Source organism: Phaseolus vulgaris, chromosome 6 (genome assembly GCF_000499845.2).
Source record: "Phaseolus vulgaris cultivar G19833 chromosome 6, P. vulgaris v2.0, whole genome shotgun sequence".
Lineage (NCBI taxonomy): Eukaryota > Viridiplantae > Streptophyta > Magnoliopsida > Fabales > Fabaceae > Phaseolus > Phaseolus vulgaris.
The window spans coordinates 24,844,215-25,128,436 of record NC_023754.2 but is presented as its reverse complement, the minus strand read 5'-3'; the positions used below and the strand labels follow the sequence as shown (position 1 = coordinate 25,128,436).

The 284,222-nt window shown below is 30.1% G+C and overlaps 30 protein-coding genes and 1 pseudogene across 34 annotated transcripts; 16 read left to right on the top strand and 15 right to left on the bottom strand.

Moving 5' to 3' along the window:
• Window positions 1-3,600: 3,600 nt before the first annotated feature.
• Window positions 3,601-12,236, bottom strand: LOC137832192 (pyrophosphate--fructose 6-phosphate 1-phosphotransferase subunit beta). Its single transcript, XM_068640226.1, has 16 exons — window positions 11,885-12,236; window positions 11,655-11,816; window positions 11,417-11,538; window positions 9,710-9,763; window positions 9,494-9,600; window positions 9,160-9,265; window positions 8,595-8,658; window positions 7,635-7,723; window positions 7,350-7,481; window positions 7,035-7,205; window positions 6,822-6,937; window positions 6,504-6,615; window positions 6,265-6,349; window positions 4,367-4,411; window positions 4,060-4,128; window positions 3,601-3,874 (listed from the first exon to the last, which is right to left on the bottom strand). The coding sequence occupies exons 1-16, from the start codon at window positions 12,057-12,059 to the stop codon at window positions 3,798-3,800; spliced, it is 1,686 nt and encodes a 561-aa protein (XP_068496327.1). The 5' UTR covers window positions 12,060-12,236; the 3' UTR covers window positions 3,601-3,797.
• Window positions 12,237-13,849: 1,613 nt separating this feature from the next.
• On the bottom strand, window positions 13,850-19,768 carry LOC137832191 (uncharacterized). The gene is made up of 3 exons (XM_068640225.1): window positions 19,349-19,768; window positions 17,569-17,694; window positions 13,850-15,515 (listed from the first exon to the last, which is right to left on the bottom strand). Exons 1-3 carry the CDS (start codon window positions 19,646-19,648, stop codon window positions 13,962-13,964), a joined length of 1,980 nt encoding a protein of 659 aa, XP_068496326.1. The 5' UTR covers window positions 19,649-19,768; the 3' UTR covers window positions 13,850-13,961.
• An 11,391-nt stretch (window positions 19,769-31,159) lies between these two features.
• On the bottom strand, window positions 31,160-33,272 carry LOC137832190 (plastid-lipid-associated protein, chloroplastic-like). The gene is made up of 3 exons (XM_068640224.1): window positions 32,686-33,272; window positions 31,789-31,984; window positions 31,160-31,648 (listed from the first exon to the last, which is right to left on the bottom strand). Exons 1-3 carry the CDS (start codon window positions 33,105-33,107, stop codon window positions 31,334-31,336), a joined length of 933 nt encoding a protein of 310 aa, XP_068496325.1. The 5' UTR covers window positions 33,108-33,272; the 3' UTR covers window positions 31,160-31,333.
• Window positions 33,273-39,782: 6,510 nt separating this feature from the next.
• LOC137832186 (uncharacterized) lies at window positions 39,783-41,056 on the top strand. 2 transcript variants are annotated; one of them, XM_068640219.1, is made up of 2 exons: window positions 39,968-40,173; window positions 40,257-41,056. In XM_068640219.1, exon 2 carries the CDS (start codon window positions 40,308-40,310, stop codon window positions 40,875-40,877), a length of 570 nt encoding a protein of 189 aa, XP_068496320.1. In that variant the 5' UTR covers window positions 39,968-40,173; window positions 40,257-40,307; the 3' UTR covers window positions 40,878-41,056. The 2 variants fall into 2 exon arrangements, with proteins under 2 accessions (XP_068496319.1, XP_068496320.1); XM_068640218.1 differs by having other exon boundaries at window positions 39,783-41,056.
• Window positions 41,057-65,516: 24,460 nt separating this feature from the next.
• LOC137832185 (1-aminocyclopropane-1-carboxylate oxidase-like) lies at window positions 65,517-68,016 on the top strand. The gene is made up of 4 exons (XM_068640217.1): window positions 65,517-65,986; window positions 66,094-66,320; window positions 66,814-67,147; window positions 67,370-68,016. Exons 1-4 carry the CDS (start codon window positions 65,882-65,884, stop codon window positions 67,655-67,657), a joined length of 954 nt encoding a protein of 317 aa, XP_068496318.1. The 5' UTR covers window positions 65,517-65,881; the 3' UTR covers window positions 67,658-68,016.
• A 7,990-nt stretch (window positions 68,017-76,006) lies between these two features.
• Window positions 76,007-80,226, bottom strand: LOC137832184 (ubiquinol oxidase 4, chloroplastic/chromoplastic). The gene is made up of 9 exons (XM_068640216.1): window positions 79,859-80,226; window positions 79,611-79,788; window positions 79,126-79,219; window positions 78,765-78,880; window positions 77,932-78,040; window positions 77,482-77,550; window positions 76,946-77,017; window positions 76,817-76,864; window positions 76,007-76,461 (listed from the first exon to the last, which is right to left on the bottom strand). Exons 1-9 carry the CDS (start codon window positions 79,951-79,953, stop codon window positions 76,250-76,252), a joined length of 993 nt encoding a protein of 330 aa, XP_068496317.1. The 5' UTR covers window positions 79,954-80,226; the 3' UTR covers window positions 76,007-76,249.
• A 4,427-nt stretch (window positions 80,227-84,653) lies between these two features.
• On the top strand, window positions 84,654-88,028 carry LOC137832183 (uncharacterized). Its single transcript, XM_068640214.1, has 4 exons — window positions 84,654-85,451; window positions 86,231-86,680; window positions 87,115-87,424; window positions 87,511-88,028. Exons 1-4 carry the CDS (start codon window positions 85,053-85,055, stop codon window positions 87,642-87,644), a joined length of 1,293 nt encoding a protein of 430 aa, XP_068496315.1. The 5' UTR covers window positions 84,654-85,052; the 3' UTR covers window positions 87,645-88,028.
• Window positions 88,029-89,464: 1,436 nt separating this feature from the next.
• LOC137833147 (RPM1-interacting protein 4-like) lies at window positions 89,465-91,423 on the top strand. The gene is made up of 4 exons (XM_068641511.1): window positions 89,465-89,604; window positions 89,747-90,226; window positions 90,350-90,547; window positions 91,161-91,423. Exons 1-4 carry the CDS (start codon window positions 89,599-89,601, stop codon window positions 91,206-91,208), a joined length of 732 nt encoding a protein of 243 aa, XP_068497612.1. The 5' UTR covers window positions 89,465-89,598; the 3' UTR covers window positions 91,209-91,423.
• Window positions 91,424-93,660: 2,237 nt separating this feature from the next.
• Window positions 93,661-98,255, top strand: LOC137832182 (EH domain-containing protein 2-like). The gene is made up of 16 exons (XM_068640213.1): window positions 93,661-93,843; window positions 93,927-94,075; window positions 94,169-94,226; window positions 94,338-94,393; window positions 94,488-94,527; window positions 94,618-94,679; window positions 95,085-95,198; window positions 95,365-95,467; window positions 95,555-95,604; window positions 95,780-95,908; window positions 95,987-96,238; window positions 96,328-96,407; window positions 96,696-96,822; window positions 96,950-97,093; window positions 97,174-97,513; window positions 98,189-98,255. The coding sequence occupies exons 1-15, from the start codon at window positions 93,786-93,788 to the stop codon at window positions 97,357-97,359; spliced, it is 1,608 nt and encodes a 535-aa protein (XP_068496314.1). The 5' UTR covers window positions 93,661-93,785; the 3' UTR covers window positions 97,360-97,513; window positions 98,189-98,255.
• Window positions 98,256-100,010: 1,755 nt separating this feature from the next.
• Window positions 100,011-102,696, top strand: LOC137832181 (tropinone reductase-like 3). The gene is made up of 6 exons (XM_068640212.1): window positions 100,011-100,404; window positions 100,773-100,889; window positions 101,683-101,817; window positions 101,976-102,101; window positions 102,187-102,288; window positions 102,373-102,696. Exons 1-6 carry the CDS (start codon window positions 100,267-100,269, stop codon window positions 102,520-102,522), a joined length of 768 nt encoding a protein of 255 aa, XP_068496313.1. The 5' UTR covers window positions 100,011-100,266; the 3' UTR covers window positions 102,523-102,696.
• A 315-nt stretch (window positions 102,697-103,011) lies between these two features.
• On the bottom strand, window positions 103,012-107,236 carry LOC137832180 (uncharacterized membrane protein At1g16860). The gene is made up of 4 exons (XM_068640211.1): window positions 106,250-107,236; window positions 105,124-105,279; window positions 103,842-104,053; window positions 103,012-103,718 (listed from the first exon to the last, which is right to left on the bottom strand). The coding sequence occupies exons 1-4, from the start codon at window positions 106,958-106,960 to the stop codon at window positions 103,526-103,528; spliced, it is 1,272 nt and encodes a 423-aa protein (XP_068496312.1). The 5' UTR covers window positions 106,961-107,236; the 3' UTR covers window positions 103,012-103,525.
• A 16,861-nt stretch (window positions 107,237-124,097) lies between these two features.
• Window positions 124,098-128,992, top strand: LOC137832179 (serine/threonine/tyrosine-protein kinase HT1-like). 3 transcript variants are annotated; one of them, XM_068640210.1, is made up of 4 exons: window positions 124,241-124,456; window positions 124,683-125,107; window positions 125,856-126,311; window positions 128,644-128,992. In XM_068640210.1, exons 2-4 carry the CDS (start codon window positions 124,688-124,690, stop codon window positions 128,893-128,895), a joined length of 1,128 nt encoding a protein of 375 aa, XP_068496311.1. In that variant the 5' UTR covers window positions 124,241-124,456; window positions 124,683-124,687; the 3' UTR covers window positions 128,896-128,992. The 3 variants fall into 3 exon arrangements, with proteins under 3 accessions (XP_068496309.1, XP_068496311.1, XP_068496310.1); XM_068640209.1 differs by having other exon boundaries at window positions 124,246-124,590; XM_068640208.1 differs by having other exon boundaries at window positions 124,098-125,107.
• A 9,488-nt stretch (window positions 128,993-138,480) lies between these two features.
• Window positions 138,481-139,917, bottom strand: LOC137832178 (uncharacterized). Its single transcript, XM_068640206.1, has one exon. The coding sequence runs from the start codon at window positions 139,387-139,389 to the stop codon at window positions 138,766-138,768; it is 624 nt and encodes a 207-aa protein (XP_068496307.1). The 5' UTR covers window positions 139,390-139,917; the 3' UTR covers window positions 138,481-138,765.
• A 6,058-nt stretch (window positions 139,918-145,975) lies between these two features.
• LOC137832177 (mitochondrial pyruvate carrier 4) lies at window positions 145,976-148,785 on the top strand. The gene is made up of 5 exons (XM_068640205.1): window positions 145,976-146,211; window positions 147,037-147,135; window positions 147,416-147,468; window positions 148,110-148,183; window positions 148,519-148,785. Exons 1-5 carry the CDS (start codon window positions 146,037-146,039, stop codon window positions 148,556-148,558), a joined length of 441 nt encoding a protein of 146 aa, XP_068496306.1. The 5' UTR covers window positions 145,976-146,036; the 3' UTR covers window positions 148,559-148,785.
• Window positions 148,786-152,390: 3,605 nt separating this feature from the next.
• LOC137832176 (uncharacterized) lies at window positions 152,391-156,219 on the bottom strand. Its single transcript, XM_068640204.1, has 3 exons — window positions 155,610-156,219; window positions 153,220-153,390; window positions 152,391-152,833 (listed from the first exon to the last, which is right to left on the bottom strand). Exons 1-3 carry the CDS (start codon window positions 155,937-155,939, stop codon window positions 152,705-152,707), a joined length of 630 nt encoding a protein of 209 aa, XP_068496305.1. The 5' UTR covers window positions 155,940-156,219; the 3' UTR covers window positions 152,391-152,704.
• Window positions 156,220-160,986: 4,767 nt separating this feature from the next.
• On the bottom strand, window positions 160,987-162,576 carry LOC137833146 (uncharacterized). Its single transcript, XM_068641510.1, has 2 exons — window positions 162,035-162,576; window positions 160,987-161,784 (listed from the first exon to the last, which is right to left on the bottom strand). Exons 1-2 carry the CDS (start codon window positions 162,504-162,506, stop codon window positions 161,267-161,269), a joined length of 990 nt encoding a protein of 329 aa, XP_068497611.1. The 5' UTR covers window positions 162,507-162,576; the 3' UTR covers window positions 160,987-161,266.
• An 11,460-nt stretch (window positions 162,577-174,036) lies between these two features.
• On the top strand, window positions 174,037-175,984 carry LOC137832174 (umecyanin-like). Its single transcript, XM_068640203.1, has 2 exons — window positions 174,037-174,464; window positions 175,439-175,984. The coding sequence occupies exons 1-2, from the start codon at window positions 174,296-174,298 to the stop codon at window positions 175,804-175,806; spliced, it is 537 nt and encodes a 178-aa protein (XP_068496304.1). The 5' UTR covers window positions 174,037-174,295; the 3' UTR covers window positions 175,807-175,984.
• Window positions 175,985-176,342: 358 nt separating this feature from the next.
• LOC137832173 (transcription initiation factor IIF subunit alpha-like) lies at window positions 176,343-182,564 on the bottom strand. Its single transcript, XM_068640202.1, has 9 exons — window positions 182,097-182,564; window positions 181,822-181,980; window positions 181,222-181,367; window positions 180,778-181,145; window positions 179,476-179,591; window positions 178,794-178,931; window positions 177,882-178,094; window positions 177,262-177,480; window positions 176,343-176,738 (listed from the first exon to the last, which is right to left on the bottom strand). Exons 1-9 carry the CDS (start codon window positions 182,265-182,267, stop codon window positions 176,646-176,648), a joined length of 1,623 nt encoding a protein of 540 aa, XP_068496303.1. The 5' UTR covers window positions 182,268-182,564; the 3' UTR covers window positions 176,343-176,645.
• Window positions 182,565-185,099: 2,535 nt separating this feature from the next.
• LOC137832171 (fumarylacetoacetase) lies at window positions 185,100-190,505 on the top strand. Its single transcript, XM_068640200.1, has 14 exons — window positions 185,100-185,442; window positions 186,050-186,128; window positions 186,586-186,644; window positions 186,733-186,857; window positions 186,937-187,011; window positions 187,367-187,442; window positions 187,641-187,740; window positions 187,821-187,880; window positions 188,072-188,142; window positions 188,248-188,310; window positions 188,674-188,738; window positions 188,817-188,913; window positions 189,036-189,161; window positions 190,297-190,505. The coding sequence occupies exons 1-14, from the start codon at window positions 185,236-185,238 to the stop codon at window positions 190,357-190,359; spliced, it is 1,266 nt and encodes a 421-aa protein (XP_068496301.1). The 5' UTR covers window positions 185,100-185,235; the 3' UTR covers window positions 190,360-190,505.
• A 1,503-nt stretch (window positions 190,506-192,008) lies between these two features.
• Window positions 192,009-192,814, top strand: LOC137832172 (BAG family molecular chaperone regulator 5, mitochondrial). The gene has a single exon (XM_068640201.1). It carries the CDS (start codon window positions 192,063-192,065, stop codon window positions 192,684-192,686), a length of 624 nt encoding a protein of 207 aa, XP_068496302.1. The 5' UTR covers window positions 192,009-192,062; the 3' UTR covers window positions 192,687-192,814.
• Window positions 192,815-199,719: 6,905 nt separating this feature from the next.
• On the bottom strand, window positions 199,720-201,004 carry LOC137832168 (acyl-CoA--sterol O-acyltransferase 1-like). The gene has a single exon (XM_068640197.1). It carries the CDS (start codon window positions 200,902-200,904, stop codon window positions 199,825-199,827), a length of 1,080 nt encoding a protein of 359 aa, XP_068496298.1. The 5' UTR covers window positions 200,905-201,004; the 3' UTR covers window positions 199,720-199,824.
• Window positions 201,005-205,463: 4,459 nt separating this feature from the next.
• Window positions 205,464-208,172, bottom strand: LOC137832170 (rho GDP-dissociation inhibitor 1-like). The gene is made up of 5 exons (XM_068640199.1): window positions 207,462-208,172; window positions 207,282-207,348; window positions 206,587-206,805; window positions 206,389-206,513; window positions 205,464-205,805 (listed from the first exon to the last, which is right to left on the bottom strand). The coding sequence occupies exons 1-5, from the start codon at window positions 208,026-208,028 to the stop codon at window positions 205,734-205,736; spliced, it is 1,050 nt and encodes a 349-aa protein (XP_068496300.1). The 5' UTR covers window positions 208,029-208,172; the 3' UTR covers window positions 205,464-205,733.
• A 767-nt stretch (window positions 208,173-208,939) lies between these two features.
• On the bottom strand, window positions 208,940-210,700 carry LOC137832169 (uncharacterized). Its single transcript, XM_068640198.1, has 5 exons — window positions 210,210-210,700; window positions 209,778-209,889; window positions 209,622-209,703; window positions 209,466-209,517; window positions 208,940-209,366 (listed from the first exon to the last, which is right to left on the bottom strand). The coding sequence occupies exons 1-5, from the start codon at window positions 210,597-210,599 to the stop codon at window positions 209,217-209,219; spliced, it is 786 nt and encodes a 261-aa protein (XP_068496299.1). The 5' UTR covers window positions 210,600-210,700; the 3' UTR covers window positions 208,940-209,216.
• Window positions 210,701-222,455: 11,755 nt separating this feature from the next.
• On the top strand, window positions 222,456-224,612 carry LOC137832167 (fruit protein pKIWI501-like). The gene is made up of 2 exons (XM_068640195.1): window positions 222,456-222,740; window positions 223,723-224,612. The coding sequence occupies exons 1-2, from the start codon at window positions 222,726-222,728 to the stop codon at window positions 224,191-224,193; spliced, it is 486 nt and encodes a 161-aa protein (XP_068496296.1). The 5' UTR covers window positions 222,456-222,725; the 3' UTR covers window positions 224,194-224,612.
• Window positions 224,613-225,290: 678 nt separating this feature from the next.
• LOC137832161 (E3 ubiquitin-protein ligase UPL5-like) lies at window positions 225,291-230,983 on the bottom strand. 2 transcript variants are annotated; one of them, XM_068640189.1, is made up of 4 exons: window positions 230,804-230,983; window positions 228,397-230,007; window positions 226,719-227,305; window positions 225,291-225,782 (listed from the first exon to the last, which is right to left on the bottom strand). In XM_068640189.1, the coding sequence occupies exons 2-4, from the start codon at window positions 229,961-229,963 to the stop codon at window positions 225,519-225,521; spliced, it is 2,418 nt and encodes an 805-aa protein (XP_068496290.1). In that variant the 5' UTR covers window positions 229,964-230,007; window positions 230,804-230,983; the 3' UTR covers window positions 225,291-225,518. The 2 variants fall into 2 exon arrangements, with proteins under 2 accessions (XP_068496290.1, XP_068496291.1); XM_068640190.1 differs by lacking the exon at window positions 230,804-230,983 and having other exon boundaries at window positions 226,719-227,161; window positions 228,397-230,121.
• A 6,804-nt stretch (window positions 230,984-237,787) lies between these two features.
• Window positions 237,788-242,167, top strand: LOC137832160 (tonoplast dicarboxylate transporter). Its single transcript, XM_068640188.1, has 6 exons — window positions 237,788-238,496; window positions 239,093-239,570; window positions 240,768-240,811; window positions 240,915-241,010; window positions 241,093-241,606; window positions 241,698-242,167. The coding sequence occupies exons 1-6, from the start codon at window positions 238,059-238,061 to the stop codon at window positions 241,733-241,735; spliced, it is 1,608 nt and encodes a 535-aa protein (XP_068496289.1). The 5' UTR covers window positions 237,788-238,058; the 3' UTR covers window positions 241,736-242,167.
• A 5,677-nt stretch (window positions 242,168-247,844) lies between these two features.
• LOC137833550 (cysteine proteinase inhibitor 1-like) lies at window positions 247,845-248,192 on the top strand. Its single transcript, XM_068641891.1, has one exon. The coding sequence runs from the start codon at window positions 247,845-247,847 to the stop codon at window positions 248,190-248,192; it is 348 nt and encodes a 115-aa protein (XP_068497992.1).
• Window positions 248,193-252,435: 4,243 nt separating this feature from the next.
• On the bottom strand, window positions 252,436-253,319 carry LOC137833549 (wall-associated receptor kinase-like 1; annotated as a pseudogene).
• Window positions 253,320-261,140: 7,821 nt separating this feature from the next.
• Window positions 261,141-265,752, top strand: LOC137832166 (putative MO25-like protein At5g47540). The gene is made up of 11 exons (XM_068640194.1): window positions 261,141-261,615; window positions 262,177-262,341; window positions 262,421-262,539; window positions 262,832-262,906; window positions 263,237-263,330; window positions 263,432-263,491; window positions 264,130-264,198; window positions 264,617-264,715; window positions 265,057-265,101; window positions 265,195-265,297; window positions 265,387-265,752. The coding sequence occupies exons 1-11, from the start codon at window positions 261,496-261,498 to the stop codon at window positions 265,443-265,445; spliced, it is 1,008 nt and encodes a 335-aa protein (XP_068496295.1). The 5' UTR covers window positions 261,141-261,495; the 3' UTR covers window positions 265,446-265,752.
• Window positions 265,753-266,733: 981 nt separating this feature from the next.
• Window positions 266,734-273,619, top strand: LOC137832165 (inositol-phosphate phosphatase-like). The gene is made up of 13 exons (XM_068640193.1): window positions 266,734-266,796; window positions 267,430-267,580; window positions 267,670-267,725; window positions 267,831-267,881; window positions 270,973-271,053; window positions 271,162-271,265; window positions 271,348-271,432; window positions 271,808-271,862; window positions 271,940-271,983; window positions 272,309-272,377; window positions 272,459-272,559; window positions 272,634-272,690; window positions 273,283-273,619. The coding sequence occupies exons 1-13, from the start codon at window positions 266,749-266,751 to the stop codon at window positions 273,377-273,379; spliced, it is 999 nt and encodes a 332-aa protein (XP_068496294.1). The 5' UTR covers window positions 266,734-266,748; the 3' UTR covers window positions 273,380-273,619.
• A 3,070-nt stretch (window positions 273,620-276,689) lies between these two features.
• On the bottom strand, window positions 276,690-278,713 carry LOC137832162 (cytochrome b561 and DOMON domain-containing protein At4g17280-like). The gene is made up of 3 exons (XM_068640191.1): window positions 277,763-278,713; window positions 277,379-277,633; window positions 276,690-277,281 (listed from the first exon to the last, which is right to left on the bottom strand). The coding sequence occupies exons 1-3, from the start codon at window positions 278,393-278,395 to the stop codon at window positions 276,946-276,948; spliced, it is 1,224 nt and encodes a 407-aa protein (XP_068496292.1). The 5' UTR covers window positions 278,396-278,713; the 3' UTR covers window positions 276,690-276,945.
• Between the last annotated feature and the right edge of the window lie 5,509 nt (window positions 278,714-284,222).

Genomic DNA, 284,222 nt, shown 5'->3' with positions numbered 1-284,222 from the left:
AAAAGTTCTCCAGAGGAGGAGGTAGAGATCGATTACACATCAAAGTTGTCAGGTGATGTTCCATAACATGGTAAGTGGAACAGTCCAAAAAGCACATATAAATAAGCATGGCATGTGAAAGAACAAGGTTTGCACACAGAGGCACCCATCAAGACCAAAAGATAAACCATGGCATGCTGTGTAATTTTCAGTTTCACACATTCAAACCAAGAGTAACTTACTCAGTCAATGGAGCAACACATCACTGATAAAGATACCAATTCAGTGCTAAAGATAACAAGTGAAGCAGAAAGCATCAAGAAGAATTGAATGCTTGTGCTTATCTTATTACCTTCCAAATCACCTCAATTAGTGATGACATAGGACATGCAGTCACACACCATACCCCCCCAGAAGCTTAGTGTCATGGACCCAACCCAACCCCATGTTGGTGAGACATAAAATAAGTCATGTGCTCGGTTCAACAAGTCCACTACACATTTATGAGTCAAAAAACTTTCAAGTTGTTTAACTTAATACATGCTTAACAATTAGTGGTGGTGCTGAATCAGCATTTTCTCTGGCTGTATCTGCATGGATGAATGTGTGTGATGAAGGGATAGCGAGAGATGGTTTTTTTATGTGCATTTAAATATTTGACTAGGAACCAAAATCATAAAGTGTCAATTGATTTGTCACAGACACAGCCAGCAACAAAAGAACCCTTCCCCTTGACCCAACTCCAAGCCCACCACGTTTGATCGTCAACGTCTTACTATCTCTGCTGGGTCTGTGTCTGTGTAGTCACCCCAAAAAGTAGAAACCAATCTTTCATAATCCCATCATAATTCGTTGAATCTTATGATTCCCATCTTCATATCTTTCATGTAACCTTCTATACCATGCCACTTGTTCTCATCTCCACTCATCAATGTAGAATATTTTAGTTCAGAATTTTATGGCAGACACAACTTCTGATGAACCCTGCATTATGAAAATCAGAAGACATGACTTTTATTTTATCAAGATTTTTTTGCGATTTTTCCCTGAGGTAACTATGTTTGCATGTAAAATGGTTAATTTTTACCTTAATTACTCTCAAATTCGAGTCTTACTTTAAACCCTACAAAATAATGATATCTAACTTGAACAAAATTAAGTAACCTAAAAATACTTTTTTTCATTTTATTTCAGAAACGGATTTTCTTCTACCCACCTTATTATACACTTAACATGAATATTGTTAATGACGTAGATCTCACATCGACTGTGATAAAAATATTTCATTGTATATAAGTGAGTGCAAACCTTATTCCATGAGTTGGTTTTATAAGATTGAGTTAAGTTTAAGGTTCATTTTTTAATATGGTATTAGAATCATTTAAAATCTATCATAACAAGTGTTTGTTACGCCTATGTCACCGACCCTTATCGAACATCGGAAAGGATGTTTTAAAAAATGCACTTACTTTTTTTTTTTTAAGATGACATTAAATTACAGTGTTTTGTTTTATACAGACAAAGAAAAGGTAGTAAATTGATGGAATGATATAACATTTTTGCAAAGTTAACCCTGTTATTAGTATTTTTTTCTGATAAAAATTAACGCGGTACAACAATATTCTAGAACATATTCTTGTGAATATAAATGAAAATAATAATAATAATAATAATAATAATAATAATAATAATAATAATAATAATAATATTACATTAAAAGACAAATATTATAAAAAACCTTATTATTTAGAAGTTCAGATTTCTTTTAACAATATACGTGTTATAGAACCAAGAAAGTATTATTAAATAACAAGTGTATGCATTGATAGTATATATTTGTTTACATTATGGTCTAATTACAAATCGAACTCAAACAAAAACAGTTTTGTAATTGACACTGTAAAATCTTTTAGATCCACCATACATATTCATTAAACTTGTCAATTTTATAATATTTATTAAAATATTATGCAGTTTCTTAATGTATCTCCGATCTTTCATATTAGTTATCTTTTCATAATTTATACTTCTCTTTTGTTGTTTTCACTTCCCTGTATATACTTAATAATATAATAGGAAAAAATATCCATGTTTATTGTTTTATCTGTAAGTGAAATATTTTTTTTATGATAAAAACTTATATGTAAAATTTCACAAGATAACTTACCTTAAATAATATATATATATTCAAACAATTGGATTTATAAAATTGTATAATAGAAGATAAAATTTGATATATCTATAATGTGTAGAATGCAACAATTAAGTTAATCACTGTAATTGTCTTGAACATATTACGTGCATCATCATCATCATCATCATCTGTTTGGGTGACGATCGTAACAGGAATAAAAACATATATAGCACACAGGATATATTAAGAAAAAATACCATAATATCAAAGCACATATATTCGAGTTTTTTTCTTAAATATTATATTTAAAAATTATCTAACTAAACCCAGGTTCACTTTATTTACCAAATTAAACTATTTTATTGTTAATGGTTAGAATTCGATAATAGGAGATTGATTTTTAATCAATATGAATAACAAGGAAGCTTAGGATTATTTTTTTTCCAACTAATGTGAATAAGGTTTTTTCGACTTATGATTGTTTTTGGTCCATACTAATCAGTTTTTTTTAATTGACGTTAATAAAACTATTTTACCATCCAAGGTAACTTTAATTTTTTTATTAAAGTTTATTTTTTTAGTTGATATTGTTAAGATTAATATTATTTCAGTTGAATATTGATGCCAAACATATTTAATTTTTTTTATATATACCTGTAGAGACAGTTTTTGAATTGATGGTTACTAATATTATTCAGTCATAATTTCTGTATTTAATAGAAATTGAAATATTCCTTTTAAACAAAAAATTTAAATTATTTTATCTAAACAATATATTTGTGAGATTCAATAATGAAAATGATTCCTTCTTGACTTTTCTAAAAAGTGGAAAGTTTAAGGTTAAACATAATATCATGTTACCACTCACTTAACTGAACCGACAATGGACTAGACAACCGAAGATATTTTCAAAGGTAGTTTCAGTAACAGTTTGGTTTATTTATTGAATGCTTCTTGCTCGTGTACTATTCTTGCAAAACACGTAGTTTTACTAAAGAGAAAAAAATAGTTCTAAACTTGAATTTTGGAAATAGACTTTGAAAAAAGAATTTCCCCTTTAATAGAAAATGTTACAAAATGTTAAAAAAATATACAATAAGGATGTAAAATAATATGCATGATGAACGATTAATTAAAATGCCAAAAATGTCAAATTATTTGCAATTGTCGGACTGAACTTGATTATACTGCTATAATCGAGAATATTAAAATTTTACAAAACAGTAAGAAAAAATGAGAATATTTAACTGAGGTATGGACACAATAAAAAAACAAAGTGAAATGACAAGGGATGTTGATGAACACATGCAAAGACTACTAAAAACACTAGAATAACAGATTAGGTAAAGAACATTTAAGATTTCATAATAAGTAGTATTTTTGAGAATTTAGTTTTACTAGAATAAGTGCATCCAATTAGATAAGATTTCTTTTGTTATTATTATTATTATTAACTCAATGACCAAAATCAGGCAAGGTCAGGATGGTTGTGAAAATAAATTGCCCATGTTGAAAGCAACTTGAGAGATGAACAATCAAAGCTCATCAACTAACACGAACCATTCATTAGGTGGTGAGTTTCAAAAGTAAACTCAAACCCTAGCTAGTCTCAAAATATTTTATTAAAAGAACCCAAAAAAACAATATAAATTGCCAACGTCAAAACAAGGACCTCATATTATGTCTAAGCTTGTGATTCAAGCTCCAAGAGTAGAGTGTGATTAGTTGCATCAGATCCTGGGCCAGAGAATTGAATTGGACCTACAAGGAAAATCATCATTATCATGAGCATTAAACTAATTATGTTGCAGAGAAGCAAAAAAAGTTGATTTAAACCGATAACATTTTTCTAGTCAACTTGAATACCAATATTCACAAAGCAAAAAAACAAGACTGGGTGAAGCTAGCAGAAACAATAGGCGAAACATTAGTCACATATAGCATACCTGGGCTGACGTAGCAATTCTTCAAGGCCCATTCATCCCGCAAGGAGGCAAACATTTTGAAGGGTGCTCCTGAGTGATCCAACAAGAAATATCAGAAGCTTAAAGCTGCAAGCGTTATAGTATTTAATATTCCATACTGTTTTTCATAATGTCTTTTGGACCACATTTGAACATATGAAATAAAATATTTCACCCTCCCTTCTTTCATTTAATTTTTCTGGCTCAACATGGGTAAAAATGTAGTTCGCATACCACGTTTGTGGACTATTGAGCCCAACAAAGAATGTTTTTATGAATATAAATATACCTTCAAGCTCCACCATTGCCTTCTTGATCACAGGCTTGAATTTACCTGCAAAGAAAATTACACATTCGTAAACAGTTGAACAAAGCAGTCACATAAATGCAGTGTATACAAACTTTTATGATTTATATAACCTTGGCAATATGAGTCAAAAATATGCAGGGGAAGAATACTTCGAACTAAAGCACACTTTGATTTAACTATTTTGAACTCAAGAAAAAATACACCGAATTATGAATAAATATAGAAATAATCTGATTTTTAGGCCACATTTGAGTAAAATCATAAGGTTTAACAAAAGTCCACTGCTTTCAAAACATGGGGAATAGCAACTGACAACGTAATTCCCTTTTACAAGTATATACTAGCCACCACTCATCATCAGCCCCGGGCCCAGACGACTCGATAATGGCCCGTGCTTGGATGATTCAACATCAGCCTGAGCTCGTTCGACTCGACATCGGTCCGGGTCCACTCAGCTTGACATCAGTCCGGGACCAATCGACTCGACATCGGTCCGGACCTGGACCATTTAACATGGGTCTGAGCCCAGACGACTCGACATCGGCCCGGGCCAGCTCGACTCAACATCGACCTGGGCCCGCTTCACTCGACATCGGCTCGAGCCCGAACGACTTGACATCGATTTGGGCCTGGACGTCTCGACATTGGGTTGGGCCTGCTCGACTTGACATCGGCACGGGCACGTTCGACTCGACATCAGCCCGTTCGGCTCGACATCGACCCGGGCTCGGGAGACTCAACATTGGATCGGGCCGGCTCGGCTCGGCTCGACATTGGGCCCGGGAGACTGGACATTGGCCTAGGCCAGGGAGACTTGACATCGACTCGCTACACACGTTATCGACTCGGGTCCGTTCGGCTTGACATCGACCCAAGCCCGGGAGACTGGACATTGGCCCAAGCCCAATCGACTGGACATTGACCCGGGCTCAGAAGACTCGACATTGGCTCGGGCTGGTTTGGCTCGACATTGGCCCAGACCCGGGAGACTCGACATCAGTTCGGGCCCAGCCAGAGCACAATCTACTTGACATCGACCTGGGCCCGTTCGACTTGACATCGGACCGAGCTCAAGAGACTCAACATTGGCTCAAGCCCAGTCGACTCGACATTGGCCCAAGTCCAATCGACTCAACATCGGCCCAGGCTCGGGAGACTCGACATTGACTCGGGTCTGTTCTTCTCGACATCAACCAGGGCTTGCTCAGGTCGACATTGGCCCGGGCCCAATTGACTTAACACCAGCCTGGGCCCGTTCGACTCGACATCGACCCGGGCCCAGTCGGCTTGACATCGACCCGGGCTTGCTCAGCTAGACATTGGCCTGACCCGTTCGAGTCGACATCAGCGGGGGGTCGGGGCTCGACATCAGCCCGGGCTTGCTCGGCTCGGGCCAGCTCGACTCGACATTGACTCGGAAATGCTCAGCTCGCCAACGGCCTGAGCCCGCTCGACTCGACATCGACTAGATCGTCTTGGCTTAACTTGGATCGGGCAATTTAAAATCCATCCCAAAATACAATTTGGATAATCTAAAAATGTATCCAATTTATATCTAATCCATATCCATTTAAATGGATTGGATTTAAAATCCAAAAATATGGATTTGGATTTGAAATGAATCCATTTAAATGGATTAAAACTAATATGAATATGGATAATTATGGATTGGATTTTGTAATTTGGATTTTTTGCCCAGCTCCTATATTTCTACAATCCTATATTAATATAAAAATAACTGTCTAATAACTTCTTAATAAAGAACTATAACTGCATTAGTCAGATTTTGGCCTATCAAATTACAGCAGCAGCACAACAGAATATTGCACGAAAACTAAATCAGGGTATAGCAAAAGGTCACAGATAAAAATGCAGACCATGTCTCCTCTCCACGTCCATCAGTAAGGTGAGTGCAGTTCCACCAACAGTCCATTCTTCTACTGGAGCACTTAAATTCCCAACCTGATCAAAATGTCGAAGCAAGTTAAAGAACTAAGTTGGTGACTTCAATATTACAAAACCAGCACAATTTCAAAGGACAATCAATTATCAACACCAATTAGTCTAAGATAGATAAGTAGGTATCAAAAGATAAGGCATGTAAAGAAGCACAAACTGATGATATAAGTCCAGTCTTCCCACTATGGAGGAGGGCTCCAGCGCCATAACCCAGAGCATAGCAATAAGTAGCGTCAAAATTAGTAGGCAAGCCACATCTCCCTTCGTAACTGCATATTTTAAATTTGAACCGGTAACCACAAACTCTTACATATAGTGTCATTGAAAAGATCACGCATAACATACATATGACCAAAATAAATTTTAATCCAAGTAAAGGGGAATAACAACACGTACCTGGAAACGTTTTTAGTTTACATCAATATATATTAAAGTTTACTACTTACAAGAATAATTCAAAAATTAGATAAAATACCCGAAAAAGTGGGATTGCCCTCTAAATTGGCCTTTGTATTTGCCTTCTTCTCTTCTCTTCTCCAACTCAGTCTCAACCATTTGAATAAGCATTTTCTCTGTTTCTATCTTGGCAACCTATATGGGAATATAAGAAAGATTAACATTGATGCTGATTCAAATTCCATAGAGGAGACAAACAAACACAGCAAGATTGCACCAGAACATTAGGCACCTGAACATTTCCATGTGGATCTCTTTCAAGCATCAATTGTTCTTGAATTGCTTGAGGTAAAAAATCAAAAAGCTTCAACGATTGATCACTGAGTTTCTTCTTCCATAATCCACCCTCATCCACAATATCATGGGCAAGAATTTCATTTAGTTCTCCAATAAGATGCTGGACCTGCCAACAGCAGAATATGAAGAACAAATAGGTATCATCAGAAGTGTGTTTCATACTGATTGTACATGATCAACACTGATACATAATCTCTAATACACAGAGAAACATAGGTATTTTTTCTCTTTTGTGAAAAGCAATAGATACCTCAGGTATGAAATCAATTAGACCTTCAGGGATAAGAATGACACCATAGTTGTAACTAATCTCAGCTCTTTTACAAACGACATCAACAATATAGTCTGTGACATTTTTCAACGTCAGCTTCTTTGCAGCAACCTGAAATGTGTACTTATGGGTTAACCAATAAAGGGCTGATTTCCCATTAGCAAACTCTAACCATAAGATTAACATGGAAGCCTTTTCTATATTGATTTCATCAACCCCTAGCATGTATGAACAATAGATAAAATGATCAAATATATGACGAACCTCTTCTCCAATAATTGTAATGTTTGGATGAGTTTGTAAAGCACATTCCAGCGTAATGTGTGAAGCCGCACGCCCCATAAGCCGCACAACTGCAGACAGATAATAGCATGTTTTATTGTATGAAATCTATTCAATAATGAAATCACACACATTTATGATCGATAGATATAAAGGGAGAGAGTTGTTGGCTGGTGAAAGTATGATGCCTGTTATATGCCATATAAATTGAAGCATCAACTTCTAAAGGAACATCACATTTTACTTAGGTATTAAACAAAGAATCTCAACAAAGTATAGAACTTTCTTTTTATCAAATCTGATTATGAAGGCTTTGATGATATTCCTGTAATTGTCAATGATTCAATAAAAATTTCACGAAATTATTTAAACCCTTCAACAGCACAAAAACGTTTTCATATAATTTAACCATTTAAGCGAATAACAAGTCAGAACCACAAAAATCAGCAATCGTTATATACAAGAATAATGAATGACTGAATGAACTAGACATTTCTCACTCGGGTAAAATGTGGGATACCATATAAACAAAGTGGTGGCAAAAAGAATAGATATAATCATCTTTCATGTCAATGTTTTGGCCTATGCTTAATAAAAGTGGTGAAGAGAATGACAAATGTTATGATTAATTTCTTATAAAAGGAGATAGCATGTGTTTCATTTAGATACATTTAGACATTGCGAAACGAGTTAGATATCTTTTTAGCCGTATCAATCTAAAACGAGAATTCAAATTATGAATTCAGGTCTTCACATGATACAATAAGAACAGATTATATAGCACAGTTTCAAAGTGCAAAATGTTTAAAAAGTGAAGCAGTCCATATATTTTGTAGGAAAAGAGAAGCGATCAAAACAGTAGAGAATAGTATCTACAACTTTCAAAGGCTTCAGTATTCAGTTGCTATATAGATCTAAAGAGTTTCTCAATTTTCTACTTACAATGGTAATATTTTCCAGTTGATCGGGCATCTATCATAACATTTCCAATCATTTCAGAATATATCTGCATTACATTAACATAAAAATAGGAAAATAGTCAGGTCATGTAATCATGTGCCATATACATAAAAGGATATCACTATATTATATAACACTCATCAATTAGGAAATTTGCATTACTAAATTAATATTTAAAAGTATTTCAAGTATAGAAATATTGAAGATTCCACGTTGACTAGATAGATAAGACTAGTTCATCAGAGTCATTTAGAAGTTTATCCTATCGAGAGTTCTTGGGCTCATTTACCGCTATCCGGCCGCTATTGGATACCCATAAATAAGGTACGTTAGAGAACACACAGATTAAAGATAATGTCAACCTCAAGAAGTTTGTAAATATCATAATACTGTCGGAAGTTGAAATCATAAAAAAAAATGGAAGTAGAAAATCCATCTCCAGAAGAAGGCCTAAGACAAATACACATTTGTAGTATTATTTAAATATGTAGAGTACAGACCAAAAACATATAAGATTATAAATTATAGAGTGCATATCATCATTCACCTTGCAAGCAGTGTCAAACCCAAAACTTGTGGGAACTTCTTTGCATTTCAAATCACCATCAATGGTTTTAGGGCATCCAATTACATGTGTTTTCAAATTTTTGCTCCTGCATGGATCCATGTTAAAGCATTGAACAATCGGAAACATTGTACACATTCATAATTTAAATGTCTTCTTCGAATGTATATACTATTATCATCAACTAAACTATGTAATAAAATATACTGATTAAAGGACAAGGACCTTGAAATGTAAATAAAAAACCAACGAGAAATCATTATTCTATATAAAAACATCCAAGGAAACATTATAATTTATACCAGCCAAGACATACCTGAAGTTCTCAGCAAGGAGGCATGCGTTGGTGTTTGAGTCATCACCACCAATAACAACGAGCCCATCCAAGTCTAGCTTCTTAGCTGTTTCTTCGGCTTGTTTAAACTGTATCATGTGATGTAAGTAAACTGAATTACTCTTTAGACTTAAAAGAAGATATGTAAGTACTGTGATGAATTGATTGAAAACTAAACATGTAGCAACATAAAACTACCTGCTCTGGAGTTTCAATCTTGTCCCTCCCACTGCAGATCATATCAAATCCACCCTGCCAACAGAAATTATATTTTTAGATGTCAAATTTCTCTGACAACTGATTATAAAAATCAATACTGGTACTCTTACAACACATTATGACGACAGTTTCTACACACTCATTTTCTTCTCTCTATCTCTAAAGCATGGAAGTCTCATCCCAAATGCTCAGATTTCAAATGTGTTATAACTTATAACGCTGATTTAATAATGTTCTATTCTAATATCTTGGGACTAAACTAAAAGCATTCGAGTGTATGTTGTTTTAATAATTCATAGCTTATTTATATAAAAAGCTCCTCCGCTAATCTTATAATTACATAATCAAGTTACCATTTTACTAGCTAGATATTTTTCCTAACTAACCGGGAACCAATATTTAAGGATTCCGATCAAATAGAGAGATGTCATAAATTTTGAAAACAATTGATCAGGTAATAATTGAATTTCTTAAGTATCCATTTCTGACCATCTACACTAAATAACAATACAAAACTGACTTTATTCGGAGCATTTTTCCATAATCCGATCATATATACCGGTGTATTATCGTAAGAAGTATACAGCTCCTCAGTCTCAAACCAGCTAGACGATAAAACTCAAGTTTTACATTCATATATATATATATATATATATATATATATATATATTACTATATCAGGATACGCAGCTCGTATGAGGATATACACAATTACTCAGTCTCGAACCGACTAGTTGACGCGACTCAAATTTTAAACACATAGATCTATTTATTATCGTATAAAGAGTACACACTAGACTAATGAGACTCAAATTTCAAACACACAAATCATTAACAGTCTCTCAATCTCAAAATGTACTCGAATTTTAAACGTGTAGATTGGTTTATTACTATATGAGGGTACAAACAAAGCCCCTCCCTCTCGACTAAGTATTAAACAGATAAATGGGTTTATTTGCGTACGAGTGTACAACAAACATTAAATATGAACCATTCTAACCAACAGTGTGAATGCATGAAAAATCAATTGCAGGAATCCAGATCACTATCACACCCCTCTTCCGGTCTTCTCCCTCCTTCGTGTATAAATTATTTTAACTTTCATAATACCATTATCCTTAAAAAATATTAATTCGGTTTATAATTACCTTTTATTTAGTTGAATTGAAAATTAAATATTTATATATGTTCTCGGTTATTGGATTAAAATTTATAATTTGTATTAATTTTAGTTTATATTTTAAATAGAAAATGATTTGTTTATAAGTAATAATGGTTGAAATAAGTATATATATATATATATATGAATAAATATATTAACAATATTTATAATTACCAGTGTAACAACATGTATTTTTATTAAGTTTTAAAGTTTATATACTTTTTAGTTTGAATTTAAGACATGAGTCATTTGTGTTGTCCAACAATTTATTAATAAAAAGCAATTACAATTTTGAAATTTTGTTTTTGAAAAAATAATTTAACAAACTCCATCGCAAACATAAAAAAATGATTAAAAGAATATTATAATAATAATAATCATAATTATTATTACTATTATAATTGTAGTAATAATTATAATTCTCCAAACAACCATAAAGCTAGCAACGATAAAATTTGCACATCTCTAAAATCCAGCAGAAGAAATAAAACAACATTCAAAAGATGTAACAGAGAAAAAAGGACCTGATTTCTATAAGGATAAATATATTCAGAGGTGAGTTCAACGTATTTGCACTTCATAATGCCAGCGGGACCACCTCTGAAACCATACAACGTGCTTCCTGGTGCACGCTCTTGAAGGTAATCTAAGACGCATAAAACAATAAGAGAAGTTAAATCTCAAAAGAGGAAGAAATGCACGTTTCACTGAAACAGAGTTGAAAGATTTGAAAGATTTAAAAGATTTGAAAATGAGCGTTACCGAAGATTCCGGAAATGACATTGTGGCCTCCAGGGGCCTGGCCTCCGGACAGAACAACCCCAATCTTTAACTTCTGGTGCGTCTGCGCCACACGCGGATCGCTAGGCACCAACGCCACGGAAGGTTGGCCGAATAAATGTGGAAAGAGCTTGGCGATCTCGTCTGCACGAGCGCATTCGCGATGAGAATGATGGAGAGTTAACGGATCGATATGAAGGAGGGAGACTGACCTGGATTTCCGGCGGCGGAGCTTGGAGGACCGTCGAGAAGGGTGAATGGATGTTTGAGGACGGAGGGGAGAGGGAGCGCGTGGTCCACGCGCTTCTTCTGCACCTCGCTGTAGACGGAGGAGAGGCGTCCGGTGACGGGAGCGGAGGGGACGGTACCGTTAGGTACGGGTGCCATTTGGTTTGGTTGCAGAGAGAGAGAGAGTGTGAAGTGGGAGCGTGAATCTAGAAATGAGAAATGTGTTTGGTATGTTTTAAAACAGCGGAGAAGTAGGTTTGAAAAGGGTCTTGAATATACCTATCCGCCGCTTTTAGTGAGTGAATGTAAACCACACTGTCCTTGTGCCACCTTGGCAAAATCCTCACTTAATTTCGGAGACACTATTTTAATTCTGTTTAATTATTTAAAATTACGTTTCCTTTTAACCAGAGAAGGAAAGAAATATAGAAAGTGAAAACCATACAAATACAATACTACTGTATTAAAGATGCTTTATGTAGAATTTTGCTTTTATATGAAACAAAGTTTTCGGACAATTGATGATTAAGGTTAGTTTTTACAGAACTTAAAATTGCGAAACATGGTCATCCGAAATGATCTTTCTTATTTTGAGTGAGCAACACCCATCCTTCACCAATTCAAGGAAAGAGCTCACTGCTCACCTAACTTTGAAGTGATTAAAAATTCACACCTAACTTTGGTGGATCTGCTTCGTGTGAATGGGTTGGTTGGACAAAAGGGTATATTCTTGTTTTTACCCTTTTTAATAACTAGGAGTGTTACAGCATGTTTGCTTTCACATTGCAACAAAAATAACCTTTGTTATGAGTGAAACTACAGTTGTCGATAACATGTTTTGGTAATACAATGTACACTTAATTTTCACATCTAAGTAAAAAGTTTATAGTTCTAACTTTTAAGTTCAAGACCAAGTTAGCGTCTTAGGCTTCTCTTTGTAAAATTGAATATACAATACCGTAATTTTATAAATATGTTTATGTACAAATATTAGCGTTTCTTTTATTTTTCATTCCTATTTGTTTGATGGTTTTTGTTCGTATATTTTTAAAAAAGATGGCTTAAGTTTCTTTTATTAGTATTTGATGTCATTAAAGACTTAAAAACAAAACTACATAAGGAATAAAAACAAAAATCATCTGATTAATAAAAGTCGGTCAGTCTTACAAAGTATTAATACAACTTTTATTAGAATAAACAATGTGAAAAAGTTGGATTGACCACAAAACGTTGAGAAGAAAAAATGTCCACTTTTAAGTGAAGTTGTATCGGATCCTCCTTAAGTTGAGTTGGACTTATTTAGGCTAAGTTGGGTTAGATTGAGTTGAGTCTATACCGGGTCAAATTGTGTTGAATTCATTTCAGATTGAGTCTAGTAACATTCATATCGAATCGAGTTAAGTCAAATTAATATTTATCCAAGTTAAGTTGGTTTCACATTGAGCCAAGTTAGATTCACATTGAATTGAGTAGAGTCTCAATCCTTGTCGGGCCTAATCAAGTCGGGTCACATCAAACCTGGTGAGTTGGGCATCGAATTGAGTGAAGACCTTTAAGATAACTCAAGTTCAGCTAACGTTAGATCAAGTTCATATCAGACTATAGACTATATGTTAATTTAAGTTGAAACAAAGTTAGTCAATGTTATATCCATATCAAACAATGTTGGGTCGAACTGAATTCAAGTTAAGTTTGAATGGTTCAATCTTACAAAGTTAGGTTGAGTCTTAAGTTTCCAATTAAGTTATTAAAAATAGTAAAAATTAATTAATGATCAATATATACTTAATGTAAAAATATCATAAAATCTAGTAAAATTTAAAATATATTCAAGAATTAATTAAACTATTTTAATTGGCCAAACTCACTTATTTGATAGATAAGTGGTTTGAGTTGATATATAGACAATGGTTAAATTGATAACTCGAGAAAAAATAAAAATGCTAATGCATTGTAAACGAAAGTATTATCATTCTTTGAAGAAAATATCAATTGAGATATCAAAGATGCACATAAATTAAAATGAGTAGAATATGTGTAGCAATCGAGATATTTGGGTTCTCAGTCCTTTCCAGAAGGGGTGACTTTGAAATTGGATTTCGGAATACCTCGCGGCCATTCTGTACTCCCTCTCATCCCACGGATTATGTGTGGGTTGCTGTTATTATTGTATGCAGAGTTTCCTTCTTCTAACAGTTCCGAGTGTTTCAAGCTAACTTCAACAGAATCTTGACACTGAGAAGTACTACTCCCTGCATTCTGAATAGGGCTTCTTGGAAATCTATGGTTGCACTCCTTTTGTTTGTGCCAACCACCACCTGGCCTTTTATATTGAGACGATTTTGATGAAGAAATCCTTTTTTCACCGTTGAGGCATGACCTTAGTTGTTTAGAGGTAAGAAAAGCTTTCCTCTTTAAGTTTCCCACTCCTGTCTTCAAAGATTCCAAACATGCCTTTTCACTACATTCTGCTTCATCACAACCAAATATGTCTTTGTCTTGGTAAATATGAACAGAATAGGTGTCTCCTCTTTGTGCCATAGGGCTACACTTCTGATCCTCACTATAGCCAATAGTTTCCAATGAATTAGTTTGTTCTAAACCAATATTATAATCACTGCAGGGACTTGTATGATGAATAGGACTTTTATTCAACACTTCATCAGGACTGTCAATGTGTACGTTGCACAAGGGACTAGTAAATGCGGTAGAGGAACCTGCTTTGATCATACCCTCTTCTGTGTTGTCTTTTCTAGTTATCTCCTCAAAAGCGGAAACTGTAACATCTGACTTTGAGAAATCATATGAAAGCTCCACGATGCGTTTGATACTTACTGATTCAACTGTCTGTTTTATCAACTCAGCGTCCTCTAGTTCAGTGATGTTTATTTCCGCACCCTTTGATCTCAAGAACAATTGGAGAAAAGCAATCAACTGGACCATCTGATTGTATTTATCTTCAAGTAAAAACTGCGCATCAGCTAGCTTCATTTGTGAACGTTCTTCACGCCATAGCTCAGTCATTTCCATCATCTCCCTCTCTTCTTCCACTTCCGTGCAAATCCTCACGGAATCGCTTAGCAGTCCCTCAAGCTTAGCCGTGTCTTCCCTCACTTGCATGGCTAATTCATTACACACTTCCTCTATCGTTTTTCTTTTTTTCTTTTCTTTCCTGTAGTTTGTCATGCACTGCTTGGAAGATATCTTGGTTTTAGCCAGTTCATGTACCAATTTAGCATTCAATAACTCCATGCTTTCTCTACTTCTTCTTTCCCTTGACAACTTGTCTTTTAAGTCATCTAACACTGTTTCAATCTTCTTGCATTCTCTACACTTCTGGAACACCTTTTCGTCTTCAAGATTCTGCAACATTTGTTTCACTATTTTCTTAGAGGACTTCTGTGTAGCTTTAAGTTCATTGATGGCCCTCTGAGCGCGTACGAATTCTAGCAAATTAGGGATGCCAAAGCAATGGTCACCAGCAACTTTTTTGTCTTCGACATGCTTCATGCCATTAATCATAGTAAACTTGTTGAATTTTTCATTTTTAAGGGCAGGGTTCCATTTTGTTGCCTCTTCTTTTGAACACTTGGGACATTGCATTGAAGATTCAAGCTGAGGAAAACAAATCACGTCAAGGATATATAGATTTGATTGTGTATCTAAATTTTGTTTTCAAGAGGCGAAACATATGATGATATATTTAAGTTCCAATTCGTCTTTTTGCTAATTGGTTCGTTTTTATTTTATTTTTAGTTTACAAAAATATTTGAAAGAGAAATTTTATATTGAGACATGTCTTTATCCAGTTCTGATGTTGGGATTGAGCTGGCTAAACTTTTTTATAATAATAAAAAAGAAATCTAACCATTTACTTATAATTATTTTTAAAAAAATATAATTTCACAGCTCACGGAGTTGTGCAAAAATTACGAGGATAATGATATATTGATAATCCTATCTTTTTATACAACTACATTACAACCCTCAATATTATTATTTTAATATTTTTCTATATCATTTAATTACAAATTTATCCTTTATTATATATATATATAAATCAATCACATCAAGAATTGTATACAACTCTCATGATTGTCAAAGTATCATTTCTCTTAAAATAATAATATTGGAAGTTGTAGGGTTGGTATAAAAAAAGGAAAATGATACTTTGACAATCCTTTTAAGTTGTATACACTACAAGAAAATCATGAAATAGAAACTAATTTCTAGAGACCAAAATAATTAGTTGCAATAATAACCGACCATTTTAGAAACTAAAAAAAAAATTGGTTTTTAAATAAGTTTATATTATTGTTAAATAGTTTCTAAATTGATATCTAATTAGCAATCAAGGGTTTTTGTTATCAAATTTAGAAACTAAATAATTGGTAGTTAAAACATGGGTTTCTAATTAGATACTAATTTAGAAACTATTTAACAATAATAGATACTAATTTAGAAACCAATTTTTTTTAGTTTCTAAAATGGTCGGTTATTATTGCAACTAATTATTTTGGTCTCTAAAAATTGGTTTCTATTTAATGATTTTCTTGTAGTGATACAACGCTTGATGTGATGAATTTAGAAATAAATATATATAATAAATGATAAATTTGAAATTAAATGATATGAAAATAATAGTATTAGGAGTTGTAATGTAGTTATATAAAAATTGTGGGTTGTCAATGTATCATTATCCTGGTTCAAAAAATCTACATTGACAACCAACACTAAAAATATTGGTATCTAAATTAGATTCTATTATTAATAAAAAATTATAAAGTAGTTTTTAAATTGATATTTAATCATTAGTTACCAAAATTTAACTACTAATATTGTAGATTCTAAATTAGTCTTTATAATATTATTAGTTAAAACCTTAGCTAGTTTAAATATCAATTTAGAAATCATTTTATAATTTTTTTTATTAAAAATAAAAATCACTTTAGATACTAATATTTTTTTAATCTTTAAAATAGTATATAATTTAGTCAATATAATGATTAGTTATTTGTTGTCTCTAAATTTGATTCTCATTTAGTAATTGTCTTGTAGACGAGCTAGTTGTAAAAAAGTTGTAAACAATATCTAATGTGATTGTTTTAACAAAAAATAATATATTAAAAAATAAATTTATAATTAAATAATATAAAAATTATTAAAATAATAATATTGAGAGTTGTTATGTGAGTGTAACAAATATAATATAAAAATTATAAATGTATCATAGTTATTATTTTAATCAATAATTAAATAAATTTATACACATAAAAAAGAGAGAAAATTGAATTAACTTCATTCGTAGAAAATATAAGAGAATCAATACTTTCAAATTTATATGGGTACAACATTATAAATATTATATATTTTTAAAATGTAAAGAAAATAAATTTTAGATTAGAAGGAATTTTTAAAAATATACCATAATACACTTATGGGTAAAAAAACAATTGTTATAACAGTCATGGTTCAATTGTTGAAATATTATTGTTTTTATTTCATAAGTTGATTGAAGAATAGTAATAGAACTTTTACCGGAGATCTCAAACCTTAGATACCATTTTTGTGAATAGATAATGGTGTGATGAACTTTATAATCTAAGTTGATTAAAACGGCCTTTTTAGATGCAAAAAAAAACAAGAAGCATGTAAATCATATATATACCTCTCGTCGAAGTCCATTTCTTGAACGCAAAATGGTTATTGACTTCATTTTCTGACTTTTTCTCTCTTTAAGTTTTTCTCCACAATTGTGACAATGACGAAACGTGGGCTTTATCCCGTTAGCGAGCTGAAGGAAACATGCGTTTGGAGAAGACATAAGAGACATTGAAAATAGGAAAAGAGAGAGAATGACAGTTATAACATAGCTAGAACATAACGAAAGTTTCTAAACCTATTCTTATCTCACTATAACTATTATAAAATTATTAAATAAAAATCACTTTTAAAAATAAAAATTAATTAATTATTTTATTAATTAAAGTAAATATTATTTTAAAATATAAAAAAAATATTATTATCTAATTAGTATTCTATCATATATGCTGTCTATTTTGGATAACAAGAAAAAAAAAATCTATACATGCCGAATGTAAAATATAAAAGAACCCTAGTTGATGGTATCTTTTGCTAATTTAAAATGCTAATAATGGTTCGCAACAATTCATTGCGTCTGCAGGAGTTATTTTTGTACTAGCGTTTTCAGTTTGGTTTGGCAGCAGCATACGTGCATGAACTCAGAAGAGTGCTACTTGCTACAATGAATGCCTTAACTGAGTCCAAACAGGTTATGTACGCATGTACGGACAACAGTTCGTTGACTTAGTTCCTGCTAAACAGTTTTTTATTATATATTTCCGAATCGGATGTTCTCGTTTTACTTTCCTGAAACTATTGTGCAAAGAAGGAGGATTAACATTTGTCTTCGCAGATTAAATCTTACTGATATTTCTGCTGCCTTTTATATCAGCGTTGTTGTTGGTTTAGCAAGTTGGAGTATGTTCTTTCTTACATATGTTGTTGATTTTTCTTATTTTATGTCAATGCTACTACTTGTTCATGTTGTTTGATGTATTTGGGTAGGTATTTATCGCACTCCGTATTCAAGACAGTAAGATTTATCCTCACAAAAATGAGTTGTAATTTGGAAATTAGCACTGCTGGATCAAGATAAATTATTCTTTAAAATTTGCCAAATGTTAAAAAATATCTTAAAGTCGGGGCAAGAAGATTACGCTAAAAAAAATACAAAAACAAAAATTTAAGCTAATATAATCGTGATCAATATTCCGTTATCAAAGTAGTTTAAACTTTTGTTTTGTGTTTTTTTAGGGCAGGCTTTGGTTTTATGATCATTTTGGCATTTTGTAATTTTTAAAGGATAATTTATCTTGACCCATCATGATATGATGTGTACTTTCTCCATATCCATCTCAATATATATTAAAGGATGTTTTTTTTTTAACATATAAATATATATCCAGATGCAATTGAAAATACTGATCAGAAAAACAAAAACAAAGCCTTTTATACTAAATTGAGAAATACTATATTATAACATCCTCTCTTTCAAAGTCTTCTAAAAAAGCACATCTTACCAACAAATTGCATTTCTTATTTAAATATACATTCATAATTTTATTATTTACGATAAACTGGCAATAATAATAATAATAATAATAAAATAACTAGTTAGAACGTGCATTAATCATTATAAATTGTCTGGCTAGAAAAACTGGCTAGTTTGATACGAAAAGCACAAAAAGTTGACTAAATGTGATATATCTTTTCTTGATTTTAGAGAAGTGTCATAAATACAATTTCTTTCCAAAATATAGCTGGGTTGGAGTTTTCCATTTCAGCCTTTTTACCAAACTAAACCAAAGAGAATACTCAAATCGAAACGAAGTCATGGAAATTGACACCGTACATATTATATATACCTGATACCTGGACGAAGGCAACGATGGTGCAGTTGGGAACACGTCACCGCTCATAAACTGCCACTGCCACCACTCTGCAGCGAGCTTCCTTGCTGAAATCTCGTTTTTCTGAAAACCTTCCCAATATTTGACAGGGGAGGTGCTGTTACCCGTAGAGTTTTTTTTACTGTGTGACCCTCTGAGGCGGAAAGCTATGGCAATGCCGGGATTTCGGTGTTTCCGGCGACGAGGAATTTGTGGTATGAGGTTGTGGACGGAGGAGATGATTGGGTCGGGTGGAGTATTGTTGTTGGAGGCCATGAAATAGTATGAGAGATATTGTTTATAGACATAAATGTTGGAGTTGAAAGCAGAAGCAGAAAGAAGAAAGCGAAAACATGGGAGAAGTTAGTTGGGAGTTTCGGTAATCATAATGTTCCTGCCTCCAAGTAGTCACCAGCACCCCTATTTATTTCCCTTCATTTGCATGGATTTCATACTTTTTACGATACATTTTTTTATGTTTTTCTAAGTTTATTAGATTTTAGTTTTGTTTTTATATTTAAATTTTTCGCTCTGATCTTTTTACTATTTTTGTCTGATCAAACGAGTCCTTTTTTCCTACTACTGTGTATTCCGTTTTAAGTGATGTGACTTCTGTTATATGCCACCATATTTATCGAATTAAGAGATCATACCTAAATATAACAATGTATTTAACAAACAAAAATTCTGGTTTCGCTTTTTTATGCATATTTTTTCCTTCTTCCATGCTAGAAGTTATGTTTTTATTTAGGAAAATTTGTAGAAAGTATTTATTTATTGGAAAATACTTATTATATTAAGGATTTTAAAAGTTAATATTTATTTTTAAATAATTGAAACATATATGCTCATTATTTTTTTATCTAATTTAAATTTAATTTATTTTTACAAAATCAACTTGTAAGGTAATAATTGTTTCTATTTTTTTTTTATAAAAAACTTTCATGTTAATTGTTTCTATTTATATATACTGCAAATTAGGAATCTTTTTATTACTAAAAAATATTTTAATATTTTAGTGAACGTGAATTTTTTTTAGGTGACAAAAGTTATCTCCTTGTGAAGCTTTGAAGTTTTAGTATATACATTAATTATTTTATACCACCATGAGGTATTGGATTATCTGATTAACTTTTTGCTTCCTTTTTAGGAAGGGAATTTGCCTCTAAATTAAGCTTAACTTAAGAAAGTGGGTTCACATTGAGCGATCATAGAACTACCTTGTGGAATCGCATTAACTGTGTATTTCATATAACAAATTTACTGTTTGATATCACAACTTAGGAAAGATTTAAGTTTGTTGATGAGAATTTTGGATATTTGTTGTAGGTGATTTTAGTGAATTAATAGAGTAAGTTTGGAGTGAGAAAATTGTGTAAAATGCAAAGAAAGTGAGATATTTTTTTGTACTCTAGGTAATTTATTACTTGGCCACCATTTATACATTTCGTTTTTCTTTATTTTTAAATTATTATAATCAATTAATAAATAATATTTATATATTAATAATTATTTTCTAATAAATAATTCATTTTCTTCTTTTAACTATTTTTTCTAGTAAAAAATATTTATATTTTAAAAGATATACCAAAAATAATTTTTAGTTTATACAAGAGAGAATTTTTAATATATATTTTTATTTAGATTAAATTTTTATTATTATTTTTTAAAATTCTAATTTTATATTTTAAAATTTTATTTTTTATTTTTTTATATTGACTTATTTTTTTTTAACTATTTTATTACCCTTATTAAATCCATTGCAAATTTTTCACTCATGTTTTACAACTTTGGATTTTCCATCCTACAATTCAAACTTTTGATTATTTTCAACAATGAAAATATAAGAAGTAAAGAAAGACATAAAAAGAAAATAAATCAAGAAAAAAAATAGAAAAATGTATACATATAAATTTTTGGGTTGATTTACGAAGTTACCCATAATCAATTATGTTAAAACAAACATAATTAAAATTTTATCCTATAGCATAAATAAAACGAAAAATGTAATTGAACAACGTCTAAATAAAATATAATAATTATTTATTTATATAATAAGTAATTAAAATAAAATTATTATAATAGTAAGTAAATTAATTAATTAATTTATAATATTTTATTTTTTTAAAATTGGTATGTAAAAAAAATATACACTATTTACAATAAATTACTTAAACTATTTTTTTTTAAATAAATTTTAGTATTTTTATTTTGTAAAAATAATTAATTATAATTAATCATCTTTCAATTTTTATTCATACTCATCTTTATTAAAGTTTAACTAAATATATTTTAATAGTTAAATTAATTAGATAATATAATTTTTTTCTCCCATGTGAATCTAAACAATCTCAATTTTTTTTTTCATTTTTACCCCAATTCAAAAAAAAAACAAATAAAAAAAAAATCTATTCAACTAAAGGTTACCCAAAGGATGTCCCAACCACTCTTCACCCTGCTACCATTCATTCTACTTAAATTTCTAATCTCGCAGTCATATTTAAATTCTACTTGGCTTTTTAATAATTTTTATAATATATTTTAGAGTTTAATAGTTGTAATTTGTTAAAGTAAAACATAATAATTATACAGTCAATCAATTTGAAATTGCTATTTATATCATTTTTAACATAACTATTATAAAAGCTAACACTTGCCATACATAGTAAATTATAATTAAATAATAATATATAATAGTTTTATATTGTCAGATTAATATATCTACTTCATATTTTACATGGGAAAGGAAACGTTTCTTCTCGCAAAATCATTAAATATAAATTAATTTTAGATATAATGAATAATTAATTAGTATTTATTAAATTAAATATTATTTTAAAAATTAAAAAATTTATTGATATTTAAATTAATTTTTATTATTGATAAATAGTTTTTAAATTTGTATCTAATTAGATTTGTCATGTGAATTAACTTTTTGAACCTCTCAATCTCTCAATCCGTTTGTTCGTCTTTTTATATATTTTTTTGTGCTTTTAAAAAGAATCACATACTTTTTAGAATAAAAATTGTGATGGTCAATGTTTTATATAAAATTGTATTTACATTAATTTTTTATACATCATTATGATTTATTGAAATATTGTTAATACTTACTTTATTTTGTTAAGTATTAAATATTATTTCATTATAATATTAAAATTTAATTTAATTTTATTATTCATTTTTGGATTCTTATTTTTCCAAAAAAAATATATAAGTCATTATAACTAAATAAATAAATCTAAAAAAATAAAACTGATGGTTAACTCCGCCAACCCGTGATCCGTCATATAAAATAGTTATTATTTTCAATCTACACAATCTGTTTTGACATCCCTAATCAAAAATTATTTAAAGTAACATATAAAGTTAATGTTTGTTTTTGTGTAAAAAAAAAAGTGAACTCAAGTAAATTTTAATTGATTTAATTTTTAAGACTTTGTAGTGTTAGAAGAAAATTTAAACCCACTATTTGTTCCATATTTCCTTCCATTCATTTCTTTCTTACTACCAAGCCAACTTTTTAAGATGTCATAAATGTAGTTATATATTTCTTCCTTCAAGTTCATTAATTATTTCATTCAGATTCATTTCCACACACCCTTGGATGGATAACAACTAACATAAGAAACTAATATGATATGCGACTTCTGCAAACCATGAATATATTTTCGTAAGTAATTTATCCATCCACACAAAGTTACTATCGGAACTATAGAGTTTTAGGTATTGAAGGAATAAAAAGATAAAAATGAATAAAACGTTAACTGACATGTGTTTTATATGTGTGTCTATATGGTAATAAAATACTATAATTCTTATTTATATTAACTGGAATTCTAGTTAAATTAGGAAACCAAAACAAGATAATGAAATTCTCTTTGCAATTCCAACCTTCCTTCTACATTTCTATACTTTTATTTAATTTCAACAAATCCTTCTAAATATGGTGCTAAAAAAAGTTATATTCGTATTGAGTAACATCCAATACAACTAATATGTTCACCAACTCTTTCAGACACATTCAAATTATGGAACTGGTTTCTCAATTATTGTGGTTGGAGAAACATGAACGTGTTGTGGCTAAAACGAAAATATAGAATGCGAGAGTGGGAACTCATATTATTTTTTTCAAAAAATTACTTTCATTTAAGATTATTTAAATTTTCTTAAAAAGTTTAAAATCGATTTTTCATAATTAACATGGATGGATAATTAATATGGATGGATGCATATAAGTTAAGAAAGAATTTTTCGTAACCATTCCTTAGAACCACTATAAGTTAAATAAGAGAAAAGAAATATGTTAATAAATCATACTTATGAGTAATCTTAATAAAAGGCAATTTTCTTACGTATTTTTTCTATTGAAAAAAATGTAATGCTTATAGTATTTGTTAGTATATACATAACATTTTAACAAATTATAGTTAGCTCAATATTATAAATTCCAACGCATAAGCTAAAAGAAAGAAAGAAAAATCAGAGAATAAAAATACTTTTAAATTCTTCAAACTAAAACTCAAACGTTCATTTAAGTCATCATCCTATGTACATTTTAAGTCTAAATTTCTTCCACCCAAAATCTGTAAGGACATGTTTGTATTCACATTCATCAAGCACATTGCGATAAAGCATATAGCGTGCGTTTATCAAGAAAATAAAACAATAAAATTAAGATTCCATATGTAAACAACGATTATCTAAACACTATACTATACTGACCTAATAGTTAAAATAGATAATATGAGAGAACATGATAGAGGATTTATATAATGTTGTTATATGTTAATATAGTTTCATGTCACTCAAGAGTGAGGTAGTTTATATATTCCCTCCTCACTCAACTCACCGAGACGTCTTTTAAGAATAAAACTGTGACGGAGTACCAATCTCTAAAGCAGACAACATCTCAAATGCAGTGATTGACCCTAGCGATACTGTCCTTAGACCTAAGAATCGAGGCCAATGACAATTAATATACTCTCTTCACTCTTTGAGGGACCTTTTCAAGAAATTATATACGAAGTAACTTCTATGAAATTATATAACATTATTTTTAACCTCATCTATTAGGTTAGATAAAACTGTCAGACACATTGTATTTCTCCAATTCGAGATGGTAGTTGTTTCGTTTTTTTAAAGAATGGTAATTTTTCACAAATACCAAATTAAAATTAATAAGACAGAATTGAAAATCAATAAAACAAACATTGAAAATTTCTTAAAATAACTCAACAAATAACAAAAAAAAATATATTAATTTGTCTATCTTTTTATTTTACACTATCAACTTATAGTTTTATTTTTCCACATTATTACACAAAATAATCAAACAAATATAAATATATAACTACGTAAAACTAATAACCTAATTTTTTAGTCATTCCTAATAACAATTTTTATAATAATTTATATATTTTTAAAATATATTATTTTTATTATAATTTTTATAAAATTATCTATTCATCTTATTTTTTTAATAATTATATACATAACAATTTTTAAATTTCAAAAATAATATTTTCATATAAAATCGTATGTATTGGTTTTAATATAAATAATAAAATAATACCTACAAATTTTGTATAAAAAGTTTACACTTCTATTTAATTTAAAAACAACTGAAGTAAAGTAGTGTTACATTTTGAAAGGATGTATAATAAGTATATATATATATATATATATATATATAATTCTAATTTGGGGATGATGTATAATAAATGAGCACCAACTAATTAGTTATGAACATAATATTGTTCCTTCGTTCCAAAGAATTATTGTTATTGTGTATTATCACAATACATATATCCTTCGTCAACAATTCTCAGCCTTCAACTTTTTAGTTTTGGTTGTGTGCCTAAAACGATTTCATCTTCGACACTTTTTTTTTATAAAACTAAAAGTGTCATACTAGAATCACTTTTTTATATAAGTATTTTTTTTTTAAATTCAACCCATTTCAATAATATTTATGAAAAATTAACCCTCTTTCGAAATAAAAAATCTGTAGTTTCTTTCTGTGATCTCTTAATCCAGGTTCCGAAATGTATCTTTATTATTTAGCTCTGCCTCTGCAACTGATGTGTACCAGATCCTTCAAAAGCAAATCTCAGTCAGTCTCATGTGTCCTTCTCTTCTACCACATTTACTTGAACCAAAATTATGAGTGTGAGTCTAACCTTACCCTTTCCGCCACTTTTATCAATTTTTTCTATTCATGAAATAACACTGTATTTACATGATAACAATGACGTTATACTAACATAGTTGATGAAAATACTGTGATTATACGGGTAATACCAATATTTAAATAAAAGGACTCATAATATATCATAGTTTATGGATGAAAATCGTCAAAATAATTATAAACTTATTAGTCTCATTGACTTATGTATGAGGTTGGAGGTTGTGAGGTCATATACTGAATACCATAATAGCTTATTTGATACCGATCTATGAATTTAATGGTTACGAACTTATTAGTCTCATTGACTTATGACGAGGCTAGGGAGTTATGAGACCATGGACCGAGCTCGATCATGTGGTGAAATGATCTTAATGTCGATATCTGAAGTTAATGAAAAATATCTCATTTATTTCTTATAAAGAGGGAAGACGTTAATTATGGAGATTGACATGTGTATGCAGGATTGTAATTAATTTGGGAATATAACTCAAAACAATACCAAATACAAGGAAAAGGGGGGAGAACACTATCCTATATAAGGAAAAGAATATGATCTGATAAAGAACGATTCATACAACAGATAGGATACAACAAGAGCTCAGACAGGGGGAATAACTCAGAACAACAATACACTGTGAGTACTTTCAACTAATATTTTACACTATATACACTAATTATGTTTTTACTGACTTGAGCGTGGAAGTATCATTTACCGGTAGAGTCCCTTCATTTCCTTGAAGTCAATTCACGAAGCTTACAAAGATATGATTCGATGACCATCTCAAAGCTTAACCGACCTCAACTAAATGTTTTAAGTTTAAGATTGTAAATACTCTTATCTAGAACAACATACATTTTAAAAAAGGAGAACTCATCCTCGATAAAAAAAAATACGGTGTAATAAAATATATATATAAATTAATTATCCATTGCTTGAAAGAATTAGTAAGTAAAATAATTAGAGAATAAATTAAAACCTATATTAAAAATTACTTGTCTAACTTTACAGACTGAATTAATAGTTAATTAAAAAACTTAGTCAATGACAGTAGAATATCATTTGAAGACGGGTAATTTTCACTTTATAAAACGGTTGGTAGATTAGTTTATAAATATTTGTCGTCTCAAAATAAATTACTTTCTTATAGTGATTATAATGTTTTAATTTCTAAATCTTTAAACCCAAAAATCTAAAACCAGGATTAAATACAGAACATTATCTCTTGATTATAGAAGCTACAGTTAATTGTCTAAGTGGTTACGGATGCGGCCATCCATGACCTTCTATCTCCACTAAATCACAGTTTTCCACCAATCCTTAATCGACACCAAGCATTAAAATAAATGAAAAAAAAATAGATTAATTTTGAAATTATATTATATCAACTAATGTGAAAGTAACATTTTACTAAATAAGAGAAGGCACAAAGAGGTTTTTCTGACTCCACCAACCAAATATGAAAGAAATTTAAAAATTGAACTAACTCATCCAGATATAACGACCCAGACCAAGTCATAGCCTTCACAACCCGACCAGGGTGCTGCCAGACCTGAAAACTGTCCGACACTCACCTCAGATGTACTGGACAATCAAAATTACATCTTGTATTAATGGGTTGTTCAATTAGATTTAACAAATATTATTAAGATAATATCTAATGTATACTAAAAAATAAATTTAAATCATATTTGTTTCTATAAAATCAATTTAAACCAACTTGTATTGTAAAGTGGAATTATCCTCACTTTCATTTTATAAATTAATTTTAATTGTAAAGTGGAGATGTTCATATTTCCACACACGTAACTTAGAATCATGGACTAAAAAAAGAGCAAAGGTACAGTCATAACAGAATAAACAACTGAAATAAATAGTTAATCTTGTTTGCAACCTCCTCCCTGTACTCAATTAATTTGATTTGATATTTCAATGTAGAAGTTTGAAGATGGGGTGCTGAAACTGACCAATAACTTCTACAGTAATAAGTGGAGTGTAGAACTGCTATTTGCTATAAATCTTTGGACCTACTTGTTCCTAATTTTGGTTACTTTCATCAATATTTATTCATAAACTTTGCGTAGCCGATAGTATAGTTGATAGAAATTAAATCCAAAAGATTATTTCTGATGCAGAGATAGATGCCAGATAGTCGTTACAATTAACTCTAAAAATCATTTCTGGTACACAAGCCAACATTATCATGAATGTGGCCATGACCTGAGTATATATATGCGTACAAATAACATACAACTGCTCTGCTGAAGTGACATATTTCCACCCCTTTTTCTTTTCCTTATAGATTACAATTTTCCAACTTCAATTACTAACCAATTTTCTGAGTTGTAATACTTATTCTTTCAAAGTTTGTTTCCTTCGTCCATTTTATTTTACTCCAAAACCTTCATTCTTGTAAATACTAATAGTAAGAGGAGTTTTACACAATTAAAAACCGAGCATTAACTTTTTAAATACTGGTGTCCTTTCACTCTTGGAAACTGAGTGAAAACTCTTGTATGCTCCTGGGTAAGGGTTTCATCGTTCTCAACAACTAAGGACTTTGAGAAAAACTCAAAGCAAAAGCAAGTTGTTTCTTTAATGAATTAGTGATAAAAACCTCATTTAATATCTATAAGAGTTTGTTTGATTGAGCAAACCACTATTATTAAACTACTTATAAATATTATATAAACTAAAACATTGAATTCAAAGTTTAAAGCATACACAATTTTTTTAAAAAAATTTATTCAAGTTATTTTTTTTACATATTGATATGTTACATATTTCACGCCAACTATTAATTATTAATTAAAGATAAAAAAATTTTATATTATATAAAAAATGTAAATCATATTTTATAAGTTAATTTTATAAGGTTGGATTAAACTTAAATTTCATTCTTAATATGATATTACAATAATTTAGAAGTCTATTGTATTATCTGGACTACCTATAAATTTGTAGTCTTAAAATCCACTTCTTAACATATTTAAAATATTTATTTTATTTAGTAACGTGACATATATTAATCTAAATATTATATTTTTTAAATAATTATTTAAATAATATAATTTATTATAACAGTTTTGAATTTAATTTTGATTTAATTTTTTTTTAAATAAAAAATATTATCTTAAAATACATTTTGAATAAAATTGTAGAAAAATATGTATTTAAAAAATATTTTTTTAAGAGGTAAATATATTGAAAAAAAAATTAAAAAAAATTAAAATCTAATTATATTCAGATAATTATTTAAAATCCAATATTGTTTAAAAATTAATTATTTAGAAAATAATAATTTAAAAACTAATTAATTAGAAAATAAAAAGTATAAAATTTAATTTATTATTTTGATACATTATAGAAATGTATTAATATATTCCGAAATACACATTATCGAATGCATTTTCAAATCTGAAAATACATTTCAGAATGGTGTATTCTCAAATATACACAACTTCAAAATAGGTTATAGATTATGATTCAAAACTTTTTCGGATACCCATTTCAAAATAGAATTGTTTTATAAATCTGAATTGGGAATTTTTTGACATTTCACCACCCTATGGCAGTGTAGTGTAGCTTCAAACCGCGGAGGTGCATAATGCAATAGTCTTCAAAAACAGGTTGGCCCAGAAAAGAATTTGAGTTGACATTTCAACAGAATGATAATTACGTTTTGCACCCTGTGTTTTCTTCTTGTACCTTCGTGAGATGTTGGAAAAGTTTAAAATGTCATGTTTTAGATTTTAAAATATATTATGAATTAAATAATATAAAATAGATTTTTGAATCCAAAATACATTCAAAATTTACCCATAGTGATTTTTGAATTATATTACTAGAAACATGTTTTAGATCTACAATCCGCATGTTCTCAAATTATATAATTTAGAACACACTGTTGAATCTCAAAATATAATTTAGATCTATAATATGTTTTTGGATTATGTATTCTTAATTGAATAATCTAGAATAAATTTTGAATTATATAATCTTAAATATTTTCAACTTATAAGTAATTTAAACTTTTTTCAATCTAAAAATAATTTAAACTTTTTCCATAACTATGGAAGTGCATAAAAAAATATAAATGTATTAAAAATAAACTAACCAATAACAAAATAACAAGATGCATACAACAATGCCTTCACATTCACATTTTAGTAAATGTGTTTTTCGTCAGAATATAAACCAATACATTTTAGCCAAAATAAAAAACAAATACGTTGTTTTATTTATATTAGAAATATTATATAGTTTTGAACTTATATAAAAACAAATTTGAGATTCAATCAGTTTAACCCAATTTTAATATTTAATCTATTATTATAAGAATTAAATTTTATATTTAGGAATAAAAGAATTTCGTTGTCATATTAAAAATATACAAATAAAATTTAACAATTTTATCTCTGTTTCCTTTACAAGAAATTTAAAATTAAGAAAAAGAATAGTATTAATTAGTAAATTTTTTTGAAGTATTTGTCTAAAGCTAAGGAAGGTTAAGCAAAATTACTTAATTTGAAAGATATTAATTACAAACAATGTATGTAAATTTTTAAAAAAATGTGATAAAACAAATTTAAGGAATTTATGAATGTAAAATTGTAAAAAATTAAGGTGTGGAATGATAAGTTTAAAAAATGTAACTTATCGAATTGTAAATAACATGAAATAAATTATGCAAAAATGATACCCTGAACCAATAAATGATAACACCTTCACCACTTTGTTAACATGCAAATAACCCAAGTCTCATCTCAAACTAAATTGTGGCTATTAATTTGAGAATTGTTCACAGTCGACAAACACATAGTCTTAAACCAAACCAAAAGAAATTGATAAACAAAAAATCTTCGATGAATTTCTAAGTTTAACAAAGTCATGATGGTGCTCCATGACTTTAAAATAATAATCAAAATGTCCGTCTCCATGACTTTAAAATAATAATCAAAATCGTCCATCGTCCGTCTCGAGACGAGTATGTCATAGATATGAATTCATGCTAGTTCGAAGTTCGAAACGATTTTTCTGAATAAAATCAGTCCCTACCACTAGGACTTATCTATATACATAATAAAAAGAAATTACTCACATCATAATAACAAAGCAAATTACACCATCAAAATTCCAGCAATAAGCACACAATTTAACTTTTAAAGTAAAAATTCCAGCAATAAGCACACAATTTAACTTTCAGCTTGCAAGTTCCATAGAAAAATTTCCTTTGTGTTAAAAAACTGGCCAGTCTTCAGTCTGATAGGCTTGATTTAATTTTTTTTTTCTGACACGACCTACAACTGTATTTGAAGTCTGAAGGACCATGTAGTTAATTTACTATTACTGTTTTTTATGATAATGGGAGGGTTGAGAAAGGTGAAGAACATGAATAGAGGGATGTAATGTAAGTAGATGGTAGCAAAAAGGAAGAATAAAGTTTCAATCACAAGCGCAAGGAAGAGGGAAGAGGGAAGAGGGAAGAGTACACGGTATTGAATAGCGGAGCTGTAAAAGAGGAGGTGAATGATGAAACCGCCGGAAAAGAGGGGATAGGAGGGTGATGGAACTAAAGAAGAGTCCGTAGCACAAGAAATGGGTTAAGCAGAAAGTTTATTACCATTAACAAACAATAGTTCACATCACGGCATTAACTCTGTTCTACACATGTATCTTCAGAATCATTGTATACATATATATAGTTCAGACCCTTTACTTATTTATAAACATAAACAGGATATTGACTCCGAAATAAAGTAGTTTGTTCTGTTTAAGTTGTTAGAAGAGAGCTTCCTTCTTTGATGAGAACAAACACACTGCCACCATCACCCCTTGAGATACGCAATTCTTGGTCAAGGTATGTAGTGAGTAACCAGGACTGAGCATTGCTGTTGGAAATTGGGATCTTCAAGGGAGGCCGGCTTGAGATTGTTTTCACGACCGATGAGGCTGTGTCTTGAATAGAGGTGAAGATGCCTTTGAAAGGTGTAAGATCAATCTTTTGACCCAGAAACTCCACATTTTCTGGTATCTCTAACGAGTCTGTAAGCTGAGGTGTGCCAATGATGCCTTCCTCAAACTTGATCTAAACAATATGCAACATGAGAAAAACGTCACTTGTGAAGCTAAATCAACATGTTAAACTAGTACAATGCAAGAAAAGATCATCAAAATCAAGATACTAAAGTAAACCATGAGTGTCAAGATTCAATTTACTACACAAACCTGAACACGTTTTGGACTTCGGACATCGAATTTGGCATTTGTAATGATTGAGGTGGAGGCCAGAGGACCAGCGAACTGAACAGAGTTTTGGACAGTGAAATTTTCCGAGTCAATAGTCTGGGATATTTCCTCTACCTTGACCAATGGAAGTGTTCCACTAGACAACAGCGGAAATAAACCTGCAAAGGATGTATACCTGCGAAAACACAAGTCCACCCATGAGTTGGTAAGTTCCAGTTCAGAGTTCACAATCACTACCTTCCATCTACACACATTCGGGAAAGAACACAACCCACAAAAGAAAACTAAAAAACTTCAAATATATTTTTCGTCCCTTACAATTATTTTTTATTCCTACAGTATTTTTCATCACTTGTTTTAGCACCCACCATGACAGCAAACACTAAAAACAACAAACCTCTCACTTAAAACATGGACTAAAAGGCAGAAATCATTAGAAAAACAGAGAATTACCATAATTTGCAGGGACATAGACATAAAAATTATTATATTATTAGGAACATAAAACATGTTGCTAGTGGAAGATTGATAGCAAGCGACACAACAGATATATTAACTTCGATTTGTAAGAGCATTCAATAAGATAAATGAAGGTGTTTTCAGCCATATAAAAGAATAAAAGCCTTAAAATATATTGTGACAACAAAATATCCAATTGAACAAAAGGCGGGACACACAGATTGGGAAGACAAAATTAGACTAAAAAACCGGAGTAGGTAACGAAAACCCAGTCCGTTGCATTCAATCCCAAGGTAATTATGAAATGAAAAAAATAAAAAGATGTATTAAGAAGGCTTAAGGCTTTTGCATGGGTCTATATATTATATATGAAGTTGGGTTAGGGTTTAGCGCAATTGGTTAAAGAAGATGGCTTACGCAAGAATCCATTTTCCGTTGAGGAGAGTCAAGGCGTCTGTTGGAGCAGGGGTAGGGTTCTTGGCCTCAAGCTGAGTGATCAGTTCCACGATCTCCGCTCTCGTTTCGCTCGTTGCCTTCAGTCCACGATTCGTGCCGTAGAAAGAACCCACCAAAGCCTTCTTCAGCCTCTCTGTCTCCGGCTCAGCCACTTTCTCCTCCACCGCCACGCCACCGCCATACACCTCCTCCTTCTCCGTGCCCCATTCGTCATCGCTCGTCACCGCTCGGACACGCCACGCTGAAGTCGCGAATTCGGCGGCCATCCTCGGCCTTCCGACGGGCTTGGTCCAAATCCCAAGCGAGCGTGGTGGCGAAACAGAAGCTGAAGAGTTGAGAAGGGGAACGCATAGGACTTTGTTGAGGTGCGATAGAGACGCCATTGTTGAGAAAAGAGAACACAATAGAGCAGAAAAGCCAAGCGGTGGGATTTATAAGGACAAGTGAGACTTCAGAATTGATTGTTCTAAGGTTGACAAAGCTGTAAAATGAAAAGATTTTCTTCTCCAGAAGACATTATTGTCCTTCAACTTATTATTATGTTACAAATTACTTTTTTATATTCAAATTAGTTTTTATTTTAGATAAATATTTCAAAATAATAAATATTTTTAAATTAAATTATAAAGATCACATTATTAAATAATGTCTTATAAAACTTTTATATTAAAGAAAAATAAATAAAATATTTTAATAAAATGCAGCATAATATTTTTCAAAATAATACGCAATCCAACAAATATAATATCGTGTCCCCATTTAAATACATTATAAATATTTTTAATACGAAGAACTTTAGTCATTCAATTTTATACTAAATGAATATTTTTAAATTTATAGATTATAGTTAGATTAATAACAGTAATTTATATTGTACATAAAATTCATTTAAAATGTTGCTATTTTATCAAAAATATTAAAGTTTAATTTAATCATAAAGGTCAAAATAATAAATTCAGAGGGATACATTGTTATGAAGATTAAGCATTTATAAATAAAGATATAAAATGAGAAAAACAAATTAACTATAAACAAATTAATTATGTAGGACCTAAAATTATACAGTTTTAATATATTTGTTACATAAGTTTTTTTTACAGCATCGTTACTCTTTACAATTTTTTTAAAAAATGCTTTTATAATTTTACAAAGTAAGATTTAATTTTTTTTTCGTCTTTAAAATATTAATATATAAAATACATATTTGTTTATCACTCTTACTTAAAAGTTAAAATAACCTGAAATAGTTGATAATAATAGTTGATAATAATAAAATCTCCTGAATATGTTAATTATATTAGACATGTTATATTCTCCCTAATTGGTACAAAAAGGAGTTAGCCTGTAGTTATTAATTGAAAAATATCTGTAGTAAAAAACAAATGAAATAAAACAGCTAAAGATGTGAACTCCTTCATTCCAAATAACTGAAATTATATTGAAATTACTATCCCTATAGATTTAATACAGCTTTAACATGCTTTTACGGATAAATTGCAAAAAATGAAAATACTGTATTAAATATTAAATTTGTTTATTTATAAAATTAAATTAAAGGGGATATGATCGAGTGAGTGAGAGAGAGTGAAACGATACTTGTATTATAAAAAAATTCTTCAAATACATTAATATTTTCATTAATTATCTTGTGCAGTATAGATGAAGTATATGATATAATTATTTAATTTTGTTGTAAGTTTAGAGAAGGACGATGAGATATAAGAGACGTGTGATACCGTAGCAGGTTTTAGCGGTCATGTCAAATGGGCCAGGGCCCATTTGGGTTAGGCACTTGCTTTGAGGCTTTGAATTTGCCAAGAGAAAATTGAAAGTGAGCCACTCGTTAAGCTATCGTTTTCTGATCATGTGTGAATATAAAAAATGATACTTAAATGGCATCGTCACGACTCTAGAATCTCCCTTTTTTTGTTGCTTCTCCAGCTTAAAGAGAGGTTTTTGTTTCTCTTCAGAGTTTCGACATTTTGTCACGTTCTCGTTTCTATTTTATTTTGCATTTATTTCCCCTTATTCACACACTATCTTATGCACGTCTTTCTGCTTTAGCATCCATACATTTATAATCAATAAAGAAGGCTAAGACCATTATTTTTAAGATTTTTTAACACTTTATGTTATATTTTTTAAAAAATATTATTAAAAAAGAAAAAAATATTTAAAACATTAAAAATATTTTCATTTTTATTTATAAGATTCTTCTAACTAATTCATTTGTTTCGGAAAAATAATTAACTTAATTAAAACAATAAATTCCTCGGTAATTTAATTGCGATTTTAAATTTATCCGTATCCAGACTACTTAAGTGAAGTTTTGATATAAATGGAATTTAATGTCATTCATTTAAAATCTTTATTAATTTTGTTTATTAAAAATATGCGCATTTTAGAAAAAAATTAATATACCATTCATATACAAAGGAGACTTATTAAAAATAAAAATATTCTTATAAATATAGACACATAATATAATTTTTCACAAATCCTATCTCTACCTTAGACGAAGTTATCAGATGAAAAATAAAACTCAGAGATACACAAATATATTTTGAATAATATATCTTTAAATTATAATAACATATAAAATAGCTTTAAAGTAAAAATAATATAATTAAAATAATATTTAATTATTTAATTATTTAATTATTTAATTATTAAAGTGAAATATGTATATAAATAAAAAATTAAGTTATTCAGGTTTTATTTTATTAAAAACATCATCTCTTTGGAAAAAAAAAATCTCTATTTTCTCTCTATATTTCTAATATCATCTTTCAAACTATTTTCAATCGCATGTTACCTTGAACTTATGATAGTGAGTAGAATAAAACTATTTCATCAAATTTTGATTATAGTAAGTTTACTTTTTTTTCTTTAAATTAGTTTTAAGTTTTCTTATTTATCTAAATATATTTTATTTGGATGTGATAGTAGGACTTTTGAGATTTAGTAAGTTAAATGTTAATTTGATGTAAATTTTTTTAATATGTTTTAACTCTAAAATGAATCATTAAAATATAAATATTAAAATATAAATATTGATGAACAATGATGGTTGGAATTTGAATGAGGAAGAAAAAAAATTATCATATTCTCAAATTTATTTTCGTTCAAACAATACCCAAACAAAAATAACTTAAAATTTGATGTGTTTGTGAATTTATTTTTGGTCAATCAAGAAAAATATTATAAATTATTATTATTATTATTATTATTATTATTATTATCACTTTTATATATATTGTCTTCAGCATAATGATTATATTACAACAACAATGATCACGTCAGTATATCAATTACTAACACTTTTCACAATGGTTATCAAAACTTTGTCACCCCTTTCATCAAAATTATCCTAATATAACATATACTGCTCTATAGCACCATAGCTATGAAAGTCACCACTTATGTGCTATTCAGAATTATTGATTAAATCTATAAAATTATAATTTAACTAGCAATTTTATTTTTACATTACCTTTTAAGTAGACGTCTTACTTTTTTTCGATAAAAGGTAAACATATATATAATCTCAATGGTATACTAATATTAAAATACTGAAAAACAATATTATTACTGTCCTTAGATGCTTGGAGGCAGAAGATTTGTTTCTGAAGAGTCAAAGGATGGCGTGATTGGTTGGACTCCATTTACTTACTGACCAACACCAATCATTGATTAAAATTGCATCAGGAATATACAATCTTATCATCATTCAAATTAACAATCATTCTATTATTTAAATCAATTTTCAAACACCTTAATCTTCTCCAATAGTTTTTATTCTAAATTTTAAGAAATTAAATATTGCTTTAATCACGGTGGATGATTATGATGATGATGACCACAACATGGCTACTTTAATTTTGGTCTCTGAATTCTGATCAGAATCTTCAGACAATAATTGCTCTGACCTGAAGGTACTAGTCCCACAATACCAAACCACACCTCTCTTTGTTAAATTTTCTTCTCTCTTCACTTGCATGTTTTCTTTTTCAAGTCACCTTATTCTGTTATTCATACTTCATCCTATCTTCAAAACTGCTGATGCATAAAGCTTTCTGTATGATTAGTTATTTTATGGTTAAGTGGCTCAACAGATTAAGTCTTCCACATCCAATTGCATCTTAATTTACTATTTTTTCCACAAACTTTTAAAATAAAAGGATACTTTTAATTAGAAAGAATACAGAGAAAATAAAAAATAGTGTTCAAGCTAAATCATCCCTAAACTTTTCATTCCTCCCCACCAAATTACAAATTTATCAACAAAACCCAGAATGGGAATAAATGAATTGAGAATTATCTAAGCTTTTAAATATTATTATCTTTGATGGGTTGATAGAATTATTTTTACATATATTTTTTCTAAAATCAAGTTAATGTTCTGATAATATTTTTGTTGAAGTTTTATGAAAGTAGTATGACGATATATGTAATATTTATTAAATATTTAGATGTCAGGAATAAAACTATAATTTTCTTTATATTATAAATTAGAATACATAATTTACAGAATGAGACTCTAACTTCTTTGACATTTTTTTTGTTAAACATTCTCAATATGTTATCTCTATCAGTCATCTCATACTACCATAATTCAACACTTTAAAATGAATTTAACTTACATTTTGAATTATTCATTATTATAAAGATCAAAATATAATTTACAAAATTCAGAAATATTTATTTACTATGTGTAACATCATGGGTTGAGCTCGATAATGTATATTAATAGGTCATAGGTAGATATTAATGTTGTATGAATGAAAATGAAAGGATCCTGAATAATCAGTCTTTATTACTTAATTAAGTCAATTATAAGACCAGATACAAGGAGAAAGAGGAGAGCACTATCCTGTATAAGGAAAAGTAAACAACTGACAAATAGACACACAAGAAGTACTTTTAATTCATATTTACACTATACTCATTATATTTTATACTCTTACTGACTTGAGCGTCAAAGGATTTTTTGCAGGTAGAGCCCCTCGAAATTTAACTGACATCAACTACACGTTTTAGGTTTGAGATCGTCAATACCCTTGTTTAGAACATTTGGCGCCCACTGTGGGGTTAGGTAAATTTTTTCCTACCTCCACAATAAATTGAAAATTTTCCTTTATTCCATAAGGATAATTGTCCCGCTTTCTAAATTTTATTTTATATTTTACTATCTTCATGATAACAGTTAAGGATGACCCTTTGGTTAAATTTTGTAAAAAAATAGTCATATTTGAAGCATTCATATCACTTTGGTCATTAATAAAATTTATTTTCATGGAGTCCCTTATGTTATTATAAGGATAGTCCGACTTACATTTGATATATAATTGTATCGAATGAATGTGTTTATATTTTAAAATATTAAGAATTATTTTAATTAAATGAAATATTATTTTGATAATAATTTATAAAGCATCTTATTTTACTTATTACTTTGATTAAAACAATTTAAGTACTAATTTAATAATTAAAAAAGAAAATTAATTTGATTCCATATTAATAAATTGGAAAAATATTAATTTAATTTAATATATAAATTTGTAAGATTCTGTTACCAATAATATAGTGATTAATCTACGTTTTTATTACAATTAATTAAATATTTATAAAAATTTTGTTGATTTGTGAAATATTATTACTCATTATATTTTATACGTTATAAATATTTTGTCATATCAACATCAACTACAGGTTATAGATTTGAGATTGTTATAGATTTGAGATTGTGAATATTATTGTACAAAACAGTATTCATAATAATTTATTGAATTATATTTGTTAAAGATTTATTTTTAGTTTTTAATTATATGAATTAAGCATTTATTGAATGCAATGCATAAACTAACATGTTAGTAACCTAATAAAATTTAATCACAAATTTTAAATTTGTATTTATGATCAAAATATTTATAAAATATAAACTTTATTTTGTTCATTTTAATAATAATTTACACAAGATATTTTATAAAAAAATTAAAATTTAATCTCAATTAAACACTTTTTTAACTATCTTATTTAATATTCTTTAAATAGTGTAAAGTAAAGTATGTAGTTTATTGGGATAAACTATACTTAATTGAGAGAGATGGATGGATTATTTTGATTTTTAAATGCATGTAGGGCATATTTTATAGCTTAAGTTGTAACATTGGTGCAACTAAATAATGAGGTTGAGCAGGCGTTACAGCATCTTCAAACCTAATGTTGGTTTAGGTGACATTTGGTGCAGTTAAGGATCCCCGATATTGGATAGGAATAAACAATTTCAGTTATATTTCGCTTCTCTAAACTATGTAGTAATCGTTAAGAACATTACAATGTTTTGATGAATCTAGCATTAAAAAAACTCTATACGTATATTAATTATAGGCCTAATTAAGTTGGGTTCATTAATTTGTATTGCGTGTGACGCTAGTTTAACAAAACTTTATCAAGCAATTAAAATATTTTTTTAATTAAGCAAACTTATTTCTTAGACTTTCTTGTTCTTTAAGTTATTATTTTCATCCAAATTTATCATGGGTTCATGATTAATTTAAGATACGGGTAATTAGCTTAAGACATTTAGAAATTATTTAACTTTAGTTGAAATTCAGGGTGTTCAGTTAGTAGGTTTCAAAAAGTAATTTACGGATAAATATTAATTAATTTTGAAAATTAAAAGACTAAAGTTCCGTAATAAACTTTATATTGTTTTTTTATATGTAGTATAATTTTTAATTGGAATTAAAGTTTTACTTCAACAATTAATAGTAGCTTTTTAATGTCCATTCTTGTCACATGATTTTTAGAGGAAACTTTAATCTTAGTTAAAGACTAGTATAAAAAAAGACGGGTAATATTCAATTATAGTGCCGGCTTCAATGGCTTTTGACTTTAAGAGCAAGTTCGGCCAACGGATCAGTGACGCGTGTTGAAATAAATTTAGAAGTAGTATACACACTATATTATAACTTGAAAAACAAACTAAAAAAATATAAAGGTAAATAAGATTATTGATATGATATGATACAAAATTGTAACGTGTTATATAAAAATAAGTAAAACAACTTTGTATTATATAGCATTAAAAAGAAATTGGTATGATAAGCATAGTCTAAGAAAGTGAAGTGTCTTGCGAAAAATTGAAAATAAAGAAAAAAAAAAAAAAGGAATTATTGCGTGACACGGTGACTGCGTTGGTGAAACTGGGAGAGTATAAAGGAGGGTCACACTCTGTAAAGGGAAGCACGTTCCTTCTCTTGCTGCTTCTATTTTGTCCTTGCTTACTTCATTTCATTTCAAACGACCAACACTATTAATTAAACCACGCATTGCATTTCGCAACTATTCCAATTCCCAATTCAACTCTTTCTCTCTGCTTCTTCCCTGTTTCTTTGGCTCTCTCCAATTCACGAGATATCTGCGCCCTAACCTCTCTTCTTCAATGTAATATTACTATTATTCCTCGTCTTTCTAACTCTTCTGTCCTCACTCTGCAAGCTATGAGTCAACTCAGTGTCGTCTTGCAGGAATCGCTACACAGGGAGCCCAGGACCATTCTGGGGTTGTTGAGGGATCAGATGGACGGTGTAGATGCTGGGGCTCCAAGGAGGAGGACTTTCAAGGAACGCTTCGGATTCATAGGCATTGGCTGTTGTGGGGCCACATGGGGCTTCCGTTCTGACGCGTTAACTTTCACCCACGGGGAACAGCAGCAGCAGCAGCAAGCGAACCAGCAGGAAACGGATCCGAGTCGAGGGTCGGGTCCGGAATGCGTGGATCCTGCTGCGACGGGGTCCGGTATGAACCTGGCGGCGGCGCTTGCGGCTGAGCGGCAAATCCGGGGGCCGCAGGAGGATGCGGCGGCAGCGAGGGCACCGGGGACGCCGTGGAGGGTGTCGCTGATGAGGCTGCTGGAGGAGAGCGAAGGAGGGGAGTCGGCGGCGGTGGAGAAGGAAAAAGAGGAGGAGAAGGGTGGTGTTGTGGGGAATGATTCAGTGTGCTGCGTGTGCATGGGGAGGAAGAAAGGCGCGGCGTTCATCCCATGTGGTCACACTTTTTGCAGGGTGTGTTCCAGGGAACTCTGGCTTAATCGAGGGTCTTGTCCCCTCTGCAATCGTTCCATCCTCGAGATTCTCGACATTTTCTAGTATCACTACTCATTCTTCAATACTTCACGCTTTTCTTTTTACTTTTTCTTTTACTCATCCTAAAACCACTTCATCCTTCGCCACGTGTAATACCATTCTATGAATTTCACTGTCTGTTCATGTAAATACTATCACAACATTGCTGTGCTATGCCTATTCACCACACAACCTTCACCAAACCCCGCTTCAGCTGTTTACCTTCTTTTTCTTTCATTTTGTTTTTATATACCACATTTGTCAAAACATAATTCTGTCTTCACTTTTGGTAATATCAATTTTTCAATCTAGTTTTTGAGAATGATGTATTTATAGATACTCTTACGAGATTGATTCCTCAAATATTATTGCCATGGCCTGACACTTTTGACTCGCCGCCAGTCTTTGATTTTTTCACATCTATAATAAATATTTTTAGCCTTTGTTTTTGTATACTTTTGGAAATTAAGGGTGCGTTTGTATTTTGAGATTTTAAATATTTTATAATTTTAAAATATTTATGAAAATATTTTGGAAGTACTTGTCCAACAATTTAGTGTTTCACATGCATGTAATTAAGAGTTTTTATGACCCTCACAACACACATGCGTATATAAATATAAATTAATTATTATGTACAACATTTTCATCTATAAACTTTACGTACAACATTTTTATTTATAAGGTAAAATAATATATATATATATATATATATATATATATATATATATATATATATATCAAAGTCCTATAACTGATTAGATTAGGTTTGGAGACATATTTAACTATAACCGATTAACCGATTAAAATGTGCCTCTACACTGGGGCTTTGGATACATACAAATTTTGATTTTTTTTATTTCTTAGAGATGTGATTAGTCCCAACCCATTCAACCATATGATATGATAGTAAAGTTTTCTCATCCCACAAATTCACACCAACAGGAAACACACGTATCCAAACAAAGGTTTAGAGTGAAAAATTTAACGTGGAAGCAGAAGAACATTCGCTTTAGAAAATTGAAGGTGGAAATTTAAAACAAGCAAAAGTTATTCCAAATTTTAGATTTTAAAAAATATTTTTATTTTGAGTAAACGTTGGTAGAAAAATCTTATTAACATTGAAAGTTTATTCATCAAAATAGGATAATAATAGCTGCCAATTACAAAAAACAAAAGTTGAAGAAATTGAGTACATAGATAGAATTAATTCCATGAAGTTGTAGAAATATGAGAAGTTATTGCTAAAAAGATTAAAGTAAAAGTTGTATTAGTGAAAGGGTCTCCAACAAAGTAAGTAAATAGATTTTAGCTATTAAAAGACATATTTTTGCATGGGATATTTTTTTTTTTCAAAATTACTAAAATGAAGACATTTTTAAAAATTATAGAAATAAGTACAAATAAGTTTTCTTACATCCTGAATCCAGCCCTTGCCAATTCCATTAGCAATGTCTCTGATAATGATGGTATGGTGGCACCAAAACCAACAAGGCATTTCTTCCTGGACCCTATAGTTCCACATATGGATACCATTCTTCTATTCTTCTGCTTCTTTTTCTTTCAATCATCCAAAGTGGTTAGGTGGTATTGGAAAAAAAGATTTAGCCTCAGATGCTGACAGTCACACTCATAGCAGCACACAGCCTGTAGTGCCCACAACCACACTCCTGCAATAAAAATAAAATCATGTCTTAGATGACATAAGCAGAGTATAATATTTTATCCTTAAAAAAATTTAAAACAACAAAAGTCATACGTTATGATCACTACTTAAAAATATAAAATAAAATAACTTAAAATTAAAAGAATTGCATGAAACATGTGATTTTATTAAAAACAAAAGTTGAGCAATCAAAAGATAATTATTATTTTAATTTAAGAATGGCGTTTTAAAATTACGACTTCTTATTTTAAAATTATGCTATTTTTTCAAATATGATTTATTTATTTTTTATAATTTTTAGAAATGTACTCATTTTAATATATTTTAAACAAAATATTTTATTTTCATACAAAAATCAAAAAATTATAATTATTAAATAATATTATAAACTACATATTTGTATAACATTTTTTGATTTTTTAAAATAATTTTTATTTATAATTTTTTTTTTTAAAATCTTAAAGAAAATTAAGAAAAGTCGTCCATATCATTGATAACATTTTGTTGGATTCACACCCAAATCGTCTTCTGCTTGGACGATTTGACTTGTAATTAAAACAACATTACAGATCTATGATTTTTGTGTAAAGAAATTTAATGTGAAAGTGGTATGTTTAATACATGACTTCTCCGTTAATCTTGTTCTGCTTCTTAATTGTAGTTCAACCCCAAGTTTTTGTTCTACCATCTGGTACACCTAGAGTACGATTTATCTATGGGAATAAAAATTTCTTTTCCTCACTTCAGGAATTACCATAACGAATTCCACCATTTATAGAAAAGGCCAGAATATCACCATACTTCAAACACCTACTTTACTTAATCAACGTTTTTCTTTGAAAGAAAACAGCGGACCTTAAGACAGCATTAAGTTTAATTAAGGAAACTTAATTTGATTATTGATCATTACATTTATTTTTTCTTCCTATTTTCATGCTGTAGATTGGCAACCCAAGCAACGTAGAACTTCATAGTTCCCACGATAAAAGATTTAATATACATGAGCTGCTCCAACTTGTTTGGTTCATGGCAATTTTTCCTTTCACCATATCAATTTCAACATCAACATGCACACAATTTATTATTAAAAATGACAAAAATGACGAAAATTACCTTACATAAAATAAAAATTACTTCCAAATGTATTTTTAAATTTGTGTTATGGATTTTTTTACCAGAATTTTTTTTTTAATTTTATTTACTATTCCAGATTTTCAAATCCAGAATAAAGTAATTTTGGAAATTTAAAAAAATCTTAGGGTGCAGATTAAAATTAATTGATATGGTGCAGGAAGAAGTTGCCTTGGTTCATTTGTTCAACCTTAAAATCAATTGGGTCAATCCAATTTACATTCATCAGTGACATATCAAATCTAATAACTGATCAAATGCTACTTTGTTTTACCAAATAAACTTTGACTAATAAAATAAATCCACAAATTTGCCTTATTTCTGAGCCTACTTAGATGCAGTGTAAATTAAATTGGACAGGGTTTGTTCAAATAGCTCCATTGGTTCGGGGCAATTGCTTCCTGCACCATATTATTGCACCCAATCACAGGGGAAATACCGAAAATACCCTTAAGAAAATGGGGTGTATATAAAATTACATTCTGGACCCCTTTTTCCAGAACACAATAATCTCTTTCGGATAACTTTTTCCGGATTTTTATATCCAAAACACAAAAACCTCTTCTGGATTTTTTTTTTCGGAAATGCATTATTTTCAATTCTGGATTTTTATTTCCGGAATAAAGGGTATTTTTGGAATTTTTGAAATTATGTTGGGTGCAGGTTCAAAAGTGTTGGGTGCAGGGAGCATTTGCCTAGGTTCGGCTCAATCGCTCAATTGGAGGGACACATGGATCACAAGAAGGCCCAATATTAACGGATTATAAAATGTTATGGTCCAACCTAATTTTCTTGGATGGGTTTGATATAGGGGAATTACTTCCTGCACCATATAACTGCACCCAATTTTAATATGAAAAGACGAAAATGCTCTTAAATGAATTATGGTATTCTGGAGTAATTTTTTAGAATATGTTTCTTGATTTTTTTTCTTTCAAAACGAATTTTTTGTATTGCGTTTTTTTTTTTTAATCTGGAGTGGGATTTTTATTTCTGAAAGACAATAATATCTTTCGAATCTATTTTTCCAAAATGTATTATTTTTAATTTTGGATTTTTATTTCTAGAACGAAAGGCATTTTCAGAAATTTAAAATTATGTATAGTGCAGATTCAAAAAGATTGGGTGTAGAAAGAATTTACCTTGATATACGCGGTCTGGACCATAACTTTGATCCAGATGCTACTGCTTCTCGAAATAACAAAGAAAAAGGCCAAGGCCCAAGGCGTAATAATTCCAAGAAACGATACCTGGATTTTGTAGCTACCCTAGTTTGTTGGTTAGTAAACCCTGTTTATCCTTTGAAGCTATAGGTGTTATTCAAATAGTGTTTTACAAAATTTGATAGTCTTGTAGGTCCTTTAAGAACTTAAAATATGGTCATGTTTTTCATTTAAATTTATTATCTCCTAATACGAGGAGCAAAACTGTGGCTAATTATATTTAAGTAATTTTTTAAGTTTAACGTATCATTACGCTATCCTCTAGTAATAAACAGAGGCATACAAAATACATATGCTTTCTGCGTATCTCTCTATGAATTATAATTAATATATCAATGAAAATACAGGAGTCATTATTCAATAAATATTTTTATTTATTTATTCATTAAATATTTTAGGTTTTTTAAAAATTCTCGTCTGTTAATATGATTTTTCCTATTTTTCTTAAATTTAATTGTTTTAAAAGAAAATATTAATGGTTGAAATATTTTTTATCAAAATATAATTTAGTTATCATAAAGTGAAAATAAAATTTGAAACTCTAAAGTATTTATTTATTAAGAATTTTAGTTATAACAATACAAATATAAAAATACTATTTTATTATATATATTAATGATATTAAATAAATATGTATCCTATTATTTTCTCATGCTAACGTACCTGTTTTAGTTTTTAAATCATACTAATATGAATTTTGACTATTTGATGTTAATCCAAAAAAAAATGTATTTTCTGTCTTGTTTCTATATATTCCCATTCAATATATAAATATAACATAGTTGGTATTAAATTAAAAGTTGGATGGAAACAAGTAACAACCTTTGGAATAGTGTAGTTACTTGTTTCATTTCCCTAATGCACCGTGCTGATGGAAGAATGTGTCATTAGAAAGGGACCTAACTAATATAAATACACGTAAAATTTGGTAAAAAAAAATTATTTATGATTTTAGTCCCTCAATTTTGAGATAGCTCTTTTTTGTTCTTTAAATTAAAAATAAAACAATTTTTTTCGTTTCTCAAAAGTGAAAAATATAATTTTAGTTCTTAAACACTATATTTTAAATGAGTTTTTGAAGGGTTTTGATTTTAAGTTTTGGGATTTAGAATATAAATTTTATATATATTTTAGTTCCTCAATTTTATTTTTTATTATGTAAATCTTTTTTTTCAACGATTAAAAACACTTTTTAAATTTGAAGACCTAAATTAAAATTATTCCAGATTTCAAAGATTGAAAACACTATCAAACAAAAGACACTCTTATAGTTTAAATGAGGTGAATGATAAAATCCAATCCCAACTTTATATCCACTGATATTTTTTTTCCCCATCAATCTTTAACTTTGAATGTGTTGTTACTATTGTTAATTTAAACTCAAAAGTGTCAAGTTTGTGATAAAAATATATTTGTCAAGTAAAATACACAAAAATAAATATTATTTTCAAATTGGAAAACTACAATCAGAAAATCAGAATGCAGATATTTTCACTTATAAACCATTGAGGATCAATGTTTTCATTAAATTAAGAGGTTGTTCCAAATCAGAATTAAGAAGGAATGTTGATTATTAATTTAGATTTTATTATTATTAATTCTGATTTTATTACCCTTAAACTATTTTATTATTGCATTAATTGTCAGTTTACAGAATTCTTATTCTATAGATAGCTTCCCGTAATTGTAATTTTATTATATATATTATTGAAGTAAATCAGACGAAATAAAATCAACTCAACAATTTTGCAATCTTGTACAACCTTTAATCAGTTTCTATAACATTTTTTCTTCTCTTACTTCTTTCCATTAGTTCCTACAAAAAATAAATAAAACAGTTAAAAATATTACAATAATTTGTCTGTCCATAGATATTTTTGTAATTTAATATTTAAGTGAATGTCTATAAATTTTAAGCCCTATTATATAATAAAAATATAAAACCTTATTCCTAATGTTCTTGCATAACAAAACTTATGTTGTTACTAAGTTTTAACAAAATGCCAAATTTTACAGACATCCCTTAACATAACTAATGTGTAAGTTTTATAAAAAGTAATTAGGTTGCAGGTATTTTTGGTTGGGAACATAGAACAGATAGATACATATGCAGCATATATAAGTGGAAAAGCATGATAAGGAGGAGAAATATATGATTCCTTGCTGAGTTTGAAGTAGATATTTTCCGTTTGGTGCAACGAATGCATATATCTGAATGTGAATGTCTTAAATGATTATTTTAAGAGTTAGTGGGGGGTGTCCTCAGAGTCTGGTATCCAACAACATGTCATAAGTTGAACTCAACTACTCAGAGAAAGTTCAAAAGCCCTTTTGGCTCTTTGTTCTAAGTATGTGGCTCAGAACTGTGAGGTCTCTTTCTCAACTCAACACTTGAGTATGTGTCTAATCTAATCGTAGAATCCCTATCTTCATATTTCTCACCAGACTTATAAATCCCTGTCTTATATATTAGTGTTATTAATTTCTTCGAATAAGAGCTCCAAAACTTAGGGTTATTATTAATTGGTGTGCAGAGTATTGGCGTAGACAGTGACTGGTGCATAGAACAGTCCCCATCAGCTTTCAATACATGGTGCATGCCACCACAAGCTTTTGCTAAAAATGAACATTCTTTGTATGGAACCCAGTTACTGAAATTAGCCCCGCAAGTCTCTACCTATTGGATGCAATGATTTCATGTTGATCTTAGTTAAAAACTATATCGTACTGCAAAATACACATGCATGCACGAGGACGACAAATTTCTTCAATGAAGCCAGACATTCAATTTAATATAATACTGCAGAAATGATGGCTACCCAAAACAGGTTCATGTTGAAGATATGCATGTACTTCAATCAGGTGTGTGTATGCTTTTTTGTTTTGCTCTTGAGAGATTTGTATCAGAGAATTGCACGCTTTAATTAATGGAAAAAAAAGTAACAGTTTTGATCGATGAACTACATCATCACAGTCACTTGCTTGTTACCATGTTGCATTATAAGCAAAACTGAGTGGTCATTGTTCATTTTCTTTGTGGTGTTAACCTCTTTGTTACTAAATTTATTTGTTTATAAAAAATCTTAGTATAATAGAGAATATATATATTATTCTTAAAGGTTTTAGACTTTTCTGTGCTTCTAGTTACATTGCCTGATTACCCCTTCATTTATTTTTCTGGACATGTGCTGTTCAAGGGAAACATAAGTGTATTTTTTAATAAAATTAAGAATACGGAAATATTTGAAAAAATATATAAAATCATCATGTAGTTGTCCCCAAATAATGACTTTATTTATTTTTTATTAAAAAGTTGTCACAAGAATATAACTGGTTAAAAATTATGTCTCTGTGAGTGATTTCAATTATTTTTTTCAAATGAAGTCTTCATATATGTGGAAAATTTAACTTTTTTTTAAAAAAAAAATCCTGTTGCCTTTCATATCAAACGAGGTTTTTTTTAATATATTTAATTATTTATGATTTTTAATTTAAATTTAAGAATTAAATTTTATAATTATAAAGTTATGTTATTTTATATGGAAAAAATATATATAGATGTTTATAATTTTTTAATGTTGCTGTGTTGATTTTAGATGATAAATTTTTAATATATTTTTTTAATTCGGGTTAAATTGAGTTTAATTTATTGAAAGACGAAATAAAAAATAAAACTAGTTATAATAAATATGTAAATTGAGATGAGAACTTTTATTCAAAATCAAATAAATTGAGATTTTAAATAAAATAGTACAGTGAAATTTAATTATTAAATTAAAATTAAAATACCTAATTTACTAAATATATAAAAAAGTATTCAATATAAAAAGTAAAAAATAAAGAAACTGAAGTGTCCAATTTAATAAAATGAAAACGGTACACGTATAAAAAACTCCAAATTGACGTGTTCTTCTAAATAATGACTTCTTATCTATTAATTTAAAAATTGTCATTCTTTATGACAAATTCTTAATAAAAAAATGAAATCGACTTATTAGTAATTGAGTGAGAGTAAATATTTCAGTTGAATTAACTCTTGCATGTTTAACACAACACAATTTCTTTATCTTTTAACTCTCCCATATTACCGTCACCTACATAAATTATCTTTTCTTCTGAAGTAATTTTGCTTATATTTTAAGGGATTAATGATATATGTTCTAACCAACAAGGTTGGTCGCAACAAGGTTGGTCGGAATTTGGATGAGTAAGGTCTTCTGGAAACGAGAGAGGTTGCGATGACACTCCTACGCTCAAGTCAGTAAGAGTATTAATATAATGAGTATAATATGAAATAGGAGTTGAGAGTACTCCCTCTGTGGTTTATTAGATGTTTAGATTATGTGTCTTTCTGTAGAGCATAATCAAGTATATATAAACTGAATTGTAACCTCTCCACCTTTAGTCATGATTCTGTCTTAATTGAGTCATTGAAGATGATTAAGTCTGATTGATTGAGACTCCTTAACTTATGCTCCCTCATAATATTAGATACATAAGTCGGAAACGACCCATAAATGACCAAACATCGGGTCAAGTTCATGACCCAACAGTATAAAATATCATATTATTGAATATTCTTTTTCTCTCTTAGTTTGTTAAATAAAATATGTGTGGACAATGATTTTCAAAATTGCCGTGTTGTTTTAGATAACGAAAACTCAAATTATAATTCATTGTTGGTAGGAAAGTATTTGTAAATCTTACTCCAAATGCATAATTTCCAACCTAAATGTTGATTTGCTATTATTATTCTTGTATTTATACTGTTCACATGTTGTAGTTGTTTTTACATTTTTTATATTAAAAATTTAAATATAAGCTGAAAATTCATATTTGGTAGGATAATAAAATTGAATAATATAAGGGGAAAAAAATCACAAATACTAAGTTTTAAATTCTTAAGAGATTAAGAGAATACTTTCCATCCAAACTCTTAAAATTAATGTTTGTGGTATTTCTTCGTCACAATTTTTTTTTATTTCTATTAAATGTGAGACTTTCAATTTATATTGGATAATTCTTAGGATTTTGATTAGCAAAACACTCTTTCAGAAATTTTCAATTTTTTTTTTTTAAATTTAATGATTAAGTGTAACTCCTATTTATTTTACTAGTTTTGGAAGAGATGATTTAAAAATAATAAATTTAAAAAATTTAAATTATATCTAAAAAATACAAATTAGAATTTTAATTATGTATATTTTCCTAGAATTTTCTTTTATTAATCAGTAGTTAGAAGGCAACTTAGTATAATGTCAAATCTATTTTTAATTATTTTCTATGATTTTTAATATTGTATATCAATGTTTGAATTATCCAATTATGAGATTGAATGTAATTTTAGAAAAATATATAAGAATGGTAAAATATGTTAAAATGGAAAATAATGATAGAATTTGAGTTGTAAATCCTTTTATGCATTATGTTATTTTTATTGGTTCTGTGTATACATTTGAATTGATAATTTTTTACAGTTGAACAACATTTGTGATCGATTGTGATGAGGTGAAAAAAAATAAAATTATAATGAAATGAATATATAAAAGGTGTGTGATCATAGAGTATATAGGTATAAGATTTTAGGATATCTCATTAATACAATATTTTAATAGAAAAAGTGGAGTTTAAGTAGCAATTTGAGAAAGTGAATTGTGATTTTGAAAATTTAATTCTTATTTAAGCTCGTGCTTTACCTGGACCACATACAGGGCTCTTGAGCATCCATTGCATGGTTGCATTCCAAACAAAACATGTATTCCAATCAACCATGCCATGTTATCCACCAACTCCACTTACGAGAGGATGTTTAAATTTCAGATGGCTCAAATCGCCAATTTCATACTCATTTATACGTACTGTTTCCTTTTATATAAATTTTCTATCCAACTCCCAAATAATAACATGTCATGTCTCATACGGATATTAGAGTTATAGTTATAGAATGATCTTAATATTAATTAGTTATCTTTTATAGTTATCAGTTATTTCTTTTTATAGAGATGAATAACCTTTATTTTGTCTTTGTGTGTTATGATTCTTCTATTTAATTATTAGTGGTTTTCCTCTTTAGTTAAATCTACTTATATATATTCAGACCATTTGTTTTGATTTCAACAAAAAGAAAAAAAGATATATTCATTCTTATATCATTTACCTTCATTTTACTCTTTTGTTTATTTGTTCTCTTTTATTCATCTTTCTATTTTGTTTCATAATATTACACTTTCTTTGAAGGAAGCTTATTTTCATTAGTGTAAAAGACTGATACAATAAAAAAACTAAAAAGTTGGATTGATTCAAATTGAAAAAAATAATTCCATAACCAAATAAACTATGACTGATGATTTAAGTCTAAAGCCAAAAAAAAAAACATAAATAAGCCAGAAGTAAATTAATGAATTTAAATTGTTGAGTTCGTGGATAAAATCGATTTAATAAATACTCTTTAAACGCAACATATAAGTTAAATCTTGCACCTAAAATATCTATTTTACGTTTCAAAATTTAAATTACTTAAAAATACTTAAATATTTTAAATTCATGCTTACTTTTTATGTTGCAAAATTTTCAATAATTCAGAATAAAATTATAATTTCCCTAACATATCGTGAAGCAATATTAGAAGGATTAATATACCTAAAAGCTAAATGTTTTATAAATTAAATTTTTATGTTGTAAAGTTTTCAAAAATCAATCATTTAAAGTAAACTTCTATTTGTTGTCTCTATAGTAGAGCATTGATATGGATATCTAGCTAACAATAATTTGGTTTCAATCACTTGATTAAAAAAAATTCACACGCTCTCTCTCAATCTCAACGTACAAACAATTAATTGAATTTCTTGTGATAATTTAGAATTAAAGAAGATAAATAATATATTTCCATAAACAAAATAATTAGTTTATCTATAATCTATAATAATCTACGTAGTAATTAATGATGGGGAATGGTTGTTGTAACTGTTTATTTCTTTAAATAAACTTTTGGTATAGTTATATCCTTAACTAACCTTTTAGTTTGAATAATCTATAATAAACTATCCACAAGAAGTTCTAATAAAAGATTGAAAATGATTTTATTGTATAATTATAACGTATGTAGCACAAATATGGATATCGACACTGGTACGATACGGATATGGATACGGAGATACGTATAATCTCTAAAATGTAGGATACGGTGACACAAATCTATATATTATATAATTTTGAATTATATAAATTGAAAATAAATATTTATGTGCAAAAGTATGTTTCAGATTCTTTTGGAAGCACGAAGATATTTTTCATGACTGGTTAAAAAATTTGTTCCTTATTTTTATAATCATAATAAAAATTTATACAATAAATTTGAGTTTTTAGAAAATTATTGTATTTATAACTTTTAAAATTGTGGTAAAACCATGCTAGAATTTTCAAAAATCTAACAAATATTTTTTGAATTGAACACTTCACTTCACTGATAAGTGTCCTACGAGTGTTGATACCGATACATGTGTCCGACATGAATACACCATTTAAGAGAAGTGTTCGAGCCTCATAAATTATAACTAATATTAGTTTATATATTTTATAATTATAGTTAGAAAATGATTTTATAGGGTAAATTGTTTTTACAACTTTTATATATTTTATTATAATTTTACTTTTCACGTTTGAATAATTATGTTATTTTAAAAATTTAATTAAAATTCATTATCTTCTTTATTATCATAAAAAAAATTAATATTACAAAAAAAATCATTGCTTCACCTATTTGAAAGTAATTGGTGAAAAATGATCGAACAAAGTGTTCTCTTAGTAGGTAGTATTGTTGAAATTTTGTTAAAATTATATGCGGTATATTTTACCATTTAAATAATTTTTGGTCGATGGTAATTGTCATTTACAAATACTTTTTTGTATAATATTAAATGTAATTACATAATTATATCAAATAGTTTTTTTTTTGTTTCTCTAATGATTAATGTACAAAATGAGTCGAATGTACCTTGTATACTGAAAAAGTATTATTAATTCCTTAATTAAGATATAAATATTAAACACTTATGCTACTCTGGGACATTATGTCATTAATCCTAAGATTTATCTGTTAATAGGATTATTATGCAAACCACATAGGTAAAAGAACATTAGCAGTAAAAAGGATCGAACATCATTAAAGTATTTTTTTACTCTCTTTGATTGGGATAATTTAAAGAATTAATAAAGAAATCAAGAAAAGTTAGATTCTTTTAATTATTCAAGGGATTAAAATTAGAATAATTTTATGGATTTATGACATATGAATATTTATTGGATAAGAAATAAAATTATTGCATCTTAAAATGTTTAACGAAGTTAAAATTCAGCCATCTCATTTATCCCAATACGAATTAAACTTGTCATAATGTGCTAGTGAACTACTCTCACAAATTTCAAAAATCTAAATCCATTAGTCTTCTCAATTATTTTTATTTGCAATGATCTTTTAACATTTGGTTCCTTATCTTTCAAATTCTCGCAGTCTAAAATTTTGTATTGAAATCACTCGCAAGATCTATGTACGTCGATAACTTTTGCTTATTATTTTGTTACTAGCATAATTCATTACCTAGTGAGAAATTATTCATTAGCCTTCACTTCTTAGAGACAGAATTTCCAGAGAGGAAGAAATTGACATTCTGAAATCATTCTGAAATTATTCTGAAATTAGGATTGTTGTTGGTTAGAAGTGTTTAGATTTTTTAGAAGTGTTGGGAATCACTTTTATGTTCTGTTTGAAGTGGTTTGGTTTGTAAGTGCAAGGGTCTGTGTCGATGCGTAAAAATATAAAACATCATGGTCCTCTATATATGCCAAAAGAATAACCTTATTGGGAATACGATTATATTCCCTGTAATGGCCACTGTTTGATGGCAGCAAATCAATTTGAGTATGTTATGCATGCCTAGTGGAGCTCTTCAAAACATTATAAATGCGTGATTCGATTCTCCCATGATATGGCAAACTATTTTCAGAATTTTAAGACTCCAGACATAATCGTGGTACGAATTTAAATGCCTATCACACTTTCAAAATGTGAATATATTCCTGTTAATGGGAAGAGCCATTTTTACTTATCAAATATAAACATAGATTCCAAAAGGGATGAATGTGACTAATGCATAAGCTTTCGTTTAGAATAACACAACAACACCCAAGTTTTGTAATTTATACAAGTGATGCATGTATCTTTCAACCAAAACCTTTAAATTAATTGACACATCTTTATCAAAATAATACAGATAGCGTCTACACCTCAACCCAGAAAACCGTAATTTACCCGTCCAAGAAATTCTTTAAAATGGAATTAATCAAACATGATATTATGCACTGCTGGTTCCCATCATGATTAATTAATGCAAGTCTTTAGTTTTCCTGAATCCTCTTCATTTTTAGAATCATAGCAGAAATCTCTTCCTTTTTTATATGATACATATAAACCTATTATAATCGATAAACAAGGAATAATGGGTGCTTTCGTTAACATGATAGACACGCAATGATATGATGTCTATCTATCAGGAAGTCTTTGTAATAAGGTTAAAGAAAAAGAAAGAATATGAAGCAGATATTTGAACCTGATTAAGGGTATCAAATTAGTTTTATACTTTTGGAAGGAAATTTTATTTTTTGCTGTCACTGAATATATTCACTGAATCCGCACAGGAGAGAACAATGTAGAAATGTACTTATTTTAAAAAAACAATATAGAAAATATTGGAGTTGAAGAAATTCTAGTTAAAGGCCCACATATAAGGAAATGAGAAAAGAAAAGAGGACATGAATATAAAAAAGGGTGAGAGGGCTCCACTGCTTGTCCCCTAGTGAGATGAACAGCATATCATGTGCACATTATTAATTGGAATTCACCAGAATGCTTCTCTGTTGGCTATTTTCTTGGTCACTTACCAATACTCATTGTGTACAATTTTTTTTTTTTATGTAGAAATAGAACAAAAAATAATAATGGCGGATGTGGAATTGTAATCTTAGACCTAACATTATTTAGAAGGAGAGGAGAAGATAAAATAATAGTGAATTTTGTTACAGTACTGGGAAGAGTCCAACACTGAAAATTGATTGCACGCCAGAGGATATTTGTTGATGCAGGATCTTTATTGTCTTGGGAGTCCATGATTACAGAGCATGGTTGTAGGTCTGAAATTGGTGTCTACAAATGAGATATGCAAGAACAAATTCATGGAATTTTGAATAAGAAACAGAGTACGACATAAACAATTGGATATATACGTGGCCATTTATTTTATATCCTATTTACTGCTTCACATGTGCTCTGTGTGCGTGTGCTCATCTCCTCAACAACTACATAAAAAAAATACCCAAACTAAAGCCCTTCAAATCTAGTATGCCAATCTATATTATTTGTAATTCAATATTAGATATGTGAAAATGCAACCATACATAATGGATATATGATTCAGTTCTCATTCAAATGATTTGGAAGTAGCCTTATAATCATTGCCTAAACCAAACTAGGTTTTAATTAGTATTATCATTATATAAAAATTTCAAGATAAACATAGTAAACAGTGTATTGAATAAGGACAAAAAGATATATGCAGTTGAGAAGGTTGTAACATTGCATGGTGATGGAAGAGTTGTCTGTGTTGAGGAGGAGTTAACATTAAGATTTGGAAAGAAGTTGAGGTGTCGAAGAAAGGATGGAAGAAAATAATGTTGAATCTTTAAATTTCTATAGTAGCATGATAGTCCATTCAACTCAAAGTGTTGGATGGAATTGAAGGTATAATCAGAATTGATGGCAATGCGCATGAATCAAATGACCCACCGATCTTTATAAATATATTATATTCTTCCAAAGTATACTCTGTCCAAGTTAATATAATTAATCAATTGTCCTTTCCAATTTCCACTTTCCACAAATGAAATAGCTTGGCTTTATTGAAGTGACATCAGAAAAGAAAGATCTGTGGGAATTCAGGCGTGCTTGGCTTAGCTCTTGGTGCCATTTTCCAACATTCCTTTTTAATCACCAAATTCTCTGCTCACTACTGTTCAACCTCTCTTTCTCATTATCCCTCCACACTGTTAGACACAATCTGCCACTGCCATTGCATGTCAATCAAAACCCAAATCCTCCTCATTCTCAGGCCCATCCCTTCTATTAACTGCTACATAATATAAAATTAAATCACAAACTTTATTTCTATTTCTTCACTATCAAGCTCTACACATTATCAGAGTTATTCAATTTCAGATATCATCCAAATTGATGTAAAAATTCTTCCAATCCAAATCTCAATCAGTGACTTATCACCAAGACACAGTATTATAACACTCATTTCTTTATTAATAATGTGTGTTTTTCCTTATGTAACAACTAAAATGTTATCTTCAACTATCCTTAATATATCACATAAGTTATTTTGATCTTTCATAACCTAAAGTATTATCTCTAGAGAATTTATCCATATCCAATTTAATAGTTATCTTCTTAACTTTCTTTTTCTTCTTTACATTCCCAACACTGAGGATAGAACATTAAAAAAAGTTAAAAAAAGAAATTATTGTTTTATTGAGAAGAAGACTGTACGTACAATGATAATATAAAATACATATATAGATATTTAAACAAAACCTCAACGGTAACATAGTAGAAAATTGATACTACCATCTATTTACTATAATATTAGTAAAGAGTTTAATGCATCATCAGTAGTCTAGTGTATTATCTACTGGATTGTATAGCAATAAAACAAACAATGCCTTCAACTTTTAAAAATGGTTTCACAATTTATTTTAATATTTAACAGTTTTATAATTTTTTTATTAAAAATCACTCTAAAAAATCATTAAATAAAAACTAATTTTAGATAAAAAAATAATTAATTGCTATATTGACTAAATTAAAAACTAAAAAAATTATTGATTTTTAAATTAGTTTCTATTATTAATAAAGTTTTTAAATTGATATTTAATTAGTTACTAAGTTTTTTTCTAAAAAAAACTTGATAGCTAATTAGATACCAATTTAAAAATTATTTATCAATAATATAAACTAATTTAAAAATCAATAATTGTTTTTCTCTAAAATAGTCTTTAACATAAATATAATCCTCTTCTATGAAACATTAAATTTATTTTCCTTATTTAATTTTATTAAATATTATAAATATGCTTCTTCTTATATTAATAAATGATGAGAAGATAATCTTAAAAGTCATTAATAATAAAGACTGGTAATATTATTTTATTTTATTTTAAATAATTTAAATTTTTTATTTTTGATTTTTGAGATATATTAGAAGTATATAAGGACTAGAAGGAAGACATATACTCTTTCCGTCACTATTTTTAACTAATTCACACCATTATTTTAATTAATTGAAAATAAAAAATTGTCAAAAAATAAATTGTTGCTAAAATATTACTTTTTTTTCGTAACATTTGAGTTGTAAACTATTATTTTTACACATTTAAAGTAAAAGTAGTTAAGAGACGTTAATATATGTGAATATTTATATTCTCTAAAGAGAACGTTTTATAATTTATTTTAAATATTTAATTAAAATACTTTTAAAAAATAATTCTTGTATCATTTAAGATATGTTTGAATTTGGGAGGAGATTTGACAGAGAGTTTAGAGTGATTTGAAAGGATAATGAAGTTGTTTGGATTATTGTAGGTTAGAATAAATTTGTGAAAAATATTTATTGAATTTTGTGATTAATGTAATTTTTATGTGAATTTTTTTTAATATTTTGTTTTGTTTTTTATTTTTGAATATTTTTTATTCATTAAATTATATTAAATTGTTCTTCGACATTCTTCACTTTAAAAATTTATCGTAAAAAACAAATAGAGCATTAGTTACCAACTATATTTTTATAAAAACATAAATAACTTTGTGAAAAAGGATGGTATAACTAGGGACTGAGTATTTTTATGTTTGTAAGGAAGGATATCACAATTTTAGTAATAAATGGAGAAAGTCAAATTAGTTATTTACATGCCATTATAGAGACTGTGAGTGACAATGGCAGTTAAATCAAGAGTTGTTTGTTTGGTTGTATATGATAAGGGATCGAGGACATGTCCACTCGCCCTAAAAATTCTTTCCGTCAAACATTCCCAATGTTTGGTTAAACGGATTATCTTTGTCCCCAAGAAAATAACATACACTATCTATTTCTTTTTATTTATATTAAGTGAAAAAGTTAAGATGAGGGAGGGGTTTATTTAACAAATTTTTAAAATATTTTTTTCTTACCATTAAAAAATACAGAAAAAATTATAAAATTATAAAAGAAAAAAAAATACTAAACAAATAGGCCAAGAGATATTTTGTTAGACTCTTTTAAACTAGTAAAATTTTGAAAAAAATAACAATTAATTTCAGAAGAACAAATTTATATATATTTATTTATACAAAGTGTCAAAATAAATCACAGGAACTCATATAAGTTAGTTCATCATTACTATTTGAGTTAAAAAAAAACATTTTAATCTGACTCTGAATGATGAATTAGAAAATTTTAGATCATCTTAATTCATTATTTATTAGTAGGTTAAACAAGTTATTCCACCAACTGAAAAAATTGATTAAATTTACACTAATTTATATAATATAAAATAACTTCTATTCGATATGAGTTCTATCATTTAGATGAAACACATAAAAATTTCTTCTTTTACATATTAGATTACTAACAGTAAATGAATATGTTTCCAACATTTTAAAAACAAAACAAAAACCTTAGTTATGGTATTAAAATTTAAAATGTATATATATATCAACATTGTCGACATCCATTTTTTTAATAATATCTTAAAAAACTTGCAAATTGAAAAAAAGTAAGATAATAACATTCCGGATTTTCATAAATTAAAAAAAACACTAATTAGTGAGTTGACAAAAAAAATCGATTTTTTTTCTTAATTTGAAGATGTAATTAGTTATCAACTTACACTATCAAAAAATATTTTAAAGTTACATAATTATTTGTCTAGTTTATGTAAAAAATAAATATTTTAATTTGTATAAATATTAAAAAATTATAATTATGAGTTTTCTAAAACTAATAGTATTTAAATTTTCGATTTAAATGAATTGAAGTACGTAATTTCATGAAAACAGTAAAATTTAACACTAATTAACTTTAGAGTAAAACATTTTTATGCTTTGTCTAACGAAATTTGATTTTCACAAACACACATATAAAGATAATTTTGAACACTTTTAGTAATTTTGAGCAAACTAATTAATAGCATAATGCAATTATATATATATATATATATATATATATATATATATATATATATATATATATATATATATATATAACAACTAATTGAAGATGTAATGTTCAAATTCAAAGAAAAAGTTTAAGCAGAGAAATAAAAAACTTAAATCCTTTAGATAAAACATTCAATAAGCGATTTACGTTCAATAAAACATTTTATCTATATTTACTCAAAATCCTTTGAAATCATTTACAGTTTTTTCGATTCTTAATTAATAAATCATCTATAGCAGCTGGGTAAAAAAAAAGGCAGAGTAGTAATTTAGATGAAATCACTAAGTTACATCATCATCATCATCATTTAATTTAAGTAAACATTAAATGTAAGTGGAAAACATTTTCCGAGATCTCTGAATGCATGTCTTGTACTTGAATCACGAGTTGAGACATGTTAATTGATCCCTTTATTAATTATACTGCCACTCATGCTCCGCTCACACTTTTTACTTCACACGTTTGCTGACCCTATTTAAATGCCTGCCTTTCGCTTTTTAATTTATTCACAAGGTATGATCATGCTATTGTCTACCATTAAGCTGAAAACTTACTCAGAATGTTAAAAAAGAGTTTAGGGTATTTATGATTTCTGAGTATATGGTAAAATTACGTGTGGAGTTATTTTTTAAAAGTTTCTTTTGGTGATTGATTATGTTAATATGGTGTTAAGAAGTGGACTTTAAGCCTAACTCAACTCCATAAAACCGGCTCATAGGGATGTCCTTATCTCTAGTCGATGTGGGATCTCCAACACACCCCCCTCACGCCGAGTGATAGATAGAAGCTCGTGCGTGGGACTATATATTATGGGTGGTCCGATAGTGGCCCGATAGCGGCCCGATAGCGGGTGGCCTGATAAGCCCAACAAATACTCGCTAGGATAGGCTCGAAATGGCTCTGATACCATGTTACGAAGTGGACTTTAAGCCTAACTCAACCCCATAAAACCGGCTCATAGGGTTGAGGTCTGCACCCAATTATATATTATAAAATGTCCTTATCTCTAGTCGACGTGGGATCTCCAACATATGGATATTTCTTTTGATTTCTCTCGTGTGTAAGTTTCATTGGATATCATGATTTTTGAAATTGAAACATATGTTTTTATTGGGTGTTTGGGTTAGAGGGGTGTAACTTTAACTCTTTTTGATGTTTTTGTTTTGTATAAGGGTTATTATTTATTTTTTTTATTTGTTTTTTTTAAGTGAATAGAAGTTATTAGTATTTGATTAGTTTATAAATTAATTTTATCAATTGTAATAAATATTTCAGAATAACTTTTTTATATCACTTTTGTAGGGTACATTAATAACCTTTAAATTTTTAGATTGTAAACATATAATTGACATCAACCAGAAAACGTGTAGATATTACATTTTTCAGGTGTATATAATACGTACGATAGATATCGTTAGAAGAATTGGGTAACATATCGTACAAAGATTCATGTTTCGTATAAGAAATGAGAGGAATAAAAAGAAAATAGTTAATGTGAGTAGTATTGACTTTATATTATTATTATTCAATTTTCCAAAATATAATTAAGGACAGCCAAATTCACGTACCCTTGAACGGTGGCTTATGTTGTGTCATATTTGGACCCTATTGATGGCTGCTGCCTAATATTTATATTAGGGTATTCATCACAATGAGGTCATAGGTAAACTTTTTCTTTGCATTTTAATTACTTATAATGTTTTGTTTTGGTTCTTGTTCTATAACCACTTTCAAATTCTATCTCTTTAAGTTTCCCCTTGTTACCACATTAACATTATAAAACGAAAAAAACAGTTTAAAATTTTCTCCTCTATACATGCATTGATCTCTGCGATAAAATTCAGGACGATGACATCTATTTTTTCTATTTCGTCTACAAACAAATTAGCAATTAAGATAATAAAAAGAAAAAGCCACCATCGTGCTCATATACATGCATCGATCTAGTGCAATGAACGATATTAAGGACCACGACATTTCATTTTTCTAGCTGCTTCTTCCCACGATTATCAAACCACTCTTACCAAATTCTTGTTTTTTTTATGCATTATCATCATATAAAACATAATATATAAACATCATTAAGTCTAACTTTTTTTAGGTATAGATAAATCCTTTAAGCATATATTTTTGTTTAATAAATTTAACTCCTAACTTTGCCTGCGTAATAAGCTTTGTTAAGAAAAACATAAAATATTCAAGTAATTTTTGTATTTAAAAGGAACTAGTTTCCGACTATATGCTACTTTTTTTTATTGCACAATGTTAGTTAATATAATCTATTTATAGAAGTTAATTAATATTTTGATTCGAGGTAGACAAATCAATAACTAACAAATATTTTTTTTTACATATAATTTGATTTTGATATCGGTTGAGTATGAAATCAAGATCAATTGAATTGGATTGACTAGACACCATGTTGAGTGAGTGAGCTTAATCATCGTGTTCTTTATATTTACTCTAATATTTTTTTTATTATCAAATAATAAATAAATAAAAATAAAGGATGGATGAAGTTGGTGAAATATAAAAAGAATTTAACCCTTAAACTACTAAACACAAAGATCTAGTGTTATTTTAATAAGGTAGATCGAGATTGATAGATACTAATGTCACCAATGCATGTAAAATCTATACTTGTTGGCAAAAAAAAAATATCAAAAGACTCCAACTAGGGGGAAGTTAAGTTATTTAATTAGTATATATATGCAATATGGATGAATTTGGGTAGCGTAGCTATATAATATATATGTGTGCGTGATTAGATTTGTTTAAATAGCATGATTATTAGGCGATTCTGGGTGATAATTTTGTCGAGTAAAAGAAGAATGGATCGAGACGAGAGGATGATTGATTTTGGCATGATGGTGTCGATCTAAAGCTTAGATCTATGTCTAATCTTTATAGCAAGATCTTTTCGTCGTAGTTTCCTTAACGTGTCCATGCTTGATGAAAGAAAAAAAGACAAGGAGAGAGTTACTTACAAATATTTTGTAGGAAGAGAATTGAAAAACCGAAATGAAAAAGAGGTTTGAATCGCGCGTGGTGGTAACTGGTGTAGCCACTTGAGGTTGTGGGGTTGGGTGAAATTGTGATGAAGAAACGAAGAGAGAGTGAAGACGCAGGAAGAGGGTCCCATTAATGACTCAAACTCTTAACGAAGAACATGGTCACATTAATTCTGAGTGAGAAAAGGTGGTAGGGGTCCATCAATATGTGCACACATACATTCTCCACGACTTTCTGCTCTGTCTTTTCATCATATTTTTCTACCTTTTTTTTTCTTCTCCCCATTTTTATGTTTCCCACCCAACTTGGTTCCCTTTATATTTAATAATTTCACTATTCTTCAAGTGCCACACACAAAATTAAACATTTTTCTCTCTTTACTTCTCAAGCCATCACCGGTTTCTTTCAAAACTCTCATGAAATATTTGTACCTATCACATTAAGTAAGCAAATATCTTATCTATGAAGCGATAGAAATGTAAACTTTTTGCACGACAAGTTACAAGGACGGTCAACATGAGAAGACCATATCCTATTATTAGTTCAACTCTTAATAGTCGATAAGATATGCTTTAAATGACTCTGATAACATATTACAAAGTGAACTTTAAATCTAATTCAATTTCATAAAACTGGTTTATGGAGTGAAGTTTGTACTCACTTATATACAATGAAATATTTTTATCTTTAGTTGATGTGAGATCTCCAACACACACTTTTCACGCCGAGAGTGACAACTCGTGTGTGAGACAACATATTATAGGCGGTCCGATAACGGCCCGATAGCGAGTGATACGATAGGCCCAACAAACACTCACTAGGATAGATTTTAAATTGCTCTTATACCATAATATAAAATAGAACAAAGACGAACAAAAAAGTAGAAAAAAAACAAATGATATGAGAATGAATATCTCTTATATTATTTTATTGAGATTAAAGCAAATAGTCTTATCGACATTACATTCTTTCTGGGTCTAACTAGAAAGAAATAATCAATCAAATAAATACTAGAATCATAATAGAGAAAACAAAATAAAAGTTATTCCTTTTTATAAAAATAAATAATTAATAATTATAAAAGTCTACCATTAATATTAATTAGGATATACATATCCTTTAATAAATACTTTATTCATTAAAAATAATTTATTTATTTATTTGGAAGCCAAAATGTTACATTCTACAAAGGTAACTCATTTTAACTCTATATTGGCGGCACATGGCATACCCATGTGTTGAATTGTTAAAAATGTGTTCACTTAATTATGAAAAAAGTCATTCTTGATGTGATGATTTTAATAAAAAATATAATATAATAAAAAATAAATTTATTGTATTTAAACTATATAAAAAAATTATTAAAATAATAATACTCTGAGTTATCAAGTGAATGTAAAAAGAAGTTGGGTCACAACGTGTCAAAGTCCCTTAATTATTATACATAAAAGTTAATGTCATTGTATGGAACTAATATCCGTGAACTACAACTTGTGAGACAGAGAAATATTAATTTAAAGAGATTTTTATTAATATTAAAATTAAATATAATTTGTATTATAGATATTATATAATATTATATATCTTTTTAATTTTTATTATCACTATTTATATATATATATATATAATACTTTTACATGTAAACATACATTATGATTTAATAAATTATGTAATTTTTTCCCTTTTCATATAGTAACAAAAGTCATTTTTTAATTTATTTCAATAATAATTTTATTAGTTTTTTTTGTAATATTTCATAATTGAGAATTTTTAGTGGTATTATTATGTTTACTTTATTTTTTTAATAATTTAATTTTTATTATTATTTTTATCACTCCTTTACTTAAGAGTAGATAAATAATTAATTCAGGGGTAAGGAATCATTTTACTCATTTTTTTTTGTCATTTTTTCAATCTTACATATGTGACTGGTATTATATTATCTAATCATTTTATTAGAATACTTTTTTTATGTACCTCAATTAATGTGTTGTTTGTCACTGGTTCCTTGATTCATAGTGATTTGTCTATCACTTTTCTAAAAAAAAATTTATTCTAGATATGCTTCACTTTATAAATTTGTCATTAATAATCTTATTATTGAAATATTTACTACAAGAAAATCATAAAATAAAAAGTAATTTTAAAAATTAAATATAATTAGTTGCTATATTGACTAAATTAGAGACCATTTTAGAAAAAATAATTTTTAAAAAAATAATTTCTATTATTGTTAAATAGTTTTTAAATTGATATCTAAATTGGTATCTAATTAACTATCACTTATTTAGATTCTAAATTTGGTAGCAAAAAACTTTGTTTACTAATTAGATACCAACTTAGAAACTATTTAACAATAATAAAAACTAATTTAGAAATCAATTTTTTTTTAGTCTCTAAAATGGTATCTAATTTAGTCACTATAACAACTAATTTTTTTTTCTCTAAAATTGATTTCTATTTCATAATTTTCTTGTAGTGATTATACATGTTGTTTCCTTCAATTTTTTTCATAAAATAATTATAATTTTGTTTTCTTTCATATCAATACAAATATTGATGTTTCTTATTAAAACACTCATTTTTGTAAGAATTTATTTGACATTCTAAATTTGGACTGATAAAATCCTTTGACTTTGGAGTTAATGAAATTTGTTTTGATTTCACACATAATCTTTCTACTTCGAGTTTTCAAATATTTTGTCTTTCTAAGTCTTAAAAACTATCATTTTACTTGGATAGTTTTTCTCACAAACAAGTTTGAAGCAGCTAATGTTGTAAAATAATTTTTTGAAATGGTCAAAACACAATTTGTGACAAACATTAATGTTTTTGGTCTAAATATACAAAAGTTTTTGCTATTAATGATTTTCTAACAACATAAGAAACTCTACATTATGGAGAGACCTGAAGAAATCTCAATAGATGAGAGAAGACATCAACATCTCTATTGAATTTGGTTCAAGTCTTATTTTTGTAATTAAAATTGTCAATCCATTGATTCTTTTAGGTAAGAGGATTCCTTCTTTGATATTACCATATAAATCACTTTACCAGGTTCTATATCGAAACATGATTCTCTCTATTTGAAATTTTTTTATGTTTAACTTGTGCAGCAATTATACCCTTCTCCATAAACACAAATTTACTCATTGTGTCTTTCTATTAATTTTTTGCAAGAGACTGGAAAAATACAAATTATAGTAGAGTAAACAATTTAATTTTTTCTTAAGAGAAAGTGACTTTTTCTGTAAATTCTTTTTTTAGTTTTTTTAATGTTTCATTCTTCCCATTTAAAAGGATGAAGTTGGCTGATGTTTGAACCGAAGATAACAAAAAAAAATACTGTTCAAGAGAGTTTGGTGCATATAACTTGTCTGTTGTTCAGCTATTAATTCTTAAACTTTTCGCAAAATAGTTAGAATTCCTTGTACACTTCCTTTAATTTGATTTACCTTATAATAAAAATGAAGAAAATTGGAAAAAGAATTGTAGATAATTAGGCAACATGCGTCCGCACACCACTTTCTCTTTTCTTAAACAATTAAATAAAATTTCTTCTTTTCTTAGCCTCTCTCCTTGAATTTGAGGCCTATAAATACAGTAGATTGCACCTCTGAAAGCATCACTACTCACAGCATATACTCACAATCACATAGTTGTTTAAAGCGATAGAAAAGAAAGAAGCAAATGGCAAACTTTCCAGTTGTTGACATGGAGAAACTTAACACAGAAGAGAGAGGAGCTGCCATGGAGACGATAAAAGATGCTTGTGAGAACTGGGGTTTCCTTGAGGTACTAATCACAACCACTTACCAATAAAATTTTCCCATGCATGAGTTTTCCCGAAAAGGCCTAATCAGTTAATTTTGTCGGTTTTTGCTTTGTGTTTGTTTTTCAAGTTGGTGAACCATGGTATATCCATTGAGTTGATGGACACCGTGGAGAGGTTCACAAAAGAGCACTACAAGAAGACTATGGAGCAAAGGTTCAAAGAAATGGTGGCCAACAAAGGACTTGAGTCTGTTGAGTCAGAAATCAATGACTTGGACTGGGAAAGCACCTTTTTTCTGCGCCATCTTCCAGTCTCCAATGTTTCAGAGAACGCAGATCTTGATGAAGACTACAGGTCACACTGAATTACATCTACTGCATATTTGGATCAAAATTTACCAACTTTAGTTTGAATCAACTTTTTGCTAACTCATTTGGCGAAATTGGCCACCCTTCTTTTATTTCAATCTGACTTTCAAGACAAAAGTAAGATAAAACCTCATTACAATCAGACTTATCTAAAAAGAAAATAATTAAAGTTATCTTTTTAGTTTTACATTTCGAAAGGATGTTGTGACTCTCCAAACTGTAAGGTTATATTTCACTTTCCCTCTCTTGACCTCCAATTTAGGTTTATCCAGTAAACTCAGTTTCATCATATATATTTATAAAGGTACTTCCACAGCTTATATACTTGATTTGAAACCAAAAAAACAATACGAAAGCAAAAGATGAAATCTATTTTCAAATTTGTGTTTGTAAGCTTCAATTCAATCCATGCACCCTTGTTCATTTAAGTTTAATTTTGGTATAAAAGCTGTGTCTCACTATATGTTTTGTTCTTTCAGAAAGATAATGAAGCAGTTTGCACTGGAGTTGGAAAAACTTGCAGAGCATCTTCTTGATTTGCTGTGTGAGAATCTTGGACTGGAGAAAGGGTACCTAAAGAAGGTGTTCTATGGATCCAAGGGCCCAAATTTTGGCACCAAAGTTAGCAACTACCCTCCTTGTCCAACCCCTGATCTCATCAAGGGCCTAAGAGCTCACACAGATGCCGGTGGCATTATCCTACTGTTCCAAGATGACAAGGTCAGTGGACTGCAGCTCCTCAAGGATGACCAGTGGATCGATGTCCCACCAATGCGTCACTCCATTGTCGTCAACCTTGGTGACCAACTTGAGGTACATACATACTACATACATCCACATGCCCCACTACCTTATAATGTTTCTCACTAGTCACTTTTCTTCACACAAGAAAATATATACCATATAACGTTTCAATCACAGATCACACCCAACAGCATAGTGATAGCTAGCTTTGGCTTTCAGTGCATTATTATTAGCTCTAATTCCTCTAAATAATTCATCTCCTTTGGTCTTTTGTGGGCGTGACATTAACAGGTCATAACCAATGGCAAGTACAAGAGTGTCATGCACCGTGTCATTGCTCAAACGGATGGCACCAGAATGTCCCTGGCTTCGTTCTATAATCCTGGTGATGATGCTGTGATTTCACCAGCAGCAGCCTTGGTGAAGGAATCGGATGAGACAAGCCAAGTGTACCCGAAATTTGTGTTTAATGAATACATGAAGCTCTATGCTGGTCTCAAGTTTCAGGCTAAAGAGCCAAGGTTTGAAGCTATGAAGGCCGTGTCAACCGCTGATGTGGGGGCCATAGCCACAGTTTGACTCTCAGCATAGAAATATATATAAGCATGGAAACGTATGTGTGTTTATGTTAATAATAAACAAAGGCTACTCAGCTCACCGAATAGTGTTTGATGCCCTTGATAATTTGGTATGTAAGCTTGTGCAGTATAATCAAACCTTATAATATATAGTTAAAAAATAAAGTCTTAGGTTGATCTTATAGTTCGTGTGTGTGTGATCAGCGATGTCGTCTGGGATATGATGATCAAGTTAATGCGATGTACTGATACACTGTTTTAGAAAGTAACTTCATCTTCCCCATTTTACAAGAATCTGTCTCTCATAATTCCTCTTTGGTTATGATAATATCATCAATATAGAGTCACACATTTTCTCTCTCCTCTTCCCTCTATCTCTCTTTCTTTACGAATTTACAACCTATTTTATTACTTTTATATTCAATAGTTTAATTTCTATTTTAATTAAATTATATGTGCGGTTCTCATAAGGATGTAGAAACAAAACAGTGGTGTCAAAAGACCTCTATATAGATAGATAGAAATTTTATGGCACCCTTTCTTATGATTGAGAAGAGAAGAAATAAACACAGTACATTTGAAGTTTTTCTTTCTTTTCATTATAACAACTGGAGAATAAGGAGTGCTATAAAGAAAGAGAATGTGAAAATAGATATTTTGTTTGTTATATATTATCCTGCCATGCATTGAAATAAAAAGAAATAGAGAGGGATTTCAACTAAAATGAACCCAAGATAAACACGAATTACCCACTGAAAAAAGTGAAGAGAGGAAATAGTTAAAGTTTGGAAGTGGCAAAAGGGAATTGACGACTCCTTAGCATTATTAATAACCTATTTTCCTTCTTTTCCTAGGAAGTGGGGACAGATATCCACAGAAGAAATTGAATAAATGGAAATACTAAAAGGTAAGATGATTTTCACTTGAATTTTGTTCTCATGAAAATGGAAAATCTTTACTTATTTAGAGAATTGTGTTAGTTTGATGACGCTACAAACAGTGGGAATTTGGATTTATTTTGGGCAGTTAAGTTGATTGAAGTTTGAATATGGACGTAAAATATTGACACATGTAGCAACAGTAATCCAACCCACTTGTCAGATGTTGTTCCAATATGGATTGAGTAGCATGTCCCGTGGTTTTGGTTTTTCATAGTTGATGATGTGATGTAAAGGCAAAAGTGCAAGCAAAACATTAATCTATGGTTATTTAGTAACCACTCCCTTGTTAACTTCAATTACTCCAAACCACCACTTATTCATCATATATGTCAAACATTTAACTCTTGTGTCTTATTTTTTTTCTTTCTTAAAAAATGGTTGAATTGCATGTTGGGCTATTAATTAATGTGGTTCCAACTTCTGATAGAGGTTACTTTTGACAGGGGAATACCAATCGTTGTGATTGGTAATTAATTAAGTTTCCATTTGAGGAACCGAAAGGTACAATAATGATATGTTAAAACTATTGGACAGCGACCAAACAAGAATTTTAATCATGTTAGCAATCTAAAGTTGGTAAGAAAGCAGCTTCCTTGGATTTGAAACCCAGCACTGAATGGCTGCCAGTAGCATCTGGAAAATTGATTAAAGAATTGGGGAAAGTAGGTCTGAACAATTGATAAGAGAACTAGATGATTCTTGTTAATTTTATATTCTTCAACCTTATTTATAAAACCTCTTGTGGGGAATTTCTACTACTCATAATGCTCTAGTGGGACCACAACCACCACTGCTCCAAATCTACCTTCTTCTTCCAGGTCAAAAATAATACTCCGAATCTAGTTTAATTTGTTCAATATAAAAAGAGAAAAATTATAATGCACTCTTTTAACACAATTTTTTTACAGTCTAAAGTGTCCAAACAATGTTTATATAATTTTAAATATGTTATATTGTTTTTCTTTCTGTGACTCAAACTCAAAATCTCTAATTAAACTAGAACCCTACCAATTACTCTATACACTCAACGAACTTTAATTTCTAAATGTGATATATAATAAAATATTATTAGTTTTTTTATAAATTAAAAATAATAAGACTGTTGTTGACTAGAGAAATTATCTACCTTATAGTTTGTTCTCTAATAACACTCTTTATTGGCTGAAATTTGTTTCAGAAATATAAAAGTGTGTAATCTGTCTCTTTGTCAAGTGAAACTACACTCATAATGTGTAAGAAAATGTTTGACTAGCATAAAAATAGCCTGCAAGGAAAAATATGAACTTAGGAAAAGGGGTGAACAAAGCGTGTGAATAGAATAGGATATATATGTGTTGCAGTGAATGGATGGCTTGGTATGCAGTGCTAATGAAAGTGTGGAGTTGCTGCAAAATTGCTGCATAAGTGCCAATCAACTTGGTTTTTCGCAGAATAGAAGTGTGCAATCTGTTCTTGGTGGTGATAAGCACGAAAGTGGTGATGGTTCTGGAAGCTTTGAAGCATAAGGAGGGAGCAAGAAGTTTATGCAGAACTTTTTTGCAGAGGGGAATGATCTTTGTGGACTATTAAATATCATAGGAGGTTGTTTCCTTGTGCAGTGAAGCTTTGTTTTTTTTTTCTTTATCTGTTTAAGCATCATTATTCTAGCACACTTCCTGATTTTGTGTATGTACAGTAAAATCCTTGGTTTCTTGTGAATAGAAGATTAGGAAGATTTTGTATAGGGGTGGAGTATCTCTTAAATATTCTTATTAATTTTATTCTTTCTTTTGCTCATAAAAAAAGTGAATGGAACGCTTAAGTAAAGTCTATCAACACCATAGATTTTCCCTCCTATTACTTTATTGCTGGTAATCTGAAATCATTTTTTTAAGACACTACTAGGTAAAAGTGTTTCGCATTACATGCATGGCAGAAAATTGCGGTTGCGCAGTTAATAAGATAATGCATTCCCATTGAGAGCAGCAACTTTTCCAGTCAAAAAGGTCACTCTACCATGTAACTGACAGTACACAAATCTTTGATGAAAATGACAAGGCAAGTTAAATAAAACACCAGTCATAGGTGACTGGTTAAGGTAATTATGCTCCTCTAACTTCACCTACCCTTTTTTAATATAAGGATAACGATTCTTTCCTCAGGCCTTCCACCATGCAAACATTGTCCAAAGAGGAAACATACCCTCAGCCACTCAAAATTAATTTGAAGCTTTACTTAGTTTTTTGGTGTAAGTACGAGGAAGAATGATAGTTGCTAACTTTTCATTGCTTACACTTCAGATTCAATCATTTGATTATGTTTAAAGAGTTAAATGGTTCGTTAATTCAACTGCTTCAACATATTAGTTCAATTTTGTTTTGATCGGTTTTGGTTTTTAGTTTTAAGATTAAACGTGTGTATGCGTCTGCTGAGAATGATGAAATTATTGTTTTCTCAGACTTTTATAAAGTGATTTATTTTATGCTTAAAGAAATCTTTTTAATTAGTTGTAATTATAAGAACACACACTTTTATTTAAAAGACGGATACAATTAGACTTTTGTAGTATACTTTTTAAAATAACAACAAATTTGATTTTTTAATATATAATAGAGACCACCAGGCCGACAAACAAATTAAATATCCGTTGAATTGTTTAATTTTATCTATTTTTGAATTTTTGATCTTAATGATACGATTTGATCTCTAAATTTTTATCTTAATACAATTTGATATTTAAATTTTAATCTTAATATAATACGATTGGTACGAAAGAAATAAAAGAAAGAACGAGGGATCTCTTTCTTCAATTTAAAATTGATAACGGAAAAAATAGTCTTATTTATGTTATATTTGATGACAGAAGACTTTACAATTAAAAAAATAGTCTTATTTATCTTATATTTAAGTTTTTATTAAATGTATTTGTATTATTTTATAGATACGTCACTTGCTTTCTTTCGTTCTTGAAACAATATAATCCATAGAAACTCACGTTTTGTCAAAGAAAGCCAATTGGGTATAATGTACTTAAACTCTCTACCCATAATATAAATAAAATATGTTTCCATTATCTTTAAACAATATTAAACTAGAGTGATGATGTATATTGTTATCATAAAATATTATTATAAATAATACATTTGATGACTTTAGATTATAAAAAAATAAATATTTACTTGCAAAATACACAAAAAAATAAAATAAACTATAATAGTTTAAAATATAAACAATCATAACTAATTTCACGTTATTTAATGAGGTCATTCTTAACTATTTTTTTTTTAATTGAGTTTTTATTTGCAATGACTTTGTCCATATTTAAATAGACCCAAAACCTAATAATTAAATGAACTTCCTCTTTTTCAATATTTTCGTCGCACCTGACCTAACTAATTAAAAGTATAAGAATTGATTTTTTTTTATAAACAGGTGAAGAATAAAAATTGAAAAGTTGGTATAAAAGATTGATATATATATATATATATATATATATATATATATATATATTAACAAAAAAAAAGTTTAAAAAGTGTTTGCATGAGTGAAACGTGAAATAAAGCAGAAGATATAGTGAATACCAACATGAAGGTTTTTGTTCTAATCTCTCATTCTAGGTTTAAGAAGCAAGAGGGAACTGCAGAAGAACCTTTATTATGATTCCTCCTCTTCAGGAAATACCCAGTAGACACGTAATGAAATAAAAATGTATAAGCTGAAACTTGAAGGTGTACATATATATATATATATGCTACATAACAATCATGAACCATGCACGGCAGCATAGCACTTTGGTTCAAGGAATCAGTTGATTACAGTATGGTTCTCCCTTTCCCTGATAGAAACGGACCATAGGCCTGCAGTGCAGAGGCATTCATGTATCTGCGTTTCCCTTTACCTATTTACTTTTCTACTTTTGCTTTTGCTTTTCGGAGCATCATCTCTTCCTCAGTTGGGAAACTGATTCATTCCACCACATCTTGCATTCTTGCCTTACTCCCAAAGCATTTTTCTCGTACACTACATTTCACACATCGAACCATGTCTCCAAAAGTAACAAGTTTAACGTATGCCGACACAAAATAAAACCTCATCGACCAAAATGGTCAACAAATTGACTGTTTCTTTGGTGTGCAAAATTGATCGTTAAAAACTGATGATTCTGAAAAAACAATTACCAAAAGTAATCTCTCAGTTGCCAAGAATTTGTGTGACCAAAATTTAAGAAAAACAACTGGAAAACTATCTACTCCAAGCATTCAAAAAATTTAGTTCGCTTTGAAAAAAGGTTTCAAGAATTTCCTTTTGAACTCAGATACTTTGTCCAGGGACTTCTTTTAGATGCCACTTAGCAAACATGGACAATATTCCAAAGCCACTCTTCATTCATCAGAAATTGGAATGTATTAATAACTGGAGATCAGAATAATCCAGAATATTGTAGTTTTACATTTAGACCTTCCGTAATGAAAGGAGATTTTGGATTGAGTTTTTGTGGGATGCAGGAAGAAATGTCATTTTGATCCCTTGCATGATCATATAAGTGTTTTGGAAGTGTGTTTAGACTCAAGCATATAAGTAGTATTCTGAGAAATGTATCAATATACACAGAAGGATCATGTAAGGGAATGGGGCTAACTAGCCTTAAACATTTTTTTTATAGTAACGTTCCCTAAATACTCCACTATATATTAATTTAATTGTTTGTTGATAAAAGAAAATTTTGAAGAATGATTATCTTTGTAGGTGAATCTGCCAGCTCCTGTCTCAATACAGGTTTTTCTTCCAATTCCCTAATGTTCATTGAACTTGGGATCGTAATGGTTCAGAAAAGGTATATCTATCATATTATAGCTGCTTTTCTTCATACATACGTCACCCTCACCCCAACCTGAAGGCTCTCCATCATCATTCATCATCAGTGCCACTTCCCTGATATTTAAATAGTTGTTCTTTCCTGCTTTGATTATTATCTCCTTTGTTATCTGTGTATTGCTGCCTTGATTTCTCCACTGTACTGTTAAAAGATTGTAGAATCAGTTAGAAACAGCGTTATCAAAACTGCATGGCGTGCTTGTATTAGATTCAATTTTTCTATTAATTGATTTCAATTTCACAACTACTAGTTGTTTCCACATTTTTCAACCTAGCGTTTAGTGAAATCTAACACTAACATTTTGCATGGATCTTCACTAATTAGTTACTTATTTTTCTTATTTTAACTCTTTAATGATTCTTTAAAATTCATAATATCTTTTATAATAATTTTTAGAAAATTAGTAACGAGATTTTTATTCATAAGTTTCTTGAATTTTTTTTTTTTATTTTCCTCATATGATTTAGTATGTTAGGTACATAAATTTTAATTTCTCATAAATTTGTGATTTCTGCATATGATTCTTATATTAGTGCTCAATACTTTTTTTTGTTTGATTGTTACAATTTACCAGTATTTCTTAAGTGATTAGTTGTTTGTTAAATAACACATTAGTAATTGAGTAATATATATATACACAATATTTTTACTTTCCATTCTAACTATTTTTTTCATTTTGTTTGGTCATTAAGATTATGTCAATTACAGATTATATGTTGGAGATCTCACATAAACTAGATATGAGGATAATACATTATACATCGACTAGAGATATGTTGGAGATCTCACATCGACTAGAGATTAGGATAATACATTAAACATCGACTAACAATAAGGATAATATATATAAGTGGGTGCAAACCTCATTTAGAAATAAATAAGTTAATCAGTATAATAGAAAAATGTTGTCTATTGTTATGGTTTCATCACCTCTTTCTTACTTACTATCTTCTTTATTTAATAGTGAAACTCAAAGATGATACGAAACAAATATAGTTAACATAATTTTTAAAAGTTATTTTGTTTGAAGGAGAACAAAATCAATGTGTTAAGAAAGAATTTAGATTTTTTTTTCTTTCAAGGAAACCAGAGAAAATGAAACATATTAAAGAAACTTAAAATTGTAAAGTTAGATCCTAAAAATAAAAAATTCTTACAAAAAAAAGATACGTGTTAATTTTACCTAATCTTTAACTTGATAATTTAATAAACAACTGAAAAATTTAGTAATATTATCTCTTACAATGTTATAACCAACTAATATGTTAGACATATAATAAGAAATAGTTTAGTACTTAAGTTTTATTTTTAAATGGTTGTTATTAAAAAAATGTTAATAATAATTAAATTCCAAAATATCAAGTTATACTTTAAATGTATTTTTCTATAAAAAAATTAGCTTCACATTATTGGAAATAACTTTATTTTCTTCTTCTAATAAGGGTCAGGATTAACTTCATTGATGAGTCTTAGCATCCTATTGGATCACCTTTGTTCGCTATATGTCCCCCTTAGCATAGCCATCTCACCCAGTCAATTAAGAAGGTTACAGACCCCAAATCATCGTCAATACAAGTTTGAACTGCAACCACAACTTCATGAAAGTGTTCCAATATTTTTCTGAATTAGGAGATTTAATGGGTGTGATGTGATTGATCTATCAGAAAGGTCTGATCACAAGGAATGTGAATGGGGCAAGCCTAGGATTGGATTGAACCTAGCTTATTCACAGGAAGAACAGTGCTGGCGGATTGCTTTTGAGCCGTTTGAGATATATACTAAGCTCAGGGAAAGTGACTGATATTTGTCAGCTAAAATAAGTTTTAGAGCATTTCTCTGAAATGAAATGCAGGAAGAACAATAGATGAAAGGGAATTATAACTTGTGTAATTATTGCGAATGTAGTGAAGAGAAATATCTAGAAAGAAAAGATGAAAATATCTTCAATCATCAGGAAAAGAATGCTACATATCTTAAGCTGTGATAGTATGGCATCCGTGGAATTGAGAGAAATATCTAAAAAAAGACATAATGTTGCATCCATTACACCTGAGGAAATCATACGAGGAAAATCCAGAAACTACCACAGCCAGATGTGAGGCTTCTCACACCCTCAGAAATCTGGCTATTATAATTGGCAATTGGCAAAGATGACCATGGCTAGCTGTAGCCATTATCCTGTGGAAAAGTTATCCTCTCCCCAGAAATTAAGAAAAAAAAATCATGAAAAAAATAGAAGCCTTTAGAGACATGGAATTTTGCATGCTCATGACGAAATAAAGGAAATGATTTTGGCATATATATCTTCACACCTCATCAATACTCCAATTCATGTGAACCTTCCAATCCCACCAACCAGTCGCGCAAGGCTGTCATTTTTTGTCGTCCTCTCTGGTATTTCTTTCTTTTCTTCTTTTATTTTTATTTTTCTCTCTAGTTGTTATAATCTGAATACATCAGTGATAGATATGGTTCTACAAGGCAACGCATGAAACCCTCTAGTTCTAATGGAAAAGCTCCAAATTCCAAAAATAAGGAAAAGACAAGAGCAAACTATAGACAATCTCCACAACATTATTTTCTTTGATAACTTCAATGAGTGAAGTATGAACATCTAACCTACAGAAGATTGTCAACATAAGATATTTCATTATGTTGATTTAACAAAATTTAAGGTTAAATATAAATAAATACACCTTTACTTGCTATAAGGACAATTACTTGCCACATCCAATATCAACTATTTACTGCCCTCCTATCTTATTAAATGAATACACTATGTATTGTGCCACATGTCTTACTTGACCTTGGCTGGATTAGGAGTAACCGATTTCTTTATACAGTCTACTATTCCTTCACAATCTGCTTCCAGAGCACAGACTGAAACATCATCATCCTCTGCATATGAATGAGGTGACCGGAGGTTCCCATGGGTTTGACAAGCCTTCATTGTCTTACAATGTTCAGCTTCGTCATCTCTGATATTTACAAATACGTCGTATAGATTCTCTAGATGACAAAAAATAAACTATTAATCATCTCTGTGAGAATTTTTTACAGCATATTGAAAATTCTACTGCAAAGAAGTATTTTACTTGTTCTAAAACAAATAATTACACAAAAAAGGGGTTGGGAAAACCTCAAGAATGAAGTTTACGTACAAATATTTTCACTTCAGGACAGGAGCAATTAACAGCACAAATAATATACAATGTTCAAAACGTTGATTAATGATTAGCCACTTAAAAACTTGAACCATTGATTATTCTGAAGGACTTGTGCTAGAAAAATCCCCTCCCCCAGACAACAATTCAGAATAGAAAATTAGTAATAAAGTAATGTTGGACCAGGTTTCAAGGCATACCTATCTTAGGTCTTCTAGAATTTGGAACTCTGGAAGTTTGAAATTCATCTGAGGAAAATTATATGTAAAGTGAGAATTCCAGGTTTTTCCTCCAGTAGATACCCTAGTTCATAAAAATGAAAAGCTTACCAAATAAATACAAGTCATCTCCTGTATAATAATTCACAGCAACCTCAGGAGGCGGCATTTTTTTTAATTCCTCTGCAAAAAATTATCAAACCATGTTAGAGTTATTTAAGCACCTGGTACAAATAGACACAATAAAATGAGCATGGGAAGGAAAGTGTAAGGAACTTTCATCAAATAAAATCATTCGTATATTATTATTGAATAAACAATGCAGTATCATTTATCTGTTTTCTCTTCTGTAGGCTTATACAGCAAATTAAGGTGATTTCAAACCCAAGTTAATGCAGGACAGAAGATGAAAAATATAAGAATCCACATAAAGCTAGAATAACCTGTCATTATTCAACTATGCTACGGGCTAACTGCTTTTATGATCTATCATTAATTATCGTATCAAATAATCATGAACAATGTGCAAGTATAACACCCAATGGTTTTCCAGACCTCAATTACAAAGCATAAACCAAGAGTGTAAACAAAGAATAAAACATAAATAACCAAAAAAAATAAAAAGAGGAAAGAAATATCCATAATACCTCCTTGGGCCTTGATAAATTTGTCATAAGTTTCAAATGCATGACTCTCTACACATTCAGAAAAGTGATCTGCGGTAAAATAAAGCATTCACAGAATCAGTTATGCAAGAGCCAAGCTTCCAAGTAATAGAATAATTCAAGAACCAAGCTTCCAAGTAACGAAGGCCATATAGGTATAGATGCTAGGGAAAAGAAGGCCATATAGGAGTCTAGGAAACTTTTGCAGTTACTCTTCCTTTACTACTGTCACTAATCCAACCAAGCAAATAACCAGTGAAAATATGTACATAAATGTGCAGGTAACTTCTATCTTTTCAATCAAACAAATGGGAATTTTTCCCTTGATGTCTTCAAATCTCCTCACATGATCACTTAAAGATGATACAAACAGAAAACTAAAAGATGTAGCAGGAATTGCAGTTAAACAAAATTCAAGTATTTAATACTTACATGCCATTCTTGGACTTACTGCATACATTAAAACTGTCATAATATAATAAAATATTGCAATATGCTGAGCAAGAAACCGATCAAACCACCAAGCATTCCCTCCTAGTTCCTGCAGTCAGAGGCCCAAGCTTATCATCTCATGCAATAAAGTATATGAAAAATAGAGTCACAACTAATGCATGTGAAACTACAAAACTTGCAAAGCTTTCTGATATTCATTTCTAATTTTTATTTGATTTTCTAGTATTTGGGTGGAAAATATATTCTGAGAACATGTTCTGTTATTGGTACCTCAAAACAACTTTCAGAAAGCAGTTTGCAATGTTTGATGTAGTGGTAAAAAAGAGCACAGCTTCCTGGCCAATTGTTACAATCCATTGAAGATGGACTTGAACAAAATGTAAATAGCTTTTATCTGAATATTTTCATCTGAATTTTTAACTATAGAGTTATTATCCATAAAAACAAATGAATAAAAAATGCAAACTTAAAACATTTCCCACTACCAAGTTATCATTGATAAAAATAAGCATGGGCTCGCATATAAGGAGTACATTTATGGGACCCAATCATTATCTTCAAAGTGACACATACCAATGTACTACTAAATTTCCCTTCCCTCAATATAAGTGATCGTCTCAATTTTCTCCTACTTTCAATAGGTCTTCTGCTTCGGCGGTTAAGTTTATTCATGATATATTCAACTACTGATCCTCTAAAAACAAAACAAGTGTTGGATGGACAACTAACAAGATTTGCAGGCTGGAATGAAATACTTTGAAAATTAACCAGTCAGACATCAGTTACATTAAAAAAATTGTCAGAGCTCTTACTTCCATGATGAGCAAATGATGCATTTCATTCCAGCTCTCAGCGAAATGTACTTTCAAATAATCTGCTCTTCTCCACCATCCAAAACTCTCATACATATGGAGAACTGACATAAAGGCTGCCATAGATAACAATACACAGAAATCAATACTGAAAAGTCACAATGAAAATGCCCAGGGACTACATAAATTAAGTACAAAATTGACTATGATGCTTGACGAGCATGGTAATTTTACTGCAGTACAGCTAAAATATTGCAAGTTCGCAACATTATCGTGAACTTAAGATTAAAACCACAACCTAACCTACAGGTTCATTTATAAAAAAAAGGTAGAGTGTAGCAGTAAGGATTCAAGTACGTACCAAAGTAAGGAACCCTGGCAATAGTCTCCAGCACATAAAACCTGGCGTAGTCTCTATCATGGTACAGAGTATCAAGTATCTTTATCACAGAATCCTGAAATTATCAGCGAAACTGAAAATGAGTAAATAACAACTAATACTCACATCCTTCTTCCTACTAATAACAATCCCCAAAAACAGAACCAACGAGTCAAGAAAAGTTTCGACTGTGTAAGGTTATCGTTTTCCACCGCAACATCGAGGTTGTGCAATTTGGACCACATCAATTGCATTTGTGTGCGATTTCCTTCAATATCAAGGAAAGCGACAAAACCGTTTTTAAAAAACATTGCGGAAATTGTTTGCTAAATACTCACACTCTTACGAACTCAAATAAAATGTTTTGGTAAAAAGTTGAACAACAAATAAGTACGCAACAATACAACAGTAACAGTGATTCTGACAGCGAATTTCAGTTGAGAGTTGAAAGAGGATAATTAAATTACCGTGAGAAAGATATTGACCGATTGTTCGACCTTGATAATCCGCTTCTCAAACGCAGAGGTGTTAATTGAGTCCGCAGCAGATTTTCCATTAGCGGTGTGAAGTGGAGATGATTTGGAGGGGAAGGAGTCTTGCACGATCACTTTTTCCTCGTTATCCTGAAGGAGAGAAGCGCGAGCCCTAGAGAAGATGGAATCAGATAATGAACTGAAAACAGAGGAAGGAAAGAAGGAAGGTTAGGGTTACGAACCTGAGAAATTGTGGAGCGGTATGAGTTCGGGAATAAGAAAATGGTTTGGGGAGAGAGGAGGTAGCAAAGAGTGAAGAAGAGAGAATAGCCGCCATGGTTGAGAGAGAGGGAAAGGGAGAGGGAGGTGTGTGTGAGAGTGAGATATTAATGGGATTGAAGAGAAAAAAAAGAGAACGACAAGGTGAGAGGTCCACGGAGGCATTAGATTTATCAAATGCCGCATTATTCCGGCGACTTCCCGTGCCCCCTGTATTGGGATATTCTTTCTGTTCGGTTTTCCTTATTTTGTTTTTTTCTTTCAACTACAAAATTCGGTATTTCGTTGTCCTTTCACGGAAAATTTTAGTATAATCGACCTTTGAGTTAATAGAATAATTGTTTTCACATTTTCTTATTTATTTAAAAATGTGTAGAGATAGAAAGAACCGAGGAACATAAAAATCTATTGAAAATCTTTTCTCCTCTAATACATTCAATAGTATATTAATTTCATAAAATTTTAAACTTAAAATTTATTTATAACCTATTTTAGGTTTATCAGGTCATCCATTATAGAGTGTTATAGAGTTTTTATGGAACCACTCATTATATAGTCTCACGTACAAGTTGGCAGGTCTCGGCGTGAGAGTATATTGTCCACATCGACTAAAGATAAAAATATTTCATAGTATATAAGTAGGTGCAAAACTCACCTTATAAGCCAATTTTATAAGGTTTTTAGTTAAGCTTGAAGTCGACTTCTTAATATAGTATTAGAGTTATTTTGAATTATCCTAGTGAAAGTTTGTTGGACTTATCATGTTAGTTGTTATCGGACCATCCATAAATATATAGTCTCATACACAAATTGACAACCTCGACATGATGAGATGTGTGATAAAGATCTCACGTTAACTAGAGATAGTATATAATGAATGCAAATCTTCTCGTTTAGCAAGTCAATTTCATAAAATTGAGTTAGACTTAAAATATACTTATAAATAAAATAAATAAAAAATATATAATAAATATGTCTCACAAATATTAAAAACTAAAGTTATATTTAAGGTAGTAATAACTCTTCTAGCATTTTCTTCTTTGTATGGTGGGACCTAGAACATTTGGTTGCACTTTATAAATTAAATATTTTAGATAGGGCAATATAATCCAATATTTTAGATATGGCATGGATAGGGGAAATAATTTTATTTGAGTTCGATAGGTGCATTATAAATGAAAAAAAATAATTTAATTTAATTTAATTTTTTTGGTTTTTTATATTAATCTAAAATATTTCACACCAGCATAAGTATATATTGCTTTATAAAATAATTTATCAATAGTTATTGCTTTATAGAAGAATTTATTAGATAATTTATTGGATTAAAACTACTAATTATATGAAATCAAACAATAAAGAATGTTTCTATATATGAAGACAATGCTTTATAAAAGAATTTATTAGATAATTTATTGGATTAAAACTATTAATTATGTGAAATCAGACAATTAAGAATATTTCTATATATCAAGACAATTCTAGCTAAGATTAAAGATTACATAATTTCTTCCCAAGACCAAAATTAAGAACTCACTAAAAAAAATATAAACATGTGACACTCTTTAATTTTTTTTAATATTATATTCTATCATTATCCATTTTTATTTTACTTTTATAAAAAATACAGAAATGTGAAAAAGTGTCTCTTATTTCCTACTTAATATAACAAAAACATTTTTCATAGTATACCCATCAACCCAAAGATTAATAAAATATGCAATTTAAATTTTGAAAGAAACTACTTAAAAATGTATTTTTTTCCCATTAACCAGTATAATTAGGACCTTTCCACTTTTTAATGTATGTTCACAAATTTCGATTTTTTAAGTTGTGAAACTACATATTCAAACTTAGTTACACTTAAAAATTGTTTTCCCAATAATTCATTATGGGAAAATCTATGAAAAAAATTATAATTTTAGTTAGTATATTTTACAAAATCCATAATTTTAATCTCTTAAAAATTATTTATAATTTGATTCAATTCAGTTTTAAAATATATTGAATAACTATCAAATTATATTTGCTAACAAGTCACACATTATCCTTCTCAATCTATCTATTATCCCCAGTCTCATTATCACATGTCCAAAGTAACAAATGATTAAACTTTAAAAAATAGAAAAGTTAAAAAGGTAATTAAAAATTAAGAGATCAAAATTGTGTAGAAATTCATAAGTTAGACAATAGATAATTAAAATTTTTAAAAAGATTGTAAAAAAGTAGAAACATAAATTACTGATTTTATAAAAGTAGGCTATGAAAATAAGCGAGAAACAAAAGGACAGAAATTGGCATTGGGTATTGAGAAAGGGTTTCGTAAGCAAATAAAAATGTTTGCAAATATGAGGTAGGTAATGGTGGGTGAAGGTGTGACATTAATATGTATAAACAAGTTGTGAAAATGATTTGTTATTTGCAAGTTTGTGTGTGGAGGTCCAATGTAGAACCGCCCAACAAACACTTGTGAGCTGTTAATTGCTTTCATTAAAGACCAATTGGGAACACACAAGTCTTTACGTGCCACTTTTCACGCGGTTGGCTCCTTCGTGTCTTCTAGCTAGGTTCCTTGCACAAAACAACTGCTTTCAATCAACCCAATAATTTTTTTGGAAGTCTCTTCATCTTTAAAATAAATCTAAACATAATTTCTCGGTGATAATTCTTGGTCACTTTTAACTCAAAATTGTATTACATTCCTAATAGATTTTGCTCCCACTTTTTAATTTTTTGCTTTTTATTGTTTAAGAGATAATTAACCCGAACAATTGATGGAGGTGTAAGCATCCTGTTATAGCTAGCCTAATAGAATGTTAACAAGATCAACCAAATTATAATTAAATATTAGGTAATACTTTCTTAATTATGAACAAGAACCTTAATCCGATCTAATAACAAAGGGTCTATGATAATTATATAAATATTCACACATTTTGAGAAAAAAAGTATGTAATCATCACGCATTAATTGCACCGAGTACCGAATACTAAGATCCCACTTGAGCGTCAGAGTGTCTTTTACAAACACCATCTGAGTTTGGAGTATGCAAGGACGAAGAGGAGATGAGCGAAAAAAAAGTCGTGAGGTTGTTCAAGGAGGAAAGGAGATAAAGGAAGACATATAGACCGAAAAGGAAGATAATCGTTCTCTTAGTCTCAATCCTATTTAAATATTTTTTATTAAAAAAATTCAAATTTATTGGATTTTTTATTTTTTAAATAAATTATTTAATTATCACTAAATGTAAAAAAAACATTAAAAATCAAATAATTATCAGTAATCATAAATACCAATATTGATGACTTTTTTAGTCAATCTTTATTGTTATTTTTTCAATCAAAGGTTTTCAAAAAAATTCAACTTATGACAAATTATTTTTCTTGATTAACGTCAATCGAGATGTTTTCTAGTTGATGTCAATTATAATTGTCTAGACTAATATTTTCAATGTCTTTGTTATTTATATTTTTTTTGACTATCTTATTGATGTTAGTTTTTAAAAAATTCAATAAATATTGATAAGAAAACATATTTAATGTTTGTTGAATTTTTTTTCGTTAAGTTTAAAAAAATCCTTAAAAATTATTAATAAAAAATAACATTGATGTGGATGATAAAAAATAAAATTATTAGAAATATAAAAAAAAGTAATTAAAACTCATGTGAATTAAAAAAAAAAATTCACATCCACTAATAAATAATATTTTCAAGAGGTGTAGAAAACCATAATTAATATTTAATGAGAAATAATAATGATTACAAAAGTATAAAAAAAATCATAATAATGTAATGACAAAATTAACCCAATTAATCAATAAAAAATATCATAGTTGACATAAAAATAGTTCTCCATATTTTGATGAGAATTTTTTAAACAAACATGAGAAATAATCTTTATCTATGTTGTCTATAATAGAAATTTAATTGATACTGGTTGGATTTTTTTTACCAACACCAATTAAAAATAACCTAAGTTAAAATAAACTAAAAATATATTTCACATTATTTGAACAAACCCAACATTGTTAATATTAATAAATAAAACACTGATTAATATCAACAATAAATCTAATGATAACTATAAAAAAAAATAAACTTAATTGGTTTTAGTCTGGAAGAAATTTTCGTTGACATTTATAAAAAAAAATATTAAAATTGTGATACTAAAACTTCGACCAAACCAACAATATCGTAGTGTTATTCAAAACGATGATACTCTACTAAAATCAATCTATGCAAAAAGAAAATACATAAATTTGAGAATAAACTAATTTTCAAATTCTTTAGTTAAAAGATTAAATTTTAAATAATTTAATTGTTCTTATAAAGTTATAGAATTTCAATTATTTTTAAATTTCTTATAAAAAATATATTTTGTGATAAAACATTTGAAATTCTTTCTGCAAAAGTTATTTACCTCTTAAAATTATTGATCAACCACATTATTAACTTATAATAAATTTTGATAAAACATTTCAGATTCTAGTTGTGGTTTGGTTTTGAGTTGGGTAAAATTGGTTTTGAAAGAAATATTGAGAATGTGTCTAAATTTTCCAGCTAAATTAAATATTTGCATTGAAAAGAAAGTTTTGTTTGATTGAAAAGCGCAATGAAAAAAATAAAAGTGTTGCTAATTGATTTTCTGAAAGAAACGCGCGGAAACGGTTGAGACATGTCCCACATTGCTTGCGAGTTCGCAAACCCACAGGGAGTCCATTTGAGTTGAATATAACATTTCTTAATCAGAATTCAAGAACGATGCCGAATTATGGTTTTTCTCTCTCTCGTAGATCTATTAAAACATGATGACAACTATAATGGTTAAACTAATGGGATTGGTAACACTGACATCATAATCATAGTGACCATACAGCTATAAAATTCTTCTGAAAGGGTCCATCGTAAACCCTTAACTAATATGAAATATTCAAAGGAGGGATATAAGGCATTGCATTATTGTGTTGTTGCAGCTTAAACATTCAAAGACAAGCAAAGAGTGCTGAGAAAGCGACACCATTCGCATCCAAATTAAGCTCCCTTTCAGTACTATAGATTCCAATTGTCAACAGAATCACATTCAGACCCTCTTGGATCTTCTAGTTCCATGTCCTTTTATCTGATTCTAGTGCATGCCTAGAATTCAATTCCAAGGCCATGGAAGATGAAAGAGGGATTTTCCTGGCAAACAACAAAGATGAGCATCTAGCACTTGATAGAACAGCAGAATTGAAGAACTTCAGATCATACATGAGATGGGTTTACGTGGATCACTCCAACGTGTGGAAAGCTGGTTTCTCTTGGTCCGTGTTCTTCACCTTGGCCTTTGTTGTTCCCATACTTTCACACTTTCTACTTGATTGCCCCACCTGCGACCAAGATCATAGTCGACCGTACCACATACCAGTGCAGATTTCTCTCTCCGTCTTTGCAGCCCTCTCTTTCATCAGTATTTCTTCGTGGGATCGTAAGTATGGCTTCAGCAAGTTTCTCTTCCTTGATAAATTAGGTGATGAAAGCCTCAAAATTCAACGAGGGTACTCTGAACAGATGCAGGTCTGTGTTCTCTTTCCTCTTTTTTCTTTTTCCCGTTTTATTTGGTATGCGTTCTATAAACAATTGTGAAGTATGTCTCGTTCAATTTTTTGTTTGACTCACCGAATTTCAACGCTTATGTCCAGAGTGCAAAAAAGAGAGTAAAGAAGATCACTACTATGAAACATGTTTTTTGTTAGCATTGACTACTATACATGATTCAGTGATATGAGTTTTTTAAGCTTAAACAATACTATCAAATTTCAACTTAAGGATATATGTATATAGGATTAAGTACTGAGAAAGAAAGAGCTTTGACAACATTTTAGTCATGTAAAATCTGAATTGAACAAAATTATTTCCATAAAAAATATAGTAGTTAGTGCAAAGAAAAACATGTTTCCAATTGCAAGTTGGATACCATCCAAAAAATTGAGCTTGATTCTAACTCAATTTTCTCTCTCTATTTTTATCATGTTTTCATTAATACTATACTTTTATTTTTAGTACAGTCCAACCCTCTTTTATTTGGAATAATTAATCAGCGTATCCTCTGAGAATTTGGCATGCAAATACCAGTTTCAGAATTGTACGATATGCAATCAAAGAAGGGAACACAATCATGTTGTTTTGGCAATTACATTATAAGTCTTATGTGATAAATATTTGGTCAGGCTTGAATAATCTGTGTGTTAAAGAACATTCACTCGTCAACGAACATCAGCTGAGAAGATGACTGTTGGAGGATAAATTTAACTCGCATTATTCAACATTCATGATAACTTGGTCTCATTATGCAGGGAACCATGAAGCTCATCTTTAGGTGGGGGCTTCCCTGTTTCATAGCAGAATGTGGCTACAAGATATGGTGGTACGTCTCAGGAGTATCACAAATACCACATTACGGTAATATGTACGTGAGCAGCATCATTCTGTGCACATTTGAGCTATGTTCCTGGATTTATAGAACCTCCCTTTTCTTCCTGGTGTGTGTTCTCTTTCGACTTATCTGCTACTTACAAATACTCAGACTAGATGAGTTTGCTAGAGTTTTTCATCGGGAAACTGAGGTGGGGTCAATCATGCTTGAGCACCTTAGAATGAGAAGGAATCTTAGGATCATAAGCCATCGTTTCCGAGGTTTCATTTTATCTTCTCTGCTTTTGGTGACAGCAAGCCAACTCATTTTTCTGCTTATGGCTACAAAACCCCATGCTGATGTTGATATCATGAAGGCTGGAGAGCTTGCGGTAAAGCTTCTTCACTCCATTTATGACTTCTTTGGTAAACAGATTAATCATGTACTTATTCAAACAACATTATATCATAACAAGCTTCCATGCAAAGCTGATTAAAATAAGGAAAAACGTGGGTTTATAAAGTTAGATCTTAATACTGATAATGTAAAGGTTTTTTATATTATTATCCAACTTCACACAGTAATAGTAATTTTGTTTGACTTTTATAAAATAAAAATTACCATACTAAGGATGATTTCTGTTTAGTTAATTGTGTAAAAATTTGTACTTATATAACAATTATACTCAAAGTTAATCAATGTCTTTAATTTTCTTCTTAAGGGTCCTTAATTGAGAATTCCACTATGCTTTTGTTCAAATGTTTGACATGTTTCAAGCACTAAATAGTGCAAATAGAATGTAATAGGTTGAGTTCAATGTTGCAGTTAGTGTCCATCACCCTGGTGAGTGGACTTTTCTTACTCTTGCGAGGTGCAACCAAGATCACACATAAAGCACACTCCGTTACGGGCCTTGCAGCTAAGTGGCATATATGTGCTACCATAAATTCATTTGACAACATTGAAGGAGAGACACCAACATCTGCGCATGCAATTTCAGCCCAAGCTATTGCTGCTAATATTAGTTGGGTATCATCGGATGATGAGGAAGGAGATGGGGAGGATGAGTTGGATAACGCCAAATTGATACCAATTTACACCCAAACAATCTCATTCCACAAGAGGCAGGCTCTAGGTAAATGGGGAATTTCTTAGTGGTACTTTTCTTGTCAAAAGTATTAGTTCTGTGTTTTGTCCTGAGTTATCTAGCTTTCGATGCAGTGACATACTTGGAGAACAATAGAGCAGGAATCACAGTCTTTGGATTCATGCTTGACAGAACCTGGCTCCATTCCATTTTTGGAATTCAATTGGCTCTTTGCCTTTGGCTACTTAACAAGACAATTGGTGTTTAGGGACAGATTGTAACTGATGTGATGTGATCCTCTTATCTTGCTTGTTGTATATTTTGGATTTTCCACCCGTTCATTTGGAACTTTATGATCTGTGAAATGTAAACGACACACGTTTACACCACATATTGCTGAGACTATTGTGAATGTGACTGTATGTTCTACTACAGTACAATGGGAGCAAATTCTTGTATCGGATGACACAGGTACAGCACTTCGAATTGCAGAGACAGAAACAAGCTTTTGGTGGTGATATATATATGGCTGAAACATATATGTAAGTGTTCATTCAGCATATAGATAAAAACAAAATAGTTATTAATAGTGTGATAAAACATATGTACACTTACAAAGTTTTTTTGTATAAATTTATTAAAGTTTAATCAATTATTTTTATTCATTAATAACTAAAATTTATTAAATGTATTAGCTCCTTTCCACTTGAGCAAAAGCCTATTAGCATAGTTACAATTTTTTTCAATCGCAAAGAGTGGACTGTGATACTACCTATGTGAATCTGGATCCTTACCCTTTTAAGCTTATTTTATCATTTTTCTTTAGCTGGCCATCTCATCAGAAACCGATACGCGCACCATCTGGAAAGGATCATTCTCAATTCATGATTATACGCGCACCATTTGTTCCGTTGGGGCTCTCATTGGCCACCATTGGACAAAACTGGTTTGACTCATACTTTCAGCGTCATGAACAAAACATCACATGTTCTCACCACTGTCAGCCTTAACCATTGTATCACGCATCTCTTTGGCAACAGTCAACAACATATGTTGTTGTATGCTAGCTTGTAATCGTGAAGTTCAATTATTATACTCAGTCTGGTATAAACATGTAATCCATGAATAGGTTATGTGAGAAAAAAAAAAGCAGAGAAATTGAATTAATTTCTCAATAACAACACCCCTTATCTTTTTTATTCTATTAATTTGCTATTAATTATTTAGACATAAGAGGAGAAGAGTAGGATTAATTATTCATAGATACGCGAGAAATTAAAACTTATTACGTGTTTTAAATTAAACTAATTTCTCCTTAACAGTATTAAATACTCCTTTTAACACACGTAAAACCTAAATCTAAACAATCTCTATAAATACAGGAAAGATGAAGTATAAACAAATCGGCTAAAAGCTAGATTAAAAGAAATAATCTAAAAGCTAGTTACAAAACTTGTTTTACTTTATAACAAATGAAGAAAGAAAGAACAAATCGAAGTTAAAGGTGGGAAATCAAATTATCCCTTTATCCATGCCATTGTTTTATTTTAGAACATATGTATGTGAATCCTTTATGTTTCTCTTCTGTTATAGAAAAAAGTTCTTATTCTCTCACATATGGTAACTTCTACACTTCATTTTCATTCTTTGTCCAATTGCTTTACTTTTCATCATTTTTATCATTAATATAGTTTAAAAAGATACGTAAGACTTGAGAGCAACTACCATTATAAAAAAACATGGGTTGGAATTTAATACATACATACTTTTAAAAAAATTATTTCTTCATGCCACTAGAAAGAATTTCTGATACGCGTAAATGAGATTATGACAAGGAGAACAATGCTATCGAGAGCAGAACAAAACCTAAGCCAAGCCAACTACGAGGTCATTTCCTGTCTTTTATAATGCTAAACTAGAAAGCGACTCATATATATATATAACATATTTAAAGAAGCTTTGTAACTACCGAATTATTTTCTGGGGCGTGGCCCCTGATTTTGGAGGTCAAACTTTTTCGTTCTGCATGTTGCTGCTAAGTTACTGATTTTAATAACCATTCCTCGGTGACTATAAAGGGTTTTAGTCCTTCCAGAAACTCTCAAACAATGTATCTAGTTCTATTGTTGAGCCAACATCCTATCTCAGAGCCACACACAGAGAGAGGTCAAAGATCTTTGGCCCTGGATTCTACACCATAAGATCACTCTTCTAATTAAATAATGCCTGTAAGTTTTCTCTTTTCTTAAACTTATGCTTTCTTGGCAAAATGAGCATGGTAAAATCTTTGATCCTGAGCTACTCATTTGTTTGGAAACCAAATTATATGTACATGTTTACGAATGTTTTGCCAATGGTTGATGATGGCAGCAACATTCTCATCACGTTCCCAAGTTTGGCAACTGGGACAGTGACAACGTTCCATACACTGCATACTTCGAGCATGCACGCGCACGCAGAGAAAAGGGTGGGAAGATGATGAATCCTAATGACCCAATGGAAAACCCTGAGGCCTTCAAGAACAAGTGCATGAGAGTTGGTGAAAATATGGTTGATGCTGATGAAGTGATGGGTTCTCATGGGTATTCCCACAACAGAAATTCATTGGAAAATGGAAGGTTTGGGAACAACACTCAACGGCACATGCGTGGCAGGAGCAGGGGAAGTGATGGTGGCTTCACAGCAGAGTTTGTGAGTGAACAGAGCCATGTTGATCACTCTGTGAACCACAGAAAACCCCAATCAGATCACAAGCGGAACATATCCAAAGGAGGAAGCAGCATTAAGAGCTTCTCTTCCTCGAGTCATAATACAAACAAGAGTAGAAACTCTTCCTTTAATGACCAACCGGTAATATCCTCAAATCATCTTCAAAATATAAAATGTTTTAGGTTTTTTAACTATTTGAAGATAAAAGAACCAAATATAAAGTTATTTTTTAACTTTTTAATTTATTGATTGAGATGGGGGCAGAACCATAGAGCACCTGCAATACCCAAATTTGGTACTTGGGATGTTACAAATCCCAATTCAGGAGAGGGTTATACTGCAATATTCACCAAAATAAAAGAAGAGAGGCAAATCAAGTCCACCAACATCACCAACACTCCACCACTTCACAAATCAAATATTGAGAATCAATATGCAGGATCTTTCTCCTGGTTGTCTAAGGTGATGCTATATAATATCACTTCATATATGTTGTATTCTCCTAACTTTTTTTCCTCATCATTTTTCTTCTACTCTCAAACTATACTGATTAAGAAACAAGATGTGGGAGCAGAGAACAAAATAAAGGAAATGAAAATCAGTTTAATACCTAGGATTATACAAAAATACATATACCATTCCCAGTCAAATTCTGAAAAGTAACAGTATAATTGTCAAATTAATCCTACCTTCTTAAAATATGAATTTAAGGTTTAACTTAATTTTACAATTGTCTCTTACTTTTATATTGTAAAATTTTGTACTGTTTTTAAGGCAAGTGGACTTAAGTTTTTTTTAGGTTCCATTGAATTTAATGTCATTTCTTTTCTTTTTTACAAATTTTTAGGTTCCATTACTTTATTTTATCAGCCGAGCTAACACTATATTTAATATATTTTTAACACACTTTTTAATTATTTAAAATTTATTAAAAACTACAAAGTTAGATGAGGAATTCATAAATTATATATAACATATAATTAGTAAAACAAAGTTTATTTAATGTAATTTTCTTGTTACTAATTTAATTTATCGGTAGTGCTAATGTCGTGAATATTTTCATAATTTGATGCAGTACTGTTGCTGTGGTTTGCAAGTCAAAACAAATGAAAGCAGAATCTAGTGTGAAATTGAAACTCAGAGTAGGTCTCACTTGTGTCATTTACTTTGTTTGCCCCCATTAAATTGTTCGATTTATTGGGGATTTTACCGTATACTCTTCAAATTGTTTCAGTTTGATTTATGCCAGCTTTTGGTCATTCTATTATAATGTATTAAGGCGCACATATTAATTAAGTGAAGGAAAAACAATTTGTGAGTGTGACATTTTAAGACAAATGGGGAATTTTCCATGAAATACTAATTATAATACTATTTAAATTTTTTAACTTTTTACATCAATTTTATTATAGTGATTTAATTCGCTCTTTCTTCTAATTGAGTAAAGACATTACTGCTTCAAAAATGTTTCACAATTTATCATGATTACTCTATTATTCCAAGTTATTGAATATTTTGTTTTATTCTCAATACATACAATCAATACACATATCATATACAATCAAGTGTATTATGTATTTATTATCAATAATTTAATGTTGTTGTTAGACTTTCTTAAATGTTTAATCTTAAACATTCCATTCACCTTTTGATAAGTTTGTTTAAATATTTCAGTGTAGTGTTATTTACCAATTCATGTACATTCCTTCGTCCACTTTATCAATTAGTGATTCAAAGTTAAAATATATTGTGACAATATATTTATTCAACGATGAAGCCTATTAAATTTTAAGTATATTTTACCCTTATTACAAAAATATAAGACGTGCTTTTAACAAAACTTTTAACAACACATTTTTAATCCACCTTATCAATTAGTGATTCACAAGTTAAGATATATTGTGATAATATATTTATATAACGGTGAAGCCTATTAAATTTTAAGATGTTCTACCCTTATTATAAAAATATAAAGGGTGGTATATACTTTTTTAAGAAAACTTTTAACAACACACTTCTAAAACTACGGATATTCTGATTTTTGAAATAATCTAGTTGACTTTCTCTGGATACATCACAAAACAAATATGAATATTGACAGATCTTTATATATATACGGTTAAGCATGTCCAAAATTTACTAAAAAATAAGATTATTTTTTTAATATATTCAAATAAAATTATTAAATAATGTATCTTATATATATAATATTATATTTATTTCAATTCTAAATATAAAATAAGATAAAGGGAATAGAACAATTTTTTTAATAAAAGTTTTCTTTGTTTTTTTTCTTAACTATTAAAATAGTATATATATATATATATATTTCTTTATTATTTGATTCCATCTAAATATATACTTAAAATAAATTATTTCCTATTATTTTTAAGGGTGTATTTAGATTGAGGGTGAAAGTGAAAATGAAAAGTAAAATTATTTGAATGGGAAGAAAGTGAAGTTATTTGAATTCACAATACAAATAGAAAGTGAGTAAAAAATAAATGAAATAACTTGGAGTAGATGTGATTGATCTGAAAAAAAAAATATAAAAAATAATTATGTTATATAATAAATTTTTAAATTATCCTTGATTATATTTTATGATGAATGTATATAAATTATATTTAAGAATGAAAATTTATGAAAGACTTTATTTTATTTTTGGGAAGAAATATTTATGAAATATAGGAGTTGATATTTTTCGCTATACAAATATAAGAAAATACTATTTTACATTTTGACTTATGTTAACAAATGTTGTTATTATTATTTTACATTTTAATTTATGTTAACAAATGTTGTTATTATTATTTTACATTTTAATCTATGTTAACAAATTTTGTTAACTTACACAATTTCATTTACACAAATATGTAAAATAAAAAAAACGTACAAAACAATAATGCACATTACTCATTATTCATGGAATAATGAAGTTCTAAAAATACTTTTCAATCAATTATGTCTTTAGTAAAAATTGTATTTTTAAACTAATTCAATATAAACTTGTGTTACATTTTTTATTTATAATGTCATTCATTCAGGGACAAAGTTAAAAAGCTAATCAAATTGTATATTTCAAGGATAAACCTTACACAAAATATAGATGGAATGAAAGTGGATATGGATGTTATACTTCTCCTTCTACTTATTCATAATACTACCAATAACTTATATCAAATCCAACACTTTATTAATTAAATTTTTTGCTAATAATACTTATCATTAATGAATATCATTAATGCATGATATCATTAATACAAAAGGTGAAAAGAAACGAATCATTTACCTGCGAGGGTGTTACATGTGGACCGAAACGGCCAGGTCAAAATAGCGCCCAAATTCAAAAGTTTGAAATTGCAAAGGTGTATCCACTGCATACCCGTCCACGCAGTTATCCTGTGGATAGACAATCACACCGTTTCACAAACAACAAAGGTGTATCCACTGCATACCTGTCCACGCAGTCGTCCTGTGGATAGACAATCACACGGTCTCACATTAAACTTCATCAATCTCGTGGGTCCCACCCCTAATCAAAATTAAATCACACCGAAAGTGATCACTGTATCAAAATCCATCGTCATTTTTAAAATCAGGCACGCGAGCCGATATTTGAAACTGATAAGAGCCCTCTCTGAAATTTGAATTCCTAAGCCGAAATCAATCGAGAGGTAGTTCCCATCGATTTCCGAAGATGAAGACCGGGTCGCGTTCCAAAGAGTATCAGGAATGGTTCAATTTGGCTGATTCAGGTTTGTTCAACACTTTTCCTCACTCCACAATTTCATATTGCAACCATTAGTTTGATTTGGTGTTCGGCCTTGGAATGTGGCAGACGGTGATGGACGAATCTCTGGGAACGAGGCTACTAAGTTCTTCGCTCTCTCCAACTTGTCGCGCTCGCAACTCAAACAGCTTTGGACTCTCGCCGACGTCAAACGACAGGGGTTTTTGGGTTTCCCGGAGTTCGTTACTGCAATGCAGGTAGGTAGTACTTTTAGCTATCGTTTCCTTTCATTTGTTGTCCGTTTTGGTTTCTGGCTTTTGAATTCAAATTTCTTCCTTGTAAGAAAACAGTTGGTTTCGCTGGCGCAAGCAGGGCAAGAACTTAACTCAGACATCCTCAAAACTCAAGGTAAGTGTGTACTTTCAAAATCTTCCTCCTCCATCACAAATTATGGTGGTTTAGAATATGATTATATATTTAAGTTCATCGCTCTAATTTTTCTATTTTTATTGGTTACAGTTGATAAGGAAAATATTAAACCTCCTGTACTAGAAGGACTCGATGCTTTATTAGCAGTAAGTTGATATTTTCATCTCATTTTATGTTTTATTTATGTGTAGATCTAGCTAATTTTTCAATTGATTTATTTTTTTATTGATTTTTTCCCAGCAAAAGAATTTAACAATTACTACCCTGTCCGATGTAAACGGTTAGATATATAACTCTTTTTTAGTTAGTTATATGGTTGTATTATTTCATTGATTTGATTGGATTGTTTTACCTGTATTGTATTGTGTAGGGATTGCTCAGCCTCAAGTGTTGCCAACTAATTGGTGGTTTGGTTCAAAATCTTCAAAGAAAGTGAGTTCTGTTGTTTATTTTCAGATCTAGAAGTTTGTCCTAGGTTTCAATGTTACAGGCTTCTTCCCAAAAAATTCCATTTTGTTCAATTAGTTGTTGGTGCTGGGTATTCATTATTTTAGAGATGAATTAACCATTTCCTTTTATCTATTCTTCTGTGATTGAGAGTCAGATATTCCCACTACTTAATAATACCTCTCACACCAACACCAACACCAACTATCAAACGACTAGGTTGCGAGTTATATAGTATAATCTTCACACAATTAGTTTTATGATGCAAGTAGATTTAGTTTTTGTGATTGTTTCTTCTCACGTTGCTGGTTGCTGCATGTACTCTATCTTTATGTTATTTGTTGCTAGATATTTTATAATTTTGTAATTTTAATAGTTTGTATTTTTTAGTTACCTCTCAATTCAGTTACATCAATCATTGATGGCTTGAAGAGATTATATATCGAGAGACTAAAGCCGTTGGAAGTTGCTTACCGATATAATGATTTTGTATCTCCATTGTTGGTAAGTAAGAACTACTCAGTAGTGTTTGCATCTAATGTATAAATAAAAGGCACAAATTTTTTGTCAACTGTGTTTGTGGACGCATGGTATTTTCTCCACTTTGATGTCTTATACCACATAAATATGGCGATATTAACTTCAGGAATATCTTGATTTTCCATTTCAGACCAACACTGATTTTGATGCCAAACCCATGGTTATGCTTCTCGGTCAATATTCCACAGGAAAAACTACATTTATAAAACATTTGTTAAGATGTGATTATCCGGGTAGGTTAAGTTCCGGTTCCAGACAATGTATTGGTTGATTTATAAAATTGATGATTTATTGATTCTCGATCCTAACTATTTGTACAGGAGCACATGTTGGACCAGAGCCTACCACTGATAGATTTGTTGTTGTAATGGTAAGAGAAGTTTCCTTTTATGTTCTTGTACTGTATTGCCTCTCGAAATCAATAAAGTCCAAACAGAAAAATATATGTGAAAAGAAATCGAAATCACTATGTTATTGTTGCCAAATTTTGTTTCCATAAATTCTCTCCTGATCGTGCTCATGGTGCTTGTTTCAAAACTTTATAGTCTGGATCTGATGAGAGGAGTATTCCTGGAAATACCATTGCTGTTGATGCTGACATGCCTTTCAGCGGCTTGACAACATTTGGAGGTTCTTTTTTATCAAAGTTCCAATGTTCTCAAATGCCACATCCTGTGAGTCTTATTAATATTTCCGAGTCCAATGACTTTGTCATTTTTTGTGCTTGAACATGAAGCAAATTTTTCTTTCAGCTGTTAGATGAAATAACACTTGTGGACACTCCTGGAGTCCTATCTGGAGAGAAACAGAGGACTCAACGAAGCTATGATTTCACTGGTGTTGTGTCTTGGTTTGCTGCAAAATGTGATCTCATTCTTCTCCTGTTTGATCCTCATAAACTAGACATCAGTGATGAGTTTAAACGCGTGATCACGTCTTTACGTGGTAATGATGACAAGATACGAGTGGTTTTGAATAAGGCAGATCAAGTTGACACTCAACAAGTAAGACAATAAATATCAGCAATGTTATCTGGTTTATTATATTTATTATCTTACTTAGTGTACTTACGTGAGTAATCGCAATATTGTAGCTTATGAGAGTTTATGGAGCATTGATGTGGTCACTGGGGAAAGTTCTAAATACTCCCGAAGTTTCACGTGTATACATTGGGTAGGTTTGTTATCTTTCAAAAATGTATAACATTTCACTGTCTTTCGTTTTCTAGTATTTAACAATTCTTTCAAATTTACTCTTTTGCAGTGGTTTTTAGAATTCAAAAAACAATGATGACATTGTGAATATTTCTAATTTTTTGTCTAAATAAGAATTGTAATGCATAGTATCTTTTTGGTGATATTCACATTTTATCACTTTATATTGGTCATCTATTAGTTAGCTTTTCCGTTTAATTCGATGTTCTTTAGTTGTAAATGTGGTACACCCTTCTTGTCTTCACAGCTCATTTAATGATAAGCCTATAGATGAAGGCTTCGTTAGTCCACTAGGACAGGATCTGTTTGAGAAGGAACAAAATAATCTGCTGGCAGATTTGATAGATATTCCAAAGAAGGCATGTGATCGCCGGGTATGTTCGTTAATTTCATATTATTTGTCTGACTAAGGGATGAAAATTTAGTTTAATTTTACGTCATGTCAATTCCAATATATATTGATTTCGTGTTTCAAAACTTGTTATGTTTAAAATGGTGCAGATCAATGAATTTGTGAAACGTGCTAGATCTGCTAAAATCCATGCGTATATAATTAGCCACCTTAAGAAGGAGATGCCTGCAATAATGGGCAAAGCCAAGGCTCAACAGAGACTTACTGACAATCTTGAGGAAGAATTTGCAAAGGTCTTTCATCCATCAATTCCTCTAACTTTGGTGGGTGTTTAATTTTCCGTACTTACAGTTCAATGTTTTTTGCAAAACAGGTTCAAAGAGAGTTTCATCTACCTGCTGGTGATTTTCCCAATGTTGAACACTTCAGAGAAGTATTGAATAGTTATAGCATCGACAAATTTGAAAAATTAAAGCCCAAAATGATTCAAGCCGTGGATGACATGCTTGGATATGAAATACCAGAGCTTTTAAAGAAATTCAGAAATCCTTATGATTAAAATAGTAAATGTTACTTTGTCATGTATGTTTGATGTTCACTATTAGTGGATAGTGGACGGTTCATTCACTTAGCAATTGGATGGTGCCCTGTATGAAGGGCAGCAATGTGTTTGTGATCAGTGGAAATCATTTTCTTTAAAATGTTACAAAAATGTATCAAAGGAATATATTACTAAAATGTTCAGTGTGGGATTAATAACTTTTTTTATTAGGTATGTTATTGAAACATTTCATCAATGAAATTATACTAAAAAAATGTTTAGTATGGATATTCCTACTATATTTTACTAATAGAAATACATAACTACATAACGTTCTTACATTTGTATTCTATTTATATATATATAGTTGTTTAATATTAAAATTCAAATAAATAATTAATACTTTATGTGAATTCATATTTTTTAAATATTAATTTGAATTGTTTTTTTTTTAATTTTATTATAAATTTATGTATTATATATATATGTATATATATATATTTATATTTTTATAAAATGTGGATACATGATCAATAAAAAATTAAAAAATACAGATGCATATATAAGATGTTGCACATTATATCAAAAAAATTAATATGTAATTAAACTTTTATTTGTTATGTTAATTAAATATTGATAGCTTTACCTATATTTGTTAATAAATATATAAGAAAATAGTTGTGTATACAGGTTTGTTAATAAATGTACATAGGTTAATATGTCTATTTGTTAATAAATATATAAGAAAATAGGTGTGTATACAAGTTTATTCATAAATGTACATAGCTTAATATATGCATTTGTTAATAAATATACAAGAAAATAGGTGTGCATACATGTTAAGAAGGAATTATTTTTAAACATCACCTGTGTATAATTGTTTTTTATAATGCGCAAAACAATATATTTATAAAGTTATGTGTATTGTAATTTATTATTTATAAACTAATATTTTTATATGGATACGGACACGAAGATACGTATAATATCTAAACTGTATGATATGAGAACACAAATCTATATATTATATAATTATGAATTATATAAATTGATAATAAAAATTTATGTGCACTATATTTCAGTTTTTTTTTAGTATACAAATGTTTTCATTATTGGTTCAAAAGGATTGTTCCTTATTTTTATATGTATAAATTTGAGTTTTTAAAAAATTAATGTATTTCTCATTTTTAAAATTGTGTTAGAATTGTGTTATAATTGTCAGAAATTAAACAAATATTTTTTGAATTAGACACTTCATCGATACATGTCCTACAAGTGTCGATGTCAAATACGTGTGTCCAACACGGACACGCCATTTAAGAAGAGTGTCTGAACCTCATAAGTAATTATTGTTTTGAAATGTACTGGTTGTGATAAAAAGAGTCTAATTAAGGGATCAATCGATATTTCTAAATAGATTACTAAAAGAATCGACACAATATGCCTAGTCGATTGGAATTAATAAAATTATGTCCTCGTCGTTATATAACAACATAAGCTAAAGAGGAAGAATAAAAAAAAATACAAATCCTTTGATTATATTTCTTGTAATAAATTTTATTTTGGAATAGGATAAAAATATTATGGAAAAATCTAAGCGAGTCTTTATTAGATTGAAGCGATATTTTTGAAGACGCAGACACTTAAACTAGGATAGACTCGAAATGACTCTGATACCATATTAAGAAGTCGGACTTTAAGCCTAACTCAACTCCATAAAACCAACTCATGAAATGCCCTAATCTCTAGTCGATGTGGGATCTCCAACAAATTTTAACATTAAATCACATATCTATAATTATTCACAAATCATCCACATATGAATTTTAGTAAATTCTCATCCTTAAGTCATAAACACCACATCTCATATCAAAGATGATAAGCATTACTATTAACATATACTTAAATTTTATAATTCAATATTTAACTTGTACAATATTTTTTCTCATCAAGAAATGAAATATTTAATAAATATGGGTGACCACTTGAACAATATGCTCTCATTTAGACATTATCACTTTAAAGAGATAATTGTTTAGATTTCCTTTTCACTAAAAACGTCCAAGTGTTAATTGAATGTCATTAGGACTAAACTCTCTAAGAAGAAAATATTATTATAACATCTCTTTCGATGTAACTTGACCAAAATACTAGAATAAAAAACATTAAAACAATCTCGTTCTTGTTTAAAATATCATCCATAACTTGAGAGACACGTATAATTGTCTACTTCAATCAAAACAAATATATTTCAATCTAAAATGAGTTCTCTTATATGTTTCAATCTAAAATAATTGTTCTATGATCTCTTCCATGCAACTACAAATACTCATCAATACATCCAACAAGAAAATAATAACCATAGATGAAAAAAAAGAAAAACTTACTCAAACAAATCGGGTCAACTTATTTAATAGTTGCATCTTTTTATCTTTATCTTTAGTATGTGATAGAAGAAAGGATGTGAAACGATCTTCAGAAATATTGAAAAAAAAAAACTTAGATATATTAAAAAGAATAAAATAATAAAGCTATAAAAAGTATTTTAGTGGAATAATAAGTGAAGATATATTTTTTAGGGGAAAAAAGTATATACGAGTATAATTTAATATATTTAAGCCAACATTTTATTAAAATTTTCAAACTTGAATGAAACACTTTGCTTTATTAGATGGAAATGCACCTTCTTGGTAGCAAATGGAACACTAATGGGTTACAGTACAATATGCCTGGTAATTGATGACTGATAAAGAACCAAAAATGGTGGAGGAACTGTGGATTGAATGGACATAACCCATTTGTCTGTGTCATACCACTGTAAAGGCAGGAACACAGTTCAATTTCCTTCTCACAATTCACCAAGAAAAATTATAGTTTGACATTCACAAACCAACCATTCTATCAGTTGTTTCTGTTTCTGTTTTAATGGAGAGGATCAAACTTGGCAAGAGATTTGAAGGTAAGGTGGCCATTGTGACGGCTTCCACCCTGGGAATCGGCTTTAGCATAGCCCAGAGGCTTGGTTTGGAGGGTGCATATGTTGTCATCTCTTCTCGGAAACAGGTTAATTAATTGGTGTTTTCAATTTCCCATTTTTCACTCTTTTCTTCCCTTTTTTGGTTTGTGACAGCACCTTTTCTTTCAATATTTAACTTTCTTATGTGTCCCATACCCGAATTCAAAATCATTGAATAAATCAAAGTGTTCGCGCCAGTTAATCTAACCTGTTCAAGGTAGTTTCTGTGCGGTAGTTATTCATGGCACCCATATGAAAGTCCTCTGTTTTAGTGGTTGGATATGAAGAGTTATTTTTTTCCTTTAACTGATTCACTTTGTCTTTGGAGAATGACAGGAAAACGGTGATGATAGGATTGGAAGAATTCTGTTTTTTAATGGACATTTGTTACTGTTTTATTTGTTCGTTATTGCAGCAAAATGTTGATGAGGCTGCTGCCAAACTGAGAGCTAAAGGAATCGAAGTATTGCCTGTTATTTGTCACGTTTCAAATGCCCAACACAGGAAGAATTTGATCGATAAAACTTTACAGGTGAGACTTTATACTTTCTTTAGATACACGATGAAATTTTTATTGGTTTAGAAAATATCCTGTCCAAGCTCAATTGAAGTCTCCTGTAGATTTCATCTCCTCCAATAGTAAGAAGTTCATTCCTTATTTTTGTTCATTTATCGAAATCGGCTAAGGAAATACTTTTGTTACTGTTATCTGACTGATGAATCATATTTTATTAGTAGTCTGAAGCATGCTTAGATAAACTTCTTGATAAACATGGAAGTGAAACAAATGAAGTGGCTTTTCTGAGTTAAAATTTATAGGTTAAAATTAGTAATATAGAAAAGTTACATGAAAGAATTTTTATAAAAGGTAAATGCAAAAATTGATTTTAACTTGAGAATTTTTTTTAATTACTATCTATGTATATGTGTGTGTATATATAATATCAGAAATTTATTCACTCATAACCTAAACCTAATTACGTCCTTGTCATCTTGATCTGGTGGCTAAATTGGGAATTGAACTGGGTTTTCTCTGGTCAAGAGCATCGGATTATTTGATCTCTTATTAAAGTCATTCTTGGCAAATTGTTTAATGCTGTTTGTAGTTTTCTAAAGAGATGTTAACATTCTGGTTTGCAGGTGTAGTGAGATTTTCACAGGGCCTTTGTAAATTTTTTTTGAATTTATCACTTTTTAATTAACATTGAAGAAGTGAGATCAATCAATATTTGTAAAATACTATCAAGAGAAACACAAATATTTCTCATGATTAGGTAATGCAAAAATCTAACATAAAATGACCAACTTCCCTGGTTTGGTAACAGAAGTATGGAAAGATAGATGTTGTTGTGTCGAATGCTGCCGTACATCCTTCTGTAGATCCCATTTTGCAAACACAAGAATCGATCCTTGACAAGCTGTGGGAGATAAATGTCAAATCCACTATACTTCTTCTCAAGGTAACTAACAATCTAACATAGTAACATGGCAAAGCCAAAAGACGATAAGAACAAATGCTAATATATTACGTGTATAAGTGTATTCTCTTAATGTAACTCCATGGAATATGATGAAATTGAAATTGTGTAGTGCGTTATCCATTTCATGGTTTATACAGGATGCATCTCCTCACTTGAAGAAGGGTTCTTCTGTTGTACTCATTTCCTCACTTGCTGCTTATAACCCACCACCTACTATGGCTATGTATGGAGTGACCAAAACAGCAGTTCTTGGACTTACCAAAGTAAGTACTTGGCTTGCATTTGTTCCCTTTCCTTCAAAACCTCAAAAAGTATTTTTAACTTTATTTAGCTCCTTGTGTTGCGTAGGCTCTGGCTAGTGAAATGGCACCCAACACTCGGGTGAATTGTGTTGTTCCTGGAATTGTGCCAACTCATTTTGTTGCACTTTATACCTCTAATGATGCTACAGTGAGTATCTATTCTCCCAAATAGAGTTTTAGTTTTAACTATCAATTAGCAATTTGAATGGATTTCCTTGGTGTTGTATTGTAGAGGGAGGAAATTGAAAGGACGACATTGATTGGAAGGCTTGGTACAGCTGAAGAAATGGCTGCTGCAACAGCGTTTTTGGCGTCTGATGATGCTTCTTACATAACAGGAGAAAACCTCGTGGTTTCTGGGGGAATGCCTTCCAGGTTGTAGTTCCACCTTATTGAAAATTGTTAAAAGTATCAATTATAAACTTCTGAACATTAATTTAAGTGAGTGATTTTGAAACCAAAAAAATATCAGAGTGGTGACTATTAGAATGCATGTAGTGACAATTCACAAAGGAGTTAGACTCTTGAAAATATACACAACTAATTACTTTCTTCAGGAGTCATTCTTCACTACTATAGATAAAAATCTTAAAGAGAAGTTCTACCTCAAATCAAATAGGAATCATTAAAACAAAACAAAAATCCCAAACAGAAATCCGATAATATCTCTTGTTAAATAGTGTGCATCACTCATAACTTTTAAATACGTATCAAGTTTGTAGGAAGAAGATTCATTGTAGTTTGAATGTGATGGTAGTGGATATTTGGTGAACTTAGGTAACATTAAATTTATAATTTCTATTGTTTTCTCTACTTCCATATAACTCGTTCAACCTGAACATTTTAACAAATGACAGCACACACAAAGAAATAGTAATGTAAAGCGCATTTTAACTGGATTTTAACCAACATTTATACAACAGTATTGTGGTAACGTGGACGGTTCTCGATTTTTACAACTACTAACATAGGCAGCGTACAACATATCGACTTAAGAATACAAGTTAACCAAACTTGACAAATAAAATTTAGCTATATTCCGGCTAGAATTAGCTCAAACACAACAACACAACTACTCTGAACCCCTTCGGGCACCTCTACCTATGTACATAAATAAGCAGAAAAAGTACAATGCAACTTCGTGGATATATCGATCGATGATTGACCTTCTCAAAGTGCTTGTAGTTGGACTTGTGAATCCTTGCGTCATATTAATCAAATCTTCTGATTATCATGACAATATTAGTAGTGCGCTTAGCATAATCATCCAAGCCATACACAAAAACCTGCAAGTGGAAAGTACTTTGATTCCTTAGTGTAGGATTCCCCCATCAGTTTCGTCATTTCAGAAGTGTGACACACTGATTTGCCAGCAAAAGAAAAAACTAAACAGGAATGACATCAGCATTTTGATTATCTTCGCATGTCATGATTAGCCCTTCAGCATAGGTTGGCAAAAGACAGCGGATCCACTGGCAGCCTGTTGAGACAGGCTCGGCCGAAGGCACAATCATGAGCACATTATCGTGTCGTTGAACAATTCCCATCACACTTACGGTGCTACCTTCTTTGATGTACCTATGCATTTCCAAATTCATTTTATAAGTACCAAGTTACAATTAGGAAGGAAACTGTTAAAAAAGAGAGAGAAAAAAGACACTTTCAAATGAATAGTAAACTGCAGAATAAAACAGTCCATACCCTTCCTTGAGGCGCATGATCCTGTCATCGCTAGAGAGTTTGCGGTCTGCAAGCCAGCCTAAGAAATTAGGGGACAACTCTTTGTTATCCTTTGTTACATCAACCACAGTATTTGGTTCCACAAAAGGGGCAACCTTGGCACCATAGCCTGCTTTCACCAATGCTCTTAATCCAGACTGAAAGTCTGATACATAGAAATCCGCCACATATTTCTGTTCATGGAAGATAATGAAAACTTTGGCATTATGTAGAGTAAGAGAGACATGAGTATTACAATATATGGTCATCAAGAAGCCTGACAAAACCAAACAAATAATCCACAATCTTTACACAGCAGTTTCTCACCTTAGAAAGGTTGCTGGTAAAGGACCAGACTACAACATTCAATAAATTTACAGATTTTGGTGATACGTAACACATGTAGAGCATGGTAACGTTATTGACTGTAAAACCTCCATTCCAATCAAAGTGGTGAAGTGGAAATAATAATTCAATTTATAGTGTGAACCAAACATGAAAATGTATATGCATTCATCAAAATGAAAAGGCTCTAAGATAATCGTGCAAGTAGTTTTCTTACGCAGACTAAAAACAATTGTGTTAGGGTTTTTGACATTTTGGTGGGTTTTACGCATTTCAATGACTGGTGTGGTTGGGCACCACAAGCATAGGAGTAAAACTGAATCCATCAAAAGCATGGATGGGAAGGCTCCTAAGGTTGTTTTCAAGTTTCAAGTGAGCATCCATTGCAGTGTTTTAGCCTATTTCAATGGAATCACAATTTCCATCTTCATTTTCTGTTTAAATCTCGACACATGCGAAGTATAGACATAAGTTAAATATACCAAGAAAGTGGAGACAGTTGAAGTGACAGAAAATATAGTAGTATTTCATTCTAATAATATCAAATTAACCCTCAAGCATATTTATTATTGGGCAAATTACATTGACATGCAGCTATATTGTTAAATCAACATATTATATATAACTGGGAACAGAGGCATAACCTAAAGAGTATAAAACAGTAACTCACACCCAAGTCCCAGATGGCATCAAACACGAATCCGAGCTCTAAGGTCTCCTTAATTTTAAGTTGCTTTAAAATTCCTTTCTTATCTACAAATCAACTTGTTACTCCTCAAGCATATATTCATTGTGTGTTTTAGGTATCAATGAAGTCAATGTAGATCTGTGTGCATAAATGGTTCTCTCTTTTATTAATTATGCTTGACCCTGAATCAATAGTATACACAAAGCATCAATAAGAATTAAACCAACTAACCTCAGAGTATCTAGAACCCCAAGTAAAGCAACCGTGTTTAGGATTTGCTGATTTTCCACCCAATCCTTTATATTCATATAATTCGGTGGAGACATATACACATCTCGGTACTCTTTGGTAGGATGACTCCAAAGGAATGCTGCCACAGGTTACAACCTACAGAAAGAGACATGATACATATAAAAAATACATTATAGAAGCGCAACAGGGATACAAGCATCAATGTCTCTAAAGGACATTATCATCCATCCATAGAACAATCCTATTTGAGTGCATTGTGATAGGAGCAAGTGTTGAAGCAGTTCAGGGATTACGATTAAAACCAGATATTATGCATAATATCTTGCAGAAGAATTTTTCACAGCAGACTAAGAGAGATAGCAAAAGTGAAGGTGAAGCAAAAAAATACTACTTAAATGCCACACAATTACACTGCAAGATAAACATCCCTAAATACCATCCACAACCAGAAGAATCCAAGAAATTAATATTAAGTTTACTTATGTCAAGAACTTTTGATTACATTTACATTCCAACCATTCTAGTAAAAAGCCAAATATGCGATCCTTCCTTATTACTCTACCACTAAAATGCACGCTAAACATCATCGTCCCTGACCACCATGTCTGCTGAATTCATGAAGAGACGTCTACTTTTATTCAAGTTTCTGAACTAAGTAAATAATTCTACAACATGCAAGTTAACTCTTCTCTTTTGAGCCACATTATAGACCTTCCAGTTTGTACCGCAAAATGAACAAAGCATATCCATACATCGATATCAGAACAAATCTACTAGCTTATAAATACTTGCACAGACTCTAACGCGAGAAAAAAAAACTTTCAACAAATAGGACAACTCCAAAAGAAGCAGTCGCAATCACCACGACCAAATTCACTTGTTGTGTAAGTATCAAAACCCCATACCAAACATCACATTATTAAAACAAAAAACAAAAAAAAATTAGGGGGAAGGATATATCATAAATAAATAATGTTAAATTAAATGTTAGCTGAACAAAACAAATAGCATGCCATCAAGAAGAATCGTCATTTTATGATATTGAGACATCACTAAAGATGATTATACCATTATCGTTATTAGCATAGGAAAGAAAGAAAATTACCCCCGTAACCTTAACGTACTGTCCATCAATGGCGCCTCTAAGCTCAGCATCAGGGTACCTTTTCACAAACCCTAAAAGCCCTCGTCTCCCCCAAACGCAATTCCAAGCGATCAAAACCACCACAGGCATAATAACCGCTGCAAGAGCCACCAAAATCACAGCTTTCTTCACTGCCACCATGAGAAACACCCCAACAAGCAAACTCATTGCCACCACCACCATGAACACCCACACCAACGCCCTTGACACCTTGAACCCCACCTTCACCTCCTCGTTCAGACTCGTCACCGCCGAGCCATACACTGTCTTCCCCGCCGACACCACCGCAGACGGTTGTTCCAGCTGCCCCGACCGACGACTCCCAACCGGGCCGGATCCCACTGGACCCGACGTTATCAGGCCCGTCGGCTGCAGCGCTATCGGGCCCGACCCAGACGACTTCCGCGACATGGGCCCCGACCCGCTAAGCCTCCCAACTGCGGGACCCGAATTTGGCCCGGATCTCACCGACCCGGATGACGGCCGCGACGTCTTCTGATCAACGCTGGGGATTTCTAACATTTTCCCCAGCTCGCCGGACTTTTTTGGGTCGCCGCCAGTGTACGGTACGGAGCGTGAGGTCATTGTCGGCGGGCGCTCTTTCACCTGTTCGGGTCGACCCGACACGTATAGGCCACTGCTGAGCTGGTGAGAAGGGATTCGCGTCCCCATTTGAGAAAAAAGAGCAACTTGGGCTTCACAGAGCAAAAGGGTATGTTTCTTCCTCCTGTTCCTGAGGGGGGTGATAGTGTTGGTGTGTGTTGGTGTTTGCTCCTGCACTTGGTGTGTGTAAGTGTTGGTGGTGGTGCAAGTGGAAGGAGAACTAAGTTAGAAGTGGGGGAGGTTGAATGGAATTGCAGAAATGGGGTTGAGGTTCTTGATAATGACACCTGTGTCCCTTGTCTGTCTCTTTGGCCAAATAGCTGTGCTAATAATGTTGGGGCTCTGGAGGGTATACCACATTGTTGCTGGTTTATTTGCAGTTTGGTGTTTCTTCTGTCCCCACGCTTCCTCCTCCTTTTACCTTATTACCCTTTTTCCCTTTTTTTCACCTTTTTCCTGTTTGTTTTACCCTTTTTACAACTTTCTTTGCTTTTTTTTTTCTTTTCTTTCCCCTTTTTGTGCTGATTCCAGAGTAAGCAACCGACGGAGACAAAACTACGGCAGCCCTCAAACATGGTAGTTTTGTACTGATAATGTGGTGATGATGTTCTCTTCTGTTCTTTCCTGCGTTTCATTCAACTCCTCCCTTCTTTTTATCTCTTCACACCACTCTATTCAATGCTTTACATCACACACGTAATAAATCAATTTTACATTAGATTATGTTAAGGCCTTTTTAATGTATGTCTTTTATTTTATGATTATTTATAAAATAATAACAAAGCAAATTAACTTACAACTAATCTTTTTATACACAATGTAAGTTAATTTATATAACATTGGGAGAGTAATTAATTATAACTAATTACATACCCGTTGCTAGCTAGTTATTCGACTTTTCCTTTATATCATCATCCGCTTAAAGTTTTAAAATTTTAACGATTAAAACTATTGTGTTTTAAATTTCCTTTGCTATAATCGTTCATTTCAAGTTAATGCATTTCGTTTTCAATTCTACTTTTGAAAAAAAAAAGTGAAAGTTCTAAATTTGTTAGTATCTATATCACTTTCCATATAAAAACAATCGAAATTTCCCATGACGTAAAATTTGAATTGATCTCTCAACTTATAAAAAAGTTATTTACATATTTTATTTATCGAAAAATTTATATATGTAATAATTATACAATACAACAAAGGTATATTTAAATTAACTCGAGACTTTATTATTTAACTATTGCCATATATAACAGAAATTAGTCTATTTTGATATCATAATATTTTTTCAAAATCAGTATACTTATTTCAACATCATAAAATAAATAGATAAGATAAAGTAAAATATTTTAAATAAATTACATTTTATAAATTTCTAATTATAATATTAAAAAGTATGAGCGTGCATCTCTCAGTAGTATTAATTAAATAGATTTATAAAAAAAAATCTTAGTTTTATTTTAGATGTACACTTGAAATCTCAATTGTCAACTTTGTTGACTAGCAAGAAGCACATCTCTCAGTCACTATACCTACCTATCCATTCACATTAGTATCCCACAAGTTGACTGTTTCGAAATTAGAATCCTCAAATTTTATTGGCTATGGCTCAACATGTTTTCTATTTTTACCCAATGACTTAGCTTTTTATTTTGGTTTTTCAGTTTTAAAAATCAGAAGTATTATTTTTGCTTTAAAAATCAACTTGAGATGATTAACTTGCTTTCTCATTAAACAATTAAATAATAACAATAATCATAAAATAATAGAAACTAATTAAAAAATCTTAAAGATGAAAATCAAACAGCATCTTTTATGAAAAACCAAAGTCAAAACTTGCTAACTTTGTGTGACTAAAAGCATATATTGTGGATACTACGATTAAGCAGAAATGAATTTGTTTAAAAGAGATTTTGGTGTCATTTTGTGTGACATAAAGAAGTAGGACATGAAAAAATGAGTAATGGTAGGTAGGGTCCTACTAGATGGATTCCCATGGGAGAAAATTTTGTGGCCTTATGTATATTATATGTAACTTCCTTTGGCCCATCACCGTCAAAAATAATGATGCTATTAATTTGAAGGTGTGGGACTAATCACACTTACTGAATGGCAATAGTAGTAGTAGATCTACCATCCTTATCATATGCCCACTACTGGAACCTCTCTTCTCCCTTCTTCCTTCTTCTCTTATCTGCACCAAAACAACCCTCCAATGGACCTTGCCCTAACTCCATTAATGGACCCTCTCCTCCCAAATTCAATGGTCCCCCACTCTTTTCTTCAAAAATCACATTCATTTTTCTTATCTAATCATAAATCTTTCGTGTAATTCTCAAGTAATCACTCTCCAAGATTTTGGGGAATATTTTCTGTTTCTTTTTTTAAGATTAAAGCTTCTCTTATATTAACAATCTTTCAAATTCTACTACTCAAAATTTATCACACTCATATTTTCTCTTTACGTACATTTTAAATGAAAACAAGACTCTCATAACAACAATTACTTAAATTTTTAGTAGAGATTCATTATTATTATTACAAATAATAACAATGAGCTCTATTTGTTTATTTTATTTTTTTAAGAACTAATTAAATTATTTTAACTTATTGATATCAAATTTGTGAGTAAAAGTTATGTTTTTATGTTAATTTTTTGAAAAATATCTGTTTGTAAGAATCACACAATTTTATGATAATTGTATTATAGCGCGAAAAGGGATTGGCGCAAAAATAAGAATGATTAGTAGTGACAGTTATTAGTTAGTGAGATTCCCGCTAAGCAAATGGGGCATGCGAAGGTTATTATAGTAAATTCGGATTCTCATTGTAGTCGGTGCAGGTATATATGCTGGTTCGAGGTTCTGAAAATACTAAAATACCCTTTTCCATTAAAGGATGTCCTGTCCTGTGTTTGCTATATTGCTTTTTTACTGTTTTTTCCAGTGTAATAAAAGATACGTCATAGTAAAATAAATTGATAATTATTGTTCGTATATTTTTCTTATAGTTAGATTGCTAAAAGTGAAGTTGAATAATACTTGATATACATTCCTTTCATAATATTTTCAAACTTTTTTTAAAAATAAAATTATGTAAAACTCTAAAAATAAATAATAATTCTGCAGTGATTAAATCTAATAATATTATTTTAACAGATTTGATATCAAAATATTTGTATCGTTTGTATAATAGAAAAGCGATTCGAAGAAAGAATATTATCCTTAATCATCGATTAAAAGAATACGTCTAATAGTCTCATATCGTTTAACCGTGAAAATCAATTGTATTTTAACTAAATACACATTCATCCTTAATCATTTGTGGTGATGACAAAATATGATAGTACGAACTCTAAAAGAGAAAATACATTAAATACAATAATAAATACGATATTGAAATATATATATATATATATATATAATTTAAATAAAAAAAATTGTCTTAGTTTATAATAATAAAAACAATTGTTTCATTTTTCAAAAAAAAAAGAAAAGTAATTATTGTTTTCATGATTTTAAGAAATTATTTATGTAAACAATAATGACTTGAGTACAATTTAATCTCCTACCTTATTTGATTTTATTTTTTTTGTCTTTTCTTTTAAAATAGAAACATTTAATCTAATACTTTAAAAAATCTATAATTTTCGTTTAATTACATGTTAATTTATTTTATTTGAATTTAATTAAACCCTAAATTTAAAATATTCATTTAAAGGTACTTAAGAATAAAATAATTAATTAAAATGTAAAAAATGTGGAAAAAAAAAACAAATATTTTTGTATTTGAAATAAAGTGACCAAGGTTATGTATTAAACAAAACAAAACATAAAATAAAGAATGCTAAAAAAAACTGCCTCAAGTTTAAAATAAAGTATGCGTATATTAATTAAACGTAAATAGGCCTTTTACATTATACTTTTATTTATATTTCATGTTTTTTATGTAATTAAAATAATTATTATAAAAAAATAAAAACAGTTAAAGAAAAAGTTTGCCATAGAATTGTAACAATAGGAGTAAAATTAGAAGAAAAATGTATTAGTAAAAACGGTCATAAAAAGATATCTTATGTAAATTTAATTTTACATTATTAGAATAGTAATTTCTGTAATAAAAAGTAAATAAATAAATTTAAGAAAAAAATTACTGGAAATAAAATTGTAAAAAATAACGTACATTAAAACTATTATGAAATGCAATATTATATTTATATGTTATTGTTAAAAGAGTTATAAAAATAACCATGTAAAAGGTTAAAAAAAACAATTACAATATAGTTAAAAAAATAAATAAAAACTGTAAGAAAAATATATATACTACAACAGTATCATATCATCTTTGTATTTTAGTATAATTTTGTTGTTACATAATTAAAATAAAAATTATTATAATAAAATGATAAAAATAGTTAAAATAAATAGTTACTATATAATTACAATAATATATATATATATATGAAATTGTAAGAAAATCATGTCTACTAATATAGCTATGAATAACAATATCTCTTATAGATTAGTATAGATAATCCTTTTAATAAGAGTTAAAATTTAAAGATGTGATGAAATTATCCAAAAACATGTTCGTCTAAAGTTAAACCCAACCCTAGTTGTCTACATAAAACTTTTGGTACTATTGCTTTTATGTAAGGTAAATAAGTGAAGCTCACAACCAACTAGAAAAAAACAAGGTTCCCAATTTAATTAAAATAAAAGATTAGGGTTGAATCGTGAATTAAGCATTTGCTTTTATTCATGATAGACACATAAATGGTTTTGACTCCAATTCCAATTAATGTATTAGGTTAGCTAACAAGTTAAAACATTTTAATGCATTAATGTATGTTTTTTTTGGTCCTCATGCATTAATATATGTTATTATTACATTTAATTAAATGTAGCACATGTCATGAAGAAAGATACCCACATACTTTTCTACGTCAAAAACATATATATTTTAATTGAAACAGACCGATAACATAATATTTATATGCTTCCAAAAAACCATGGATTATTTTATGATTAATACTTATTATTTTTGGTGATAAATGCTCTGAGCATATGAGATAATTCTGTATACTAATAATTTATCAAAATTAAATGAAAACATGAATATCACTATATATGAAAAAGTTGTACCATAATTATAAGCAAGTGTTTACTAATAAAAATATTTACAACAACCACAATAATAAATGATAATAATAGCAAGCAACGCATAAGTTTTTTTTACCTATACAGATATGGCTAAATTAATAAACCAACATTGTATTAAAAAAATTATTATGATTTTGAAAAATGAGTTTGAATCATAAATTAGGAGGTTGCTAAAAAAAACTAATTTTAATACACTAATAAGTATCCTACACATCACATGACTATGTTTGAGTAGATGTCAAGAGTATTGAAATAAAATATATTTAACATTATCGGATAAAAATAATTATTAATTTAAATTCATTACAAATATAAAACTTAACTTTAGTAAAAAATAATAACTTATTTAACTATACGGCTAACTGAAATTTCTAACAAAAAATAAATATACAGTAGGAAAATAAAAATAATTGAAATTAAAGTTTAAGAAATTAAGAATCTTAATAACAAGCATTATATATAATAATTTGTAATTGAATTACGGTATAAAAAATGTTTGTGATGGCCTTCTAACTAAACTACTGTTTTAATATGGTGTTAAAATCTACTTATTTTATTTATATATTATACTACTATATTCATTAGTTAACCATTATTACTCAAATGTTTAATTATATGGAGTAGAAAAAAAAAACTTGCAATTATCGTTTGGGTGCAGCGCATGTGTCAGTCGCAATACTTACCTACCCAAATTTATCATTGTATCGTTAAATGTTGACCACTCATTTTTTTTTCTTACAATTTATTTTTGTATGACTTGCACCTTCAACATATAAGATTGAGTGCTTTATTAAAACCAATTTTATCCAAAAATAAAAATGTTTAAAATAATTAATAAATAAAAACAAGTGTTACAGGTTGTTTTAGTTCGTTTATAACATAATAGCCTAAATCAGCGTTTTTGTTAGCGTACTTAAGTTTGTGGCTTTTTGTGTGTACGAGATGTTGGATTCAAATAAGGAAACAACCTCAGTTTAGTTTGTGTTGTGATGAGTGAGTTGACAGAAAAAGAGATGGGTAAAGTTGCCATTTCAAATAGTTTTCCAATATTTAAATGAAGAAGGAAGGTAGGTCATCTTTTGCTTTCTTAAGCTAATCACACGTACTCCCAATCTTTGCCATTACGTATCTCAATCCTTGTTAGGTTTTGTATAAACCATTCAAAAGGGTTTTTAGTATCATTATAAAATGTGCTTACATAATTTAGTCCTTATAGGTTCACACTTTTTTCTTGTATTTCTTTCATTTCAAGATATAGCATCATTAGGTATTCAAGGTATTGTTCTTTTTTGGTACTCGTGTTCCATCATAGTTTTATTTTAAAAAATATTTTAATGGATTGAAGGACAAAATAATATATATAAATTATCATTGATATCGACTCTTAAATGATGTGTGACTATATTAGTAGTATCAAAACAATATTCTATCGTCTATAATAATTGAGGATTAGCTTATATAGATGTACATCAAACAAATATTTTTTTTTTTACAAAAATAGGATAATTTTGTAAGTTAATTATTAAAAAAATATTAAAATATGTAAATTATAGTTTAATAATATTTTTTTTCATGTGATGACAGATGATTGTTGTTACTTGAGGTGTCAACCTTGCTGACATGTCAAGTTGCATAGTGATGTTTAACATAATTTTTTTTTATAAAAATAAATTATATTAAAAATCAAATTTCAAATAATATTAAACTCATATCCATATATAAAGTCGTGTCACTTTAATATAATTTGAAATTTAAAGATATTAAAGTCGTGTGAACTTTTTCGTAACAAAATCATATCAAATCACTTACTTATTTCAATAATTTTTTTAAATTTTAACAATTTCAATAATTAATTTACAAAATTACACTACTTTCTTAAAAAAAATCTCAAATAAATCATACCAACAAAATAAAAGAAGAAAGATCTATGTTCAATTTCATACATATTTTTTTGCCATACTTGGAGATTCAAACTTCTTTTCAAATCATTGAATTTGAATTTGAAGTCACTTTATGTGAAGATCAATAATGTATGAACTTAGTTGACCCTATATAGGTCCAGCCTCTGCGTGGCATTATCTTTAACTTGGTTTACTCTATGCCATCAAAACTTTTTATCAATGCCCAGCGGGGTCCTCACAATTTCCATTTTATAATTTCTCTTTAATGATAAAAGATCTTCTTGTTTCTCATCTGTCACTACTAATCTTCAGAAATTGACTCTTCCATTTTATGCCAAACTTACTCAAAACAATAACAATAATGCAGCCAACCAAAAATATTATTGTTTGTTAATGAGTTATTGGTAAAAAAAAACGTGACTATTTTAGTTATACTATCATTTACTTAAATTTATTAATTTTATATAATTATTTTAAATCTTATATTAATAATAATTTTTATTTAACTCACATTATAAAGATCTCTCCATTATCATTGTTGATTAAATGCTCAATTTTGGTTTTAGAAGCATTTGTTTACATAATTTTTTAGGAATATGAAAATAAGAATGTTTATTCATGTGTGTATTAGAAGGCAATAAAAAAAAATTATTTTCAGGAAAGCTACTGAATTATGCAAAATTTCTTCTCACGCTAAGGGATAGATTAATTAGATTCCTAAGGGGAAAAGGATAGTTTGTTTTTTATAAGTTGTATTATAACATCCATTATTTTAATTAATTTATAATTTAAAAAATATTCCCATGAATATGAAAAGTTAACCAAACATATATTTAAAATATGCTTACGAATAACTTTTGAATCGTAATATTCCCGTGGATTACATTCTTGGAATATAAAACCAGAACTTGAACTGGGCAAGTTATAAGTAAATAACTCATTGAAATGTCTCTACATATCGTTAGGGAACTATAAATTTTGTTATCCCATTAAATAACACTACGCATTCTAACTCTCACAAAATATACAGTTCCATGATAAATATACAGAAAACTCTAAAAAATATATAAAGAGTTTTATCAATGTGAGATCAGAAAGTTCGTAATGGAGAAGATGAATATGTCAGTATTCAAAACCTCTATACTTATTAATGGTGTTATACATTGTGTATCTATTCATTATTGATTAACTGAAGGGTAGGCTTGTGGTATAAATTATAAGAAATTTGCAATGAAAGAAAATATAACTAATTTGATGACAATTTAAATATGAAGTAAATAAAAGGAAAATTCAGTATGTATTCAAAATTAATTACTGCTTCTGGTAATAAACATTCCCTTTATTCCTTTTCATTCTTTTGTTTATGCTTCTTGTGCAGAAATCAAGAAATACAATGAATTTTTTATTCTAATAAAATAGTAGCGTAGTTTTTTTTATTTTACTCTTTCTCTCTCTCCATCTAACATAATAAATACATGTATAAATTATTTAAAAATTAAAAGATACACAAGAGTATAGTATAAAAAATAATAATAAACGTGTTGCTAGAGTTATAAAAATATAGATAAAAAATATTTTTTTCAAAATTAAGATTTGTAAAAAGGAACTGAAAGAATAAATAACAGCAGTAATGGGATTAGAAAATAAAAATAAAAATGATGACATGACTTAAAAAAATAGTAAGTGGATAAAATATTTGAACATCCAATGTATTTAATAAACAAAGTTAAACCATTTCCATTTGATTTGAGTTTATGTGTAAGGTGATGAGTGGCGCGCACTAAAACTTAGATGGTGCAAGGGATTGGACACAAATGTTTGAGCATCAAACATGGTTAGGCTTGAACCAAAAATATGATAATTTACTTGAATTTGTGCCACCAATTAATCACCACATAAACAAATCTATCATACATTCAGGTTTGTTCTGAATATATTTTATTTCCATTGCTTATTCCACCAACATCTTCATCCTAAAGTTATATGTTACCAACTTTATGGCATAACAATTAAGGTTGAATTGGGCCTCTGCTGGGTTGGGCTTGTATTGCGTTGTTAGGAATTGGGCCCATTGTTCATAGTCTTTGCACGTTAACCCTTTTTCTAAATTAGAATCTAAGAAAAAGGTACATGGGGACTAAATTAGAAGGTACTAACACATTTAAGCACTGTGCGTGAAAAAAATAAGTACAAAGTTATAGCTGAATATAAACTATTTCAGACAATATACATATATCATAATTAAAATAAAGTAAATATATTTAAGTCACTATTAGATATATTCATGATAAATTTTAATTGTATATTCTATAAATTTAATATCATTTTATGTTCAACATTTTTACTCGAGACTTCCACTCAAACGAGAACAACTCCGTCGCAGCACAGTTGATCCACATGCCTCATGTGACCACTATTCTTCATTTATTATGATTACTTTTAATTATGATATATGTTAATATTCTGATATTGTGTCATACAATTTTTCAAATTTAAAACTGTTTTTTAAACTATTGAATTAGCATTGTTAATAAAGATATCACATCTAAATTGTTATAAAAATTAAGAGAACAGTTGGAATTAATTTTGTTTATTAAGAAAAAGTATTTAGCTTAATTGTAATTTATTGCTCATTTTGGTAGTTTATCCTACTCCTAACAACTTGTGGTCTGATTTTCATAATAATTTTTTTATAACAATAAAAAATATTAGAAATAAATTAGTTTATTGAATTATTTAAATTAAAATTAAATATATTTTTTTTCATGGACTTTCACGTAAAATTAATTTTTATTTATAGTCTATATTTTATATCTCCAAATTACTTATCATAAAAAATTACTAAAATAAAAAATTATTTTATTAATTTATTTTTATGTAATAAATAAATTTTTAATGTATTTGTTCTTGTGGAGTCCATCACTCTCTTCGAGCTGATTGCACAAATTTCACGGACTGATCTCTTGGATTGAGTTTTTGGGTTTGGACTCTCTAGATTGGGCAGGCTTCTCCTTTCAGGGTTATGTTCTCCAAGTTGGGCTTTCAGCTTGTTGGATATGTGTACCTGCAATGCGTTCCGATGCCAAAATCATAAATAATTTATACTTACCTTTTAAACTGATGTTCTATTTATAGTGTCTTCTTATTTAACTTATAATTTATTTGGTCATTTCTTTTTGCACCAACTATTATTTTAAACACACCCATTAATTTAAATTTTATTAAGTTAGATCTTGCTAATATATATATATATATATATATATATATATATATTTATTTTATCATTTATATATATTTTTTGGTTATACCGGTACATTCTTCCTATTATACCTCTCGGATCTTAGTAGTATTGTATTGTCAATATTTGAAATTCATTTGTTACAAAAATAAATAAATATTATTCTAATAACTTTCTTATTATAATTACTTAGATATTTAAACTAGGACAAAGACTATTTTTATTATTGTATAATAACAAAATACATATTTAGTCCTCTAAACTATAATAGCATATTCAATAAATTTATATTAATTTGACAGTAAAATTTAAATTGAAAAAAGATTATAGCATGTCCTTATTGTATTATAACGCAGTTATAATGTGACTTTATATATATCAAATCGTATTACAATAAAGTTTTCATAACATATAATGCACGAGCAACTCTACTGATATTAATAGACTATTGTACATGTTTTGTTATCTGTTCTCATTTAAAACACGTCTCGATTTCTCTCACCATACACATAACAATCACATTCGTTTCAACAACTATCATCTCATAAAATTCTCAATCATCTACAAATAAAAATTTGTATTCACATATAAAAGCTAATTTAATCTTACACAATTATTCATTCTACATGTATAAACTTTCCATAAATAATTTATATTGATAAATTAAAGCATTAACATATAAATACAACTGTTACAGTATTAGAATACATTATAAAAATAAACTGAGAAAAGAAAGAAGAATAGTTTTTTTCCTCACTTATATCCACTAGTAGATTGATTATGCACAAAACAAAATTGTCCAGATTCATCGAAAAGACTAAAACTAAATCAATTTAAAACCCAGAATTTATCCAAATTGACCTCATTTTCCCAAACCAAAATCAATTGCCCGAATTATTCAATTATTCTATAAAATTACATAATTGTCTTTACATTTAATGATATAAATTTAAGATTTGGAGTCTTAAATAATATCACGAGTCATAAAAATTAAAATAAATTTATCTTAAAAATAATAAGATACAATAAAATTTATAAAAAATAAATTATTGCGTTATAAAATAATTTCCTTTATAAAAAGACGTGACATTAGCTAAATGAACTTACTTAAAATCACAAGATATTTTTTTCTAGTGCTGGTCCATAAGTAAAATTCTTCAATTTCAAAGAAATTAAATCATTCACAGATTTTATCATACCATCTTTAAGATATAAGATGTTTTTTCACATAAAAAATAAATTCAATAACCAAATTTACAAGCTGAAAGCTTTCCTTATACACAAATTCTTGCCAAACTAAGCCATGAACAATCAGCTCAGACCTCTTATTCATCTTTTGGCTATAAAATCAGTATGTTAATTAAAAATCTAAAATAGAATTCAAAAGGGATCCCTTTCCTCTCGTGTTCCACTGAGACTTTCTTGATCAACCAAAATTCCATCTGATTGATGTAAATGAGAAAAATAAATTTATATAATTCAAAATTTAAATACTTAATAGTTAAAATCTTGTTAATTAATGTTAAATATATTTTATAAATTTTTATAGCTTAATATAAACTATTTCAGACAAAATACATATATAATAAAATAAAGTTAATATATTTAAGTCACAATTAGATATATTTATGATAAATTTAATTGTATATTCCATAAATTTAATATCATTTTATGTTCAACATTTTTACTCGAGACTTCCACACTTAAACGTGAACAACTCCGTCGCAGAACAGTTGATCCACATGCCTAATGTCACCACTATTCTTCATTTATTATGATTACTTTTAATTATGATATATGTTAATATCCTGTCATACAATTTTTCAAATTTAAAACTGTTTTTTTAAACTATTGAATTAACATTGTTTATAAAGATATCACATCTAAAATTAGCATAAAAAATCAAGAGCAGTTGGAATTAATTTTGTTTATTAAGAAAAAGTATCTAGCTTAATTGTAATTTATTGCTCATTTTGACAGTTTATCCCTGGACATCTACTCCTCACAACTTGGTGGTCTGATTTTCATACTAAATTTTATATCAATAAAAAAATATTAGAAATAAATTAGTTTTTTGAATTATTTAAATTAATGTTAAATATGTTTTTTTATGTACTTTCACGTAAAATTAATTTTTGTTCATGGTTCAAATTTTAGATTTCATGATTATTTGTGATAAAAATTATTAAAATAAATAATTATTTGTCAGTTTATTTATTTTTATGTGATAAATAAATTTTTAGTGTATTGACAACGTGAATGTATAGTTCATGTTTGAAATTCATTTGTTATGTTATAAAAAAAATATATTGATATTGTAATGTGTACTATTTATATTACTTTTTGTGTGTTCTTCTTGTTGGGTCAGATTAGGAAGTTGGATCTCATTTAGGGATGTATTACCTAATTCTTAATCATGGATTAATTTTATTGACTCTATTTAAGTATAACTGAGTCTGAGGTGTCAGTCGACCATATGGACCATTATATTGATCGGTCCATTAATGAGAACTGTACAAACTTTACGGGTACATATATAAATATCATTCTAATAACTTCCTTATTATAACTACTTACATGTTTGAACTAGGATAAAATTTAATCTATTATTATATAATAACAAAAAAAAAAAACCTATTTAATCCTTTAAATTATAATAACATATTCAATAAATTTATATTAATTTTACAGTGAAATTTAAATTGAAAAAAGATTATAACATGTACTTATTGTATTATAACGCAGTTATAATGTAACTATATATATATATATATATATTTCTGTATTTCAAATCGTATTACAATAAAGTTTTCATAACATATAATCCACGAACAACTCTACTGCTATTAATAGACTATTGTACATGTTTTGTTATCTGTTCTCGTTTAAAACACGTCTCGAATTCTCACACCATACACATAACAATCACATTCGTTTCAACAACTATCATCTCATAAAATTCTCAAACATCTACAAATAAAAAATCGTATTCACATATAAAAGCTAATTTAATTTTACACAATTATTCATTTTATATATATAAAATTTCCATAAATAGTTTATATTGATAAATTAAAGCATTAAAATATAAATACAACAGCCAAATACAATTGTTACATTATAAGAATATATTATAAAAATAAACTGAGAAAAGAAAGAAGAATAGTTTTTTTCCCCACTTATATTCACTAGTAGATAAAAGGATTTGAACCAAGATTTTCAGATGAATAGAATAAGGTGTTCGTATATTTCACTTATAATTTAAATATATCAGTTTATCTTTGAAAAAAAAAGACATAAAACAAAATTCTCCAGATTCACCCAAAACTAAATCTAAATCAATTTAAAACCCAGAATTTATCCAAATTGACCTCATTTTCCCAAACCAAAATTAATTGCCCGAAATACTTAAAAGTATTCTATAAAATTACATAATAGTCTTTACATTTAATGATATAAATTTAAGATTTGGAGTCTTAAATAATATCACAGAGTCATAAAAATTAAAATAAAATTATCTTAAAAATATAGATTTATAGTAATAATAAATAAAACATTATTTAGAATATGAATTTTTACTTCTGTTAAAATAAAAGTTACAAAAATATCTTAAAAATAATAAGATACAATAAAATTCATAAAAATTAAATTACTGCATTATAAAATAAATTCTTTTATAAAAAGATATGACATTATAGCTAAATGAAAAATCACAAGATATTTTTTCTAGTGCTGGTCCATAAGTAAAATTCTTCAATTTCAAAGAAATTAAATCATTCACAGATTTTATCATACCATCTTTAAGATATAAGATATTTTTTCACATATAAAATAAATCCAATAAGCAAATTATTACAAGCTGAAAGCTTTCCTTATACATGAATTCTTGCCAAACTAAGCCATGAACAATCAGCTCAGACCTCTTATTCATCTATTGACTACAAAATCAGTGTTTTAATTAAAAAATTTAAAATAGAATTCAAAAGGGATCCCTTTCCTCTCGTTTTCCACTGAAACTAAAATTGTAATGTTGAACATACAACGCTGACTTTCTTGATCAACCAAAAATCCTCATTCTATTCCAATTCCATGTGATTGATGTAAATGAGAAAAATAAATTTATATAATTCAAAATTTAAATAGTTAATAGTTAAAATCTGGTTAATTAATGTTAAATATAATTTAAAAGATGATTTATAAATTTTTATTAGTAATAGAAATTACCTTCTATATCAATATGTTTTTAGTTTATAAATTAATATTTAATTTAATTAATATAATAATTAATTATTTTTAATCTTTAAAATTAATTTAAATTTAATAATTTTATTATAGTGACAACGTTAGAATGAGAATGGAAATCAAAATACAACCATTGTGAAGATTCTCATGATATACTTGATACCAACCTCCCTCTCACAAGCCAAGCAATGCAAATCTCAATCTGACCATGATCAAAGTGAGTTTTCCTTATCAAAATTACTGTAGAATTGAAAGTGTATGTTAAATTTATTTGTTATGCTTAAACAATATTGACCCAAGTTTAAGACCCCCATAATAATACAATCTTAAACATAAACCCTAAACTTATAAATCCTAAACCCTAAACATAATACAACCTTAATAATCTAATCTTTTACAGATCTAAATCTCTCACAGCATCCATTCTATTTAAGCGGTTGCAAACATTAAAAGGTTCTCCACCACGTTTCAAAGCCGAATACATTGCAGACACTGAACGAAGTAGATATCTACCTGACACTCATAAATTAATAAGAAAGACGTTAAACCTTTAATCACAGTATGGTCATGTAAAGTTTGAACGTTTGACTTGTATAATTTATCTTTTTTAGGGAATGGAGGGACAAAGGGCCAACAGTTGTTACAACTGGATGAGAAAGCTGGGAGGCATTATGACTGAGTGAACTTCCCCACTCTAGTCGATAATCAGTCGATGAATGATCTAGAACCTTACACCAGTTGGAGATGAATCGTCCAAGCTCGGACCCACCTCCAACTTTAATCAGAAAACAATACCAAAAGAAATAAATTGTATAGAGTTTTGTCCTCGTATAGAACCCTCTTTCAAACAGTACAATGCACCTAACTTGCATACCATGGGAATTCATTTCAAATACAATAACTGAGGTGTCTCCTTTTGTGGTTACATGGAAAAGAAAAGCAACGAAAATAAAAGGGTAAGCACCCCTTGCGGAGGAACACGGTGCCTGAGCAGCAGGTGATGAAGACCCAACAGGGGCATTGCATAGATGCAAAGTCTCATCACAATTTGGCCAAGAAAGACAGTCAAGAAGGTGCCTTCTCTTAGAACACGAGGACAGTGCATTCGAGTTAGCGCCAGGATGTCTGCAATAACACCATGTACGTGGAACTTTGGACACGTGTTGTTGTGGACAACTCTGAAAACTATAACCAACGTGACCACGCACCCAGAGTCATAACCTCTCACTAGTACCTACCATGACGTCTTTTTGAAAACTACTATTGATTATCCATGTTTTCACCATTCTTTATTATTGCTCGCCTTTTCAATATTTTATTTTATTTTCTACCTTTCTCAGATCCTCAATTTTAATCACTATCTCCTCCACAACTCAGATGCTAAATTTCTTCTTTCTCACTTCACAACCCTTGGAGGATTTTTTTCTCCTCAATTATTTTAACATATTCTCCTTTTCTTTTTCTGTATTTTTTAATATCTAAAATACTTTTTCTAGTGCAATCTTAGTGGTTACACATGCATATGCCTCCACCAATTGTCGTAGTTGAGATAAAAAAAAAACATGGAACAGCAAAACCTTCCTACAATGCACATAAGAGTGCATGGCCATATATGTTTCTATCTTTCTTCATCTGTAGTGTTTATCACGTTTTATTTTTGTTATTTCACCTATGTATTAAATGTAAAGTTATCACAGTAAAATCTGCAGTTTGAATTATGTATATAAATATTTCCCATTTTCTAGTTATGGTAGTACTTGCCACGAAATGTCGAAATTTGTGTTTTTGGGCCCTTGAGAGATCCCCTACATGTTCCACGTGGTAAGCCCATACAACAAAGAACCATACTACGGCGCATACCTAACAATATGCGGGCCATATCGTGTATTGAATGGTTTAGATGGTTTTGGGATGAAACTCTTATGTCTCCTTAGCTTTTCTTTCTACTTTTTTAATTTCTCCCTCAAACCATTTGTTTCTTCTTTCAAAATCTAATCTTATAAACATTTATAATACAATTATATGCGTTCTTTTACAGTATATCTTTCAATTAGTGTGTAATATATAGGATAACAGATGATTACTGTGACTGATATTTGTAACAAAATTTTGAAGCATAATCATTTATGATAAATAAATGAGATGGTTTAATATTAATCCCAATTTTACGGAAAAACCATTAAAATTCTATTCAATGAACAATTCTAACTTTCCAATACCCAAGAGTGGAAGAAAGTGTAGTGTTGGATTGGAGTAACAGGAACCGAATGCAGACACACTTAGAAGTGTAATATATGTATTGGAATTACTAATGTTTATGTTTTTAAGCCTAACTTAAACTTTCAGTTAAACTCTTATAAATAAATTCTAAAGGACTCTAATATTATCTTAGAAAATAAACTTTAAGTGAACTCAACTTTCAACTTTTTATAAGATAAGCTTTGGATCTAAATATTAATCTCTTTATCTCAGAAGAGAAGAAAAATCAGTAATTGCATAGAAATGAGTCACATGTTTGGTATAAACCGAGAGAGGTCCATCTCTTGCAGTTGGCACTTGTGTATTGTTTCTTCTTTTGCTATAGGAGATACCACTTGTACTCTCAAACTTTTTGGGGCCCCAACAAGGATGGGGATATATCCAAAGTCTGAGAAGACTGCAAAAGCAAGCACCAATAGTTGGATGTGCAAATCGCCAAGCTCAAGTCACCTCGCTTTGCATTGTGTCCACTTAACATTGCATTCATTCATGATAATCCCATCACTAACGAACCTCAATTATAAATTCCCAAAAACTCTATCTCTCGCTCGCTATAACTAGCTATTTCACTTTTTAACCAAGCACTCACGAGACATCCTTGAAACTTTTCTTCCTCTCAATTCTTCCTTATGCTGCAAAACAACCCAATCTTACTAGAAAAACCGTGAAAACTCCTTCCTCTTCTTCTTCTTCCTGTCACTAACATTTGGCTGCAACCAATGAAATTCCCACTTCCTTCTTTGTTTCTACTCGAGTCTTGAATGCTGTGAGATATTTCATCCGTCACAATTATTATACACGAAATGTTCATATTCATACTCAAATAAACCGTGGCCTTGCTGTTTACGTAAATTGATTTTCAAAGGGTGCTTTGCAATATACAACAAACTCATCGAGATGGTTTTAAAAAACATATACTCATTCTTCATTCTTCGTTGGAGCTCATGACTGTATGTTCTGACAATCTTCATATCATCACACTTGTTTTCTAGATTCAATGGCGGGGTCATGTTTCCACGGACTAAGGCTAAGGATGTCTAAGAGTAAACCTTTACTTTCATCTTCCTCCAAGTCACGGTTGGAGAATGACACGGAGAACATGGAAAGGAAGAGATTTAATAGCACGGAATCGTGGTCCATGATATTGGACTCAATGGATACATGGGAGGCTTCAAAGGAAGACCAGGAGGGGGAGCAAGAGGAATGGACTGCAGACCTATCACAGCTTTTTATTGGTAACAAGTTTGCTTCTGGAGCTCACAGTCGAATTTACCGTGGAGTCTACAAGCAGAGAGCTGTTGCTGTGAAAATGGTGAGGATGCCAAGCCAGGATGAGGAGAAAAAGGACTTATTAGAGGAGCAATTTAACTCTGAAGTGGCTTTACTTTCACGTCTCTTCCATTTTAACATAGTGCAGGTACAGTGTTTTAGTGAACGGATATCTTCAACCTTGTTATTACACTTAATCTTCTTGTCTGCATGGTAGTTTGTTTGTTTGTTTATGTATCCATTACGATTGTTTTGTCTGTGAGGATCTGAAACTCGGAGGGGGTAAGCAAGAGAACAGCTAATATATGTAGTTTTGGTTGTTCCCACAAAGAGACACTGCCACTTGCCACTTCAGGGAAAGTTAGTTTCTCTAGGAAAAACTGTTTCAGAATCAAAAAGGAGGCAAACAGGGACTTTTACCATTTAAATAAGTATATTGGCTCAACTCAGTAACATATACAATACACCTATTGCTGCCAACTATTGACTTTTCTATTTTTTTTTCTAATTTTTGCCACTTTTAGAAGAGTACAACAGTGATTAATCTTCATTCTTGTTCTTGGGGTTTGGGACAGACCATGAGGCATCCTAACTTTTTTGTGTGTTAGATTATTTGATTTGGCTCTACTTTTTGAGTGTGAAAAAACACCAAATAGTTTTTTATATTGAGACAGTTTTAAAGTTGAGTTACATTCAAATCTGAATTTTATTGTCTATTGGTTCATCAATTATTGAGTTGTTCTGAACTACTTGCAAATTGGGGTTCTAGAACCCAAATTCTAAGAGAAGTCTAACATTCACTCATATGTGATAATTGATACTGCAACCTTTAGCTGCAGAGGTGTTTTTAATCCCTTCTAGTAAACTCTGATCTTTAAATGACTCTTAATTTACAGTTTATTGCAGCATGCAAAAAACCGCCCGTGTACTGTATCATAACAGAATACATGTCACAAGGGAATCTGAGGATGTATCTGAACAAGAAAGAGCCATACTCACTCTCAATGGAAACAATACTAAGGTTGGCTCTAGATATATCAAGGGGCATGGAGTACCTTCATTCACAAGGTGTGATTCACAGAGACTTGAAGTCAAGTAATTTGCTCCTGGATGATGATATGAGGGTTAAGGTGGCGGATTTTGGCACATCTTGTCTTGAAACAAGATGCCGGAAAAGCAAAGGGAACTCGGGAACATATCGTTGGATGGCACCAGAGATGATTAAGGGAAAACCTTACACCCGAAAAGTTGATGTGTACAGTTTTGGTATTGTGCTTTGGGAGCTCACTACTTCTCTACTTCCTTTCCAAGGAATGACCACAGTGCAAGCTGCTTTTGCTGTGGCTGAGAAGGTAACATGAATATATTTGTCTAAACTATAAATATCTTCTTTGTGATGCTAATTTATTAGTCTTATTTTAATTGCTCTAAGAGAGACAATTGCATCACTTCTCTGCTTGCCAATTCTGATAGCTTTATTGATAGAATCTTTTTCTTAATCCCTTCTTGACTTTTTTCTAGTCTGCTTTACCAAATTCCTTCTTTGTGCTCTGACTTCTTGGTCGTGCCTAATGGTAGTCGAATAATTCTTGTCTAATTTGACATATGGCATAATTTTGGACTCTGGGGTCTGCATGGTTTGGTTTTACAAAACTAAATGTGAGTTGGATTTTGAAATAATCATTTATCTTTTTCAACGATTTTAATCAAAGTAGTTTCAACTTGTTTTTAGTTGGTTGATGAATAAAATATGATTTGGTTTAAAAGTGATTTTTAATTTAAAATCAGTTTTAAAACTGGTTTCTGAACCAAAATTTATTCTTAGATGGCTTAACATTGGTCTAAAAATGATTTTTTCATACATGAAAAAAGAATTCAGAATTGAAAACGGTTCTTGCATTGTGAAGATGATTGATTGGACAGGTTATTTGTAGTAAGAATGATTGGTTGGACAAGTTCTTTGCGATCAGAATTATACTCAATAATATGGGAATTTATGCCTTGACACAGTTTGATTGATGAAAAGAATGAAGGAAGTTGTTCTTTACACACTGTTTGTTCCCCTGATGGGACTGAAGAAATGTGATATCTGCGACCCTTAAAATTTATATGCATATTGTATAACTAGATGCAAAAAAGGTTCAAAACATACTAACTACGGACTTTTGCCCTTTTAGTAATAGTGTAGAAACAATAGTGGCTATTGTCACTCTAGTATCTAAAATATCTAAATGGAAAAAACCTGTTTTGGATCTCTCCCAACATCCAATCTTTTAAAACCTTATACCACATGCAACAACAACAGTAAAGTCCAAAACTTTTATCTACCCTCTTATAGTTACTCAGTAGAAAATCCTCCCTAAGGCATAATTACTTGGAGAATCCTTATCGTGTATCTGTTAATCCCTCAATTCATGGATGTCTTGGCTAATTTCTTGAGGGTGGGAATGGATGGGTCAATCAATATACTTTCATTTTCCAGTTTAGTTTAAGTGCCACAAATACCTTTATGCAGAGTTTCAGGGATTCTGCGTTTCAGAGATTCTAATCCTCTACTCTCTCTTCTCTTAGCCAGTCTGACAAGATGTTAAGTGTTACTAAAAAAATAAGAGGTGAAGACAAAAATATTGTAACCTCTAATAGTTTTTTGCAGGATAATTTCGTTGTCACCACATGGTTTACTTAGTCATAGCACTTTCGTATATAATATAATCTTTATTCAGAAAAGGCAAACTACATATATCAATAAATGCGTCTACTATTTTTTATTTTCATACATAGATAGTTTACCAGTAGTCACTAGTCACAGTAATCAAAGTACACTAATAACAAATGACTCTGTTTGTTCATGTTGCATCACTTGTTGCTTCAATAGTTAAGCCTCAGGCTGACAGAATTGCAGCAATCACCGAATTCCAGTCATGGAAATCTTGAATTACTTGAGCTATGTGAGGTAGGTATTGGGCAACATGTGCAGAAGCTGAACCTAACATGAGCAATGATCATGGATTATTTTAACTCGAGTGCTTTAACAGTGAACTTTTTTATTAAAAGTGTTACAGTCGGTGCATGTGTCTTCTAGTCCCAATAACAGGAAGCACTGATGCATGGGCCTTGGAGGTGTTTCCCTCCCTAGTCCCAACAAGCATCCCTTGATATCGCTTGACCTGATAAAAAAATTGATGAGGCTAACATAAAAACAGTTGTTACATTTTGGTGCATACATTTGTCAAAAGTAGTCCTTGAACTTTGCATAAAAGGCTAGCCGCAATATTGTTGTCTCCATTAGTGCTTTCCCATGAGGCACACTCATTCCTTAGACCCCACAAAAAGGCACAAATAAATAGCCATCTGTCTCTAAAACTGTGGAAAACAAATAATAATCTTTACAACTAGGGGAGAGAATGAAATTAACCTTTAAAATCATAGTTCATTTTATCCAAATTCTCAGTTTAGCAACGTTATCATAAAAGTAACATGTGTTGGACTAATGTAAGTAACCAATTACAGTTTTGAAAAGATTTACAGAACTGAAGGATAGAAAGTGAGTGATGAGAATGTATTTTGTGTTTGCTTAACTCCTTATGACTTGAATTTGTGTAGCTTATAATAGTTTTTGAAGGGTTTATTCTGTGAGAAGTGAAATATTTTTGAATAGAAAAGTGATTGAAGTGTTTTGATCAGAATGAAAGGCCTCCTCTGCCAGCTAGTTGTGATCCAGCAGTAGCACATCTGATAAAGCATTGTTGGTCAGCAAACCCCTCGAAACGGCCAGATTTCAGTTATATTGTGTCTACTTTGGAGAAATACGATGAGTGTCTGAAGGAGGGCCTACCAATGAGCCATCATCATTCAGGGCTAGTCACCAGAAATGTAATCGTTGAACGCCTAAAAGGCTGTGTATCATTGAGCTCCTCCATACCTGTGTATGCTTGATTCACCCTTACATCGTCTACAGTAGGGTGTTACACGGAATCGATAAATTCATATCAAATTCAAAAAATCAAAAAATTTACCTCTTTTCTAAATTAAATACTTATGTTCGCATTTTAGGATGGAAATACCATTACACTGAATTTCAATACACTAGACTAATATTTCACATACCTTAATATTCACTAACCCAGTTAACTAAAGCATTACAAACATAAAACTGAACAAGTAGCTATGGTTCTACAAAATTTAAACTATTGAAAGAAAAATTAACCAAATAACATATACTATATAATAAGAAAATATCGGTTGAATGATATTTTTCAATAATTTTGTATTTTCTTTCAGTAGTCATTTCACTTTAACCAGGAGTTCCCCGGATTGAAACATTTTTTTTAGATATTTTTAGATCCATTTATTGTTTGAATATGATATATCTTGCTTGAATGATATATTCATATATCAACACATATCATAACTTTTGAAAATACCAATTTATCAACTCATAATTCAAAATTTAACCTTATATTTCAATTCAGGTTTAGAATGATAACTAAAATGTAAAAACAATGTTATCACCAAACAATTATCACTGTTTCATCAAATTTAAAAGCAAAACAATGATGAGTGGTTATATAAAGAAACATTATATATGCTTAAGAGCTTACATAACACCCAAATCAAAACTAACCTGGCTCATTAAGATTAATTCTTCATAACATATATTTTATTCCAAAACCTTCCTCCAACTTTTAAGTTACCAAATTAAAACTTCAGAAGTCTTAACATTTCAAGATTTACACCCAAATTACCAATTAATTGCTCAAATATTTTTGCATCAAGTCAATATAAAATCAACTACTCTCATTGATAACTTAAATTTGAGTTTAGATTGATGTTAGTTTCCCTTGTCTTAATCTTTCTTCTACTCTAAGGAAGCTACAAATTGAAAAGAAATATAAGCTAAGAAAACCAAGTATCATGTCTATTAATGAAATTAAAATCAATCCAAAATCATCTAAACTTTAAAAAATTCCATACATCTAAAAAAGAAATCCTTATATGCGTGATTCTCTTTTGAAAAGGAGAAAGAAAAAGAGTAGCTTACCTAAAGTAAAGGCCTCAAAGATATTCTACATCATCTCTTAGCTTGCATGCTTAAATCTTCAAAAGGATGAAGAAAAACTTAAAATGAATATGGTTTGAGGTAATTAGAAATGAGTTTTTTTTCTCTCTTCTAATTACTATACGTATTCTATTCATTTACCAAGTTCATTACTCCTTTTTTATTTCCAAAACCGAAAACTCGTACTAGTTCACCATCCATAACATCGCAAAATGCTATTCTCACCCTCTCCCTTTAACACATTATTCTTCCCAAATAAAATTCTAAATGAACTCACAAATATCAAATACATCCATAAACGAACAACTAATTAATTTAGGTATTAAACATAAGTTAAATTAAATCACCATTTTAAATTTATTTACAAACTTATTTAATCACATAAAAAGTATCCTTTCAATGTCGATATGATTGTTGCTAAAGTAACATTTACCATCTCTAAAACTACAAAACTATTTATTAATTTCACAAAATTTTCACTTTTGAAATTTTGTGAAATTTAATTTTTTTCATTAAAGATTCAAATCTCATTTAAGTATAAATCGAATCTAAAAATAATATATAAAAGGACAATTTTTACTTTATAAATTGAATGTATGGGATTAAACTATCCTCAAGTTCAAATTCTATGGAAATATTATCTATCAGTTATCTAAGTTTTATGATATTAAGCACAAGTTAAGAAAACCTAAGTATGATATTGAGTAAAATGAATTTGAAAATAATATGTGAGTTAAATACATATTCTAGCTTATTTTGAATAATTAAATTCATAGCTATGTATTCTAATACTTTTGAGTGAATGAATCTCAGTAATAAAACTTTGTATGTATAATAACAGCATACAGTAATATGAAGTAGCTGAGCAACTACCAACAACCACAAGGTAAGGGAACTCAGCAACAACATCCACCAAACAAGGTGAGAGGAAAGTATGATCAGCAACTACTACTATATTCCACCTAACTCCAACATTCACATCACTCTTATAACTCCACTTTTCTTCCAACCCTACTCCCTATCATATCATATTCACACCCTTCCTCCTTCTTTTTCATTTTAACTCTCCTCCATAAATTTCCTCACTGTAAGCAATTGCCATTATTAACTTCAAGTTTCACATAATAATAGTTTTTAAAACCAGTCTAGATCAATAAATGCACATATGGAAAATCTATATTGTTTTATAACTTCATTAATTACATTAATTTTGTTGTGATTAAATAATAGTTTCCATAATTAAAAAATTTCTAATTTATATCTATACTTAAAAACTTAAAAGTAATTTTGTGTCACATTTTTATTATTTAATTAAGATTATGTGTGTATTTTACTTTATTTATATTTTAAACCACTTATTTTCATGCAACTGGTATATTGCAACATTACTATTTTCAATTAATAGAATGGATCACACTAAAATATAAATATTAGTAAATGTTTTAAAGAAATAATACGATATATTTACTTAGTTAGTTAGTTTTTTTAAAATATAATCACTTTCTCCGTCAACTTTTTGAAAGGACTTTTTAGTAAAATAATTTAAAAATGAATAAAATTCCAGTATATACACGTACATATGCCATAAATAAAATTGATACTATGAAAAAATTATTAACTGTAGAAAGTTAAATGAAATTATAAATAAACATGAATATGCTTAAACAGTTTACACTAAACCATGTTTTTTATTACTTGAAAAAGAATACAAACTACATTGGATTCAAATTGACTACGATCATAAATGAGAAACGCAGAAAATTTTTGTGACCATTTATTTTTAAGGCATATATACGATCAAGATAGAATACTTTAAATCAACATGCATAATACTTTTAAGTTTACTTTTTCTATAATGTTTTATTTCATCATCGCACATTTATTATGTTTAACTATTAATTATGTAACAGATCATAATCACGTTAAGTCAATGCAACTAAAATATATATCCATTCATAATAAACTACTTTTTTAACTCAAGCCTTGTTCCCTAATACACATGTGTACACAATCAAATACAACGCAGTTAAATCTATCTTCTTAATTATATTGTTTTTGGATAACATTATTCAAGAGAAATTCAATAAATAAATGGAAAGCTCATTGTTTTATTACAAATTGCACCTCGGGTCTAGTATGTTATTTTCTTTTAATTAAAGCTTGTCGTTTTAAATTCTGAAACCATTCCTAATTATTAATCTTTACTTTTTTATTAAATAATAATCAACTTGAATATTAGATAAACTCATAAAATTAAATATTAAAAAATTTATAAAAAAGGTACACCACTAACATTGAGAACGCATTTTACATTTTACACGAAACTCATCAATTTTCAAAACCAAGACTTCAATAGAGTATTTAAAACTTAAAAAAATTGTATTTAAATAACAATATAACTTTCTTTACCCTGAATTGACCGTACACCCTAAAAGGTTTAGTTTTTGTAAAGATTGAAGATGTGAGAATATCCAAATAAAATTTTGATTAGTTCAAAATCAAGAACCTAAGCATTCATAGAACTAAAAAGGATTAATTCGCAGCTTTTTAAAACTCCGTTTTTCTTTTTCATCTTTAACATGCATGAGATTAAATAAAGGCAAGATGAAAAGAAAATTTTACTCAAAGTGATTTACTTCAAGGTTGGCACTGTATGACTTTGTTTTAAACCTTAAGGAGAAGATAAAAAAGAATTGAAGTGGACTTGAGAAAAATAAATGAAAGAAAAAAAGTTATAAGTTTCTCAAAGTACTTCTTTGGTCAAAAAGAGGAAGTTTGACATTCTAATAATATTTTATAAACTTTTGTCTCTACTCCCCTTACTTTCTCACTTAAGTTCAATTAAAAAAAACATATTTTAAGTTTTATTAACCACACTCCACTATTATAACTCATATATTTTCTCATAATTACAAAAAATATAGTAAATATACAATTACTCACACACAAAATCTAATATTTTTAGAAACTTAAATCCTTACCTCATACATCACTAACATATTTTCAATGGATTAAAAGAATCCATTGAAGTGCTTGATTTTACTTCATTCAACTTATTTACATCTCATAGTTTATTTACTTTTAGAATGTGACTCGGAATTATAGGATAATACTTTAAATAAAAAAATTTTAAACTGATCAAAACATTTTTTTAAGAATAAAGTCATATCTTAAATATAATTATTAACTTTTAATAATATTATCTTAATAAACTTTTAAGATTTATGCATTAGAGAGGGGTAGAATCGAATGTGATTTTTCAGCCATGTGCTTTTCCCAATAATAGAAACATTTCACTTCTTGAGGCTTGCAATCATACAAGAGAAGACAGAAAATGAGCAAGGCAGAGCAAAACATATACCTAACTCCACTACTTCTCCTCTTTCTTTCTTTTTTTATCATCTTTCCTCGCATTAAAGCCCTCAAATTCATCCAATCAAATATGAGAAGTATCAAACATATGCAATCATTACAAATCGGAAATAATATAATATTATCTTAACCCATTTAATTGAAAACTATATTTGTAGAATTTGTTATAAAAAGTAAAAATAAGTTCAGTAACTTAATTGTGAACTCTAAGAAAAAATTACATCAACTGCATTCAAACTTAAATATTGGATTTCAAATATTACTCTTCACACGTCTCTTTATGCTGGTCCTAGATAATTCTGTTCGTTTTCATTGCATTGAATTGGTAAGAGGGTTTTATAATATTTTAAAATATGATGAATCATGAGTGGGAATTAAGATAAGAAGGAAGCTGCTGATGGGAGTGTTAAATACTTCACGAATCTAAATGGAGAACAAATCTGACCAATGAACACTTGAGTCACCTTTTAAATTAAAAGGTTTTGAGAAAATAAAATACATAAAACTAAGTCAAACAGATAGATTCGAAGTACTATTCCTAATAGTTGTTTTTGTAGTATTATATCGATCAGAAACATTTGGTGGTACGAGAGAAAAAATGTTGAATTCATAAAGTCCTATTCCCTCTCACGCAGTCAATTCAACCTTAATTACGAAGTAATGGTTTTCTTTATCTATTTTGCCTTCTTTCTTACTTCCAAAATCATTATGAGTTGAATTAGAAGAAATTAAAAATTACTATTCAAAGATTAATATTAAGAAAAAGTCTTACAGTATTTATAAAATTGTCCTTTTATCTGATGATAAATCTACATTGGTAATACTAAACTCAAGAAAGGATATTGAAAGGTAAACATTTATTTAAAATCACTGTTATAACCTAACTATAATTGCAAAAAATATTAATTATTTCAAATGGATTATACATAATAAGGGAACTTTGACCAATTAAATGGAGATGGAAGGACATTCATATATGGAAAACTCTAATTACTATTTGCAAACATCACATAATCAACTTCTTCTCCCACATTAGAAAGAAAATTATTTAGACATAGATGGTTGTGATGGTCTCCAAAAAAGTCATTTTTTTCTGTTAATGAAAGAAGTGAAGAGTGTGAAAGAATAAATAAATGAAAAAGGGTGTGCAGAAAGGAGACCAATATTTGGAGTGAAGTGTCTATTTTATTTGTACTGCCTCCTTCGCTTAAATCGAAGCCTCTCTACTTTGCGGATCTCGTTTTTTGCTATTTCTTATGCCTATCTATCTCCACACTCTATTTATACATTATAAACTATTTTTAGTATACACAATAATAGTGCAATTTGGCATAGAATTTATAAAAATTTATAGATTTAAAAAATATTATAAAAATAGATAAGTCATTTTCGAGCAGTGCGTTTTTTTTTCAAAAATAATTATTATAAAAACACGATTTTATTGATAACAAGAAAAAAAAAAAGAGAGAAATAATAAACAACCAGCACGACTTTCATTGTAAGAATAATTTAAAGAAGTTGAAGTTGTGTTTGAAGTTGATTTATCGTTTACGTAAAAAAAGTAAAAAATTATGTTAAAGTTGTATAAGGTAGGACGACTTTTAATGTAAAAGTAATGTATAGAGGTGGTGTATGATGGTGATGATTTGTCTATTACTTTTGTACCGATTATAATTTTTTTATAAAATTATTTTATTTGTTTATAAATTTGTTGTTTAAAAAATATGTATAAAAATGAGGACAAAAAATTATTACTAATTATTAAATAAATAAGAAATAGTAATTATTATAATAAATTGTTTTTTATTATTATAATATATATTTTTTAAAATAAAAGTTTTCAGGTTAAGTATCATTATACAACTTGACATTTTAGTTATGTTGAAACTTTAAGTACCAACAATCATTTAAAAAATATTATTAAAAAAAAAATACAAAAATATGGAAGACTATACCAAAACTCATATATTAACAAAAACGATACATAGGTAGATTATACCTACTCATAAAGAATTCTAATAACAGACTAGATGGTAGCCTATTATACGAATGAAAAGATTCTCTATAAATAAATACAAAATTAGCCAACTTATCAGCACACATTTCCTTCATGTAAAATATGAGTAACCATAAACCTGATTTTCCCAGAGTAATTAAGACAAGTATTTCATCGATTACGAAGCTTCCAAGGAACATTTGTTCTAACAGTAAACGCAACACAAATCAAAGCAGAAACACATTTTAGTCATACATTAGAAAACTCCATCTTTTTAACAACTCACATTATTTTCTTAACTCACATCATTAAACAAATTATTAATATATTATAATAATCAAATTATTAAACAATTCTTTAAATTAATCAAACAAATTATTATAATAATTAATACATATATAAAAATCATTGTACTCATGAATGATTTTTATGTATTGCCCGTTGTAGTTTATGGCAATTTCAACTAAAAAAGATTTATATAAGTGATTAAGATAAATTCACAATTTTTCAAAATTTATGTTTGCTCTTGATAACTTCGTTTTTTTTGTTAATGGAATTATGTTCCAATGTAACAAAATCATGATGTTCAAGCACAACTTATATATTTTCATAATATTTTTAAATTTTGTATAAAACTACATCACTTTTGTAAAATAAATATTTTTTTTATATATATCTAGTATAATAATATATATAACAAGTATTAAATATGCACTTCAAAATGATATTACTATAGTCAAATCATTGCATTGAGCTACTATTAGTTTTGGAATTTTGAACTTAATCATAGTTTTATCTTTAAAAAAATACTTCATAGGATTAAGAGATAAATGTGTATTTAAATTATATTACTATAGTCAAATCACTGCATTGAGCTACTATTAGTTTTGGAATTTTGAACTTAATCACAGTTTTATCTTTAAAAAAATACTTCAGAATTAAGAGAGAAATGTGTATTTAAATTGACTTTAACTTTAACTTTTAAACAACGTATGACTATTGATCATAAACGAAAATATTAATATTTTGATTCAATGCTTTTGTTTTATCTTTTAAAATATACTCTTCTTAGGTTTTTAAATGGAACTTAGTAAATATATATTGTGATTTTAATGGTATGAAAAAACATGTATAGTTTGAAAAAAAAAAGTAGCATATATAATAAATAAATGTTTCATTTAAAAAAAATAAAAATATTTTTTAGTTATAAAATATTGAAATAAATTCCTTAAAATAATAATAATAATAATGCAAACATATTAAAAAAAAAAATTCTATGCAAAGAAATTAAAATTAAAATTAAAATACATCACACTTAAAGGTAAGGAAAGAGTTAAAAGATATCGTATAATATTTTTATGTTTATATTATAAAATAATTTTTTTATAATGTGGTAGATGATGAATGCTACTTAACAAGTAAAATGATAACTAAATTTATGGATAGATAAAACAAACATTCTAAAATATGAGGACATGTTTATTATTTATTTTAAAAATAATGTAGAGATTTGTTTACAATGCAAAATGACTATCATTTTGCCTTTTTTTCAAGGGTGAAAAGAAAACTATAACTAATACAAGCGAAATGTAAAATTTGTTTGAATATCTAAAAAATCAGTGCATGCATGGAAAAAATACTATATTTTTATGATTATTTATGAATGATATTTTTGCGAATGAAGAATTAAAACGGAAAAATGTATGATCCCACAATTTTTATTTATTATATATATATATATGTATAAGATTACTCATAATAAAAAAATGAATGAAAGAAAATCATAAGTAAGAAATGTATAAATATCAACTCATGCAAAAAGAAATAGGAATGCTCCTTGTGTGTAACTAAATTGATTTTTTCGTTAGAAAAATAGTATAATTCCGAACCTAATGGTGTTGGCCTCATAATTTGTTAGGATACTTTTACAAAACTTAGTCTCATTCATAAATACTTTTTAGAGTCAAGTATCAGTTTTTTAGATTTCAAACTAGTTAGATATGTTAAATTTAGATAATTGTAAAAATATTTATTTTAACTTTAAAAGGAAACTGAAAATATATTCATGGATTTGTTATTATTTTTTCCATATGAGTTGTGCTCTTCTTTTAAGAGTAAAAAAAATCAAAATTATGTTACGATTTCGGTACAAAAAATTGTACTCTTTTGAGAAAGAGCACACCTAGACATTCCGACTAAATGGGCTATAGATATAAATTACAAACGCTCAGAAGAAAATAAATAAAGTCCATTCATGTGTTTTCATATGTAATTTTTTATCATCTAATCACGTATTGGAATTATGTCTATAATTAAATTTATTTAATGAAGTCCTAATATTAAAAGGTATAACATATCTTGAAAAAATTGAAAGGTAAAAAATTATTGTTAAAAGTTTTTTCTCTTCCCCATGAAAAAAAACACTGCCCGCTACTCCTCTCTTATTCCAGGTTCAGTAGCAAGTATTCGTTGCCGCAGAAAAAGCAAGTTTTCTTTAACAGCAGAATGCATTACCAAAAAAATCTACTTATAAGAAATAAAATTATGATTTAATTTATTTTCAGTGTAAATTATTTTAATAAATCTTGCAAGAAATAGTGTTTTGGCCAGAAGACATTACATCTAATAAAGTTTCACAAGTTTAAGAATTGAAATTGTTTAAATAATATACAATTACCAGTCAAGACCTATGAAATTTACACACTGGCAAAAGGATTGATTTTTCATGACATTGTGGTATATTCACTGGGAAGTTTCACGAGTAAAAAGAGATAAAGATAAAGACCACCAAAAAAAAAGAAAACTTGTTGGAAGATATGAATTGGTCAAATTCAAATTCTACACATTAATTGAAAGAAAAATCTAAAGAAAATAGTCATTTTTGACTTCCAAATGTACACCCTGTAGAAACAAAAGGGCATCATCAGTGAGATTGAACGCCGAAATTGAACAAGGAATATACTAGAAGGAGAAACAGCTTTTTCCTATTTTTAACAACTAAAACGAATTCAGAACCTAAATTTGAAAAAAACATCCTAAGAGACAGCACTGATGAGTTCCCAGGAAAATGGAAACAACATGGAAGAGATAGAAATAAAAAAAATGAATTCAAAATTTGATATATATGACTTGATTGAAAGATTATATATAACAAAACTCTAACCCCCTGAATTACAGAAGAAACATCCATTTCGTGTTAAACATTGCAGGGTAGCGGTGATTGATTAATGTACAAAAGCAAAAATAAAAAGGAACAAGAAAAAGTAAGGGAGGTGGTGTAAATATTAATATTAAAATCTAAACCTACCTTTCCTCTTCTCTTCTCTTCCTTTCTTCATTATCTAGTTTTCTTCTTCATTATTATCTCTGCCAACTTCACTCACTGTCCCCACCCGCCCCAAATCCTTTCACCAATGAAACTCACAAACCTTCTCACAGACCCTTTCTCCTCAACCGCAACCCCTTCACAACCTTCGCCACCGCCACCGCCACCCTCCAACACCGCTTCCAACTCGCCCGAGTCGTGACTCGCCACACTCGCCAACTCGGACCGCTTCAACTCGCTCGAATGCGCTTGCTTACTATTACTGCTATCGCTGCTCCCCGCTTTCCTGTGGTTCCTCTTCTCCTTCTTCCCCTTACCGTTCTTCTTCCCCTTGTTTCCAGTCTGAGCCAAATAATCCTCGTACGCGTCGATGATCTCGTGTATGAGCTGGCGATTCGGCGACTCGTCCCACCTGACCCAGTAAGTCGTGTAGCAGCCGAAGCAGCTGCAGTTGAACGCAGGGGAATGGGCGGTTTCCGCAGCGCTTTTCCGGCGGGGGTTGCTGGAGAAAGTGGAGGCGGCGGCGGAGGAGCAGGAGATGAGATAGGAGAGAACCTCCCGGTCGTCCGGCGAGAGCGCGGCCGCGAGGGTGAGTATGGCAGTGGGGAGGAAAGCGAGGTGGTCGGAGATGAGCGGTGGCGACGGGTGAACCGTCCCTTTATGGTAGAGCTTCTTCATGAGGAGGGAGAAAATGGTGATTGCGTTGGTTACTCTTTCTTCTTCTTTTTCTTATCTAACGCTGAACAGAAAGAGAGAGAAAATGGGAGAGGCTTTGGACTTTGAAGGGTTGCGAGGGTTCTTAATCAGGGTTTTCTTTTTCTACCTTTTTCCCTTTTTTTTTAAATAAACAAATGAATTAGGAGCAGAGAGAGAGAAAACTAGGTATTGGAGAGGTTGGTGACGTAGATTTTGGGTTAGGGAAATGTTCCCCTGCGACGCGGCACTGCTTTATCTTATGAGTGAGTGTGTGTAGACTTGGTATTAGGGCACTCTTGTCGTGGGACCCACGTCCCTCTTTTGTCCCTGTCTTCTCATATTGCTTGCTTGTAGGGTTCTGATTCTGATCATTACACTGTTCTTACTCACTCACAATTAACCCTACTCTCAACATCAGTTTAGCTTTTTTAATTAAGCTTCATCACATCATGATTTATGTGTGAGATTTACTTTTTCTTTTCCTAATATATCCAAATTTCACAAATCAATATCCACCTCATATACTACTCCTATTTCTATTTATTTCTGCCTATCAAGTTATTCAATTTTTTATCAGACTAATTCAATTATTTTAAAATAAATTACAAATTTCACATGCTTTCTAGATTATGTTGTTATCATAGCAATGCCAGCAACTTCTGCAAATACTTCAAATCATGCATTAGGGTTTTGTTTGGTGGGATTGGTTTGGCCTATATAAAATATATGACGGCTTTTTTACTCTCTCACATGAATTTGTCACTTCAATTATTATTATATTATTATATGGACTACAAATCGTTATCGGCTTTATCGTCATCACGGTTTATTTATATTCTCCGTATTTTTATTTCCACCAAACCAATTTTTATATTTACTTCATTTCAGCAGTAACAAGTACTTTTATGTGATAAATTAAGTACTTTTATGTGATAAAATAAAAGTATATTAAAATAATTTTTAAAAATATAGTGAATTATATATTATATATGTTTAAGTTTTAATTTAGTTTTGTATTTAAAGTTCGAGATGAAAATAATAACTTTGAAAGGGTATTGTCTTAAAAGAATTTGAACTAGCACAACAAGTCTTAATGATAGAAAAACAGAACAAGAAGGTAAATTTAATAAAAAAAAATTGTGTCAATAGAAATCTCACAAAAAAAAGTTATCCCTTTGGAACATCTCTTTCAATTCCTTTTTCTCCTCCCAATAATCCCAATAATCATATAAAGTACTAATTTTAAGTTTGGTCTTGGTTTAGTCATCTTTTTTTCTTTTCTTCAACCTCATCTCTTCTTTTAAAAGATGCATACATTACTTGAATTTTTTATAGTTAAAGAGATTATGGGGTTTTAAAGTTTGTGGGTAATTATTGGTTTGAGCTTGAATCCTTAAGTATTCAGGGGATTTTCTTGAGATTTTGCGTCATTCTCTTTTTGGAGTCTTAAATATCTAGTTGTATAAAATAAAATAAAGTAACACAAACTAACTTTATTATGAATTTTAAGTTATAAGTGTATGAGTGATTTTAGATTGTGAAAATATGAGAAATTTAGTGGTAATATAGGTTCATTTGGTTAAATAGAATAGGATTTGTATTAATTGAAGAATTATGATGATATTTTTTATTTGTTGGGTCTTGTAGAAATTGATGGTGATGATTTATAAGTTGGGTGAGTATTAAGCGTGTAAACGTGTGAAAATGTGAAATCGGTGTTATAGGTTATTTTCTAAATTTATGCATGAGTTAGTTGGAAATTGTTTGGCAATTGAACTTTGGAGTTGAATTGATTTTCAATATAATATTTTGATATAGCGAGTTATGAATTTGATTAAGAGTGGTTTTTTTTATTGATTATGTTAGGGAGTATCATATTTTATTTGTTAGGATTTTTAAACCAACCTAAGCTAAACAAATTTTATTTTGATTAAAAGTAATATGGTCCAAGTTTTGGGTTGAATTGTGTTTTGTTTATATTTGATTAATTTTTTAGTTGTTTGTCATGCATGAGTAAGATAACTCTCACTTAAATAAATATTCTTTGTTTGAGTAAGATGATCACCAATAACAAATAGTATTTTATTGGAAAATGGCATTTAAATAATGAAAATTTATTCTAGCAATAATCCTCTGCTTAATATGTCATGTATTACGTTACCAAACTAATTTTAAAAAGTTTGAATGTTGCATGATGTAGGTTAAACATTATGTTTCATATTTTAATATTTTATTTTATTTAAATTTACCATGTTAATTGTAGTTATGGACTGTGATGTATATAAATGTGTAAGAAATGAATGAGATGAGATTAAAGAGATATTTATGCAAGGTAAGGCAACGTTAATATAATGTAACGTGATATAGTGTGTGGGTTGAGTCATGGGATGTGATAATTAGATTCCAAGGTTTATTAATAATTTTAATTAATTAATTAATACATCAATTAATAAAAAGTCGATGAAATCTCTTATTCTTTATCATGACGAGCGTACTAGAAGCTATCCCAGTATTAGTAAAAGAATGAAATAGAAAATTATATAGTGAAAAAATATGTTTATTACTAGCATGGTTACGCGTTATATTAGTTTTATATATTTTATTTAGAAAAAAAAATATTTTATTAAAAAAATTAGTTACTTATATTATTAAATACTATATACATAATATATATAAAAAAATAAATTATAAAAGATAAAAATAACGGATACTCAATTATAACTGAAAATCTAAAATATTATATAATAAATATACATTATAACTGATAAAATGAACATCTTTTATGATTAAAAAGCATAAATGTGTGTTCTTAATTTTTCAGAAAATTTGGGTAATGAAACTTTAAGCACATCTTCACAAATCTTTATGACAAATTCAATTATTAATTTATTATAAAGATGATTGATTATTTCAAAATTTTAAAACTTATTATAAAAATACAAAATATCAATTATCATAACTGAATAAAAAATTATTTTAAATATTGTATATATGATCGTTTAATCAATTACTTCTAATATAATAATTGATATGTGCCATTCTTTTTATGCAATGACTAATATTTTTTAAATTAAATTCAATAAAGTATTTATTTAGAGGTGAATTGTTCAAAACATAGTTAAGCTATACTCTTGTTAACTTTAATAAAAGTACTATACTGTAAAAAATTAGATTAAAACATAATTTTATAATTATTAATATTTATAATAATTAAGAGAAATATGTTATCATATTTAAATCAAAGTTTCAGTAATATTTATTGATATTAAAAATGTATATGTAAAATAATAAATATAAATATATATGGTCGATATTTTTAAAAAAAATCCAAATTAAATAACGGTTTTTATCATGATAAGTTTTTGTTTTTTTCAAATAGTTACTAAATGGTTTTATCAATCCAATCGACCAACACATTCCGATTATCGATATTGAGACAAAAATTGCACTTTAATTTTAAATAGAATTTTAAAATGTTTACAAAATATCAATAAAAAAGTGAATATAAAATAACTAAAAAATAAAGATAAATAAAAATGGACCCATATATAAATTTGAATCTTATTTTCAAATTAAAATATATATTTAGAAGTTATTATATAGATCTATAATATAATGCTATATACATATATGTATGTATATTTCTTAACCTATTATCTATAGGTGTAAGAAAAATTTATTGAAAGAAACAAAAGTTATTTCAGTATCTTCACTTATAAGTAAACAGTTTGCAAGCAAAAAGTAATACGCAAGATTTTGCCTCCGATAACGATAATTTCACAAACACCATAGTCTTATATGGTTTGAAAAATAATTTTTTTTTGTCCACAACGATATAAAGATGAGGGTACAATACAAACTATGGGAAATCAATTTTCTTACCTATAGTCAAATACTTACTCACTAAGAAAGCTTAACACCCAAAAATATCAAATAAACCTTTTTCACCACACTAAATTATTACATAATACCCAATATTACAATAAAAAGTTACTTTGCACTAATTTTAAAGGATCAAGACATTTAGTTCCTTTTATTTTCATTTTATTTAATGTACTTTTATCAATAATTATAAATCGTAAATTTATCAATTTTAATGTAATTTATTTTCGTAAATTGCACTAAGAAAATTATGCAAAGAGGCCGTGTTTTTTCTATATTTTTTTCAACGATGCAACTTCATTGATAAACTAGCATTATGCATTATAAATATTTATTTTATATATTTAAAAGTCATAATAAATATGTAGTTTCATATGTTAAGATTACTTTTTTAATTCATAAATTATATTTTAGATTTTAACAGTCTTAATTGTGATATAACATCACTTTTAACTATTGTCAACTTTAGAAATGTTATAATTTAATTTAGATCTAAAATAAAAGACGATAAATTAAAAATGATGAGTGATTAAAGTAAATCAAGTTTATATATGTAAAAAGAATATGTAAAAATATGTAAAAACATGCTATCTTCTTTACAGTTTAGAATTATTTAAACAACTAATTAAAAAATCTTGAAAGTAATGATCTTAACATTAGCTAGTTCATTTATCAATCTGCATAATTTGAACAACCATCATTAATGACGAGAAGAAATTGTTTCTGTGATATGAATACTTTAATTTCTTTATTTTGCAAAATCATACTTCACACACCATTACTAGGCGTAAAACAACAAATTGTGAATAAAAATCTGGAAAAAACAGATTATCACCGTTCAAAAAATCATTTTTTCATTATATTTTCCATCTATGAGAAAATATATTTCTATTTCAGTTCCGCATATACAGGTTTAAAAGATAAAAAAGACGTAAATAAATATTCTCATAAAATACAATTATGAACTACCCAATTTATAAAAACAAAACTTTTTATTATAAATTATCTTGAGTCCAAACATTTGATATTGATATCTATCATATAAAAAAAGTTGGTTTTTGTAAACTCATATATGGATAATTCATAATTGTATTTTATGAGAATATTTATTTACGTCTTTTTTTATTTTTGAAACCTATATATGCGGAACTAAAACAGAAAGATATTTTTGTTTTACGCCTAGTAATGGTGTGTTAGTTATGAATTCCAGAATACTACTGGAAGAGAAAATCTGACTTACAGATTTGGATTTTCCGAAAACTTGTGAGAATATTTATGTCACATTACCCGTGGAACAAGAAAAAGCCCAATTAAGTTGTAAAACGTTAGGCCCAACACACTTAACCTTTTTTTCCTTCTTCATTCCTTTATTCTTTCTTTTTTATTTATCTTTATTTCTTCTGTATTTTTCTTATGTGTTAAGAATCAATTCTATCATGACATATTTCAATTACAACAAGTGTCTTTTTTTGTTTGAAAACATCTTAATTTCATTTTTTTTACTAGTATTTGGGTTCAATATTATTTGATAAATTGAGAAAAATGATTATTTTAACTAGTTTAACTTTTGATTGTTTGGTTGTTTCACGTGTTTGTATTGTTATAGGTTTTAAGAATTTTGATTTTTTTTTAATATTTTCTGACAATTGTTTGGAGTGAAGTAACTTTCAGGTAAAGTGAATTATACTTTATGAATGATTATATATATATATATATATATATTTTATTTAAGTTGAGTTGAAATCTAGAATTGAATAACTAAGTTTATGCATATGTAAATATAAGAAATTGATAACAATTTTATCAATGATTTTGAAATGTTTGACTGTCATGTTTGGTTTGACTAAAACTTAGTATAATAATTAGATTTAATATTATTAAACTTTAATATGTTGTGAATTGAAAATTCAATTTTATTAAACTTTGAATGATTATTTTGACTATAAATAATTGAACATAAAATTTGAATAACAAGTGTCTATAATTAGTTATTTTAAACTGATAAAATAAGTTTTTATTTTTTGTATTAGAAATGTTTTGAATTGTTCCCAAAAAAAAGTGTTTTTGGGCATCAAATAAGTAAATTACATTTTCCCACCTGCATGGATCACAGATAAAAGTATAATACATGCTATTATTGATACTAATTTTGATTTTTAAATTATTCATGAACACTGTTATCCTTTACTCATTATTTGTTAATATATTTTTTAAATAGATAGCAATTAAAAGCATTAAAAGCGCACAACAAATCAATTAATACTGCTTAATATTATACTAGTTTAACTTATTTATACCTTTTTTTAAATCTTATAATTTTAAGTTTGAATAAAACATATTCATACATTTTTTTATTGTAAATAATTAGTTATGAATATATATAAATTATCTAATAATGTTAGCTGGAAAAAAAATATTATTATAATTTTTCTAAAAAGTTTTAAATAACTTAAACTAAAGTGTATTAGTTATTAATAAATCATAATATTTTTTTATATAAATTAAGAGAATATTAATATACATTAATACGAGTAGATATTGTTTTAACTTATTTATAATTTTCATAAACTAATACAAAATACTTTAGAAACTATGTATTTGTTTTAAAATAAAATATTTTGATTCTATTTCTACCAGTTTTTCCTTCTCTATAGGTCAACAAGAGAGAAAGGTGTTGACCCAGTGTAAGCAGCCACGCGTCAAATTGTGATTGATTGAAGTTGCGGAGTGGATCTCCTGTCCCGTGGATGATAACTGTAAATAATAATATTGTTTTATATATAAGTATTTTGCTTTCTCTCTTTGCCGCAGTGGTAGAAGCTCAACCGTTTCGCTTTCAATCGAAGAGAAGAACAAAGATTCAATTCATGGCGGCTGGAAAGCTTCAAGCTTTATGGAATCACCCAGCTGGGCCCAAAACCAGTGAGTTTTTGGCATTTCGTTTTGTGGAATTCGTTTGTGTTTTTTTTGCCTATGTTGTTTTCTGGTGGTTCCGATGTTCATTGTTCTGTGGTTGATTTTTTTATTTATTTAATCAGCGACGGAGTTGACTTAAATTACGAATTTTGATTCAGTGATTTGATTAAAGGCACTTGCATTGCTTGGTTTATAACCTTATTTTTTTTAAAAAAATTAACCTAATTTGGCTATGGGTTGCGTCTTTTTATTTTTATTTTTAGGGTGTGAAGGGTTACACAAATGTGCAAGATATCTGGGTTGTTGGGAAGTTGGATTCGTCTATTAATTTAATTTCTGTATACTAGGGGAGGGTTGGGTAGATATAATTGATATGAATGACTTGCAAAACTTGATTGCTCACATGTTGTCATCTGGTAAAAGAAGAAGATATCAACAAACAAACTTGTGCATGAAAATGAGATGCTGTTTTGAAGGATAAGGTCATCTCCAAATATCAATATTTTATAAGCATTATTTTTGCTGGAATTTGTCTGGAAAGGCTGTGCAAATCATATGAATCTAAGGAATACATTTGCAACCTGAATTGGTCATTGTGTGAAGGTAAATGAAGGTAATTAGTTTTGGAGTTGCAGTTGAAAAGATCAAATTGTTGAATGCAGTCCTGTCAATTATATGCATAGATTTGCTTGTGTTATACAACTATCTGTCATTATTTTCCTCCTAATTCAAATTGTTGACACTTTTTATGTTTCTAGTGATCAATTTATTAAGTATCATTGTCATTGTCAGCCTGAGCGAGTGCAAGAATTAACCATTTGCTTTATGCAGTTCACTTCTGGGCACCTACCTTTAAGTGGGGCATCAGCATAGCTAATATTGCTGATTTCGCCAAACCACCTGAGAAACTTTCCTATCCTCAGCAAATAGGTATGCATGTACATAAACAGCTGCATTTACTGCTATCTACTTTATACCCCTCTGACTGTCCCTCTCTCTCACACACTTGTACTCGCACTCGCACTCCAAGTGCTTTAGTTTTTCGCTTGTATTTGATTTTTATGTACATATGCAATTATGCATGTCTGGGTTCCTCAAAAGGTGTGGATAACACTTTGTATTCAAGTTGCTAGCAGTTTAAACCTTATGCACTGGGGTTGGGGTTCATCTACATCTATACTTTGGTAAATGCTTTTTTGTTGTTATGCAGCGGTCACAGCTACCGGAATTATCTGGTCTCGTTACAGCACTGTTATCACTCCAGTAAGTTTTTTTTTTAGACAGATTCTTTTAACTAGTGCAGTAAATGATGATGTATATTTTTGACACTGAGGATCATTTAATAGTGTGGTACTTCTAATATGCAATTTGGCTTCTAACCTTAACTTATTGGCTTCATAGTGAAATTGAATAATGAGATAATTATGTAGCTCGCTTAGACATTCTTCATAAACTTACTTTCGTTCTGAAAGTTTTCTGTATACAAAGCAGCTCACACTTCTCTGTGCGCTTGTGGTGCATGTAAATAGAATCAACCTATTGTTGACTAGCTTTGTTACCATTCCATTCACTTCCAGAGAAACATTACTGTATTCCATTATAGAATATCTAATAAAAGAATGATAACTTTATTATATTTCATTCTCTCAACTTCCATCTTATCCCATCTATCATATATATTCAAAGAGTCATAGACTATAAGTTAATTCGGTGGTATCTATCTATGTACTACTTTTATTGCATTACTGCTATTTTATGAACTTTTTCTTACTGATCATACTATACTGCCGATAAGAAAAATGGAAATTGCTGAAATAGTGATTCTTTTTGGTGGTGGAAAGGGGGTGTACAGTGCAGTTTTTTGCATATTCCAGAACATTTATTAGAATTTGTTTATGTTGCAGAAAAATTGGAACCTGTTTAGTGTAAACATTGCAATGGCAGGGACTGGCTTGTACCAACTCTCACGAAAATTGCGGTACGGGTATTTTTTTTTTTAAGTTTTGGATTATTTATCCTCCCCAAGACCTTGAGTTAGAGGGTTCTTGACACACATTCTTCCTCGTGTGATAATAAGGTTGAATACATCTCACCTTGCCCTGTTCCCTAAAATAGTGGGAATCTCATGCGTCACAGCCTTTATTTTATCAACATTAATGAATTTAAGTTTTTGAGGTGTAGTATTATTGGTATGGTTTATGAGAAAAATAAAAGGCAATAGGCAGGGAAGAAACGCAATTCCATTGTGAAATGAAACTCTGTTTTGTGATAATCTCCATGATACATCATATATTAACTTATGCTAATTTCCAGGCATGATTATTCCTCTGAGGCTGAAATCGCGAAAGAATGATGCCAACAAATATTTCATGTTTTTGTGTACTTGGAAGCTGGTGCCCAGGTTGTAATTTCAGTTCCACCTATAATTTCATTTGTACTTTTACAAGTTTCAGTGTTGAAAAGTATTCTAACTTGTGTGCTGCTGTATTTGATTATGGTAAAATAAGGAAATCAAGATTAGCGGGCAACTGAATACAATTGGTGCATAATGGACATCCTTGATATTTGTTCTTATCATTATCCTTTGGTCTTAAAGTAATCACACTTGTAGTCAATCTGTCACTTGATCCCTAGGTAGTATCAAATGTTGTATTTATCTTATTTTAAAATCTTTCATGTCATTAGTGCTAATGTTAAATCATTTTATTTTTCTATTAAAAGAGAAAATAATTTACAGAATTAAAATATATTCTTTTACAACAATTAAAAGCAAAAAGAATATAATTTACCAAAACAAACAAAAGTGATTTTTGTAGTGATGAAAACATGTTTATGATTTAAACTAATATTATTATGAAGTGAATGATTCAATGTCAGCATGAAATAGGAACGGGTCAAACACGACCAGTTAGAAAACTTTTTATTTTAAACATAACTTTAACTAGAATAATAGATCAAGATGGACACTAAAAAAGATTAGCACGAGTTAAAAATGATGGAAAGATTTAATGTTAGGTTTACATTGAATTTTATGAAATGTTACAGTATTAATCAATTTATATAAAAAATGAATTTTGTCTATCAAACTGTGAAGCTTATAATTATAAAAAATGAGTTTTGTTAATTCAGTTTTAGCTTCATATTATAAATTAAATTTTATTAAAATTAATAATAATAAAATCATAAAATAGTTTATATTTGAATATATTTTAAAAATATATTAGATTAATTTGGATATATATATATATATAAAACATCAAATAATTTTATATTAATATAATTTTTTTTAAATGTATAATATATGTAAAATAATTTTAATTTAAGAAAAAACCTTAAAAATTTCATAAAATAAAAAAAGATTAAATAATATTAATATTTGATACAAACTATAGGAGTGTAATTTAATTTCTTTGTATTTAGAATTATAAATTTTAAATAAAATTATTTTAACAAAATCTTAGCAATGGATCATGGATTTTCTTTGTTGCACTATAAGGACTCACTACATCACCAATGCCAACAGTTAGAGGATGTTTCTTCCTGCAACTCCGGAACTTCTTATGCTATTCCATAGGTCATACAAAAAAACAATTTTGTCTTTAAACAATACATTCTATAATTTTTTTTTATTATTATTTACACTTTTCAGATTGTATATGAGATGTATTTTTGAATTGTATAATTTAGAATTTTTTTTTCTTCTAAAAAGGTGTATTTTGGAACAATATTTTTTGAATTTTACGATATGAAATGAAATATTATAGATTATAGAATTCAGAAGATATTTTTATTTTATGATTTAGTGTTTTTTTTAGATTATTTATTTGAAAATAAAAAATATTAATAAAATAAAAGTATTTTTAGTATTTTAAAAAATATAAGATATAGAGTTGCAGGAAGAAAAATAGCAGACACACTTTGCATCCTAATCACCTTCCGAGATCAAAGGGTTGAGACTTATGATATTATAGCTTTATAATACATATATTGATAGGTAGTGGTTGTTTCTCACTTTTGGTTGGTATCAAAGTGCAACTAGATGAAGTGTAAATCATAAAATTAAGGACATAACCTAACACAAGATGTTCAATAACATAAATGTTTTTATTAAATAAAAGTGAGAAGATAATGGAGATAAAATCATATTTAATGAAGAATAATATATTGTGTGGCCACGAAGTGACTTGACTAATTATACCAATAAACTAATATCAATGAGATAAATTAAAGAGAATTACCAAAAGAGACTAAAGGAGAGTACTTGAGCATATAATTATTCTCTATTTACATGTTCGTGTCCAACAAATAAATACAAAGCGTGTTTTCGTCTTTAAACAAAAGTGTCCATGTTTAGTTATGAGTGGAAAGAATTAAAAGTCTTCTTGTTCTCAAGAATAGAACAAATTCTTTTTCATTTTACAATAAATGCTAGAATGTGCATTATCAAAATACTTTTCCATTTCTTTCAATTTCAAATCCACTCTAACATCTTAATTCCAATAGAAAAGAAAGAAAAGGAGGGACACTCTTTTTTTTCATTATATATTTTTTTTTCTTTACTCCTTTTACTCTCTCCATGTGTTCTCCTCTAGTGTCTTGCTCTCTCAACATAAAAACTATACTGATAAAAAACAATTATTTAGAAAAATAACTTCAATTTTTGTAAACAATTTGGATATCAGTAACTCATGATTTATTCAAAAGTACTTGTAGAAATATGTTTTGTTAAGATAGTCTAAGAATTGAATATATGTCAATAAATTTAGCATGCATCTTATTCTATCAATTAAGTTAGACATGCACATATGCAAAGAGAACATATAACTTTTATAAATTTGATACAATTTAAATGTTATAGAAATATTTTAAAAAAATATAAGTCTTACTAATGAGATTTTTACCTCTAAACTAAAAAAAATTAGTGAAAGTAAACACAGTTAATAAAATAAAAAATAAATTTTGACCTTGTAATCACATTGAAGACTTATATTTTAACACCATTATGAAAACACTGATTACAAAAATGTATAATAAATTATATTAATATTGAAAGAGATACACAGTGAGTCAATACACGTATTTAATCTTGTTGGAAGTATAATATATTATGTACTCAAACATGATTAAGAATCTACTTTGCATAAAACACATAATTAATTATATGAACTAAAATTAAAAAAAAAATTGTATATTTTTTAGAATATATTTTATAAATCAGTAGTACATATTTAATTATGTTGGAAGTATATATAATTTAAAAGTTTTTTTTTTGTTAGAATAGGATAACTATCATATAATTTTCTAGACAATTGTTTGGTTATTTTAATGGGAATGAGTTAGGGTAAAAGATATCAATATTGCATAATCTATCATCTCTTCTCTTCATCATCATTATTTTTATTATATTATTATTATTACTATCTTATATGAATCATCATCATTATCATTTCTTCATGTCATCGTATATTCTTATTATTGTCAATATCTTATATAAATTATTATTATTATTATCATAGTTCTCATTATTATATCAACCATCATCACTCTTAATATTTTTTTCAAAACTTTTATCCAATATTTTTACTATTTTTATTATTATTTCTTTTTTTCACTATCATCATATCATAACAATTAAAGTAATTAACTACTCTCACCATAATCATTAATGTTATAATTTTTTCATTATTATTGTCAATGTCTCTTCTTTTATTACTATTATTATTATTATCACAGTTATCATAATTATTATTTCTTTTATTATTGTTGCCATTATCTTTAGCCCCTTATATATTTATTGTCACTATCGCATCATCATCATAATCATTTTATTGATGATGTTATAGTCATTGTAACTATTTCCTTCAAGCACCAAATATAAGTAATGTTTTTCTTATTCTTATTTATCATTTTTCTACTTTTATACCCATGAAATTATATATTAGGGATAAAAAAACAAATTTATCACTTTAATCTCATTTAAGCCACATAACTTTATCCTTCTATCTCTCTATCACATATTTTCAGTCTTAAAAACAGCATGTGAAAATTAATTAATCTACTAAAATAAATGATGAAGTGGTATTATTTCAATTCAAAAGGCAAAATTATTCAACTATAATCAGTAGAACAAACAGATTTTTGTCAGGAATCTTAATTTCTAAAAAATCCAATATAGCTCCACATGATTGTAGGTTCAAAGTCCATAATATCCTATTTCAATAAATATATGGACAAAAATATGTCCAATGATTGAGAGAATGGGTACACTATCCGTTCAATACATATTACGATCAGCGCAGCAAGGACACTGAGTAAAAAAATCCACATCAAAGCCATATGCCGTTACAATAATCCAACCTACAATAACTAATGGTTGAACATAAAGCCAGGGGAAAATTCCCTTCCATCAGACAAATGTATAGGCTGAACCATTTACGTCCAACGTAGAATCATGAGACCCCTGTTCATGTTTCATTACCACTCAAGTTAACTAGCGTCACTACCCATCTCTTGTTTGATTAGTTTTTGAATCAGAATCATGTTCATCTTCGTGTGATGTCAAGCCCAAACTTAAATCCAACGTGCTTTCATTCAGATCTTGGCGCACCACCTGATTTTTGTATTGAGACTGAAAAATACAAGACCAAAGTCACTAGTTTTGCATATTATTATTAAAACGAAAGGGGATCTGCCCTTCAGTTCATTGGTCACCCCTGTGAACTTTAAATTTAGTAACAGAACATATTTGAGACATGCAGACCACTGAGTACATGATAGTAATGGCCAATACATAAATTTTCAAATTGCCTAATGCTTTGTTTGAACCATAAAAATTGTCCAAAATCTAAAAAGACAGATGAGAACCATCAATCATGGTCAAATTTTTACCACATAAATGATTCCCATTCATCAATTTATGTGGGCTGCAATTACTCCTTTGTAGACAATACTCTATAAAATAGGAAGAAAATGTGGAGAAACATGACGTAAACAAAGAAACACGCAAAGCTTTACCTGACTTTCTTCCATTGGAACATCATTTATGTCAGGCTTTTCATCCAAAGTTTCATTCTTGCGAGCTGGCTCTGCTGCACCCGAATCAGCATCAATTGGTTTAGATTCATCAACCTTCTCAGCACCCTCATTTTCAGCAGCCTCATTTCTCTGCTCCTCTAGTAAAGCAACCTGCAACATCAGACTACCCAGGTTATCACCCCTTCCCAACTTCAGTGCCACTGGACAGAATAGTATCGTATTAATTCATTATCATCACTAAAAGCGTGAAAATTTGAATAAGTCATCAATAGTGCAAGAACACCATGGAACAAAAGCTCTGGTTAGTCCAGCAGAATTACTTTATAATATTGAATATGATTAGTTCTGTGACAATTTTTAAAGATAACTCACAAATACAATACTGATTTGAAAGCAAAATCACTGGTGGTGCGAATGCATTCATAGGAAACAAGATAAACAGCAATAATGTTGCACATACCATTTCCAACATTAGAGGAAAGTGTAAAATGCCCAATACAACACTATAATAAATCTACAACAATACACCACCGAATCATGTCCCACAATAATTAATGAGAAGAAACATCTTTAGACAAACTGTGGCTAACTGCATCAATACCACCAATTTGAAATCATACCAGTGCATGGCAAACCACATACTGTAGATCTAACATACTACAAATGCATCTAGATAACTAAAAGAAGAATGAACCTCCATTTTAGCCCTCATGACTTTTGGAACATCAAGTTAGCCCTTGAAAGATTATTACATCAGTTTGGTTTTTGACATCAAATTTATTCCATAGGTGACTCTTTATCAGGACCAAAATCTTTGTCATTGCAAAATTGATTTTGATAATATTTTGAGGAATAAATTGGGGGTTTATGGTTAATAATATTATTACGCTGGTTGTCTTGCATATAATGCAATACAACAGAAAAAAGCTTATCAAGAAATGATCGACTAAAAATCCTACAAATGTTTATCAGGAAAGGAAATGAGATTATATTACAGATGTTCAGAAAATGAGATCAACCATCCACCTATAGTGTATGCATGTTTGGTTCAGTTAACTCCTCATAAATAATCACTTATTTTTGTCAGTTTTCTGAGAAAGCTCTTTGAAAGAAAAAAGTATTTCTCAGAAATGTTGTTTCCAACCACGTGCACATTCAGCCTAAATCATCTTCCATCAAGGGGAATTGAATACCCCCTGCCCCAAAAAAGAATATAGAAACAAATTATTGAAAACCACAAATGGATCCTCCCCATTAAACTCTATTTAGGGTCACAAATAACTATGAAAATATATCCTCCCTTTCCATCTCCATAAAAGCAGTCCTTCTCTCCAACACTTAGGTTCTCACTCCCCTTTTTCTTATTCATAGAACTTAAGTTCAGATATTTGAGTGACTGAGAAATGTTATCTTATGCACTAGAGTTGTTATGTTCATCTATCATATAAATTGCACATTTGCAGTTATCATTTGTTTCTAAATCCCTGCCTTGGACAAACAAACCCACTTTTTTATATGTTTTATCATTGATTACCTTCATTTAATCATCACTAATCACCTCTAGTTCTAGAGTAAATTCCCATATCAAATTACCATACACTCCATTTTTGGAGCATTAAAAGTTGAGTGAAGTTCACTTCTGAAACAAAGAACTTGGACACTTGGGATAGTGGTAGAGAGGAGGGGAGGGGGATAAAAAAATCATGTTTCTTAACTCTTTCTTCAAAGTTTTGACCAACTGATAGCTCATGCAGTAATGCAAAGTGGGCAGTTTCATTTGACGACATTTAGGAACATAAAGATGGCTAGGTAATTCAACCTCCTCCCCAATAAAATATTTTTGTAGGAGTTAGAAAACTAATTTAATATTTTTGAGATACAAAAGTCACCAAAATAAAAATGCTTCTTCTTGATCAGCTGATTGGCAATCCCACTTAAAACTATGCTTTTAATTCAAATACTCACAGATACACATTATCTCAATTTAAATTAAATCCCACCAAATTGATTTGAGTTTCCCAACATCCCAACAAGCAAATCTTAACCGGTAAAAAAAAAAAAGATAAGAAAGCTACCGTTAGAATCAGTTGTTTGTAATCTCATTGTTCCCACATTTCCTATCATTCATTACCTTTTATAAATAAATAAAATTTAGAAAAAGATTAATATCAGGAAACAACTTTCAATCGTGCTTCAAGAAAAGGGGACAAGAAGGAAACAAGAAAAACCGAATAAGACACAAATTATCAGGATATTGTAGTCACTACTACAAGCAATCAATTCACACTTAGCGAACATATCAGTGATGTTTGTATTAAACCCTAAAATAATCTAATTAAGAAGTGAGGGAAACAGTGTAATTTGAATACCGGAACATATTTGAATTTTCTCCGAGGCGGTTCTTCGGGTTGCTCCGGAGGCACATCCTTGGCGTTACCGTTGGCGGTGGCGCTGTTGGAGTTGTTGTTGGTGGTGGTGTTGTGGCTTTGAGTGATAGGGGTCCACTTGTAGAGGAGAAGATGAGAGGCGTTGGAAGAATGAGTGTGGTTGTGATTGTGATTGGTGTGGGAATTAGAGGAAGCAGAAGAGGGTGCTACGTGGACCCATTTCTTCTTCCACTTCCGCACCGGTCCAGTGAACACCGTGGCCGGTCCATACCGAGTCGAGGACCGTCCTAGTCGGGCCCCAACTCCCTCCATCTATACCAGATCTGCCTCCGATCCGCCTCCGCCAAAACAAAATCCACCCGCCCTTTTTTCAGTTTCTTTTTTCTTCAGATAATATTTTGATTTTGTTGCAATTTTTCTTCTCTTCAAAACCCTCTCCTTCTTTCCCTTTCTCTCTCTACATAAATACAAAACACTGTCTCTTCTTTTCCGTCTGGGTCAGAGATCCCGTCTTCTGGTTTTTGCTTTGGCCAATCAGGGCCGTCCATAGTGCCTTTTGATGCCACTGGAGCGGGTCGGATCCAATTGGATCGGGCTTGTATTTATCCACATTCCGTTTTTATTAATCGGACCCAAATTTTGACGACTTCAAAGAATTATAATTTTAAAAATTGAATTATATTTTAATATATTCAACCGTTTTAACATTATTATTGTTATTTTAAAACTTGAAACCGACATAAGCAATACACAAGAATGATAATTTTAATTGCTGTTTTATGAAGAGTAGGATGAAGTATTTGTCTGATAATAATTATAAAATTGTGTGATAAAAAGAGGCATGCATACACAAAATCTGATACCCCATTTCAGGTATGGTAGTACAAAGACATGAATCAAAATAAAGAAAGAAGAAAGAAAAGACACATGATTGTTTCATTGATTTGTCTTACCCACTGAATCTATATACCATTTTTGGGTTTTCATTCATATTTTACTACAAAATAGTGGTCACCAAAAAAGTCATTTGCACATAATTCTTTGTCTATCTGGTCAATTTATTCAAATATTTTTTTATACACATATTTCCAAGCTTTATCCATTTACTAAATATTACAAAATAATTAGAGATTGTCACATGTTTTAAAAAATATAGTAAAGAATTTCAAAGATAAATTCTTTTATATTTCATGTTAAAGTTCATTGATTGCTCTTTCCATAAACTTATAAATAAATGTTGGTAGTAACCTCAAGAATCAATGATCCATTTCCTTTAGTAAGGTGGATATAGAATATGATTATTAATATTGTAGGCTTTCTGAAAAACAATGGAGAAGTTGTAAGTTTTAATGAATTTACTAAATTTAGTTATATATTTTTATACAAACTGGGTAGAGTTGATTTAAATTTCAGTTCAGTAATGTATTGTAATTAAATTAAATAAAAAAATTTATAAACTTTAAATTAGATAGGGTTCTTGTTTCGGTATTGAGGCTCAGAGAACTATTGCTCAATGCACTTGCCTGTCGGTCTTCTCAGCCTTCGATCCTCCTCTCTTACCTCTTTTCCTTCCTTTCTCGTCTCCTCTCACGGTCGTTTAAGAACACAGACTTTGATGATACTTGCAAAAGACACTCCGACGATCAAGTCAGTAAAGGATTTGACTCTTGATTGTCAAAGCACTGTGGATAATGACGTACTTGATTCTTGGAATCTGCGTTATTTATATTACCTTAATGAGCCTTTGTTGGTTAGCCGGATTAGGAGATTGGTTTGTGTTTAGGGTTGCGCTAAATAATCTTTAATTATGGATTAACCTTGTTGACTTGGTCAACCCATAACTCGTCACTGTGGGTCGGCTGGTCGCGTGTGGACTCATAGACCCTGTCATCGCAAGTAAGCGATCAGATGACCTGTGATACTAATCGCATCGAATTGATTGTCCAACCGTACCAGTACAAATACTAAATGTAGTATTTATATAATAATTTTAATATATATATATAGATGATGTTATAATTAACTATATAAAAATTAAAATATAAGTGATAATAATGAAAATGATATTTAAATATTTTATTATTAAAATAACAATAATATATAAATAGAAGATTCAAATATTCAAAATTTGTTTTAATATAATTAAAATCTCTTTAAAAAAATCATTATTTCTATTTTATGACTACCTCTTTCAAAACCTTAGGGGATGGAATTTGGATTTCATAATGCTGATCTACTTATTTGTAAAATGACTTGGTTAAATTACTTTTACTTTATTTACTTTATGAGAGTTAATTGAGTTTAAAGAAGTACTTGAGTTTGATATAAGTATTTCTTGTTGCCCAAGAGTTGAAATAAGATTAAAAATCATAGAATTGCATACGTTTTATATTCAGAATTTTAGTTTGTGTAATATACATTATAAATGTTAAATTATGCAATTAATATTTACAGTAGATAATTTTTTGTAAGTATATGAAATAATGTATTTAAAGTACTCATTTTATATATTCTAAAAAAAAACAACCAATTCATTTGAAATAGATAATTACAAAATTTGTGTAGAGATTAAATTAAAATAATGGAAGAGGGGATTACAAAGATTTATTTAATGTTTAAACTAAAATAATAGCACTGTCTTTAATTTAAGAGTATGATATTTGAATTAATATATACAGTGGATATATTAGTTTTAAATGTGAGAAATTAGAAGTTTGATACCTAAAAGTACGGCGTTAGAAGCAAAAATGTTAAATATCTACCTTTGCTGCACTCTTTTAGCTAAAATTTGTTTTAAAATTTCTATTCTAAAAAACCTATTCAAAAAATGATCTAAAGATTTTTTAAACAAATAATTTATAAATTACCTTTATGGAAGGTAAAATTATTATTTTAGAAATTATAGAGTATAAAAAGAAAAGGTCAAAAACAATTTAAATAAAAGAATATTTAAAGGAATTGAAAATTATATTCTGATGCAGTGTGATATGATAATAATCTTGAAGTGGAGCTTATCACATGACATGATTGTAAGACAAAGCTTCCACAAAATATATATAATTGTTATAAACTTTTGAATGTAATATTGGCCTAAGCATTTATTGTGTAGAAATGCAGTGAGGGATCTACTTTAATACGTGTGGGGTCATTGCTCTCACTAGGATTTTTTATATTTTATTCGTAATATATATAATTGTTTTCTTAAAAAAATAAATAGATATTATTCAAGGATAAACTCAGTAAGTCTATTATTTTTTCAAAATGAAAAAAAAATTAAAACTATATTGCATATTCAACTATATGTTTATATTAATTATGATATATATTAAAATTTTAGACGATATTTTAAATATGAAAATGTAAGGACAGATAAATTATATAAATAAACAAATATATGTATATATTTAAACTGTTCATGCATAAAATATTTTAAAGCTAAGCTTTTAAAACTAGCTCACATATATTTCCTAACATAAAATATGTAAAAACTCTTATATTTTCCAAACTCAAAATAGTTTACATTTTTTTATCATGATTTTATATTTTAACCTGCGTTTTTCAAATTAGTTACTATTTTTAAGAATTAAATATGTTTTTTATTTTTATATTATAATATTAATTTTTTTCTAATCTAAATTTTAGATGTTATGAAATTTGTAATAAGTATTAGTGTTATTTTTTTTAAATAATAAATTTTTTTTGGATTATATTATAATATTATAACATGTGGTTAATAATAAATCAATATAAAATATTTTATTGTACTTTATAAAAAAAGTCCGTTTGACACGTAAAAATAGTTTTTAGTATAAGTTTAAAGTTTGAACTTAAAACTAAAACTAATTTATGTGAAATTATAAAAACAAAAATTATATTTAATTTTTATTTTTTTTATAAATTTGAATCAATTCAACTTATTTATATTTGATTTTATTTGATGACAAACTTGTAAGAATCAAACTCGTCAAATCTTATACTTAGGTCCGATCTGAACATTTCTTTGAATATAAATCTTTTTGAACATTAACTCCGTTCAGTTTGCTAATTTCGTGTTTGGCTTGCTTTCAACATTAAGTTAAGGTCTTGAAAATGGATTTCAACAAATATGGACATTTGAGAGTTATTTTCGAAAACTAAATATTTATGTTTTACAAGGGAGGGAACAACTAAGAGAGAAAAAAAAAAGTAAAACTAATTTATTATTATATTTGTTTCGACACCTTTTCTTTTTAAAAGTGTTCTTTAGTACACTCAGTTTGAGGAGAGGGGTTTATTACCCTTTTAACATTTATATTTATACTTTAGAAACGATGTAGGACTTTTTTAACACTATTTTTTAAAATAATATTTTCAATTTTTTAATGTAAAATACTATAATCACAACTCAAATGGATATGTTTTTTTTTTCTTCTAAAAACATACTATTTTTTAAATAGTAATATAAAAACTATTTTTTAAATAGTAATATAAAAACTATTTTGTTACCATTTTATTCTTTCGTATATTTAATTTTTTAGTTACAAGTAGATTGATATTTCACCTAAATCAATAAAACTTGTAATGTGAATAGAATTTTTTTTATAATAAATGTTTTAAACAAGAGTATAGACGACTTCCTACCTAAAACATCCAAGATGATTAAGGATAAGTATACATTTTTACCAGTATTAGATTATTCATCTAGCATATTATATGGTATATATAGAAACATCTCTAACTTCTTTTTATGATTATGATTATGTCTTAATTAAGTAATCAAAATTAATTATTTAAGATCCAATGACTTGTGCTATGATGTCTGCTTTTAGGTCAGTACCCATAATCCGGCAGACCTATGTCTTTACAATAGATAATAGTAATTTGCATTACATTTCTTTTATTCATTTTAAGAAAAGGTTTTAGAAATAAACTTGTTTAAAAAAATTAAATTGTTTTTTTTGCCTTTGGTTATTGTGAAGTTTGAGCCCCGGGTTAATTTGTTATGGGATTAATTGACTATTAACTGGTTTTTTGTTGTTCCGATTGTAAATTGCCTAGATTAATAACTTTACTAGTTTCTAGTTAAAGGCTTGTATCCACTTCACTTTTTTAAATAAAAACAAGTGGTAAAAGATTTCATTAATAATTGGTATCATTATCTGGAGACCATAATTGAAAAGTGGTACAAGTAAGTTGCTTAGAGTGAGAGTATCTTATTTTCTATAAGTGGTAAAATGAATTTGAAAAGAGTAGAATAACTTATATATTAATATAGCATGTGGTGAATATTTTATCCACGCATGCTAAAGTTTGTTGTCCATGATGATGTGCCACTGAGTTATAGAATTCGAAGGCTGCACAGAAAATAGATCATTTGCCATTTGCTAAGAAACTGATTCTTTATCTTCACTGTACCATTTATTTTAACATTATACTTCTCAAACAAATAGAAGAAATGTTAAAAAAGATGAACTTTGCTTGCTAGTTGCCACATCTATGATCTACCTAAAAGACAAAAATATATGCCAGAAGGTGCATCAGAGAAATTGTTCTCAAGCACTTTTTTGGCCAAGGCACTTCACATAATCATCCATCAACTCCCAAGTTCAACCATCAATAAAAGAACTTGTATAGAACGAATACTACGAATGTGACTTCAATTACACACCAAGGTTATCAGAATTAAACAAAGCTGTCAAATGGCTGATTCTGAAACCAACATCAGTGGCATAATCATCAACCCTGCAATTCTGTGTTTTCACAGGTCGCACTTCAAATCCAATGGATCTATTAGGAAACAAAGACTCAGAAGACAAAGGTGATGATGCCCTTTTGGTTGCTACTGCATTAGTTGTTCGCTTGTAAGCACTGAACCACTTGGCTTGCATGTACACATTTCTTCTCCACGGTGGTATGTGCAGGTTCATTCTTTTCATGGAACCCTTAATAGCAGTGCACATTAATCTCACAACCTGTTTCAGCTCATCCACTTTACCCACAAATATCAACGGGAACACATTTAGCAAGTCACAATATTGATTTGTGGGACGAGCAATTTCAAATTCCAAAGCAAGGCATATTTCAACTACATAGCGTTTTCCCTTCAAATTGACATCAATGTACTCATAGTTACCAGCTGTTAATCTTCCATTTTTCTCCCACTTGGTTTTGCAGAGCCCTGCAAAGAGAGGGTACAATTCATCAAACCAAGTTCCCTCACACAGATCCTTCTCAGTAACAATACAAATTATAACCACACACATACTGGTATATATGCGGCATCCTTGCATATAAAACTATAAAGTTAAAATTCTTTATTCTAATTTGACAATATTGTCATTGGCATACAAAAAAAAACATCATAAAAAATTTGTGTGGATGTTATAATTTAAGGACCAAAACAATAGTAAAATAGGTGTTATACTCACCAGCATCAAAACCTTTTTCCCTCATCTGAGACATCAAGTGGCGTTTTGAATTGTTACCAACAACTCCACATGCAACTTCAACCTCTCTCCTAATTTTCTCTTTTGCGTCCCTTTCATCCACGTCATCCTCTTCGTTTCCAGAAAACAAACTCCGCAACATTTCCATCTTCTCCGAATCAGACCACTCAGTTTCCTCAAGCTGTTCTTCACCGCGCTCTTCCTCAAAGGGAATAACGCCGCCCACTTCTTTTTCTGCCGTTATCTCGTTCTTCTCCATGAAAGACTTCACGAGATCAGACAAATCGGTTAAACTCTCCGGCGAGTGCTCGCTCCCGCTGCTCTCATAGAACCTCACACGCGCCACGTCAGCGTCAAACGCTGCTGCCACTCTCTGAAACCTCACGGGAATCCTTGCCATGTTGTATGAAAAAATATTATGCACCCCTTTTTCTCTGGTTTTCGCAAGGAGCATATAAGGATAGGAGAAAATAAAGCAATGGTGGGGGTTACACTGTGTTATTGTTACATGTGACGTTGAAATGTTGACATTGTGTCTACACGAAAGAAGAGGGAAATGGCATCATTATTTATACATAAATGTTGAGCTGAAACACTGAAGAGTTTTTTTTATTTTTTTGTATAAATTAAAACTTATGAATGTAGGCCAATTATTGAACTGGTTTGGTGAACCTGACCTCAAGAAGCGTCTCGGTTCAGTGGTAACTGTTGTTCAATGAATGAACATCTTCTTATCAAAGAAGATTAAGCACAGTCAAAACTCAGTTTATTTGCATAATTACATGAAAAAAAAAAATCTAGAATTAGTTATCTCATTGTCATCATTAAGGGAAAGGAAAGTTTACTTCTATTTTGTTATAGGAAATACTTTTATTATAATTTCAGTTATTTCTAACTTTTGTGTCATAAAAAGCATAATTGTACATAATGTTGACATAAAATTAAAATGGTGATGATTACTTTCATATCTTCAATTATAAATTTAATATTTTATTATACTATTTTGTTTATGTTCTTTATTATTATTTTTATATAATATTTTATTATAAAAAATTGTCAAATGAATGTAAGTAAAAAAATGATGTCAAAAAATAAATTTTCAAATAAAAATAAAAATAAAACACATATTTTGTTATTATATAATATAGATTGCATCTCATGATCATTTCATTTTTGGTAGATCTGTTTTTATTTATATCATAGTCCTAGTGATACTTGATCAACCAGTGTAGATAAAATATATTTAAGATTTATTAAGTAAAAAATAGACACAGACTTTAAATTAATCTAACATTTCTATTTAAAATATGATGTTGAAAAATCTATTTTTTAATTAAGTATAAGGCGCACTAAATATTGATTGAATATATATCAATTAATTAGTTTATTCTATCAATGGGTAAGTAGTTCTGATAAAATTTAGGAATGGTACATTATTGGCATTGGGGCAATTTATTATTCATTGAAAAAAAATGTTTTAATTTTTGGGGCAATTGGTATATTTTAATGAGTTTTATTTTTCTGTACTATAAGTTTGTTTATAAAGTTAATTTTAAAAAGAGTGGTGCCAATGCCAATAATGCAACATAAATATACATAAATTTTTGCAAATACACTGTAAGGTGAGTTCTGTTTGGTTAATTATCAACCTATATATAAAGTAAAAAAAAAAAAACTATTTGAGAAACTTAAAAAATATTTAAAATCATAATATCACCATTGAAATTGTACCGGTATGGCCGAGAGGTCGAGACCTTAGAAGACTTGGCCGAGAGGCCGAGACCTTGGAAGGCTTGGCCGAGACGACCGAGAGGTCGAGACCTTGGAAGACTTGGCCGAGAGGCCGAGACCTTGGAAGGCTTGGCCGAGACGGCCGAGTGGCCGAGACCTTAGAAGACTTGGCCGAGACGACCGAGACCACTGGAACATGGCCGATGGCCGACCCATGCCATGATGATTTGGCCGATGGCCGACCCCTATTACAGTTAACACTCAAACCAAGATCAGTGAAGTTAATCTATCATTAAGAATTAGGTAATGCAAACCTAAGAGGTGTCCACCTCGATAAATGGGCCCAACAAGGTAGGCCCACTAGAATAATATAAATAGTACACATCCCAAGGAGTAAGGTATGTCATTTATCACTCTGAGAGTTGACCACCCGCTTTACTGACTTGAGCGTCGGAGTGCCTTCGCAGGTACCCCACCATCCGGTGTTCAGCCGAGGCCGAGGGCCGAAGGAGAAGCAGGAGGACGAAGAGAACCCCAGTTCACTACCCAGTCACCTGACCGACCGAAGGAAGGAGAAGAAGACTTCAATAGTTCTCTAGGTCCCATCTCCCTAGCAGGAAAAAAATAATATTATCTTATTAAACTATATTTAAGAGTTTTTAAACATGATCACAATGGGTTTAACGAAATAACATGAAATTTGTTTGGTGTGAAAGTCATGTGGGTTTGATTGTACAAATCAAAACAATGAACCACCAAAACCATTTTAACTCAATTCATTTTGATGGTTCAGGTGAGTTGAACGTCACGTTTCGTCCACTTTCACATCCTTACCTAAGTTGGACAAAAATAACCATGTTAAAAAAAATGAATTAATCCTTATATTTATGTTATAAGGAATATTTATGTTACTAAGAATATAAAATATATCATATACTAATATTGTAAAATAGTTTTATACTATATGCAAAGAAAGTTTATTAACAATTACAACCATTAATTTTTTAAAAATCATATGATTATTTTGTCCTTGAAGACTTTACTTGGTGGATTTAAGGGAGGAGAATTTTTACAAACTAGTTTCAACTCTTTACTTTTTAATATTCTAGAACAAATGTTTTTAAAATTTAGCTAAGAAAAAAAATATTTTCAATTTATTTATAAGAGATTCAGGTGCAATCTTTAGCCATTTTTTCTACTTAATGTTTTAAATGATTATATTAAACTATTTAATACTATAATTTACAATATTCATCTTTGATTATACTATCTTATATTAAAATATTTAATAGTTTAAAGAAACTGAACTTTGAATATATTATCTTACTAAAATATTTAATATACTTTAAATACTCAACTTTAACTATATTATCTTACATTAAAATATTTGATACTTTTAAGATGTTCAACTTTGACTATATTATTTTATATTAAAATATTAATGTTAAATCATATTTAACTATTCTAAGTATAAATTTATTTCAATAAAAAAAATTAAACAATTACTACTTTTACATTTTTTTAATATTTTCTTTGTTTCAAATTTAAATATTAATTTTCTTTTCTAAATAGGAACAATATTATTTATTTGTAAAAATTTGTACGATTTTTTTTTCTCATTTAAGAAATCATATATTTGTGCCATTTAGATTTGTTTCAATGAAAAAAGTGAAAAAAATTATTTTAAAATAAAATAATCACGCATGCATCTCATCAAAGAAGCTCTACAAAGGAATAGAGTAGGAAAATCAATGAAAAAAAGTTAAAATGTATTATGAAAATAGAAAAATAATTACTTATTATAAGATAATGTGAGGAATGCAAACATAAATAACTGAGTACTTAGGGTACATATAAGGTTTATTTGGATAAACTTCTCTTTGATCGCATCATACTATTTATTTTATATTCTTTCATTTCAAATTTAACATTTAAAAAATTAAGTTGATAAATGTAATTTTTTTTTAAATGTCATATATATATATATATATAAAAGAAACAACGAACATGAGGACCTCAAAGCCTGGCCCACTGAGGGAGAAATAAAATGTGGGCCCATTATTTACACTCAGTGATATATTTGTGCCCGTTGTTCCATTTTTTTTCCCTACTTTACACTTCTGTAGTCTTAAGTAAGTTGCGACGTGGAAATTTGGCGCTGTTGTGCATGCAGAAGCTTCTGTGATTTTTTATTTTTTATTTCTTTTATTTAGATGCAACTGAGAATGTTTTTTTAGAGAACATAGAAATGTCATGTGTTGTGTTTAAATGAGACCAGGTTCAATGAACCTCAAATAAAACGTCCATATTCATTGAATCAAACGCAGATTTTATGTAGAGTCTGTCCAACGCAGTCATCTTAGTGAACTAAGTGAAAGATTGATGATTTATTTTTAGTTCGTTTATTAAATTAGAAGTTTGAATTTGTTTTTATTATAGTAAATGAAGATGAATATTCCTTGTCTGATGTGATGCTTTAATGTAGCGTATGTAATCGCACGTAATCGTAATGAAAAAAGAGAGGTTTTGATGAACCCTAATTGTAGAGAAAAATAAATATAAAAGAAACTTTTATTCAACACCCCTCAAGCTGGGGAGTAGATATTTGTCAGGCCCAGCTTGGATTTGAGAGTAGAGAATTGTGCGGTAGCAAGGGCTTGGTGAATATGTCAGCAACTTGCATTGCAGAAGTAATGGGTAGTAGTTTGAGGAGACCAGAGTTAAGTTTTTCACGAACTAGGTGGCAATCAATTTCGATATGCTTGGTTCGTTCATGAAAAACTTGATTGGAAGCTATTTGAAGGGCAGATTTGTTGTCACAGTACAGGGTTGCAGACTGGGAGAGAGGAAGATGTAAATCCTGAAGGAGGTAAGACAACCATTGTAACTCACATGTGGTGGTGGCAAGGGCTCTATACTCGGTTTCAGAGGAGCTGCGGGAGATAGTTGACGATTTCCATGATATTAGGGAGTCTCCTAAGTAGATGGAATATCCAGTGACAGATTTGCGTGTGGGAGGACATGTTGCCCAGTGTGAGAAAAATATAGTCCTTCACCAGGGGTGCCCTTGAGGTAACGCAAAAGACGTGACAGCTTGCTGATGATGAGTTGTGGGTGTAGATATGAATTGGCTTAAATTGTGGACAGCGAAGGCGATGTCTGGTCGCGTGTTGGTTAAGTAAATTAGACGTCCAAGGAGTCTTCTGTATTGAGAAGTGGCATCAGCATCGAGAGGTGAGCCTTGGTCGGGAGAGAGACGGGAGGTGTGAGTCATAGGAGTGGCCACAGGTGCAGAGTCAAGCATGCCAGTTTCTTGAAAGAGATCAAGAGTATACTTGCGTTGACTTAAATGAAGACCAGTACTGTTGCGAGCAATTTCCAGTCCCAAAAACTAAGTGAGATTACCTAAATTTTTTATCTTGAAGTGATGGTGAAGGGATGCAGTAATTGTATTGATTTCCTCCGTGTCATCACCACTTAAGAGCAAGTCATCAACATAAACAAGAATAACAGTGAGTTTATCATTATTATATTTAAGAAAAAGGGAGTGATCAACAACAGAAATAGAGTAATTATTTGATAAAAGAAAAGTAGAAAGTTTGGCGTACCATTGGCGACCAGCTTGACGAAGGCCATACAAAGACCGTTGAAGCTTGCAAACATGCTGGGGAGAAGGAAGAGAGAGGCCAGGTGGGGGGGTCATGTATATCTCTTCATGGAGATCACCATGAAGAAATGCATTATGGACATCAAGTTGTTTTAAAATCCAATTTTTGGTAGTGGCAATAGCAAGCAGAAGGCGGAGGGTAGTGAGTTTAGCAACAGGTGCAAAAGTGTCTAAGAAATCAAGTCCTTCAAGTTGGGTAAACCCTTTGGCAACAACTCTAGCTTTGTGACGCTCTACAGTGCCATCAGAATGGTATTTGATTTTATATACCCATTTACAACCAATAGTTTTCTTTCCTGGAGGGAGAGGGGTAAGTTGCCAAGTATTGTTAGCAGCAAGAGCTTGAAGCAGCTCATCTTGCATGGCAGATTGCCAAGAAGCATGTTTGGAGGCTTCGTTATATGTCCGAGGTTCAGGATGAGAATTGATAGAAGAAATAACATTTCTAAAATTGGAAGATAAGGAATTGTAAGACAATATGAATAGGATATCTACTACTTACAGTGTTGGTTGCAGTGTGGAAATCTGCAAGATAGGCAGGTTGTCGATGAGGACGAGCTAATCTTCTTGGAAATTGGGGTGATATGCTTCCTGGAGATGCAGGCGATGATAATTCTGATGGAGGTGCAATGTTGGATGCAGGAGCAGAGGCACTATTTGTTGGAAGATCATAGGATAATGAGGCTGGTGGAGGAACAGTATTGGGTGCAGGAGTAGAGGCACATGGCTCGACAGGAGGTGCAGTATCAGAAAAAAAAATCAAAAGCAGAATTATATGCATTAGAAATAGGGAGAGATAAAGTGTTAGGGTCCTTAGGCAAGCCACTGTCCAATTTATATGGAAAGTGGTTTTCATGAAAGATTACATGTCTTGATATCTTTATGCTATGAAACTTTAAATTTAAGATAATATAACCTTTTGTATTTTGCGGGAAACCAAGAAAAATACCTTTGATAGATCTATCATCTAATTTTTTCCTATGTGCAGTAATGGTACTAGCATAACAGAGACAACCAAACACTTTTAGAAAGGAAATGTCATATGGTTTTCCAAACAACTTTTCATGAGGAGTGATGTTATCAAGTAATGGAGTAGGAATAACATTTATTAAGAAAACAACATGATTTACAGCAAATTCCCAAAAAATAGGAGGAAGATTTGCTTGAAAAAGTAAAGTCCGGGTTACATTTAGTATGTGTTGATGTTTACGTTCTACAATGCCATTTTGTTGTGGTGTTTCAACACAAGATTTTTGATGTATAATTCCCTTTGAAGCATAAAAATTTGACATAGCAAACTCAACACCATTGTCAGTACGAATCGTTTTGATATTAGTTTTGAAATGATTTTGAACGAAAACAGTGAAGTTAATGATGTGTTGACGCACTTCAGATTTGTTATGCAGTAGAATAACCCAAGTATAACGCGAGTAATCATCAACAATAGTCAAGAAATAACGAAAACCTTGCATAGAAATTATGGAACATGGTCCCCAAATATCAAAGTGTACCAGATAAAAAATAGCAGAGGTAACAGTATTACTTAAAGGGAAAGGAAGTTTTCTCTGTTTTGCACGACTACAAGTGTCACATACATGATGAGTATCAATAGTAATAAAAGAGTATTGTTTGCTTAAGACATGTAATCTTTCATGTGAAGGGTGTCCTAGTCTATAATGCCATAGTGTTTTGTCTGTGATATTACAATTAATAAAAGGAGCAAAACATTGCGGTTTAGAATGACTAGAAGCAGGCAAGGTAGTGACAAGTCATCGGTGGCTTTAACTGTACCAATCCTCTCTTGAGTGAGATTGTCTTGTATAATGCAGTGGGTTGAAGTGAAAGTTAAAGTGCATTTAAGTTGGTGTGTGAGTTTAGAAACAGATATTAAGTTTAATTGAAAATGAGGCACGTATGACACATTAGACAAATAAAACTGATCAGAAAAACGTACTAAACCAGAGAGGCATAAACAGTTTGGCCATTTGGAAGACTAATTAAGACAGATTTAATTTTAGTATAAGTAGTAAAAACGTTCAAATTGTGACAAACATGATCAGTGGCACCAGAATCAATAATCCAAGATTCTTTTATAGAAGATAGTGAAGAGAGAAACTTACCTGTTGAAGAATGCTCAGTATTGGGGATTTCATCCGTAGAGATGGTGCCGACTTGATTAATTTGAGTGTGAGGGGCAAGGTCCTCAAGGTTTTGCTGACGCAAAATGTGGTAAGGAATTGGTACTGTTGTGATGTAAGTTGAATCCCCTTTACATCCTGTTCTTTAGGAAAAAGAACAGAAAAAGTGTCAGTAGTAATCATATTATTGGCTTGGGATGTCCAATTGGTGAATTTGTAGCCAGGAGGGAACTCATGCTTTTTATAATAGGTGTCAACAGTGTGGCCAAGACGATTACAAAAAGTGTAGACTTTTATAGTAAAAGAAAACTTTGAGGTTTTAACATTACCAGAAGGAAAACCCACTTTGCGAAAACAAACAGCCTCAGTATGACCATATTTACCACAAAAATTGCATGTAATAGTGTGACTACTATTAAGACTATGAAGACTAGGGTTTTCATTAAACATTGCCTAAAAGATTTTTAAAACCAATCAAGATTTTGAAAGAGAACAGAAAAAAAAAAACCAAGAACAGCAAGGAGGGAAATAAAAATCAGAGAGAAACGCAGCAGAACTCTTAATTCGAAGAGCTCTGATACCATATTATAGTAAATGAATATGAATATTCCTTGTCTGATGTGATGTTTTAATGTAGCGTATGTAATCGCACGTAATCGTGAAGAAAGAGAGGTTTTGATAAACCCTAATGGTAGAGAAAAATAAATATAAAAGAAACTTTTATTCACTTGTATATTAGAGAGGAAAATACATGGTGTATATATAAGAAAAAGATTAAGACCTAGCTGAAACAGAAAAAGGAAAGTTGGGTCAAACAAACAAAGCCCAATAATTTAAAATAGAAAATTAAATATATTAACAGTAAGATTTCTTAAGTATTATAATTTAATTAACTTTATTTCTATGATATTTTTTAAACTAAAAATATTAAGTTTTTAAAGTTTTAAAAATTAAATAAATATTTGTCATTTGTATTAGTTTATTATGGACTTAGTTGAATATTATATCTGAAAACCCGAGCCAATGAGCCATTTTCTTTTCACTTTTTACTATTTAACATTCATCATTTTTTGTAAATTTTATCACCCACTTTTTTGTGTGAATTTTATCTGGCACATTTTATTGACAAAGGTTTTTTTTTCAATGTATTTTATCAGCATGTTGAGAATAACATGGGTCGCTTTACAAAAATTATAATAAAATGATACAAGCACATGTAAGTATGCACTTTATAGACAAGCAAAATACACGAAATTTTAAAAAATGCGATAGTGAAATTCACGATTGATAACAGTTGTATATTAAAATATGTAATTAAAAATCTCTGTTATGAAATTAATTATTCCATACAAGTACTGGTGTTTTGGTATGCTAATATCTGTTATAGGGGTGGTGTAGATAGAAAATGGTTTTGGTTGTGCATGTTTTTTACTTTGGTTGATTTGAGAATAATAGTTAACAATAGAAGAAACTGGGAATTGGACTTTGAAAGTATTTGGACCGAGAATAGTTAGAAACAAAAGTATATGGAGGGTGAGTTTGGAAAGTGATATCTGCAAAAGGTAAAATTCCTTATAAGAGTACACATTTGTTTTCTCTTTCTTTATTTTCTCAGTTATAATTCTTCCATCTTTCAAAACTTTGGTCAATTTTTTTTTTTAGAATATCTACAATTTTTGTAAAATATTTATTTTGGGTTTTGATACAGGTATGTTCCTTCTCCTTCCATTATATTCTTTTCCTTTATATATTCTCCCTTCTTAAAAACTTACATGCAGGAATGTTGATGTTTTAGGAGAAAAGAGTCTTCGGACATGATCTTATGACAAGGGAAGTTAGTTTGATTGTGTGCTTACATTTATAATATTTGATTTCTAATATATGTTTTTTTTTTAAATAAACTTTTTATTGATTAAAACTTCATAATTCAATAAAAAATTATAAAAGAATAAAAAAAAGTTAACCTTCCAGCAAAACAAAATAATTAAAAAAAACCTGTGAAACTTCAAAATTTTATTTTGTTTAGATTATTTATTGGAATTTTAAGAGTTACATTATAACTATGAGTATGTGTTTGGTGTGAATTTTAGAAAATTTCTTTTGATATTAGCCATCAAACTTAATTTTTTATTATTTTATATTTTAAATTAGTCTTTATTAATCTTTTGGATAGTAATTTAAAATTTAAACTATTAATAGTATATTAGTTTTTAAAATAATATCTAATTTAGACAATACAATAACTAATTATTTTTTGTCTTGTTATTTAATAGTTTTTTTTTTAATGTTTTATGGTTATATGTTAGAAAATTATTTGAAATAATTGTTTTGGTACGATAATGATCATACTTTTGATAAGGATAAATAAACTAGTTATAAAATAGGGTTTAATCATACTTTGATAATTCAAATAGAGTATAATAATATATTTTTACATTACAAAGTTGAGTAAAAATATAATTTTATTTATTTGTTAAATTAACATTTTTAGTCATGTCTTTGATTACTAAGGTGATAATTGAAATCATAACTTTGAATGAGAAGTTTATAGTACAAATTACATCTTGATAACATGTATGTTGACATTCTCACATGAGTATAATTAGAATAATATTATGTTTAGACTAGTCATTTAATTAGAATAATGTAGGTGTAGTATTATAAAACTATAATAAACAATTTACAAAATAAACTTCATGGAAGACCCTGTACAATTGGTATTCAATAGTTGTAAAGTGTCTTATCGTTTACAAAATCAATTGTAAATTTGCACTCAAAGTTTCTTGCGAAAGTAGTATTCTAAAATAGAGTTTCTCTATTTCGTTGCAGCATTGTAAAATCATGATGAACAATTGACAAAAAATAAATACCATGGAAGACCTTGTGCAATTGGTATCCTTGTCTCTTCTTCTTCAGTCACCATTTCTTGTTCTTTCTTCATCAATTCTTCCTCATTCAACTTTCCCCTTTGCTACATTATCACTGCATCACAAATGTTACTCTCCAAACTCCAAAGTCATTGAAAAATTAAAATAAAAAAACTGCATATAAAATGAAATCAATCATAAAAAAATACCTCTTAAATGGTTTTCGCACGCTCCTTTCGAAAGTCCCAGAAGACTCCAAGCTCTGAAGAAACTCAAATCATTGAAAATTTGAAGTCATATAATAAGATCACTGTTAAAAAAACAACTTTCACTAAATTTTAATAATAATTTGGTGTTCAAAATTTATTATAGGCTCCAATTTTTTTCATCTTAACATTTTCTTAAATCAAACAGCTGCAAGTTATTTTTTTAAATTTGGCCCATTGAAACTGTTTATAAATAATTTTATTTAAAAAATAAAAAAAACATGCATCAAATAATAAAGTTAGTTGTGTTACATGTTCTCTTCAGGATAATTATTTCTTAAGATTTGAAACCATGTTTTTATCCCAAATTGCCAATTTCCAGAGCGTTCCACTTTGAGTACACTAATGAATCCAATAGGTCATAAGTGCCATTCTATATTCCCCTTTTTCTTTGTCATTTTTTGATATGGTTGTTGCCTTGTTGCTTGCATAATGTTTCATTTTATCACGAACTTTTATTGTACATAAAGCTTAAATTTCAATACAGTGGGGTTGGGGAAAATACATTTTAAATTAATTTGAGTTTGTATTAGTTGGACATTTTAGTCCTTAACATTTCAATTTGAACTTTATTTTAAGTTCACTTAAAATAGGTACCATTTAAAAAAAAATTAAAGTTGTTATATTTTTTAAATTTATTTTGTATGAAATTATAGTGTTGAGAAAAGAATTTCAACAAATATATAATATTGTTCTAACCGGAAATGAATTCGAAAATATCTCAATGAGAATTGAATATTTTTTTATAAATAAGCTTTTCAATTAGTCTTCAACAAAGATGAGAGATTTACCTTCTGAAAAAAAAAAAAAAAACTCTGCAAGAAGTCCATAGAAACACAAAGATTTAAATTAACAATATGATTATTATTCATTACTCTATAATGACCACTCTCATCAATAAAAACTCATTAATCTATTCATAATGATTATTAAATACTTTGAAAACTCGGTTAAAGAATATATATAGTTAGATTCTTTAATATTTCAGAACTTACGGTGGTTAGGCACAAGTATCAACTTATCTTTTTTAGACTAAAATTAATTAAGATAAAACATTCTAAATTTACTTTAAAGTATTATAAATAGAAAAGAAGCAGGGGTATTTTTAAAAAACGTATTCATATAAATGTATGAATTACTAACATTTTTGTTATCAGAAAATAAAAAGGGCAAAAATGGTTCATGAAAGGTGAAAATTTATGGAGGTGTTTCACTTTATTTTTTTTACGAAAGAGGGCTTTCACTTTAATGTGGTGAAGAGATAAAAAGAAGGGCAAATGAGTACATAAACAGCTAGAGTTTTCCATTTACAGATACTGCAGAGAGACACACACACTAAGCAATTGACAATTGGTTGCAGAGAGTGTGGGAGGAGAGCCACAACTACCAGTCCTTGTTGTGCTTCCTGTGAGTTTGGAAGAGTAAGGAAGCTACCTGGAAAGTCATTCCTTGCCCTGCAAAACACATTATTTATAATCACAAACCACCTTCTATTTTCGTCACCACCAATCCATCACTCTCTTCACGCACCCACCACTACCTTGTGTGAGTCCGAGGAATATTGAAAAGTGAAAATGGGTAAAGGGATCATTTTTAGTGTTGCACTGGTGGTCCTTTGCCTGGGTGGAAAAGGGGTGGCAGGACAGGAGCAACATGTGGTCGGAGCAGACCGTGGTTGGGATCCAACCTCAGACCTTGTTTCCTGGTCTTCTGGCAGGCTCTTCAGGGTTGGAGATCAAATTTGTAAGTCTCCCATTTTCCTTTTCTTTTTCTTTACCAAATAGGCAAATTCATTATTTTCTTATCTCCTTTTCCTTTATATCATGTCTACCCTTCCCACTGAGTTTCATCATTCGTCTCACCACTTTCTTGGTTCTGATGAAATGGAAGAATGATGAAATATACGATGCTTTTATTTTATTTTTTACTTTTTATTACAAGATCTGGGTCTTGGCATTGATTGTGATGATACTTATGTTATCGGAAAATAAGGAAAAATAATAGGAGAGTATTACAGGTCAGCTTTCAAAGATTGTGTTTCCTTCTGTTCTGTGCATTCATTTAACCGGAGGAGGAGCCCCGCGGTTCATACATTGTGTATCTTTTAGGTTTATTTTTATATATACACTCACTTATTAATACTGGTAGCGTTAAAAAGTGAAAGTATAGACTTAGCTCCTTTTTGGTACTGTGTTTTAGGATATCTTTTGTGAACAAATAAAACCTAACATTGCTTGAAGAGATGGTAAATTAATTGAAGCACGCACTTAAAGATAGAAATTGAGTTAAAATTGCATGTATTATTATTCGGTGTGACTACTAGGTAGCATTTAAACCTTTCTGTTGAGTCTTGAGAATAGTTGGTACAAAATTTGTGGATCAATTTGTTGCTTTTATTATTATATATACATATAAAGTAGGTAGCACTTTTACTTTTTTAATTTGAGCCGATACTTTGTTGTATTAAAAAAATTATATTAGTGTTATAGTAGCATGAAGGATGAAACGATGACTTCAAAGACATAAGTGTATTATTATTCATACAGTATTTCTCTATATGAGAAGAAAAATGCTAACAAGACTTGTGTTGTAACATCCTTTGAAAAAACAATTTTTTTAAGGTATGATGAGACATTGTATTTGTTGACTTTATGGCGTGTTTCTCTATTTTAATATGAATATGAATAAAGAATAACGCGAGGATTTAATACGAGCAGGGCTGACATACTCAGTGGCTGAGGGACTAGTGGCTGAGGTTGAAAGCAAAGAGGAATACGAAGCGTGTGATGTGAGAAATCCCATAAAAATGTACACAGAGGGTTTGCATGCTATCCCACTTGAGAGTGAAGGAATGAGGTACTTTGTGAGCAGCGAAGCTCAGAACTGCAAAAATGGTCTGAAGCTACACATTGAGGTTCTGCCAAAGGGCCAAGGCATCGCAAACAAAAAGTATTCCACCCTATCTGATTTTGAGGCTGCCGCGCCCACTACTCCTTCTGCTGCAACCCGTTTTGGTCACAGCACTGTGTTACTCCTCACTCTTATGTTTTGCGTCATCATTGGCCTTGCTTATTCACATCTTTAACTACCCTATATGTGAGGACCATTGCCTCTATCTATGTATTTAGATACTGTTTTGGGAGTTGGGACCCTGCTATGTTCTTTTTTTTTTAATGCGACTATATGTCCAGCACTCTAGTTTAAGAAAGATATTTGTTTTTGAATCTTCTTTTATGAATTTGTTATATTGAATTTTCTTCAAATGCCATTTTTAAATGTCAATATTGATGAAATTGTTCGGTGCATTTTACAATTCACGAATGTTAATCAATCATCAAATTTACTCTCTCAAATAATGAAAATATACAATGAAGTTTAAAGTATTGATATTCATCAGTTTAATCCATGCAATTGACTAATGTTGTGAGATTAGTTTAAAAGATTTTTCAATACTTTCGAGACTATACTCAGTAATTTCTAATGCTTAAGAAATTTATATAATTTTATTGTTTAAAAGACTTTTTAGAAAAAAAGGATAATACAATAAAAACTAAATTGATGGTTTTTTAATGATAAAATTGATGGTTTATATAAAATAATTTGCACATACACGGAAAACACTTATAAAAGTACATCATATTTATAACTCATACTCATACAATATGTTTCTTTCTATAATGTTAATAAGAGGTAGATCCTGTTTATTCAATGCACCGGGGTAAGCTCCATACCATATACTCACATTTGTAACCCGATGAAACCCCATTTTCATGGTTTAAAAAACAAAACAGTCTCTTACACTCGATTGGCATTAAGTTAATAATATAATCTCGACGACGGTGCCCAAAATGTGAAAAATATACATGGATATCATCTTTTTTTTTATGCTGCATTTTTTCCGAACCAATCATTGGGGTCTACATGTCACTTGTCTCTCAGGATAACATAACTGGATCCATTTGCAGTCTTCTGTATTTTAGAGATTCTCTTCAGGATCTCAGCAAATGCTTGCTTATCCTGCATGTAGCAAAGAAGCACAGGATGCGGTTTCAACCAAAGATTTAAAAATTCAACCAATGATGCTATTATGTCACCGTTAGACCAGTTTAGCCATCAATCCAAATGAATCACACAAAATTTTTAACTAAATAAAGTATACAAAAAGGTACAAATTAGAATCAGATAAGCATTCTTATCCTCACACGATACATAGTTCATGCATCCAATCTCTATCCAAAAGAACAAGGTAATATAAGATTATTAGTTGCTATATTAACACAAGAGTCGCAAATCGTTATGAAGATTATTAAAATGGCAGCAGTTCCACAAAAATTAGATGCATTACATAATTTCCAAAGTCCTGGAGCCAATTTGTAAATATTTATTAAGAATTTGCCTGTGCCTTCGGCGAGTATGGAACAGTGAAAAATACCCTTTAATTTTAAAACATACTGTGGACATGGCATACACAATTTGATTATAATAACAATAAAGCAAACACGTCCACTTCAGTCGAGGATAGAGAAAATTTATCACTTACCTCCGAAGATCTTAGTCTTGCCTTAAATTTAGCTACAAGATCCTGAGTGGTCACTGGAGTCTTCTGCCTTAAAACAGCCCTAATTTCTTCCTCACTCACAGGTCCAGAAGCTGTTGCGGAAGACCCAGGTTTTGATGATGATGATGGAGGTGTACCTTTGGGAGGTGCATTACTTTTAGATGCAGATCCATTTACATCTTTGGCAGACGACTTTGGTTCCTAATTTAATAAAACAACAAATAATTTCAATGGTAGTTATAGGAAAACCTGTTGGATTAGCATTTAAAAATAAGTTCTTTTGTCACGGCACAAAATTTATTTGATAAAAGATTCTTCTAAAATCTCAACCAATACACAAAAGCCATATGGTGTTTGCATCCGCCATTGAAAAATTGCTTCAAGGATAAATTAAGAGCACCTTCTCTCCAACTCTTCTAAAGAAAAGTTTCCAACTAAGCAGTATCAGCTTTGCAATAAAATGGATCTCTAAAATAAGTCCAACACCACAGTAATTGTTCGGTGCTGAATTTATAGAAGTTATCCCAGCAGCCAACACTTTTGTGAAAAAGTAAAGCAATAATTGTAATCATCAAGCAATCTTGCGAAAATCAGTGACTTACATTTTCCTGCTTCACCTTCTTTGGTGTTGCAGTATTAGTTGGTTTTACTTCTTCATTTGATTTTCTCTTTCCCTTTGAAGACTTTGAAGATGGTGTTCCACGAGCAGGTCCTGTTGCTGTTGGCTTTGAAGGGCTGTTGTCAACAGGTTCTTCCTTAGGGGCATCCTTAGTCTTCGTAGCAATCACAGGAGGATTGCCAACCTCATCATCCATCTAGGCAAAGAAAAGTGACTCGTTAATGCTAGGTTTTCCAGGATTCCAATGAAGTACATTGAATGAGAGAGAAATAGACGCAAAAGATACTGAAAACTATGTATGGACTACACAACAGACTCCATTTTATATAGGTTGATTGCAATAAATACAAATAATTCTAGGAGATTTAATCCTATATACATGATATGATATGCCAAAAGATCGTATTCAAATAAATATGATTCTAATTAGATATCCCCATAACGATAAATAGTATAACTAAACAAGAAAAGAAATCATAAAATACAAAAAGAAGAATAAATGCTTTAAGAGTTCATTTAATATACTCTAAAATATTCTAAAGATAATATTACCATATATTTCTAACATTATAAAATGAGCTATTCTAACTTAATCTCACAAAACCAACTTCTAAAGTAAGATTTGCACTCAGTAATAAACCACAATGTGACAGTATTTCTAGTTGATGAGAGATTTTTAATAAAATAAAAAATAAATCACCTACTTCCCATTTTAGAGAAGTAAAAGATGTAAAAATTCCGTAGCTTCACCACAAAAGGCATTGCAGTTTGTACCAAGTTAAGTTCATTCTTTTCATCGTATTAGTGGACATGGAACAATTAGCAATTGTAGAACTACTATAAAAAAGTTAAAGAAAATGGCAAAACTGAAAAGAAAAAAGAACAAAACTCATACATCGTCATCGTCGTCATCTTCATCCTCTGCATCAGATTCATTCAGACCACTAGCTTTCCCAAGCAGCTTCTTCAGCTCTTTCCCAGATTTGCTCAGACCTCCCCCTTCTTCATTATCTTCATCCTCCTCCTCCTCATCCTGCAATTGTAATTATAGCAATGATTTAGGAATGGCACAATAACACAAACCAAACATGAAAATGTCTTTATCAACTCCAATTTATACCATATGTAGAACATAATATAATACATCAAGCATCCCTGTAACCAAAATGTCAATACCAGAAAATGGCTGAAAGCATAGCATACTTCCACGTGAAAAGGAAACCAAGGTACTCATGGAAATGAGCAATGAGCAAAGTAACTCCATTAATAATTGCAGTTTAATCAAGTATTAAAGTTCTAATCCTGGAATCACAAAACAGGTCACTCAGTGATTACTTCAGAAATTTTTCTCTTAAAAACTTATCTTTATGTAACCAAGAAATCCACTACTGATTTTGAGCTATCTTCTACTCATAACAAAGATTAATTAAATATATTGAAAATATAACATATAGGAAGTGACAAGAGAAAAGGAAAGGAGCAGTTAATAATGTCTGTTGTTTCGATAATTTTGATCTCCATAAATAAATCCATACCCAATACATCAACTATGAAATATTTAAGGAGTTGAAACTAACCTGTTTGATTTCAGGAGGAGCAGGAACCTCAGGAGCCAAATCCTCCCTTTCCTCGGGATCATTTCCAACAGCTTCATCGTCATCAGTGAAAATCTCCTCATGCTCCCAGTCATCACCTGTAAAAGATGTACGAGTCAAAAGCAAGAATAAGCATGTGTATTTGTTGAAGTGTCCTGTGAGTTTCAACAAAAAACAAACTGGTTAATCTATGCATATGTAACATAAAAACCATCTACTCATGCTTTCAACTTTCAGTTCATACCAATTTAAGATTGTAATCACTTGCAATGATTGGGACAATATTCAAGTAAATAGATCAATCAACTCAATTGTTAAACTAATTAATCATGCAGTAACATCAATCCACTGTCACTCACCGTAGAAAACAACTCACGGGTCCCCAGAAGTTCTGCCATCAATTCAATAATTGGTTTTAAGATAAAAAATTGGGAATAATTCATGAACAAACATATAATTCGTGAGTTCATATTTACAGTTTACTGTGCATGCTTGACTGATCATCTTAGAAATATTATATGGGAAAAGTTGCACAGATTCTGCAACATGGAAAATGACACTTTATTGACCGGAGACAGAGAAGTCTTGCATGTCTTACTGGTTTCACAGAGTCTCAAGTTTGTCAACTTTCAAACAAGATGTTCTCATGAGCTAATTTTCATAATCTTTTTTTCTGACAGCATTTTCTAATAGACTATTAGAAAAGTCATAATGCTAGAACATAAATAAACTCTATTAGATGCATTGAAGATGCACCTGCCCTGTAATATATTTTAGGATTCAAAACTCTTAATAAATCATGCACGTACAACAAACTTATGGCAACGGGTATTGAAAAGCTATATGAATTCTGTAATCCCGATTATATCCAAGGCCAAAATAAATACTTAAAAACCTGATTTATATGAAGCCTATATTTGATTCATGGAAGAATTCGGATATGCTTTTTACTCTCTAAGCAATATCCTCCATCAAGTAAGCAGATATACAAGTAACAACAATGAAGCAATCAAGTTAGATACTGGAAAAGACGAACACTTTAAGAACTCCAATAAAACTGAACCAGTTTTAACAGAGACAACAGTTTCCTCTCATCTCCAGCATTTAATGATGCATATCCCCCGTCAGCTGTTGCATATGCAATATGTTTATTCTGATTAATTATGGAATGCAATTGCATACAAGATAGGCCATCACTTCATAAAACTAATCAGAAATAAATGACAATCTTTGCCACCATTTTCATCAGTAAACATAATGAATGAAGAATGCACAGATACTGACCCTTCTCAACATCGTCATCCTCTAGATCATGATCCCCTCCCCTTGGACCTTCTTCATCATCATCAGCAGGTCTTTTATAAAGCCCAAGTCTATTCTTCCTTTCAGATTCGTCGTCTTCATCCTCCTCTCCCTTATCAGAAACATGACCTTCTTCCTCCTCACCGGTTTTTTTACGGCTTCTCCCTCCACCTGTGTTGCTTTCCTTCTCATCAAATTTTCCATGATCACCAAATGCAGCTGGGCCATTATTTGCTGCTTTCATCATCCATCTCTGATATCCATCTGCAGTTTTCTTTCTATTCTTCATCTTCTCTTCAGCTTCCTCCAATGTCAATTGCTTATATTGAGCAACCTTGTTAAAGTTGTACCTAAAAAGACAAACAACAAATTTCATAAGAGCATTCTTCTCGCAGTCAAACACAATCCTTAACACAATAAGCGTACCAAGAACCAGCAGGAATGGCAACAAATTCCTTCCTTTCCTTCATTAGCAGGTAATATGTAGCCGATTGTGAACCTTCTAGATGACCCTGGTACTGGGACTGACCTGTTTCGTCCTCCAAGAGCCAAGGCTTGTTCTTGTACTTCTCCTATGTAATGCAACAAGAAAGTTTTCATTTAGAAAAAACGTGATCTATTACAATTCCCAAGTAATTATTCACTTCCTTACTTTTTGACTAATATAGATATAGATATAGATTCGTAGAACCCTTCTCAATATAAACAAAAATAATTGATTCACACTAATTAAGAAAATTATTAAGTAACCTATAATCGTAAATTTTTTATTTAAAAATAACATTTTCCAGAATACCCTCTTTTGAAACTTCATATATCAGGAATAAAAGAGAGTAATTGGAAATAAAACCTCAATTGATTGAAGACATTTTAGAGATAATCTCATGCCGTCAACTGGTTGAGATTTGCTTGCATTCGAAACTGAAGAGTTTCTAATTTTTCAGTGACCATTTATTTTGAGAAATGAGGTGCTTTAAATACCATGCAGGGAAGTTATAACTACGAAGCAATGGCAGACTTCAATACCCGCAAAGTATCAGTAATTTGGCGACCGAGCAGTCCTTCCTTCTGCAGAGCCCACTTGTTCTCAGCACTTTTCTTCTTCGAAAAATCTGGTAAACCGGTCATGAACCTTCCAATAAAGTAGTTCTTGTCATTGGTAGAACTTGCACGAACATTATATTCCTATCACAGACAAACCAGTGAAAGATTTCACCACATCATGATCAATTACACCGAATAAATTAAAGTCAGAATACGCGAATTCAATAACAGCAAAAGTAAGGGAGAACAAATCGAACTCGAATCAGGCGAGTAAGGGTGACACCACAATCGACGCATTTGGCGCGGTTCTCCGCCATGGTTTTGCCGCAGCTCAAGCACAGAGTCATGTGCTTGCAATTGCTTCCGTAGAGATCCGTCGTTGATCCGCATCCGCTACAACTCGATTTCAATTGCAGGTCCGTCGACATTTCTCCTCGTCTCAACAACAAACTCTAAAGAAAACGTTCACTGATTCCAAGAAACTCACAAATCCTAGGGTTCCTTTTTTACTGAATCCTAGGGTTCTATACTTCAGATTGCTGTCCAAAATTTCTGTCTCAGCTTCAAATGGCAGAATTCCAACGCAGCGCACACGCACGCAGCATAAAACGAATGTTCCATTCTGTTTCTGTTTTTCTTTCTTTTACCCTTTTAAGCAGTAATTTACGTGTGTCTGTATATATATGTAAGAGTAAAAAATGAGCAAATTTTTCCACATGACACCTGATTTTTCTTTTTTTTTAAATGTTAAGAAATACATATCATTTTAAAAAAAAACAGCAGAGTTGGGCCTCTACATACAAATCCAACAAATACAAAGAAAAAAAATTGAAAAAGTTGTACCCTTTTTTTATTTCACAACTTCTTACCATATCAATTTGAACATGCACCCTAACATTTTTCAAATTTTCCAAAATTACAATTTAAAATTTAAAATCTTATTTTGAAAAAGAAAATCCAAAATACAAAAAAATTTATTCCAAAAAAAATTAAAATGCAAAAATACATTTTGAAAAAAAAAATCTAAAACACAAAATTTGAAAATACATTTTAGAAAATAAATTCTAAAATTCAGAAATATGTTACAGAAATCAAAATCCATAAATATATTTCAGAAAAGTAATTCTTGAAATATTTTTTTATCAACACTCTCTTTTCATTTAAGGTTATTTTCATTATTCCAAAAATAGTTTTTCATCATTTGTGTGATAAAATGGGTGCACGGGTAAGAATTGATATGGTGAAAGAAGATTTGGCTTTTTATTTATTTAAGGAAATTTTTGTAAGTAATTGCCTATAAAAAAAAGGCAGACCCTACATTTTTCTTCCTGCAACCCCACAAATTTTTAAATCCCGAAACTGACCTTCACCTTTTATTTAAAATCGGGATTTGGAAGTGTGCTATGGATTCATCAATCTGAAAGTGAATCATATTGTTTTCCGAATGAGGGGGTGTTCCAGAAGCAAAGTTTGTATAAATTGTTGATTTTCGAATAGCTGAATCCAGAAGTCTAATTTTCTATTACGAATTGGTGGATCCATAATATTTTTTTTCAATTATGAATTTCTGAATCCGGAATGCATAGCGGATTCAAAATGGTTTTTTTAAATATGGATGATCTACACTTTTTTATTTTGGATTAACACTGTCATTCATGTACTATCGAAAGCACCAATCCAAAAGATTACTGGACGCGTCAATCCAAATTTTACTGGGAGCGCCAGTCCAAAAATTTACCGGATTTCATAATAGAATACAAACAAATAAATGTACCTTTTTGTATAGGAACAATTTTATCTTTGCAGAACATTGTTGGGTGGAGGAAGAAAAATGTATGGGTGCAGAAAGAAACTACCAAAAAAAAAACTAAAGTTTGCAAACCCAAGCCCAAATTCACTATTGTATAAGTGAAAAAAAAAAGTTAAACGTACGGATAAGTATGCTTTCTCATTATTAACTTAATCTTCTGGTTTCTTCTACTAACTCTAGTCAAAATAAGAGATTTTCTCGATTTTTATATTTAAGATAAAGGTGTTTTACATTTTTTACTATTGAAAGTTTTATAAGGTGTCATATTAATATTGATTTAGTAATTATTGTAATTGAATTTTAATGTGGTGTATATCTATTTAGTAATTTTGTAATTAAACTTTAATATGTTATGATATTAATATTTATTTAGTAATTATTGTAATTAAACTTTATTAAAGGTAAGATCTCGTATTAATGGTACAAATGATTCAAACATAAGTTCCTAACAAAACATTTAATTATTAGATTATTATCATATGTGGATGGTAGATTAAATTAGATCTTAAGCTAGTTCTCAATGTCTATGCAACTACTATCAATATTTGAAAGTAATTTGGGATTTCTACCAGATACAATATTGTTTAAAATTTCATATAACCTAATAACCTAATAATTTCACTTATATAAATTTATGTTAATTTTTTTTATGTAAACTCTCAAGTGCATGAGTAAGAAGTGCACATTCTTAGTGTGCCTAACAAGTAAGTAACAAACTTCATGAAAATGTTATCTCAATTTTGTATCATAATATATAGTTGATGCAACACACTTGTAAGTCAATGTTTCACATTCAACTTCTAACAAGTCAAAGCAAGTAGATACAAAATTCGTTACATCCTTCTCAATGTTACATCATTAATAAACTTTTTTGAGATCTCCATACTAATAAACAAACTTGTTAAAATTTATTGTCTTTAATAAAAATATCTATTTTAACACAAATCTTAATTCCAAACTACAAAATCTGATAATAAAAATAAACACTTTAACTTGATCATGACAAAGTTTATTTGTTAAACGAATTTAATGCCCGTGACTATGTGGGTATAATATCAACATAAAATCACAATAACTTTTAATTTAAAAGATTTAAAACTAAAAATAAATAAATTTCCTAACCATGATTAAAACACCTGTTTAATAGAAATTAAAAATATATTTAATGTAAGCAACGTGCGTATGCTTGGACTTGGAGGTAGTTGGGGGATTATGCACCTATCTAACCCCTTCCTTTCCAACTACCACCCCAAATCATCCTCCAATAAACAATTCCATTAGGTCAAAAAGCTAAGTAATAAACCAAACAATTAAATCTTTAAAACAAATTACACAAAAAAATTATTTCAAGCAGTAGTTAAAGAATTAAAAATATTATTATTAGTATTTTTAGACGGGCATAATAAAAATAATAAAATAAGATTACAATGGAAGAGGTGTTCCCTGTAAATTAGTAACTATTATTGTGGCATCTCTGTCTCTCTATCTATAAAACAGAACACGCTCTTGTTCACGGTTGAGTCTCTTTCAAGGTGTTGAAATATTGACATAAGCTGAAGCAGTGGCATCGTCACCATTTCTGTACAATGGCTTTGCTAAAATCTTTCGTTGAGGTTCATCCAGATTCTCACTTCCCAATACATAACCTTCCTTACGGAGTCTTCAAGCCCCAACCCTCTTCGTCTCCTCGCCCCGGCGTCGCCATCGGCGACTACGTCCTCGATCTCTCTGAAATTGCTTCCGCCGGCCTCTTCGACGGTCCTCTCCTCCGAAACTCCGATTGCTTCCTCCAGGTAACTTTCTTAACTTTCAATCTGCCTTTCACTTCTTCCACCGACTAATGCCATGTTTGGATTAAAGTTTAGAAAGTGCTTTTCTCTGAATTTTCTTGCAGTTTAATGAATTATAGTATACTGAATTAAAAAAGAAGGAAAAAAGAGTCTGAACTTTAATCCAAACATGCAGTGATGACGTATACAAGTTGGGATCTCCAACAACACGAGATGAGAAAGAAAAAAATGTTGTTTCAGTAGTACAATTGCTTTGGAGTTGCTCTGACTGCTATCTAAACATGCAATAACCAATCTTGGTAACTTCAAACTTTTATTTTCAAAAAGAAGGAAAAGTGTAGCTTAATTTTAGCCTAAGATTTCGTAGTTTATGGACTTGTCACAATCTTTTCGTTTTCCTGGTGAATCTGAAAGGACGGAAAAAATGTACCTTAATATTTGGATGAACGTTTTTACTCTCTCTCTCTCTTACATCTTTTTGTGACACATCATTCAACATTGTATTTATTTATTTTAATATAAGGTTTTACGATATCGTGTCGTGGGTATGGTTTTCAAGAATTGTTTGGTAAATGAGAACCTTTCGTCTAACTGATCATTTGTGTGACAGCCTAATCTAAATAAGTTTGTATCCCTTGGAAGGCCGGCATGGAAGGAAGCTCGTGCCACTCTTCAAAAGCTTTTATCAGGTATATGCAACCTCACTTGTTTCTGGCTAATTGTTTGAGGGCTTGTTTGACACTTCTTGCTCATTCTTGAAAACTGTTTCCAAATCAAGGATTTTAAAAACTTAAAAGCTGAAAAACAGAGTAATAGGAGATATTTTCTCATTCTAACTTTTTAAATAAAAGCTAGGCATGAGATATTCTCATTCTCTAGCTCAAGTGGTTTCTATTCAAGTGCTCGAAGGAGATTTTTTTTGGAAAACATAAATGTGTTCATGATACGAACACTTTCAAATGTTCTGAAGGGACACACAAATTATAGAAAACATTGTTAAAATCTGTAAACAAACAAGGCCTAATTGTTCACTGTTCTTTGCTATTTTTTTCACACTGCACTGCTTATTAAGGTGCACATGCATGCCAAAGTTTGTACGAGCTGCAAAGGTTGGTTCTTATGCGAATTGGGTTGTTTTTAATGCAGCAACGGAGCCCACCTTGAGGGACGACACGGAATTGAGGCAGAAGGCACTTGTGCCTTTGGTATTTTTCATTCGCGTTCCTGATTTTTTAAAAATGGTTGTGTTTGAGTTTGTCACTTCTTTAATGCTTGTAGTTTCTGGATTTTCAGAGTAGCGCGGAGTTGCTTCTCCCTGTTGTTGTTGGGGACTATACTGATTTCTTTACATCTCTGCATCACACTAAAAATTGTGGGCTCATATTTCGTGGACCTCAGACTCCTGTTCTAGATAATTGGTGTGTTGATTTAGAAGGCTTTACAAATGAACTTGAGTAATTTTTTCCCTGTAAATAAAAGGTTAAGCATGTTTCACAGGTATCGCCTGCCTATTGCGTACCATGGACGGGCATCTTCTGTTGTTATTTCTGGAACAGATATTATTCGACCAAGGTGATAAGTTTTGGCACTAACTGCAAATTTTTCTGATCATGAGTTTGTGTGCTTGCTTAAGCAGCTTTTTGAATCTTTTCGTTTTTTCAAGTCTTATGGTTGCGAACATAAGAAGAAATATGGCATCAATGTTTGAGTGCTTAACATAGGAACCTTTCTAATACATGCCTATGGCTCTGGCATATATAGTCAACTGTGGAAGGGATATGGTTTCTATTGTCAATCTTCATGTGTGGTGTATTCATTAAATCATAAATATTTTATGAGAGCACCAGGCTCTAGCTCCTTTTGTCCATTATGTATTTAATTGCTCTGCATTCTATCTGACTATGTCATGCTGCTTTGTGCTTTCCAGAGGTCAGGCTCATCCATCTGGTGGCTCTACACCCTACTTTGGCCCTTCATTAAAGCTAGACTTTGAGTTGGAAATGGTTAGCTTGTTGTTTACACATTTTCTGTGGCTATTTACTGACTAAAATGCATATTTAAAGTTCTATTTTAAAACTATAAAACTCAAGATGAGAACATAGTGTCATTTTCTTTGTATGTAGTTTTTCTAAATGAATTACCATGATACTGCATTGTTTTTCATTTGTTTCATTTTAGATTAAAATTTTTATTTTTTGCAGGCTACTATTGTTGGACCTGGAAATGAATTGGGAAAACCAGTGGATATTAACAATGCTGAAGATCACATCTTTGGACTTGTTATAATGAACGACTGGAGTGGTAGTTTTCCAATTCAATATTTTTTTTATGTTACCATGCCCTGCCTACTAATTGATGCTTTAATGGATTATATTTGGCAGCTCGAGATATTCAGGCATGGGAATATATTCCTCTCGGTCCTTTTCTTGGAAAGAGTTTTGGTAAGATGTTACAAATAGTTACTTAATATCCTTTAAGTTCTATTTGAAAAAAGCTAGGCAATTGGACCTGTCTGTACAGTATATTCAATGCGGATGATTCCATTTACCATTTGCTCTAGATAGTAACTATCACCTTTTAGTTGTTATTTTTGAGTTAACTTTTTTTTATGGTCCTATCTAAAATTATACAGGTACAACAATATCTCCTTGGATTGTGACCTTGGAAGCATTAGAACCTTTTGCTTCCCAAGCCCCAAAACTGGTAACGAGTTTCTTTCTTTTATGATTGACGCTGTAGGAACTTTATAACTTGGTTGTTCATGTCTGCTGTTCAAATTAACCGTGGCATGCTATTTACTAAATCCAGGATCCTCCTCCACTTCCATATTTGACGGAGAAAGTGTCCAAAAGCTATGATATTTCCCTAGAGGTATTTCAAAGCACCGTTACTATCTGCATGCATGTACTTAGTATTACTTCCTCTTGTTCTCTGATTAATTGTAGTTCTTCATGGTCCTTCTGTTCTACTGTAGTTGAAGTAGGGATTTTTTTTCTTTCTTTATGATTCTTTTTCCAAGACGATATATGATAAGAACTTTGGAAGAACCATTCCACAAACTAGCAAAAAAGCTAGCAGTTGTAGTTAGAGAGTCAAAAACCTTATCAACCCCAGACTAGAATCCATACTTGCAATGTGGGACTCAAATCCCATATTGTGCAGTTGAATCCTAACAATACTCAGTTGATTTTTTTGGATTATTGCACTAATCATACAATTGTTTTTTGCTTCAAGGCTCAAATAAAACCTGCTGGACATGAAGATTCAGGTGTGGTGACACGAAGTAATCTAAAGCACTTGTGAGGAATTTCTCTTCAACTAATATTGATAATTCAGTTATACACAATACATATATTCACTTATGTATCTCTTTGTAGATATTGGACATTGACCCAGCAACTTGCTCACCATACAATCAATGGTTGCAACCTCAGGCCAGGCGATCTCCTAGGAACTGGGACAGTTAGTGGTCCTGTAAGATTCTATACTTTACACAGTCTTACTTTTATGTTCCAGTTTTTTTCTTTCTCTTTGAGGGAATTGTTCCTTTTCAACTGATCAACTAATCCAGTTGAAATACGTGCTTTTCACTGTAGGAGCCAGAGTCACGAGGATGTTTGCTAGAGTTAACATGGAATGGACAAAATGCAGTGTCTGTAAATGGGTTAGACCGGAAATTTCTTGAAGATGGAGATGAAGTCATCTTAACTGGATATTGCAAGGTTAAAATTAATCATGATTTATAACACCTCTGTTTTGCGAATGTGCTATTATCTTTTCAAATTTTCATGACAAAATTTCTTAGTTTTCAATTCCTTAACTGTTCAAATTAGATAAGAACAAGGTTTAATACAGTTGGAAGATAGTTTAAATTCTTTGAGCATGTATGGAGAAGACTTTGCTGAGGTGGTGAAAGGCTTTTTAGTGATCTCTGCGTGTGGGGAACTAGTCTCATGACTTCTGGCTGTGGAAAATACCTTTGCTTTCAGCAAAAAAAGATTCAAATTAAATGAATTTCAAACCTAGGACTATGTTGGTTTTATTAGTTTCTGTTAGTTAATATTTGTTAGTTGTTAATACTAGTGAGTGTTATTTAGTTAGTTGTTGATATCTGTTAGTTTTTTTGGTGGAGATTGAGAAGGATCAAGGCAGATTGCATATAAATTTGAGGGTAGATTCAGAAATAGATAATCTTATTTGTGGGAAGATTGGGACCTTTAGGCATTGGGGGGTGCAGTCCCTTGAAGAAGTTCTGCAGTGCTGTAGTTAGGGAAGATTTTCCTTACACACCAGATTTTTATGAACTGGTATGTTAGTTGTGGGTATCGTCGTCAAATCTTGATGATTCCAGAGTTAGGTGGAGAGCAAGTATTGGTATTTGGCGGTCGATCCAGGCTGAGCAATATTTTGAAGCCATTGAATATGTTCTCGAATAAGCTAGTGAGATTTTGATCCAGGAGAAGCTATTAGCATTGAAAGCTCGGAGAAGTAATGCCGGTTGAAAATTATTATTTTCTTAGTATAAATATGTTGAAAATTGCTTCAAATCTTGTTTGAGCTTTTCTAAATTAGACTGCTGAGATTGTTTAAAATGGGGTGCCGTACTTATTTTATGTATAGCTGAGACATGTTAGTCACTTTTATGATTATCACATTGAAAGTTTTATATTCATGAAGCAGTTCTCGATCATTTTTATTTTAAGCCTTTATATAGTAAAGGTGATATTTAAAAAAATTGTAAATAATTAAAATATTAATATTTATTGGAGTGTAGAGGTGGAAAAAAATCATTTTTGTTATAGTAAGATAGCGTAAACTTGAATATTTATGCGAAGATCTAAAATTGTTTCTCTGCAGGGAAGAGATTACACTATTGGGTTTGGTACCTGCTCTGGCAAGATTGTTCCCGCAGCTCCCTGAGGGCACTGTTGTTCATTCCAGTGTTTTCCAGTTGTGGAAGGTGTTGTACAATCAGCAACACTGGTACTTTCCACCGTACTTATTTTCCTTTATGTTTGTAATGTAAGCGCCACATAATGAAAGTATGTTTGCCTGATTTTTTTTTATATGCGTACCAACTTAGCACCTCATTTCCACACATTCACTAAAAATAACAATGAGAATGGGTAATGATGAGCAATAACTGTTGTTCAAGGTTTGTTAGATAAATTAAGACATGTAATAATTTTTTAATTTAATAAAAGTATTTACGAGATTTTTTTTTTTCTTTTCATTTTTTAAATTGTAGATTAAGTGAGGAGGAAGGGTACAAATGATAAAATAATAATTAATATTTTTTGCATTTTGAAAACTCCAGTTAATTAGAAATACAAAATAAAAAATGCGACGATTGAAAAAATGAAATAACTAGTGTTTCCTTTTTTCTTAAAATTATAATTAATTGTTTTTTAAGTTTTCGCTAGTTCTTTTAAGAGTATGATGCAGATAAGAAATCTACATGCGAATAGATTTGAAGGATATGTACATCAGTGATAGTTGCTTTATAAGGCCAGTTAAGTTGTAATACATTAATAAAAAGGTTAAAGTGTTAATTTAGTTAATTATTATGTTATAATGATTCTGCCTTTAGACGCATTGAGTATTAAAAGTCTTAATGTATTAAAAAGTAAAAACATCAAAATGTAAATATTTTTGGTTCTTTATTATATACCTTAAATTTTGTCATTAATTTTATTCTAATTAAAACAGAATGGAAAAGGAGAAACACTAAAGCGAAATAAATATAAATATTGTTAGAATTTTTATTGACAAGGTAGGCGACAAATGCTAACAACATCGGAGATTCATCTCACTGCTAGCAACTACGGTGTGAATTGAACCTTCACAAGCAATTCGAGAATAGTATTCACACCGGACCATAATCCATTCTAAAATCATATCATGCTCCCACACTACACACCATAGGTTCCTCCACACAATCCGCAATTTTTATGGTCAAAATAACACAACATCTCATAAAATTACTCAAAATAACTAATAAATTCATAATTGTTTATAATTGATAAGAGCAGAAGACATTCATCACCAATAAGCCATTAAAAACACTCATCTAAAATATTCTAATACTACTTTCAACTCAAAATTCATATTTCAATTCCTAACACTATCCTTACATCTTTAAAAAACATTATTACATAATTTGCTTGTTTTTAAAAATTCATTCCTAATTTTATTAATGTCTACTTAAACATTGCAGATACTTATCACCTCTACAACATGATATAAAAAATAATTATATCAAAAGAAAAATATTGTTCTTACCGTACCAAAATAATATTAAGTGATTTCGAACAAATTATTTTTGTTAACCTTTGTCTATAGTTTCATTATATAACAAAATTCAACATAATTGTTTCAAATATGAAAAAATTAAATTAAAATTCTTTATTATAAAATTTAAGTGTAGCTTTTGAGTGAATCTTATTTTATTTATTTAGTCAGAAAATAATGATTTGAAGATTTGAATGGTGAACGTGAAGAAAGAGGTGAAGGAAGGAGAAAAGCAAGTGGGGTCATGCATCAAGAAAAGGTAGGCGCCAACACCATTAAACTTGATTTAATTTTTCCTTATTTTCCATTCCTTTTCTTACTCACTGTGTTGAATGCGCCACTGTGAAATCCTCCCTTTTCCCATGAAACCCTCTTCCAAATCAAATTCCTTCTCCTCCTACTCAGCTTCAACCACACTCACCTACACCTACCGCTATGACCACACTCCACCACCACCCGCCAATTCCAGTCCTCAACCATCCCCCTCCCCCTCCGCCGCCGCAGCCACCATCCAATCCGCCTACCGCGCCCACCGCATCCGAGCCCTATACCGGAAAATAGCCGCGGTCGACTCCGAAGCCGACCGGATGCAGCGCCTGATCCAGCGACAGGACACGGTGGACGCCGTGCGCGCCAACCACCTGGAGAAGCTCAAAATGAACGAGGCGCTCATGGCCCTGCTGCTAAAGCTGGACTCCGTGCCCGGAATTGATCCGACGGTCAGGGATGCGCGGAGGAAAGTCACCCGTCGGATCGTGGGCCTCCAGGAGATACTGGACTCTGTATCGGAGAGCCAGATTGATGAGTCCAGTTGGTGGTCCATGAAGAATTGGGACGAAGTCTTGGCCGACATGGAAGAAAGTATTTGTCGCGAAAGAGGCGGTGATGAAATGGAACGGTTTTGCGCTCAAAATCTCGGCTTTCGCTGCCTACAAAGGTTTCTCCGTGAACCTTGATTCACCCCTTTTAGTTATGTATGTACACATACGCACTCTCTGTGTGTTATATATGTGTTGTAAAATTGTATAATATAACATAATCTCTTGTTTTAAAGCATAATATTACCCAATACCTACCTTAAAAACTTGGTACTTTTGGATATAGAATATAGGAAATACAGAGCATGAAATTAACATGGTCTGAAGGAATTAAGACAATGCCAAGTAAATTGCTTGGTGTAAATGGTAAGAATCTGTTTCATATCTCGTGAGAAATCAAATTCTATTGCTGATTTGAGACCTAAGTATCTTTACATGCACTCTTTGGGTTGTAAATGTCTTGATTCCAGTGAGTTTGGACTCGATTTACTTGAACTCTTTTTGCATTAAAATAACGAACTAAGATAGTTAAACGTGTCTCTGGGAATCTTTGTGATGGGGGTAACTAAAGAATGTTGGTAGATGGAATCCAAATGTGTCTTTTTAGGTAAAATTAGATTTGATGTGTTTGGAACTTATCTCAAAACATGCACTAAATCAGTTGAATTCCTACCAAGTAACTACAATGAACTAACTTTACTGGTTTGAATTCCACGATCGTGAGGATCTTGTAAACAGATAATAATAATTCTAGAAGAACAGTAAAGTTTGTTATCCTAGTGAGCTCTCATGAGAATCAAGACCCTGTCTTGGCTAAACTTTTTTTTAAATTAGATAATTGAAGCAGATGAGTTTTAACCTACCAGAGTGAACTGATGACGACAAATTCAGAACAAGTGCTAGATACATGGATTATTAGATTAACTTACACATTAAAAAACACAGTTAAGGAACCAAAACGAGTAACTTAGATGATAGATAGTGTGATAATTTGGGTGGGGGAGGTGTGCTAGGTTGAACAGCTGCACTTGCACTTGGACATGCATCTCTTGCAGTCTGAGAGTGCTGGATAAGCGTCGTTGATGTTGCATTTGTTGATGCAATTGGGCCTTGAACTGCCATCCCACAAGCAGCGAGCCATGCAGTGTAGGATTGGCGTGCAGGATGGACAGACGTTTTTCATCTGGTTTACGAGGCAGTCTTTGCAACTCTTCCCATCTGTGGGTGGACAACTCATGATAGGTGAAGCCACCATCGTCATAATCAGCAACACCACTTGAACCTGGACTATTACTCTGAGCTTCTTCGTCTCCATGTGAACCTGAACCATATATTTTTGCATTCACAAGATGTGTTCTGAGTAGTGTATATTAGCTTTCCACCTTATATAAAAATTGAACAGACGTAGGTGGGCATCGGGAGTGTGGAAGCATTAAATTGCATGGCTGACCTTGCAATTAAGCACAGCATTTACTCATATGAATCTGGCAGCTCATGGTTCTCTTGGTTTGCACAACCATCCATCTCATCACTATCCTCCTTTATGCAAACAACCGAAATCCACGGACAATAATTATTTGACTTATGCTTTTTTTTTTTTAATGCATGTTTAAAAACCATTTATATGTACAACTATCCTCTATGTTCCACTTACCTTTTCTGCAATCACATTCACACCTCTTCTACTTTTAAAATAAACATCTCTTTATATTTCTAACAGAATGACACATTAGCATTACGTACGAAAACTAAAAATAAAACTTTTAAAATATAAAAATAAAAACCTTTTTCATTAAAACTTGAATATTTTATCATTGAATTTAATATCTCTTAAACTTTTCTTAAATAATATTCATATGTTGTGACGAATCAGGGTTCGATTGTTACCTTTTACAAAATCACAATATTGAAAACATCGAAGCTGATAAACTGGGAAAATTCTTGTTAGATAAAAAAAAATCACACTTTTATTTTATAAGAGATATTTTTATGCTATTAATAAAAAAAATCATAGTACTTAATTTATTCATACAACATTTTTTTATTTGATTTAATTATAACATTAATAATTTATGTTTACTATAATCAAAAACCTAAACTTTACAAAAAAAAAATTTCATTCCGTAAATCATTCATTTCATACAAATAAATATTTTTCTTAAATCTTATAAAATTATAACTATATACAAAAATTAAAACAATAAATCAAATAAAGGAATTAATTTACTAACTCCTTAACATAATTAACTAAACTAAAGTCTAAACAAATTATATTACAACCAACATTAATTTACTAACTCCTTAACATAATTAACTAAAATAAATTCTAAACAAATTATATTACAAAACCATAATCATCCAAACAAAAATATAAAACAGAAATAAATAAAAAACTTACATAAAAAATTTAAAAACCTGAAGATAAGCAAGAACCGCATAGGATCACTGATAGGATGAAGAACACACCATCACGAGTGCCTGAAAATCACATAAAACAAATTAAGAAACAAATTTCACAAAATTTAGAACATAATCGATTATCCCTTCAGTTATATACATAGGATAATCAATTATCCATGGATAATCGATTATGTTAGTAGGCAAAAAACAAGCATAATCGATTATCACCCTTTTTTCACACTTCACATAATCGATTATGGGTTGAAATTTTTACAGATAATCGATTACTAGCTTTACTTAATCGATTATCTTCACCATAATCGATTATGTTACCAGTTCTAATTCAACCATAATCGATTATGCATCCTTCAAAGACATGGTCTGACCTCAGAGGAACCCACAGATGAACCACAGAGATGAACCCATGACGTGAGATGAACAAGCTATACGTAACTCAAGCCCCTACCACAAACTATGACGGCTTACGAATCTCTCCAACCACACTACACTACACACTCTAATGGCTTCGCTTTCTTTGCTTTTCTGTGAATGGAGGAAGCACCTTCATGCTTCGTTTTATATAGTCAGCTTCATTCCACACCCACCTACCTCATCCACTGCATTCACTCTCCTTTCACACTCTTTCACACGGTCAAACGATTCCTAAGCCAAGTCAGGAATCTGATGCTTTCATGTGGCATGCATGCAGGGGCACTGTTCAGCACAAAAGCAAGGGCACCTAAGTAACTTACTATGAATGACGTGGCACTCGCTCTCCTCAACTCAACTTTCTCTTCATCTTTGGGAAGAACCGAAATTCACTCCCCTTTCTCTTTCCTTCCACCCTCTCATGCAACAATACATGGATCTAAATGGGGTGGTGTTGTGCCGTCGACAACAACAGTACCACTCCTAGAGACAAACAACCCTTATGCAAACAACCGAAATCCACGGACAATAATTATTTGACTTATGCTCTTCATTTTTTTTGTATGCATGTTTAAAAACCATTTATATTTACAACTATCTTCTATATTCCACTTACCTTTTCTGCAATCACATTCACACCTCTTCTACTTTTAAAATAAACATCTCTTTATATTTCTAACAGAATGACACATTAGCATTACGTACGAAAACTAAACTAAAACTTTTAAAATATAAAAATAAAAACCTTTTTCATTAAAACTTGAATATTTTATCATTGAATTTAATATCTCTTAAACTTTTCTTAAATAATATTCATATGTTGTGACGAATTAGGGTTCGATTGTTACCTTTTACAAAATCAGAATATTGAAAACATCGAAGCTGATAAACTGGGAAAATCCTTGTTAGATAAAAAAAAATCACACTTTTATTTTATAAGAGATATTTTTATGCTATTAATAAAAAAAAATCATAGTACTTAATTTATTTATATTTATGCTTCTATTAAAAATATGTAGATTTAATTATACATTTTATAATATCAATTTAGTTTTATATGATAATATATAACATTTTACATTTTGATAAGATCATTTATAATTTAACGACAATGTGTATGATGCTTTTAAAATATAACAATTTAACAATTCAGTTTTGTATTTTTTTAAAAATATGTTTATATTTTTAAACTTTAATTTTTCATTTTTAAACTTTTTATTTAAGTTTTAGTTAATATAATGTTTTAAAAAAAGATAATAAGATAAGTGTACTTTATTAAACTATAGGAAAGACGGAAATTACGATAAGATAAAGAATATCGATGTCTATGAACTAGAGAGAATAGGAATTAACATGATCTTAGAAAGATAAATTAGTCAACTCTTAATGTATCCAATTTAATATTTCATGATCAACTGTTAATGTTAATCCTTCATATTAAGAACTTTAAAAATGAAAGAAATGAAAATAAACAAGTTAAAAAATGAGATTATTTGGATAGGTAAAAGAGAGAATAAGTGAAAATTGAAATAACTTTATTTGTTATTATTTATTTTTAATTTTATTTCTATTAACATTCTCTTAATAAAAATGTTATAAAATTTAAGCACAATGTCATAAAAACGAAACACACAAGAAAAATCGCATTTATCTACGGATTGTAGATAACAGACAAAATCGTAAGTAATACCCACATACTCTAATCCGTAAGTAATGTTAATATACTTTAATTGTAAAATTTTAATTATTATTTGAATATTTTTTTTATTATCAATTATTATTGACAATTATTATAACCATTACACCAGTCAAGTTTTGTTGTCATATTATGATTATTATTATATTTATGATTATGATTATCAATATTAATATAACTAATAAAATAAAAATTAATAACATTCTTCATATATTTAATATTATTAAATATTATTAATATTATAATATTGTTAAATATTATTAATATTCTTATATATTATTAAATATTCTTATAATTATTAAATATTATTATAATTATTAAATATTATTATATTATTATTATTAAATGTTATTAATATTATTAATATTATTAATATTATTAATATTATTAATATTATTAATATAATAGTAATTATATTAATTTTATAATATTAATAATATTCAAAAATTAGTTATGGTTATTATTATTTATGAATATTGATTATGATTTTATAATTCTTCATATGATATTAATATATTTAATATTATGTATATAATTATTATGATAATAGTTGATAGGTAATAGAGATCCGTAGGTGATAGTTCGTAGGTAATAGAAATTTGTGGTAATAATTGGTAGGTAATAGATATCCATAGGTAAAAGTTGGTAGGTAATAAGATCCGTGGGTAATAGTTGGTAGGTAATGCTGAATTTACCTACGGATTCAGAATCTGTGGGTAATGTCCGTAGGTAATGTTGTTCGTAGGTAATGATGAATTTACCTACAAATTCAGATCCGTGAGTAAAAATCCGTAGATAATACTGACTTTTTTTTGTAGTGAAACGATGGTAAGAAAATGTGGGAATATACCTAATTTTTGTCCCCTGGCAGTAAGATTTTTTTTTTATGTGATGTTGATCTTCATCTCATTGAGTTTTAATATACTTTCCTTTATCCATAATACTGGAATGAATGAATTTTAACAACATGGTGTAGGCTCGTTTTTTATCGTCGAGTTGTAAATGTAGTTATTAAGAATTTTATGAAAAGGTAAATTCAATTGAGAACAAATTGACATTTTATTTTATTTTTTATTTTAAAAGTAAAAAAGTTAAAAATAAATACATCAAATGAGTTTTTCTTTTACTTTTAAAATTGTTAAAGAAATGGGTGGAAAGGATTGGAATGCTAGAACGAGGGTGTTTAAATTTTTTATTATATATTTTGTGTGATAATAACTTCAATTTTTCAAGGACTACTTTACATTAAAGTTTTATTACTACAGACTCATTTTTCGAAGACCAACTAAGATATTTATTCAAAATTATAAAAAAGTATATTTTTTAGGATAAAATTATAAATTTAAGAGTATTTTATAATTTATAGAGTAGTTATAACAGTTAGAACTAATGACTTATGAATGATAAAATAGTTACAACTGAAAATTTAAAATATAAATTTAAAATATTATATAACATCATATTTATCATGTAATAAATCATTATTTGAAATAATCTCTTATTTAACTAGTTTCAGAAGGTTGAAAAAATCATAATTAATTCTTACTCGTGTAAATACAAAATGAGCACTTGCAGAAATAGATAAAAGAAAATATAACAAAATAGAATAATAATACTGAAAATTTTTAACTTTGGAAAAACTTTATTGACTTGAAAGATAAAAACTCATGTTTGTTTCTTCCTAGGATTTCTAATTTCATTACGGTGAATATCTTTTTCTCATTTTTTTTATGTTGTTCTTCTTGCTTATATTTATTCCTCACAAGTTTTTTTTTAATATAGAGAATGAGAACAAGACTTCTTCATAAAGAGAAAATGAATAATTAATGTTTGTCACATTTTCAAGCTACATTAAAATACTATCTTGAACTTTCTAGGCTAAACTTCATAGTCTTTTAAGAGAAATAAAATTCCAAGACATTGGAATATTCATCATTAAATATACTGATTAATTATCAAGATTCATTGACCATGGTCTCCTATTAATTAATGAGAGATTCCCAATTTTAAGAATGAAAATTATTATTTTGTTCATCAAAATAATTTTTATTATATATAATAATCAAGGTTATATTAAAATGTATAAAATTTTGAATTGTTTGAAATTTATTAAAAAATATTCCATATCGAGACAAAACTGAGTGTAAATGATTTAGTGATGATGTAGTATAATAAATATACATTTTTAGATGGAGAAATTGATTCCAGATGTTTTAAAAACAGTGGATTTTTGTACGCTTATTTTTAATTCATATCCTAATACAGTAAAAAAATTAAAATGTTGTTTATTGTATCGGATTGTTTTCAACCAAAATAAATAAATAGTATAATAATTTTAATTTTGAAAAATTGTTATACTTTTCATGTATTAGGTATACGTTGGCCATATGGGTAGAAAGACACCTACCTATGAGTTGAATGAATCAAACACCGCAGCCACTGTACAGCGGATTTTGATTTTCATCCCCTCACTCAACCTATTTCAACATTCTATTCAAAACTAGTGTCTTTTATCGTTGTTTGAACAGTAGTAATTCAAATATTAGTTCTAACTAAAATTTTGAATAAACAATTAAAATTAAAACTAATAGGAGGTGCTTACGTAACGATGCGAGAATCTAAAAAGAACGAGAGAGATATTTGTCGTTTTATCCAGGTAAACATGAACTGTAAAATTTGTGGTATTAATGAATATATTACGATCCTTATTTAATTTATTTCTAAGAATGAACTTTCGTGGTATAGTTGCTTTTACGTCTCGGTGGTGACGTTAGCGAAACGGGAGAGCCTGGAAACGCCGTACACAAACTGGGTCAACGCGGTCAACTCTCTGGTTGCTTTCTCGTAAACATGGCATCGCACCAGCGCAGGTAGAAACAGCAGAACGGCTGTGTAAAGCACAAAAACCAACGATAGCAGCCACGACGCCACCCTCGGGAACTGCCATTTCTTCCCTTTCAGACCCTTTTTCAGTGCAACCTCCGCAGCCACGCACAGTCCATGGATGAGAAAGAAACACGTGGCGTCCCACGAGGGCTCCCAAGCCTCCCATGTGCGCGTCTCTCGCTTGATGTAGTAAAAGACAAGCTCGTGCATCAGACCGGACACGGCGAAAGTAGCGAGGATGGCGGGGAGTGGGGCCCACTTTCGGCCGATGAGAGGACGGGCGAGAGTGACGACGGGATCGTATACGGTAGGGTGCAGGACACGGTTGACCATGATGTTCCAGCGCTTCCCCCAGAAGTCTTGCAGCGAAGTGCAGAGGTAGGGCTTGTCGAACTGCGGTTCCAGGTGAACGCCGAGGAGTTTCCGAGTGGTGGTGGAGATGGTGCTGAGAATGAACTCCAAGCCTATGTACATGTGGAGGCCGTACAAGAAGAGAAGGAATTTGGGGTGAAGATATTGTTTTATGCCGTAGAAGGGAATGAAGAGGGCGAATATGACGATGATTGATGTTGAAGCGTAATTGAAGAGGGATTTGGAGATTTGGGTTTTTGAAGGGGTGGTGGATTGTTGGAATTTGACGGGGAGGCATCCGATGGAGACGAAGTGAGGGAGAGAGAGGGGAGGGTTGGGGGACAAGGGGCCCTTGCCAAAGGCAAAAAGGAGGAGCTTGAAGGTTGAAAGCCAACCAAGGAAGAAAGAAGAGGGTCCTCCAAAGTGAATGGAGATGAGTCTGAGAGGGAGGAGAAGAAGGAGCACTATGGCAGGGATAATGGCTATAAGTCTGGATACACCTTTTGGGATAAGTTTCCCAATTCTGTTGCAGTAACACATTGTTGCTGCAGCTATGCTCCATACCATCATCAAATTCTTAAGCTCTCCCTCCATCTCTGTTCCTCAATTCCTCCTCCACACACACTCTCTCTCACACAGATAACCACAAACACCAATGTCTATATATATACACCAATCATACATTATACATTCACAGCTCTAATATAAAATCTGTAATTAATGATATATAAAAAAAAACCTCGTCATTTCATTAAAAAATTAAAATTTTAAATAAAAAAAATAAGATTGTGGACCGATACAATATATATATATACACTCTACGGCGAACACCAGACAACCAAGCCTTTCGCAGGTAAAAACAATACCACCTCGGAACAACCTTTGTTTACCGTAGTTAATGATTGTTATCATACATGTATTGCTTGTATACATTTTTTTAACAGGTTGAACCATTATAATATATGTATATTACGCAATAAAATAAAATATAGCAAAAATGAGAAGTTAAATAAGTAGAAAAGTTAGATCTCGTGTATCACGTGGACGATGAATATTCTTTAACATGCTTCTGCTTCGTCTATTTTCTTTTTATTGTCATATTTTTATTTGGTGAATGGGAAACATGTGAAAAGGAAAAAAAGTGAGTGTATTTAATAAAAAAACAAATTACAAAAGAAAAGAAAAAGATAGAAACTATTCAAGTAATTAATTATTCTTATTTATTTATTTAATTAATCTATTTATCTCTCTTTCTTATTCTTTATATTTTATTAAAATCAACACTTTAGTTTGACTAAGTCACACTTATTTTCAATCTATTATTTCTTTCTTTCCTATCAACTGATCAATCAGTTACTTTATTTTTTCTCTTCATTTTACACTAGTAGATCACTTTTAATATCTATATTCTTACCTCTGCCCACACTTTCAACCTTTCATAATATTTTAAAAAAATTACTGATAAAATAAAATTAGTTTATACACGAATTGTTTATGCACAGATTAAAACTAAATGCTTAAAATACAGCGAATTGTTTATATATGTATTGACTTTTTTTTTCCACAGGAAATTTAGGATTTAATTTGGAGTTGTCTAAAAAAATCTTGTAGTTGACTTGAAAAAAAAACAAAAAAAAAACATGACGAAAAAGTAAAAAGTATTGCTATTAAGAAGCAAACTCAACAAAAATAAACAAACCCTCAAAGATCAAGCTCTCCTTAATTTAACCATGATTCCTTCTACACACAAGTTCCTTGATCATGCTTTCAATTTCTAATTCTAATCATAACTTATAACCTTTGAACTCGAAGAAATTGATTAGAACTAGGAAAGGCCTCTTGAAGTGGATTGACCGTGTATCCATTAACTCTCTTGACATATTCTATTTGTATGTAAACATGACCACAAATAGGTAATGTTCACAAAAATGATATCCAACTCTTTTTTATGTTGATTTGTTGAATAATGTCATTCATTTGATTGTTTCAAAGAGTCGTTGATCAAGTAAAAAAGATAGAAAAATTGCTAGTGGAGTTTGAAGTTGTTTGATATCAACATGAGACCTCGAAATGGGACTTTCCCTAATTTTGTTATCTAGTCGTTTTCAGTAGTTGGATGAGTTAAAGTTAACAATAATGGTGTTGCTAGAGGTTACCCTGATATTTCTACTTGCGTTGACATTTTTAGAGGAAGCAAGGGTAAGTACATTGACAAAATCTCATCTTTTGTGGGGATACAAACGTCTTTATATGTTGAAGTCATGTTAGCTAACTTGGCTATTAAGCTTTCTTCATTGGATTGAGTGTGATTATTATTTGCTTTGCCAAACTTTTATCTCACTTATATTGTTCCTTGTACTTTGTGGGGAAGATGGAGAAAATGTATGAAGACTTATCACCAGATTAACTTAAATTGTCTCTTATGTCTTTCATTTAGGTAACTATTGTATTAATAAGTTCACCTCACATGATATTGAAAAAAAGTTAGATTTTAAGTGGTATGATGTTTTTGCCTTGTGTCATTAGATTGGACTTCTTTTATAGGAAGTTTCAATTTCCTATGTTTCATTTGGTCGAGAGTTTTGCTTTGTATTTTATTTACATGAGTTTGGTGAGTTTGGTATAGTTCTTCCATGATATTGTAATATTTTATTTTTGTTTTAATAATATGTTTCATGTATATGATTGGTGAATTTTGGAGTGTTGTCTAGATGAAATGTTAAAATTCATAGTAATTTCTAATATGAATTTTATATAAAAAATATCAAAAAATGAGACATTTTACAAGAATAATCGTAATCATCAAAATATCAATAATATGTGAATGTGAATAACAAAAAGAATATCAAAATGATGAATTATTAAAAAAAAGAAGAAAAAGACAACTAAATAATAATATTAAGGTTGAGAAAGGATAAAAAAATCATCAAATTCTAACAATAATGATAAGATCAATATTTTATGGTTTATGCTTTTCAAAATACTTAATTAATTTTTATATTTTTTTCAATCTATTTTTTCTACCTCATTTGATGTCAAATGGGTTTTAAATTGTTTAAACTTTCATTTTTGTAATTCCAGGCCAAATTGAATATATTTCTTATGAATTTTCAATTAAAAAGGTGAAGAAAAATTACCGATTTACATTTAAAAAAAACACATATAACAAAGACTTGTATCAAAATGAGCAACTTTTTAATTTTTGTTTCCATAATTTTTTTATTCCTCACAAATTGAAAATTGCCATCTTTATTTTATTGGATTACATATGCTAATTAATTATTTTATGTGTTAAAAAATTAAATGTACAAATATTTGAATGTAGGATACACAATATAATATTGAAATGTATTATTTAAAAAAATTTGTAAAATAAATATTGTTTATATCTCTTGAAATAAATGTTAACAATTAAAAACAATTTTTTTAAAAGAATAAAACAAAGATTTTGCAAAAATAAAACTAAAATTCACATATTTAATAAAAATATAAAATTTTAGTTTAAAATTTTATAGGAATGAAAAACTAAAAAAATATAGGAATTGAAATCAAAATTTATTAATTTTATAGAGACTAAAATCATATTTAAGATTATACTAAATAACACGATAAAAAATTGATTGCGAATTATAAGAGAAATTATATTTAAATATATGTTAATAACAATGATATAAAATTTAATTAGGTTCGTTTCACGTCATGCTCTTTGACTTTTTTATTGTTTTCTTTCACATTTATTGAGCAGCGTGTTGATGTGTTTATTTTTACGGATGAAACTATTTCTCCTACATAACGATAGGCAGATTATTACATATATAATGATATTTTGAAAATTTTAATTTTTTATATCATCACATTACAATTTTTAATATTATTATTCTAATATATTTTTATATTATTAATTATAAATTTATACTTTATTATATATATATATATATATATTTATTTTTAAACTTATCAATTAGAATTTGTCAAACTATCATTTTTCTTATTACATTAAGTCATATTTTTTTTTTTTGTTATACATAAAAGAAGTGATATAAATATCAGATGTATGTCCAAATTAAGTGATGGACGGAAAATGTCGTGTGTTTTAATTAAGTAATGTCTTCATATCCTCTAACTAATTAACTGTTGAGTAAGTAAATGTACATTTTACTGTCAAATCACGTCTAATAATAATAATAATACACACTGACATATTGATAATCTATGACTTTCAAGTTGGTGGATCCTTCTGGAAAACTAATTTGGACGCTTTAATAATCCATGTCCGCAAAATAACTCAGCAATTATTCTAGATTTCTGAATTTTTCCAAACACAAGTTTTGATCCATAAAGTTAAGCTAAACACGACCAAAATTTAAGCATATCAAACAAGACAATAGCTAAAATATTTTCACGAGGATAAAATGATGGAGTGAGAAAAATGCCCAAATGTCTTGAAGAGGGATCAAATGGGAAATGGTTAGAAGGAAAAGGAAGTTGTGAGCCACATGGAAAGAATTAAAAAACAATAAAAAAAGGTTTAATAATTATATATAACATTTTTATTTGCAAAAAAAATATAAAAAGTTATTTATTGTAACACGATTTTCTTTATAAAATAATCGTCTCTCAAACGCGATGTCTTTATTGTAAAAAATAATTCGGTTGATAAATAAAAACAAAAACGATACACTGCCAAAGAAACGAAAAAAAAGAAGACGGCTACTTCTTCCTGCACCCATCATTTTCAAAGAAGACTATTTTGCCCCTTTAAAAAATAACTTTCAGATTATTTTTTTTAAATATTTCCGGAACATTTCTCTAAACCCAAAAAAAAATGTGTTAAAAACAAGGTGTTTTGAAATGTTTTTTTTGTCTTCCAAATTTTTAATTCCGGAAATGCCATTTACTTAAGGAATCACTATTCCGAAATACCTAAAACTGTAAAGAGTCAGTATTTTTGAAAAATGTAGGAGTGCAGGAAGAAATTGCCAAAAAAGACGAAAAGATGGCCTGCCTTACAATTTTATCTTTTCTCCACACAAAAGAAAAAATGATAAAAAAATTGATTTATTTGAAAAATGCTTAATAATTTTTGATATAACATAAAATAGCTAGTGATTTATTCTTGTTAAAGAATCATATCATAAGATGTGGAGATAAAATTAGAATCCAAAACCATATGTATGTATTTATTACTTACATTGGTACCCTGGGAAGAAACAAGGAGCATATTTTTATTGACAAACCTATCTATCAAAATGAATACCAATTTCATCTCCCAAATCCTCTCATCATTGTTCAAATTACCAGCCTCGGGCAGGATTAGAAATAATTAAACAATGAATAATAAGCAGGTAAACACTGAAAGAGATTTCAGCACAAATAACAATGATTTAGGATTGAACATGTCACTCAAGGACAAGTCCTTACTCCTACTGCCATTCCTTTCGGATATCAAAAGTGTAGTTAATCTCTAAGTAGCACTTGTTGTCATCATCAACAAACTGAAAAAACGATAAACAAAGTAGGAAGTCAATTACTTTACATTAGACTTCATCACAACACAAGTTTCTATTTGACATTTAAGTGAGTGGTTGAAGGTAAGCACATGAAGTCTGGCATCAAATTTATTAGAACATTTATTGGTAGGCTGATATATCCAAACTAAGCATTTATTGATCCACACTTGATGTCCAAAATAATGTCATAATAGCAATAAGGAAGGAGAAAGAGTATAGCTTAGACTTAACTCTTCTTTTTAACCCATATACAGTAACGCAGTAACTTCTAGCCAAACTTGTGAAAGTAGCAGACCATTCATTGATAAAGTTGCTTTAAAAATGCATGGGGATAGTAAATGCACAAAAGCTATCGGTGTTTTTACCTTAGCCTACGAGGAGTGTTAATCATACTCATTTAAGACACTTAAAATTCATCCACCACTATAAAAACAAGTCAGAGACTTGTTAATTAAGAAATAATACCCATAAAAATTTGTGATTTCAATAAATTTCAGTTAACAGCAGAAAATATGTCAAAAGGGTGTCAGAAATGTTAAGGAAGCACATCATGATATGTTAACATTACCTTACTTCTTGCTGAATATGCTCCTCTAGCAAACATCCCAGATGGTGTTGTCTCTTCGGGCATCTCATGTGTGTAAGGCTCTGCTTGGGGACTGAAGGTTCCAATCATTTCTTTAGTGCTGTCAACTGTACAAGGCTTACCAATGAGATGAGCTTATGGACAAAATTTGATTGGGAGTCAGTTTTACTTAGCACTTACCTTTCATACCAGTTTTCCACACAGTGTTGGTGTATTTGAGACCTGAAACGATGTTATTCTCGACCTGGAAAGTGAACATCAGGCTGTAACGACTACCCTCTTTCAAAGTAAACCACAAACCCTTGGGATTTCCTCCTTCTGGTATTGCAAGAACAATGTCAGGTCTATCAGCAGCCTTAATTGCAAGGCTAAGGATCTTCACACTTGGCTCCAGACTTTCTGAATTATTCACGGTACATATAACAAGTTAGGCCATGAAAAGGTCCACCGGGAAATGATTTCACGAGTGCAAGTAACAGGACAGGGAAGAATTGAATCATATACTGACTCAATTGTTAGTTGGATTTCACAAAATGAAATCATGTTTTGTATATTCCCAATTCAAATTTTATCACTTACAAGTATATAAACCACTAAAATAACACAACAATATCAAGATATTAACACATGTTTTACCAAACAACTATAATGTGCTAAAAACATCAACAGTTTCAACGTTAACAACTGAAATGAAGAAATGAGATATCCAAGTCTCCAAAGAGGACACGGATTTTTTTTATTGTTTTTTCTTCTCTCAAATTGGGAAGAATGACACATTTCTTGGGTTTTACGACTATGATTTTCAACATGTGTACGATAAGAATCATGAACAGACAAAAATTGAATAAATGGAAGCCAATTCTGCACGCAATTACCTCCGACAGAATTTATGTCCACACTTCCAAGAAGCTGCTCCTTCCACCTCCTCAAGCTCTCATCATCCTATACCATCTCAAACGGAAACCAGAACACACACAAATGAGAGTTGTTGAGAAATTCAGAGATTTTTCCGAAGGGCAAATAAATAAAAAAAAGAGAAAGAAAGCAAAGGCAACCTTATCCTTCTCGAGTTGTTCCTTCAAAGTGCACTGAGGACCCAATTCAATCTTCCTCTCCTCATCCTCCTCCTCATCTTCGGTAGCAGCAATGGAACTCTCACTCCTGTATCTGCTGAGGGTCCCTCCCCCTTCATCCGCACTTTCTTCATGATCAGCACCGGTTTTTCCTGCGTCCACCCGAGAGACATCATCATCCCCTGCACCCTCATTGTCTTTCACTTTGTCATCAAAACCCATGTCTTTCACAATGGCCAGTGACATCAACAACCCATCAACTCCGAGAAAAAGACCACCACCACACACACAGGCAAAGAGAATGGCCGAAAACACCCACTTGGTGGAATCTTCTACACAACGAGAATGAAAAAAAAAGGCTACCTTGGGCTGAGAAAACGAAAGAGAAAAAGAGTCTCGAAGGAAAGAAAGAAGCGGGTCAAAGAATCCCAACAAAGGTAAAAACGCTCTGGTAGCAAGAAAAGACGCCAAGAAGGTAAATGAGAGAGAAAGAGAGCGTTTTTTTGTTAATTTTTTATTTGGGAAAATAACAGAGAAGGAAACGGTCATGTGGTGATCCGAAAGCGAGGAACTTTCAACGACAAAATATGGTATGAAAGAGAGTGAAAGGGTTGGGAGTAGCACTTGCTTCCACGAAGACCATGATTCAAGGAAACCTTCTCTTTGTCTTTAACGTGTACAAAAATGTAACGTAGACCTCAATTTACAGGTCCAGCAAATAAAAATAAATGAACAAAACGCTAATTACGATGCACATACGGTATATGTGAAAATGATGAGTAATTTAGAATTCTCAAAAATGGGTCAATGAATGGGGATGAGCTAAAGTCCTTATAAATTGAAAGGTTCGCACTAAACTCGTTTGATAAATTATAAGGTTTGGAATTTAAATTTTAAACCCATATTAAACTTTGTCTCTCTCACCTTTTTTACTTTGACTCCATCAAGATTCTATGTAGACTCACACTTTGGCTTTTATGGCGTTTCATCTTTATTTTAGAACCTCAAATTTAAATTATATTATCTTTGATTTTTCTTTAAAAAAATACCAATGCTAAAAGCTTGTTAAGTATTTTTTTTTTAATTTTTAGTATTATCGAGGTGTGACATTTTTTAATATCATTTTATGTAATATTTAATTATTATTTGATTAGGGTAGGATATTTAACTTTGGGTTGGTAGATCACATCTCCAATCTACAATCAACACAACTTATAGGTATTTAAATATGTAAACCATTTGGGATGTAGAATTTTTAGTGTAGTTCATTGAATTTTTAGTTACAATGAGGGTTAAAAGTAAGATAGAGTAGTTTAATTCACATTATTACATGCGATAAAAATCTTAATTCAATTTAACTAACTACATGTAGGTAAATTAGGTAGGTTGTCTTACTAAATTTTAAGAAAAATATATAAAATATCAATAAAATTAATAAAAAATATTATATACGAATTATAATAGAACATTCAATTTTTTTATTTTTTTTAAATCGATATGCAACAAATTTATATGCCACTTCGTTTGATGCATACTGCTGTTTTAGTAACAACAAATATGTCACCGGATACTGTTTTTAATGAGCTTTATGCAAATAATTGTTTGCCTTTGTAATCATGTAACATGAAAGAAGGAATATAAGAGATCCAAATCTTGTGTAGAAGGTTTCCTTGTTAAAGCCGAACTGTTGCTTTTTGTCACTAAAATTGACCCTGACATGGTTTAAGACACGGTTTTCTATGAAGCTAGTTTCATGAAGAATAAGAAAGCAGCTAGGGACATCACAGCCAGCAGCAGGGATAAAATTCGTTTAGCCTTATTCCTTGATCCTGACACCATAAATGACCCTATCTTTTCCATGAATTCTCCAATACCTACTTTAGTTTTCTGCATAAGGGAAACCAACTGGGTATAAGGCTATTTGCAATAATTTTTAGACAGATAAATAAACCAATAATATGCAGTGAAAAAACTTGTGTTCCTTACCAATCCGAAAGGTTTAAAGTGGCTCAGTGGTTTCATAAACATCTCAATATTCCTGAATTAGACATAAATGATGTCATCAACTGTAAAAGTTTGTAATTAGCAAATTCAGTATCTTGTTTTTCCCTATCTGAGTTCATGATCCAAGATTAAACAAACCTTATTACTGCCTTGCCGTGGTAAGTGTGGCTTATGTGTAAGTTGAAACCCTTCCAAAGGGGAAGCTGTATCTTGTCCCATTCTGCAATTTAGAATTTTTAAGAACAGTTTTCTTACACAAGTGATTCATGGAGAGCAGAGATCAAGTATGCTTACCAAATCTCCACTGGAGACCAACATTTATGCCGTCATGTGCAGTCGGTTTCAATATAATTTGAATGTTGTTTCCAAATACAGTTGTGAGATAAGAAAAAAATTCCAACACTTGCTGCAACACAAAAAGGGTCACCACAATACAATACGAATTACATATTTAACATGGTTAAGCGTTATTTTATACTGAACATTTTAATGCATGAACCTCATATACTTACTCACTACTTGAAAATTTTACACTCATTGGATCATAAGTCAACGTGTATACTAATCAGTTTGTTAACTTTTGTACATTTATGGGACTAATTTTTGTTTCATTTTGTATACTAACACATGAAAATGAGAAGAAAATAATTGATACTTATCAAAACACTTATTTTGTCCCACCTAAAATTGGAATTTAAGCCCACCTAAACAGGGAGGAAAAGATACCGTTCTTCCTTGGAAGGCTTCGAAGAATGAGAGGAAATTGGTCACACGTTGGCGTTCATCTGCAGATAATTCGTGTGTTCTTTTGTTCTTGAAGGCAGAGTAGAATTTCATTACTGTTTCCAGGGTCTGATTATCTTCCCCTTCTGATTCTGAGCTCTCAGCATCAAAGGCAATCAGGGACAAGCCTCTCTGCTTCTCAGAATACAAGCTCCCATGCCATGAGAGCCATGAGGATTGGTTAAGAAATGAAGGATGAAAATTGGCATGTGCACCAACTTTTCTATTTAGCTTTCTAGGAATGGAAACATTATCGGTAGTAGAAAAGGACAGTTGGGAAAACGAGGTAAATGTTTTGTATTTTATGGGGCCAGTGATAGAGAAGGATGCCATAGAAGATGGAACAATCTCAAGTTTTCAACATGGGGAAATAAGAAAATAAAGCACTCCGCATCTCCTCACTTGAAGAAAGAGAGAGAGAAAATATATTGCATGTATTGAAAAAATGCTTGAAAGCAAAGGCAAGGTTTAAGAACATTTGATGATAAGAAGAGGGGTCAAGTAATTGATCCATGCTTCAACCTCAAAGCTAGGTATCTCCACACAAAGTCCTCTACTAATTTCCACAATTTCAATTGTATATTAAGGAGATATATTCATTCATACTGTACAAAAGGTGACTTGAGTAAATACACAAAAATTATTTCCTATGCGTGCAACATGGGTGATACAACACTCAAAATTATTGCTAAGGCCTTCTCAAGACCTTTTTCTTTGGTGTAAAAAATAAAAATTCAAGCTGAAACTTCAATAAATATTTAAAGTACTATTTTGGGCTCAACGTATTACAGGTCGAAGCTTAGACTGGTTTACCTAAATTCACGTATATTACATGTTGGCAATTTCTCCCTGCACCATATCATTTTTATATACATCCAACATAAATTTTTAAATCCAATTTTGTCCTTGTCACATATATGCACCCAACATAAATTTTTAAATCCTACCCCTTGTCACCATATTTACGTACGGATGTCGAACCCAAGTAATATCCAACCAACTAAGATGATAAGTTAAATAATTAAATATTAAAATTAAAATGTAAAATTGAAGTTGTATTGAATTGGTTAAGTAAGATCCAAATCCAACCCAACCGGAACAACGTGCAGGCCTACCAAAGCGTATGTAGTTGCAGTTTATAGGGATAGTCACTAAATCAATTTGGGTTCAGTGTTTAGTGTTTAAATAACACGATTTACATGGGTAAGTTTTTGCTAATTAGGAATCTGTTTCACAGTTTAGGTTGTTCAGGATCTAGAGAGGGAGTTGAAGCCCACAGTTATTCACGTAATCGAAGCCCACAGTTATTCTCGTAATCGAAGCCCACAGTTATTCACGTAATTGAAGCCCAACCCGAGTGTAAAGGGATGGCTAGGGTTTTATAATATAAAAACGCACTATCATTCTCTTTTTAATTAAAGGAGTGTTCCAAAAAAGATGTGTGTAATTTAGCAAAATCTATGTATTGTTTAGCTATTTATAAAGCTTTCTTAAAATGCTTCACTGCTCTTTACTTAGGTCATTATTACATAATGTAGTTTGATATTATAAATTACTTTTAAATTTAAGAAATATGTTAAAACAATGTTTTTGGGTTTTTTTTTTCAAAAACTATAATACTTGCTATAATTTTTTTTAATACTCTGAATAAAAAAATTACGTTTTGAAAAAACATAAATAAATAGACCGTTGATAGACCGTTAATATTAGATAGAGATTATGAGATTAAACTCTTGCAAGACAAAATATAACAATCATGAACATAGAGTTGTTTACTGTGTTCCTAATATCAATATGTTTGCAAGTATGTGTTATAATGTCACTATTTCAAAAGGTACAAAGCTCCAACATTATTAGTTTATTCTCTTTTAAAGGATTTATATATAAAAAATCTTTCATGCTTTATAACATAATTTGATTCTTTATTAAACTTTCCGCTTTCCGTGTTTTTGGTTTTTTTTTTTTTAAAGTATGTAACTTATTTGAAGGTTTTTTATTTATATATCTCGTGTGTAGTTTAACCTTTTCTTCACCAACTACTGAGTTACACAGGGATTTTGAATAAGTATATTTCTAGGATGTTTGTTTTTATCTTTTTGCTTTTTATAAGGATTTAACTTAAAATTTCTGCATAATTCTACATTTGGTGTGATTACTTGAGTGAATTAATAACATGTATACACAAAAAATCCTTACAAATAAAGATGGTTAGACTAGAAGATGACATTTTCTCTATCAGGTCAACAACATATACTCTATTATATAATCGTATTATTATTGAAAACATTAACAAAATTATAGAATGTGAAGGTTCTTTCCAGTTCTCAAATCCTTACATGAAGGGTGTTACTTAATAAAATACTTATTAGACTTAATTTAGGTAGGGGAGAGGTTGACATTAGTAGTACATTATACTCGTTATGCCAACATATTGAAGAATAGACTCAACATTTATTTTTGATATGCTAGGTAACTTTTTTAGTCTCAAACACATGTTGTAGTTGGGTGGAAATCCAATTTCTACAACATAATAACATGTGTAGTTATTTTGAGCAATTTTAGCTTCTTTATATGAATCATAAGCAAAATCTAGTTTAAAAAGGAGTAGTAATAACAATTATTCAAAATTTGTTTTTGTGTGTACTGTGTTTTGTATTTTTGACTGAAGATTGGATATAAGGATTTTTATAAGATTTTATGAGGGTTGCTGAATTATTTTGATTTGGCCTTTTCTTTTATGTATCTTTTATGATTAGTTTACTGTTTTGTAAAGAGGTTCACTTGATAATTTTATGTATAAGGATTGGAACATTATGAATTATATTTTTTTTTCTTTACTCGTAAAAAATAATTATTTGAAACATATAATACCATAGAAATAAAGTATTTAAAGATAGAAGGATAGAAGAGGAATAATTCTTTCATATGGTTTAGAAAAACAAATTGGTTGTTGTTAGTTTTTCTATATTGATTGGTTTTTGTGTCCAATACAGTGGCTTAAATCAATCAAGTAGTTATCACTTTTATGTGAAGCAGTTTTCCAGGAGTATTGTACCAATTTCTCTGCACTCTTAATCTCTGGAATGTAACTCTGTATTTAGTCTTATAATTCAACAAGCTATCAATTGAGTTTTCAATTCACATACTAATATATGCTAGTAGCATGGTCAAAGTTGAGAAAGACTGTTGTATATGTTTTTGTAGGAAACTGACGTAAAGAACAATATGCGAGGTCAACAATACCAATCAGAACCATAATTTAGTTACATTCTTCAATTCAAGTATCGCCTAGCAGGTGTCACATATATTGTGAAAGGAAATATTTCGGAACTTTGGCGAGAACATAAGCTTTGTTGGCCTTCATATCAAAACTGGCCAGCTTTGACTCATTATTCTTCTTTTTATGGAGTCTTCTTTGCGCTTTGGTGGCCTAAAACGTGTTAGTAACATGGTGCTTTGCAAATCTGCAGAGAACCTTTTAACAACAGGGTTAACAATTTACTCGAATATGTGGCAGCACAAAACAAATGGGTATATAATCCAGCTACTCCTGTCATTATGGGTGTTTTCATTTAGGCTGAGACTGATCTATGATCTGTTCTAGAAATAAAATAATTTTTTGTACAAGTAGATTAGGACTTTTTTTTAGGTTGCAGGACTTTAAGAAGTTGTTTCACACAAAATATAGGTACTTGCTATTAAATGTCAAAATCACACTGTTTAAGGAAACATTAATAAATTTTCACTGGTAATCATTGATCTATGTTGAATGTTACCCAATTTTGAGCAGCATGCTGAAGCAGTATTGGGGTAAGTTCGTGTTGAGTACTTCATGCAATGTACAGTACAAAGGACAACAACATTATATACTCAAAGTGTTGCTGTTGGAACTTTAGCATCACCCTACTCAAAGATATTGCTCACCATGTTCAAGCTTAATTGGCCATCAATACAAATTCTGAACCTTAATCCTGGTGTTTCATATATTCATCATATTAATATAATTAGGTTGTCTCAAAACCATGATGTATCCATCCGTTTTTATTGATCACTTAAAAAAAAATTTAGAAGATTTATGATATATATTTCTTTCTTCCCCAAACGTATTTTCACTATTACTAATAAACTAACCCATTTTTTTGTCTGTTTTTTTCTTATTGTTTGTATATATTTCAATAATACGGGGTAGCAGCTGGCAGTGCAATGTGGCAAATGAAAAAAAACGTAATAGTAGGTTGGAAGGGAACGTGTGATCCAGATTGTTGAGGATTCAACCAACTTTAACTGGTTCAGGGTTGGGGTGTTAGAGTCACTGAATCATTGCATGTAAGTCCAATCTATTAGAAATCCATATAGAAAAACCATTACAATCATTCACGACAGTTAAAAGTTATTAGAACATCACACTATCCCTGTCCCAACTTTCACAAGGGACCTGCTATGTTGCTAATTTGGGACACAAAACGATGAAGCAAAGACATTATCGATAAATAATAAAAGAACGTTCCAAAAAGAAACATCAGAGTGAAGACGATGGTGGCCAAGTGGTCGTTTTCCAAAATGAATCGTGTCTCCCAAAAGCAACTTCTACAATGAATCCTAGACTTGACTTTCAAACTTCAATTTCACGGTATTCTATTATTAACATTTAACAATTTGTTTCATCAATTAAAATGTTAAAACAATACTTGATCAATCCCCGCTGACAAAAACCAACCAACCATACTCCAAAAGTATCACATGATCAAGAAATAAATTTATTTTCTTTAAACGTTGTTTTGTTAATGACACAAAGATAAAGTTTATTTAAGAGGAACAATGGAATGCAAAGTATTTGAAACATAATAATAATCTGACTCTATTGTAAACAGTCATCTGTTGATGCCTGAGATTAAAGACAACATAAGAAAATTTTAGATTATCGATCTTTAATAGGAAACAATATTTATTATAAAATTATATTAATAATAAGGTGAAATATAGATAGAAAGAAGATTTTAGTATATAGGAGGATAAAAAAAAAAAAGAAATAACATATTAAATTAAAAATACACTTATTCTTTCAAACTTTTTACATTAGATACACTTACTTCATAATTAATAAATTAATATTTTAATTATATTTAATTATTTATAATTATATCAATTACTCATATATTATATTAATGAAAGAGTATTTTTAGTTCATTTAATATTTTCATTTACTCACTATTTAAATGTTATTATATAATTATATTTTTATTGATTTTTTTCAAATAAATATCCACACCACTTTTATTATTTGAAGTCGACAATCCTTAAAATCTAATCGGTCAAATCCAATAAATTTAGATTCACCATCTTAAACTTATTCGTTTTCGAATAATAAGCAAGTCAAGTATAATGTGTTGTTTTTTTTTCACTGGAATGAAACTTTTTTTTTATAGTGTAAACAAGAGATCGCCGTTACTACATACAATAATTGTTCTTTTACTGCATTATATATATATATATATATATATATATATTACTTCAAATTTTACAAATATTATTAATTTAAAATAGCTTTCACTGTTTTAGATTAATTTCTCATGTATAACAAAAATTATTGAATTAAAAATAGAGTATTTTTATTTAATTTTTTCAGTCTTTTTTATATTATAAATTTTTGAATTAAAATGTTATGTAATTAAACATTACTATTACTGTTACTACTATTATACATAACATGAAATTGTATTAAATTAAAATTAGGATGGATAATAAACTATAAAAGAGTGCGTTTGATTGTGGGGGTGCATTTAAGTAACTTTTTAAAGTTGTTATGTTGGAGAAAAAAATTGACAGTTAGATAAAATAAAAAAAAAGCTACATATTATCTTAGAAATTTGAAAAATATCTAATATTAAGTTTCATTTGAGATAACCAAAGATTTTGGGCATTGGAGTGCAAAGGAAACACCGTTGCTACTTTTTACTGTTCAAAGGCACTAAATTTTAAAATATTAGCAATAAATTTTTTTAATCATATACTAATTTTTATTTATTTAATATTTAAATAATTATACATTAATAACATCTTACTTTAGGTTTCTACGTACTTTTTATAATATCATATTATTTTTGTTAGCTGTAAGGAATTCAAGTATATCTTTTTCTGATACATACTTAACTAAATTAAATATTATTTTAAAAATTAAAAAGTTATTAATATCTAAATTAATTTGTGAAATGAGAGGAGAGATAGTGAATTAGAGAAGATGTGTAACGTTGTTTGGATTGATGGATGATAGAGTGAATTTGTGAGGATGATTTACTTAAATTTGTGAGTGATGTTATGAGAGAATTTATAAATTATTTTAAAAGTGTAAAATGTAAGTTTAAAAATTTATCCTTGTTATTAGAAAATATTTTAATAATAGATTATGGTATAACTTTTTTTTAGGTTTGAATTAATTATTTTTTTCTAATATATAATATTCATAATTACTCTTATTTTGTAATATAAAATAATTTTCTATTAAATTCAAATAAATTTATTAAATATATTAACATTTATGAAAATAATATTTATTATTATATACATTTGTTATTTTATATAACTATATATATTTTGTTGATATTATAATTTTATTTTATTATTTATAATTATATGTTGTTATTAATAATATAATAAATATTTTTAAAATTATTAAAATTTAATTGATATTTAATTTTATATATTGTATATATATAACTACATTATAATAGTTATATTTATGAAATGATCAATATCATTTACGGGACATCCCTTATAATTTTTACTTATGTGAGAGGAAAGGTCTAAACAAGAGATCCTCCCACTCACTCATCCACAATATTTATTTTGATGTATTCTTATTTTAGACAAAGAACATAGACAATATTATTTTTACATGATGATCATTGATGCTATTTTTTAAAAAATATATCATAAGTTTTTCATATATCTTAAATTATTCATATTAAATAAATTCATCCGCAACCACAACTTGTCTGAATTTTTTATTTTTTTTTCATAGTTAGATAATGTAAATATTAAGATATGAGGGAAATTAATATTTTTTTTCTTTATAATAGTTTTCCACATTCTCTTCTTTATATTATTCGATGTGAGACTTTGTAAATATCCACTTAAGAAAAATTGTATTTTCATTATTATTGGTGAAACCTTTGTAAATATCCACTTAAAAATAATTTTATTTTCATTATTTCAATGTAAGACCTTCGTATATTCATCTAAAATAGACAAGTAGAACAAGTGAATGTTCGACAAAAGAGAATTATGTAAAATGATATTAATAAATAATCATTAATTTTAGTTTGTAAAGAATGACTTAATGTAAATTTGTAGGTATGTAAAACGAGATATAGAATATTGATAATTCTACAACACTAAAAGTGGAAGCAATAAGGATATTGAAATATTTTTAAGAGAATACAAAGAAAAAGAAGATGACTCATAAGCTTAACTGGTAAATACAAATATAAAATTATGTTAAAAAATATTAACTCACTTATACTAATCAATAAGAACATTTAATAAATGTAGAAGAGTTAGAGAAATAAGATGAACAACAATATCTATAACAAAGATAATGTTTTTTTTTTTTCTTCCGTAAGGGATATGTCTTGCCAATATAGTCAAAATCAAGAAAAGAACTTAAGATAAGGAATGTTGTACAAACTTTGATGAATGTATAGAGTTACAAAGATGAAGAAAACTTGTTTTTATGTACGTGTGTCGGTTTAATGTAGAACATTTGACACCAAAACTATAACTCAACATGTAATTTTTACAAGGAGGAAAAAAAAAAAAACTTAAGTTATGGCGAAACCACTAAAGTTCCATAATTATCTATTGAATTTTATGGGGAAACCATTCGATTCCCATAACTATTTTTGTAATAGTTTCTTACCATTTTCTTGTTCATAATATTCAATTCGAGACTTTTACAAATACTACTTAATAAGAACCGTATTTAACTATAAATTAACAAGTGGGACAAATAGAACTTTGCAAAAGAAGAATCATTGAGTTGTACTCAAATTAACTCATCAATTTGTAGTAGTTTCCCATTTTTTCATACTAATCGATGTGGAACTTTCATTGAACAAAATGACAAGTGATACAAGTACCCGGTGAAAAACTCACTTCATATATTAGTCTACTACTTTATATAAATGTTCAAGATACTGAGTTCTCTATATTTATTTTTTCAAATGTTCTTTTGATTATGTTTTTTTATCGGCAAAATAATAAAATAAATTAAAAAAAAACACATGTGTTCCAATACAAAAGATCACATAGTTTAATAAGTTGTAGTTCCCTGCACCCAATTACATCTAGCTAAATAATGGGTTTGACTCCTATCTGTCACACAAATACGTTAGCAACACTGGAAATACTATAACAGGGAGCATTGATACAAAAACATTTAACACATTTAGTCATATATTTCTGTCCTACAAAACAGTTGAACTCTAAGTCCACCATTCCTCAATATCTTGTTTACAAGATTGTTGCCCCTGAGACTTTAGACCTTGAACTTAAGAGATTAAGTTACTCATCTTGTTATGGTTAAGTGTCTAACTAGCAACCAATGACACCAAGCATACTTATCTCTTGGCCTGCAAAAAGAGTAAATCCCCCTATACTTTGGGAGATATTATCATTACGCAAAAAAAAACAAAAACTTTGATGATGCCAATTAATCCCTCATATATAGTTGTCTACTACCTAATCACATAAACATTCCTTTGAACACCGTCTGAATATAAAAACTTAGCATTAAGCATTTTATTTGATATCAAAACTCATGTTTTCAGTTGTCCATACAAAAAAAACTTATACATTATATACTTTTCCTTGCGTAAAAATAAGCATGTTTTTTGGTTCAAAATCATGCTCACAATAGCTACCCAAACACTCTTTCAAATTTTATTTTGTTTCTCATTCAAATCCATCAATTTAAAATTTAGAAAATGTTATAAGAGATCATTACGGTGAACACATTGACTTTCAACCCAATTATCACACATACATCACATGAAATAAGATACCTTACATGTTAGCAGATATGAAACGGTTTCCTCTATGTACCCGTTCTCTTGATTATGTGAAGTTCATATCTTTTTGCATTCTTTAGTTTCTTATTTCAGAATTAAGTACAAATATGAAATATTGTATTTTCAATTAAATAAAATATTTTGTATTTAAAAGCTTTTTTTTACATAAAATAAGAGCTTATATAAAAATAAATCTTTTTTTTAAAAAAAAAACTAGGTTATAATGCAGTTTATATGATTAGTTTGTTGAATCAATATTTGTTCTCAGTAAAAAAAATATTAAAATATGTAAGGTTTAGCTTCTACGTATTTGCTTCTAAAAAAATATTTTTGTAAAAAAAACATAAAAGTGTTTCCTTACGAAATTGATTATTGCCTTTGAATTTTAGAAATTGTCGGCAAAAAGAAACAACCCAGAATTGATGATTGTTTTATATTTGAATAAATTAGAATATATATTTTGGAATTAAAAGAGTACTGGAGAAGTTTAGTTTCCGGAGAGGATGATAAGGATGAGTGTTTTTTTATCCTAAGAATGCATGATGAGATTTATTTATTTGTTGATTGATAGGAAAAAAGAATAGAGAGTGATTGTGTATGAATGTGCATTTGGGCAACTTTCTTGTTCCGTGGTTACAAAGTGGCAGAGCATTTGGAACTGGGAATGGACAAGTCGCTGTCTCAAACCAAACTACGATTGACCGCAGCAGCAGCAGCAGCAGCGATTTCTGATTCCACTTCCCATCGTAATGTTATCATGATTACGCATTCCTAATCAAAATATTATCATGAAACAAATACATGCATCATCGGATTCTCTGTAAATAGAGAGAAAACATAAAATATTAATAAACAATGAGTAATTAAGTGGAAGGTGAAGAATAGTTAAGCCTAAAAAGAGTAGAATATAGGAGCATGATGATGCAGGAAAGGAATCTGCGATGGACTAGACCACGAGTGAAGGCCCACATGAGGTGGGCGATTACTGGTCCACGTCATCAACGTTGGAATGATTCAGTCACCTGGTTGGAAAACCGAGCATCGCATGTTACTATGTGAGAGAATCACGCCCATAATAGCCAAGACAGCAAAACGTGAACACATTCAAAGGTGTAATCCTAGTTAGCATCCACGTGGCGGATTTGTATTGGTGGAAGGCTATCAAATCATACGAAATGGAACAACTTACGTTGAGGATGTGTGGCGTCCATTCTAGAGTGGGGACTCTCCACCGCCCCTAAACTTTTTCACCTAAAATTTGTCGCTTTACAGCCAATTCCTTCTAGCTTTTTTTCTTGTGGTAAATATCACAAACACTTCTCCACACACTACTTTGGTACATCGACTTGTGTGGTGCTACTTTCAAAACCTATTTCGGATTGCAATTACATTAGTGTTTCTCTTTGATACTACAAAAAAACGGTAGAATGTCGGAATGATGATTTCATGTATGAGAGTTGCGATTACTTTATTACATGGTGGGAACAGGTAATTGGAGAAGGAAATACTTGAGCTTACGTTCAGAATTGGAATTGATATTATTATCTTGCTACTATATATGAGCATAATTATTGTGAAGATTCATCCACGATGGTGTTTTCTTTTATATATATATAATTTGAAGAGCAGCATGATGGTGTCTTAGAAAGAAGGTAATTTTGTATTGTGAAGTGATGGAGGGAATGAGGTGAGGCAAATGCAGAGAAGGGATTTGTTAGTGACGTGGGAGATGAAAGGGGTGGAAAGCATAGGAAGTGGGACCATGTGAAGTTTTAATCTTTTTGAAAGAGGGATTCCCAAGGCTATTAGCAGTGGAAATGGGCCGATTCAGGGAACCAAAAGTTGTCCACGCAATTAACTTCTTCTTTCTGTTGTTGTTTTTTATTTTCTATTTTTTCCCACCTGGCTCCACCATTTCCATTTGGATTTTGGAGGTTAATGATGCCAATTCATCATGGGTCCCACATCGACCACCGCCCTATTTCCCTTTGTTGCCTTTTCATTGCCCATTTTTCCAAATGTCCTTTTCAAGTTTTGCTTCATCCACACCAAAACTCTCTAACCTTAAAATTTTGGTTAAACAACTTACCTTGACCATAACAGGGAAAGCAAAAACACACCCTTCTTTTTAAAACTTCCTAATAGTACATGCCAGAGTTGCTAAGTACACACTAATTTATCTACATTTAATTAGCTCTACAATTAGAAAACAGCATTAACCAAGCCCCGATTTTGTTGGTGTATAGCCATGCTAATTATCTACAGAAGTGGAGTAATTGGGTACGGTTTCAATTAAAGGTCTTTCATGTGTTGTTCTTGTCTTTCTAAATTATTATATCTTTTCTTCATTTGTTTTCCATTATTTATGATTGCTCCATTTTGGGTGCCTAGCTGGCTAGCTTTCCGATCCAGGGAAAAGCTGGGTCCATTCTCAAGGGTAGAGACGTAGAGCACATATTTTAAGGTGTTACTATATTATTCTACAAAGAGAAAAAATATAAATTAAATAACTGGTATGATAATAATAGAAAAAAAAAGAGTAAAAAAGAATAGGTTGAAGTAATACAACTCCAAAACACATACAACCCCACCTGTGAAACGGGGTCTTTACAGTAGTCACCCCGTAAATATTTTGTGATCTGAGTAAAATATAAACGATATTAGTTAGATTCTTTAATAATGAATACATGACAGAAAATGCTACTTGGTTTTAAAATCTTTAATAATAACGTTTTTATTCTGCGAGTTGTCTTACAGAAATTTAGTCCACTCAATTTAACATTTTTACTGTAAAATAATTTAAAAGAGAAATCTCGTTCTAAAATAACGATTAGGAATTACACTATATTTAGTAAAATGGACCATAAAAAAGAATGTTCTCACAGTTTCACTCAATTGCCATATATATTATACACGTATCAAATAAGAGGGGTGAGTCACTGTAAAATACATCTATTAGACAATTCATAATATTAATGTGAAATTTTTTGGTTAGTGTCAAACTATAATTTCTATCAAATAATTGTATCGTAAGGTGTGATATACTTTTACAGTTTTTTTTTATGTTATTTTGCAGAGATAATAGATAAACAATGAAAAGGAAAGACATTGACAACTGGGTATACTAGTAGTGTCTTTTATTTTGTGTCAGTGATATGAGCCATCTCTTTGAAAAAGATTCTTCCAAGTGATCACACCGCACACAAAATCACACGCTCTTTCTCTCTTTGGAGTTGCGTCTACTGTTCATCACACTGCACCTCTATATAAACCTCTCTCACTTTGATCACCTCACTCACAATAACAAGCACTCTTTCTCTCTGTCTTCCTCGCTCGTTTACACACCCTCCAACCTTCAACTTTCAGCCTTTTTTAATCCCCCTCTCCTTTCCAAATGGCCAGTGTTGAGGTAATTCAAAGACACAGTTTCGTTGTTTATTGCCTCTATTGTTTTGTACATTCCTGTATTGCTCCACGTGTGTATCAGTAGTTTATATGGTTCCTACATGCACACGATGAAAATAAAAACTAAAATAATAACCGTTTCTTCACTTTCTTTTTTCTTGTGTTATTCACTCTATATCGATCAAAGAATCAGTTTGGTTTTTTATTACGTGCAAAGGTGCGATCTACCAAGTTATATATATATATACACGTTGCACTTGCGATGGTAATTAATAGCTAGTCTTAATATAAAGCACTTGATGTTAATTTCATTTTGGTTCTTCCCGATCTATCCTTCTTTTTGTTGCTGCGGTATTTGATAATCATCAATATGCAATCCATAAATTATAGCTGCGATCGCCCACTTAAACTGTACGAGATTTGAAGGAATCAACATGTTTCATTGTTTTTTTAATCATTGATTTATTTTGATATATATGAATCACGAATCATTTTCCAGTTGACTGATATCTTTGAAATATTCATTGATGTGTGAAATTGGACTGCGATCAACAGTTCATGTGGACCTCGTTTATTTTTTTCTGGTATAAAGATCACAGTTGAATGTATTATCGAAACAACATGACAGATCAATTTATTACGTAAGCTTTTTTTTCTTGCCCATAACTAGACTATCATTAATTTCTTTAAAGCTCAATCCATCTAGCCCAACTAATTGTTGAAGCTAGTTAACACCCTCGAAACCAAGTTGAACATGTACGTTAAAATAAAAGGCAAATAATTATTTTGTATTACCAAGTTGACACTTTACTTTTTAAGCCAGTCGATTAAACGATTAAAATTCATCTTATAACACGTTAAAGTAGTGATTATGTGATCTTTCACTGAGGTCTCTCCCATCAACTTTGTTGGTTTTTCCTGTTTCCAATCCACCTTCGTTAAGCTTGGCACAAGACTTTGTTAAAATAAAATTAGAAATGTCACAGGTTGCACAGCAAGTACCAGCAACAGTGCAAGATACTGAAGCAACAGAGGTAACCAAGACCCTGGAAGCAACCCCGGAACAAGTAGCCACTGAGGTTCCTGCCCCAGAACAACCAGCTGCCGAGGTTCCTGCCCCAGAACAACCAGCCGATGAGGTTCCTGCCCCAGAATCTACCACCGAAGAACCAAAGAAGGAAAGCGCCGAAGCAGCAGCAGAAACAACTACAGAAGAAACCCCAGATGGTACAACAACCGAAGTTCCAGTTGAAGTTGTGAGCGAAGAGAGAGAGACAAAGGAGACAGAGGAAGCGAAGGCAGAGGAAGAGAAGTCAGCAGAAGAGAAAACTGACGAAGTGAAAGAAGAGGCAACAGCAGAGGAGACCACTACTGAAACGGAAGCAGCAACCACAAAGGAAGAGAAACCCGCTGAGCCAGCGGAAGAGGTTGCTGTTGTTGAGAAAGCTGAAGCTTAGACCCATGGACTGTGTGAGTAAGAAAAGAAGTTTAAATGGTCCTACTTGTGGGGATCAGCTCTACCATTTTGCATGCCAAGTTGAAAAGCTTTCTCCTATTTTATTTCTTTAGCTTTATATTATTATTGTTATATTATATGATGGTTAAGTCTTCGGTTGTATGGAGTTGTATGGAGGGTATACCTACGTGTAAGCACGACACTTGGCCCCACATCAGCATGCTTGCCAAGGGATGACATCATAATTTTTACGAGTCGTGTGTTGAAGTGAGCTAAGCTGCTGGTGCGGGAGCACAGGAGTGATATTTATTGGCAGGGTTAAATGAGTTTGTGATGGTGTGTTACTGTGTTTCTTTAGGTTTGAATAAACTTTATAATTTATATTCTTGTTTTTAAACAATAATGTTTTCCTTTTTTAAACTGTCCTCGCCCACATTAAACTTTTAATATTGCAAAGTAATTCTATCTGAATGCATGTCTCTAATCAAATCGTGTTCTGCGCGGATACTAAATGAACATGAAGCAGTAGACTTTACCTATTTATTAACAAAATGTATGCAAGAGTTTTCTGCTTTGTAGACGACTCATGTTCCAAAATAACAGGTAGTTGGAAGGTAAATAATAATAAAAATGGACAGAAATAAATGGATATATATCAAATTATTTATATTATATATGTTCGTTAAGTTTTCTAATTACGTAATTAAATGTTTATTTAAAATCTTTATAATCCATATTTAATAGAGATTGTTTATTCTTTTAAAAAAAATCATGTATTAACATTTGATTACGAAACTAGATGGTAAAGCTATGGAAAACTTATACAAATTTTACCCAATATATATTCTATGACAATGAATTGGAGCTTTATGTCCTGTATCAAAATTAACTAAAAGTTGTTTCTTAATCAGAAAACAATTATTAATTGTGATATTATTTGAAAATTTATCATTAAGTACTAAAGGCCACAGTCTATACAAAATTTCATGTCTACTCTAACTTAAAAATATTCATTCCAAGATCTATCGATCAACAATACCAATGTATTAAATGTAATCATCAACTAGAAACAGTATATAACTAGATACGAATTTCAACTTATAAGATAATTTATAATATTATATTTAAAATTCAAAATATTTTTGATGGTATAAACACTTGCCATTGCAGTGCATCCAGAATTGATATGAGAAACATGACTGGAGAGACTTTTTAGTTTATCATTTTGAGATCAATAATCCTATTCTACCCTATAATATGTACAAGATCGAGAACCTATATTTCTTTAATATGCAGTCAAACCGTTAGTACTCATTGTTGGTGTATTTAACTAATACCAAAACTACAAGCAATGTGTTCTTGAGTGATGACTCCAAAGTGATCTTGCATAACAGCAATAGATGGATACTTAGGTAAAAACAGCTGGTAAAAACATGTGTGAGATGAGGGCAGGCGATTGCTAGATTCTGCAGTCTTGCAAATGAATAGAGGGGAAGACAAACCACAGAATCCTTCAACTGGTAAATATTTCACAGATGTCCAAAAGAAAATCAGAATCCTCCTTTGTTGTGCTGACATTCTCCTAACAATCTGCCAAGTTTTTTTCCCCAAAAATATTATATTAAAAATTAACAACACAGCATCACTAATCAAACCTCGAAATAATGATTTATTTGAAATGCTTCCAAAGAAAACAAGATCCCAATTAAATAATACTAATAGATAGTAAATAGTAACAAGAAAGAACTTGTTATTAAGATTTTTTGCATCTCGAAAACTGTGAAACTACATTCAAGCCTTTTCGATGAACTCACCATTGCATAACAAGATTCTGTAATTCAACTTCAAAAAAGTTTATTCATATTAATGGGAAACTATGTGCTATGTGAATAAGTGCTCAAACTGATGATAATCGGTAACATAATTTTATTAGTCAGGTTTCAGCAGAGGAAAAATATGTTGTATACTAAAGTATCCAAATTATAATTCTTGATTCATAACAAAAAAAAAAAAATTGGAGACATGACTGAATTTATGGGGGGACATTTGTACATCAAATGCTGAAACTACCAGGATGTGCTGATGAAAGAAATAATTTAAATAAACACGGATGAGAGCTCTAACATGATTGATGATCAGTTAGAAAAGTAGACTTCAATAGTGGCTTTAAGATGTAACAAAGCAAACAATGCCTTGGTGGAAAGGGGGATGATAGCTTTATAAATAGCCAAGAGAGTGATGGTGTTCCAAGAAGCAGTAAGGCAATAAAGCCCTTTTTGCTACACTGGACAAAATGGAAACAGAGACTGACATATGGGACAGCCATGCAGTATATAACTGCGGCCCAAAAAAGGCACTCCTGCTTATAAAAACAAAATCATATTAGGGGAAATTGATTTAATATGTTCTTGAATGTGAAAATAAGTGTTGTAAAATAATATTAGCAAAGGAATCTGCAAAAAGGAAGAACAAGAGAAAAATATACTGTGAAAAGAAAAAACAAGGGAAGGCCAGTAACCAACACACCTCCCAAAACCAAGATATCTGACAATCAGACTCTTTATAGCCCTTGTACATGGTATGTGCCTTCCAATCTTCAATAGAGATTGTATTTTCACTCCCATGCAGCATCCAATCAAGATCTTCAAGCTCTAAACATTGGAAGAACTGTTTAAGCTTTGAGCTGGAAAGAATATCAGCAAAACCCTGGGCAAAATTTGACACCTGCTCAGATATGGATGTTACAAAACAATTCTGTATGAGAAGATCAACATAGTGCTCCCTGTTCTGACTATTCAATAAAATGTTTTTCCCATTAGGACATAGCTCAACAACTTTCCTGCATCCTAATTCCTCCAACTCTCTAACAAATGTCAGTCCTAATGCATCCGTATCAATGAAATCAGCATCCATCTCCAATATTTGCTTGCAGCTTCTGTACAAGCAAGGATCTGTATCCCGTATATCTTCTAAGGTAACACGAAGTCCAGCCAATTGTAAGAAAAATACACGATCAAAAACAATACCAACTTGCACCTTTTTCAACAAAGCCAATGCAATAATTCGACCAGCAAACCTAAAGTATTCAAGGTGCCGAGGATGTACCTTAGATGCTGCAGTTAAGTAGACAAAGAATAAACTAAACATGATTGAGCAAAAGATCTCTGACAATATCTAGTAATAAAGATATATAGCAAAACACATCAATACTCAACACTGACTAAGCAACTACCTAGTATTAACTAATGGGAACTCAAGCTTATTATTAGAGACAAAATGCTAATTATTGGAATTTGGACATGTTACACAATGCGGAATATGGGTATTGATGAAAAGGTCAACAGTTTAGTTTATCCCATATCGATTGCTTGATGGTTTGATATGTTTTCCTAGAGTGAAAAATCAGAATTTAGCTTGTCTAACATGATAAGATGTGTAAAAATGACAAAACTATGGTCTATCTCCCACTGATTTAAAGTGGATCACGTTTACAAAATGTTTTGGTTAAAATTATTGACCTGACTTACACATCTCACTTTAGATCAGCCAAAATTAACAAAAAAAATAGAATGAAGATGGCATCAATGAGGGAAAGAAAACGGCACTTTCCAGGTGAAAATGACACTCTGGCATAGCAAACCACTGAGAAAGATCAAAAAGGATAGGATCATGTTATAACTAACGCATAATAGTGATTGCTCAATAGCAGATATCACAAGCAGTCAGTAAATGGACAAATACATTACAAGTGATTACGATCATTCAATTGCTAGTAACCTTCAATTGATCAAATCTGAACTGTTTAGCTGTTTTGGCGGTGTCCCATGTGAAAGAAACAAAAAAAATTACTACACGTTGGAGCCCCTTAAAAAAGATAGAGATTAGCCTATAAACTTTACATGCCAGAGGAACTATTGCTAATTGATAGACAAATAAGACCTATTCTCAACTAAACTATGTGGGCATACCCCCAAGTTTGTCATCCTTCAGGCAGTCAAGAGCTAGAACTTCGTTTCCACAATTTTTTTATTGCGTTTAAGCTATAACCCATTTATAAATAAGTAGGCTTTGTTTTAGCTCTGCGCCTCCCTTATTTAAAGGTTTTAAACACTAAACACTTGCTCAACATATTTAAGAAAAATTGTCACTAGAATTTGGATAAAAAGAGAAAAAGACATAAATTTAGTTTCCAGATAAAACTTACCAGAATTTGGATAAAATCTCCTGCCGTCATTCGGGCAAGCCACAAAAAGAACACGTCGTGGATCAAATATTCTTCGACACACCAGAGCAAACCACTCCCGCAACACACCCGGTCCTGTAGCTTCCTCATTTTTGAATTCTATAAACAGACCAGAACGGAGTGACTCCGGGTTCGCTCGTCTTATGTACTCAAAAGACTCCACCAGTACCTGAGACCTGTCAATAAGCATCTCATGAAACATGTCAAAGTCTTCGTTTGCAGTAGGGAACAGCATCATCGCCAAATGCCTCCTACACTCAAAATTGGTCACACTCTTGTTATCAAGAACCCATCGATGATCACCATCTCTCCTCACAAACCCAACAACAAGCGCAGACAGCATATTCTTATGAAACCTCAAAACTGTCCAAAACATTTCCTCCGCATCATCAAAGACCTTAGAAGTATCATACAAATCCTTCAAGATACTAAGATATTCAGACCATGAGGGACAGAGAACAAAATCCGTCCAACCAGATTCCTTGCCCGCCAAGCATACCGCCATGCAGCGAAAACACTCATCCATTTTGCTCAACAGCCGAACAAACACAAGCCGAAGATAATCAACTTCTTCCGCAAGCAACTGATCATCCTCCTTCTCCACACTACATTTTCCATCATCACCAATCACAAAACCCCCCAACAATTGCTTCTGAAGAATAATTGCATTCCTCAAAGGGGCCAAGAATATTGTCAAATCCGAAACCTCTTCTGACGAAGGCGTCGTGATGGTACTCCAACACCGTTTATTATTATCCAAGCCCACTAACAAGGCATCCACAAGCTCAGGAACAAAGGAAAAAACATCGTGAAGCGAAACCCTCCTTTCCACACTCCCAAAATCATAGGAAACCCCAATTGTATTCAACAAAAGCCCCAAAGTTTTTCTACACGAAAGGTACAAATGATCATGGCCTCCACGCCCAAACTGTCTAAGCTGCTTGCAAAACTCCATCACCACACCAGTGGAAACACTCTGCCAATTCTTCGCGCGCGCGCAACTCATGAAATTGGTTATGCAAGACTCGGCAAGTTGCCTGGTACCCGATCCACGTGGCGAGTGGTAGAACGAGGCCAGCATTGCGGGGGCATTAGAGACCGCGAAGAGCTCCACGAAACCGGGGAGGCTGAAGTGGCGCGTGGAGACAGCCTTCACGGTCTTCAAGGCCTCACACGCGCACCGCGTGTTGCTGGAGGCGTGCGCGAGCAGGGAGAGCAGATAGTCGACAGAGCGCGACGCCGCGGGGTACAATCCGCTGCGCAAGTGACCAACGATGTTGAGATTGGAATCGTTCTCGATGCCGCACTCTACCAGAGCCTTCTCCAATTGAAGCTGTTTTCCCTTGTATATCACTCTCAGTTCTCTCAGCGGCATTCCCGTCACCCACGCGATCTTCACAAGGACAGATTTCACTGTTTCTTCCGGGTAACCGGTCATCACTATGCTGGGCCCCGTCGACACCGTGCGGACGAAGAACTGAAACGGACACCGCAACGGATTCTCGGAGCCTTCTTCTGCGCCAGACATTTACGGCCCGCCGGAAAGTGATCGGTGGTTATTGACGGCCGTTACTGCGGTTAAAGAAAACGTTAAAGTCCGTCACCGCTTCTTGACTGTAATCTTCATGTGGATTTTACTTGTATAATACTAATAACCAGTATATTTACTTCCTTCATTAATTAAGGAAAATCATTATTTTTTACAATGAATTAAAGTATTTAATTTCTTCAAGCTTTTTTCACCACTCAAAAAAATCACACGCCATAGTAAATATTTACCAAGTGTTGTGACGTTTAAAACCATTATGGTAAAAAAATACTAAGGTTAGTGCTCCCAATAATGCTGAATTATTCCTCTCTTGTGATGAAATAAGACTCAGTATATTTATTTAAAAAAAACAACTTTTATATACAGTTTCCATTATTAAAAGATAAAAATTATAAGAAAATATGAAGAGATAAAAATTTCAAAATAATTATTATAGTAAAATTTGATAAGTTACTACTATAAAAAAAAAACCAAATACTCTTTCATAATAATAAAATAAGATTTTACTGAAATACGTATTTATATTTAATTAATGCAGGCGAAAAAGCTAATATTTAGTGAAAAAGTTAATTAGGTTAAGAAGTCGTTAATTATTATATACAAAATCAATGTTTATTATTTTATTATACATATTATATATTTTAATTTTTTATTATACAAAATTTTCTACAAATTATTACCAAATAACTGTAAACAACTGATCAGAGAGTATATTTTTCTAGAATTTTGAACATTTAAAAACTTATTAAATAAAAAAATTACTAAAAAATAAAACAATTTTTCTATACTGTAAAAGAAGAAAAAGCAAATAATAAATACCTCTTGGGAAGAAACATCTTCAAGCTATCTCACACCTCATTCCTTGTCAGCAATAAGAATTTTCTAATACAAATACAAATATAAATTATGTAAGAAGAAAAAGAAATTCTTTAACTAGAAGAAAACTTAACATAAGAATATGTAAATTTCAAAATTTGGAAAAACAAATATTTTATTTTTTATACATATAAGGATGTTTTTCTATATATAGTCAAGTCATGAGAAAAACAAAAGAAACTCATTCAATGTGGGACTCAGTTATACAAAAAAAACTTATTTTCAAATATTTTTATATATATAAGGAGAGAGAAAAAAAATTATTTTTTTATTGTTTTGTAACCTTAACCTATTTTAGATATATTATATATCATACCTATTTAGAAATTATCTATAATCATAATTTAGATATAAATATTTATTTTTAGTTTCTAAAATATAACAACTAATTTTTGTTGTCTTAAATTAGTTTTTATTTAATAATTTTTTAGTAGTGTTCATTTTAATATTTGTAGGTTCAAATACTACAAGAAAATCATGAAATAGAAACCAATTTTAGAGACAAAAAATAATCAGTTACTATAGTGACTAAATTAGAGATCATTTTAGAGACTAAAAAAATGTTGGTTTCTAAATTAGTTTTTATTATTGTTAAATAGTTTCTAAATTGATATTTAATTAGCTACCCATTATTTATATTTTAAATTTAATAACTAAAATTTTGGTAGCTAATTAGATACCAATTTAGAAACCATTTAATAATAATAAAAACTAATTTTTTTAAAAAAAAATAGTCTATAAAATAAAATAGTCTCTAATTTAGATTTTTTTTTATCTAAAATTGATTTATATTTAATATTTTCTTACCGTGAATAGATAATTCTGATGCTTCTAAATAGTTTTCCTACCATGCATTAAGTCAACAACTCTTAAATATTGTTCTCTATTAATGTTTAAAAGTCTTAAAAAAATATTTCATTTATTACGTTCAAATAAATAATTAATATTAATTTAAAATATAAGTTGTTGAAACATTTATTTTCCTTTCCAAAGTCATGGATAAAAATGATATTTTAATATAATATATTTATTGTGTTCAGATAAACAATTAATACCATTTTTTAATTTTATCATAAGTTTATGTGTCTCTACAATTTTTTAAATATATTATTATTGTAATAGTCTAATTCATTATAAACTTATGTTTAAATATATTGTCATAATTTAATAAATATTTTCATTAACATAAGTTTATAATAATATATTTAAAAAATACATATACTTATAAGTTTATAATGAATTAGAATATACTTTAAGAAAATTGTAAGATCTAGAAAATAACTTTAGAGTAGAAGTGGTATATTTTAAATGACACTTTAATATTTTATTATTAAAATGAAAAGAACATATAAATAGAATATTCAGTTATTTAGGTTTGTCTCTGTCTATGCTTTGCATATGACTCTTTTAGCTTCAGAGCTTTTGGTAGATTTGGAGTTCTTAGTGAGATCTGCTAAGTTCAGGTAAGGAAAGCTAGTCTTATTTTTTTTCAATATATTAGGTTATAAGATCTTGATGTGGGGTGACATGGTCACTAACTCCAATTTTTGCTTGCAGGATTGTCTTTTTTAAGAATAAATTAATATATTGACTGAAATGGTTGAAGTTGAACCACTTTATGTAATTAATGTGAGAATATGTTTACATTTTGCTTCTTTATGAACCTTTGCATTTATGACACCATTTACATGCAGATCTTGTGCCCAAGAAAGCTCCATAAGAATTTGTTTAGAGTTGTGAATTTTCTTTACATATAAATTTGAGGAAGAATCTTGTTTTATTTGGTGGGTAGTGGACCTTGTGGCAGCTAAGTGGATTTTATGGTCATTTGATCACATTGTAGCACTTTTTGTTCATGTATTTATTTTATAATATAGGAAAAAATTTGAATTGTATTATTAGATTGAGTTAATATATATTGAAAAACTTAACTTAATTCAGCATCAATCAAAGCTTGCATCTTTCCATCTTATTCGGAAGTCATTTTTTTGGTTGTAAATGCAATTTTAAGCGGACTTGTGGTTTTGTAATTTGTTCACATGTTTTTCAGTGCATTGTGAATTGTTATTTGACTGCCTTTTTTCTCAGGAACCATGACTTTTTGTACAGTTTAGGGTTGTTTTTTTTTCTTGTTGTCGGTTACATGATATGGATGACAAGTATATTAAGTATGTATAATTATTGTAATTAAAATTATGGTATAGTTATTGAATTGCTTAAAATGTGATGTTTGATGAGAATTGGTTGTTTGATATTAAATAATGTATGTAATGGAGTGAAAGTTTGATCAAGACAGTATTTTCGGTAAAGCAAATACCATGTTGAGATATAATGGAATCATATAGATGAATTTACCCTGTCATATGATATGATAAGATATTGAGATGATTATGCGCATGGTTATGTGGATTTATAGTGAGTAGTATGACAAGTGTAGGTCTTTGAATGTTAATTTCAATGCACAGGTCTTCCAGAAGTAGAGTAAAGTGTGGATGATGAACGTGATAGACACCTGATGAAATTGTGAAAATGTGTGAATATTGATGGTTTATGTTGACATTTAAAGTTTTATATTTGAAGTTTTAAAAATAGTTAGCTTAGTCTGTGCTTTGTTTTGTGTTTGTTTTCTTTAATTTATGATGATCGTGTTAATTTACACGGGGCAGATGAGGTTGCATGTAATAGATCTCTTCAGTGAGAAACCAAATGATGAAATGTTTTTACTTTGGATGTTTTGTTTTTTAAACTTGTGTTTATATATTAAAATTCCTAAGAAGAAGGATAAATTTTGAGATAGAATATGAGAAAGTAGTATATGTTAATTAGATATAGGGATGCTACAAAAATCATTAAATATAAACGAATTTTAGAAACCAAAATAATTAGTTATTATAATGACTAAATTAAAAATCATTTTATAAACTAAAAAAGTTTTTGGTATCTAAAGTAATTTCTATTATTAATAAAAATTTATAAAGTAATTTTTAAATTGACATCTAACCATTATCTACCAAGATTTTAACTACTAACTATTCTATATTTTAAATTAATCTCGATTAGTCTTTTAGATAATATTTTAGAATCTAAAATATTAGTAGCTAAAATCTTAGTAGCTAATTTAAATATCAATTTAAAAACTATTTTATAAATTTTTATTAATAATATAAATCACTTTAGATATCAATATTTTTTTTAGTATCTAAAATATTATCTAATTTAGTCAATATAGTAACTAGTTATTCCTGATCTCTAAACTTAGTTGTTATTTAATAATTTTCTTGTAGTGATATTACTGTCTAAATTTATAAACATGTTAAAAAAAATACGGATACACATAAATTTATGATAAAATTAAAAAATACAGATATTAACTTTATGATAAAATTAAAAAATATGGATATATTAATTAAAAAAAATTAAGAAAATTAAATATATATTTATAGTGTAAAATTCTTTTTATACCAAATAATCAGAACATTGAAAGATAAATGAGAATAAGAGTATGTATTACTAATATTACATAAGTTTATGATATATTATTAGAGTAGATATTTAAAGATACATATACAAATAAGTATATAATAAATTAGAATATTACAATATATATTTATAATAATATTTAAACATGTGGATAAATATGTTTGTGATGAAATTAAAAAATGTAAATACAAACCTAACATCGATTATGTTTTCGCTAGTTTTAAAATAATTTTTTTATTTTATTTTCTATTATAATTATCTAATCAAAATTAAATGTTGAAAATAATTAAAGTTATGATTTAAAAAAAGACAATAAAAGTCATGGTTTGAACTACCTAGTGTTTAATCTACTTTCTCATCTCTAAATATAATAAATTATAAATATTCATTAAATTAGAATAATAAAATAAAAAACATAAAATTTTATATTCAATAATTTTTAACAATTTATATTACCAATCTATAAAAAAATATTAAAAACAAATTTAAAATATAAGATTATAAATTATTATAGGTAATATTCATTGATTATAAAAAAAAAATAGCAGTTGGACATATCTACTATTTCCCTACTTTAATTTCTAAAATAACAAATGCTGATAACACTTAACAATCCTTTCTGGATGATATAGATTGAGTGAAATTTCATATTAGAAAAACAAATGTCTAATAAAAACTTAAACGACCAAAAATATTTATACATTGTGTGATAACATGATATCAAATTGTTTTCGAACGAATTCAATAAAAAAAATCAAGTAATAAAAAAATTAAATTATTCATGATGTAAACTTTAACCTTAATGATGTAAAGAAAAATGTGAAAAAAAAAGATATGAACAGAAAAAAAAAACTAAAAAAAAACTTGATTAAATTGTAGGTTATGTTAGATAATGTGATAAACTTTTATTTATACATATTACAGTAACAAAATTAAGAAACAAACATAAAAAATAGGAAATAGAAAAACAAAAACAACATCAAATAAAACACTATACACATCAGATGATATATAAAAAAAACACGCATCAGACAAACAACCAGCATCAATTAAAGAATTTATTTTAAATTTGTGAATATGAAAATGTGAATTATAATATACTAAAATTTTATAATATCGATTAGAAGTTGCTGCTAACAGGCAACTTGACCATATCCGAATCCGAGTGTGCCATAATACGCGGTGGTGAATGGAACAGACCCAAACCAAAAGGACTTCATTCATGTTTGAATTTTCTTTCTTCAAAATCAAATTCATAATAAAATTTAAGTTTCAATTTTTTAACTCAACATGGCGAGACGATAAGTGCGTTTATATTTTTGTAAGTACTGAACGCAATTCTGGATATTGAAGCAAGCAATGAAATGACGTTGATATAAAATGTTAGAAATGATTCTCCCTATGCATTTTCCAACCTAGGAGGCACACGTAGTGTTCCATTTCTCTGCCTCTCATTCCAACATGGCACCTTAAGATGCTCCACATTTGACACCTGCCACATCCACACCCACAAATCTTACCTCACAAACATGCTGGACCCCATAATGCATTATTAGAGGGTCTCCCTTATTATTAATATCTTTTTTTTTTTTTACTTTCACTAAGTATAATTCATATTTTTACATAAATAAATACCACCATTTCAAATTATTTGAACAAAGACATATTTATCGTATTCAAAATAAGGAAACACTGAATATCATTGCTGTTTATCGTTTCACAAATACATCTTTGACCGCATTATATTGATTGATGTGATAAAATAATTTAATTTTGCCAAACGTGGTTTTCATTGTTGTACTTTAAAATTAATGAATTAATTTTCAAAATATATGTAGATTTAATCATTTCCTAAACTTCGTAACAGTATAATCTTATCATTGATGATTAAATTTAAATATAACAATTATTAAAATTGTTTATTTTAAAATTTAGAGAACTAAATTCATTAATTAAGTCCTTCTTGATCATGTCAGTATGAAGCATTTCCTTATTGATCGTAGGTATTTGGTAACGGTCACATCCTTAGAGTATACGCAGTTATAATAGATGTAAATTAAAAATCTTATTAACTTCAAGAGACAATTATTAGATGCATTGACGAAGACGAAATTAATTTAGTACATATTGTTAATAATATTAATCGTTATTGATAATATATATTATGCAGATTTGTAATAAAACGTGATATGAATGGTTGGGCCCAATAATATTGAACACATAGATTAGTTGTGCCACAACCACTAAAATAAAATCCATACGTAGGGTCATAGTTATTCAACACCAACCAAGCACAAAACTTCGGTTTATCGAAAACAAATTCAATACGAAAATCTATAGGAACAGACATATAAATTCATGAGTATATATTTATTGATGGATTTGAATGTTTTCATATCGCAAAATACGAAGACAAAAAACTCACCATGAATGGTTTATATAAGTAACTCAAAAACACACTTCAACAATTATAGTTAGGTAAGTTATATGGGAGATTTGTGTTTTTTAGTTAGTAGTTATTTATTATTATATGACATAGTGCTAATAAAAACTATTAAATTATTAAACAATTAATCATAATTTTTAGAATTATTACCCATTTTAACATATTAAAAATTATATAACATAAATTATTTTCTATTTTTCTATTTGACTCAATTCCAAGCTAATATAAATAATTTATTTCATAATATATATTAAACATTTTTTTATATAAAATGATAAATATATAATTCTTTAAATAACATTTCACCAAAAAGGTCATGATTATTATTTTTAAAATAATATTAAAATTATTGTTCAGATACTAAAAGATAAAAAAATGCATATCTTACTTACAGAATATAATAAATATATTACTTAATTGAATAATAAGCTTAAAGGTAAACTAATTATATTAATTATTTTAATTAATATTTAGATCTATAATGTTTAATTAACTATTAATAATTATAATGACTAAAAACACTTAAAAATATATATAAAAAAAATAAAAGTGATATTTTTTTCAAAAGCTAAAAAAATAGAATAATAGTTATGTTTGATTTTTTTTTATTTCAAAATATTTTCACTGTAGTCAATTTATAAATGATCACGTGAAAGTTGCGATGAATTAATAATGATTTCCGAATTTGAGAACAACAGCTATGCGATTCATGGTCCATGTACGAAACCTCCTAAGAAAGACAACTCATTTCATCTTTTCTTCACATGCCAAAACTAATCACCACATACTTACAAATTAAATTCATAATAATATTATATTATTTATTCTTAAATTAAACCTACTTATATTGTCGTTGTAAATCACCAGCACAGAATTAACCTTTTTTAATGTTTTATTCGTTTTACATATACTTTTCAATGTTGTAAATAATTTCGATATTTAGCATAATAGCTACCACCATTCATCAAATGGATAACCTTCCACCTCACAAGACATGCTTAATAAATAAATTAAGATTATGTTGTATGAGCCACGTCCTAGATAACATCCACATCAGATTATGTTGTATGTTTGTAAATGTAAGTAATTGTCATTACAACACTATTCTTACATTCATTCTCATCCAGATAAGAATAACACACAAAAAAATCAAATTTGTCCACTAATTCTGAAAATTCAATCATAAAACCTCCACGCATACTTTATTTCTGGCCAACAAAAGCTTCCACGGCAAAACCATTCTCTGTGACAGTTTTCTTGGTTCTCTGCAAGATGATCGGAGAACACACGGAGTCACATGTTTCCGGTGACCACAAGGTACCTCTTCTTCCCGTTCAGGAGGCAGCGGAGGGAACACACGGCCGCCTCTCCTTCACCTTGAAATCGATTCTAACACTGCAAAACTTCTATGTCATTCTGGGACCTTTGTTGTCGCTTTTGATATGCTTCTGCGTGAAGCTCGACGCTCCACCCACGAGCCAGAAAATGCTTGGTGTGATTGCTTGGGTGTTTACTTGGTGGGTCACCCAAGCCGTGCCACTTCCGGTCACCTCCATGTGTCCCTTGTTTCTCTTCCCCATCTTCGGAATTGCTTCAGCTGACAGCGTAGCGCACTCCTACATGGACGATGTCATCACCCTCGTTTTGGGAAGCTTCATTCTCGCTCTCGCCGTCGAACGTTACAACGTTCACCGGAGATTGGCCTTCAATGTGAGTCACCCCTTTTGCCTTCACTTTCCACAGTTTTTGGCTCTTATTTTATCATCACAATTGAGTTTTCATTAGTGTCAGCGATCCAAAGTTTTTATTGATTCAATTTTCCTGAATTCTTGTATGATTATTCAGACTTTTTTTCTTGTACATAAGAAAAAAATTCTTTATTTCGGGCAGACGGTTTCATCGCCACGTATACTCAATTATTTGCTTTTGAAATAGTATGTTTTTGACTTTTTTTCTCTCTAACCAGGAGGAAGACAATTTTGTATTGAATTATTCTTTTTTTCCCCTTATAATTATTAAATAGAACAAGTAATAAACACAAAAAATTAAGTAGTATATTTAATATTTTATTGTTTTATTTAATTAACATTGAGAAGATTTATAAGAAGATAAATAGAGAATATGGAATTAGTGTTTTTCTATTTGTGGCTTGTTTAAAAGGTGAGATAATATTTATTAAATAAAATATATTAGGTGGTGGGAAAAGATTGGATGTTCCCATTATTTCTGTTTTATTTTTTGTGTGTGGAAAAAATAAGTGGCTTAGGAAGTGTGATATGATTGTGAACGTGGCGTGGGGCCTACAGGTAACGTTGCTGTTTTGCGGCGATCCGGTGAATCCAGCGCTGTTGCTGTTGGGGCTATGTGCGACGATATTCTTCGTGAGCATGTGGCTGCACAACGTGGCGACGGCGGTGATGATGATGCCGGTGGCGACGGGGATCGTGCAGCGGCTGCCTGCGGTGCACGAGCAGTCGGATGCGGTGAACAAGTTCTGCCGCGCGGTGATTCTGACGGTGGTGTACGCAACGCCGATTGGGGGAATAAGCACTCTAACAGGGACGGGTGTGAACTTGATAATAATCGGAATGTGGAAGAGCCTCTTCCCGGAGGCAAAACCAATAAGCTTCAACACGTGGTTCTTCTACGGTTTCCCTGTGGCTATAGTCATTCTCCTTTGTTTTTGGTGCATAATCTGTCTCCTCTATGTGCCCAAAGGTTCGGGTCGTGCTTTGTCTTCTTATTTGGATAGAACTCACCTGAAAAGGGACCTTGAAGCTCTTGGTAAGTTTCTGACTTCAACCTTATACACTTTTCGTTTATTATACTCACCACATTATGCCAGTAGAACTAGAACAGGGAGGCGCAGAAAATACCTTCCCAAGCTTCTGCCTTGTCGTTTCCTTGTCCTATTATCTTTTCTCTTCCCTCCATACTTGCATTTCCATCTTAATTATGTTGTCTTCTTCATCGCATTCACAAGTTTATGCTTATCTGGCAACCACGACACCTGTCACCTCAGTTACCCATCTCCTCCCAAAAAAAATTCATTTTTTAATAATTAAAATATGACATTTAGTACATTTAACTATCCTAGGAATATTATTATCACTATATTTTATTATGTGGAGATGATACAACGCGTCATCTTCAGTTATCCACCACCACCATGCAAAATGAATAAAAGGAACATTCTTTTCAAAACAATTAGGTTAGTCGATCGTTATTTTTACAATATATTACAAGGTTTTCTTCAATATCACTTCTTTTTAAGGACTTCCAATGTGTTAACAATGCTCATACTTTTATACTTAAAATATACTTTTACACTTGTAAATACATCCACTTAACAAGTAAATAAACTAATATTTTAATCATATTTATTTTATATTTTAATTTAAAATATTATTATAAGAAGTTATCAAATGATTTTTTTCTACTGTTGAGGATGCATATTTTTATCGTTATTGTAATAAAAAAAGTTATATTTATTAATTTGTTAATAATATTTTTCAGGAAATACAGCTAATGATAATTAATATCTAACCACTTTTAAAATCTATTGCAGGACTTAATAGTTGTTTATTTTGTATGATTTTATTGATGAAGTTTTTTAATGTAAATCATTATAGATAGACTAAAGTGAAAAAAGAAAAAGATACGGACACACTAAAAGCAAGCAAAATTCAAAAACATTTTTTTTCGTACTTCAATATTATTTACATAATTGTCCTGTTGAAGAGGTTCATGGCCAGCCTCATGGTTTAAAGTGGGTGAGAGAGATAATGATGGACATATTTGGAGTGACGCATCCCATGGAAGCTGCTCATTGCATGTTAACAATGCACATTATCGACACGTCTCACATATCCTTTATAGTTTTATTGATCAATAAACTGCAGCCTTAATAAAAAAGAAAAATACTTTAGACATGTCCTCCAAAAAGCTAAAGCAAATGCAATACTTTATTGATGTTTGCAGGTCCCATGGCTTTTGCTGAGAAGATGGTGTTGTCTGTGTTTGGGGTGTGTAAGTCTAAATATACGTTTTAAATTACTATATTTAATCACGGAGGAGCTTAATGTGTTTTCAATTAAGGCATTAATTAAAGTGAAATGGTGAATGCAGTTACTGATCGTATTATGGATGACAAGAAGAATCACAGATGACATTCCTGGATGGGGATCTTTATTCCATGGCCTTGTTGGAGATGGAAGTGTCAGTGTAAGTATTGTTTTTAGTTCATATATGACTCATCACACCAAAAATTGTAGTGATCAATTAATGAAAGAGAACCAAAATGTAGGTTATGGTGGCTGTTTTATTGTTCATAATCCCAAACATGAAGCAAGAGGGGGAGAAGCTGATGAGCTGGAATGACTGCAAAAGGTTACCTTGGAACCTCATTTTGCTTCTAGGAGCTGGTTTTGCCATAGCTGATGGAGTACAATCCAGTGGCTTAGCAGATGTGCTTTCAAGAGCCCTAGATTTCTTACAAGATGTTCCATACTTGGCCATTGTTCCTGCTGTTAGTCTCATATGTAGCATTATTACTGAGTTCATCACCTCCAATGATGCTACTGCCACCCTTCTTGTACCACTTCTTTATCACATAGCCAGAACTATGCATGTGCATCCGCTTCTTCTTATGGTACCTGGAGGAATAGCAACCGAGTTTGCTTTCTGGCTTCCAACTTCAACACCTTCAAATGTAGTTGGCTTTGCCACTGGACACATAGAAATTAGAGACATGCTCAAAGTTGGTGTGCCACTCAAGATTGCTGGGATTGTTGTGCTATCTATTCTAATGCCTTCACTAGGTGAGTTACCTACCATATCTGTTCCGGTAGACAAATGCTTGAAAAAATTCAAAAAAGGATTCTGACCGTCCAAGTACTTTTGTTGTTGCAGGAGCATTGGTTTTTAGAACAAATACTGGTACTCAATAAGCGACATTGCCAAAGGAAAACACTTGTTGGATAAGAAATTGGTTTCTTCTCTGAATTTCATTTTGCTGTATAAATTTGGGTGGTCTAGTAAGCATTCGCAAAATGTTGTTTGTCTAGGAGATGAACCAAAGTTTGAATGTGCAGGGCCATAACTGTGGTATACCAAGGCAATGTGGATACCCTGGGGAAATATCAACAGGGCAAAGGAGATGGAAGACAAACAACTCCATCTCTTTCCTTCTTGCTTTTATTTTGTATTTGTTTGTTAATTTGTTTATTTTTACAGGGTTATATCATATATAAGGATATATATGATATCATATATATTTTGACAGGGTTATATCATATATTTTCAAATTATATCATATATAATTTGATTCTTTTTTCTATGTAAAATGCATTTTGTTGAATCGAATGGTGTTTTTGCTTGCATTTTGGCTTCGTAATTTTGCAACCTACCTTAGTAGATTAGGTGCAGCCATGGGTCTTTCTTATCAAGAATAGTGCAATTTTCTTAAGCAATTACTCAAAATTTAAAAAAATTATATGGATAAATATTTGTGAAGAAGTCATGCGACACCACTCACTAAAAAAAATCAATATTATTTATGAATTATTATCTACGGATATTATCTATGAACAACATTATTTACGGATATTACTTACAGATCTAAATCCGTAGGTAAATTCAGCATTATATATCAACTATTATTTACGAATTTTATTACCTACGAACTTTTACTCACGGATTTTATTTCCTACGAACTTTTACCCACGAATCTTATTATCTACGAACTTTTACTCACGAATATCTATTACCTATCAACTATTATCATAATAATTATATACATAATATTAAAAATATTATTATAATATAATTAATTATAAAATTATAAATAATATTCATAAATAATAATAATAATAAATAATAACCATAACTAATGAGTATAACATATTATTAATATTATAAAATTAATAAAATTAACATAATTAGTATTATATTAATAATATGAATAATAATAATAATAATATTAATAAAATTAATAATAATAATATTATTTCTAATATTAATATTATAAACATTATTTATAATATTCAATAATATTAATAATATTAATTATTTTTAATTATATTTAATAATATTAATTATATTTAATTATACTTAATAATATTAGTAATATTTAATAATATTTAATAATATTAATAATATTTAATAATATTAATAATATTTAATAATATTTAATAATATTAATAATACTAATAATGTTTAATAATATTTAATCATGTTTAATAATATTTAATCATGTTTAATAATATTTAATCATGTTTAATAATATTTAATTATGTTTAATAATATTAATAATATTTAATAATATTAATAATATTTCATTATATTAATAATATTTCATAATATTAATAATATTTCATAATATTAATAATATTTCATAATATTATTAATATTATAATATTTCATAATATTAATAATATTTCATAATATTAATAATATTTCATAATATTAATAATATTTCATAATATTAATAATATTTCATAATATTAATAATATTAATAATATTTCATAATATTAATAATATTAATAATATTTCATAATATTAATAATACTTAATGATATTTAATAATATTTAATAATATTAATAATATTAATAATACTTAATAATATTAATAATAGTTAATAATATTTATATTATTAACTATATTAATATTGATAATCTTACTAATAAGTATAATAATAATCATAATGTGACAACAAGTGTAATGTTTAAAGTTTCTTTGGACATTTTTCAAGGAACTTGACTTCAAATCCAATTCTAACTTTAATTACAATTGTCATAGCATATATAATAATTGTCAACAATAATCATAAAAATTAGAATAAAATAATATTTGTAAATAATAATTGAAAAAAAAAATTCAAATAATAATTAAAATTTTAAAAATAAAGTATATTTAATTACCTACGGACTGTTGACTGTAGTGCGTGGGTATTACCTACGGACTGCAGTTGGTGGGTAACTATTGTTTGCGTTACCCACGAACACCATGTTCGTAGGTAAGTTACCGACGCCCACATTACATACGGATTTTTTTGTGTGGATAATCCGTAGGTAATGTTGATTTACCTACAGATTTTGGTTGTTACCTACGAAATTCTTTCGTAGATAAATGAGATTTTTCTTATAGTGACTTGAGATATTTGAAAGTGAATTTATCTTCCTATACATTGTAAGAAAATCATAAACTAAAACAATTAATTACTCTTAAATTTAATTAAATACTATTTTAAAGATTAAAAAAATTATTAGTATTTAACTTAATTTTTATTTTAATAAAAATTTATAAAATAATTTTTACATTGGTATCTAATCATTAACTATCAAATTTTTAACTACTGATATTTTAAATTAATTTCTAAAATATTAATTGAGAACCATTTAAATTTTAACTATTAGTAGCTAAAACTATGTGTTAACTATAACTGTTTCTAGTGCATATATTTGTAATATTAGGTATTATAAATATTTAGGTTGTCTTTTGAGTCTGTATTTGAGACTGTGAATTTGTATATTTACATTTATTGTAATATAAAGTATTATTTTATATGTGCATAAAAAATAAGAGTGATTTTGACTTTTTAACGATAATATGTAAACTTTTTTAATTTTTTTTGCTTTTCTTCGATTTAGAGAGGAGATTGATTTTATTCCTCTCCCACAAATTACTGTTTTTCTATCTTAATATTTAAATAGATACAAACATAAAAAATTGTTGCTTTTCTATCTGCTCGGATCCAAACGAACGAAGCATTAGGTAAACTTGTTTAAAAAAGGAATATATTTAGTAATAATAGAAATATGTTTAGCAATTGCTTTCACTTTATTTGCAGGTACGACTTAGCCGTTATAAATACTCAAATATAGTATGTAATGGATTTTATGGTATAGAACGTTCTGTAAAATAGTTAATAAAATATATGCAAACAAATTATTAATAATTAATAGCGATATTAATATTTGAAATTCTTTTTTATTATCAGTTGATATTTTACGTATCAACAATCAAGTCAAAATTCATAGAAAGATAAGAATATTTATGATAAAAAAAATAAAAATTATCTCATGATGTAAAACCATCTTTTTCCTACCTATATATATATATATATATATATATATATATATATATATATATATATATATATATATATATATATATACCTGCGCAAACGAACAGAACTACTTTTTTGCTACATATAATTAAAGAGAGGATTAATTGCAATAGAATTATGCAGGAATAAAACAATTGTGTAATTTATTATCTAAAGACTTATATATATAATATAAATGTTTCTAATAAAATAAAATAAAAAGTTAATTATTTTACAAATTAAAGTCAAGTAGAAATATTTTTAGTAAATTAGTTTTAGCATGAATATTTTTATTTTCTATTCATGTAGTATCGTGGCGTGTATTGGTGGACTTGGGAGGAAGGTGGAGTTGGATGTATTGATTGGCAGGTTGCAGCAAATAATTCCTTTCCAAATTTATCCATACGTTTCATTAATTATTATTTATTTATTATTAGGAGAAATTGTCCTTATCTCTGATTTCTTTCGGTAGTGCACATGGTTTTGGCCATGCATGCCCATCCATTATTTCATGAGTTGGCTATCAAATTTTATTAACTTAAATGTGGACAATTTCAACTAAATAACAAATACTTTATCAATTTAAATGTTTGATTATGAAAATGAAGAAACTTTAAAATATTTTTAAAAAATGTTAAATACAATTGTAACAGTTGGAACCAGACGAAACATAGAAGTCTTGGTACTTAATTCTGACTGACCGACATCTTCAAAACGCGTTAAGATCAAGAGAAGATTAAGAAGACTAAATTGTAGGAAAAACTAGGTAATATAGACTCTTAATAACTATTCATAAGTTAATTTTGATTCATCGATAACAGACTCATTGTAAATATATAAATAGACATAAGTTTTTAAGAAAAAAAAATTATTATTATATATTTATTGCATCGAATATCAAATACTTACTTAAACATGAAAACACCTTTTGTAAGTGTTCTCCCGACCAAGAGTCTACGAAAAAAATGAGAAATTGACTAGAGTAGTGGAACAAGAACACAAAAAGAAAAATTAAATTGAACAAACCCTAAAAATGAAAAATAAACGTATATCAACCAAAACGAAAGAGTGGATTATTTAATCAATAGGAGTTCTCTATGTTTCTTTTGTACGAGAACAACAACAATTTCATACTTTAACATTCATTTTCTAAAAACCATTTAAAAAAAAATCTTACTATAGATCCAACCTCCTATCTCTATAAACAAAGAAATATTTTGATTAATTAAAATTATTTATGACGATTTTTTCTTTTTATTATTAAACGAAAGTGTTAAAAATTGTTTTGAAAACATTCAATATACTGATTTCTTCAATCTTAGCTTTTCTTTATTAAGTAATAAGTGAATAAATTAAAGAAAATTGTATAGTGATACGACGATACTAAAGTTTTTATCTTACTAAGTATGAAACACATATTTAAAATAATAATTTTATTTATAAGTAATTATTATAAACAGCTCCCTTGTTGAAAATGTTCTTATTACACTCTTGAAATACTAATTCAACTTTTAAAAAATCACAGATTTCATACTTCAAAATATAAATAAATTTTAGCGATGTTTTTACTTTCTTAATAATCGATATTTTTAAAAAATATTTAATTTCTAATTAATATCTGATTTTTTTTTTATTATAACATCATACTAGTAATATGATCTTTTTATTTTACCGAAAAAAATATTAGAAAGTAGTAAAATTTCTTAACTTAAATATTTTGCTTAAATGTAAAGTTAATTGTTTTCTTCTTATACAAGAAAACCGAAGATAGTAACACGTTGCAATTCAACACCATATGGGTTATTATACTTGTACGAGTATGTTTTATTATTTATATATGTCAAATATAAGCAAAATTGTACATATACATTAAAATAAATGTTTAAAACTCCACATAAAAACGTGCATAGATAACTTTTTTTACATAACTTAAAACAATGTTTAAAACTAGAAGCCATGATCAATTTAAAGAATAACTATAAACTAACATGCATTATTTTAAAAAAAAACTATAAAGTTTCATTATTCTAGAAAGAGATATTAAAAATATAAATAAATCGTCAAATGATATGAGTCTCTAAATATTAATAAACAATATAAATTTTAAAATAATAACTGTTACTATTCTAAATATAAATTGAGAGGGTGTCTTGATTAGTAGTATTTATCCAGAAATAAACTTTCAATTGATATCCAATAAAAGAAGAGAGGTCCATCTGAAAAGTCATTGAATTGACAGTATGATTGTCATTTATCATAAATAGCCGTTTATTATTAAAAACTCATTGAAAATACCATTTTATTTATAATATTCATTAAAGACGATGAAGACTCTATTATCTAAATTTTTTTGCATTTTCAACCTTACTATGGATAGGTATAATAATAATAATAATAATAATAATTTCAATTAGCATCAAATCAAAGAGAGGTTACCGAATTTGTTTAAGAAAGAAAACATATAATTGTTTCTACATTAAGTCTCCTAATCAACCGTCTATAGCACGGTGTACTTAAACTTTTTAAAATGCTAATTGCTTGTAAAATTATAAAACGTAAATAAAAAAGGAAAAGAAAGTATAGTTTTTTTAGTTATGTTAGAGTGATGATATATACTTTGCTATTACTAATTATTTTCTTATTTATTTTTTTCTATCACTTATTATATAAGCGATTCTCATTTTGAGATGTTAATTAGAGATTTTTTATATATAAAAACGACCAACATTACTTTTAATTAAAGAAAACTTATTCCTTAAGGCAGCAGTAGTTAACGATTTTATAAGCAGAAAAAGGAACGCGGTTTCAGCCACAGTATATAGGAACTACGAGGGTTACAAAGTTCACAGAAAAACACGCTATAACCGTGTTCTTCTTCCTCTGCTATAAATAGAAAACCCACTCCTTAACACTTTTTAACAGAGACCCATCACAGTGATTGTGATTATGATGACGAGACATCACTGCCTTCTTCTCCTCTCTCTTATGTTGGTGTCTTATGCCACGCGCTCCAAAGCGACGCTGGCCGGGTGGGAGCCCATCAAGGATGTGAAAGAGCAGCACGTGGTGGAGATCGCGGAATATGCAGTGAGTGAGTACGACAAGCGTTCTGGTACGAAGCTGCAGCTGGTGAGCGTGTTGAAGGGCGAGACCCAGGTGGTGGCCGGCACTAACTACCGCCTTGTGCTGAAGGCCAAGGGCGGATCTGCCACCACCCAGTACGAGGCCGTTGTGTGGGAGAAAACTTGGGTCCATTTCAGAAACCTCACTTCCTTTAAAGCCCTTCCTTCCTACTAGATCATTCCCTTCTTCCCTGTTATCAACCCTATTCGCACCTAATTAATGTCTTGTTTTTGTGACAGTTGATGTATTTATTGTTGTATGTTGGATTCTTCTATTTTTTTATGATTTCTGATTTGGGTTGTGATTATTGAACAAGTTTTTGGATCAAAATTATAAATACATTTTGATGATTGTTGTTCTGAGATGAAATGAATTATTAGAGTGGTATTTTGCGCCTCTAGTTTCAACGTGTAGGGTCATTTCCATTTAAACCTACCCACATTTTTTTCTCTGCCGTGTAGTGTAGAATTGGTGATGTATTAAATTATGGCTCACTCTACGGTCAATAGTCACACAAATCAGTGGACCAGTAAGATAACACTCACCAGTGTTTAAAGGTTGTTCTAAATTATTACTTTTTATTTCATTTTAAATTGCAGACTTATACACTCACTCCTCAAAATAATAATAAAATATTGATATTATTATCCACTTCTGATGTACACTCTTTATTTGTCAATTTTACTCTTCAACCACTTCTTGGATTTTCACTATTTCCTTTCCCGTATTTGTCTCCATTACTTTCAAACTTTCTATTTCTTTGCTTTTTAATCTGTCACCCTTGTTGTCACACTGCACTTGCTAAAATAATAACAAATTAGTAAGAAAAAGTTATTCACTTTATGATTAGAGAAAGAGAGAAAAGTGTCACTTAAAATTCACTCAAAATCATATCACAGTATAACACGGCAGCACGCATCATTAAGCAATTTCTTTCATCAAGCAAAAAATGTCTTTACTTCAAAATAAAGTTTATAGTCAATAACATAAAAAGAGAGGAGTGACTGAGGAGAGAAAGGATATAAACTATTCACTTTACCAATGATATAATAAAAATGCAATGAAGTGTTATAATTTTTCTTTTATATTATCTACTTTAAAATATCAAGAGAACAAAATGAGGTTTTCATTTTATTATTTTTATTTTTCTCCTTTATATTACATCTCATTCCCTCTTTTATATGTCTCTTTCACTCATCCGATAACATTTTTCTAGTTAGAACAAATAGTAACTAAGTAAGAAAACAGAAAAATAAATTAGCACAGATTAATTTTATGTTATCAAAAGCGCAAATATGAAGAAAAAAGTAAGTAAATATGAATCTTATATCTAATCGTGTTACCATATTTTTCTTACATTATTTTTTCATAAATCAATGTAAATCAATTATGTACTAGTTTAACTATATTCATAAACAAGAAAAAAATTATTTTAAGTGCATAAAATATTCGATAGGGAAATATTATTTCACAAAACAACTACAACAATTTAAACATAATTTCTTTTGCACTTATCTTACCATTGTAACAAAAAGTAAAAAAAAATAGTTTTACTAATTATTATTCTATTATATCAATAAGTTTCTGAATAAGATTATGTTTTTGAATTTTTTTATAAAAAAACTATAGAAAATAAAAATATGAAAAAATTGACTTCTGCACAAAATTAAAATTAATTCATAAAGATAAAATTGACTTTTGCACAAAATTAAAATTAATTCATAAAGATAAAATTGACTTCTGCATAAAAAATATTTCCTGATCATACCTTTTTTTTAATTATATATTTTCAAAGTAAAATTTAGTTAATTATAAGTTCAGAAAATGTTAATATAAGAGGTGTCGCAAGGACCTCTGTCTCTTAATTATGTGGTTTGGATGTATATTTTGGTCTTCTACCCGGTGTATTATTTTTGAATGTATATTATTTTTTGTGTATGAAATATTTTTTTCTGTTAAAACCTCTTATAGATCTTTTGAGGTTGTTTTGCTTTGGATTGGGAGTTTAAGACTCCTTGAACTCTGAAGAATTTGAGGTACAGATAATTTGAAATCTTTTTGTACAAGGGTATGATATTCTCTAAATACTCATTTTAATTTATTTATTTTTAGTTATTAAAAAAACTTAATTATTTTACCTACCTTCATAATCACTAAAAATCATCATTTTAAGATTCTAAGATTAGATACATAGTAAGAGTGAGTGCAAGTGATTCTGTTTGAGTTGAATTTAGTCTCATTTTCAACCCAATTAAATGAATTGGGTTGGGTAATCACTAAAATTCATCATTTTAAGATTCTAAGATCAGATATATATACTAGGAGTGCAAGCGATTCTGTTTGACTTTAATTTAATTGGGTTGGGTGGTTGGGTTTAGTTTTTGTTATGTAGTAACCCAATTCAATTATGAATTAAGTTATGGAGTTGAATAAATTTGAAAAGACTAAACAAACAAATATTTCCATTGTTATTTAGTAATTATAAAACAATAACAATATTTATAATACATAAATAAGTATATTGCTCATGTAATAAAATATAAAATTATTAGATAACTCAATATTTTTTATTATATAGTCATATTGAGCTAAGTTTATTAAATTTAAAATTATAAACCCATTATACAAATCATTTTAACGGGATATACAAATCATTGTATGTTAAATCATTTTAATTGTATAAACCTAACATTCCTTCTTTACAATTGTGGCACAACATACTCGGTTATTGTAGTTTCAACATTGTTCAACGTGTTTTGAATTCATGTAACATGCAACACAGTTCCCACACACAGTGGAGAGTCCCATGAACTTCCCTTTCACACATCTTATACTTAATATACTAAACCTTTACCATTAGTTTTCATCTATGTTTAGATATCATTTCAATTTATGTTTTAAATTGTGCAAGATATTATATATTTGTTTACTTATTTTAATAAATATATCGAGTCAGAAATAATGATTTGTCTCAAAAGATGGATATTGAATCTATAAGTAACAAATATTTTTAAATTTTAATGTACAACTTTCACTAAATATCAAAATATGTAAATAAGTTTAATTCAAAATATATTGAAAATTTTAAATAAAGTTTGCATGTAAATTAAATAAAATAAAAGTAAAAGATTAATCTTTCACACTCGCCTGTATGTATTTTGGATAAATAAAAACATACAATATTCTGATATATTTGACATTGATGCAACAAAAAGACTCACTTACGTTGATTCCTCAAATATGAAATTATTAAGATCATCTCCAAAATATTAATTCTTCAACTATTTAGCAAACTTTTTATTCACGAGAAGACTATCTTTGTTTTAACAATAATCCTACATTTCTTTTGGACATTTTTTTTTGTATTTTCTCACTATTCACCAATTACCGCAGTGTGACATTGGTTTTATTTTATTTAAAAAAAATAAATTTAATGTACTAAAAAAAGAATGTTTTATTTTAATCATTTAAAGAAGTTAATTTTTTTATCAACAATAATAAATAAACAAGACCTACTTTAGGGGTGATCCAACTCATGTACAAAATCGCACAGAAACGAACCATCTCTCCTCCCAGAAGTTTGCCACTAACTTTCTACTAGAACAACCAATCTAAATAAATCACTTATATTTAATCGAATACATACAAACCAGGAGAAAAAGAAAAACCAAATATAAGAGACTTTAAAAGGTCACTCAAGACCATGCATTTAGTTGAGCCATGAAGTTAGTATAAAGGGTGACAATGAATTTAGTTTTAAGTAAAGTTACATAATTATCATCATTCAAATCTGTTGAGATTTAATCATTAAAAAACAAATATAATTGTTGTTATTCAAATTTGTTATAATTATCATCATTTAAAATATATTGAGATTTAGTTATTATCGCTCCGTGCAATCAGAATTATTATTGTCCCTACATAATTGTTGTTATTTAAATCTGTTGAGAGTTTATCTGGAAAAAAAAAACATAATTGTTGTTATTTAAATTTGTTATAATTATCATCAAAATAATTACCATCCCGTGCGATCAATTTGTTATTTAATTATCCTGAAAGAATTATTATCGCCCCCGTGCGATCAGATTGTCATCCCAACATAATTGTTGCTATTTAAATATGTCATTATTTAAATGTGTTGAGAGTTTATCATAAAAATAACAAATTTAATTTTTGTTATTTAAATATGTTATAATTATCATCATTTCAATTTGTTGAGATTTTATTTTGAAAGAATTATTATCGTCTTTTGAGATCAAAATTATTATCACTCGTAGGATCAGAATTATTATTTTCCTGCAATCAAAATTATTATTATTATTATTATAAAAGACAATAAGTTGTCAATATATCACAATTCTACTTTAAAAAGAAATATAACAAAATAAAACCAAAATCTCTTATACATACCAGTATCCTAAGTAGCTTGACTTATAATGATATGATTTTTTTCCCTTTCCTTCGTCACTCTTTCATCAATAATATCAAATACACAATCTTGCTCGACACGCTTCCTCTGAACTTAGGAGAATTATTGGCTTTTTTCCCGGTTAAGAGTTCAACAAGAACTACTCCAAAACTGTAGATTTCATTTTTTTCAATGAATTGACTAGTTTGAAAAAATTCAAGGTCCAAGTATCCACCAAATGTTTCTTGAACTATTGTAATAAGGTGAGTAACATCACTCGAAATCATTCTAGACTTACCAAATTCTGTTACTTTTGTTCAATACTTTTCATAAAAAAATATATTTGTGACTTGATATCTTTATGATAAATAGGCTAAAAAGCAGTGCAAGTAACACAAAGCTCAAGCAACTTCAGTGGCAATTCTAAAATGAATGTCCTTTGTCATTGACAAATCCTTATTTCTTACTTTGGTTGATGCAAATACTAAAAAAGTTACCATTAGGAATGAATTCATAAACAAGCAAATGAATTTTAGTATCCAAACAATTTCCTAACAACTTTACCACGGTTCTGTGGTTAATTTGTGACCGAATGACAAATTCATGAATGAATTCTTCTATTTTTCCTTGGACTTAAAATTTTTTCAATGCAATAATTGTTCTATTAATCAACATGTCTTCCTTTGTATCAGTAGCTTGACCTCCTTTTCCAATTACTCTATTCATGTTGAAGTCAGTGGTCTCCTCCAACTCCTTTAAGCTCAAAAGTTAAACTTTATCCACATTAAATCACCAGAAGACCATCTCTGTTTTAACAATAATCTTCCATTCTTTTTCTATATTTTCCCACTATAATCTATAATTTTTTTAGCCTTCAACACTCGCCATAAATAAAAAATTTATTTTTCTTTTAAAAAATCATACTCCATTAGTGACATTGATTTTATTTTATTTTAAGAAAATGAATTTAATGTAATAAAAAATATAATTTTATTTTAATCATTTAAAAAAGTTATTTTTTTATTTGGAATAACAAATAAATAAGAATCAGTTTAGGAATGATCCAACCCATATACAAAATCGCATAGAAACGAACAATCCCTTTTCTCATAAGTTTGCCACTAAGTTGTTACTAGAACAAATAGAGTCTGATCTGTCTAAATAAATCACTTATGTTTAATCGAATAAGTACAAATTAAAAGAGATTTTTCAGATGGTTTAGCTCAAATCATGGTTGTGGTTAAAGTATAGGGTCCTCATATGCAGATTGGGTATTGAATCCCCAAATCTGTATAAGAAGCTTTAAGTGATTGGGTGATGTTGGTGTATCCAAGAGAGCCTGTTGGAGTAGAAGGGTCTGCTAATGATTGTGTAATTTGGTCCGAGAGCCTGCTATTATGGTTTATCTCTTGAGCCTTAAATTGGCTAAGTCTAAGCAGGAGGACTGATTCAGTTGCAAAATGGTGATTAAGGGTTAACTGTATGAGAGTTCAGAATGTAGAGGAGGTAAAGTTGTACGACAAAGAAGCCAAGTAGGAACTCTGTGTATAAGGTGGTATATAGGTGGTATAAATACCCTGTTTTGTACTGGAAAGATGTGCTGGTATAGTGATTCCTAAACAGAATCAGAGGAAGAGTCTCCTAGCAGGCTTAGGTTGGATCCTTGTTGAAAGGCATGGTTGCCTCTGATGCTATTGGTGCAGCTTGAAGGTTCTGAAGTATGCAGCTAAGGTGCAAATCAGAACTGCCGAGGAAAGTGAGCCGGTCTAAGGAAGAGGTTTGCTATGAACATCCTAGCTGGTTGGATTAACAACAATGTCAAAGTTTGCAGCTGTTGGTGGGAGCTTGAGGTGATCAGCAGGGATAAGGTCAGAAAAGACCTCGAACATTATCCATCTTTGGCGAAGTATCAGGGAAAGGAATCTGATAGAAGGAATTCTGGTATGGGAGGCTCTAGAGGTGGTGAAGATGGTACAAAAGCTGGAAGCATAGGAACAGCTAATCAAGGTGTTAGAGGTTAATGAAGTGAAGGGAGAAGAATCCTAGGAAGGGAAGAGGATCAAGATGACAATGCTGCTGGTCCAGATTTGCTGGAACGGAAAGGAGATGCTAAATGACTTAGTAGTCCTAGCTATGTGCTGGTCTTTTGTAGAGTGCTTACTAGGGTAGCTTATGGCACTTCTAAGTGCTGGTAGCCCGTTAGTAATAACTGATTTTTCTGCTGGTCTATAACAGTTTGTGGGGTTGTACGAGAAGAGAATGATTTTTAAAAGCTCTATTGTTATGGAACTAACTCATAGTGTCCAGCATTTGATGGTTGTTGTTTTAAAAGTATTTTAGATATATGGGTTGGGACACCCTTAAATGTTTCCTTTAATTTCAGTAATTATTGTTGATAAAAAAAAATATACAAACTAAGAGAAAAGGAAAAACAGGTAGAAGGGACTTTAGTGGTTAACAATAATTCTCGATTTCTTTTTAACATTTTTTTTTCTATATTTTCCTACTATAGTTTTTTTTAGCCTTCAACACTCTTCATAAGTAAAAAAATTATTATTTAAAAAAAAAAAAAATCATACTCCACAAATTTCTTCACTGTGACATTGATTTTATTTTATTTAAAAAAAATAAATTTAATGTAAAAAAAAGATAGTTTTATTTTAATCATTTAAAAGAGTTATTTTTTTATTAGGAATAATAAATAAATAAGAACCATTCTATGGGTGATCCAACCCATATACAAAATCGCACAGAAACGAACAATCCCTCTTCTCAGAAGTTTGTCACTAAGTTGTTACTATAACAAATACAGTCTGATCTGCCTAAATAAATCACTTATGTTTAATCGAATACATACAAACCAGGAGAAAAGGAAAAACAAACATAAGAGACTTTAGTGGTAAACCAAGATCAGGCTTTTAGTTGAGCCAGTATGAAGGGTGGCAGACAATGGATTTAGTTTGAAGTAAAGTCTCATAATAATTATTATTCAAATTTGTTGAGATTTTATAATGAAAAAGCAAATATAATTGTTGTTATTTAAATATATTATGATTATAATTATTAAAATCTATTGAGATGTTAACATGAAAATAAAAAAACATATAATTGTTGTTATTTAAATTTGTTATAATTATCGTCATTTAACTCTGTTGAGATTTTATCCTGAAAGAATTATTATCATCATGTGCGATCAGATTTATTATCGCCTTGTGCAGTAAGAATCAATATTGCCTATGCGATCAGAATTATTATCGTCCGTGCGATCAAAATTATTATTATAAAAGATAATAAGTTGTCAATATATCACTATTCTACATTAAAAAGAAATAGAACAAAAGAAAACCAAAATCTTTTATGCATACCAGTATCCTAGCTAGCTTAACTTATAAACTACAACAAGGAAGGAAACATACTTTTTACAACTACAAAGAGAAATGAATAACTATGACTATAGACCACAATTCCATGATATGATTTTTCTCCCCTTCCTTCATCACTCTTTCATAATGATATGAAATACACAATCTTGCTCCACACACATGATGAAATATGAAGCTAAACTGTTGGCTTCCTCTGAACTTAGGAGGGTTATTGGCTTTTTTCCTGTTAAGAGTCCAACAAGAACTATTCCAAAGCTATACACTTTTTTTCAATGAATTGACTAGTTCGAAATAATTCAGGGTTCAAGTATCCAAATGTTCCTTAAACTACTGTAGTAAGGTGAGTAACACCACTGAAAATCATTCTAGATGTACCAAAGTCTGTTACTTTTGCTCTATACTTTTCATCCAAAAGTATATTTGTTGACTTGATATCTTTATGATAAATAGGCTAAGAAGCAGCAGAGTGCAAGTAAAACAAAGCTCCAACAACTTCAGTGACAATTCTCAAACGAATGTCCCATGTCATTGGAAAATCCTTATTTTTGAACATTCTTTTTTTTATTTTCCCACTATAGTTTTTTTTAGCCTTCAACACTTCCATAAATAAAAATAATAATTTTTTAAAAAAAAATCATACTTCATTTATTCATTATTGGAGTGTGACATTGATTTGATTTTATTTTAAAAAAATGAATTTAATATATTAAAAAAAGAATGTTTTATTTTAATAATTTAAAAGAGTGAATTTTCTTATGAACAATAATAAATAAATAAGAATCACTTTAGGGATGATCCAACTCATGTACAAAATCGCACATAAACAAACAATCCCTCCTCCAGAAGTCTGACCAACCTAAATAAATCACTTATGTTTAATGAAATATATACAAACCAGGAGAAAAGGAAAAACAAGCAGAAGGGACTTTAGAGGTTATCAAAGACCAGATCTTTAGTTGAGTCATGACTTAATATGAAGGGTGAAATATGAAGCTAAACTATTGGCTTCCTCTGAACTTAGGAGGGTTATTGGCTTTTTTCCTGTTAAGAGTTCAACAAGAACTACTCCAAAGCTATACACTTTTTTTCAATGAATTGACTAGTTCAAAAAAATTCAGGGTTCAAGTATCCAAATGTTTCTTGAACTACTGTAGTAAGGTGAGAAACATCACTGGAAATCATTCTAGATGTACCAAAGTCTGTTATTTTTGCTTTATACTTTTCATCCAAAAGTATATTTGTTGACTTGATATCTTTATGATAAATAGGCTAAGAAGCAGCAGAGTACAAGTAAAACAAAGCTCCAACAACTTCAGTGACAATTCTCAAACGAATGTCCCATGTCATTGGAAAATCCTTATTTTTGAACATTCTTTTTTTTTTATTTTCCCACTATAGTTTTTTTTTGCCTTCAACACTTGCCATAAATAAAAATAATAATTATTTTTTTAAAAAAAAATCATACTTCATTTATTCATTATTGGAGTGTGACATTGATTTGATTTTATTTAAAAAAAATGAATTTAATGCATTAAAAAAAGAATGTTTTATTTTAATAATTTAAAAGAGTGAATTTTCTTATGAACAATAATAAATAAATAAGAATCACTTTAGGGATGATCCAACTCATGTACAAAATCGCACAGAAACAAACAATCCCTCCTCCAGAAGTCTGACCAACCTAAATAAATCACTTATGTTTAATGGAATATATACAAACCAGGAGAAAAGGAAAAAACAAGCAGAAGGGACTTTAAAGGTTACCCAAGACCAGATCTTTAGTTGAGTCATTACTTAATATGAAGGGTGACAACAGATTTAATTTTAAGTAAAGTCTCATAATTATCGTTCCCACATCATTGTTGTTATTTAAATATGTTATGATTTAAATCTATTGAGAGTTTATCTTGAAAATAAAAAAATAACAAACATAATTGTTTTTATTTAAATATGTTATAATTAACATTTAAATATATGTTGAGATTTTATTATGAAAGAATTATTATTACCTTATGCGATTATAATTATTATCGTCCCGTGGGATTAGAATTATTATCTTTCCGTGCTATTAAAATTATTATTATAGAAACTAATAAGTTGTCAATATATCATAATTTTACATTAAAAAGAAATATAACAAAAGAAAAGCAAAATCTCTTATGCATACCAGTATCCTAGCTAGCATAACTTACAAACAAAAATAAGGAAGGAAACATCCTCATTATAACTATAAAGAGAAATGAGTAGATGTGTCTATAGACCACAAGTTGTTGATGCCACACAATTTTTGCTAGGAATAGACCACAACCACCAAGAGTATGTCCTATGTGATAATCTTCATAATCAAAGAGTCAAATACCCTCACCTCCTCTGCAGACCTTCATGAACTCAATAGTCTCACCATCTGACCAATGAATACAATAGCCACAAACAACAACTACAACGTGTTTTGAATTCATGTAACATACAATACAGTTCTCACAAACAGTTTTGCAATGCTTGCGTGCTTGGAAAGTCCCATGAACTTCCCTCTCACACATTTTATACTTAATGTATTGAACCTTTACAATTAGTTTTCATTGATATTTAGGGACCATCCCCGATTTATGCTTCAAATTGTGCAAGATATTATATATTTGTTGACTTATTTTGGCAAGTGTATAGAGTCAGAAGTAATGGTTTGTCTCAAAATATGGATATCAAACCCACAAGTAACAGATATTTTCAAATTTTAATGACTAACTTTCACTAAATATTGAAATATGTACATAAGTTTAATTCAGAATATATTGAAATTTCTGAATAAAGTTTGCATGTAAATTAAATAAAATAAAGTAAAAGATTAATTCTTCACCCTCGTCTGAATGTATTTTGGATAAACAAAAACATACAATATTCTGACCTAATTGATATTGATGCACCAAAAAGATTAACTCTTCAACTATTTAGGAAACTTTTTATTTACTAGAGTTTGAAAAGATTGCATTCAATCCCAACAAGAAAGGAATTAGCTACTCATGGTAACAATCACATGCACTAAAAGATGATGAAAAACAAGAGAAGAAGATCTAGAACATTTTTCCTTTGTTGTTGCTTCTTAGGGTTTCCTTTCAGTCCGTCAATCTCCGCCCTACTTTCGTATTAAACCTAATTTGAGCTTGGATGAGTGACATCTTTTACAAAAAAAAAAAATCACTTCCTGGAACAATTTCGCTAAAGCGAGTCGCGAGAGTTAGGTGAGACCTGAGCGCTTGGTTGAGCTTGACACAGTTGACCTCTAGAGTAATCTCTCTCAAGCGAGCCTTGAGCGAGTTCTGGACGAGCTTTGGCGATCCTTGACACTAGTCTATGGACAATTCTATCTAGACGAGATTGACTCGCCTGAACAAGAATTGTTGAATGTTTAAGGCTTCTTGTCTATCTATTCATCCTCCTTTGCTCCATCTTTCCTTACTTTTTTGTAATTCACATAAAATTGGGATCTATTTGTTTCATTACTCTCACAATTCAAAATATATCATTAATTTCAATTCTTCACAAATTCAGATTGGATAATTAAATCCATAAATACCTAGTTTTTTTTTTACATAAAATATTACTAAATAATGACACTTGCAGACATGGGTTCAACAATTCTTACTTATGCTTCTTTACCTGTTAAATTATGAGTCGAAGTCTTCATAACTCTTTGTGAAAATTATTAACTTATTATCTTCTTCTGTCATTAACAATAAAACTCCTTATAAATTATTGATTAATTATGTTCCTGATTATACTAAGTTTAAGACATTTAGATGTATTTGCTACTCTCTCATTCGTCCTTATAACAAACATAAGCTTGATTTTAGGTCCTCATGTTGCATTCTTTCTGGATTAAGGTTTACACAATAGAGGTTATATATACCTCAATATAATTTTGTTAGCGGGATACAATTCATGCACAATCCTCGAGAACATCACTAGAACAATCATCGAGAACATCACTAGAAAGCAGTTACGGGTATCTTACATTACGGAACTTTAACCCATGGCTTACTCATAAAATGCAACAGTTCCACTGTCATTCTTGTCTTTAGTGATGCAGACTGTGGTAGTGATGTTGATGACAGAAAATCCACCATCGACTTTTGTGTTTACCTTGGATCAAAATCAAATATTGTTGCTTGTTATTCACGTAAACAAAAAGTCGTTTTAAGGAGTAGTACAAAATAGAATACCGCGACATTGTCACTGTTCTCGCCGAGTTTTCAAGTTAATTTCTCTTCCAGCTTAAACTGATATTTTAACAAAATCAGTTTCTGATTAATAATTTTAAACATAAACTCATAAAAACCTACCATAAGTTTAAAGGGTAATATTACTTATCCTAATCACCCTTCTGCATGGCCTTTCATGCTGTATGTATTCTCTTCCCTTTTATCTCACAATGTTAATGAAATACATTTATTCTTCTGCATGTATCTTCTAACACCTAGAATAATATTTCTAGTCAATGTAAAACTTGAGTCACTCTACAATTTGTCAATAAAAAAGGAAATGATATGGATTAACATATACTATGAAACAGTTAAAATGATATGAAATACAATTCAATAATACAGATTTTAAATAAAATGTTGTGGTTAGAGTATGGAACAATCATATTAAAATAAGAAAAATTGATGGAGATATACAAGGCTACAACTAATAAATCTGAATATAGAAAGGAAGAGACAGATTGATTTAGGTCATATTTTTAGTTAAAAATAGTTTAGCTAAAATTTAAAACATTAAATTTGGTCTAAAATTTGTTATGAGAGCCTTCCATAGAAACAAGTTAAAGTTAAGAACAAACAACCTTCCTTGCAAGACCAAATTAGAAGATGAAAAGGTCAATTTAATTAGAAAGATCAATGCATTGAAGAAGAAGAAGAAGAATGAATACAAAAGTAAAGAAGGTGCAACCAAAGGAATCCACAGAATGAATGGATGTGGATGAACACATATGCACAGTCACTGCAATTAAATGGGAGTTAATTCTATGGTATCAAAATATATTTTTTTCTATTTTTTATTGTTATTTAATCATATAAACAAATATATCTTTTAGTTTAAAAAAATATATTCTTAATTATCTTTTGTCTCAGAAGGAATTTTCTTTTATGTTTTACTTTATATAACTCACATTATCTCTCACCTTATATATTCTCTTTCAATTATCTCTTCTATAAAAAAAACTTGCAAATATTTTAATTCTTAAAATCTAAACATAATTTGTAATAATTTAATGTATATATTAAGATTTGATTATGATTGGAATTATATATTAAAAAATATTACAGGTTTGACAGTGATGGTATTGAAGTGTTGTTTTGTTAATTTGGTTCCTTGTGACAGCAGTAGAGTAAATAAAGATGAGATGAATTACGAAAGCAGGGTTGTTTATCCGGTAGCAGTGTTCGGTCCAATACCTCTCGACCTCATCCTTTTCTTCTATCCATGTTCAGTTCCTCTTTAATTTTCCAACAAAAATCTCAGACCTAAATAAATGAATAAATAACCATTATAATTGGAAACAATTAAATATCCAGATTCATCTTGCTCTTATTTTGCTCTTTCCTTCCACTTCCTTCGGGCAAATCACAAACCCTAACCAGAGTGTGTGATTTGAGAGAAAAGAGAAGATTAAACACAACACTTTCAGAAGATGAAGGGTCTCTTCAAGTCTAAACCTCGCACTCCTGCAGATGTAGTGCGTCACACCAGAGATCTTCTACTCGTTGTTGATCGGAACTCTGAAACCCGAGAAAGCAAGAGAGAAGAGAAGGTTAACTTGTTTTCTTATTTTTAGATCGCATTTCTTTGTTATGTTTTTTCAATTGCTCATTTTTTTGATATGTTTTTCAATTGCTCATTTTACGGGTGTCTGATCTCAACTAACTCTGTAATTGTGCTTGTTAGCTGGAAAAATAAAATAAGCAAGAAGTTCTGCCTTGAATTCCCAATGCATGTATAATAAGTCACCATCCAGTGGAATTTAGAGCCTTGATTTGTCAATCACCATATTTCTAACTAGAGTATATACACGATTAAACTGTAATTGGTGTTAAGTTGCTATTTAATAGTTCAATTGTTGGTGGTTAATGCTCTGATTTTAATATTGCAAATTTTGTTGGTTTGTTCGGTTTGGCCGGATAGAACTTAGTGTTATTGAACTTGACATGCTATCATCATCATGCATTATCAGAGCTGTAGTGAAATTTGTGAGCAAATTGGAACTGATGAAGTTATTTTGTTTGATAATTTTTCATTGGATCTTGGTTTCTTGTGCGGGGAAGTTGGCAGTTCTTGTTTGATGTTTATGATGTTTGTGTGATCCATCTTACAGCAAATGTCCGAGCTGTTTAAAAACATCAGGGAACTCAAACAAATCCTGTATGGAAACAGTGATTCTGAACCAGTTGCGGAAGCTTGTGCACAGTTGACTCAGGAGTTCTTTAAGGAGGATACTTTGCGTCTGTTTATCAAATGTCTTCCAAAATTGAATTTGGAGGTATTAATGAAATTTATGAGACTTCCTGATTATGCTATTGTTTACTAATTGCTAACCTGGAGACTGTGACTTTTTGCAGGCCAGAAAAGATGCCACTCAAGTTGTTGCAAATTTACAAAGGCAACAGGTTCAGTTTAAGTTGATTGCATCTGATTACCTGGAGAAAAATCTGGATCTCATGGATGTCTTGATAGTCGGGTAAGAGAATATTGGGTGACATCAATTTTTTTCTGCTTAATCAAATGAATGTAAATCAATTTTTTTGATCAACCTTGAAAATTTAATATCTAATAAATTAGGCATGATAATGCCACGTCATGATCACTGGATTTTTGTAAATTTAGTTTTGTGATTTATATGTCTTTGCTTACCATATTCCGATGTCTTTGTTATTTCTTACGTGTCTCACTATGGCTGTCAATATGTTATGCTTATCCTGGTATTGATTCTAATTCTAGTATCTAACTGACTAACAAATGCTGCCTTTCAGCTATGAAAACACAGATATGGCTTTACACTATGGTGCAATGCTGAGGGAGTGCATACGACATCAGATTGTTGCAAAGTAAGGAAAAATAATGTGATAAATTCATTTTGTTGTGTGTGCTGTCAAGCTCAAAGCTATTAATGATTGGTGACTGCTAGAAAGCTGTTAGGGTTGTAATCTATGTTAAAATAGTACTGCATTTCTTAGTCATGTACTGGTTCTTTTGTTCCCTATACTTTTCATATAAGTGCCCTTCTAGATTCATGCCAAATGAGAATGGTGCTGTGTGTGAAGCTCATGTAAAAAAACTGAACACTTGAATTAGAAAAGGAAAAATGACCCAGGATATATAATTTTCCCTCTCATCATAACTATAGTGTTGCTTAATTCTCCATGGTTTTATATCAGATATGTTCTCAACTCACCTCGTATGAAGAAATTCTTTGACTATATCCAACTCCCAAATTTTGACATTGCTGCGGATGCTGCAGCTACCTTTAAGGTGCATTTTGTGTGAAAGAACTTGTGTTTACAAATTCCTTATTTTGTGCAATTCACATATTTTCAACAGAGTTCATGCCGTATATTCTTTTGTTGTCTCAGGAGCTCTTGACAAGACATAAATCTACTGTAGCCGAATTCCTCTCCAAGAATTATGAATGGGTAGGTTCTTCCTTCAAAGTTTAACCAATGTATAAAGTAGCATTTCAATTTTAGTGTATACACTTCGATGCCGCCTTTATGTTTTTCTAACATTCTATTGCCAAATAATATGCATGAGTGATATTTTGTATTTACAAAGGTTCTCATATAACAGCTTATTTTGATAGGTTAATGCCTAATAAACTGACAAACAAATCTAGAAACTCAAGTTGTAATTACGATTTTAGATTTTATCCTTTTCATTCATGTGACATGGCCCTAGTAGATTTATATTTTTTGTTTCTTTGCTTCTAACTTCTAAGTATTGATTTCTGAACTGATAACAGATAGGCACTTCTAGAAAATTATTCTGCATGTGTTGTGGATGAATATATTTTCTATCAAACAGTCATATTTGTTTGTAGTTATTAACTATGTGTTTAATATTTTTATATGATCATTAACCGCACAAGCATGTTTATTCACTACATTTAAGGATTTTTTAAAATATTACTTTTTTTAAAAGATTTGTTTTAAAACTTTGTGCTGCTTACATACTGGTTTTCAGTTTACATTAATATGTTTTATTTGTACCTAGTTTATTCAAGTAGTTAATGTCCACTATTCATCAACTAATACTTTGTTATTTCTGCTTTCAGTTTTTTGCGGAATATAACACTAAGCTGTTGGAATCTTCCAACTATATTACAAGGCGCCAAGCTGTCAAGGTTCTATATAATTTTTTTGGTTTGTCCATATAATTTAACTTTGATTTCAACTATAACTTTTGTCTGTTGAAAACTTAAATTTTTGTTTGAGAAGCCTTCACCTGTTTGTGTATACATTTGTTGTTCAAGTGACCTGTGAATTTTCCTGAAAATTGTAATCAAAAGTATCACAGCTAGTCAATAGATACTCTCCTAGGGATTTCCTTTGTGTAGTATCTTTGCCTGTTCATGCATGCATCTGTAGTTCATTTGACCTATGAATTTTCCAGAAAATAGCACAGGTAGCCAACAGTCACTCTGCTATTGAATTTTCTTTGCTCCCCTCCCGCCCCAAATGTTGGAGTTTTGGTCTTTACAGTCTTGTCTATTTAATATGATGTATATATGATCGCTGAGTTGATTTCTTTCTCTTAAACAGTTGTTGGGAGATATATTACTTGATCGTACAAATTCAGCAGTAATGACACGATATGTGAGCTCAAGAGACAACTTGAGGATTTTAATGAATCTTCTTAGAGTATGAGCCCTTTACACTTAAATGCATGTCTTATTATGTACCTTACTTTTTTTTTTGCGCTTCCTGTATGTGTCTGTCAATCCTTGTGCATACTGGATATATTTTATGTCTGTGTCTGCCAATCCTTATTCATACTTGATATATTTTGCTGTTTTTAACCTGTGAAAGTGCATCAGTTCCATCAAAATATCTTCACCCTAGTACTATTATAGTTTGTCAAGATTATAATACTAATGTTCAAATAAGTTCTGATGATAGTATTCTATATTGGAGGAAAAATTAAGAACCTTGGTATGTGCATAAAGTGGATTCTAATGGTCGGTACGGAATTCTTTCTACAGGAGTCAAGCAAGAGCATACAGATTGAAGCATTTCATGTTTTCAAGGTATTACTATAATAACATTATAGCACACATTTAGAACATTTGGAAACTACTGTTCAGAATCATCTGTTTATTGATATTTGTTTGTCATGTCAGTTATTTGCTGCTAACCAACATAAACCAGCTGATATAATAAGTATATTTGTCGCAAACAAAAGTAAGATGCTGAGACTATTGGAAGACTTCAAAATTGATAAAGGTAAGTGATGCCACCTCTTGATAGTTTAGTTGCATTTGTGGTATCAATTATCAGTTTCTCATGATCTCATATTTGTTGTGATTGTGCAGAGGATGAACAATTTGAAGCTGACAAAGCTCAAGTGATGAAGGAAATCGAAGCTCTTTAACCCTGGGAACAATGCACCTGAAGTGTGCAAATGTGTTAAGTCGCGCACGTTGCAATGTGGCATTTCAATTTAGCAGTTGTGTATTGTAATAGTTCTTAGTTTTTATCATGATGGGACTATAATTTCACGCAGACTTCGATGTTTTCTTGCTGTAATTTTATTATCGTCCTTTGAAATTTGTAGATAAATAAATTGCTTAATGAGCTACATGCGGTTTATTGTGTCTTTGTAGGTTTAAGTAATAAAAGTATTTGAGGATGACTTGTAAATGAACTGTGCGAGGTAGTACAATATTTGTTTCACTAAATCTACTCATGGCTGATTTTTTGTTACTTCGTAGCTGCTGAACTAGGTTTGAGTACTGTTTACACAATCTTTGTTATAATGTTTTTAGAAAAAGAAAATAAGAAGTTAAAATCAATTTCCATAACTATGTTCTCATTTAATTTGTTAAGAGTTGAGTTGATTTTAGTTTATGGGAGAAGTTGAATTTAGCATAATCTTATTTTCTTCTTGAAAGTATTTATAGTAAAGGTTATCTAGATAAAGTCTTTGTCATTACGCCGCTGTTATTAATTATTATTTTTATGTTGAAGTTTGGTTTTGTAGCAAGATTTTAATATTATCCCTTTGAATTTATTTAAAAGTCAGGTTTTAGAAGTTTAATTTTTGTTTTCTTTCCATAGTATGGTAAATTTGTGTTTGTAAGCATAATCATAGTGTTTTTAATTTCACTAAAATATTGCTTACAAACGAAGTTTTAGTTTAAATTTAAAGGGTCAAAAATGTATTTGTAACTATAATTATTGTAAAATAAAAATATTAAAATTGTGTTTCCAAGAGTACAACTTCACCCTAAATTTGAAAAAACATAATTAAAATTGTGTTTTAAAATACATCTTCTAAATAAATAAAATGAAATATTGATGAGTTACATGTTGTTTAAAAATTATCCAGCTCAAAACCAGAGGTGGGTGGCCGTGGGATTTTGATGAGGATAGATTCCTGGTATTTTGTGAAATAATTGAGGCAATGATATGATCTAAAGAAGGGAGTTGAGTGTGAGAAGCAGGGCATAACTTCATCATTGGATCATTGGCATTGTAGTTGAAAGGTTTGGTGTCTGCAATTTGCACTCTCAACAGGTTTCATTGAGTTGTCTACTTGTCTTTAGCTAATTGATTTCAATAACAAATATTTTAATCTAAGTTTCCAAAAAAGGAGTACATAATTGCATTGATCTGCCTTTTTCTCTATTTCTGCAACAACATAGAGAGTGGGCCTCTTCATTTGTGGCTGATACATGAGAGGAGGCTTTTACAAACCAATAAAAGAAGAGCATGAGATGAGGGTACTAATCACCTCCCCCTTCTTCAGGTACATGTTTGGTACCTATTTGGACACAACCAGGGAACCTAAAACTTTGAAAACTGTTTGGCGCTAAACCAAATCCAAGCATCAGGATAATCTCCCCGCATATTCCATATGCCTTTCACTGCTGCTTCTAAAATCACCTTTTCATTATACTGTCTTCAGAATTATTTAGATTTGTCAATTTATTCAGACCCATTTTTCTATTTTTAGGACATAAATAAATAAAAAATACAGTTTTCATTAAGATTCTTTTTTAGTCCATTATCTGCAATTCCAATATTCAATATGCCTGAATTAATGACGTCATAAATCTCTCTAAACTCTTGGGCTCAAATTTCTTTATCACTTCTGGATATAGTTCTATTGCTTTTTGGTGGAAAATCTGTCTATGTTGTGTATCTATTTGTCCATGACACATAGTTTTTTAAATTTCAATTTTAAAGAGAAATTGAAGACTATAGTTTATAAAAGTTCAGCTTTAAAGAAAATTGAAGATTTAAAAAAAAACACGAAAATGATTTTATTATATTATTTTCAGTTGTAGAATTAATAGTTATTTAATAATGGATGAATTTAGTTCTTGAAAAAGTGCGATTGGTGGTTGGTGTAGTCATGTGGTGAAGGCTGGTTAGCGAGGTGCATGCAAAAAGTAGCTAAAGAACAACAACACAGCATCTATCTCATTTCACCACCTTCTTCTCTCCCATTCTCTGTCTCTTGTACACAACAATTGAAGAAGAAAATGGTTGACATTGACAATGGTATTTGTACCATCCAATACAATATCTATCTTTCTCTCCCACTTGATTCTTATTCATTGCAAACTCTGCTCACTGAAATTGAATTGCAGATTCGCTCTCGGAATTCCTCGCATCTGCTGTTGACGCGGCTCAGAAAGCTGGCGAGGTCACTTCATTTTCATTCCAAAATATCTCTCAATTGATTCGTTTTTCGTTTCGTTCGTTTATGTATCTCTTTTATCTTACTCTATTGTACGCGCATGGTTTCCAGATTATTCGAAAAGGGTTCTACCAGACCAAACACGTGGAACACAAAGGACAGGTTTGCTTGCATTCTCTCCGTTGTGTACTCTCTTTTCTTTTACCTTTCTCGCTTCATTCTCTTCCTCACCATTACTTTGTGGGACGGTTTGATTTATGTGTACACTAGATTAGTTTATGAGAAATTTATTTTAAACTTTCCGTGTTTATGAGAATCTTATGAACAAGAATCCTAGTTAATGTTCTATCATCACATTGTAATGTATAATAACACATCAGGCTCTTCGATCTCGTTTATCTGCCTTTTCATCCTCTCTACCTGAAACCCTATAGCTTCAATGAAGGTTTTAAATTGGGATTGCTGTTACAATCGCGGTTTTGTCATGGCTCTTAATGTTGTGAAATTGCAGCCGGTGGGGCCACCACTGCAATTGCAAGCCTTTATTATTTTGGAGATTTATAATTCGTCCATTTTATTGGACGGCATTTTATTGGACGGAATTTCTATGAATTAGATTCACAAAAATCGAGTAATTAGTTTTTCAATAGAAAGTGAAGCATTATTGCTGCTGCAATTTTGAACAATTTTAAAGTCTGGATTTCAATATAGTCTTAAAACCGGCCATCCTTTGGGAGTTGTTGTGTAATGTATTTGTTGCTTAATTTGCGAGACAATCTACCTGTCAGAGATTTGTTTCATTTTTTGTTAGTTCTTTTCTTCTTTTCGTATTGCAACTATTTACACAACTTCGTTTAATTCTTTCTTGCGTGGATATACTCAAGTTTACTGAGCACATTACAAACTTTAAATTTGATTTTGAATGAAATTGTACAAGTATTCAAGGGACAATACTTCAGAAAATCCTTATGTGATACTATCATTGATTATTATGTATTCAACTCATTTGGACATATCATGCTTATCACAATCCGAGGTGCATTCACCTGGCAATAAACTCAAACTAGGGGCCATGGTTCACCGGGTGTCAATTTCATAATCAATTCAATTGTGTCTACCCCCTCCCACACACTACACATGCTTTGTATATTCTGTGTTTCCTAGCATTTTTTTGTCGCTTGCATTCATTATTCAACGTCCTGCCAGGCCAATGGTTCCCTACCTCTAACTCTTGTATTTTGCTGCTGTTATTAACTCTCTATTTTGTCGTTGAGCCCTGTGTGAGCACACTGATTTCTGGCTGTGTGCCGAAAGGGTGAAAAATGAGGCAAAATAAAGAGAAAGAGGTTGTTATTCTGTGAAGCCACCGTAAGTTACTTCATGAAGCCAGCATGGAAGCGTCCCCCTACATGGCCCTTACTTATTTTGAAGTTCATTTTGACTATTATTCCTTGAATTATGATTTCTTTTGCAGTTTATATTCCACTTTATTAGCTATGCAACGAGTTATTCGACATTAAAATGACAATATATAGAATTTTTTTTTTTGTTTCTTTATATGAAACACTCTTAGATCTATGCTTTTTAGTTTTCTTAATGTTTTTTCTATCTATGTTGATTTTTTTTTTCTTCTATATATATATATATATATATATATATGTGTGTGTGTGTGTGTGTATATTATGTTTTAGTTAATGATCACGGATATTACTATTTTTTATTCAATTTGGTTCATGCAATATGGTAAAAATCACTTAATCGGTGAAATAATGAATTGATGAACAATGGTGTTTACAGGTAAAGCCCTGTATGTACTATTGTAGCAATGAGTCTATAACAATGAAGTAAAAGGTTCCTGTTCAGCAATAGTAACTGCAGAGACACTAGAGAGAAGAAACAAATGCAACAATGCCCATAACTTTCTCCCCTCCTCTCATATACTATATAACTAATTGCTACCTCACACATAATCCCCATGCAAGGATTTGCCATCCTCATCTTTGCACTTTTTTTATTGCCTACAATCACAGGGTCGTTTGACACTTGTCCATTCCCCATAACAATATTCTTATATTTGTCCATTTCCTGAATTTCCCTTGTGTTATTTCCACTTGTGACAGTTCATGATTCAGAAATAAGTTTTTCAATTTATGATTTGAATCCTTATTTGAAAACTGTGCTCAAGAGACTATCATTAAGATATGGAAAACAAAAATTAAAGAGTAGGAACTGATCTTCAGTCTTGATTATCAATGTGGTGCAAGTAAGGAAGTGTTTGAGTGGGGAACATGAAAATGGGAGGTTGGTTTTTCCACCCTACTTTTGTTTCATCAGGTTTTATTTTCATGCCTGGGGTGTGACATATTTTATGATTGTATATATTAGAGTTTATCATTTTGCATTCGGCTTTTGCTTTTTGCATTCTACTCTCAAGCTAGATAGAAAGAAATATAATTTTTGTTTAGATTATCACTAGTATTGATGGCAAAGAGTGAATGATTTCACCTAAAGTGACGAATATGAAAACTTTTATTGGTGTACAGACACAACTTGAAAATAGTGTTATGTGTAGGGATCAAAACCTAACGTACACTTGTTGACATAACGTCATAATCTATAATCTGTTCTAGCCATGAGGGATGAGTAGATGGTGTTATAGCAGTTGTAGATGGCAGTGAGTGAACTGAAAATTATTTCATATGCATGGACTGATTCGAAAACTTTTTCTCCGGGTATGGATCAAGCTAAAATTTAGGATCTTAAATAGGAACCAAAAGTTTCACTTTTTGATTAATTTTCTGGACTTTTTGTTTGTAATTGTTTAATGCTTATCAATGTCTAAGCAACCAATACTCACCAAGCTCAACAAGGTGGAATATGAATGACTGTAGGAGAAAATTAAGTGAGAAGTTTGTTTTACTTGTTCTATGTTCTTATAAAGAAGATCAGATAGTAATTTAATCAAGTATTATGGGCATTATAATGGCAAAAAATGATGAAAGATTATGGGTCAATTTGTTTAAACTTAAAGTAAGTGTCTTTGAAATGATCAATTAAAAAATAATCACCTATTTAAGAACTGCATATGATTTTCTTATTTTTAAAATAAGCTGATCAGACAAACAAACAAAAAGGTAGAAATCTGTTTAATTAATGAAAATAATCACTTATTTTAAAATATAAGAAGTACGAATAAACTTGCTCAATATCTCATTTACTTACTGTCTTTTACATTTTTTTGCATGATGCACAGGTTGATTTGGTCACAGAAACTGATAAAGCATGTGAAGAACTCATATTTAATCATCTCAAACAGCTCTATCCCACTCACAAGGTTGAACCGTACATATATAATCATTAATGAAGTTTAAGATGGGTGACCATTTTCTCTTTTTTTTCCTGTATAATTTTCCTTTAAGTTCTTTGAAATTGGTGTTCTTAGTTCATTGGAGAAGAAACCACAGCTGCCTATGGCACTTCTGAACTTACAGATGAACCCACATGGATAGTTGATCCCCTGGATGGAACTACTAACTTTGTGCATGGGTAATAATCAATTATGATGTTTAAGGTGACAGTGGATTTGTGATACCCTAATATTGGTTGACTATAATTCTACTATGTGCAGGTTCCCCTTCGTTTGTGTCTCCATTGGTCTCACAATTGGAAAAACTCCTACAATTGGTGTTGTATACAATCCAATTATTAATGAGGTGAGAAATCTTCCCTCGTGCAGATGGTTTACAACTGATTGACTATAAAACAATTAAAATTTTCGTTAGAAATATTCAGATTTTATACATTGTTAAATTATGTATTGTTTTATATTTGATGTTCTGGGATACTGGCCAAATGTAGAAACAGGGTAATATTGAATTTTATGGGCAAATCTTAATCAATTGCTCTGTTGTTTTCTTTTCTCTATCCTTAAAGTTATGGAAGACTTGTTTGGAGTAGACATTGGCTTAATTCATATAGGAATGAGACTTTAATTTATCTGTAAATTAGCCTTATGGTATGACATTTTTTACTTTGTTTTTCCTCTGTTCTATAGTATACAGACTAAAATTTGGGATTGCTGTATGCAGATTTTTACTGGAATCCGTGGAAAAGGTGCCTTTTTGAATGGGAATCCCATCAAAGGTGTGTCATCTGTTGTTTATCTTTTGATTGATTGTTGTTTATTTAGATTGTTATGCTTATGCCTTGAAATTTCACAGTATCGTCACAAACTGAACTGATTAGCTCTCTTCTTGCAACTGAGGTAAGAAAGCCTGTTATAGTTTACGCTGTGAAATCCAATTTTTATTTCTTTTCATGCATTTTTTGCATCAATGAAGTGAACTTCCCAAAAGATTAATATGATCATTTAGCAGATTGTAACTTGTGAGTATTAAGTCTGTTTTAGGTTGTATCTCCAGTGAGTTCTTTGTGTTTTACCCACATTATTGTGCTTATTTACTACGAATCTGGTCCTTTTTGGTTAGTAAGGTTATCTTATACTAACTTAGAACAATAAGATTATTATTAGCATAAATATATTGCCTTTTGAATCAAAACAAATTAGAAACTCGTTTCTGAAAGAGCAGGTTGGAACAAAACGTGACAAAGAAACAGTAGATGAATCTACCAATAGGATTAAAAGCTTGCTTTTCAAGGTAAAATTGGGACTTTTCACTGAATCTACTGGACTAAGGTGATATCACTGTTTCTTCCTTAACACACCTTTTCTACATCAGGTGAGATCTCTTCGAATGAGTGGCTCCTGCGCTCTGAATCTTTGTGGAATTGCATGTGGAAGATTGGACATATTTTTTGAACTTGGCTTTGGTGGTCCTTGGTAAGAATATCTCATACTAGATTAATGTTGGGCAATGTGATAATGTGATTCACGAGGTCTCTTTCTTTTTCTAGGGATGTGGCAGGTGGTGCTGTCATTGTTAGAGAAGCTGGAGGTGTCGTGTTTGATCCGTAAGTAACTTTGATCAGATATCCTTATTCTTGACTAAGTATTAAGTTCTAGATAGTCTCTGCACAATTAGGTGCATAGTCCATTTCACATGCATCTTCATCTTGTGTGATATTTATGCAGACATTGTTTGATGGACATGCATTGTGACATATTGTTGAAACAGTTGACTTACTAGCACTTTAGAAAGCTATAATATTGATAGGGACACTAATATTCCTTGAATTCGAAGATAACTAGGAGAACCTCCAAGAAAGAAAATAATAAACTGATTCTGAATTCTTCTCCACTTATTCACATCAGTAATAATTGTTGATTCACATTACGGTCATTGGGATGCCCCCAAGTAAAGGAAACGGAATAAAAAGATTGCATTATTAATAAAACTAGAATTTGTTAAATTGTAAAAGAACCCAAGTGATTCTAGTGTCTGTATCGGATTGGTTTGCCCCCATTCCTATTGGGCCTAGTCTCAATAATGTGAGTCCAATTCAATAGGAGCTTCAGGAATCGTATTAGTTGTGCTATAAACATTGCAGATATGTTGGAAATATTTCATGCTTACATCAGCATCCGATGTTTCGCTTGCTTCAGGTCTGGTGCAGATTTTGACATAACATCTCAGCGAGTAGCAGCTTCCAACCCTTTCTTAAAGGATGCACTTGTTGATGCTCTGCGCCAAATGGTGTGAAGAAATGTACGACTAATCAGTAATCTGATTTTAAAATTCTTATATGAATCCAGAGTGATCAATAATAAATCTTCTTTCGCAATAATAAATCACTTTAAATCATTTAAAAGAAGTGTACTCTTTTTATATTATCGGCTACTGTTGAATGGTCCCGTTTGATTTAAATTATGTAGTAAGGTTAACAAAAAATGATCTAATAGTACAATATATTAATGTTATTTTTACTCAAGTTCATAACCATCTTTTCCACAATTAGTTTATTTTCTCTATTTCTTTTAGTGTAAGTAGCACTGCAATAGAAATTGATGGGGGAAATGTGATTGTTTGAACATTTATATACTCTAATTTTGGTTCAATGTCTGGCGTGTTAATGATGCAGCTGTTGGTTTGAGCTTAAGGAAATTAGGCAAGAATCTTTGAACTTGATATTCATTTAAAGTTTAGTTGATTTGATTTAGACAAGTCTGAAGTATTTTTGGTACTCTAACTAGGAAAATCGGGATACAAATTATATTTTGTAAACTTTGTATATAGATGTACTTATTAGTGAAATAACAATTCAAAAAATATCGTTTTCCACGTGGTATCCAAGCTGCATTAACCCAATGGAAATCACATACCAGCACCAAAACTTCCTTACTAGCTTTGTCAACATTCCTCCTGAACATAGGGTTATTGCTCAACAAGTCGAATAATACCCCTTTTGCATTTGGAATAATCTTGGATGATGCGAATTTTATGCTCTGTGAGATGCATTGGTGCTCGAAACAAATCTGACTTCCTCACTTTTGTTACATCATAACCCTTTTTAGGAGAATTGAAGTTGGAGACATGGATGGTTGATGATAAGAGTAAAAGGTGGGCTTCTCGATTGTAATAACCCAACCTTAATGCATGGATTTGTTCATCTCCACATAGCAACGGAAATTTGGATGCGGTTGGGAAGACGTTATATGACTTTTTTTAATGAAAACCCAATCATTTGAATTGAACTGATCTTCATTTGTCCTTAAGCAAAATGGTAAGCCTTTACCCACTTTCTAGAACGATGGTCGTTATATTTTATGATATTATGCCCGTACTCGGACAGAGGAAAGTGCCAACGGTGTTGTTTCCTTTAAAAGCCCATGACTCGCCTTGAAGCTTTTTTGGTTGGACTAGGTTCTGAATTTAACCAAGCTTGAAGTGGATTTTGAGGGTGGATCCTCCTCTTGATTTTTAATCATGTTATACATATGTTCGGAAGGATCACAAGCAACGACACACTATGAAGCACCTCAAGCTATCTGACAGCGCATTTTTTTGTCTACTCGAAATCGTCCTGGACCTACTCAATCTTCATAGGGAAAAAATTCAAGCAACAAAACTAAAACCTTCACGTGTACCTATTGATGTGACATTGGTTACTAAAAGCGATGCTTCTACAAGATTATTGGCTACACTAAATGGTGGGATTTACCAACAACCCTACAAATAAGATCAACCATGTTGTTGTAACCACGAAAGACAAGAATAGTTCCTCTTTCAATGGTAAAACTTGCGCATGCAACAATTGTAAGTCCTATGAACAGAACTTAGATTATTGATACAAGTGGGCTATTGACCATATGACAAATTGTTGGAGGCAATAGTTTCAGTTGGAGTTTCATATAGATAAAAATGAATGAAAAAAAAATGGTATAGAAAAATCCACAGCCCTCTTGCTAAAGGTAGCGTCATATTTCTTAACAATAACAATCTTACGGAAACTAAGTTTTGAGTTTGAGATATTAAAGATTAATTGAAAGACTAATTTACTTGTCACGTACAACACCTTAAAGGTGAGAAACTAAAGGTTTACTTCACTCTTTTTGGAAAGAGCTTAGTCACTAACACGATCAAGTGCAGAAACACAGTTCCGCAGGATGACTAATGGGGTTTGTGAATTATTAAGGATAAAAGTGCACTACATGATCTTATTATATTGATGAGAAGATAATCATATCAATTGCAAATAATCCACTACAACATGAATGTAGTGAGCATGGATGGAGGTGGATCACCACTTCATCAAATTCATCGAATGTCACTTAGGCAAAGTTTTCTATTTGATATTTTATAAGATCAATTAATACATGTTATAAAAAAGGTTATCTTCTAGTTGAAAGGAACGTCTCCCAACTAGAGCATTAATTAAGGTTAGTTAAACTTCGAGATGGTCACTGGATTATATCTTTGCAAGTTTCATGAATTGGTTTCAAGAAAATGAGAGGGTTCCATCTGCATAAAATATTTCGACACTCAAATTATTAAGAACATAAAATTTAGTGTATATAATAAATATAGTATAAAATATGAGTTTGAATTACTTCTTGTGAGTTGTTATTCTCATGTTGTTGTCATGTGTTATTTTTATCAAGTCATCTTCCTTCCCTTATATACAAAAAAATAAATAAAATATCTTTTATTAATTTCAAGATATCGACATTAAAACTGTTTCATCACATAATTGAGTTCGACCCATAACCTCACAGGTAGGTTGTGTTTCGAAAAGTTAGTTTTCTATAGCTCCCATCACAAGTTGACTATAAATGTTATATATATATATATATATATATATATTAAATAACTCAGTTTGGAAAAATTATTAAGAGAAAGTCCTACATATCCTTTCAACCGCCTTAAATTAATGGCATTCACATGGGTCGTGAGAGACATCCCGTAAACTTCCGTCTAGATTATGCTGCGATTCTTTTGACAATTACTCTTTTTCTAATTTCCTATGATACGGACAGTGCCTAGTGCCTTGGCCTTTTCGCATGGTCTTAGAAAAGTTTGGCCGAAATAGAAGAACAAATGCAAATAGATAAAAAATAAGATGGCGTGCGTTCAAACTCTGAGAAAAAGGGGATCATGGTGTATTAAATATTGATTGATGCGGAATAGTTTAAAGCCAGCTAGGCTGAAGAGAATAGTCCAAATGTCCATGAGGAAGGAATGTGACAAAAAGAGCATAATGCATCCAACCCTTCGGCTCGATAAATTCAAACCGTTCCAAAGAGGTTAGGTCAATAATGTTCATCGAAATATGTCATGTCCAGCCTGTATTCTTTATATAGCATTTATGCTCTTATTCACAGTTCTCAACGGTTGAATTCCAAGGTGCACAAACAAATTCAATTCAATACATTGTTTTTCAAAAAACTTTACCAACTTCTACATACAATAAAATCCACCCTGCTCTTGCCCCAAGCCAAAAAAACACAGAAAAATTTAATAGCTTTTTCTAACCACAAGAGATACCATAACAGAGATATTTGAAACTGAAAGGTATGGAAAAAGAGTAAGATGGAAGTAAATAAATACAAATATGGAAACCGATACAAAGTATCCTCTGGAATAGCAGGAATTCTAACTGTCTAGCCTATGAAAGAATTTCATACAAAAACCAAACTCTAAGCTAGTGGGAGGGTCCTAAACACACTCCGTGTGTAAACAAATATACAGACAGAAAAGTAGTTTAACAACAAAACTCATATAGATAGAATTCAGAAGCCAAAAATCCAGCGTCTATTCGGTCACTTTCCCTACACATGTTGTGCACTAGAACCATACCCATTAACTCCATTTGTTCCATTGATGCCATGTGCTGTCTTGTTCGCTGATTTCTTCCTCTTCAGGACAATGATCCATGTGTAAGCCTCCAAAATCACAGCAATACCACCCAAAGCTGCAATAATGCCAATGTAAGCGTGCTTCCAGTCATTGTAGCGATCCCCTACGGAAGCCTCCAATGCATCGAAACCTTGAAAGATGTTGACGATACTGATGATTATGGTGGCGTATCCAATGGCGTAGTGATAAAAGTTCCAGTAGATTCTGATCTTGTGATCCTTGTTTGGCCTCAAAAGCAGAGCAAAAACCTGTATTCAGCGAAAGAGGCAGTTTCTGTGAGTCCCATAACGTTCAAAAGAAGAGGCTTCGGAAACTAACAAATGAAGAATATCTCATAAGTCATACCTGAAGGGTTCCCAGGCAGAAGAGGACGATTCCGAGTGTTCTATGGGTATTATACTCAATACCAGCTGAGTCATGGCCAAGTTTGAGACCAGTTCCCCAACCAGCAACACCAACTATGTATGCAGAGGTTTGGCAGGTAACGTGAAGGTAAAACCAAGCAGGGTCAGCAGATTTGAACACCTTCAAATACCTAGCTATGATGGCACCAAGAGGCATCAAAGTTCCCCAACTCATTGCATTTAGAATTCCATGGACCTGAACAAATCAACACCCTTCAATCAATTTTTGCAAAAAGTATAACAAAATTCCAAACACCTCCTTGAAGAACCATGGTAGAATAAATCTTTAATCTCAAGGAAACCAAACAGAATAATAGGTACTTACATTTCTTCTTCTTCTAAGTGAATCCCCACTTGATCCTGCTTGACTGGCACCAGAAAGAAGATTCAAACTTTCCTTAGATTGAGTGTTAGCAGTAGAATGCATTGAAGGGGTTGAAGCAGAGACAGGACCGTCATTCCAAAGGTGGACCAAATTGGTGGTACCGTTTGGAAGAGTGAGGGTGGCATAGATGGTGATCTCACTATTCTGACGGGTGGCCGTCAAGCCAGAGTGAGGATAAGAGATGTCTCCCTCTGCCAACTGGGTTGAGTAACCTGGGATGGAAGAAGTGTATACTCTCGGGGCACCACCGGATTCTGAGATAGCCACCAGAGCCTGTGCTCCAATCATAGATGTACTGAGATCATTGTTGGGATTTATAGCCCACGAAACCCACCTGTCTGTCGCAGAGATTCCAGTGTGTCTGAATGCTATGTCCAACTTGCCTGAGGCCTGATCATGAGTCCAGTGAAGGTAAGAGCTTAGGTGAGAAAGATCACGGCACGAGGCAAACACCTTGTTCTCAGTGAAGGTCTGGCTCTCGCATGTCTGTGTCTGTGCCGAGGTTGTCAGAAGGAGAGAGGTCAAGACAGATACGGCCAACACAAGCCTCACCACCATCAACTTTCCTACCATGTTGCTCTAACTACACAACCCCTTTGACCTCTCTTGCTTGATCCTGAAAAGGGTGCTTGGCAGTTTTAGAATCTCTCTGTTGGGTCCTGCTGACAACTTCCAAGGAGGGAGATCTGAACTGATAGTAAGTGGCTGTTGAAAACCAGCTCAATTTGTTGTTGGTTTGAAGCAAATACAAGCCCTCTCAAGATGAATCAGCTGGAGGAGGTTGTGGGAGAGAAAGTGGAAAGATAGGGGTTATTATAGGACTTGGTGGGGTTAGGTAGTTGAGTAGTTGATGTCCAACGATGACTAAAAGTCTCACAAGAAAACCAAAAAAAAAAAACACAGAAAAAAAGGGTTAAATTTTAAAATAAAACAAGCATAATCTAGATGCTCTAATTCGTTTTAAAGTAAGAATTGATGGTACATTATGATATTCCATCTCTCAAATAGAAAAAAGGCTAAGCTTTTTTATTGACAAAGAAACCCCTTAAGTGATAAATTTAAAAGCTTTTAATTATGAAATTATAGAAACGACGTGTCATGTCTCCCCTACCGGGTCCACCTTCTCTCTATAATAGGAAGCTTCCATTACGTGTGTCATGTAGAACCAATTTGATTTCTTCCAAAAATAACAATTGGAAATTTGGAATTCCGACCTCTGAAGTGAACAAGTATTTCAACCATTGTGAAACCACCACCCTTTCACACTTGTCTCTTTCTGCAACCTACGACTCCGCAACACATTTGTTTTTCTTTCCTTTCATTTTTCGATATCTAAAGTTGGAATGCTGATTTTGATGGTTGAAGTGAAGAATGAGAAAATTGTTCGGCGGTTCAACCAAACGGGTTCCATGTGTACCGTGTCTAGCAACTTTCGTCTTTCTTGCGTATCCATGTCGTCACTCCCAAATCCATGAGATTGACTATATTTTCCCATAACGTACACATGCTATACAATAATCGATACTTTACTCCTCCTCAAGAAAAAATTATTATCTCAAAAATATAGAACATTTAGTATGATTAATAATAAATATACTCTTACTCAGATGTCTAATTTATCTTCCTTTATATGTATTTTCTTGTATCTGATTTTGTTACTGACATAATTTAATAATAAATATTGTTTTAATTATATTTAAGTTTAATTATTCGAAATCTTTAAATTTATGATAGAATATTCTTAAATATAAATATCAATAAACAACCATTAACCATTTATACACATTGTCTATCCAAGACGCTTCAATTCATTGCCAATATTTATTTTTAACTTTATAAACTGTGCACTCTTCTCAGCACAACCTTCACTTCAAGTTTAATATATATTTTTTATTTAGCTTACAAATCATAGTTCGTGAGCATCAATAAAAAAAAATGTTTATATATATATATATATATATATATATATATATATATATATATATATATATATATATTTATTTATTTATTTATTTATTTGTTAGATATTACTAATTACAAATTATATGAATTTAAGACGGACTTTATGATATGCTACATACATGTAAGGTTTGTAAATTTATTTTCAAACTTAGTTAAAAAATAAGTGGAAATTTAAAGTCGTTCCGAAACTAATAATAATTAGACTTTTGTCTTAAGTTAATATTTTATAGGAGCATTAAGCGGGAAAAGTGGCAAAGAGAAGACTTCTTATCACCATTACCATGTGACTGGGAATAAATTTAGCACCGAGGACTGAGTAATTGTGAGATCTTAAACTAAGCATGTGAATTAACAAACATGGTTGTTAAGTGTTACAAAATTTCGCAGTCAACGTTAGAAGATTCTTACTGTTTGTTCCTTGAATGGTTGCAGTATTTTTTTCTTTTGTAGTGATAGATTTTTTCATCCGGAAGTTTGGGTGGGAGTCAACTCTGAGAATGGGTTTTTGTTTGGGTGAAGTGATTGGAGGATGTGTTCAATTAATGGTTGAACTTCTGTGGCTGCTGAATTTGAGTGGGTCAACAAACTTGGATATCAGAGTGAGATGTAAATTGGAATACGCGTCAGAAGTCAAGAAATGCAAGCGGAATGCAACCAAACCAATACACCAAATAGGACTAGGACTAGGTTAATCACCATAATTACTATTACCATCAACATTCACATCTGTTTCAGTTACTACCCAACAAATCAATACCCACTTGCACTCACCAAGAGGAACTGGTACGGATTAGCTCGTCTCCATGTTCCAAGAATAACACTGCATTTTTTTCCTGCCTTTTTCTGAACAAACAATGAAAATTTTGTTTTTAAATTTACACATGAATCGATCGAGGTTGGACAATCCTATAAGTTTGGTATAGGATGGGTTGAGTAATCCGTATTACTCGATAGAATATAATATGACTAGATAGAATATAATAAATGGTTTATCTTTCTACCTTCAAACTCACCATAGTCTTATTGGCATATGCCTGAGATTGTGGGCATGTTAGGTCATGAGTCTGGTCGATCTATGTATTTCACGTTATAAGGGAGCATAAATCAAGGAATCTCAATCAATTAGTTTTAATTATTCAATTAAGACAGAATCATGACTAAAGGTGAAGAAGTTAAGATTTAGTTTATATTTATATATATATATATATATATATATATATATCAAATATATGTTCTACAAAAAGGATCATCTAATAAACAACACATGGAGTACTCTCAACTCCTAATTTTTATATTATACTCATTATATTTTATGTTCTTACTAAATTGAGCGTCGGAATGTCATTGCAAGAGGAGTCTCTCGTTCTCAAAAGGTTAAATCACTGGAACTGAAAAAAAGACCACTAGAAATTCATCCAAATGTCAACCGACCTCAAGTTGACTAGAAGAGGATGTCGTCTGACCAATTAATGCTTATATATGATTTCATTAATAATAATGTCAATTAGAGCTATATAAATAATACATCAGAAAAAGTAAAATAATTGTATATTATTATTACATCGTTAACCCATCTAAATACTGAATATTTATTTTAGAGTCAGATTTTTTTTTGTTGTAAAATTAATTGCACAACCACTAAAAGATACTCTCTTCATCCCTTACACTCAGCAACATAAATATTTGGTAAGGCTCGTAAAATGTTTAAGCAAAAGTGCAGTGATTGTTTGAAGTATTTATAGAATATACTTTTTTTACAGTCTAAGGCATAAATCATTTTGGATTCTGCTTTAGAGTAGAACAAGATGGAGTAGTGGCCTACTATAATGCTTAAGTTTTGCTGTGTGTTCACAATATTACTTTTAAGGAGTGTTGTTGAGTTTGCATTAATTAAAAAATCTATATATTCATTTGAGAATCTATATAAGATATAGATTTTATAAAATGTACTTCAATTAAAAATTAGATTGACGTAAAGTATTTTATATTTAAATATTAAATAAGAATAATAAGCACAGCTCCCTGAAAAAGTACTATATATACTTTGGCCCATTAATAGTTTACTGAAGTGATTTAAAGTGATAGACACTATAATTGTCTGAATTATACAAAAGTATAACCAATCAAACTCAAAGCTTCCGTGTAGATTTCCACTTCCACAGTGTAAATTGAGACCTTTTTTTTACAAGGCTTTTTAAATTCCTCGCATGTTTAAAATGCATTTGTTTGGTAATTAAAAAAGTTGGGAGTGCTTTAAATTTTCCGCAACTTTTTTCTTGGGGCGTCCTTTAATTAACTTTTTGGGTTTGTTAGAAGAAAGGAAATGTATGGCAAATGAAAAATAGAATAAAAATAAAGAAGTTTAATTTAAAATAAATAAAATAAAATAAAAAATCAAAATTTTATGTTTTTTTCTTTGTCATTTTTCTAATACCAGGCAATCTTCTTGAATGACAACTATATAATTTGTGGGAAAGTTCTTCAGAATAGAAGAGTACATAATTTACTAGCAATATCAAATGTTATCTTCTCTTCGATAGTTTTTAAAATAAAAAATTGAGTTAATATTGAATATTTAACAAGATGAGAGTTGACACAATTGTGAGAGACTACACGCTTATATAGTCAAGTTTAAGTCGTGAAAATGTCATAAAAAAATGAAATTCATAAAAAAAAAATATCAGTCAATTGATGCCAAAAGTTAGTGGCTCATAAAGTTAATAAAGAAAGGTAGTTTATAACACTATAAAAAAAAAGAGTATTGTTTGCGTGTGGAAAGTTTAAAACGGAGCGCGTCAACGCGTCAAAGAGTTTCACATTTTCAGATTTTCCGTAAAAGTAACAGAGTGTGCATCACCTTATACGTTCCCATTTTAGCTTAATTAACTTTTCACGTGTTGAAAATCATAATTGGCTTATTAATCTTTAAAACAATTTTAATGGAGCATAAGTTTTTAAAGCTTCTTTTGCTAACAAAATATTTATCCATTTTTTAATTTTATTAAAGTTATATTTTGAATTAAGTCTTATTTAGATATTTTTTACAAAATCAAATGAAAATATTATATTATATATTATTTTATAAAAATTATTAATATGTAAAGTAGTTTCTATTATTAATAAAAAATTAAAAAATAATTTCTAAATTTATCCTCAATTTTAATTATTAAAATGTTAGCTACTAACTACTTTAAATTTTAAATTAGTCTTTGATTTAAAATTAGAAACTCTTTGAAATCTTTATAATTTTATTTTTTAATCATAAAATATTTTAATTTATATTTATATATCAATTGTTTTAATTAAACTTCCTTACCTTCAAAATTATTATTATTATTCATATTGTGTAATATACTGTTAATCTTATGAGAAATAAAACTCACTTTATTAAGAAAGAAAAGAAAATTTAATGATATTTTAAAAGTAACGAGAAAATAAATATAAAAGGTAGTAATTAAAAAAAATCACTTGAAGTATCATATTCAAAAAAACATTAGAAAGCTTGTTTCGTAAATAATATTAATAAAGTCAAATAAACTTTAAAATAAATAAAAAACTAAATTATATAAAACAATACATGAAATCGTCAAACCTAAATAGTTGTTTAATCTTGAGTTAGGGAGACAATTATCCCATCCCACTAAATGCTAATACTACTTGGAAATCAAAATTATATATAATTTATGGAAACATGCTGTCAAAAAAGTTTTGTTTGTTATGGAAACAAATTCTTGTCCTTCAGCATTTTAACTCCACTTAATTATAGTAGAGTCCACACAATTTTGTGTGACTGAAAAGTTTAAACCCTAATATTTAGTAATAGAGGAGTTTCTCATTCAGTTTTTTTGTTTGATTGTTCAACCACATAGCACGGTGTGGAAACTAAATTTATACAGTTGCTAATATTTTCTCCAGTTTACCATTTTATTATAATAAATTTTGAAATTTTGCTGATACGAAGCCTTTATGCAAACGTAATTGTAAGACTATCATTTTGTGACAGAAACTTTCGAGAGTACTACGTGGATGCTGATCGTAATGTTGAAGAAAAAACTGTGCATCTGAATTTGTGACAGTCAAAATAGATTTTTATGAAGCAAGTTGGGAATTAACCAAATATTTAGAAACGTAATAGTAGGACTTTTAAATTTTCAAAACCATGCATTTTGATCGAACATCTAAAGAAAAGTAATGCAAAAGAGACGACTTACTGGGAACATGTTTGGAGTCATTTGTGAAAGTCATTGTGGAAATCGATTGTATTTGAAAGTCAAGCAAACACGGTCTTAATTTGTAAAAGTGGACCGTAATTGCTTAAATAATTTTCTTTACATTAACACTTTTTTTCTATGATATCCACTAAAATATTTATGACGTATGAAGATTTGAAATCCAACAAAAATAAAGGAGTAGAAATGTTTAATACTTCTATCCTATA

Coding starts and splice junctions, on each gene's coding strand:
- LOC137832169 (XM_068640198.1), bottom strand. CDS start 210,599: ATGGCATCCTTCTCTATCACTGGCCCCATAAAATACAAAACATTTACC. Junction 209,518..209,621: donor CACGGCAAGGCAGTAATAAG/GTTTGTTTAATC, acceptor TGTCTAATTCAG/GAATATTGAGATGTTTATGA. Junction 209,367..209,465: donor ACTTTAAACCTTTCGGATTG/GTAAGGAACACA, acceptor TCCCTTATGCAG/AAAACTAAAGTAGGTATTGG.
- LOC137832184 (XM_068640216.1), bottom strand. CDS start 79,953: ATGGCGGCTATTCTCTCTTCTTCACTCTTTGCTACCTCCTCTCTCCCC. Junction 77,551..77,931: donor AGTAAGTCCAAGAATGGCAT/GTAAGTATTAAA, acceptor ATTTTACCGCAG/ATCACTTTTCTGAATGTGTA. Junction 76,462..76,816: donor TTCTAGAAGACCTAAGATAG/GTATGCCTTGAA, acceptor TTTGTCATCTAG/AGAATCTATACGACGTATTT.
- LOC137832191 (XM_068640225.1), bottom strand. CDS start 19,648: ATGGCCTCCAACAACAATACTCCACCCGACCCAATCATCTCCTCCGTC. Junction 17,695..19,348: donor TGCCTTCGTCCAGGTATCAG/GTATATATAATA, acceptor TGTTTCCTTCAG/CTCGCTAACGGGATAAAGCC. Junction 15,516..17,568: donor GAAATGGACTTCGACGAGAG/GTATATATATGA, acceptor TGTTTTCCTCAG/CTTGAATCTTCAATGCAATG.
- LOC137832192 (XM_068640226.1), bottom strand. CDS start 12,059: ATGGCACCCGTACCTAACGGTACCGTCCCCTCCGCTCCCGTCACCGGA. Junction 7,724..8,594: donor AACTGGAAAATATTACCATT/GTAAGTAGAAAA, acceptor ATCTGTCTGCAG/TTGTGCGGCTTATGGGGCGT. Junction 6,616..6,821: donor GGGCAATCCCACTTTTTCGG/GTATTTTATCTA, acceptor TAAAATATGCAG/TTACGAAGGGAGATGTGGCT.
- LOC137832177 (XM_068640205.1), top strand. CDS start 146,037: ATGATAACTGTAAATAATAATATTGTTTTATATATAAGTATTTTGCTT. Junction 146,212..147,036: donor CCCAGCTGGGCCCAAAACCA/GTGAGTTTTTGG, acceptor TGCTTTATGCAG/TTCACTTCTGGGCACCTACC. Junction 147,469..148,109: donor ACAGCACTGTTATCACTCCA/GTAAGTTTTTTT, acceptor TTTATGTTGCAG/AAAAATTGGAACCTGTTTAG.
- LOC137832165 (XM_068640193.1), top strand. CDS start 266,749: ATGAGAGGAGGCTTTTACAAACCAATAAAAGAAGAGCATGAGATGAGG. Junction 267,581..267,669: donor AATGGTTGACATTGACAATG/GTATTTGTACCA, acceptor ATTGAATTGCAG/ATTCGCTCTCGGAATTCCTC. Junction 271,266..271,347: donor ACTACTAACTTTGTGCATGG/GTAATAATCAAT, acceptor TACTATGTGCAG/GTTCCCCTTCGTTTGTGTCT.
- LOC137832182 (XM_068640213.1), top strand. CDS start 93,786: ATGAAGACCGGGTCGCGTTCCAAAGAGTATCAGGAATGGTTCAATTTG. Junction 94,394..94,487: donor GACTCGATGCTTTATTAGCA/GTAAGTTGATAT, acceptor ATTTTTTCCCAG/CAAAAGAATTTAACAATTAC. Junction 94,528..94,617: donor TACCCTGTCCGATGTAAACG/GTTAGATATATA, acceptor TGTATTGTGTAG/GGATTGCTCAGCCTCAAGTG.
- LOC137833550 (XM_068641891.1), top strand. CDS start 247,845: ATGACGAGACATCACTGCCTTCTTCTCCTCTCTCTTATGTTGGTGTCT.
- LOC137832181 (XM_068640212.1), top strand. CDS start 100,267: ATGGAGAGGATCAAACTTGGCAAGAGATTTGAAGGTAAGGTGGCCATT. Junction 102,102..102,186: donor CAGTTCTTGGACTTACCAAA/GTAAGTACTTGG, acceptor TGTGTTGCGTAG/GCTCTGGCTAGTGAAATGGC. Junction 102,289..102,372: donor ATACCTCTAATGATGCTACA/GTGAGTATCTAT, acceptor GTTGTATTGTAG/AGGGAGGAAATTGAAAGGAC.
- LOC137832174 (XM_068640203.1), top strand. CDS start 174,296: ATGGGTAAAGGGATCATTTTTAGTGTTGCACTGGTGGTCCTTTGCCTG. Junction 174,465..175,438: donor CAGGGTTGGAGATCAAATTT/GTAAGTCTCCCA, acceptor TAATACGAGCAG/GGCTGACATACTCAGTGGCT.
- LOC137832173 (XM_068640202.1), bottom strand. CDS start 182,267: ATGTCGACGGACCTGCAATTGAAATCGAGTTGTAGCGGATGCGGATCA. Junction 179,592..180,777: donor GGATGACGATGTTGAGAAGG/GTCAGTATCTGT, acceptor CATCTTTTACAG/GTGATGACTGGGAGCATGAG. Junction 178,095..178,793: donor AAGATGACGACGATGACGAT/GTATGAGTTTTG, acceptor TTCTTTGCCTAG/ATGGATGATGAGGTTGGCAA.
- LOC137832161 (XM_068640189.1), bottom strand. CDS start 229,963: ATGTCTGGCGCAGAAGAAGGCTCCGAGAATCCGTTGCGGTGTCCGTTT. Junction 227,306..228,396: donor GAGATTTTATCCAAATTCTG/GTAAGTTTTATC, acceptor ACTTAACTGCAG/CATCTAAGGTACATCCTCGG. Junction 225,783..226,718: donor AGATATCTTGGTTTTGGGAG/GTGTGTTGGTTA, acceptor AAAACTTGGCAG/ATTGTTAGGAGAATGTCAGC.
- LOC137832172 (XM_068640201.1), top strand. CDS start 192,063: ATGCGCCACTGTGAAATCCTCCCTTTTCCCATGAAACCCTCTTCCAAA.
- LOC137832160 (XM_068640188.1), top strand. CDS start 238,059: ATGATCGGAGAACACACGGAGTCACATGTTTCCGGTGACCACAAGGTA. Junction 240,812..240,914: donor TGGTGTTGTCTGTGTTTGGG/GTGTGTAAGTCT, acceptor TGGTGAATGCAG/TTACTGATCGTATTATGGAT. Junction 241,011..241,092: donor TTGGAGATGGAAGTGTCAGT/GTAAGTATTGTT, acceptor ACCAAAATGTAG/GTTATGGTGGCTGTTTTATT.
- LOC137832162 (XM_068640191.1), bottom strand. CDS start 278,395: ATGGTAGGAAAGTTGATGGTGGTGAGGCTTGTGTTGGCCGTATCTGTC. Junction 277,634..277,762: donor CACTTAGAAGAAGAAGAAAT/GTAAGTACCTAT, acceptor TGATTTGTTCAG/GTCCATGGAATTCTAAATGC. Junction 277,282..277,378: donor TCTGCCTGGGAACCCTTCAG/GTATGACTTATG, acceptor CGCTGAATACAG/GTTTTTGCTCTGCTTTTGAG.
- LOC137833146 (XM_068641510.1), bottom strand. CDS start 162,506: ATGCTCCTTGCGAAAACCAGAGAAAAAGGGGTGCATAATATTTTTTCA. Junction 161,785..162,034: donor GGAAAAAGGTTTTGATGCTG/GTGAGTATAACA, acceptor CTCTCTTTGCAG/GGCTCTGCAAAACCAAGTGG.
- LOC137833147 (XM_068641511.1), top strand. Junction 90,227..90,349: donor CTTCCTTTAATGACCAACCG/GTAATATCCTCA, acceptor AGATGGGGGCAG/AACCATAGAGCACCTGCAAT. Junction 90,548..91,160: donor CTTTCTCCTGGTTGTCTAAG/GTGATGCTATAT, acceptor AATTTGATGCAG/TACTGTTGCTGTGGTTTGCA.
- LOC137832166 (XM_068640194.1), top strand. CDS start 261,496: ATGAAGGGTCTCTTCAAGTCTAAACCTCGCACTCCTGCAGATGTAGTG. Junction 262,907..263,236: donor CGACATCAGATTGTTGCAAA/GTAAGGAAAAAT, acceptor GTTTTATATCAG/ATATGTTCTCAACTCACCTC. Junction 264,199..264,616: donor CAAGGCGCCAAGCTGTCAAG/GTTCTATATAAT, acceptor TCTCTTAAACAG/TTGTTGGGAGATATATTACT.
- LOC137832190 (XM_068640224.1), bottom strand. CDS start 33,107: ATGGCGTCTCTATCGCACCTCAACAAAGTCCTATGCGTTCCCCTTCTC. Junction 31,985..32,685: donor AACGGAAAATGGATTCTTGC/GTAAGCCATCTT, acceptor GTGTTTTCGCAG/GTATACATCCTTTGCAGGTT. Junction 31,649..31,788: donor GAAGTCCAAAACGTGTTCAG/GTTTGTGTAGTA, acceptor CATATTGTTTAG/ATCAAGTTTGAGGAAGGCAT.
- LOC137832168 (XM_068640197.1), bottom strand. CDS start 200,904: ATGGAGGGAGAGCTTAAGAATTTGATGATGGTATGGAGCATAGCTGCA.
- LOC137832183 (XM_068640214.1), top strand. CDS start 85,053: ATGGAAGATGAAAGAGGGATTTTCCTGGCAAACAACAAAGATGAGCAT. Junction 85,452..86,230: donor GGTACTCTGAACAGATGCAG/GTCTGTGTTCTC, acceptor CTCATTATGCAG/GGAACCATGAAGCTCATCTT. Junction 87,425..87,510: donor CCACAAGAGGCAGGCTCTAG/GTAAATGGGGAA, acceptor CTTTCGATGCAG/TGACATACTTGGAGAACAAT.
- LOC137832185 (XM_068640217.1), top strand. CDS start 65,882: ATGGCAAACTTTCCAGTTGTTGACATGGAGAAACTTAACACAGAAGAG. Junction 65,987..66,093: donor AGAACTGGGGTTTCCTTGAG/GTACTAATCACA, acceptor TTGTTTTTCAAG/TTGGTGAACCATGGTATATC. Junction 66,321..66,813: donor GATCTTGATGAAGACTACAG/GTCACACTGAAT, acceptor TTGTTCTTTCAG/AAAGATAATGAAGCAGTTTG.
- LOC137832176 (XM_068640204.1), bottom strand. CDS start 155,939: ATGGAGGGAGTTGGGGCCCGACTAGGACGGTCCTCGACTCGGTATGGA. Junction 153,391..155,609: donor GAAAATTCAAATATGTTCCG/GTATTCAAATTA, acceptor CTGATGTTGCAG/GTTGCTTTACTAGAGGAGCA. Junction 152,834..153,219: donor TTCCAATGGAAGAAAGTCAG/GTAAAGCTTTGC, acceptor TGTATTTTTCAG/TCTCAATACAAAAATCAGGT.
- LOC137832178 (XM_068640206.1), bottom strand. CDS start 139,389: ATGAAGAAGCTCTACCATAAAGGGACGGTTCACCCGTCGCCACCGCTC.
- LOC137832179 (XM_068640208.1), top strand. CDS start 124,688: ATGGCGGGGTCATGTTTCCACGGACTAAGGCTAAGGATGTCTAAGAGT. Junction 125,108..125,855: donor TCCATTTTAACATAGTGCAG/GTACAGTGTTTT, acceptor CTTAATTTACAG/TTTATTGCAGCATGCAAAAA. Junction 126,312..128,643: donor CTTTTGCTGTGGCTGAGAAG/GTAACATGAATA, acceptor TGTTTTGATCAG/AATGAAAGGCCTCCTCTGCC.
- LOC137832171 (XM_068640200.1), top strand. CDS start 185,236: ATGGCTTTGCTAAAATCTTTCGTTGAGGTTCATCCAGATTCTCACTTC. Junction 188,739..188,816: donor CGAAGTAATCTAAAGCACTT/GTGAGGAATTTC, acceptor ATCTCTTTGTAG/ATATTGGACATTGACCCAGC. Junction 188,914..189,035: donor CTGGGACAGTTAGTGGTCCT/GTAAGATTCTAT, acceptor TTTTCACTGTAG/GAGCCAGAGTCACGAGGATG.
- LOC137832186 (XM_068640218.1), top strand. CDS start 40,230: ATGAGTCAACTCAGTGTCGTCTTGCAGGAATCGCTACACAGGGAGCCC.
- LOC137832170 (XM_068640199.1), bottom strand. CDS start 208,028: ATGACCGTTTCCTTCTCTGTTATTTTCCCAAATAAAAAATTAACAAAA. Junction 207,349..207,461: donor AACAACTCGAGAAGGATAAG/GTTGCCTTTGCT, acceptor GAGATGGTATAG/GATGATGAGAGCTTGAGGAG. Junction 206,514..206,586: donor GTGGAAAACTGGTATGAAAG/GTAAGTGCTAAG, acceptor AGCCTTGTACAG/TTGACAGCACTAAAGAAATG.
- LOC137832180 (XM_068640211.1), bottom strand. CDS start 106,960: ATGGGGACGCGAATCCCTTCTCACCAGCTCAGCAGTGGCCTATACGTG. Junction 104,054..105,123: donor GGGGTTCTAGATACTCTGAG/GTTAGTTGGTTT, acceptor TTCCATGAACAG/AAATATGTGGCGGATTTCTA. Junction 103,719..103,841: donor ATCATGCGCCTCAAGGAAGG/GTATGGACTGTT, acceptor GGAAATGCATAG/GTACATCAAAGAAGGTAGCA.